The following is a 232,982-nucleotide window of genomic DNA, read 5'->3' on the forward strand; positions in this document are numbered from 1 at the left end:
GGGAGAGAGGATCAGCGTCCTGAGCGAGAGCTGCTGTGGGACGAGGACCCAGCTGACGGAGGAACGTGGAGGCAGAGCCGCCATCATCAGCGTTGACAAAACATATTCTTATTATGTGGAGCAGATAAAGCACCTGTGCACTGAATATTACGTCCTATACTTTAACATGAAAACAGTCAATACAATATTTATTTTTGCCCCTAGACGTGAAGTCCCATGACATTTTAGAAAGATGTTCATTGGCTCTCTGGGCAGATGTAAAGTTTGTAGTTTGGTCGTAATAAAACTTTGCAGTGAAAAGTTAAAACAGTTCAGTTCCTCCAACAAGGAGTTTATATTTTATATCAGTTTATATCAGTGTCTGTCTGTTTTTTTTATGCAATTTGGAGCATATCCAGATAAATAGGCATATCCATGATTTTCTTTTTCACTTTTTATAAGATGGCCGAAAGGATGTTCGCTGTGGCGATGGTGTGCCTTCTCCTAGCGGCCCTCTTGTTTGTAGCTATGTAGGTATAATATAATATAACTGGAACTATATAAACAAACATTGTATCAAGTTTGGTGACAAATGCAATTAAAATAAAACTAATTTGATGATGTGAGTTATTAGCCAAAATCGCAAAATCTCCACGACCGACCATATGGTGGCGCTAGCGATGCCGCTAGCCATGCCAATCTATTATAGGCTGAGGTAAAACTTCTCAGGACCTCATGTACAGAGGTCCAGTCGTCGGCATTAGAACGTTTTTGAGACATTTGATGAAAAGGCGTTTGCATTTTAAATGATTCTTTCAGCACCGCACCTCTCTCATTGTGGCAGTTTGTTTCTATATTGAGGTGGTGACCATTAAGACATTTTTATCCCCTCCCTGTTTCTCAATGGAAATGAATAAAACAGGTCTTGGTTTATTCAGCACTTTGTTGGGCTCATGAGAGGGTCGGTCACAGCAGAATTATTGATTTTTATTCACAAAAAACACAATGTCGCAAGGACTCCGCGCACATTGTGCTGGAGGAGCGCGACGTGTGCGGAGGGAAAACGCATTTACTTAGTCCGTGTGCTGAATGCAGCTGTAGAAAACCAGGACCAATTAACACAATGGATTAAGTCCTTCACACAGTCGTGTATGTTAGTGCCCAAGGACAAATCTTATTAATATCACTTCCACAGAGAGGCAATACAGGTAGGTGATTGTTCCGAACCCCGCAAAAGAAGTATTGTCATGGTAACCAGCGAGCACTTCAGACAAAGCTGTGTGTATCCTCATGGAGCGAGACCTCAGACACACACACACACACACACACACACACACACACACACACACACATGCATATGAATGCCTAAGCGGGAGCATATAAATCAGAGGGAAAGAGACAAAGGTCGTGTTGTGAGGGAGATTGAAGGTTTACGTGAGAGATAATTCAACGTGGCTGTATTTTGTAGTAAGTCACCAGGTACATTTACTCTGTGCATACATTAACAGACGCTTTACTTCTACTTTACTTTATACTTTTTACTCCGCTATACATTTCATAAGGGAAATGTGCTTTTGAAATTAAGTTTTTAACATATAAAAACCTTATTATGAGAATATAAAACCTAATGCTTTGTTAAAGTTCCCTTTCTCGGGCCTCCGCACTCAAACTAAAATCTGAATTCAACTACAGACTGTATATAAAGATGGCCGACACGTCTCCCCTTCCTCCCACTATCCAGAAAATGAAGCCCGAATATCCTGCCCGGACATGCACTCGACCAACTGTCAGTCCGTCTCAGCTGTCAATCATGAAGTTTCAGTCCGTTTTCATAGCATCAAATATCTTATTAAAACCAAACTTACTGAAAAAACGACCACTTGAATAAACAAAACCTCTATTATTATATACTTCAAACACGTCCTTAATAATCAACCTTTTTGGCTCCTTCAAAAAAATACGCAGAGGCATATATATATATATATAATTAAATACAATAAACTTTAATTGTATAGCACCTTTCAAAATACAGTTACAATGTGCTTTAGAAGTTAAAAAATAAATATTTAAAGCAAACAATAAGAAGTATTTTGAAGTTCACACAGCATTAGAGCACAAATACAAAAAGTATTTCATATGTCTAAAACTTGTTCGTGTACATATATTTTGTATTTTTTTTCTCTACCCTCTGATTTAACTTGGAGTTGTTTAGAGGATGCCGGACACCTTGATTGGACAAGAACAACTTTTTCAGCAAACTTTCCCTCTTGATATTTCGGTACACTCTCCTGATAACTCACACTTTAATTGGATTTTGATTTTAAACGCAGGACTTTTACCTGTCACAGAGTATTTTTACTTTACTATGCAAGTACTTTTATTGATTTAAAGCATCTGTGTTCCCCGTGTGTTCATCAGTTACCTGAGAACGCTCCGTGATGTTCCTTCTCTGCGTGAGCCCACCTCAGATTTCACGGGGCCAAAGAGCCACACAGAGGAGGAACAAGCAAACGGGCTCTGTCCTTTACAAACGTTAGAGTGGCCGTCCTCCCACTGGCAGCTCCTCACACAGAACCACAATTAAATTCTTCTCCCACTCATTCTTCTCCTCCTTTTTTGTCTCTCGAGAAGACACCTCACTTGAGAAACCACTGAGGCTGCTTTTTAAAGGTCCCTGTGTGGCAGGGTGACAGAGGACACCACTCTCTGCCTTTTCTTCATTTGGAAAGACTGGGTGAAATTGAAAAGGGGGTCCTCAGCTCTCTCCCCCCGTGGACCCTCTCTACCCCCTTATGCAACCCCCTCCACCTCAGCATCACCCCACCGGCCTGGGTGGACTCCCCTGGTCGGTTCTCAGACTCTCCCCGTCTGTGTGATACCGGCGGTATTGTGAGGGGCTGACAAAGAACAGGAAGCCCCGGGGTCGGTGGGGCCGGCCTGAGGGTCAGCTCAATCAGTCTCTGTATGATGGATGCAGCGCAGGGGCCGGGTCACCTGAAAATGCTCCAAACAAGATTGCCTAATGCATGCTCCCTGTTCTTTTCTCAGCTCTCACTCGCTCTCCCACTCGGTCTGCAGGGATACATTTAGCTTTTAAAAGATACTGTGCGAGGAGGTTTTTTGCAGGTGCATGTCATTTATATTCAGAGGATCCAGAAAACAGAAGCAGAAGATTTGGAAGCAGATGAGAAGTGAGATGCAGATGGTTCAGATTTATTTTTAACTGATTTGTTATACAACTGAACTGAAGAGAAAACAAAGCTGTGATCTCAGAAGTCAACTCCCAGCTCCACAAATAAAAACCTGCACAGTTCAGCATCCGTGCATCTGCAGATTTGATGCTCCTGAAATAGATCAACTTTTAGGATGAAGCATACACCTCCCTCCTCATTTAACTATAGAACATTCAAAGCCCAATTTGAATTATTGGAACATGTATATTCATAAAGATGAAAACTTGATTTGAACGGTTTCTATCATGTAATTTGATGTGTTGGAGATATGTGGTTTTCACAGGAATGATAATGTGAAGAGTGATTTCCATTAGTGGTGTGAATTAATAAAGTGGTTTGACCTTAACATGAATTAAACGGCAAAACATAAAGAATCTGTTTTCACCACATTTACCCATTTACCTTGTGTTTGTGTTAATAAAGCCATGCAACTATTTTTTTAATCAAAATATATACAAAAAATTTAAAACATGGAACATATACATAAAAACTGCAATTCTCAAGTTTTCCAAGATTTTATTATGTCAAAAAAACACAAGCAGCATAAAGTTTGGGATTGGATATTAAAAAAGTACCTGCCTGATTTATTCTGGGTTAGAAAATTTGAGTTGTTTTTGTGATTTTAGTAAATCATCCTTTAAATCAGTGATACAGTCGTGAATGGACAGATAACTTGTTTTCACTGTAAGTCTGTAATTAATACAAAACAAGTTTAAAACTCATTATAGCAACAAAACATTGATTATAAAGCATGTTTTTTTTAAAGAAGGAGTAAAAAAGTGTTTTACTGGAAGAAAAGAATCGACAATATGTATGAAACAAACAGAATTAATTATAAAACGCACAAAATAAAAGTCTAAAAAAGAAAAGAAAGTCATAGAAGACAAATAAATAAATCATAAGTTTGTTTAAATGTTCACTGGTTCGGCTTCTCTCTGCCAGACCTGGCTCCAGAGTAGAGAAGCAACAAACAGAAATCGATCACTACAGACACACTGATGTAAATTATGAATTATGGGAGCGTCCTGCGGAGGCGTCCCATCCGCCCCAGCTCTCCAGTGTGTGGGAGGAGGTGGGAGTCAGGGGGGTGGGTGTCCACCATCGTCATGGAGACCCCTGTGTGTGGGAAGCAGTCCAAACATGACAGGGCTGAGTTTACTGACTCAAGGTGACTGGGCCGAGGGCACAGCAGCACACAACAGGGGGACAATGGACGCCCCATTAGTGCTAATGGGGGACACATGTAACAGGATTAGGGTGAGGACACCTGGGGGACCACATGGGGAGATGGTACACCCGTCCCACCCTCCCCTGTCTTTCCTGTCCCACTCCATCAAACTCGTACAAAACCAGGAGACTGCAGTGGAGGGACGGCTGCCTGCCCACCGGGATGTCGGACATCTTCCAACATGTCGACTTTCATACGAGCTCTTCCACAGAAAACTGAAGCAACAAGATCAGATCTAGTTTCTCTGTTTTATTTTTAAGGCACGATGCTGCACGTGGATTTAAGAGACACTGTCAAAAGAAGTTAGTGGAACACACGCTTGTTATCCTTAATTTATAAGACATCAATATTGTTGAGAATCCTGGTTTCTAAAATCCTCTGACCTCTTCCATGTCCGGCAGTTTCATAAACTTATTCTCTATCAACTTTTTCCAGCCCGTCATTAAACGATGTTTCCAATATGTTCACAACTGGAGCTCGACCCATTTATCGACTCGCTCCAATAACATTCACCCGACATGAGCCTTGCACAGACGTATTGGTACAGACGTTTACTGATGTGCACGGATATGAAAACTTTTATTTCACATAACAAACAATGCATTTTTGTTACAATTTCTCTATATTTAGTTGTATTTGTGTTTTATTTTTGTTCAGTTATTTAGAATAAGGTTTATGGTTGAATTGTACTTGTAAATTGTAAATATCAAGCCTCAATTACATTCCTTACATCTTAGGAATCACTGCACATTTTTTAAATTCATAAATCAGTATCAGATAACTGCTTAATATCGCTATCATATCACGAACATCCACATTGGTCAGCCTCTATTCACAATAACAAAAATTTACAACCTCACATCCTTATTTTTCTTTTTGGCTGCACTGTTCACATGCAGTTTTCTAGATGTTTGGCTTGTGCTTTTCATTTTATACAAATTTGTGTAAAAAACTTTGGAATCTCTTACAGAACTTTGGTTTTACTTGCATTTTTTACCTTTCAAAATTGTACTTAAATCTCTCAATGTAAATCAACAATCTTCTGACCCATAAACACTCAAACTGAACTGTGCAGTAGAAGACTTTTAGAAACCCCTTCTTAATGCATTGATGAGCTGGATTCTTCAACACTGTGAAATGAGTAAATAACTCCTGAGAGACACCGGCTGTCGGTCGGATCTGAACAGGAGCTTCTCACCCTCCTGTAAATCAAACAGGAATAAATCTGAGACAGAGGTCCATGAATCTCCATCGGTGGACGGTGAATCTGCCCCTCTCGTTCCGCCCCTTCATCCCTCTCAGCTCATCCCTCATCCCCACTTCTCCGGCCCCCCCGGCTGCAAATTCCTGCACTCTGCCCAAGACGCCCAGTCAATTAATAAGACATTGTCTCCTCCCCTCGGAGCCCCTGCACAAGAGGCCACCCAGGAGCCAGCAGGCCTCCCCTCTAAAGCTGCTTCACTGGTGGCCCCCAGGAATGCCAATCGCTTTGGGAACAGGCAGAACACTGTAGGAATGGGAGGAGGGGGCCGAGGTGGGGTCTGGGAAGCTGGATAATAGAAACAGCCCCATCATGCTCATGTGCTGGGGCAGGCCAGTCAAAAATTGGAGGGCAACAAAAGGAAATGCGTTCCACTCCCAAGGATCGGAGGCACTTCACCCCTCTACAGTCCGGCCTGAAGCCCGCCCTGCGCAGCACACAAACAAGATCACACAAACACACACACACACACACACACACACACACACACACACACACACACACACACACACACACACACACACACACACACACACACACACACACACACACACATTGGATTTTGCCATGAGAGAACACTGCACTGGATTACATCCACTTCCTGCTGGTTTACAATAAACGTAGCCCTCAGCCTCGTCTACAGCAGTGAGGCCCTGAGAGGAGACCTGAGCTAAACATCTGCACGGGACCAGTGAGGTCGTCAAAGGGTTCGAGAGGCTCAACGTCCCCAGTTTGAATCCAGTCTGGGAACTTCAAGCCACCGGATTTTTATTAAATCCTCATGTCCTGTCACATTTTGTATTTATCTCAAAATGAGTGAGGAAAACTCTTTTTAACCCATGTTCACCTTCGTATTTTTACGTTTATATTTAAATATGTAGGGTGTTCGACTCCTAAATTGAACCATTTTGCAAATTATGAAGAGACCCTATGTTACTGCTTATTTTCCCTCTTTAAGTTTTATATTTACACAACGAGTATGTATTTTATTAGACATAGTTTAAACACATTTTATAACCTCCACCAACGGAGGCTACACTTTCACCTGCAGTGTCTGGTTGTTGGTTTATTTGTTTGTTGCTTTGTTTGTCAGCAAATTAAATTAATTATTGAATTACACAAAAACCACTGAAGTGATTTCCACCAAACTTGGCAGAGGGGTGTGGCCTGAGCCTGGAAAGAACACATGAAATATTGGTGCTGATGCAGATTGCTGGTTTTGATGGTTTTAATCTGCTGTGTTGAATGTCCTTGTCTCACTGGGAGTAAAAACCACACATGTCTGCACCTTTATTGTAACAGATTCAACTTGTTTTACTGTTGTTTTACTTGTTATCTCAACAGAAAACAAGAACCCAACCAGGTCACTAGTCACTTGTCTATCTGGCTAATCTTCCAGTCAAGGGAAATCTTAACATCTGGACCAATGAAGCAAACTTTTGCAGAACAGCTGCAATTGCAAATATGGCCACAAGAGACAGTTACAGGATAATGATGAAGGCAAAACCATAAAAAAGAAAAAGAAGAATAAACATTAGCCCCATAATGATACAGACTATGTTAAATATCTTTTTTTAAATTAAATTCTACTTCTCATTTAAATATTTTATCAATTCAATAATTCCATAAAGACAAGGAAAAGCTGCAAATTCTCACGTTTGAGAACCTGGAACCATCAAATGTTTATCAGCCTTTTGAAAAATGACCTGAATTATCAACTCTAATACTTTAATACCAAGATATATAATGATGTTGTCAACAAAAGTTTGTTTCCAGCTTTGTGGCAACAAATTGATGAAGTTTCCTGAGTTTGGTGCAGAGAGCTGTGACCTCCACCTCACCAGCCTCAATCAATCTACATAAATATGTTTTGTTAGAGATATTCATTTGTGTGCAAAGGTTTTTTTTAATGTAAAATTTACAAATTCTAAGGTCTAAGAGCAGGATACACGCCCAATGCTTTCAACAACACGTGAATGTGAATATAAATACACTGTCTGAAACATGGTTGACAAGTTGATATGAACTGGATTAAAAGTAAAATGGCTTCAAGTTGTTGATACAGAGTTCAAATTAAAAAAGAAAGGGTTCATGGATTATGTTTCATACGAGACAGATTGTATTCTTATTAATCAGGTTTTTGTATTTGTACATTTCTAAACCACCTGTGCAATCAAAGAAGAATCAGAGTCTACAATGAGTTAAGAAAATAAAAGCAACAGACCACATCTTAGACTCCCTTGTGAGTCTGTAGTACAGGATTTAAAAATGTGTGTGTGTGTGTGTGTGTGTGTATTTTTGTCTTTCTTGATGTATTATCCGACGGCCTCCTCCTGCTGCAACTCTCTGCGATGGATCATAAGAGTGCAGACCCTCCATCAGAATACCTGACCGCTGCACACAGCACAATGTTTAGTAATGGATTTCATGTTAGCGCAGAGAGATTTCAAAGAAAAGAGGTATCGTGCACACACACACACACACACACACACACACACACACACACACACACACACACACACACACACACACACACACACACACACACACACACACACACACACAGAGAGGACTATGGTATAATGAGTTTCTCCTGCTGAAGGTCCATATTGATATCTGTGCTGCAGAATTAGCCCGGTGAAAGTGCTCTGTAAGTGCACCATCTGTATTGTTGTGTGCAGTAGCAAGTGGGGTGAAACCACAATAAGTGGCCTGAAAGCCATGCATAACAAAATGAGCTTTGTTTTTTAAATATCCTGCAGCAGGACTGCGTTGTGCGTCGCAGCCGTGCAAGAGCCAACGTACGCTTGGAAACACGCTTCCTCCGCCGGGCTGCTTATGAGTGATATTAGATCTGATGATGGAGAAAGTGTAGAGAGCTCAGAGAAAAGAGAAAGTTTAACATTTAAACCCTAAAAAACTAAACATGAATATTCTCAACCTCTCACGAGTCTATTCACTAACATGTCTTTTTTGTAAATGAACTTGAAATCAAACTAAATTTAATAGAAAATAGGATTGGCACGTTTTTTGAAGAAACAGAAATTTGCCGAGCAGATGACCTCTGACCTTTTGTCGTGTGGATCCAGACCCTCTCTGGTGACCACCTGACCAGGTCGGGAAAAATGATTTGGTTTGTCTCGTCTGATTTTTGCCACCTGAACAAAACTGTTCTAGAGTTTCCCTCCTGCTCCAGATCAGCACATCGTGGTCCTCGTCCAACCAATCAGAGCCAAAGAGCGCCCCCTACTGGCAGTACATGTTAGTGCACAACTGTTGAAATGAATCCCAGCTTTATAGATAATTGGCAATAAGTTAATTTGTTGTTTAGTGGGTAAACTGGAAAGTAGTCAGCTGCTGCTTTGACAATTATTTAATGTTTTTAATATTTTTGAGAAAAAATGCCGAAGACAGGTTTTAGTTTCTCTGAATATCCTTTGGTTGTCTCATTTTTATATGATAAACAATAGTAGGAAAGTTTTGGGTTGTTAGTTAGATGAAATAATATTGATAATAAGAATATACAAGGATGTGTAATAGGTATTCTCCACAATTTTCCAATATTTTGAAAGAAATTATTTAGTTTGATTGACAAAATTAATTAAATGTTTCAGCACCAGTGAAGAATAAATGTGACACTGGACTTTTATATTCCAACGTATGTAAAATAAAACACTTTCACTTCAGAATTCCAAACTATAGATTTCCTCAGAGAAGGTTTGTCACCAAACGGATAAAAATATACAAGAAAACTCTACAAACACACCTTTCATTTTTCCTCATTTGACACATTATCAATACGTTCCTTATGAACTTTATAGTTTGTATCTTACCCATAAAGATAACTCCTAAATCTCCCACTTTTTAAACAATCCTAAAAATAAATTAATGTTCAAATTAATGAGTAAACATTTTGTTAAGTCCACTGTGTGGGACTATTTAAACAAGAGCCTAAAATTAATAGAAGTGGAGATTTACTCAACTTAGACTTTACATGAAATTAATTGATCTAATTTGTATTTAATTATTCATTTCACCCACCTGGTACATAAAAATAAACCTGTAATCCTAATTAACCAAATGAAAAATCTTCTATGACTTATCAATGAATAAAATAATAAAAGACTGCATGAAGTTAATGTCCCTTCTCCTACTGGTACTTTATTAAATACTGCCATCTAGAGGCCGACTGCTGAAATAAAGATTTCATGCCCACCAACCCTTTAAATTCATATAGCTCATAAATATGAAAATGTTTGCGTCTCATTTAACAGTCGAGATCAATAAATGAGCAGGAAATCGTACATTTATTGTCCTTCTGACAACTCATACACAAAAATCCTGGTATCACAAAATACCTTCAGTAATGTTTTCGATACACTTGAAAATACAACGAGGCCGAGGATCTATTAAACGACTCATCATGACTGGTTTCAGGTTATTGGACGTACACGTGTTTTCAGCCAGCAAGTAAAGCATTTATTGAAGCAAATCAAGGTGTTTTTCCTCATGTTATCAATGTTGTGCCTGGATACCTGAATGATGATGTTCACAGTGCCCTAAAAGAAGCAGGTAAGCACATGGTTCACCTTCGCAGTAGGTAAAACAACTATCTTTGTATCAGAACAAATCGTATTGGAAACGTTGGACACCGGCTATCAACAGAAACAAAGACGTCTGAACCTGCACAAAAACAAAGACGACATTTTTTTTTTTCTTTTACAAAAGAAAAATCCATTTCAATGATTAAAATAACATACAAGTGCAAAGTTTTGCCCTTTAAAGCTTGATTGCATGTTTTTAAAACAGTTTAATAATTGACCAATCTCCAAGGCATTCACTGCTACAGTACTTTTTTGACACGGTTCAGTAATGGTGTGAATCAGTGACGATTGACAGGAATCGAGCAGTAGCACATGCGTGATGGTGATAGCAGGGGCGACGACAATGATGATGATGATGATGCCGAAAGTGGCAGGTTTTTCAAGTAACATTGTCACCAACATTACACAAATCAATACAGGCTCAGTAAATCTAATAAACTCAAGAACACGTGTTTAAGTTCTTGCTAAAGGTAACGATCTTTACTGACCATGTGCTTTGACCTCTCTGGAAGGGGGGACAGCAAAAAAAAAATCCCCACAAAGAAATCAAAAGGCTAAGCTCACCAAAAAAAAACACAGGTTCAACCAGGTATTTTATTATTTATGTATTTATTATTATTATTTTATTTATATTTTTCAAATTGACATCTTTAAAGCAATGGTTTCTTACGTTTCTGTCTGGGTCCACATACAGTTTATTATTGTGGCTGTATATTCTTGTTTTATTCTTATAATTGACATAGCAATCCTCAAGTTTTTGATGTTAAGGCTTTAAGTATTTTTGTTTCTTCAATTTTCAAGTCAAATTTCAATTTATTTGACTAAATCTTGGAGCAGAAGCTGGAAATGTTTGCCATTAATTTAAAACATCCAGCTCTTTGTCCATTACAACTGGTATTTTATAGTATTTATTTCTCCTTAACCAAGATCTCCTTAGTTTTTCTACTTCACATGTACCACAAAGACACCACAAGTACTCCTGGTACTCACTGATTTAAAGGATCATTGTTATTATTATTTATGATTATTATTGGTATGATGATGATTGATGATGCAGCACCACCAAAGGTTTGGCCATTTCAGCACCATGGACAGCTCCGCACAATCCCAAAACTAACAGCTGACCAAAGTTTAAAAACCCGCCCCCCCGGCCACATCTGTTGAAAAGTACTTTACAAGATAACTGCAAACACATGAGCAAGTGACATACAACAAGTTACTTTTAGCTTTGGCAACCACATCTGGCTCTTGAGCACACACACACTAATACAGATGTGTTGACTCTAAACGTCCCAAAGCCTGATCTGTTGACTCTAAAACATGTAAAATCAGTCACTGGTTTATACAAAACAGTTTAAAACTCTCAGCCCTCGAATTCATGTTGCAAAAAGGTATAAAGGTTTAGCTCATGAGGTGCGGTGCCGTCAACCTTTAAAAAAAGAGGAAGCACTGTCGGCAGACCAGGATCTTTTCATTCAAGTTCCAGCGAATTGAAACAAAAAACGAGCGACAACAGGACGTCAGATCCAAATCGCCCCCCCGTCTCTGCTCAGAGTGACACGCTGAACATTGACTGTACATCAAAGGGAGGACGCTTGATTGAAAACGAGCCCCAAGAGACTCTGGTACTAAACTGACCCTTTCCTGTGTTACACTGGTATTTTCCCTACAAAGACAGTGAGCCGGGTCCCACAGAGGCAGTGAGTGGAGCACGGTATTTTCTTTGGAAAAAAACTGCACTGCAGCACATCAGCTAATAGAGCCTGGCTCCCCGAGGGGAGCTCAATATAGGACACTCTTCCTCTTCCTCCACTTGAGCTATTTATACACCCAAACAAAAGAAAAGAGGCTTAATGAGGCAACGACGGGGAACTCATGCGAACGGAGTTAGACAAGAGCTTTGTAGTGTTTAGCTCCAAGAATTCCAGCTTTTTCCATACGTGCAACGAACGTTGCTATTTCTGCTGTGGCTAATTTCGCAGGAGTAAAAGTAGAGTATCTGTGTTACACCCTATGATTGAACCCAGTAGCTGAGTTTTTTTTTTTAAATGGCTAAAGCAACACAAAAGCTAAAATAGATGCATAGTTGTAAGCATGATAATGTGCTGGACATGGATACTATAGAGTAGATCCAGTAAAGAATCTCTGAAGATACAATAAAATCCTCTGTGTCGAGAAACATCTAAAATATTCCACCAGCTGGACACAACAAAACAGGAACCCCCGATATATGAAGCATTTCATTGCATATTTGCATGAAAGGAAATATCTCATGCAGCTTAGAGAAGCTACCTTGACGTTAATGCTTTGGTTCAGAGTCAGAGTGCATTCAAATGGAAGAAGATGAGGGTGTGTGTTCAAATGCACACAGTCGTCCGACTACGAATTTGTTTCCTAACTAAGCAGGAGAAACTGTCTCTAGGCAACTTCACATACTGATCACGAATACCCCTGTACAACTGAATACAGCATTTCAACTACTACCATGGATACAGACATGAACACACACTTGCAAAATAATATTAATAATAGTAACTAACAGAGCATGACATTTTAAATCACCTAACTATCTGACTTACCAGTTCTGTAACGTTACAATATTCAGGCTATTGGAAAAAGAGGGTTTTGGTGTTTACATCCAATCACACTTGAACCAGTAAAACTTTAAAGACCAGAATTAAATCAGGGATATTTAAATATGCAAGTAAACAAACTCACATTAAATCAAGTGAGAATCTGCTTTGAAAATAAAGAGGCTGATGTTTCAGTTCACATCGTGCACCGGGGACTTAATAGCAACCGGATAAATCTCCCTCGAAGTGAGAGCTGTCACACAGTGCAAGGATTTCCGTTTCAGTCATGCGGTACAACAGCGTTAAATAAAGCAAGGGTCGGTGGTAGAAGTAAAAAAAAAAAGGGACCGTTTGTTTTTTTAGGTCTGTCCTCAGAAACCTGGATGCTCTTATAAAGGGTCGCTTTTAAATTAGTTTTAAGACCTAAGGACGGTGACACTTAAACTATTCTAATACATCACCAACCTTAACCTCCTGACACTTGAATTATTTAATTGCATTTTTTTTGGCACGTAAACTTTTCCTGTTTCTGACTTATTTCATCTGACAAAGGAAGCCGTGTGAAGCTGCCCCTTCGGCGTCTCAGTAAACTCCACGTCATTCACCTGAAGCTAAGCTGATCTGGATCTTTTCCGTTTGTAGCGTTCTTCTCAATCCAATTGGCCGTAGTGAGACAATTAAAATTTTATACAACACAAGGCAAATCCACTGCTGGGCTAAATACGGATTTAAGGATCACACCGTGTGGACGAGCAGCAGCAGCAGCAGCGGTGCATCATAACTCTAAATATAGCTCTTCTTCTTCTCCACATCCCCTCTGACAGCAGCTTTCCCCGTACAACAATAAAACACAGATTTTCTTTGAACACACTACATCCACATTTGGTTGTTTCTACAAAAACATGTTTACTTTTGCTTCTTCAAGCAATTGTAAATTGACTTTTTTTGACCACTGGACACAGCTGCAGTTGAACCCAAAAAATTCACCAGGCTTCATAAATATGTGTTTTTTTTTAAAAGTCTGTTACATAAATTCAACAAACTGGTTTACAACCATTAACCAGGGGCTAATGGTGTTAATCTCTTTTTGCGTTTTCTGTCTTACAAGATGTGTCTGACTAGAAGCATCGATGTCTGAGGACTACAACGACATGTGAACAACCATCTGACTACATGGAAACAGTCTTTAGAGCTGACAGGGAACCACACACACACGTACAAACATAATATATCTCTTTTATCCATTATTTCTTTTCAGATCACTCTGAACCATAAATAAGTTAACAATATAGCTCATTATAAATAAATCTCAGTCTGTAAAATTCACATATAAATACCCTGCTCCATCTTGCAGAGACTTCGTGGACCCACGTTTCTTTACGTTACGTTCCCTTTGACAAAAGAATACAAAGCATCCATGGTGTAAACACTACGACTTTCCCTTTGAAACCTTTGGAGGCGTCGACAAACACGGGCGAATGGAGCAGACAGAGCTATGATTTCATGACGAGACTGAAGGTGTCTCCCCATTGTCTGTCTGGACGTGCGGCAGGAGGTCAGCCCTTTTTCATTTTGGACACCGGTGACAATTTCTTCCTGGTCCAGTCCCTGATTGATAGAGTCTGTGTGTAAAGGGGAACGAGAAAGAAAGGGACAGGCTATTGCTAGAGATGGTTTGATTGATTTGATACTGAGGTGACGATTGCTGCTCCTGCTGCATGCTTGGTTTTGGAGACTTGCAGACGTCCATGCAATTGAGCCAGAGGCAGAGAGCTGCCAGGGACAGAGAAAAAGAGGAGAGAGCCGTCTCTACGCCGGTCTGAGCCTTCCTGCTGTTCACCAAAAACTGTCTGAATCTCCCTTTTTCCTCTCGTTGTCTCACTGTCCTTCTGAGAAGTGAAACGCTGGAGGCGCCGGTTGGTGCTCAGAGTCTGTTCCCAGGGCCACGGGTGTGTTGACAGGGGTGGTGAGAGGCGTGCTGTTGGGGGGCTGCGGGTTGGTGTCGCCCTCTGTAAAAGTCTTCTCCTGAGACTGGGAGGAGGAGGAGGAGGAATGGGTGCTCTCGCTGGAACTGCTGCGGGTCTCTGTGCTGGTACTCGTCTTTTTCATCTTCCTCCTCTTGGCTAGCGGCGCCTTGTCCACCGTCTGCAGGCGGAAACCTTCCCGCTTACATTTGTTAAATGCCTGGGACAAAAAAAGGCGGAATGATGAGCCAGTTATTAAGATTTTTTATGAATTATTCATTTTTCTAAGGGACGCACTGATCCACTTCATCAGGCCAGACTGCTGTGGCACCGAAAACAGCTGAAACTGAATATTTTTACATTTTATCCTATCAAGTGTGTTTCTAACTAGATGTAAATATATATTTTTATGCATAAAATACAGAATTAATAACAGTTCCTTTGAAAAAAGTTGCAATAAATGATTCTAAATAATATGCAAATCTTAATCAAAACAGTTTTCTCCATAAATGACAGAAATGAATGAAAAATCTCTGGTCAGTTTCCCAAAGCCTGAGCTGACGTCTTCAAAAAGCTTGTTTTTACTGCCCAATAGTCACAAGCTAAATGACTGATGATACATTTATTAATTTGCAAATCTGCAGCTTGAACCAAGGAATATAATATAGAATATTTGCAGATGAATATTCTGTCAATCATCATTCATCAACTAATCAGTGTGAGCTCTACTTTAGACAAATCTCTTTATGATTCATGTGAAATAATGTTAATCTCTATGTTTTATCTTTCAGGTTGAAGAATTTTAAAAGTGAAGCAGAATCCAGAGCAGCAGCAGCAGCAGCATGTTAACAGTCTGAACCACTCAGTGCAACCCAAATTCTGCAACAGGAAGCCAGAAGGTTGCGAAAGCCTGACCTACATCTAATAATATCGTTTCTTACATTAAAGGTAGCTTTGACGTAAGTGTGGACGGAGGCAGTGGAGGAGCCCAGAATGTCCGGGGTCATGAGTGGGTTGGAGGACAGCTGGCTGTCGTCCTGGAGCCAGGCGTTGTAACGGAGGCCACACATTTTAATCCTCTTGTTTGGGTCCACCGTCAGCAGCTCTGCAGGAACGAGACACAGATAAATACCTTTAGTGCCGTTAATAGGTCAGCGGAGAGTTGAGCCGCAGGGAGGAAGTGATTTCCTCCTCAGGTAGTTCAACCTCTGTGAGCAGCTTTGTGAGTCAAAGGTTCAATCCGTGATCCAAAAGTAAAGAAAAGGTTCGCTCCACTCACACATTTCAAAAGACGAGGACATCGTGTCAATCCCAAACTCCTGGTCTTAAATCTATAACTAGAATGGACTCAGGAGGCTCCATACATCCGTCAAGGCTCAATCCTCAATAGTAGTTCATCTGGATTATTGTCTTCTACTAACTTCCACTCACGCAGTGTAAAACAAAGTGAAAAGAAATCTGGATCTGCCTCAAAATTTGATGCTTTCTTCCTTACTTCATGCCCCACCCCTCCGCTAAATTTAATTGAAGTTGGTTGAGTAGTTTTTGGCACAATCCTGCTAACTACCAAACAAATACAGACCAAAATATAACGTCCTTGGCAAATTAACTGGAGTAAAGAGTCCTGTATTTTCGATTAAAATCTGTTGAAAATCATATAAAATACTGATTTTCACAATGGGACAGGTTTGGTACTGGCCCAGACCTTTGCATATCTTTCCTCCTCTCCCTTCTCCTTTCACACTAAACTTTATCCCATCAATAAAGGCATAACATTTTCTCCAAGTCACAGTCTTGACATGGAATTCCATCTAATATCTGATTTTGATTCTTTCACAGTTTAACCCATTAGATTTATGAGTCTCCAGTTCCATGCTCACCTTGTATGAGGTCTTTGGCCTGCTGCGACACGTTCCTCCAGGCCTCTCCCTCAAAAGAGAAGTCCCCCAGTTTGATTTTCTTCATGATCTCCTCGGCACTGGTGTGGGACAGGCTCTTCTCCTGACACTGGAAAGGCACCTGACCGGACAGCATGGTGTACTGCAAACAGAGCGAAGCCACACAATCTGTTGTCAGAAACCACAGGAACACGCAGAAAATCTGACCTAAATCGTTTGAGCCATCAGTGTGGAACAGAAAGTGTCACACGCTGGTTTATGTTTAATATCAAGATGCCTTCAATGACCTGTGGAAATGGGTTTTAATGTAACACATGTACTGTGAAAATAACAACATGCTCTATTAGCGCTTGTGACCGACCGCGGCCGTCCACATTTTTCCATTGTCATGCTGCGTGTTGTTGACCGTGGTTGAACCAGCACTAAACAGAAGAGCGGTCTGTGCTCAGCTGAATGAGCAGGACACTCTCACCTTGGCCTGCTTACATCTGCCCTCACATTTCTCATTAAAATGGCGTGTAGTTAGGAACAGCCCTTTTGGCAGTAGAGGAGCCCTGATCTCTCTCTCTCTCTCTCGCTCTCTGTCTCTACACTCTTTGCTTCCAGGGCATTGTGCACACAGCTTGTCAGCAGCCATTTCATCAAAGCTCCATGAGGCACACTACTCCCATATCCCCCCCAGGGGGCGACGGTGCGAATCAGCACTGCAGAGAGCAGGCCCGGTACCCATGACTGGCCCGACTACACAAACCTCTCTCAACTCTCCACCTCCTTCTCCTTTTAATGTTCTTCCTCTACACAGAAAAAAGGTTGAATTACGATGACATTTCCGCTACTGGGAAGTATGATTTAAATCGAGCGCTTGTTTTTCTGAGGTGAGCGTTAAAAGTGTGTCAGCTCACCACAGGATACTGAAAGGTTGTAGCGCGGAACAAGAGAGAGAGATGAATATCATGTAAAACTGATTAACCAGAACATGCAAACTGAAAGCCTGTAACTACACGCGAAGTCAGATAAAGTAACAGCTAATTGCTTAATCAGATCTGCCTGCAGCAAAATGTTTAAACCATAAACTGGCTAGAATGGAAAAAAAAATTACAAGTGTGTGGAGCTCATGATTAAACATTGATAAGGTTTTTGAAATGCTTCAGTTGAAAATATTATGAAAAACAACTTTAAAGCAGAGCTTGGAGCTGTGGATTTCAAAAAGATTTTTTTATAAATTCTAAATAAAATCTGGTCACTTTCATGGGGCACTGAGGAAAGTAGTTATCTAAAGTATGTTGATTTTGTGCAATCACATTTTACAGATGTTCCTGAATCTTCACTTTATCCATTTTTACTTACCTCCGCCAAGGAGGTTGCTTTCACCCCTGTCCGATCACACAAAGACCATTGGACAGATTTCCACCAAACTGGCTGGAGGGATGTGTTATGGGTCAGGGAAGTCAAATCAAATCAAATCAAATAGAGATGGAGCATTTTTTTTTCAATAATTCATTGATCTTGATGAAAAAAATCAGGCATATTAAGTGGACCGATAACTGAGTGCGTGAAATCTGGTGCATCTTAATTGAATTGGATGAGACCGTTGGGCCTTGGCGGAGGTTTGTACTCTGAGTGTCATTCTATGTTCATTTTTTTAACTGATGTGAAATAAAATATGTGTCATTTTTAAAAGTAGAAGTGTTAAAAAAGACTTAGTTCCGCTTAGAATTATGTTGAGCTGAATAATAAATGTTTCTGCTACTGTCCAGCATCTGTGTTTAGTGTTAAACCTGAGCCGGGCTCCGTCTTACAACAGGCACTCACCAGAATGACCCCCAGACTCCACAGGTCGCAGGACTCATCGTAGCCGTCATATTTGAGTATCTCTGGTGCAGCGTAGTGCAGCGTGAAGCAGGGAGTCTTCAGGAGCTGATTGTCTGGTGGTTTGAGGCGTGCAAAGCCAAAGTCTATGATTTTTATCTCAGAGTTCTCACTCTCGTCTGTGAAGAGCAGGTTCTGCGAAGTGATTTGAGACACGGACAGCAATCATTTCTTTCTGCTTAGCAAAGCAGGTCCACTCGATAGCTTAGTAAATTGGACATCAAGACTGGTCTGACCAGGTACTTTTGTTTCACAGAAGATTGCAGATCATAAAAAGTTCAGAAAACCACAGTAATTGTCTTTAAAAAAAGAGCCTGTCAGTCTGTGTGGGTCGCAAAACGTACACAGACAGATTAGATGTGTTTGGACAGAGAAGAACTCTGCTATCAGCGTTGCTGAGTCAAATACCTCTGGTTTAAGGTCCCTGTGCACCACTCCTACGTCATGCATGTGACTGGCAGCTGACACCAGCTTGCGCATGATGCGACTGGCCTCCGTTTCACTGAAATGTTGCTTTCTGCGGATCCTCTCCAACAGCTCCCCTCCACCGAGCAGCTCCAGAACCAGGTACGTGTGGAGCTACAGCAAAAGAACAAGAAAAAACAACCCACACAAAAAATATTTATATTAGTCATCACCAGCCTTTATGCAGGACATACACGAATGCTTTGTGCCAGCACTTGAAGGCGGACGTGCCTGACGCATGGTGCTGGCACAATCATCAGAACGACAACAATCACAGTTTCATGTTCGGGAAACACAACATTTTCGTGCTTATGTGCAATGCAGGCTGCTAAAGAGAAATACACAAGAAATTAAATCCACAACCAGATGAACACAGACCAGGTTTCATCCCCTGCCTCTGTCTCCTCTTTCACATTCCATTGTTGAAACACGATTTGATTGGCTGATGCCTCCGTAGCCGCATTAAAAGTTGAGCTCTGCTTAACTTCTACCACACACAGCACGAGCAACACAACAGAACCACAATGCAGTTTGACAATGCATGACTTCACCCCATTCAAAGTATATGAGCCGCGTTCCACCGTATGTGTGGGTCCTAGGTTGTTCTTTGAACTGCTCTGAAATTGTGTAGTGGATTGAAAAATTCCTATAATTTGCAATGGAACAAATATTGACATGTTTGTGTAAACAAATGTATGATAAATCTTTATTTCACAGCCTGACCTAGAAGTTAAAAACAACTGAATGTGATGTAGAGGATCGGAATTTTCTCTGTTGCATAATTAATTCAGTAAAAACAGTCCATTGCTGATGCCATGATGGTAACATTAAACCATAATGATGCTGAGTAAAAGTGAAAGGAGCCAAACAAAGTGGTAAAGGAACAATGTGTCTGGGCAGCGGGGTAGAGTTTCTCATTAGTGCCGGGTCTGAGGAACAAAGGCGGGACTCGGCTGAGGCGAGACGAGGCAGCGCTGCTTTGATCTGGGTCATGGGCCTCTGAGATACTGTAATAACCCCACTGAGCTCATCAGGATTAAAGTGGTGCTCGTGGGCTTGAGGGTCTGGGGCTAATGAACCTGTGCACAGTCAGACACACACAACTTCCCAATAACGGAGGAAAGCTACATTTAGAACGAACGCACATTTAGTTCGAGGGGAGTGTGCAGCTCGATTAGCAACACAAGTAAATCTAGGTTGTTTATATTCAGTAGAACAAAATGGGTGTTTGCACAGCTGCAGTTTAAAAATACATTTCATGTGAAATATCAAGCTCACGCAGAGAAGTTTATGGGACAATGCACGGAGAGATAGAGGAATACCTCGAGGGCCTCCAGCATCCCCATTAATCTGCCTTGTTCCAGTTCCAGGACCTAATAAGGCTGCCGTCCCCATAGGCTCCACGGGGAGCCACGCAAACCAGAGTTTATGGAGGAGAGTGTAAGCGCTGCGATGAACCTCACCTGGTCGTGGTAAATCTCATGTAACTTGACAATGTTGGGGTGGCCATCGCAGAGCTTCAGGGCTGCTATTTCCCGCTGCGTCTGTGCTTCCATTCTGCAGCAAACATGAGCAGAAAGTCAGAAAACTGTCAAGTAAGTACAACATAAGTATACACATACATAGTAATGTGTGCAGGCTGTGAGCTTTTACCTCTTGCTGACAATTTTGACTGCGTATTTCTGTCCCGTCTTCTTGTGCGTGCAGCGTCTGCAGATGGAGAAGCTCCCCTCTCCCAGAGCGCTGTCCTTCAGGTCCATCTCGTAGCTCATGTAGAAGGGCGAGTCCTGTAAAGGGGAAGAGTGGGAAAAATATAGATTTTAACCGACACCATAATGTCCAATAATTGCACATGACCTCAATAGAATGTCTGTCGAGTTAAATGTTTTCTTTGGTGCGATATATAGTGATTTCTGTAAACAAGTACAGATTTGATACATTCCTGCATTCAGAAATCAAATGAATCCACTATTTCCGACCTCTGGCTTCTATGGAGAATAATTTAATGTAGGTCAGTGGTACTTGACTTACTGGTTGCATTAGTAACTGGACCCAGCTCATGGCAGAATAACCACTTATAAAATAGAGGTCATGTCCTCGAGACAATTCTTCTGCCAGTACAATGCTCTAGTTTCTTTCTCTAGAGAAAGACACGATTTATGTTGGAAGTATAGTCCAGAGACTTATATTCAGCATTTGCTTAAAACATAATTTCTGAAACATTCGAGCAAAAACCTCATTCTTCCTTCACCAAGTATTCAAGCTGTTGTGTTTTTGCTTGTATATTATTCAACATCATTATAATATGACAAATTTTTTGATGATATGATGATTAAAAGCTTTTTATTTTTTAAGTACATCTCCACAGTGATCAGCAGCCCTGAATGAGGAGCCAGGTAAACGTCTCTTGTTGCGTAATGTTGTTATCATGATTAATCTTGATTCCAAAAATGAAACGCTGACGAGGTAAATGTACAAAACAACCGCTCTTCAATTCTGAATTAAGATCTTGAAAATAACCAGAGGACAAGATAAGAAAAATCGTCGACTAGCTCCCTGTTTGCGACAGGAAACAACATAAGAGCCAATTAAGCAGAGGGAGCTGAAGCTTTTGTGAAATTCTGAACATCTCAAGATTCAAGATGTTTATCACATTGGTTATAAAAATGTAAGCAGGCGAAAAACTTTTGCAGGAAAGTTTAGTTTTTAAGTTCATAATTAATACAGAGCAATAATAAAAGAAGATAAATACACAGAAATATAATGTGAAGTTATAGAATAAATATACAATAATAAAATAAAAAACGTATTACAAAAGACATCAAAACAAATAAATATGTTATAACAGTGAAAGGCTTCAGGTTTCTTACGTTTGTCAGCACTTTTTAAGGATTATTTAAATAGTTGGATGAGTACATTTATGTTAATTGATTTGAATTTGTCATCAGTTGCAATTTTTGTTAGGATATAAGTAGACTATGACTATGCTACAGACTTAAAAATTGAATGTGAGTGCAGTAGAAACAAACTCTAATGGAAAAGGAGAGGAAGTAACAAAAAAAAAAGGAATCTGTCTGTGACAGCAGCCATTAGCTTAAGTGTGTTTGTGCTGGAGGATCCAAGTGCATTTATCTTACCTTCATCATGGCGCTGCGGGCCACCGCAGCAGAGCCGGGCCTCTCAGAGCCCCCACACAGCTGGACATGGTCGTCCATCACCACATTCCTCTTGAACAGGATGGAAGGGGCCATGAAAGAGTAGCCCTGCACAGACAGAAACATAAACTCTTCAGGTTTACATTTCACAAGGACATACTGTAAAATGAGGGCTGGAATATTTGGCCTGAGGAAAAGGAAACTTCCATTGATTTAGTTAATAGCCTGAGAAAAGACTGCAGCATTTTAACATTACACAGATTTATAGACACCTAATGTGTTTTATACATTTCCACGTTTACTGTAGAACTTGAAATCATGTTTCCATGTCAAACCAGCCTGTCAGCTCCACAATAAGCCATATTCAGCTTCTTTGTGAGTGACAGCAGCTGTCCAGCTGTTCCCATTGTTAGACCTGTCATTATGAAGAGCTGCCTGCATAATTCCAGCTGTGTGGCGCCCAGAGCTCGGAGCTGGCATTAATCTCTCTCTCTCCTTTTTCACTGACACACACACAGCTGTGTGGTATGTGGTGACAGCCATGGATGGACGGAAGGATGGATGTTGAATGAATGAGATGCCCTAAATTGCTGGGCTTGAATATTTGATTGCTCTGCTGTGAAATTACATCTTGGCGCTCTTAATGCAATTTTAATTTTGTTTTGTGAGCCACTGTGGGGGAGCAAGTGCACAGTTTAAAATTGGGATTGCTGTCGTTATCTCAGAGATTGCTAGGCTTGCAAATTATAAAGACCACAAAATTTCAGACTATGTGAATGGCAGCTGAGAGCGAAAAAAGCCCAGATGAAGTTGGCAATCAAAGACCGAAGGCGTAACCGAGACAGACGTGGTGATGCTCTCAAAGTGTAACCTTTTATTCCACGAGAAAAGCCTGTTAATGGATCTATTGATCTGCCAAGCTCAAGGATCCAGAAGGCAATCAGAGTTGAAATTTCATGCAATACATCAGACAGCCATCAGCTGGCACGGAGTTGTGGGCCACATTACGGTTCAAAGCTACATCAAAAATAGTCATTCACATCTGTTACTTCAATAAGAGCTGCATATGGCAGCAATTACTCCAATAAAAGACCCTTTAGTCAATTTGAATACCAATGCACACAGACAGACTCATGTTGACTTACAGCAACCTTTTGAGGACATTCAAAACTTCACTTGATTACTTCAATTGCTGTTGAGTACGTGAAATATAGTCACAGACAAAAAGTGGATAATGTATAAAGCGATTTTTTCCTCCATGTCAACATTTCACTCTGCCTGCAACCAAAGCCCAGACAAACATCCGCACAAAAGAGATGCAAATATAGATGTTGTCCTGTGCAATGACCTGCGGGGGGAACACAAAGGGAATATTTCTGTCTGTAAACCACCAGACAATGAGTCACAACAAAAACCAGTCTGGTTGTACAACATCTCTTCCTTCCCTCCCCACCTGGAAGATGCGGTCACAGTTCTGAGGCAGCGCTGCGGGGGAGTAGGTGGGGTCCATCTCCGTGAACTCGTCTGCAAAGTTGCTGACGTCCAGCTCGTCCCGAATCACCGGCTTGAATGGAGCAGGCATCTTCTTAGCTGCCAAGTCCTCCCAGTTAATTTTCTAAAGTGAGTTTAAAAAAAAAAAAAAAGGAGACAAAAACATTGCGGTTTGCCCCAATCCTTATTAACACAGTGTATACAAATTCCTTTAAGCTCCTCACTCAAAGTGGCCCCATTATATACTGAGGAGTAACAGCCCACCCTGCTATTTAGCTTTTTCTCAACACAGAAAAAAATCCCAGAGAGGTTAGGAGATCCACCTGGTAAAAAGGGTGTTTCTTTATATTCTCTGCTCCATTCGGACCTGAGCCTAATCTCTTCTTTGGATCTTTGATGAGGAGTCTCTGGATGAGGTCTTTGGCGAGTGGTCCCATATCTTTGGGGAATGGAGGATCCTTCTTTGAGATCCTCCTGTGATGTGTGAGACAGACACAGTCAGTGCTGTAGCATGATTATAACTGGGGATAAGTTGGGGATCAGGGAGAATCCATACTTGGCAATGTCTGTGTGAGAGTTCTCGTCTCCATCAACTGTGAAGGGTGATCCTCCGGTCAGAAGCTCGTACATCAACACGCCGAGGCTCCACCAGTCCACCGCCTGGAATGCATGAAAGCAACCGCCCGTGACTTAGACTTATTAGACTAAAGGAAAAGAAAAACTCACTGAGGAGAACAGAGAGAGGAGACACACAATGGTATTAAACATAAAACTATGAATTACCTTATCATGTCCAGACTCTCCTCCCTCCACAATCTCCGGAGCCATGTATTCAATGGTGCCACAGACAGAGAAGGCCCTTTCCACCTGTTTAAAGAAAAACATAAATGCATTAATATACATAAATAACTCAAAACACAGAGGATATCGGAGCCTGGAATATGACAGAACTGTCCAAGATATGACTTAAAAAAAGGAATGATTAAATAACAACAATCAAACTTAAAGATCAGAGATTAATGCGCAAAACTCAAAATAAAAGATTTCTTTCATAGAAGATCATTTAAAACTAATTTGGCAGAAAATAGAAAATAGTGGCATAGAAAGCGCTGTTAAAATATTTTTAAGGCCTTAAGGGAAAAATAAATGTGTCATAACTTTTTAAGGGAAAAGAATAAGTCCCTAATGAATTTTGACACATGTACCTGATCGAATTCCTTACTGAGGCCAAAGTCTGTGAGAACTATATGACCACTTGAATCCAGCAGAATATTCTCAAGTTTCAGGTCCCGATACACGATCCCAAGCTACACAAAGAAAATGACAGAGAGAATATTTACATGTGACAGATAAAGTATGTAAACAGCAACATGTAAATAAAAAAAAACAGTTTGATTGTGTTGAATCTGAAGATTACCTGGTGTAGATGTTCCAGTGCCAACACTATCTCTCCACTGTACAGGGCCACTTCTTGCTCTTTGAATCGCACCCTTTGCACCAAATGTGTGAAGAGTTCGCCGCCATTTACATAATCTGTGATGAAAGATACATTTTTATTTAGCTGCTTAAAATCTGGTATAAACACAACACAGGGGTATAAACGTAAAACATTTCCTCACCAAGAATGAGGTGCAGCTTGGTATCCGTCTGAAAGGCGTAGTGAAGCGTGACGAGGAACGGGGACTGGCGGATGTGCTCCAGCACTTGCCGCTCTGTGCGTGTGTGCTCAGCAGTTTTTGCCTTTTGTACAATAGTGGCCTTCTTCAAGACCTTCATAGCATACAGCTCCCCCGCATCGTGCCCGCTCACTTTCCGCACCAGGAACACTTTGCCGTACGCTGGTGGTTTAAAATCAACAAAGACAGATGGCAAAGTTCAGCGACAAGCCGCGGCTTGAACAGAGATGAATGTCATGATGTGCCCGTCAGTCCCAAAAAATACACGGTGTGACTGGCGTGCGCCCAATCATGTGAATGTCGTGTTGTGTTCAACACAGAGAGACAGTTTTTACTCACCTCCTGTGCCAAGCACCTTTAATAGCTCAAAGTTTTCAATGCCCACCCTCTCTACATGGCCCGTCAGGTTGGCTGAGGTTCAAGCACAAATAAGAAAAAACATGCTTTTAATTACACACTTTACATTACAAAATAACATATAATCAGTTTGCATTTATGGCCTTAATTTTCCTCTGAAAAGGTTAGAAATGAAAGTTGCATCTCTATAAAAAAAAGATCATACAATATACAGTATTAATGAGTAGCTAGACATGAAAAGCCCACTGTTCCACATGAGGTATTTTACTACTGATTGACCACCTGATGCTTATCTGGGACACGGGGGAAATGTATGTTTATATTCGCTACACTGAGAGGCCTGGTGTTTGTGACTGCAGCGGCTTTATAAAAAAGAGGTACTAGTTGTCGATGCAGAGTATAAAGATGTAGGTTTAAAATAGGTCCTCTACAGTATAGATGTTCCTGCTCTGAAACAATTAAAGGTTAAAACTCATCTGGACAAAATCCTCGAAAACATTCTCATTATCTATTTAGTAATGTTGAAATAGCCAAATTTTGAATACATTTGAGACTGATCATCTGTTTGGAACTGTTCTCTCCAACAGCTGTGGACTTCGCATGGCCACCAGAAGGCACATTGCATCACCTGACCAGTCCTCTATACATCTTGTTCTGTAACTGGTGCCAACTTGCTAATAATGCATTCTGGTATTTTGATGCAAAGAGGCTCTCACTCGTGCTGCTTTGAGAAGACCTATAGACAACGAGGTCAGACTCTGCAAGGCTAAAAAACGTTGAGAACTGAGCTGTAATCTGGATCAGCAATTATAAAGATACTGGGACCACGGGTAGCGATCGGTATCTTGCAGTGGTGAGAATACTGCAAAGAACAAGCCGAGGATCAGTCGACGTCCTTCTTATAAACAAAGGTTACCAAAAAAAAAAACAGGCTTGTGCTGAAAAGCTGACTTACTCTTAACTTTCAGTCAAATAGTCAACAGTATAAAATGATCTTAAAAGCATCTGCACGCAAACATTAACCTGCAAAAGGGTCATTATCTTTCATCAAAGATTCTTCACTGAAATCAGCACGCACACTGGCTTCTTGTGTCTCTCTCGATCGCAGTCTCTCTCCACAGCTGACTGAGCATGGCATGCTCTTAGACATGCAAAGCCATTGTAGTGAACACATTCATTCTGTCTCACACTCCGGAAATATGCTACTGAACAATTAAAACGCCTCATTTCATCATTGCGTGTTTCTCCTGTTACACACGAGAAGAAATGCTGCAACTGCTGGGGAATCCAGTTGCATTCTTCATTTTCAAAACATGAACACTATCCTTCAGTTTCAAGGGTCAGGGGTTCAGGTTGCATAACATCCTTGTCAGGCTCAGCCGGTCAAGGCCAAGTTGGATTTTGGATGTTTATTAATAGACTAACAGAGGTGTACAAGGAGAAGATGCCTTGCTGCTTGAAAAGAGGAAGCTCTTTAGTTTACAGGAGGGAAATATCAATGTCCTCAGATGAAAAAACTAGAATGGCACTTAAGATTCACAGATTTTTATTTGAATCTGCACCAGATTACGCACACTCATACAAACCACCTACAAAATTAAACGGGTTCTTCCCTAACTCGTACCACATCCTTCCGCCAGCTTTTGTAGTAAACCGTCTAGTAGTTTTTACATAATCTTTCTCACAATCTAACGTACAGGAATGAAAACATAACCTCCATAGTGGAGGTAAAAATAGGAATAGGAATAGAGCAGTGAAAAATTAATCCTGCACACAGAAATCCTTCACATGTGGCAGGAGGATTAGTACAGAGAAGCATACCGCTCATGTTTGCTTGAGCTAATTTGCATAAATAAAAAGGCGAGAGAGTCTGGCCTTTACTGTACTGCAAGGGTACAAAGTAGAGTAAAGTTGATCCAGTGGTATTTACAACTAAACAGACTGCATATTTGGGGCAGGGCAGTAAATGGGGGGTGCAGCATAGTCATGTTGCAGCCTGAACAGCAGCACTGTGTCATTGTAAAGCTGTTACAGCTGAGACAGTATGTAAACTTCATTCAACGGCCCAGTAGACACGCAACTGCACTCAGCTCAGCTACCAGCCAGGGTTTAACAAGGAAATAGGGAAAGAGATCACATTACTCTGGTTGAAGCGTCTTTACACTGACTTCCACTATCACTGAGGATTGATTTTTAAAATGAGTGTACTTGTTTTTAAGTCTCTTGATGGTACAACACACTCATACATTTCTGTTTGTTTATCGGAGTAAGTTCCAAACCGGTTCCCTGAGGTCTTCTACCTCCGGCTTGCGCAATATCCCAAAAATGAACTAGAAAAAGTTTGGGGGAAGCAGCAAAGGTTCCCACTTTCTTTGATACCTTTTGCGAGTTTTGAGCTTTTGTCCTAAGTCTGTGTCTTATTGCTAACGTGCTCATATTGATCTCTTATTTCATGTGTTTGATTTCACTGTAAAGCACTTTGAGCTGCATTCGGTGTATGAAAGGTGCTGTATAAATAAAATGTACTATTATTATAAGAGCTAAAAATGTAAATGGCAACAGCAACTAGAAGCATATCTCCTGTATATTATTTTTAAAGTCACGCTGTGAGATGGTGCTGGTTCGTGTCCACACTACTTCCTTCTCGTGCATCAGCCAACACAGAACAACCAGCAGCTTCACGTGCACGATGACAAGAGTCGTTCAGTGGACGAGCTAATAACGTGAAGCGTTATTACATAAAGCATTTAGTTGAGGTGTCATGTGCAGCCAAGCTAACGTTAGCTTTGGTGACTTGACAGCACTGCAGCTGTGTGTGCGTGTGTGTGCGTGTGCGTGCTCCTCGGTGAGCTAACAGCTAACACACCCGCGTAATGACAGGAAACTCTTAGTCCAAACGAACTTGGTCAATGGTTTGATTCCCCCTGGTTACACGTTAACTACTGGCTTAAGCTAATGTTATTACCCCCCGGGGTCGAGCACGGCTATCAAGTGGCAGTAAGCTAACGTCGGAGGAGGGGGGGGGCGGGTTAGGTAACATTAGTTTGCGTGAGTTAGCGGCCACGTTACAAGTAACGAGGACACACGTTCGCCTCCCGCTGCCCATTTCGGGGACTCGAGCAGCGTGAACGTTAGCTCTCACCGACTGTGACAGTTTGCTGCTGCGAGCTATTAGCAAGCTAACACCCGCCCCCCCCACACACCACCAGCACCACCACCTCCAACCCTCCCCTGACACGTGTCTGCAAAAAGAACAAAAAAGCCAAATAAACAAGATGGGAGTCGAACTCACCATGTTTCAGCTCGTGTTTCACAGTGAACAGGTCATCTTCTCTGGAGGAGCCCTCCATCGGGGATGGCATCGCAATTGGGGGCTTTTTGTTATTTAAAGCTTGACTCCAGCTCCTGGGTTAGTTCTGCCCCGCCGACATACAGAAGCTGAGATAGACAGCGATGTGCCTGGAGGAGTGGGGACCGGGACCTGAACCTGACGGAGGTGCGAGCAGGAGACTGTTGACAAACCCAGCAGCCAGCAGAGCCTGGAGGAAACACTTGCTCCTGCACATCAACACTACCACTACCCTCGCAACCGGCCAGTCCCCCTTCGCTGATTGGCGTTGCTAGGGGGGAATCTCGCCCCTGATTGGATGCTCCTGTGTTGCCGACACGGAATCCCGCCCTCGTGCTAAACATCATGGCTAAAGTCAGTGGAGTTAATTTCACAGAAGTGGATGTGAAATGTAAATATTTGGGTTTGTTAAATTGGCTCAAGTTGATCTGAATGATTTACAATGAGACAGATAGATGCTTCATTTTAAACATTCCAAATTAAAACTTCTGACACTTACTAATACTTTTGATATGTGATGAAATACTCTCTGCAGATTTGAGTTTAAACAACTGCAGGTATGAGCAAAAGAAGCTAAACTTAGAGATAGATAGATAGATAGATAGATAGAGATAGATAGATGAAGATAGATAGAGAGATAGATAGATAGATGTGCTAATGGAGATATTGAGTACTGCTTACGTGATAATAATCGATGATATACAAATAATATAACACTATTATATCATTATTATAGTTACATTATTATTGCTATATTGCTGATTATATATTGTTTCTTTTACTTGAGTAAAATTATTTCTTTCTGCACTGAACGAGTGCTACTTGGTCATTAGCTTACAGTCTATAATAAGAGATTGTTCCTTTTTTAAAGAGCCTTTCAATTTTCCAACAGCAACTAAAACATTTGGCTTTGCCACAGTGAATTTTGTAGAGAGTGGTATGAGACAGTAAATGATTGGGCAAGAAAGAAAACAGGTTAGTTGAGGATAGAGGTGAAGGAGATTAAGATCATGATGAAATCATGCGTTGAAGTTCATTTGGATATTTTCCTTTTTGTTTTGGCAAATTCATTTGGTCTTTTCATTTGAGGGAACAATGAGATATGTTTATTTTACAAGGAGACTTGCTACAGAAAAAAGTGCTAATAAAAAGAAATACAATCCATATAGTTACATAAAGACATAAAATAACATTTGATGTATTTGCCCTATATCTGCCTCCTTCTTACCAAAACTTGACTTATAACTCAATGCAAAGTCAAATAAAGGAAAGTTAAATGAAACCTGATGCAGTTACTTAAATACTCTATTCTCAGGTTCAAGTTTGATTTCGACCTCCGCCTTGTGGTAGCATGCTGCCATTACTTCCATCTAGTCCAGGAATTATTTCACTCTACATTTAAACAGATTTAAAATTTGCCTGAAAACCTGTAATTATTTGAGTGAGACATTAGATTTAAAACAAAAAAGGAGATTATTCATCGTATGTCATGATGAGGAAGTGCTGGAATTTAGAAGCATTTTACTGTCCTTGAACGTCTAATGAGCGGTGACGTCGTCCGAGTCAGCCAATGGCGTGCGGGAATTTCCGACGAGCGCCAATCAGCATCTGTTCCGATTGTTCCGGTTTGTGGGACGTAGCTCGGACTTCCCAGTCTCCTGACAGCACACTTGACAGCGAGCTAGCCCGCTAGACTGACCTCCGCTCCCAAGATGGCTGGTACCCGAGCCCTTGGTGTTCTCTCCGGATTCACATCGAGGAGATACGCGCTCCTCACAGGTACAAGCTGCCTAAAGAGATAAAGATGACCCGCAGATAGGGGGGGCAATGAACGTCCTTGATTAGCTACGTGTTACCGCAGTTGGTAATTAGCTTGTTGGACGTAGCTGTTAGCTTCGGAGAATGTTACACAGCAACGCGTGGTAGTGCTTTGTAAAACAGTGTCCTTTTGGTTTTTCAACACATATACATGTCGGTGAACGTTTAAACTACAGCGCGAGTGTGGAACTTTTTTTTTTAAGTGAGGAAACTTAAGTGCAAACGTGCTACATGTGCTAGCTAGCTAACCCAGCTGGTTGCTACGGCGTCCCGTGAGTTCAGTCAGGGCAGAGGAGGCTCGAAATAAAAGTTTTACATCAGACTGTTAACTTCTGCTCCTGAGTGTGTGAGTGTCCCGGTGGTTTAAACCGTGATGTGACGGTGCGAGCAGGGTGTTGGAGACGTGTGTCATTCATTAGCCTCTGTGATGGCAAGTCTCTGTCTGAGCTGTGGGCGGAGAATGTAGGTGAAGGGTCGTGTTCCACTGGGTTGCATAGCAGGGATCAGACCGTTCGAGGTCACGGTTAGGATATGTGAGCGTCTCATATACTCGTGTGTGTGTGCGTGCGTGCGTGCGTGAGGACTTTCTTTCTGTCTGGGTGCAGGTGTCAGGGCCTCGTGTTTAATATGTTTGGAAAGGCTGGATCCGTTTGGAAATGTGCTTCAGGTTGTGTGTCTTATAAAAGAGGCCTGGACCTTATCAAGATCAAAATGTTTATATGAATAGATTTCAATAATTATAATAGTTTGTTTGTGTAACACTTTTTAAAATGCACATATGGAAGTAAATCTGTCACGTGAGATTTTGAAATTCAAATGCCCCCTGAATTTTTTAACATTGAAAAATAAAAGGGAAAATTAGTAATTGAAAATTTGAAGAGTTTTAGACACATTTACAAAGTGCTTCACATGACAGATAAACACACAAAATATGCATTAGCAATATATCGATATATATTGGACTTATTATATTGGAAAATTATATTGCAATAATTTCTGGATTGTTTTAGTGCCCACACTTGGAAATTCCAGTATCCTGTAGCTCACACTTAAAACAACAATAACAGTCTTTACATTAAAAACAGGCCATTATAAAGGCTATTTAAAATCTTGCTAAAATTATATATGTATAATAATGTTTTGTTTACTCTTGTTTTTCTTTATCCACAGGCAATAACTTCCGCACCTTCTCTGTAGCTCCTGCCATGCTTGGTAATTCCCCAAATTAATACATATTTTTTAAATTAATATTTAAAAAGTGGTCACCCTGTTGAGTGACACAATTCTTTCTCACTCCACATTATCTCTCCTCTATTTTTAGCCCGTACTCACGTGAACTATGAAGTCAAGGACGACGTCGCTGTTGTACGGATCAACGACCCGAGCTCCAAGGTGTGAGCTCATTAAATGTAAAGGTGACAGTTTTTACTGCTGGGATCAAAAGTCAACCTAATGGTCACCTCTCTGTCTAGGTTAACACCCTGTCAGTCCAAATGCAAAAGGAGATGGCCGAAGTAATGGATGAAGTGTGGGCCAACGATGCTGTTCAGAGTGCTGTCCTCATCTCCTCAAAGCCAGGATGCTTCATCGCAGGAGCAGACATTAAGTAAGACAAAGCTCCTGATATCAACTCAATTCATTTTCCTGAAACAAAGTAATATTCTTTTGCACCTTTAACATTGAGATCTTCAGTTATCTGAATGAAATGTTGAAGAGGTTTTTCATGTTGATTCCTTTTCACTCACTCTACCTCTGTTGCAGTATGATCCAGGCCTGCAACAATGCAGAAGAGGTCACCAAGCTTTCTCAGGCCGGGCAGAAGATGTTCGAGCGGGTTGAAAAATCTACAAAGCCCATTGTTGCTGCCATCAATGGCTCTTGCTTAGGCGGTGGCTTAGAGGTGAACAAGAACTTTTTCAGCAGCCAGATACATCTTACTATCTTGGAAATATTTGACAAGGACGATTGATCATAATGTCTTATCTAATGGGCTCATTTTTTCCATTTCAGTTTGCCATTGCCTGCCACTACAGAATTGCAACAAAGAGCAAGAAAACAGTTCTCGGTACTCCTGAGGTCATGCTGGGTCTTCTACCCGGAGCTGGTGGTACGCAGAGACTCCCCAAAATGGTTAGTGCAGAAATTCTATTCATATGTTCTCTCAATTTGAAGTATATACGTGCACTGCTGTTTTCCTTCCTGTTTGTCCTTTAACTTCTACATAGACATGACATGTCGACCACAGATGGTCAGCCTCAGTTGAATCATTTGAATTGCAATGTAGAGTTGGATAATAAAGAACTGGGAACAAAAGACATTTGTTTCTAGCGCAACTTTTAACCAGCACTTGCAAAAATATATTGACGTGTTTGTTCCTCCTAGAGACTGCTATATTCCCCAAATTTTAATCGCAGTGTCTCAAGCACTTGCTTTGTTATGAAGTATAAAAACTGCACACAAGGATTTAGATTATCTGCGGCTGCAGCAGATTTGTTGGATCCAGAGAGGGGTCCGTGTGCCAGGCTCCTCTTTGTTAGCATTTTCTGTCCTGACAGTGGAGCTGATCTGAGAGCACAGCTTGCACTGGAATTGACCTTCCAGAGGTGCCATGTAGGCAGACAGTCTTGCAGAGTGGATCTGAAGAGGGGGGGGAAAACAAGGGAAAGAGTTTGACACAGTGAGCAAACCCGCTGGGTGGATGAAACGGTAGCAAAACAGAGGTGGAAAGACAGCTAATGACCTAAATGCATATATTCATGTTGCCCAGGGGCTTGTAGCATCACACGCTCTGCTATTTTTTGAGCTTCTTCTGCCTTTTTTACACAAGAATCTATGGGAAGTGACTTTAGAGCGTTGTATAAGAGCCGGCTGCCAGCCAAACTGCCAGTTCAAAACTCTAACACCATTGTGGCACTTTTGTGAAGTGGTTAATAAATATATAAAAAGACATGAAGATCAAATGATTCTAAAAAAGCTCTGATAAATCAGAAATAGGTTTTACTGTGAGGACTAAAACCGGCTGTGGCCGAGGGGTAGAGTGGTTTGTCTTCCAACCAGAAGGTCAGCGGCTTGAATCCTAGCCCATGCCGAAGTGTCCTTGGGCAAGATGCTGAACCCAAATGGCCCCTCATAGATGTTGAATGCACTAATTGGAAGTCGCTTTGGATAAAAGCTAAATGACATGTGTGATGTAATGTAACACACAAGATGCTTACTTCTACTTTGACAATAATTCCCTACATGTTTACAATAAGTAAGGCAAACTCCAGTCAGTGACTTCTATTTCCCACTGGCTGGCTTCTTCATATCCTTATGGAATCTCCTGTGACCGCAATGTAGAAATTCTTACCGTGTGCACATGCAGTGGTGATCCTCAGATCGGACAAATCCTGGTGGATCGCCGCTTTTTTTTTTTTCTTGCATGCCTGCACACAGGTTGCAGGATGATGCAGAGCATGGTATGTGAACACATCCTATTTAGTGGTAAATTGTCTGAGCATAGAGCCTGAAAAGGCTCAGCCATAATGCAGTATAATCTGGCTAATGCTCATAATTGGTTTAGGATGTTTACACGACCCTGCAAACAGATTATTTCCCCTCTCTTCACTTTGTCTTTGTCCACTCTGTCTACTTCTCAACAGTCATGAGTACAACTGACTTCAGTATAACTTGTGTTCCTAACTAAAAATATAATTCACATTAGTGCATCTATACACAGCACAAAACCGTCAGTTTAAGTTTTCTTGTCTTGTCTTTCTTTTTATTGTCTTTAGGTCGGTCTACCCAATGCCTTTGACATGATGCTAACAGGAAGAAATATCCGAGCAGATAAAGCCAAGAAGATGGGGCTCGTCGACCAACTTGTAGACCCTCTAGGTAAAAATAATAAATAATATAATAAAAAACACTGAGCTGTATTCAAATATGTACTTTTAAAGTATAAGCACCTGTAGACATTATAATATTGGACTGTGCATGAGTAGAAATTAATATGATTAATGTTATAATCTCTGCTTGTATTCTAGGACCTGGGCTAAAGAGTCCAGAAGAAAGAACGATAGACTACCTGGAGGAAGTTGCCATCGAATGTGCCAGAGGAATCGTCAACAAGAAAATCTCTCTTCGCAAAGAGAAGGGCACGATGCAGAGTCAGTTGTGCTGCATTTGAATTTCTTTTGTCACTTGAATGTATTTAATTCTGTAGGTGGAAGAATAACTTTATTTAAGAGTTGATGTTCTTTTGCCACAGAAGTTCAAGACTACATCATGGGCTTTGGGTTTGTGCGGAATCAAATTTACAAAACTGTCCACGGAAAAGTTATGAAGCAGAGCAAGGGACTGTATCCAGCACCCCTTAAAATCATTGATGTAAGTAAAAGCTCCTCCTAAGCAACAATTTTTTCAACAACTATATTTGAAAATCAGGATGGCAGAAATTAGCCTGATTTAAAAGGCTAAATTATTGCAAGTGCAATTATTTTATTGTAGTGAGGGAGATGATGTGAGTGTCAGTGTGATCATTCACTTGTCAGATGAAAATCATTTGTTTAGAAAATACTGTAGAAGACTCTTCTGTCATTTGAAATGTGCTTTAGCTTTAACATGACTTGCAATGTAACTGTCGTTTGTTGCTGCTTCTCCCGTCAGTCTGTGAAAACTGGAGTTGAACAAGGTCCGGTTGCTGGATATTTAGCGGAGTCTCAGGTAAGGTTTGTTCAATACCACTTTCAAATTTAGTATTTACAGTAGCTCATTGTGTAAGTGAATAACACAAATTTCCATGGTTGTCACAGAATTTCGGGCAGTTGGCAAGAACTTCGGAATCAGGAGCGTTGATTGGTCTCTACCACGGTCAAGTTGCGTGCAAGAAGAACCGCTTTGGAACTCCTCAAAGAGAAGTGAAGTAAGTGTGTATCACTTACTTGTGTGTGATGTTGGACAATCAGCACATGTTTCAGACCAGTTCGTGGTATTCAAGTTGATTAAACAGGTATCTTGTTCTCCTTTTCTTTGTTGGTAACCATTAGGACCCTTGCCATCATGGGAGCAGGTCTGATGGGAGCAGGTATCGCTCAGGTGACGGTGGACAAAGGCGTACACACAATCCTGAAGGACACCACAGTGGCTGGACTGGCCAGAGGAGAGCAGCAGGTTTACAAAGGGTCGGTTTTCACACAGCAATTATCACATCACACATTTTTATATATTTGTCGTTATCAAACCCTTATGACAAAGACCTGTAATTGAGGCTTGATATTTTACAGTTTAATTAAAAAACAATATTATAAATGAAAAGAAAACTATAAATACAACCACTTGAAAATAATATAGATTTAATATACCTTTTTATCAACCAACTAATGAATTGGTCAGGCTCTGGTTGTCATGTATTGTTGATTTGCGCAGCTGTTTCATAGCATTACCTGTGATATGAATGTATTATATTTCACCTACATGAACCAAAATGGCAGGTCACTTGAAAACCCCCATAATGATTTGAATTTCATTCCTTTCAAGGCTCAATGACAAGACCAAGAAAAGGAACATCACGTCGTTTCAGAGAGACTCCATATTGTCCGGCCTGACCGGCAAGCTGGACTACAGTGGCTTTGAAAATGCAGACATGGTTATTGAAGCTGTGTTTGAAGACATTAAGATCAAGCACGCAGTCCTGAAGGAGGTGGAGGCTGTAAGTGTCACTGAGAAGATGCTGAGTCTGCTTTTCTTACAATTAACACCTAATCGTTAAATGTGTGCGACTTTGAGCTGACAAACATTTGCCTGCAGGTCACCCCCCCTCACTGCATATTTGCCAGCAATACGTCCGCTCTGCCCATCAAGGATATCGCTGCCGCCAGCAAGAGGCCAGATAAGGTTTGAACTTGGGAGCCGTTTAATTAAAAAATCCAGACTATCTTCTAAATTAAAATATTTTAAAAAAGCAATGAGCCTGAATGTTGTTTTATCTCTAGGTGATTGGAATGCACTACTTCTCTCCAGTCGACAAGATGCAGCTCCTTGAGATCATTAGCACTGATCAGACGTCGAAGGACACCATCGCCTCGGCTGTGGCAGTCGGCCTGAAGCAGGGCAAAGTCATCATCGTTGTTGGGGTGAGTTGAAAACATTACCTCCTTGGCAAATGCAACAATGAAGTTGGAAGTGGCTGGAGATGAAAGTTCAGCATTAATTTCCACAATGCTTCACATGTGAGTTGCTGCAGTAATATATCACACTAATGTCTTTGCAGGATGGACCTGGATTCTATACCACAAGGTGTTTGGCTCCAATGCTGGCGGAAGCTGTACGAGTACTTCAGGTAAACCACAATCTGTAGCTTTTTATGTGATCAGATGAAAAACTTGAACAAATCCTACTCATTACAAATGAAAGCTCCTATACACACAGTATTCATGTATCCATTATGCGCCCACAGGAAGGGGTTGACCCCAAGAAGTTGGATGGACTCACCACGAGCTTTGGGTTCCCTGTGGGTGCAGCCACGCTGGCCGATGAAGTCGGTATCGACGTAGCCGCCCATGTGGCAGAGGATCTGGGCAAAGCCTTTGGTTCCCGCTTTGGAGGTGGAAATGTGGAGGTTCTGAAGACCATGGTGGAGATGGGATTTAATGGTATGGCTGGTCACAGTGAAGGACTGTGGTCTACCTTTAGTTGGATGAAGAACTTCCCTGTTAATTAATGTGAGCGTGTAATGTATGAATGTTTAATCCTCGCTTGTTATTTCCGCTCAAGGCCGCAAGTCGGGGAAGGGCTGCTACGTCTACACGCCAGGACTCAAAGCCAAAGAGGTCAACCCAGATATTGGAGAGATCCTTGAGAAATACAAGTTAACACCAAACCCTGCTGTGTAAGTTGAAGTAGCAGAAGTAACAACAGTTTTAAGTCAGACATTTACCTTATAAAACTATAATTGAACACGCTGTTAACTTAATATATTGTTCCAGTTGTTACTAATAAAGGTTTAATTTTAAAAGGATACAAAACCTGTTAAGCTTTTAAACTATTACATTGTCCATTTGTCACTTGTTTAATCATTGAAATACTTGTTTCTTACAGTTCATCGGACTCTGATGTGCAGTACAGGCTTGTTTCTCGATTCGTCAATGAGGCCGTGCTGTGTTTGCAAGAGGGCATTTTGAACGGCCCTCTGGAAGGAGACATCGGGGCTGTGTTTGGACTGGGATTCCCTCCTTGTCTCGGAGGTCAGACTTCAACTTAATTCATGATTCTGAGCAACTTCAGTGTCTGTATGCTCAATATATGTCAATGGGAAGAGCATCACCCACAGTAATGAGTCTCCTAGAATCATATATTCTATCTGATATCTAATAAAATCTCTTCCTGCTTCCAGGACCTTTCCGTTTCGTGGACACATTCGGCGCCGACAAGCTGGTGGAGAAGATGAGAAAGTACGAGGCCGTGTACGGAAACCATTTCACCCCATGCCAACTTTTACTGGATCATGCAAACGATTCCAGCAGGAGGTTTCACAAGTGACCGACTCACCACGTGTGCCAGTAGCGCTTAATAACAATAATAATGCCTACATTTGATCCCATTGAGTGGAGGCCAGCATTCGGAAAGTTCCCACAGTGGCCAGTTTATTAGGTACAGGTAGCTAAGACTGATGTCATGAAGGTTATAAAATGTAGAAGGGTTCTCATCTGGGATCATTTTGTTGCTGTGTTGCAGTAAAATAGATGTGTTTTTGTTATTTAGCTGATATAATTCGATAAAAGGAGTTATAAAAAGCCTCCAAAATGATCATACAGTTTAATAAACACCTTCTATAATAACTCTGTTTGCAGGACTATTAGTTTTATATACATGTACCTAATAAACCGGCCACTGCGTTCAATATCGGCAGAAATTGATGGTTTTGTATTCTTTAACATTATTGATTTACTTAATGGTGTCTAGATCGAGGAGGAGCCTAATTATTCACAAAGTGCGTATGTAAAGACACAATGGAGGCAAAAGAAATTAAAAAAAATATTCTCCTATTGGAAAATACATTAGTAATGAATGTGTACCAGTTTCAGCAAGTGTCTTTTTCTCTGTGTACATTAAAATATATTTCTGGCCTTTTTGAATGGTGATGTAAAAAAAATAAATCTTTTGTTAATGAACCATATTTGTGTTTATATTCTTTTTTTTTTTTTTAAGGTGCGTTCAGGTGCTTTTTGTTTTTTCACAGGGTTATTTATCAGTGTCACGGAATCAGACCATATGTTTGGGGAGAGCTCAAATCCAATTCGTCGCGCAGGTCACATGTCTGATTCCCATTGTCCGCAGAGCAGGGTGTGTACCAGCCGGGGGAGGCGGTGTGGGCTGGGTCGGCGGCGGCAGCGGCAGAAACAGCATCTTTTCCTTTTTTCACTTGAAACATCCTGTGACTTCGCATCCTTCAGTGGGAGATGCTCAGGGCGGAGGATGCGGCTCAGAGTGCGGGGTGCGCGTGGCGGCGCGGGGCTGCGGTGGACCTCACTTGGGACAGAGGCTTGTTTTTATTCTAACGCGGCGAGGACAGGTGCGTTTGTTTTCGTTATCTAAAAAAAAAAAAAAAAGATAAATACAAAAAATGTCTAAGATCAAACAGTGCGAGTCGGTGCGCGTGGTGGTGCGCTGCCGGCCCTTCGGCTCCAGAGAGGCGGGGTGCGACAACATCCTGGAGGTGGATGACAAACTGGGACAGATCACCATCAAGAACCCGAGGGCGCCACCTGATGAGCCCAGGAAAGTGTTCACGTTCGATTCCGTGCACGGGTGGGACTCCACACAAGGCGACATCTATGACGATGCAGTGAGGCCCCTGGTAGAGTCCGTGGTGCTGGGCTTCAATGGGACTATATTTGCCTACGGACAAACGGGGACAGGTAAGACGCACACCATGCAGGGGGTTCCATGGGACCCGGAGGGGAGAGGGGTGATACCCACCTCATTCCAGCACATCTTCACGCACATCTCCAGGACCCAGAACCAGAAGTACCTGGTGAGGTCATCGTACCTGGAGATCTACCAGGAGGAGATCAGGGACCTGCTGTTCAAAGACAACAACAGGAAGCTGGAGCTCAAGGAAAACCCAGACTTTGGCGTCTACGTGAAAGACCTGTCCTCGGTGGTGACTAAGAACGCCACGGAGATCGAACATGTCATGAACCTAGGCAACCAGTCCAGGTCCGTGGGCTTCACCAACATGAACGAACGCAGCTCCAGGTCCCATGCCATCTTTCTCATCACCGTGGAGTGCAGCGAAGTGGGGCCCGACGGCGAGGACCACATCCGAGTTGGGAAGCTGAACATGGTTGACCTGGCTGGCAGTGAGCGCCAGAGCAAGACGGGCGCCAAAGGGAAGCGGCTGAAGGAGGCGGCCAAAATAAACCTGTCTCTGTCGGCACTGGGGAACGTCATCACAGCTCTGGTGGACGGGAAGAGCACCCACATCCCCTACAGGGACTCCAAACTGACCCGCCTGCTCCAGGACTCGCTGGGGGGCAATGCCAAAACTGTCATGATAGCAACCGTGGGGCCTTCGCACAAGAACTTCGAAGAGTCCCTGGCCACGCTTAGGTACGCCAGCAGGGCCAAGAACATCAAGAACAAACCTCGGATCAACGAGGACCCCAAAGACGCCCTGCTGAGGGAGTTTCAGGAGGAGATCGCACGCTTGAAGGCGCAGCTGGAGAAGCAAGGGATGCTCGCAAAGGAGAGGAGGAGGATTCGAAGAAATAGCAGAAGGCTGAGCAAAAGCATGGGAGGCGTGGAGGAGGAGATGCTTAGTGAGAGGGAGGCAGAGGTTTTGAGGGCCCTTCAGGGTGAACCAGACGGGAGACTTTACCTGAAACAGGGCGACGACTGCCCCAGGAGACTGATCTACCAGGGAGGCAGCGAGAGGTTGAGGCCCCTGAGTGAACACAGGAAGAGTGTGGAGGACATGCAGTGGGATCAGGATGCTCTGGAGAAGATCATAGAGAAATACAAGGTACTGGTAAAGATTACATGTCTCATTATCAAACAGCACCAATGGATATTGTAGGAACAATGAAAAGCTGCGTAAATAATTGATCACGTGTCTTTGTTCACAGACTATGGAGAGCAAACTGTTAGTCGGAGGAAAGACGATAATCGATCACACCAATGAACAACAGAAGATGCTCGAGTTGAAGAGGCAACAAATTGCAGAACAGGTAATTTGTCATTTATAAAAAATCAATAATGACGTTTTTTTCCTTCATTACTCCATATAAAACAATATTGCGTGTTACTTTCCGGGTCATGTTTATACAGATATTAAAGTTTGGATCCCGATTTTTAAGGTTTCCCTCTTTGTATTGAATTCCAACTAAGCTGAACTTTTGCCCGTGATTCGCAGATAAGGAGCGAGCGAGAGATCCAGCAGCAGATGATGCTCCAGGACGAGGAGACAGTGGAAATGAAGGAAACCTTCTCCTCGATGCAGCAGGAGGTGGAACTGAAGACAAAGAAGCTGAGGAGGGTAGGATGACTCACTCACAGGAGCAGTTAATCGTATTTGCACGTGAGGAGACGTCATAAGGGAGGTGGCTCATGTGGGTCCAGGTTTCTCTGAACGGAGACATCAATTTCTGATGTTTAGAAAATAATTCAATTCCTTGTCTCTGTGTGTCTCCACTAATGGCTTCAGATAAGTTAGTTTCAGTAAGAGGTTACTACAGATTTAGTTAATGTGTTAACGTTTCTGCTCTGGACAGATCTATGCCAAACTACAGCTGGTGAAGGGAGAGATTAAAGACGTAATCGATGAACACGTCATGACCAGACAGGAGCTTGAACAGACACAGAGCGAGCTCACCAGGGAACTCAAGTACAAGTAAGTACACCACCTACATCACTGAATACACACAGATACATGTACAAAACTACAGATTGTGTAGTTTTGTACATGAATACTGTATATTCATGGCCACATCGGATCATTACATGTAGGTTTTATTTTATTTTATTGTTTGGTGTCTGCATAGAATGTCACCCTGCTTTTATTATTAGTAGTATTATTATTATAATTATAATTATTTCACACATCATAAATACATGAATGAAATGTACAAGTACATGTAAGGCTTAGTTATGTCTTATATAAGATAAGATAAGAGTGTAAGGAAAACTTTACCCAAAGGAAATACAAAAATACAATTCACAACATAAAAGTCACTGATAAATTACATTAGTGATAAAACAATGCAGTGTATATATTAAAATGCAAAACTTCAAGAATCCAATGAGGGCACAGCCAACACGGATGAAAATGTTTTAAGTCTGCTTATATTATATATATATATATGTATATATTTATAAAAGAGTTAAAATAATTAAAACCTATGAGTGAGAGATTTTTGCCTCATCAAAACGAGTCAGGAATAAAAACGTGAGAGCTCCATAAAACTTTAAAACTGTAAACTACTCACGTATAAACAGTTAATTTATTTATAGGGCAGTGAGGCAATAAAACAATAAATCAGCTTTGTTCACATTTAATCTCAATTTTAATGTGTATAACCCTGTCGATACTTTTCAATGTATGTTGTTGTGGTATGAATGAAATACTGCGGTTGAACACATTCCTTTGGTGCATTTTGCAGATATCTCTTGATTGAGAATTTTATACCTCCTGAAGAAAAGAACAAGATCATGAACCGGCTGCACTTTGACGGTGAGGAGGACCAGTGGAGACTCCAGCCGGTGCTTCCACCAGAGAGGTCAGTGAATCTATCAGTCATCTAAAAAGACCATAATGCACTGCACTGTTAAATCAAGGGTGCAAACATTCCTTCATTACAACTACTTTAGTTGTTATAATCGAGGATGAAACACATTTAGATTTAAACTGTCCTTATTATCCGGAGTTAACAATGTCTATATTAAATGAAGTTTTTCTTCAAAATCCAGAAATGTAGGGTTAGGGTAAAGTATAATATATCTTAAATACAAGAAGGTAAAACTCACTGAAGAAAAGTTAGCTTGGCAAAAACATACGTTCACTATAAGACCTTAAATAAATTACAGGCAGATGATATAACAGAGTGTTAGGAGAGCTTTTTTAGTTTTGCTTGCAGATGCCAACATTAAGTTTTATTCGTAAAATGTAAATATTAATGCACATCTTTTCTGCATGATTTATTCTGTAAAATATTTGTTTTTACACGTAGGTCTGTGAAAGGCTTGTATCGGGCGATTTAATCCACCAACCGATATATATATATATATTGGTCAGGCTCTAATTTTCATGTGATCATAGCATCTTTCAAATAGTTTTTGCAATGCACACATTTTTGCATTGTGGTAAAATGTTACCACTAGTAGGCGACAAAGTCAAACCTTCTCCAAGATTCTATATAGATTCTAGTTCATGTATTCTGTCTGCATTTTTTTTCTACAAAGGAAACCAGTCACCCTGGCCGCATTGATTTTATATATTATTATTATTATTATTATGTCTATTTTAATTAAACCGTTAGAAAGCTGATAAAACAGGATTGATTTATTTTGATTATCAGTTGACTGTATGTGGGACCTTTTGTTTTCCAGCAGCTTCCATCTCACCTGCTGAACAGTTAAGTGTGTTTAACTGAACCTGGACCCTTCCTCTCCTCTTGTCTTTTTTTTTCCAGCCCACAAAGTCGGGTCAAGAGACGTCCTCTCTCGGCCGTGGGATACAAGAGGCCAATCAGCCAATATGCACAGATGGCTGTTACCACGGCAACTGGGGCCCCGTCGAGATACCAGGTCAGTGCTCAGACATTCAAGAGGACAGCTGGGAAAAGTACAGCATGTGAAATATTGATCCTACGCTTCATATTTTTTAATGTTCAAAGACGCCCTCTTTGCTGGATGATGTGACGATGCTTGTAGCCATGGTGACCATTCACAGCCTAACTTGTTGCAGTGAATAATCAGTGTAGAGCAGGTTCTGTAATATCTCGAATGAAAGGCAGAACTGAAATAATAGCAAATTAATAGCATTGCACTGAAAGGGGGGATGACATTACCTATCTGTGCCAACACCTCATACACAATAACTATATAATAATACAATTCAACATGATGTGCATTTTAATAACAAGAATGTTCTCATGCTTTGTTCCATGTTACATGGCTCTGAGTTTATAAATTAAGATTGAGCCGACACTGAGACTGTTATATATATATATATATATATATATATATATTTTTAAATAAACTTGGCGTTTGCTGAAGATGCTTCATAATAGACCCAAGAGATTTAGTTGATTAACTCAATAACCACAAGAACTGGAACCAATAGAAGAGTTTAAATGATTGCTTGAGTTTTTAATCGGTTGAGTCTATACTGAATTCACATTTACAGCAATTTATTGTGCTTTTATTGAAAGTGTTCATCATCCGTTGGTTGGGTAACGCTACTGAAGCCCAGAAAAAGACTGTTAGACAAACATTAACAACAACCAGTAAACTGTGGGATTGAATTTATTACAGAGACACTTTTATGGTGAGGATCTTTGTTGGTGATAAGAAGCATCCTCTCGCATCCTCATTTAAACTGTTCCCATCTCGTCTATGTTATTGTTCCCCTCTATTAACAAAAACTAATAAAAAATGTCCATTAATACTTCAATCCACAAGCTGTTCAGTTTTAAAACATGCACAAAAATGAGGATGTGCAGGTTGTCTGGATCAAATGTTTACCTCTGTCAGTCCAGAACTGCTTAAAGGTACAATGTAAGTGTTGGTTATGTCTGTTAATGTTTTTTGTTTTGCTGCTGTGTGATTGTTTCCCTCCTGGGACAGATAAATAATTGATCTATCAAATAGAAGCAATCAAAGGTTTACATAGCAGTTGTGAGCACAGCAGGAAACAACTCTGTAACTCCACTGTTGTCTCCTCTTACAGGCTGAGAACATCATGCTGCTGGAGTTAGACATGTCTCCACCGACCATGTTCGCCTTGAACCTTAACGGCGCTCACCTGGAGAGGGCCTTCTCTCCGAGGCTGCTGGGGGATCTCGTGCTGGATGTTCCGGTTAGAGAGAGGAGTGCTGCATCCTCGAGGGTCAGGAAGTCCCAATCCTGGTGAGAGAATGGCTGAGAAAGGCAGATGTTTTAACATGTGTGCAGAGGCTGAGAGTTCTGATATTCAGGAGGATTCATTTAGGATTAGACTGAACATAGCCAGAGCAAAGTTAAGTGAAGAATTGTTAAGAGTTGCATCAGGCTTTGCAGTCGTGCTGCAAACTGCACTTTCCTCCCAAACATGTTGGATTTTTAACTATGTCAATCTGTGTTTTTATGGTCTCCAGGTATCAAGCACCACAAGCAGCATCTGTCACATCATCGTCCTCCTCCAGCGCTCTGACGTCAGCCTCTCAGAGCTTCTCTCCCTCTCACAGACGGAGACCTTCCTCTGCTGCCTTTCTCTCACTGGACGGTCCGGTTCAGACAAGCCCCTGACATGTGTCCATAGATCTGTACTGCAGGACTGACCTGAGCTCAGGGTGGCACCAGCCTTGATTTTCTTTCTTTACTTTTGAGTGAGAATGATTTTAGTCAGCACGTATTCAACATAATTGGAGAGAGACGCGTCATCCCTTAAATCCAAAAGAATGTCTGACACATGAATGCAGGGGATGAATCTGTGGAGCTTTTTCAGCTGATACTGTTCGCTGGCTTTTCCCCTCTGCTAGGCAGGTTATGTTTTCACCCCTGTCTGTGTGGTTGTTTGTATATATGCAAGATTACGCAAAAAACAACTTAACAGATTTCCACAAAACTTGGTGGAAGGATGGGGTATGTGTCAGGGAAGAACCCATTCAATTGTGGTTCAGATCTGGATCAGGGGGCAGATCTAGGATTTAGTTTTTCACTTTCTTTAACTTTGCGAGATAGGGCATTTTTATTTTTTACATTTTCACCATTTTCCTAAAGATGAATTCATGGATCTTGATGGAAAAAAAACAGGCACATTTAGGGAACTTATATCTATGAGTGGTTGAAATTTAGCGCAACTTGACTGAATTTAAAAGGACTGTTAGGCTTTTGGGGGGGCATGGTTCGAATCCAGGTTTGGCTGAGGTCTTTCTGGAGTTTGCATGTTCTCCCTGTGGTTGTGTGTGGTTTTCTCCAGGTACGTCTTTCCCCCCCACTTCTTCCCTGGGTGTGAGGTTAATTGAAGACTCTTAATTGACCGTAGATGTGAATGTGTATGATTGTTTGTCTCTTTATGTTGATCCTGAGATACGCTGGCGACCTGAACCCCACCTCTCGCACCAATGGGATTAGCTCCAGCTCAACCTCAAAGAAAAAACTGTATAGATACTAGATGGGTGGATGTTGGGCTTTGGCGGAGGTATATGCACCATTACCCGAATAGCACAGCTCAAACTTCCAAGCTTGGGAGATTTTTTCACGACTTGATTTCATGTTTTTTTTTTTGCATAGACAATGGAGCATGATCGGGGGCTTAACTTTTGAGGGCCACCATTGTTTAATGAAACTATGCTTGATGAATTGTTGTTAAAATGTTCAGTCAACATTAATAGACTCTCACCTTAGATGCTATAGTTTGGATAATTCATGTATTCTGTCTGCACCTTTTTTCTACAAAGAAAACCAATCACCCAGGCCACATTGATTTTATATATTATTATCACTATCATCTCTATTTAAATTAAGCTGTTAGAAAGCTGATAAAACAGGAGTGATTTATTTCAGGCCGATCAGTTGAACGTATGTGGGACTTATTTGTTTTCCAGCAGCTTACATCTCACCTGCTGAACAAACCTAAAGTGTATTTAAAGGTTCAGTGTGTGGAATTCAGTGACATCTAGTGGTGAAGTTGCACATTGCAGCTGAAACACCCCTCACCTCACCCTCCCCTTCCAAACATGAGAGAGAACATGTGGTAAACTTCAGTTGTCATAAAAACTCAAAAGGTGTTTAGTTTGTTTAAAAAACATGGCGGCCTCCGTGGAGACGACCCGCTCCTTATGTGTAAATATAAAGTTTTTAAATATAAAGGGTCCATTCTATGGCAAAGAAAACAATAATTTGTGCGATTTAGATCAAACACACTCGTGAAAACATCACTAGGATTATTTCATATTCAATTTCTGCCAATAGATCCCTTTCACCTAAATCTCACACACTGAATCTTTAACTGAAGCTGGATCCTTCCTCTCCTCCCTTGTGTCTTTATTTCCAGTGGCCCCAGAGATGGAGCGTGATCGGGGGCCCCTAACTTTTCACGTTTAACTAAAATGCTTGATGAACTGTTGCTTGAATCTGTAGCTACTGTAACCGTGAGCCAAAAAAAACAAAACAAAATGTGAAGGAAGCTTGCTGTGGATTTGCTGCCTTATTTTTTCCCCCCCACACAGCTGAGGAACCGTGCAAAGTCCATGTGCTTACTCAAATAAACTGAAATGATCTCCTGCAGTTTTCCTGTCTTCCTGGTCCCGAGCTGCGTTTGACAGCTACAATAAACACGTGTGTGTGTCAGTGTGTGTCCGTGTGTGTGTGAACCTGGGGTCTATATACAGTAAGATGACGTTTCCCTCGCGGTCACATGACTCTGTACAGTAAGTCCAACATGGCAGACCGAGTGGATCTTACGCGGTAACTACAGCAACATTTCCACCGAGGCGGACGAACCCGACAGGTCGAGCCAGGATGAGGGAGCGACAGAAGAGGAAGAAGGGCAGGACGTGGGCGGAAGCCGCTAAAACGGTACTCTCGCTTGTTGCGCTTGTTTTGTCCCACTTCGTGCAAACTGTGTTGATGAGTTCATGACCCGCTGCCGGAGCAGAAATGTTGCGTACGCCCGCCGCGCAAGGCCCGTGTTGACACGGAGGCGCCGCCGCCGCCGTCCCCCGCCTCGCTCTTTCCCTCCCGCAGGTTGAGCGCAAACGCGGGGCGAAACGAAAGCGCAGTTTCCCCGCACCGAAGCACGTCTCCAACCCCCCTTTCCTCTCCCTCCCTCCCCCCCCCTGCTGTGCGTGGTTTGCTGCGGGTGACACGTCTGTCACGGCTCGAAAGTAAAGAAGCCGCGTTAGCACGCTATGCTAGTGCTAACTCCGCTCGTCAACAAGTTGTGTTCGCGAGCAGCAGCGCGTGAAGCAGGAACACGCACAGTCCTCATTCACCAACATGTCCTACAAGTCACTCCGCACAGCACGTGGATCAGTTGTTATCTCTAATCCACGCTAACGTCTGGTTAGATACTCAAATGAATGTGGCTAGCAGCCCAGCTAGCCGCCTAGCCTAGCATGCTAACGAGCTGAAAATGTCAAAAACTCCCAATCAGCTGTCTCATAATTGGGGTTTATGTTGTTGTCTGGTGGAGATGTCATGTTTGTGATGATGCATTTTGCACCACACAGCTGATGTCACGCTCACACAACGTAGATTTCAAAGTAGTGATACCTGTAAACATCCATAAAGTATTAGTTTAGTGATCAACAAGAAGAGAGGAAAGTAAAAAGCATCACAGTTACTTTGAAATCCACATGTTTGTGTTTGTGATGGTGTGAAAGGTTTTGGGCTCTCGGCTCATGTTGACATGTTTGTGGTTCTGCACAAGTTAATATCTTAGTAATGATCACCTGTTATTTATTGAATCAACATCCTTTATGTGCATTTTGCCCAGAGAGAGAGAATCCAGCATCATGTCATGTTTCCGTCTAAATCTAATAATCTCAAAAATATCTGTGGTCTGGATTATTCTGACTATCACATCCTGCATATACACAATTAAAGGAGCTGTCAGAAGGTTTTAGTTCACCCCAAAAATGAAAATCCCCTCATTATCTACTCAGCACTATGCTAATGAAGGTGGTGGGTGAAGTGTGTGAGTCCACAAAACACTTCTGGAGTCTCAGGGGTAAACAGCGTTGCGGCCAAATCCAATACAATAGAAGTAACTTCTTCTTTAACTATTGCTTTAAGCAGGTTGAGATCATATACTGTTAATATAATGAAGATCCTTCTGTATAATTGCATTATGGGTCCTGGATAATGTTGCGTTGTTGTTTGCAGGTGTTGGAGAAATACCCGAACACGCCCATGAGCCATAAAGAGATCTTGCAGGTGATCCAGAGAGAAAGACTTAAAGAAATAAGGTAAAGATTTTCACCCCCCCACTACAGTGAATGTCCTTCTGTTTACACTTTAGTGAGCGAGAGAGAGAGAGAGAGAGAGAGAGCTACAGCGTTCTCCCTCCGTCATTGATTGATCACGTTCTTTCTTTTCTCTTGATCACGTAGTCGGGATTATTTCCAAATAGAATTAATAATTGTTTCATTTCTTTTTGTTTCATTGTCACTGTTCTCATCCAGAAGGTAAGAAAAAGGCTAGCCCCCCCCCAACCCCACTTACCTTAACCAAACTCACTGCAATGCCACTTTGTTTGGTTTGACCTTTTGCATGTTATTAACAATAACATGTCCTAGATTCAGTTGCATAAAGACGCAGTGTTACACATACATGCATTAATTTGACATGGATGTCCCAGAGCCACCTGTTGCATAAAAACATTACATTTTTATTGTATTTTCCATTATTGTAAAAATATTTGTGACAAAACTAAACATGACATCTGATGACAGTGGTTTTGTTTTATATTTAGGAAAGTTCAGTAATGCTACATGATATAATCCAAAGGAATAACGAACAATAATGTAAATTAATTAGACAAACAATCAAGCAGACATATCTGATCTCTTGCCTGACTTAGCTGATGTTTGACTGGACCTCATGTGATTTTTATGCAACAGGGAAGTTCATATCAGACTGTTTTAATCTGAGATTATCAGTCCTGATTAATGATGAGATTAGATTAGAATCAATTTTATGCAACTGATTCCGCATTAAAACATAGAGCAAATATTCCCACAGCTCCACTGACGTGAATCTGAACCGAACTCACACATCTCCTCTTGATGCATGACGGCAATTCCTCCCCAGATATCAGTCCAGCCTTTTACCCCCTCTCGCGTCTTTCTCCCCAGCGCAATGATTTGTTGGACAGATGTGTAATTTGCATTTTTCTCCCATGATCCAGTGGAACTTCACCGCTGGCATGTCTGAATGCGATGCTGCACACAAACTCTCGTGGCGAGGAGGGGATTTTCTACAAAGTTCCAGGCAGAATGGGAGTCTACACATTAAAGGTTCGTCACACTGAGAAGAAGCAGATTTTATTACTCAGCGCTTCCAGTTAAAAAAATTGTGCTGACTGTGAAAAAATAAACATGACCAGCTAATCAAGATTAGTCAGAAAATCCGCACTGTCAGATAAGTTTTGAAGTTTGAGATGACTGTACACTTGACACAGCGTTTTTTTTTCTTGCTCGGCTCTTCCTCTGCTTTATCTATCCACCTTAAAACATTATACTGAATGCGCTCTATTATATCTAATGTAGAAGGACATCTCAGACGTGGCGAAGGAGCTGTCTGAGGAGAGCTCGGAGGACAGCAGCGATACCCTTTCTGACTCCAGAAGCTCAGAGAACAACAGCAGTGCCGTCTCCCAGGAGGGCAGGAGAGGACGGTGGATGCGCAGAGGTACTGTGCACCGGTTACAGGATCATTACTAACACATTGTACATCACTGCATCAGTTAAAGTAATTTTATTTGGCAACGTTAATTGACTATCTCTTAAACCTGATACTTGTTGGCATAGTCTGGAAAAAGCTTGATCAGATTTTCAGCTAATACTTCTTGCAGATTTTACAAATAAAATAGAGTTTATTGTTTAAGGAAAATACAAAAAAAAACATAAGAAAAGAAAGATATTTCCTTCTCCAGCACCTTGATCGATAATAACATATTAACGAAGGCACATAGCTCTGTACATGGGTATATTTTTACTGATTGGTTTCTGAGCTGTATTATGGCAGTAAGAGTTGACGCCCCGTCTCAGCAGCTGTTTAAAACTCATTGCGGAAACACAGGAAACCAGCTGAAGAAGCGGTAGACGAGGCAAGTTGAGGGAAAGTGGCTTCACCACTTCACAAACATAAATGACACCATCTCATCAACCAATATTTCCCTGGAATATGCACAGAGCATCAAACATGATGATGGCAGAAGGTGGGTTTTGTCTTTAAAGAAACAAGCTGTGTCCGTAATGTTTTCTGTCAGCAGGGAAGCTGCAGGCCGCACACGGTGATCGCATTGCAGCAGATTTTCGCTCCGTGGAGTCAAATCCTAGCTCGGTTGTGAATCGCGCACCTGATTGTTCCTGATTGAGCCTTTTCGTCAAGTGCCAATTATTTTGTTTTCCTCAGGCTGTGCTCTCACCGACTCTCATTATTTTTTCTCTGCCTCTTGAATATTCGTAAGCGACTGTTTAAACAGGAAACTGTATTTTTGCAGTATGACCCGTGCACACTTCCTCATAATGCACACGTTAGGAGCTGCCAAGCAAGTGGGAGGACTCCGATAATGTGGTATTTTTGAACTAATCAATGCAAAGAGCCACAAAGTCAAATGCAGATAAAGCGACATCAAAAGGAAACAAGGGGGACATCTACGGTATGTAGAAAAGATGTTTTATTGGAGATAGACAGCAGAGGAGGCGGGGTTGTTATAACTAATCTTCCTATTGAGATGCTCAGTGCTTTTTTAGTGATGTGAAATTTTAGCAAGGTAATGTAATCTGCCTCTTTGTGCACTGTGTTGGTTTCAGTGTCATCAACACAAAAGCACGATGTGATTAAGTCTGAACACCACCCTAAGGAAGTGTATTTTGTAACATCTGTTTTGTGCTTCTTTTCTTTTCGTAGTTCCCTCCAAGCTGCAGTCGCAGCCGTCGTCGCCGCAGCCTCGATGTTCGTCGCCCTCCGTCCCCTCCAGTAAGCTCATCTCTCCCTCGCAGAAACACAGCAAGAAAGCTTTGAAACAGGTACTGGAATTTGGCTCTTATTTCTTTTCTTTTTTTCTTGCATTCAAGTAGTTTCTCAATGGAGTTGACGTATGTACTTTGTGTGTAAGCATGCATCTCAAAGGTTATGAGTTCCTGCCACACCCTTCTGTAACACACACATACATCCTCACGAAATATACTTACGTGTTATTTTATTTTGCTGTAATATACCAAGATGCATATTCAGATTTATCTATCTCTGCATATTTAAATTCACATATCTAAACTTTTTGGTGACACATTTTTGATAAAGTCAACATTATCTTCCAATTCCCTGTTGCAGACTATTTAAAAACAATGAGGTGTTTGTGAGAGTTGCCTTTAGCAGGTTTTACAGTATTATGTTCTCATAATCCACCCATTCAACACTTTTCTATCAGCTGCTTTGTGTATTTTGTGTTCCATTTAATTTGATACCAAATGGTCGCACAGCTTGTAATTCACTCCATCTGTGCTGGTGTGGATTTTCAGCTCTGTAACAATGAACAATGTTTATTCATTTATGGGATGTAGGCAACACTAGAAGGCAACTGTTGGTCTGAAATATTAGCGTTTGAGAGACATCGTGTAAAATGTCCTCAAGGGACTTCCTACACGTTTCAAACAGACGTTTTTTCTTCACCCTTTTGACATTGTGCCTCTGAGGTGATCTGACGTCTCGACAGATTTACGAGGAGATGGTTTATGCTTTTGTTATGCATCCTGGGTTCCGCTGCTGCTGCTGCTGCTGCTGCTGCTGCTGCTGCTGCTGCTGTTATTTAGCTGTTATTCAACCAGACAAGTGGCTGCAGTTGAGTAGTTGCAGGGAAACAGAGGGTTACACACATTCACACTCTTTTTCTCACCCTGCTGTCTGTTCCCTCATTGTTCTGTTTCAGGCCTTGAAGCAGCAGCAGCAGAGAAACCAGCGCAGACAGGGGGGGATGCCAACCACCTCCAGTCCCAGACTGCTCCTGAAAACCATCAAAGACATGGCTGACAACATAACTACAAAGGCTGGTAGGTGGTAGCTGTTATACTGTCAAATGGAATATGAGGAACAGAGGTGTCATTTTCCCTCAAGTGTTCATTGTATGATATTTCACACAGTTTCAAAGGTAAATGACTGATGCAGTCCTTGGTTTTCGTCCTTTCTTATACAATTGCCTGAGACACAGATCTCGGTCCTGCAGTTTCTCAGAGCCTTTCCTCCTCTTCGTCTTTCCAAGCAGACTTAAGCCATCCGGTCGTACCGAGGAAGGTTCCACAGAGGGCAGGTCGCCTCAGTGCAGGTCAGTCTGACATCTGCCTTAATTCAGTCAAGGGGTTTGGACATCATAAGGGAAAGAGCTGGTGATGTCGAAAATATCCCATGAAAAAAGATTGAAACTAATTATGAAACGTATTGCCCAGTGTTGTCAAAGCCTGGTAGAGCATCACAAACCACACTGTCACATTCATGTTCTTAATTAAATCAGACACTGTAGTTTATTTTGAGTCGATCCCACATTTAATGACCAAATGTGTATTAATCCACTGAAAATAGACCCCAACAAATGGACTGTTTGTTATGTTTGAGTAGCATTTTATAAAACCCTGGGTGTCTGGCTGTTTGTGGGCCTTATTGATATAAAGCTGAACATTTATTATCTGTTTTTAACAAATTGCAGCTTTAATAGGATCTAATGTTCTTTGTTCCCTGAATGGAGTTAGTGATTTGTTTAAGGAGAGCAACACTGGCTTTTCTCTTTTTAAAAACTGTTTCAAAATAAGTTTTCTGCAAACTTACACGTGCCTGCTGGATTGTAGTTAGTATGAATTAAATGCTTTCTCTCTAGACGTCAGGAACAAGGGACATTATACAACAATTTATGTGACAACAAGTTGTCAGCTGCAGGAGTGAGTCTTGACTAATATATCTGTGTTGTTTTGTCTTGCAGGGCAGATCAAACGTACCAAGTGTAACATCGACGTGGAGACTCCAGACTCGATCCTGGTGAACACCAACCTGCGGGCGATCATCAACAAGCACACCTTCTCTGTCCTGCCCTCAGACTGCCAGCAGAGGCTGCTCAAACTTCTGCCTGAAGTTGACCGGCAGGTGGCTCTAAACCTTTAACGCTTCTTTTAAATTATCACTGTAGAACTTCTCAACTATCTCAATGTAGTTTAGAAACTGGACTTACACCGTTGTGTATGTGAGTTAAGCACAGAGTCGATGTGCTGACACAGAGATGTAGATTGTGTCATAACATTGTGCCTCCTCTCCACAGGCTTGTATCGACGGCCTTCTCAAGGTCACTAGTTCTGCCTTAAACAACGAGTTCTTCACATCAGCAGCTCAGTCTTGGAAGGAGAGACTGTCTGAGGGTAAGTGTGAATTTCTTTCAACTGATTATTACAGAGAATTAACAGAATTCTAAAATACAATTATTCAAATTTTTTCTTTACAGGGGAATTCACGCCGGAGTTGCAGCTCCGAATGCGTCAAGAAGTTGAGAAGGAAAAGAAAATCGAGCTCTGGAAGGAGGCCTTCTTCGAAAACTATTACGGTGAAAGGTAGGTTCTCCAGGAGTTATTTTAATTTTGATAATTTCTTGCTTGAATTTTTTAGATTTTCCGAACGCCAAAAGACAATTCCTTTCAAATTAAAACCCATTTATTCATAAGATCTTTTCTTTTCTCTATTTTTTAAAGCTAATTACAGAAATCCATTGTTATTAAGTAGGAGCATTTATTTAGAGTTGGATGAGATGTAGGATCCACACACCTCCCTCAGCTCCTCCCCTTTACAGGATTAGAGTCATACCTGGTAGGATTTCTTCTGGTAAACAAACTTATATTATTTGTAGAATTACAGCATCACATTGTAAACTGTAAATGTAAAATTGCTTTGTATCCAGCAACAACATATTGCTTCAAGACAAAGTTTTTTTTTAAAGTAAACAGATAACATAATGTTTAATCTACAAAACCATTCTACAGTTGAAAATATAGTTCTTAGTATGTTGTTACTGACGAACACAAATACACACAGTTTCTGTAAAAACCTCGTTGATAAATATATATCTGTTCACTTTAACAAAGACCACATTTGACTTTTGTCTGTCTTCCGACTTTCCTCTCTGTTTAGTTCTGGGCTCAGCTATGAAGAATCCAAAGAGCTGACAAAGGCTGATCAGAATCAGGCGTCTGCCAAGCCCCAGTCTCCCCTTCATCAGACAAGGCTGGCCACTCAAGCATCAGAGGAAGCCAAGGGCAGAAAGGAGAGCAGCCAGACTGATGCTGCTGCTAAAGACGTGAAGACAACACGGACATCGTCACTGGAGCCTCTGAAAGCATCGCCCGCTGCGAAAGAGCCAGTGGCCACCATAGAGCCCATGAAGACACGGCGCTCGCAGTACGCGGAGGATCGGAGGTTGAACGCGACGGCACAGACGGAGCCAACACCTGCAGTGAGAACACCTGCAGTAGAGAGTCGGACTGAGAGGAGAGCGGTGGCTTCGCTGCCTGAGAAGGAGCCTAAAGAAGAAGTGAAGGAGGAGAAAACCAATCTGCCCCAGTCACCTGTGAAGAAGAGCCCTCCCCCCCCAAAGGGCAGTTCAGAGTTAAAGAAGGATCCACCGATGGCTGCGGTTAAACCTGCTGAGAGCGAAGAGGTCCTCCCTGAGCCCGGTGGCCCCGCGGAGCCTCTGAAAAGAAAATCTGTCAGTGAGACGGAGGGTGAGCTGACACCAGAGAAAAGGCCACGGATGTCCTCAGTTTCCTCCGTGTCTTCGGTCTCCTCCGTTTCCCCGCCAGCATCGTCCATATCCAGCCCTGCAACACCGACGGCAGCGACAAATCCGAGGGTTCCACCACTCAAGGTTAGTCTCGTCTGATCCGTCTGTCTTGAGTATCGAAAAACATCCACAGTATTGTAGACGAGGCCTAAAGTAGTTTGTTTAGCTGCTGTGGAGAAACGTTTAGTTTCTCATTTATTATATATATGAATATCTAGAAATTGTTCTCTAACATGTCTTTCTTTTCTCGTTTCAGATCCCAGTGTCAAGAATCCTTTCCGTTCCTGTGTCACCAAGCCAAGTCTCACCCAGAACCCCAGTCCCCGCCCCGCTCAGCAGCCCGGGCCGCACTGGTGCTCGCACTCTGGCTGACATCAAAGCCAAAGCTCAGCTCGCCCGAGCACAGCGAACGGCGGCTGCCGCGGTGTCGTCTGCGTCGAAGGGAGCTGTGCCGGGCCCGGGTCCAGGAGGAGGCAGTGGTGAGCAGACGCATCCTTCACCCAGGTCCTGCCCAACATCCCCACAGACACCAACCAGGTTACAATCCACCTCCACCGGCCATCAGAGCAGTCCTCCTCCTTCTCGACCACTGGACTCCTTTAGTCAGATTAGCCCAAACGCGTCTCACACATCTTATTCAAACAAACCTCAAAATAGTTCAACACAATCTTTATCTGTGCAACCTAAGGGACAGGAAAACCCAGCTCCTGGTGGATCCTCAACCCGGACCAGCTCCTGTATCCCGGCCAACAACCCACTGGTCAGTCAGCTCCTGCAGGGCAAAGAGGTTCCGTTGGAGCAAATCCTCCCAAAGCCACAGTCCAAGGTGGAAGTGGAGATGCCCAACTTACCCTCTGGGAGTAAGGGGAAGACGTCCCACTCTGCTGAGCACAGGGCTGATATGCACATGTCCCACCAGTTCAACACAGCAGCACGAGCGGGAGTTTTCTCAGAATACTCGAGACATCACAGGGAACTTCCTGACAAGGAGACTCAGGAACAGATCCTCCAGGCTCTGATGCAGAGGAAGGTCCAGCAGCCCCAGCCTTATGGAGTGTTGGGGCCTCAGTTCAAGGCCCATCAACTGGTGCATGCAGAGGATCATCAGGCCAGGATTTGCGTGGGCTTCTTGGGTCGTAAGAGGATTCCCAGGCCCGCCATGACAGGACACTACCTGCTCAACGTGTCCACGTACGGCCGAGGACCAGAGAGTAAAAGACTGCATCAGTCTGCCATCCCCAACACGTCTGTGTTTGGTTTCAAAAGGGAAAACGTAGAAGTAGAGCCGGTGGCGAAGGAAGAAGAACAAGTCAGGAAAGTTTTCTCTCCTGTTTCCGGGGTTAAAACGGAGCAGCAGGGAGTCACGTTAACCAAGTCAGAAGAAGCAGCGAGTTTTCCACACGGCTCCAACGTAAAAACTGAACCTGGATCAGAGGAGAGTGCAGCTGCTGCCGACCACAGCAGCACCAGTGTGACAGCCAAAGACACCAGCCCCTTTTCTCAGTCACACCGAAGGCACCTCGAACTCTGCAATAGTAATCAAGGAAACTCCGAGCCATATCTTACCCAAGTGGACCCCGGTCACCAGCAGCCGCCGGCCTTCCAAACCCAGAGGACGCTCGATAATCAGGAGCCTGTGGTAGCTTCGTGCTTCGGTGGCACAATCAGCATGTCCGTACCTCACACTCTGAACCGTAACACCGCCGGCACCTGCTCCTCCGCGTCCTCGTCCGAGGCCGACGGGAGCGGCGTCCACGGCAGTGTCATGTCCTTCTCGGTGACCGTCACCACCATACCCGCCGGTCACTCGTTAGACCACAGCAACCAGGGCGAGCCCTCGCCTGAGCAGTCCTTCATCGAGGGCTCCAACATGGAGGACGTGCAGTCTAAATGTTACTGCCGACTGAAGGCGATGATCATGTGCAAAGGCTGCGGCGCCTTCTGCCATGACGACTGCATCGGCCCCTCGAACCTGTGCGTCTCGTGTTTAGTGGTACGATGACGTGAAGTTGAACCAGAAGCGGTTCATGCAGGATCGGTGCAGAACGGGATGAAGCATCTTCACCACGCTCCAGAGAAAACAGCCAGCACGTGTGTGTGTGTGTGGGTGTGGTCGCTGTTGGAAAGCTGAGGATTTACACTGGATGGTCTTTTGTTTCACCAACGTCTGAGAGAAGTTGTTTTGTGCAATCGTTTGGGTAGAAATGTCGAATCAGTTTCCAATCAGATGAGTAAAGTGTCAGATGTGTGGCAAAGATACAATCTGGCAATGTTTGCACTTGGCTAGGATTAGTGTTATATATATTTTTTAATATACATATATATATATATGTATATGTATATGTGTGTGTGTAGTTTTTAAAAAAGGAGGGAAAATGAATGTTGCTATTTTTGTAGAACGTAATGACTGTTGTGTTTTAGACTTACACTTTTTATTATTATTATTGGGCCTAATCAGTCGCGATTAAAAGGCAAAAAAAAGGGCGCTTATGATAATCATGGGTTGTAGAGAACCTCCTATTTGGCATTTCTGCACGCATGGCAGGGAAGTGCAACTTACAGTAACTATTTTTATTATAAAAACTCTACATTTATTACTGAACACACTCAGATTCAAGAACTAGAAAGAACGTGTATAGTTTTAGATGGAGAATATTAATAATATGGAAATTTTTGAACGGTGACTTTATAAGAATCAACAATCGCGTTGTTTTTAACTGCTGAAGGTTGAAGCACTTGAAAGCCACCTGGAGACGAGAGGATAACTGTGTACAGCACTTAAATCCAAACACACGGAAAAAGAAGAATCATTTATATATATATATATATATGTTTAAAAAAAAACGTTTTTACAAATCAAGTCTTTTCCATTCATGGTTGAGATGTAACGTCACTTCCTATCGTATGAACCTGCTTTTATTTGTACCCCCAAAAAGTTTGTAGATATCGTCTAGATATGGGTTTCCTCGTGTGTGTGTGTGTCTGTACACATGGATCAGCAGTGGCAAAGTAAAACACTCGACAGCGGAGGGGGGGGGGGTTATTCACTGTACATATTTGCTCATGTATGATATATATACCTAGATGTAGAAAGATTTTATTTTATCGGTGCAGTACACTTCGCTCAAGCATATCCAGCTTGTTTATTACAAAAAACGATTTTCACTGTGGGGAAGCGGAGAAAAAGAAGTAAATTGTGCTAAAATGCTTTATTCTGAAATGATTCAGCACAGCACGTTTTTGGAGGAATAATTTGGACGCGACACCGACTAACAGGCAGGTGCCACATTTCACATGTCAACGTTTCAAACGGCCCTTTTTTCCTGCAAACTGGGGGAGCAGCCCTCCGTGTTAATGTGGTTTTATGAAGTGTTACAAGCACAGAATGATGCTGTGTCACGCACAATGTGTGTGTCTGTGTGTGTGTGTGGTGTACAACAGTGAACCAGCACATGCTTTATGATCCTGTCAACACAACAAACCCATTAATGTGCAGAAAGGCCAGTGAGAAGTGTTCCTGCCGCAGGTTTTTCCCGGTGCTCGTTTTTACTGAAATTTAAGATGCATCATTTATATTTCAGTGGTGCAAAGTAAGTTTTTTTTTTTTTTTTAAATAGCAATCATTTCCAAGGTAATATGCCAAAGTCACCTTAAGAAAACAAAAAAATAATCCGAACTTGTTTTTGATGTCTGACTAGTTAATCAAAGTAATATATTTTAATTAATATATTTTAATATAAATAAAAAAAATCTATTTGCTAATTGTTTTTGACAAATCAACAGGGTATTTACTATAATAATAATAATAATAATAATATATTGGCTGTCCGCTTTTTCCTATAATCTAGTTGTGACCGGACAGACCCCCAAACAGAGAATTACTGATTCTCTGCACGGCCCAAGTTTTTAAACACATCCATTCATTGTGTATTTTTCCATAGGGATGTTGTCCAATGTGTTGTAGCCATCTACCTTTGTGTCACCACCCAATGAAAACAAAATGTGTGTAACTCAAAGCACAATCTTTAGTTCAGTGGATTAATCCCAAATCAATATTTGATCGTCTCTGATATAAAGGAGGGAGTTGGGGGGGTGTTGTTTGTTAGTAGAGTTGGTTTCCAGATTGTAGAGCTAGAATCTGGAGAGGTTTCCACAGATGTAGTTTAGTCACGTCACTAAAAAAACTGATTCTTCTAACACGAAGCTAATTCACTATCCCCTCTTTGAATATTTAGGTCTTATCTTGGTGGAACGTGATGGTAGAAAAGTGTGTGTGTGCTCACGTGGAGGAGGCAGGGGGAGGGGGGGGGGGACAGGACTGCGCTGCGACAATAAAGTTAACGAAGATATTCAATCGCAGCAGAAACGGCAGCTCACATCTCTGACAATGACTGAAACATGACCCAGGAGCAGCAGCAGTCGTCCTCCTCCTCAAGGTCACTGTCACACTCACCTGTTGTGTGTGTGTGTGTGTGTGTGTGTGTGCACGTAGAAACTACCACCACCGTTTCTTTTTTTTAAATGTCACGTTCGTCACTACAGGTGAATTAGTTTTTTTTTAACGTGTCTCGTGTCATTTTGTCTCCATTTTAAACTCTGGTTGAATGTAATATAGTAATCAGCACTTGTAAGCAAAGTGTATTTTATCAAAAGTCATAGACTATTATGAATAAATAATGAAGAGAAAAGCACTTCTTTGTGTGTCCTTTGTGTTTCACTGACGGAGGAGGAACAGTTCTAAAAGGTTCTGTGGTTCTGAGGGAGTTTGGTGAAGTTTGAAAAGAAACACACCAGCTGGTTTCACAACAGCGCCACCCACTGCTCTGTGTAGGTACTCCACTGCTGCAACAATGCTGCCCCCATGTGCAACTCAACCTGAATCAACATCTGTGACAAAGTGATCTGTTGTGTTGGATAAGAGGAAAACAACACAGACACGTCCAGAAACCTGCTGAATATTTTAAAACTTTAATATACAGTGCTTCATGAATCATTACTAAAAACACAGGTGGTAAAAATCAAATCAAAACAAATAAATTACACTAGAAAAAAAAAAAGCACTTGAGATTCCGTTCCATTTTCCCTATAGTGTGAACCCCATATGAAAATAGCATAGAAAGTCTGCAACATAGATTTTCATCCATATATATATCTTCTAATTTTTAGCTAAATAAACCTTTGACCCCCAAAATTTCCCTTAATGAACCATCTGGATGAAACGAGGACGTTCACGGCCTCATCGTCACTTCTACTTTTAAAACAGCTTGAAATTCTTTTTTTCATGACAACTCCCCACCCCCTCGCGAGAACCTCGAGATGAGCCCAAATAAAAAGGAGATATAAATTAACATTACCAAACGTGAACAGTCTGCAAAACTTGTTTTTCTCATTGACTGGCATACGGATAAACATTTGACCTCGAGCAGTCACACACACGCATACACACACACACATACACATACACACAGGCTGTGCATAGACCCAGGTTTAACTTGTGGAGTAACTGGTAATTGGAGCCGTTTCTCCCCCAACTCCCCACTGTGGTTTGTCCTTTAAAGGAAAATAACCCTTTAACCTATTTGTTGCTGCGGCAACAGAAGCTGGCTCGGGGCCGAAGGGCTTAACGTGGAGATATGTGGCGAGCGAGAGGAATCAAAACACAGCGTTTCCATCGTGCGCCTCGGTGGCTGCTATCAGCAACAGGGTGACAGAATAACAGGAGACCATAGATACACACTGTGGGTGTGACTGGTGTAAACACTGAGCTGACACTGATTTATATCACACAGGGAAGGTTTGATGTGATAGATTCTTTCCCAAACCACCGCCAGGGCTCAGCAGACTTGTATTTATATAATGTTACTATATTTGCACTTTTCTTTCATTGAATTATTTAAGTTTCCCTCAACGTGAACATTAGCAGAGTCATGTGGCCCTGGAGCGACGGCCGACCCACATAGTCCAGGTTTTAACAGACTGGAACAAATATTGTTTAAATTCAGACACGTCACATATTGCTCAAAAGGGCTTTACTGTGAAAATCTGAATTTTTTCCCTTAAGTGTGGTTTTGAAGAAAATGATGCTTCTGCCTCTTTATCTCTGTTCTTTGATATTAAATAATTTACTGTCAAAAACGTACACTTTGTGCTTAGTGAAAAAACTAAGATGTTGTAGATGTTATGAGTCTTTAAAAGCAACAGAACATTTTAAGTTTCACGTCTCGTATCGAATCTCCGATAAAAACCTGTAAACTTTGTGATTTGCACAAAAGTAGAATCTGGTTTTAAGCACGAATAAAACATCTCTGCATTCAGATTATTTCAGGAATCTACAAAATCTGACTTAATTGTGGTTTGCAGCTAGAAATTCTGTTGCTTATTGACTTTAACTCAATTTTTGTCAGTAAATTATTAACAACAGTTTGTGGAAGGTGTCAAATTTAAACTGTGGCTGAAATATCAGTGATGATGGAGGTCGATGGATCTCAAAACTAAAGCAAACGTCATCAGTTAGAATTCAAAATTTCCTGTTGAACATCTGACCTCCGTCTGGTTTGCAGAATGTTGCTGCATTTAATGTTGGTTTGCAATTTTTGTGAGTAAATTATTTGTCGTCAACAGAAAGTGTCAAATGTAGATATGTGGTTCATAAAAAATAACAAAAAATGGCAGAATTCATCATTTCTAATTTCTTAGTGATTCTTAACAGTCTGTAGAGAGTAAAACGTAAAGTTTCTCTTAGTGCCTGTTTGTATTGTGTTGAGTATTTTTTTACAACTATTAACAGTCTGTGTAAAACAGTAGATGTTGATATCTGGGTCAAAATGTCTCATAGGAACGTTCTGACTCTCGGTGACATTTCAGTTTCGTCTGGTTTCCTGTGAACAATCTCTCGTTCTCTTCTGATGTGATGATGAATAAATTACTGACAAAATTGACGGACGTGTCTACAATTAAAAAATCTGAAAACTGTCTCGACTGTCGTGGTCGAGAGGAAACGTCGAACACGTTGAATTCTAGAAGTGGAAAAATAACTTGAAGATTTGAGTTGGGTTTAAGTTTCTGCTTTTCCAGTTTGTATCAGTAAATTATTCTTATTATTACCAAGAAAAAAAAAAACACAGTCACTTCTGCCTATTTATTTCCAAAACTTGTTTGTTGAATGACTTTGTGCTGTTGTTGCCTTTCCCACCACATTCTGTGCATCTATAGAGACCTGCAGAGTCCATCAGTTACTGTGTTGACAGCGAGTCATCCAACACATAGAGGGGGACGCTCTGGTAACTGGGGGTCAACTTGTTTCTATTGCACATACGTTTCTGCCTTTTCATCACATCTGGCTTCCCCCCCCCAAAAAAAATCCCACAGTTACAAACAGGCAGCAAGTAGCATTATTTGAGTTTTTTGTTTAAATAAAATTTAAAAAAAGAAGAAAAAGTTATAGACATGTACGGTAAAAAGCGCTCAATTCAATTGCAGCCAAAAACAGAATATAATAATAATAATAATAATAATAATAATAATAATAATAATAATAATAATAATATTAATAATCATCAACAAGAACATTTCACGAAAAACAACAACGATAACCATGTATAGCTACACAGGCAGAAAAAGTAACGTTCACCTGCATATATATATATTTATATAAAAACAACAACAACAACAGTGTAAAATTGATTGTCATTTCAAGATAAAAGTTATCAAAACATCCAAGGCATCAACCGTGAGGAACAAACGGTGAACTGTAAAAAGTGACGAGGGGGGGGGATTCACAGAACTGAAGCCCAAATGAACAACTCACAGAAGAGACGGGACCCGTTCGGTGCACGTCATGCGTCTGAGGAAGCGTCCGGCAGCCTCGAGTGCAGAGGAGCGGCGGCACAGAGGCGACAGGCTGCGCATGCCGTCCGTCCGTCCGTCTTAGTGCAGAGAAACCGACAGCGAGAGCCTCCTCTGATTTCGCCTCGCCGCCTCCAGCTGTCAGATTCCAAAGGTTCATAAAGTCAAAACTCGATGACAGTCGGGGGTGCAGCTCAAGCAAACGCGCTGTGGCTCATCCAAGGGTTGGGGAAAAAAGGAGGAGGAGGTGGGACAAGTTTCACGCCGGACGAACGAAGCGGGGCGAGACTCAAAGTGCTGAGGAAGGCCGCGGCCTGGGCGTGGCGGGCAGGACAGCGCCGAGAGGGGCGGCATGGCTTTGATTTGACTGAGCCCTGTGACCAAGAGAGGTAACTCCTGAAAAGCTTTTCAAGCAGAGTAAAGGGGCGTTGGTGAGAAACACACACACACAGTACACACACTCACACACACTCTCACTCACTCCACACATTCACACTCAATCACGTACGCAGGAGGGAAATCTGTCCCTGAATGTGCAGAGCAACGGAAGTCGTCTTGTTCTGCGAACGGTTCACAGGAGGGATCCTTCCTCCTCTGATCCCAGAGAACAAGCCAATCAACAGTCAGAGTGCGCGGCCTTCCTCTCACTGCCAGTCCTCGTCATCCTCGTCGTCCCTGTCCGACGAGTCGTCGTTGGTGCTGTCCCCGCCCACCTGCCGGGTCCCGTTGTGCTGCCGAGCCGCCAGGGCGGCCGCCGCCTCGGCCGCCGCTTTCGCCGCCGCTCGTTCATCGGCCTCTTTCTGCCGCAGAGCCGCCGCCTTCTTCTCCTGCTCGGCGTGGCTCTTCATGTGGGCGCTGCGGCTCTTCACCTTGTAGAAGACCCTGCAGGAGGAAGACGGAGCAGGTCAGAGGGGTTTGGGTGGACATGTTATGACGAAGAGCAGAAAGAAAAGAAAACGAAACGAAGGTCACATCTTAATCTTTAGTAGTATTTGATGGAGTCTCTGAAAAAAGTGTGAAATATAAGTTTCCATTATGATGTACATGAATTATAAATTGTGCCTGAGCAACAGCTCAAAACCTGGAGATATTTAGTTTACAGTTATTAGAGAAAAGAGACTTGAATCATTAACAGCGATAAAAGTCAATGTTTATGCACTGATCATATTAGTTCTACACTCAATATAACATCATGCGTCTGCAGCCACGTGAACTGGGACAAACTTTTCTGTATCATCTGAACCGTGGGATATCTGCAAGTGACTGATAAGCCTGAGTGGACTTCCTGTATCGTTACTCATCCGACTCTAGAGGTGGTAGATGTATAATGAGCAGGCTTTGAGCAGGGGGAGGATTTAAAGAGAGAGCGTTTAGTTCTCGTCGTGTCACCGGGTAGCGCCGCATCGTCGAGAGGCAAGAAGCTCCGTCTCTGCTGGGCTTCTGTTGCTAGGACAACGCTTGGCAATAACAGGCCTGGTGTTGCCGGGCTGTTACTCAATCGAAGCACGGCAGCAAGACACCGTGAGACACTTCTACACTTTTATTTACCGATATGAACTCCGAGCGGCGGCAGGAGCAAGGTTTCCTGTAGAAACTCTGCATTTTACATCTGGATAGTTCAGTGTGCGGCTGCTTATGGAACTGAAGTAAGTGCCGTCGGCTTCCCACTAAGTAAACAGAGTCCCAGCAGCAGCGTCTCTTCACCAACCTGCCACATTTCTTGCAGGGGAACTCTCCCTCCTGAGCCGCGGTGCCTTTGTTGGGCGCCGCAGGGCTCGTCCGGCGTGCGCTGTCGTCGTTGCGCGGTTTGGAGGTGGGCGGAGGGACGACCCGGGACAGCGGCTTCTCCCTCCCGGCGTCCTCCTGGCCTTTCATGATCAGGACGGTCCCGGCCTGCACGCACAGTAAAAAAAGCAGAAAGGGGCCGTTAACAACAACAGCTCAGGTTTAACACAGTCACTGAGAGCAATTAGGAGGAATATAATGAGCCTGAAGCTACTTCACGATCTGCTTTCATGTCGGGTAGCGTTACAATGGCATGCAAACGTTTGCCAGGAAACAAACACATGGACACAGAGTTTAAGTAAACACAGATAAATGCCTGGCCTGGAACTTACAACAACAACACGGGGGCACGGAACGGGGAGAAGCAGTGGAAACACCGAGGAGAAGCAGTTCTTGTTGAGTCATTGTTTACTGACAGACATAATGGGGAGTTGCACAATCCAGAGAAGCTGACATCGGCCAAGTTCCCTGCTCTGAACCATCCAGCAGGGGGCAGCAAAGCCAACATACGTCAACCAGGACAAGTGGGGCAGAGTTCAAAAGGACAAAAGTGGGACTAGGACAACTGAGGATTCTCCAAAGGGTCAAGTCAGGCTGGTCCAAAAAAAGCTCCTTTGTTTATCGTTGTTTACTTTGCTGTTGTGGCTTAGGAATGTTTTTTTGTCCTGCACAGACTTTTTAAAAATATGTTTATCTGACAATTGAAGTGTGAGTTTGTCTGTAAACATTATACGAATGACCTCATGTCTCTAATGTCTCTTTTATAAGAGCAGTTCATGAGCCAACACTATAATGTATTGGTACAAATCTATGAGGACATTTGTAGCGTCTGTGAAGTATTTTGTAAAAGTGGAGTGTGGGTTGTGTTGTATTAAAAATTCAAATACTCACAATTAAATACTCCTTTAAAACATGTACTAACGTCTGCAGAGTGTGTCTGGTGCCTTGTCAGTTGTTTGCAGGCTAGTTATTCAGCCTTCATAAAAAAGTGTCTGTGATAGTTTGTTGTTGCTTGTGAAACAATGATCTGCTGCCAAGGGAGGAAAAGCAGTCAAAGGCCTCTTGCAACATCTTTACTGCACAAACAGACCAGGGAGCAAATAAAGAATCTGTGCAGCTCAGAATTACTGTGGTCAGTGAACGTGACATGAAGAGCAGCTGGAAAGATAAACGTGACGTTGTGAGAAAATGAAAACATCCAGATAGAATCAGTCCAACGAGTGCGTGAGGATTTTGCGTTAATACAAACACGCACACATGAAATAAAATCAGTCCCCCTCTGACAATGACAATCAGAGCTGCAGCTTCTTTCTATTTCCTAACTCGTGCACGAATGAAAGAATATTCCAGCCTTTAGTTTTGGTTCATCTGCAGTTATCGTTTCGCGATGATAAATTTCACACTCACGTTCTCGGTGGGCTTCAGCGACTGCGACACTCTGGTGGAGCCGACATCCTGTTTCCTGTCAGCTGACCCTTCCCACTTCCTGCTGTCCTCCTCCCGCTGGGGCTCCAGCCTGTGAGAGACCTGCAGGGAGGAATGAAGTGATAAGACTCTGGGAGAGAAGCTGACGGCAGCGTGCTCATGTATAAAGCTCTGGAGCCGTTATATAAAGATACATATAGGACTCTGAAGAGTGTTATAGATGTGTTATACATGTGACCTTTCACACTTCTGCTTCCTTGAAAATAGGCTTTAAAGTATTTGTGCTTTTTTAATTATATGCAGTAAATGCTGCGAGAGAAATGGGACGTGAGAAAGTTTCAAACTTGTTACTATATATGCACGTAGCTGTGGTCAGTTGCCATGACAACCGGAAAAACTGTACCTGCAATGTTTCCGTGGTTGAGAGAAATATCTGCATCAGTTTTATTCCCCTAGATACAAAATGGTGGGAGTGTTTTTGGTTTTTTTTGATAAATGAAAATCTGAGCTGGCTTCTCTGAAATGACACTGAGCAGTTTCACATCTTCATAAAACACAGTTGTTTCACATCTTGGAAGATTCTCTCTGCAATAGAAAGTCTGTGGTTCAATTCCCAGTTCCTCCAGTTCACGTGTCTAAGTGTCCTTGGGCTCGACACTGATCCCCAAGTTGCCCCAGTGTGAGAATGTGACATGTGGAGTGGTCACTAGAAAAGTGCTACACACTGTAAATGCAGTGTCTTCACATTGTTACCGCAGTAGGAGAACATTATATTTCACTGACCTTCTGGTCCGTCTCCTCCTCTGTGCTCCTGCTGTCCAAAGGCTCCGCCTCCCCGTACATCAGCGTCCCGTTGCGGCCGATCTTGACGTGTTTCTTGTACGTGTAGTAAAACTCCACACACTGTGCTACTGTCTTCGTGGTCACCTATCAAACACAAACACACACACACACACACACACACACACACACACACACACACAGGAGTTTTAAGACGCTACAACCACAGTCATGTGCTGTGGAAAAGCAAACAGTGAGCAGCAGGAAAATACATAAACAATTTTTGAAATTTTGATCAAAGAATTGCAACTGTGGATGCAGATTATCAGTTATAATTTAACGTGCAGATTATTTTGTCTTATCTTTGAAATATATGTAGGATCATCAGTTTACTAAGAGATAAAAGCATCAGTTTCTTACATCTGAAAAGGTGAAATCATAAAATGTGGAGGCACTTTAATCACTTAGCAAAACAGCAGATCTCTTCTATTGATCTACCAATCAATGACTTCTCTCCAATTGTTTCGAAAAGATCAAATTGCAGTTTCTCAAACGACGAAGGCCTAAAGCATATTCATGAGCTAAACTTTAAAGTCTCTAATTTGGCGGTTTGTCAATTAGAAGACCGTGAAACTCTAGAACTGATTTAATTTGGCCTCGTCCTTGTTCGGTGAAGTGGTTTCGGGTAAGAACATGAAATAGTTTTCCTCTGTTGTGGAGAAGCAGTAATTGACTGTGACACAGCGAATGATTAAATGGGAAGGAAACATTGTTCCAGAGTGACTGTATTTCCCTCCCCTGCCCCGCCAGAGGGGGAGACACCATCACTTGTGCACCGTTAAACTGGGACGTTTAAGAGTCGTTAACATGTTTGAAAGCTTCACACGTACCTGTTTCTGCACCATGAAGAAATCCTTCTTGTACGCGGTGATGCCTTTGTTGAACTGGCGTCGCTCAGCTGCCGTCCAGCTGTCGGATCCTGAGGGAGGAGACGAAGACGACAAAGAGACAGAGGAGGGACAGAGGAGGGACAGAGGAGGGGAGAGATGCAGTGTGTTAGTGACCAGTTTAATTACACAACAAGAATCCTGCTTTACTCTGAGTATGTGTGACTGTGTGTGTGTGTGTGCGTGTGTGGAGACAAGTTCAGTCCAACCCCCCTTAAATTCCCCCACACACACGTTCACTCAAATCACTTGATAAACAATGGTGCTCCTGTCTTCTGCTCTGGATTAACCACATACAGTAAAGCCCCTCCCCATTCCCCTCCTTGCCTCATCATGCTGACCCTGACAATCCTCCACAGTCTCCCACTGCCCCCACCACCACCACCACCACCACCACCACCCACGCCTCACTCTCTCTGCTGCAGCTGCCACAGCTCAGAGGCAGCGGCTTAGATAATTCATCACTGTTTGGACACAATAAATCAGAAATGCTCTGTCGGATTACGAACGTGAGGCGCAAATATAAAAACACAAATACAGAGTTTAACTCGGTTTGAAAGTGTTTGTTTTTCGTTTGCTCTGAACTTTGTTTGAGCGCCAGACGGGTGGAGTTTATCAGTTAAGGAGATAAGGATGCAAAGAAATGTTCTGACACTGACAAATTCAGTCAACTTTCTGTGACTGGAAACTTACTGGTCTCAAAGGAACGACAATGTGATGTAAATGTAGAGCTTTAATTCACAAGTGCAATCATTATCAATGGATCCGCTGACTATATCGATAAAGAAAGTCTGAAAAGTAACAATTAACATAATATCTCAAGAAAAACAAAACTCACATGAGAAAAACTGCAATTTGGGAGCATTTGTTATTTCTCTCTTGAACTCAAATATCTAAACAGTTAAATTTCTCTTGCAACTTGTTTCAGCTGCAATTAAATCTCATCCAGTTACATTAGGTTAAATGAAAACATGTTAAAACCTATTAGTTCTGTATTCATATGACTTGCCTGAGTAGTGGAAGTCTGACAGACGATGAGACTTGGGGAAAATTGGATTCCTCAGCATCAGGAGCGACAGAGCAGCCTGAAAAAAAAAAAAACAATATTTCAAACGTGAATTTCAAATGAGGAAACTTTACACACGGCAGCAGCAGTGCCTCCTCTGAGCCTTTATACAACAGGAGGCTGCTGCCAAACGAGCTGACTGGGGCTCTGATTGTGCTTTATGCACCTAGAGATAAAAACACTGAGCCGTGAATCTCGCAGGTCACCGGGGAAGGGAGAGATAACCATCGCTCTCATTTTCCTGCAAGTATCAAGTACCCGGGTGCATCATATGATTATTATGATGATGATGATTCGCCATCTGGCATCGTCAAGAAAAAAAAAAAAAAAAAGACTTTGAGGTGTTTGAGAAGAAACCGTCTCACTGAGTGTGAATGTTGAAAAGGCAGCAGTTAGAGTCGGACCGCTGCAGAGAGTGGGTGCTTTGACAGCCCCCCACCCCCCCACCCCCTCGTGGTTTCCTTGACAACGCTGGACCAGTGCTGGTTGCTAGGGCCTGAAATCTTGCTGCTTTCAAGTGCAGCTAAGAAATACGTGCAAAACCTGACCACATGCATGAAAACCAGAGTACAGCTGCAACAACAACAATGTGCTGCACAATGCTGCGGATTTCACCCGGAATCCTGAGAGTAGAAAACATTTCCCTCATCAAGTTAGTGACATAAACCATTATATACTCATATTGTTAACCATACTTGCCTATAAACCTACAACAGCCTATATATGTCAATATGTCCTTATAAATAATGCACAGATACAGTAAACACCCTTGTGCAGTCATCCAGGGCCACAGCACTTTACTCTAGTAAGTGTCTCACAAGTAATATTTCCGTCTGTAACGAAGGTGCATTTCAGTATTCTCTGTAGTTTTATATCAATTATTTGTTTTATACTTTCAATTGTTCTCTTGTCTTCATCATTTTATTTATCTGCTGCTGTAACAAGTGAATTTTCCCAGCGTGGGATCAAAAAATATCTCATCTCATAACAAGGTGGCAAAAAAACCTGGGATGACACCTTCACTCCTTCCACAGTAGAAAGATATTTAAAGTTAAATACAACAAAGAACAAAGAAAAGCAGCTAATCCTCACAGATAAGAAGCTTTAACTTCCGATTTTAAATTTCAAAATCATTTCCTGACAGCGAGTAAACCTGCCTGCCTCACACTGTCTCTTCTACAGCATGTGCAGCTCCTCTGCTCCACCCGCTGCAGCATCTCTCTGCCTCTGGCTACATATTCAAACCGTTTCACCGTCCCAGTCATCTCAGGCCGCCACAGAGCTTCAGGGCAGAGCAAAGTGAAATCCTACATATCAGTCACCGCTGTTCACTAATCACTCAGAGCTCAGATAAGGCAACTGGAGAGGCAGCGGGTTCAGGCAGGAAGTCAGAGGCATGTGCACGGCATCAGCATGATTACATTCAACTTTGCGTTTTTACACCCAGCCGGTCAGTAATCGTTCTGTCTCCTATCCCACGTATCGTACTTTTTACATTTTCACCTGCATGTTTTTCCGTGAGAAATATGAAGCAACGCCTTGTCACATTTTTTGTTTTTGTCCTGGTTCCTGTCCCAGGAAATCAAGATATCAGGTTTCACCGACAGAAATCAAGCTGTGTTCATAGATTTCTGTGATCCCTTAACCTGCTTGTAGAAACCAGCTTTTGCAAACATACACAGACACTTGTGCAGAAAGCAAAGCAGAACCCGGCTGCACTGCAGTAATGTGCTTCTGTCCAGGTACAAAGCATAGTCATAGAACTCTATGAACTTTCACGTAGATAACAAATATAAATCATGAGTGAACTGTGCATTAGGCCTCACAAAGAACAAACAATATAATCTAAAAGTACTATAAACTATTTATTTAAATGAAGATTTCATTGTCGTCACGAGTAGAGTTCATCTTTAAGAGCACAGCAGGTTTGTGGGTTAGAAGGAAACTTGAACTGAACAGTGTTTGCTGACTGCAGAACACAAGCACCCGTTCATTTTTCTTGTTGATAATGCGACTCCCTGCCCCCCGGCCGCTCAATAAGGATTGTTCTGTCACACTCACCATTATGTCGCCTTTGCATTCGTACAGACAATGGTGAGCTAACTCCTGGTTGGTGCCTCCTCCACACAAAACACTGGAGCAGGCCAGGTGCATGAGATCTTCCACTGAAAGAGACAGAGATCAATGTTGACCTTGGTTATTATGCTACATACAATGCTGACAATGTTTGTAAGGGAGAGAATGAAGATTAAAACGATATTTAACAGTATAAATGTGTAGCGTTATGTGATTTGATCGGGTCCTGTCCAGAGCTACAACCCATGTTGACAGTGTTTCAGTAGGTTTTCATTTTTCAAACGCTGTTGTGCCTTTTTTTCCGTATGCAAATAAGTCATCTGCTTCGGACAGTGCATCAGCTCGATCATAAACTGAAGTGATAACAGAGATACTTCTGTATTTTGAAAACAAGGAAATGACAGACTTGTGTCTCAAACTGAATTAAAAGAGACAAAAGAAACTGGTTGGTTTATATGTGAAAAACAAAGTACTACTATCATGTGATGTTTAAATCAATAAAGTAAATAAATTCGAAACTGCGCAACCAAATGAATGCCCCCTTGTATCCGGTGATGTAACGCTTGTGAAATACTGCGTCAGGTACTTACTCTTACCTTTCTCATGGAATTCAGGTTTCTCCTGCAGCTCGTTCAACGGAGACCAGACCAGATCGGCGCGATGGTGATCGAGCTCGACAACTGACCGCTGCCTCAGCTCTGGCACCTCCGCCTGGTACCGCGACCCAATATTTATCCGTCTGCAAACAGGACATCAGTGTGAGCGACAGGGCTGGACACGACTCAATTTGGATTCGATCAAAAAGACACTGTGTATAAATATCAAGTAAAGCTCTTGATTTAATTCCCGAGATCATGTTCTGGTTTCCCAGCTTTTCTTTCTGCCATGATCTTTAAATAGTCCGGGGGAGATTGTGGAGGCTCTCTGGCAATTCTTGCACGGTTTTGAATTCAAGCTCGTTACACAGCTCACTTCGGCTCTCGGCACGATGAATAAAATGTAAATGCCTGAGATAGATTCAAACCAAACGAGCTTCTGAAATCCAATAAAAGTAAAAGCATCCTAGAAAGAAAGACTCAAAGACATTTCTCGAGGGGCTGAAACCAGATATCACCCTGATGTAGTTGTGAAAATCACGTTGCATTCACACAGATAATCCCTTTCGAGCACGTCTCCCTCCCTCCCCTGCACTTCCAGTGGGCCTGCAGTGATTCCAGCTGAGCGAGTGTGTGTGTGTGTTCTGGCCGCCTCCCCAAGGGAAGATGGGCTACTAAGAGTTGGAACTGTGATGCCTCCCGTTTGTTTGGGAGTACACCAGAACCAGCTGAAGCCATGATTTATGGGAAACCTCACCGGCTCGTCCCCGGCTGACCGCTGAGCAGCTGGCACCGCTCAGGCAACAGCTTGCACAACAAACCCCCATAAACTGCACCTTAAAAAAATACAAATATCCATGTCCTTAAAACTGCCCCTTTTCTCTGCTGCGTTCATAAACATCCAAGCTATCGAGGGTTGTGTTTACATTTATGAAGACCGTGCCACTTAATGTCTTATTTGCTTTGGGTTGTTTACATTACTTTGTTGTAGACTACTCTGCATTGAAGTGCATCTGAGAATCACCTTTCTATTCCGATTTTGTTGAGTCGCTATTTTTTATTGACGTTATTTTTCTGCAGCATCCATTTGATGTATTCAGATTACATCTCTGTATGGTGGCTGTTATTGTCAGTGGTGGAGTTCACCTGGGTTCTGCAGACTGAGTCCTGCAGCTGATCTTTAGTTGCCGCTGCTCAATCACTGCGTGTCACTTTCACAGTTTTAGAAAGAAAGCTGCCACCAGCATCACCACAGGCCAAACCAACAGCCCAATGCAAACAGGCAGGTTTATAACGGACACTGCACTAGTTCATAATAAAATAAAACTATTTATCCATAATAATATTTTGAGAGATTACGGCTAAACTTTTTTTGGGTGATTTTTAAGGGTCATTAGTGTTAAAAACGAAAGATGGGACCATGCATGTGGACTAACAACAGTTTAAAACTTGCTGAACAATGACAAAAACAAAAATGTAGAAAGTCTGCAAATCTATAGAAAATTCAACCTGGATTTCAGTGGATTAACACAATGTCCATATTTTTGGCTACACCCAAAAACAGACACACCAGTTACTCTTCTGTAATCTGACCGAGTGAAGCTCAACTCGTGTTTGCTGCAGCATTAAAACGTGGGCGTCCTCAATCTTAAGTACTGAATGTTCAACGTCAACAAAAGCCACATGTTTAAGATATGTGTCCATTCTTATCAGTGTCCATCTGTGTTTCAAGAAGCTTTAAGGCTTCCGCTTGACAGGCAGTACGCCGTTGTTATGACAGGATGCATTTTGCAGAGAGACATTAGGCAGCGTCGTTAGATCAGGAGGTGGATGCTGCCACTAAATCTGGCCGTGGATGACAGGGCAAAAGATTCCAGTGGTAACAGCGGCGAAGGGGAGGAACCACTTTAAAGGATGGGTTTAGAATTTCAAGAGGTCTGCGCTCTCCTTCAAGACATTTCATGATTCAGCCCAGTGTTTGGGTTTGAATAATTGATCGCAGAGCTACTACTCCCGCTACGATAATGCTGCGTGCAGTTTGAGTGGCCATATAAATTTATCTGAAAATGACACACAACCCCCAAAACCCAGCGGAAGATGATGATTTTTGAGACGTGGAGAGGAAAAATACTCACGGCTCGATGCTGACTGGAGTGGCCTCGCTAAACGCAGACAGAACCGGGGGTGTGATGTCGCAGCTGTCTGCAAAGGGGCAGCAACACAAGATCCGCTCAGTGACATTATCAAAAAGGGTTTCTTCATAATCACAGGACTACATCGCAAAAGTTATTACAGCAACTTTCATAGTTCATTCACCAGATGTTTATTGCTTAATGTTTGAATTTACAAAGTCAAGTTGTCCTGTGGATAATTCAGTGAAGTTGTATGAACTTTATTTTCCTACTTACTGGAACGTAACAGGCTGCGTGTGGCCGACTTGGGCGTAGCAGGCGGCGGCAGGCCCTGGCTGCCGGCTGCAGCAGAGGACAGGAAAGTGGAGAAGTAGAGGCCCGAGCCTTCGCGGACGGGGCTGAGGATCGGCGGAGGTGTGTAAGGGGGCATGGTGAGGGGGTTGTCGGCCAGCCGTACAGGGGAGCGCAGGTGGCTCTGGTAAGGTGTGATGCTGGAGTAGGGGGTCGGAGCAATGAATAAGCCCGGCTTCGGCGGGGGGATGAAGAGGGGCTCAGGCCGGGGCCGCCGTTTGGACTTTTTGCCGTCATCCTCTTTCTCCCCCTCTGTGCCGCCATTCTGGTGGGAGAAGATAATCTTGGGTGAATTTACCACAGAGGTCTTTGTGTGCACTGTGATTTTGAATTAAACATAAACACACACACGCACGCACGCACGCACTATACACCATCAACAACAGTTGGCTCGGGCCATCACGGAGAGAGAGAGCAAGAGGAAACAAGGAAACCCAGCTCTCATCTGTACTGTACATAATGTACAGTATTGCCATGCTAAATCCTGATAATCTGCCTGATCTGGGACAGGGCAAACAGTTCACCAAAGCCCCCACCACAACACCACCAACTGAAAGACGGAGAGCCAGAAATGTGTGGACGACTGAAATGGGGGCAGGGGAGACATTGAGCATGGTGGGGGGGGAAGGGGCAGTGTTTTGTTGGGGTGATGGGGCATAAATGCAAGGATTTGATAGCTTGAGTTCAGACAGGAAGGAAGGAGAATGAAGAAGACAGAGGAGCAGCAGATTTTAACCCTCAATTATTTGTTGTCTATTGAAAAAAAATTATATTCCAAATCCTGCTGGCACTGCTAAAAATAAAAAAAACAGCGGCCAGGAACAAATGTGCACCAACCTGCTCTGAGCTCTCTGACAAGGAGTTCCTGAGTGAGCGTCTCCGTGTGACAATGACCGAGGGTTGGTGGTCTGCACGGCCGAGGTCCTGGGGGTTCGAAGGCCTGGGGGGCCAGCCTGAAGCCAGGGCCGCTTCATCTCTGTCAGGGGACGAGGGCTCCTGCCTCCGCACCGGAACAGACACGGGGATGACGAGCGGCAGAAGGTTGTCGTCTCGCTGCCGCTTGGCGTTCAGGCCCTCTGAGGCAGTGGGACTCCACGGCCGGTGGGTCTCCTACATGGAGGGAGAAAGTTGTTTTGAAACGGATATAAAATAAGAACAAATACAAATGCATTAAAAGAACCCTGCAAATGTAGGAATTGGTGAATTTAATCCTGTAGATCTGAAACATTAAATCCATGTAATCTGTGTGTAATTGTTCTTTTTTTATGACTTTAAAGCTAGATTAAAAGTCATAAAAGCCTAAGAAAATAGTCTTTTTTTCTTAGTCTTTTATGTCTTTTAATCTAGCTTTAAAGTCATAATGTGTAATTTTCTGATGTTTAATTGACAAAATGATTAAGCCAGAGAGTAACACTATATTTCTTTAATAAAAGATAATGATTACGGTTGCAGCCCTAAATTAAGGAACAATATTACATCCTTGAAACACTTCAACTCCTAAAGGGGGCGGGTGACTCATCAAACTTGGCTATTGTCACAGTCAAAGACTGAACTGAAACAAAAATCGAAGACAGCTTCATCCTGTTGTTCCTCAATGTGACACCACTCGAAACTGCAGCTCGCACAAAGTTCATGATCAGATTTTAGGTCGCACAAAATCAAATTCAACAACTATTCAAATCACAAAACTTGTGTAGATGATTCAGAGCACAGAGCAACACGTGTAGAGGTTGTAGTTCCCCAACAACTTTAAGTCAAAGCAGTTCAATATGGTTCAATAACTCAATAAATCAATTTGGGTGGAGGTTAATTCATCTGGGGCAAGAAGCCAAATTTAAGTCAATAGAATAATTCGGAAACTCTGCAACCTTGTTCCCCATCTGACACAAAAACTTAATGCGTAAAGAAAATGAAGTCAATACTCAAACTTGGGGTGTTGACAAATAAGTCAATATGTCATTAAACGCCTGAGATATACCCCGACAGAATCCATACACAGAAAATGAACTGCAGGACACATTTTGAAACATCCTCATGCCTTGGATGGCACTGCTAGGTGCAGCTCGGACCGTTTCAGAGATGACTCCTCACATTTCTTTCTTTTAGAAACCACAATGGGTGGGCACGAAACAACGATCAACTCCGGAGCAGCTTCAAAGCGCTCCGAGCAACCACCACATCACAGGCCAGCAGAAGACAGATGCATTCTGCCGCTGCACATCTACACGGGGCAGGGAGCCATGCAGCAGTGGGGCTGTGCTGGATCTCTGCTCATTATTGCTGGTGGAAAACTCCAGCCCCTGCACCAGTGTGGTGGAGGACAGATATTCTGCTGAGCACTGCACGTAGGGCAACCCTGCACCCCTCCCTGTATAGAGAGCGAGAGAGGAGGGAGGGGGCAGACAAGGCCAGGCTGGTGTTTCTCTCCTTTGATGGGATGGGGGGAGGTGTGCAGGCATGTAACCAAACACACTGTCTGTATGATCAGCTACCCATGAGGCAAATCCAGGGCGCTGAACTGCAGACACACTGACTCAGTGCTGTTTGGAAACAGGACTTGTTGCACAATCGAGACATTCAGTAGATAAACACATAAGTATATGACGCCACAAGGCAGAGTTGGGCATAATTTATTAAGTGGTTTGTTTTTTGAGGGCGGAAAAAGTGGCATATGAAGCTGTTTATAAAGTATACATTCACCCCGGGACAACATTCACCATGTAAAGACTTCTTCAGCCACAGACTTTCCCCCACAAGGCAGAGCTGAGCAGCTCAGTTTTCCGTGGCGCACACTTCATTGGGCGTTGATTACACTCAGCATCTCTTCCAGCAACACGTTAATCACTAACAACACAAGTTTTGGCAGAATTTTCTTGGCAGCTGCATTAGGGTGTTTGTTTCAGCTCCCGCTCTTGTTCGGGGAGCTACAGTCCCAATGCAATTATACCCTCAGATAACACTAGAGAAATAGATTTCTAGCTCTCGCCGAGATGTTCTCAATTAAGGCTTCCAGCAAGAGCGACACGTTTCGATAAAAATGCCCTTGTAGTGATTGAGACTAAGAACATTAGTCCTTTTCTACTTAAGGTTGTTTGTTTGGCTTTTTAGCTTGAGGAAATAACCGAGTACAGTTATACAAGCGATAAAAGGGAAAATGGCTGACATTTTATAAAAATGAGCCTTTACCTTGACAACATGCGGTGGTAGAGACTCCATTTCTGAGGCCTTCTGAGCGAGAGTCTCCAGGTTGACCTCCTGGGACACCCTACGTTTCCTGCGTGTGCTCTGGATGACGCCTGTCGGGGCTGCCTGGATGTCACGGGCCCCGTTCTGAGAGACCTGCAGCCCCGTTGCCGCCTGATCCGCAGAGACCGAGAGAAAAGGGTTGTCAGACGGCGCCCCTCCTTCCTTAGAGAGCCGCCGCGATCTACGAAGCTGCGTTTGGGATTGAGGCTGTGTCTGGGGCTGCGATTGGGACAGGGGCACGGAGGGGAGAGGGGGCTGCAGGGGGTCTGACGACTGCTGGGGTTCAGGGGTGATGTCCTGGATGGCCGGTTCCTGGATCTTTGGGGGAGCGGGAGCAGAGGACTCCTGGGAGTGTACCACCACAGGCTGTGGATGGGGCGGCGGGTGTGCATTTCGAGCACCAGAGTAATAGTCAAGCACATGAGGGTTTTGTTGTTGCAACTGCTGATGTTGCATTTGCTGCTGAATATGCAGCTGTTGCTGCTGTTGCTGTTGTTGCATTTGCTGCTGCTGCTGTTGATGTTGCTGTATCTTTTGTTGCTGCTGCTCGTGCTGTATTTGTTGCTGCTGTAGATGTTGCTGCAGATGCTGTTGATGCTGAATGATTTGTTGCTGCTGCATTTGTTGATGGTGCTGCTGCTGCTGAATTTGTTGCTGGATTATGTGATGCTGCTGGCGCTGTATCTGCTCTTGCTTCTGCAGCTGCTGTAACTGGTGTGGGGGTTTAGCCTGCGTTGAGTAGTTAGGTGGGTTAGGTAGGGTTGTCCTGTTGCCCTGAAAGGACTGGTAGTAAGCTGGCAGGTGCTGCTTGGGCTGACCAAAGGCCAACTGGAAGGGCTGCAAGACTGAGCTTCCTCCTTGGTGGGACTGTTGGGTGTTCAGTGCCCCGGGTTTTAAGGATTCCTGAAAGGCCTGGGACTGCTGCTGCTGCTCCCACTCCATGCCCTGAGCCTTAACTGCATCCCTGTAGGCATCTGGTGCCCCTAGAGGCTGCTTGTCTGTAGCTCTGTTGTCGGGCTGTTGATGCGGCTGCATGCCCGAGGTCTCGTGCATCGACTTTGCGAACGCATTCTGAGTCCTTGAGTCTGTTATGTTAACTCCTCCCATGTAATTTGAAAAGTTTTGTCCCCAGTTACTTACGGGGTTCCAGGAGGCAGCTCTCTGCTGCTGGGACAGTGATGGCTGCTGCTGATTGGGCTCCTGGTGGGCCCACTTCATCGGAACAGTCTGCTGATAGTGACCCCTGCTCTGGTCACCTTTATCTGGGCTGAAGATGACGGAGTTGAGGAACATGTGAGGGCCCTCTGGATTGGAGGTCACGGTACTTGCGGCCTCGCTCTGTCCAGGGTCTGAGGCAGTGGCCCCTGGTACATAGTAGGACCCTTCAGGGTGCTGAGAAGTCTCCTTCATTGCTACGCTTTGTTCGTTGAAAAATGTGATGCGTTTGCCCGTCCTTTTGGCGCTGGGTTTCTGCTGGGCTGGTACACTCATGACGGGCATGAATAAGCCGAACCAGCCAACTACTAACCCTCCAGCGAGTGTCACTTGAATATATCCAGAAAATCAAAAAAATCAATAGGTAGCCACAGTAAATTTAAGCCGTAAAACTACGTTGACATCAGTGTGAGCAGAGGCCGGGTCAGCCAACATAATCTTCTCCTCCCCTCTGAAGTTCTTCGTGACCCATCCAGAGGACGTCGGCCTGGGGTGAGTAGATCTGAGGAGGTCTGCGAGTTTCTCTCATTCACGGGCAACACCCTGTATGGAGAAAATGGCAGAGGTCAAGCATTCAGCCGTCAGACTAAAGGGGTAACCACAGGGGGCTCTCATTGTCATCCCTGCTCCAGCCATGTAAAAACCTGCTGTTCGCTTTTTCAACAATGGTCCTGCACTGAAAAGGTATCAAGTGTGAGAATAGAGGGGAGGGGTACGTCTAAGCGGTGTCATTCACTAAGCTCACATGACACGGGGATAAGGTCCTGCACGCCGGCCAACACGTACAGCAACCATTCTTTAGGAAGGGAGTTCATAAAGATAGATAAATCAATAGTTCCCAGGGATGTCATTCGAGGATGGAGCTGCACCAAGTATAATGTCGGGCCATGAAATCAGTGCTGAAACACAAACATAACATGTTTCTCATTGAGCCTCACTTTCCAACTTTAACTGACCGGTAACGGAGAGGAATCCCTCGTTCCCGCCAGACAACCTCAAACAGACGTGATAGAAACCTTTTTTTTTTTTTAAAAACAACTACATGACTCATGAGCGAGGAGAAAGGGAACTCGTGCCCTTTGAACCGTGGCTGCACACTCCGAAAAGGAAGGGCAACTGAGAGTGAGCAAGCATGAGTCATGCTGAAAAGATCTATGCAAGGGGGGGGGGGGAAGTTAAAATGGCCTTAAAGGCTTTCGATGAGCTCGAATTTAGAACCTGACAATTGCCATGGTAACCCCGTTGTGATTATCAAAAATATGATTTAACGGCCAGGTTTTGCAGCAGATTTGGACTCGGCGCAGTCTGCCAAAGTTGAAGATGAACACAGATTGCCACGGTTTCTGTTAAAATTCGTAAACCCCCTTGGTCCATCTGCGAGAAAGTGAAAATCTCACCACTCTTTTGCAGCCGTCAACAACCTGAACAGAGACTTTGTTTTTCCTTCAAGATTCACATTAACCAACGCAGGGTGAAACGGTTTCTCCAGATGATTGCATAAATTAAGCTACAGCTCAGACAACCTAGAAAGTGACTGACAACTGTCACCCTTCGCACTGGTGGCCTAGTAAAACACAAGCTTCTTAAAATAGACAGCTGCAGCTGTTCCGATCGTGCAGGGGCTCAGGGGGAAGCACAGACTGGGGGCGGGGGGGAACTGAATGGCCCCATGCAGGCGAGGCTAGAACTGAGTGTTTGTGTGCATCAGCAGCGCCATGTGACGTTGCACATGCATTGAGCTGCGTTGCCAGATCGCAGCGAAGACGGTGCACGGAGGGAAACCACTTTTTCTTGCACCGCTTCGGAGCAACAACAAAAAAACACACACACACACACACACACACACAAGTGCTAATTACAGGGCGACCATGATGTGCGAGGGATCATCGTGACGCATCACTAGTGCAACCTTACACAAGCCCGGGCTTTAGCTCTGTAATCACACTGACACGTTCAATTGTCTTAAAAATAAACGCCGAGCGCCATTAGCCGCACTAATCCGTCGCCGAATCCTAATTTAAAAACCATGTGTGTGTGCGTGAGGCTCGAGCAGCAGCAGCCTGACGTGCATGCGGCCTGGCTGCACAATGAACAGACAAGAAGGAGGAGAAGAAGGAGAAAACATGCCCGATGAGGAGGACTCTTCCCGGACCCCCCCTCCCCTCCTCCCCTCCACATCACTTTCCGTGGAGCAGCCAGCTCAGCGCTATTTACGAGACAGCCTTTGTTGCAGGGGACAGGATTATCCAGTCACTAATGCCATGTCCCCGTGCAACGAGCCAACGGTGCACACTGCATGGCACAAGTGTGGCGGCTGCGTGGGGCTCGTAAACAAACAACCGCGGATCGATTCCCGCTTGTAAACACGATTTAACAACACGTCACATGCCCACCCGTCTCACCGGGGCGTTCGTGAAACATCCTCCCAGCTCGAGACCCGGAGCCCCCTGGGCGGAGGCTCCGGGTCGTCGCCCGGTTGTGTCTCTGCGGGGTAAACAAAACTTTTTCTCTTTTTTTGGGGGGGGGGGGTCAGTGTCAGTGCGGCCAGCGGAGCGTGCACACCCCGCGCGGAGCACGAGCACACCGCCGCCGGCAGGGCATCGCCACCGCGGCCACCAGCCCCTCCGCGTCTGCCCGCTTCCCCTACTTACCGTCATGAAAGCAGCTCAAAGCCCCGCAGGATCGCACCCTCCTCCGCCGCGGCCAGCAGCTGCGCACAGGCCCGCACAAAACCGAGCGACCCGCGACGATGACTGCATGCATTACATCCCCAAGGTTGACTCATGCTATGCCGCTGACCTCACTCATCGCTGCTGGGTTTTACTTTTTCTTTCCCCCCCCTCTTCCTCCTCCTCCTGGAAGTAAAAAAAAAAACAGGGGGTCGACGTAAACAGGATCCTTCCCCGGCTGGAGCCGCGGCGCTAGTGTGCACGAACGCGGACGCAATGCCGCCGCTGTCCGTTGCGCATTATTGCACAAGGGGTTGCACGGTAAATGAAAAAGCAACACAAAAAAAAAAAACACGCACACTCACTGGGCGATGCGGCCTTTTTCGACGTGCGACTCGGTCCGTGTCTCTGCGTGTCTTGTGACCCCCCCTACTCTCCTCTCCTCCACCCCCCAACCCACTTCCACAAGCCACAAGCTCGCAGGCCACACCCACTTCCAGGCCCATATAAGGCCTTCCTATGACACGCAACGCGCAGTAATTTACGGAGCAAAGTCCCCGTCAGTCCATGCGGGAAATTCCTGCACACATGGGAGGACCGCGGGGATGGAGGGGAAAGTGAAGGGGTGGTTTTTTTTTTTTTAAAACATTCACTTTCCTTTCACCTTCACGCCTTGTGATGAAATTATGAAATGATGAAATTCGTTTTCAGCTTTAATTGCGTCTTCACGTGATCCACAAACTGTCAAATTCGTGGAAGGCTGCAAAAATGAGAAGTTTGAAAATATATCTTTGTTTGTGTCAGAGCTGCTGTTAAGGTTTATTTTTATTTGTGCAATTTCAATATCTTTCAATTTGCTATTTTGTCCATGTGCATTCTTGTTTACAGTGTATATATCCTGTTTACAGTGTATGTATCCTGTTTACATTGTATAATTCATCACTATCTTTACATCTCCTCATGTTTTAATTGCTCTTTAATATGACCTTCTCTTTTTTCTATTCTTGGAATCCCCTGCACTGTAACAGTGTGTTTCCCCATTGTGGGACATGTTGCTAAAGAGATAAAGGTTCATCTTATCTTATGAATTCATTGTTACCAAATAAACTGTCTATAACTGTAATATACAAGTTCATTACACACCGACAGATCCTGATTTCAGATAAGATAAGATAATTCTTTGTTAGTCCCACGGTTGGGGAATTTCCAATATTACAGCAGCAAGAGTCAAAAATAGGCATCTGTAAGTAATAATAAGTAACATGCAATACTTAAGGTGTAAGGAATATAAATGATATAGAAAAATATGAATGGAATAATAATAGTATAATAGTATACTAATATATACAGTGTAAAGATGTGCAGTGTGAGAATATGTGCAGTGAATGGATTGCACATGAACAGACAGAATGAGTATTGCACAGTTAAGGGAGTTAAAGTGGAAATATTTACTTGTTCAGTCTTACCAGCAGCCAGTGTTCATACATTTATACTGAGACAGACCCATGGAGAAAGGGAGGAGCCTAGGTGCCATCTCCAATCCTCTCATCAAAAAAATAGAATATTGTTGAATCACAGTCAGAAGGACAGAGTCTCATTCATGATACTTCCAAAGAGAATAATCCCAGTGTTAAAATGGCCAAATAAGATTTTCTTTTGTGCTTCCACAGGACACAAAAAAGATGGCTGTGACCAGTTCATTGTTAAATTTGTGACAACTGAAGGTACTGCAGTCTGTTCTGTTAGAGAAGAAACCAGATGTCTCTTGTGTTGAGTCTACCTTCTCTTAATTTCCTTGTTTAAGTCTATTTGCATGTGTTTTCTTAAGCTACAGTGCATTGAGCTCTCAAGGGCCACTGTGAGAAAGTTCTGCGAGCTTTTGTTGTTGAAGACAAGCCACATGTGATACTGCTATAATCAGTCTAAGTGTTGAGTTTCGGTTTGTACCCGTGTTCACATGAGTTTCACTCAGGATGAAATGAAAGTGTGTGAATGCTTAACCAGGCCCGGATCTTGCAAAGTGGTCTGTGGCCTGCCCGATGTTGTATTGTCAAACAAATAAAACAATCACATACATTTAAAAAAGACCTGGATGAGGCAAACAACCATCTGTTTAAATCAGTCCTGACACAATTACATGATTAGTTCATTAGTAAACCAACCAGAAATTCTTCATTATTGATAAAGCTGAAACAATTAAGTTAACCTCAGCCCAAATATAATCAGCAGTGTCTGCTCATAGAAACGTTCATCACTGGACTGCAGAGGTGGACATGCCACAAAAGGTGTATATAGTGAAATCAATGATGGCTGCATTCCTTTTAGCTGTCCTGTGCATGCTGACTCAGGCTAATGCTAGGCCTCAATTATCCTCCCTTGGGGATGTGCACACAGGCCACATGGACACGTACTTGTTCTTATTATACACTTTCTAGGCTGCTTTAAATCCACCTGACGACACAAACACAACAGAGTTAATGGACGGTGTGTTTCTGCTTCCTCCCATTGTACAAAAATGAAGCCCAAATGTCCCGGATTGACAAATCCTGAGTCATTGTATGTGTCTGTTATTTATTGACAACTGACAATGACTCAGGATTTGTCAATCCGGGACATTTGGGCTTCATTTTTGTACAATGGGAGGAAGCAGAAACACACCGTCCATTAACTCCGCGTTAAAACACGTATGTTTATCAGACTGTTACAAATGAAATGAGACCAATACGTTGGGAAAACCAGAACATATCATGTGTCACTGGACATGACCAAGCATGTGCCAGTCAGACTGTGCACAGCTGTAGCCTCTCGGCTGGGCTCGCTCTCCTCTCCGGCCCTTAAAATAACGTGCAAAGCCTGAAAACATTCAGGCAGTTGACAAGAAGCCGAGTCAGGCTGACATGGCTGCCTCTGATGACACTGTCACTGTGCTGGGAATCATGGTTTGAGTGTGTGTGTGTGTGTGTGTGTGTGTGTACTCATCTTTGCCAGCATACACACTGACCTACCTTGTCAGGACCCATAGACACCATGGGGACATAAGACAGGTCCTAATGAGGTAAAATGCCATATCTGAGGTCCTGGTTAAGGTTAGCGTAGGTAGTAATAGTAGTAAGTAAGAAGAAGCTATGGTTAAGGTTAGAGTAAATCTCCAGGAAATCAATATAATGTACTTTGAAGTCCTAGTTACAACTCTATGTGTATGTGTGTTTGTGTGTGTGGGTATAAAATAGTGTTTACAAAGAAGATACCTTTATCAATTAGTTGATTTATCATTTAAAACTTAATAGGCACTTATTTAGACAGTAAATTCATAATTTATGTACATTTTAAAGCCACAAAAATGCCACAGATTTGATGCTGTCAGTTTCCAACATGGGAGGATTTGCTGCTCTACTGATTCAAATATTTCAATCCTGAATATCTTCGGGGAGTTTTGGACTCGTCAGACATGAGCAATGTGAACACAAGTTTTCTGACAACTTAATCCTAATTTATAGAGATTCATGTATAACGATAACAATCTCTAGCTGCAGCCCACTCACACTGAATTGAATGTGTACACGCGCACACACACACACACACACACACACACACACACACACACACACACACACAGAGCACAGCAGGAGGAGATATACTTAACTTTACTGAAGGGGGGGAAAGTGTCACAATCTTATTACCACACAGACATGCAGCTGATCACGATGCACTAAAGCCACAGATCCCCCAGGTTAACCAAACGCCCCCCCCCCAGCAAGAGTTTGCATGCATCAAAAACAAGATCTGAGTACTTACAGTAAACTCTGCTCCTCCATGACCCACACGGGCCTTCATCTCCTCCTGTGGGGGAGTCACGATCAGCTTCACTTTACTCCTCGTAAACTTTCCTTTTATTTCCCAGATTCCTCCACAAGGCGTAACTTTTCTTTCCCGTCACACTCTCTTTTGCTAGCAACCCCCCGCGCTGCAGCCCGCGTTTCTCATCTTTGATACCGAGTGCATTGCGCGACTTTTCCCCGACTGCAAATCTGTCCGGTAGCGGTTTGTGTTGACGAGCTGGATTAATACGAATTTAAAAAGAATAATAATACAAAAAAAATGGTGCTGCTGCTGGAGGGGCCGCGTTCCGTTTCTGATTGAACCGGAGCTGCCTTGACGGCTCCATGGAACCTACGGGAAGAGATGGTGAACCCCCCCGCTGCACCGGAAGTCTGCGGACACGGTGTCGCACTTTCGTCAAACCGCCTCGCTTTCCCCGCGAGCATGTCACGCGGCTCTCGCTTGATTGACGTTTCATTAAATATATTTTAACCATAAACACAGAATCAGATAAGGCACGTTCACTTGATTTTAGGCTAAAAACAAAAACGATCTTCCATAACTGCCTTCCGGGATTTAAGCGCGGGCGGAAGTGGCTAACAGGGAAGCATCTTGCACCGTGCACCGTGCAGGAACAGGCAGAAAACACAGGTTAGCTAATGTCAACACACCCCTGAGGTACAGCCTGTTAGCTTAGCCTAGCCTGTTGCTAACCGTATAGCAACACTCCTGCTGCACTTGTCAACACTTTGCACGTAAGGACCCGGACTTTTGTCTTTTGTTGCTTTGAATTAAAAGCGACCTTTTTTCTCCAGGATGCACGTGCAGAGAGTCGTTCTCAACTCACGTCCAGGTTGGAAGCTTTGTCAAGTTTTTGTCATTTCCTTAATCGCACCTGAGTTTCGTTGTCTGCGTGTGTGTGTGATTGCTTCTTGTTTACGTCAAGGTAAAAATGGGGCGCCAGGTCCTGAAAACTTCCGCCTGGAGGAGTCCACTTTAGCGCCTGACCTGAAGGAGGAGGAGGCCCTTGTTCGGACGCTTTACCTTTCAGTTGACCCCTACATGGTAAACATGCAGTCAGGATGGCTTCAGCTCATTTCAGTGGGTTTAGAGTCTGAACTATCTGCATTTAGACAACTAAAGCTACATCATGCATTCAACTAGCCCACCTGAGTTATCTAAAGCAAGGTTAAAGTTACAAAAAAATGAAAATTCACTCATTATCTACTCACCACTATGCTGATGGAGGTGTTGGGTGAAGTGTTTGAGTCCACACAACACTTTTGGGAGTTTCAGGGGTAAACAGCCTTGCAGCCAAATCAGATACAGGCAAACATTCCCCATCTCCATGACTCCTATCTGTCTGTCTTCACCCTCACAGCGCTGCAGGATGAACGAGGACACCGGTGCAGAATACCTGACTCCATGGCAGCTGTCTGCGTGTGTGGATGGCGTAGGCATCGGCGTGGTTGAGTCCAGCCGCTGCAGCTCCTGCTCTGTGGGAGATGTGGTCACTTCGTTCAACTGGCTGTGGCAGACCCACGTTGTTATGAAAGGAAGCGTCCTACAGAAGGTGCGGCACATACCTGTTTCAGCAGTGGCTTATTTTTCACAGACTGGGTCTTATTGTTATATGTGGGGAAAAATGTAAATCTGTTATGTAAGGGTTAAAGGTTCAGTGTGTAGAATTTAGTGACATCTAGTGGTGAAGTTGCATGTTGCAGCTGAATACACCTCCCCTCCCCCTCCACTTACGAACATGAGAGAGAACCTGTGTTATCCTTCAGTTGTCATAAAAACTCAAAAGGTGTTAAGTTTGTCCAGTTTGGGCTACTGTGAAAAAAACATGGCGGCCTCCGTAGAGAGGACCCGCTTCCGATGTAATTATATAGTATTTAAATATAAAAGGGGCCATTCTAGGGTAAAGAAAACAACAATTTGTACAATTTAGATGATTAGTGAAAACATTACTAGGATTATTTTATATTCCATTTCTACCAATAGATCCCTTTCCCCTAAATCTTACACACTGGACCTTTTTAAAGCACGCTGCATGTGACATGGACGCTGTGTTATATTAGTCAATACAAACTTCTCTCTACTGCAGGTTGATCCCCAGTTGGCTGGCGGGCACTTATCCTACTTGCTGGGTGCAGTCGGCCTAACAGGCCTCACTGCCCTGCTGGGTGTGAGGGAGAAGGGTCACGTCACCAAAGGGGCCAATCAGACCATGGTGGTCAGTGGGGCTGCTGGGGCCTGTGGCTCCATAGCTGGACAGGTAAAAACAGCAAACCCTTGATTTTGGTATCATTTGATAACATAAACACAGCTTAGATTCCAGAACAAATCACGTGAGGCGGATTTTGTCATTGCCTCCTGATTGTCTCTTCCAGATTGGCAGGCTGGACGGCTGTGTGAGGGTTGTCGGGATCTGTGGATCTGAAGAGAAGTGCAGAGCTTTACTGGATGATCTGGGCTTCTCCGCTGCCATCAACTATCGACAGGAGGATGTACCGGCCAGACTGAAGGAGTGCTGCCCTGATGGAGTAGATGTTTACTTTGACAATGTGGGAGGTCCCATCAGTGATACTGTCATAGCACAGGTACTGTTCATGATGTTTTTCTTGCGTTATTTATTCGGCCCCACAATCCCAACATTTGCAAAAATGAAATGTGGTGGCTTGTGGATTCTGCAGCACTTATTCCTAATCTTCTACAGTGAGTGTTTTCTTCCACGGTGAATCCGACACGTTGACCTCCGCCTCTCTCTTTCTCAGATGAACAGCGGCAGCCATGTGATCCTGTGTGGGCAGATCTCTCAGTACAACAAGGATGTGCCGTATCCTCCACCTTTGAGCGAGGAGACACAGGAAGCTCTGCAAAGCAAGAGCATCACCAGAGAGAGATTCATGGTGCTTGACTACATGAGCAAAGCAGAAGCTGCCCTCACTGAGCTCGGCCAGGGTATTAAATCAGGCCAGATCAAGGTAAGGAGGAAATAGTGTTAATGAATGTTTGGTTGTCCTCTTCCCTGACTGTGTTTTTGCATAATTTTGTACTTCCATCCTGCAGGTGCTAGAAACGGTGGTGAATGGCATTGAAAACATGGGAGGTATGTGAGTTTTAATCCTGGCATTGTTCCACTATTTTATGATTCTTGCTTCCCTATTTGCCTTCAAAGTTACAGAGTTGATTTGTTTCTATTTTCTTGCAGATGCATTTTGCTCTATGATGAAAGGGGGAAACATTGGCAAACAAATTATAAAGATATCAGAGTGAGGATAATCACCACAGTTCCCAGTAGCTACTACTCTCACCAGACACCTCGAGAAATGAACCCATTAAGGTAATGAACTCGAGTAAGACATTGCATCGCTTAGCTGATGCCAGTTGATTGCAATTACAAACCAGAAATGAAAAATCACATCATGTTCTCTCTTTATGATGTTGAGAAAAGTAAAATAAAAAAAGTGTTTGAGAACCTGATAAGTATTGAATATTAAAACTTTTTAATTTATATTTCCAGGGCCACAGTAAACAATAAACATAGATTAGATAGATATTTGCTTATGTTACACATTTTAAATTGCAGTAATACGTAATGATTTTAAAATCTACCAGTGTAGAAAGATCATTACCCAAAATAAACGTAACTGAACCATAAAGAGACATCATCAGACGTGGTCCTATTTGGAGCACAAGTGACAAAAGGCAATAAGGTTATAACTAGTGGAGAAATACATTTTTACTGTTTATTAGCACTACTGTAATTAAATGTGTCGTACACATAGTACTGTCAAATTACTGTCTGTTGGTACCAGGGTTGGTATGTGTGAACTACTGCGTAACGGGTTATCATGATCTGGTTTTACTTACAATGGTTAGCTGGCTAATATAAACTTTGTTCCTGTGAAACTGGAACGCCCATGGTTCTTAGGGTGTGACATCATCCGAGTTCTGCGGTGTAATGAAACGAGGACAAAGCACCGGCCTTTTCAGCGCGCTACCTAGCTTGAGCTAACGAGCTACATAAAACTACATAAGCTTTTTGCTGCATTTTATGCTATGAAAAGATATATTTGATACAGATAAAGTATTTTTCAAAGGATCGTTCATATACTAGTGTAATACCACTATAGCATTACTGTGTGTTTTGGCCGACAAGCAAATAACAAGTATTAGCTTGCTAGCACCAAATCCAGCATTGCCATTGGTCTTCATTGTTATGTCCTTGATATTATGATTTGATTTGAACTAAAGATTTTTCATATCACACTAACTGTAAATAAACCTTGGGACTTTGAATTGCATTTGTCAGTGTGGGGTCTCCTGTGTAAAAGTAAACAAAGCACATGATTTACTGTAATGAACATTTTTATTCCACAGCACTATAAACCATTAACAAAATAAAAGTTGTGGCTGGCTCTAAGTTCAGTTGTCACGAGAAAAAAAAATATTTGGCCGGGGAAAAAAATCATCATCTTCATTCGTATGCGTCAGTATTTGAACATAAGAGGGGGACGTAGAATAAGTGAACACCAGTACATTATTTTTACAGTGTATTCCTTCTCAGACATGTAATGATGTCTGTTTTTTGTTAATTGGATGCACAGTACAAAACAATCACCACCAGATTTATATTAAACTATAATCGGTGAGTGATTTTCTGCAAAAAGAAAAAAACTAATCATGCAGAATTTGGGGATGGAAGTGAAATGCAGCCCAGTAATAAATCATTGCCCTCTGTATTCATTCTATACTGCCTCCTTGTGGACAGGTCACAGAGCTTGTGAGAGATACTGAGCTTTGCTAAGAGACAACATCTCCAATAACAAAAGTCAATACATTTAAAATATCAGTCTTCATCCTGGAATTAAACACTTAGTGGTGCTCCTGTACAAACGTGTAAGACCTGTCGATGCAGAGAGGAAAGAAGTTATTAAACCACTGCCAGCACGATTGCACATAAATCTATTTTTCTCAGTGCCTGGCAGGTGTTTAAATATTAGAGCGCATGTTTTATAACAGCACTGAGGAACGATTCTGTACCAACACTGGGTATGGTTTGGAAAATATACGAGGATCTGACGCCGCTGGAACATTGCTTCCATGAAAGGACTCGATAAATAACGTATTCTCCCTATTTCTGTACATTTTTAGATCAGTTAGTTCTTGTGGAATCCAGGCACCTGCCACTACTGGCTAGAAAGGACTGAATTAGTGTGACACAAACCCAGTTCAATGCTCTCGTACCTTCACAAAAAAGGGATCAACATTCGGAACAAATCGTGTTCACACACACAGCTGTAATTTTAAAGTCCGATGCAGAGGGAACGCTCGTGCATCTTCCTGCCCACACTCGACGGGAGGGAGGTGAAAAATGCCCATTTCCAGTGCAGTTTTATAACATGAGAGAGAAAATAAAATAAAGAAATCCCACAATACAAGTTTTTTTTTGCCACCACACATCTGGATATTTTTTTTCACTGAGCTACTATGGAGTATAAAAAACATTGTCCTGAAATACTACCGGGGCCAGCCTATTGTTCAAGTGCTCGCATTCCTGAGAAACAAACAGCTGCTTTCTGTAGTCACGTTTGAAGGAGCATGAAGAGTCAGGCCGGCGTCTCTGTGTCATGATGAAAAGTGGCATCGAAGTGTTTGATATGAATATTCCAGTGCGAATATTACAAAGTTTTTACATTGGCAGTTGTGTGCAGTGGAATTCATGTAAGTTTAAAAACACGTTGACAGATCAGCAACAGTACTCGACCCATTTATAATTTCCTTCCTTTCATTTCCTGTAATTAAATGTAGAATAAACTTGAGAATCTGGTCGTCTAGGTTGCATCGTCTACAGTTCCTCATTTCCACCGAGGTTACTACCACTTTTCCATCAGCCCACGGGACATTAGTGAAAGCTTACAGTATATAAAATGAGGCATAGACCTTTTATTATCCACTTGATTTGTTTGTCGGGAGGTAAACACAGGGATTGGTTTGGCACATGCAGCTTTCATTAGCGAATGAAAACGGCTTTCAGGGGGGAGAATAAAAGGTGAAATCTTTCTTATTCATCCTTTGGCAGTGGTGAGGTGGCATTCAGCCAAGGCAACACTTCCAAAAAGTGCCAAAGCTCAAGTAAGTGAGTCAGCTTTAACCATAGCAGGATACAGCTCGTACACTGTCAACTGCAGCGTTCGTCGGACTAGTCCTCGAATAGGCTATTTAATTCTTATCCAGGGTGTTTTTGTTTCTTAACGCTGTACACATCGCTATGAATATGGCCAGAAATGTGCTCACCGGTGCTTTACAATAACATGCATATCAAGTAAATACTATCTAGAAACAGGGTAGTGAGTGATGGGTTGATGCTATGGAAGGAGAGAAAGAAAGGAAGAGGCTGGCGTGTGGGGGAAATTGAGGCTTTCAGGGTGGATAGAGACTGGAAAATATATCTGTGAGTCAGGCTCAATGGAAATCGTGGTGGTGGTGGTACAGTGCAATTACTGTCAAGAGGGAGAGACGCTCTTGCTATTGTCACGAATGAAAGGGGCGGGGCCTGTCCAGGCGCGGTACACCAATAGCAGACTGAGCCCAAACGCCCACGTGCGGACAGGAGACAGGAAAAAGGCCATGAGGCCATAGGTCTCCAGGAGGAAGTAGCAGGAGTGGGCCTGCCAGGTGAGCAGCAGCAGCATGAAGAGGTGGACCACCAGACTCCGCCAGCGGCAGCCCGGCCGCAGGAGGTGGGCTCGGAAGGTGTTGCCGCGGCAACGGTGGTGGAGGCTCCAGCAGAGGTAAGAGGTGAGGGGCATGTTGAAGAACAGCAGCTGGAAATTAGTTCAGTTAAATGTGATTAGTTCAGTTCTCGGTCCGTAAAATTAGATGAAGCACTGACAAATAGAAAAGAGCAAGAAGTAAAACAGCATCTGTAGATTCTATTAGGCCAAATGAAGATTAATGTGATCATCTGCCAAAAACAAAACAAAGTTTTAAATGTCAATGTAAAAGTTATGTGCAGAATTTAGGAGATAAAATGAAGCTACAAGATGTTAAAGGCTGCAGTTAAATATAATTGTACAAATAGAGACATCACTCAGACATAGAGCAAACTAGGGCAGCATCTAACATTATTCTTTCTATAATATTAGTTTTTTTAATATTTAATACAATTACCTTGTTTTGTCCTATTTAAAACCAAAACCCAAAGACAGGGTTTACTATCAGATAAGACAAATAAAAGCAACACATTCTCATAATTGCTACTGTAACCAAAACATTTTTACTAGAGATAATTTATTGATCAAAGTATTTTGATCTGCTGTGAGGCAGATGGGTTGAAACAGTAATTTTCTTACTTGAACCACTCCAACAACATAAGTGAGGCTGCCCTCCAGGAAGTGTCCGTCGATGAAAACCCCAAAGGCGAAGCAGGCGCCAATATGGCCGTCTATCAATTCTCCTACGAACCACGGACCTGTGGGCAGAGACGGGGGGGGGGGAGACAGCACAGATCATTATGAACATGGTTAAGTTACGTGATACAAGAACAAACACAGGACTGGCAGGTGAAAGCCTTGTAAAGCCAATCAGATTGTTTTTAAAAAGATATTTGAGTTAAATATTCACAGATTTTTTATATTGGAAGTAGAGGCATGTTCAGCCTGAGGTATAAGACAAGCAGTGGACCCACCTAAGGCTGTACACAGGTTGAACAGCAGCAGAGAGTAGAAGAAAGAGTCCATTTTACTGACCAGATGCAGAGACATACATGCTTGAGACGTCAAACCTGAAGATGAAGAAGAAAAAACAAACATGTACGATTTATAGCACAGAGTGTAATGTCAGTGTAACTGCACTTTACTCGCTTATAATTAAAATGACATCATGATGATATATTTATTTAATCCTACCTCTGCCAGAGGGAACACTGAGGAACCTGAAGGCCAGCAGCACACCGACATTCAGCAGAATCATGAATATGAAGGCCGCTCGGGCCAGGATGTAGTGGTCTGTGAGGAGGATGAAGGACTGCACAAAGCCAAAGCTGGGAGTCAGGTCGTCCTCCAGAGTAAAGTGCTGCTCCCGCTCCGTCGACCGGCCTGCCGAGTCCTGACTCACGGCACGCACACAAGATGATGAGAAAGGAAGAAAATGCAAATTCAGGTCAGAGGACATTAAAATCTGCAGAAGGTATTGATACTGAGAAGTGTTTGAAAAGCAGCTAAATGCTCAGACAGCAGTTCTAACACAGCTGCTAATGAATCGTAATTTAACTCGGGGCAAAGAAAACTTCCAAAATTAATCAAGACCAATTAAATGTCCTCCAAACTCTTGTGGCTCTAAGCAGAAGATAAGTGGAAGCTGTGCTGACCTCCACTTTAACTCGGATTGTGTGCAGTCCAGTGAGGTAGAGAGATGGATCCCACAGGAGCACATACAGAGGTCCTCCAGCAGAGCTGCCTTTCCCCAGAGGTTCCCCATCGACGCTCACATGCACCGCTGTGATTGAAGCCTCTGAGAAGGCCAAGATCCTGTGGAAGACAAAGAAAATTAATGATTTAATGTAGGAAAATAGCCTGAGGCCGTTTCACAGTGCTCACTCGATTCACAGTGGAACAACTATTGTGATGGAATCCACAACGATTCTCTTTCATTTGGACTCTTTGCATCATAATAAAAGATATTACAGATATTTAAAGGATACAACATTTTGTAATTTGGATTCAAGTAACAGGACTGATTCCTTAGAAATGTCCACAATGTTTACAGATGCTTTGTTTCCTGATGTTAACAAGTCATTTAAAAGATTCCTAGATCCAGATCTAACTAACTAACCTATGACCTAACATTCTGCCACATGACACTGAAATCTGTTGCCAAGGTTTGTGATCAGAGGCAAAGGATCTGTTATGTGTACATAACATCAGAGAAATCAAATATTGCACAACCATGTACAGCAGCGCCAGTGAAGTTATGGTTCTAATAACAGTCAACCGTCACCTGATGTGTGTGGATCTTCGTATCCGACCCAGCGGCTCCACTCCTGGATGCAGGTACTGAGCGTCCTTGGGGTTGGTGATGAGCACCGCAGGCCACTGCTCAAACTTCAAGTCAGAGAAACTCAGCAGGTCATGGTCGAAGGCCAGAACCCTGTACCTGGAGACACGGGCGGGAGGAGAGGAATTCACTTCACCGCAGAGGAAGACAGGTAATGAACATGGAGTTGAGAATATTTTGCCATCACGTCGTGTTGCAGACCTGCGGTTGTCCATCCAGTCGCCCAGCTCCAGCTCCAGGGTGCCCTGAGGGTGTCGGCTGTGGAGGACAGGCATCAGGCCGCCCAGTGTGTGCAGGTGGCCGCAGAGATATGCAACTGCAGATCTTAAAAATCAAGAAGTCCAAATGTAAAAACTATAAAAATGATATGATAATATGTCAATGACTGCTTACATTTAAAATTAATATTACTTTCTAGGATTCAGTGATAAAAGTTTAGCTTTAAATATTTCTCCCACTCATTTTCTAAAAACCGGTTTAACATCCAGGATTTTCATACCTCATTATGTCCCGGACTCCTGGAGACGGGGAGACGACAGTGGAAGTGGTGTAGTGGCCAAACCAGATCGACTGGTTGCTTTCCAGACTCTCAACTCTGAACGTGTCCAGCAAGTCCATCTGAGTCTGTCACACAGGGACAAAAGAGACACGTATCTATAATGGTTCTATTTACATTCAGTTCCTACTACGTGTGCATCCTTTGTTTGTTACTTTAGAGACAGTGAATACACGTTTACCTCCAAGGAGGAGGTTATGTTTTCATCAGTGTTTTGTTAGCTGGCAGGATTATGCACAAACTACTGTTGACTTCTCAGAGAATAATTCATGGGTCTTGAAGGGAGAAATCTGTCATGTTTAAGGGAGTGATATTTATGAGTATGTGCAGTAAAAATATGGATTTAGTGAATTTAAATGTGGTGTCATAAGGGGACTGTTGGGCCTTGGTGGAGGTTAACACTCTACTGAGAGTCATTCTAATTTAAAATGTACATTAATAGCCCTGTTTACCATTTATTTCATTCAACTATGAGTATACTGTATGTTGTAGTACTGTAACTGTCCATTCTTTGTGTTAGTACAACCTTCTATTTGCTAATTCTTTTCAATAATTAAAATTTGGATTTACTTATTCAGCAGCCTCATTTACTGAGATGAATATGCCATTAAATAATTGAAATCGCCTTATGATTAATAAATTCCAGTGAATAAATGAACCAGTGTTTGCACAAACTGAGCGAAGAGAAGTTGTTGGAGAGGAATACCTGGTTGAGAATACCGAAGAAGTTGTACGGTCTCTTGGGTCCTGGAGTCAGGGTGGCATCCGCGCAGACGAAGGAGTAGTTGCCGAAGGGAGTTTTGTGAACATAGTGGAAAGAGCCGACTTTCTGATTAGCCGAGTATTTCCTAGAGAAAATTGAGAAAAAGCCAACGTGAGCAACAAACGTCCTGTGTGCGGCAGCCTGGGACGGAGCCAGCAGCTCCAACCAGGAGCACAGAGCAGGGACCGTTTAATGCATTTTAAATAAATAAATTAGGCTTCGCGCAGGAGACAGACTTTGTCTCGCGGAGGACGACAACAGCATTAAGAGAACAAGGGAGTTAAAAGATCAATCAGCGTTAACAGAAAAACAGCCGTGGCACATGAAACACAATTCGTGTCAAAAGACGACGAGAGTCTGTTTGTTCGTGTAGATTCTGCTTCTATTTCGAGCCTCAGGAATACTGACGATAACTAGGTCTGCACCTAGTGTTTCGTGTTTCACAGCCATTGAAGTGTGATTGAAGTCACACTCTGAAGACATGCAGGAGGGAGCTCTAACTGGACGTACATCAGGCATTCGCTGTGTGGCTGGCTTCTCATACTGACCGGTAATAGTTGTTGACGCTGTCCAGTGACATAATGTTGAAGGCATCTGTCAGAAAGAAATGAAATGATGGTGAGATTAGGGAGCGTACAGAGCTCACAAGAGGCCACAGTGGCAAGAACAATCTAAAGAAGACACCCAAACTTAAAACCACACGTATTTAACAGATTCCTTCATGATACAGGAGGATATCGAACAATATCTGTTATTATAGAATCTGGGAACTGAACTGACGGGTCACACATAAACAACTGCAGTCAATAACAGCAGAATATATCTGTCAAGAGACACTCCACATCCAGTAACTAGCTGTCTTCATTTTAACAGTTCCAAAGGATGGGAGAGGAGATATCTTGTTTCACATCTAATAGCTCGCGATCCAATAACAGAGAAAAAGGCCGTGAGGCGGAGAGGGGTGACTTCCTGTAAGATGCTAGACTGAACCACAGTTAATGGATTCTTCTGGAAAATCTTAACTCAAAGATTAGAGCACAACTGATATTAGTTTTTTTGGGGGGTTGGAGGCAGATGCTATTAACAATGCATTAAATGAAACAATCAAATATATTGAAATTTACGTAAAATGTACTTTTACACCTAAATTTGTCTGGGGTTTTTTTGAACGAGGGTAAAAGGGTGATTGACTTTGTTCAGTAGAGGAAGGTGCATCGTGTTTGATGTCGTAAACGCACCTACAACTGAGACTCTCTCTCTCTCCTCTCTGTCTTGCCAAATAGCTCGTTTACTGCAGGGAGTGCAAAGCCCATTGTAACCATTCCCATTGCAGACAAAAGCCAGATGTTAGCAGTGGGAAAGGGGCTTTACTTGCACATCTGTATTGTTTATTCTGTCAAATAAAGGTTTTAAAATAAGGAAACAAAACAAAATATCTGTGAAAGGCTCATATCGGCTGATTTTACTCGGCCGGGCTCCATCTAGGATTCTCCACTTAAATTCTGAGAGTAATGATGTTGCGGTTAATCACCGTGATTTCCCCGGATGTCTATCCACCGCGTGCGCTCCATCACCCGGGACCTCTTCAGGATGTTGTGGTAGGCTTGCCACTCCACCTCGTGCTGCAGGGAGCCCACCTTGCTCTCTGTTTTAGCGTCCGTCAGGTCCCCTGTGGAAGGCGACAGGGGGAAAGTGTGTGAGACGTCTTCACTGACGCGAGGGGCCACACCTTGTCACACATACAGGAGGACAGGCCGAGGGAGGGACAGCACCTGTTGCAAGCACCAGAGCCGGCTGGATCACTTCGACGGTGTCCGTGCAGAACTTCTCAAAATCAGGAATGCGCCTTGGGTCGTGGAACCGGCTGATGTGAATGTCAGACACCTTGAACATTGGGGGACAAATTGAGATTAACACTAGGGCTTGTGCTCTGGGATTGTGAGTGAACGAGGTAGAAGGTGCAAAGTCCAAGCACAACTTCCTGTGTGGCTGAACTTCATGTTGATCCAGCAGTGACACACTTGTGCAGCCAGTGACCCCGTTCACTCAGATCTCTCAAGAGTTCAAGCTCCACATGACAACACAGCAGGTAATCTACAGAGGTTTCACAAATGAAATGAGGTAATAAAAAGCTGCTGGAGATGTTTGATGAGGCTTGTTGAGGCTTGTTGAGGCTGGTTAGGAGCAAACCGAGCTAACTAGTGGGTCACACGCAATAACCCACCTGTAAAAACCAGAAGATACCGTCCAGCTCGCCGCCGGGAAAGGGTGGAGAGCTCCCCTTGGACCCGGCTCCGTCGCCGGCCGCCGGGTGCTGGACGCTCCGCTTCGGGTGCCAAGCCGTGTCGTAGCTGTCCAGCACCCAGGAGGTGATGCACGCCAGGGCCAGTCCGAGGATCACCAGCGCTCCGAACAGCTTCAGCATCCTCCCGCAGGGGCGAGGGAGGCGGGCTAGCTGCCGCCGTCCGTCCCGGACAACACGGGGGGGGGATAAGAAATAAAGAAGCTAGCTACCGGTGGGTGAGGAGGAGGGGAGTGGGGGAAGCTAAATCACGCTAACGGTGACTACACACAGAGCCGCGGCGCTGCGCTACATGGCGGAGGAGCTACGACTCAGACCGGGTCCGTCGCTGCCATCGCGGCCGCGGGGGATGCATGGAGGTGCGGGGGTTCGCTTGGCGGCTCCGCGCGGCTCGGCTGCAGGTTAGCTCCGCGGCTAACTCCCGACCACAGCTACCGACGGCACAGCAGCAGCAGCAGCAGCAACACACTGACACTGACACTGACAGACACAGACCGCCTGCGGGAGGGAGACGTCACTGGCCGAGAGAGAGAGTGTGTGGAGAGGAAGAGCTCCCACTCTGACACTGTTTACCGAGCACCGCAGTCAAGGGCGATTGTTACTGCACCTGCCAGTTTGTGACACGTGACCAACACTGGTACTACAGCTACTGCAGTTGTTTCTCATGTCACAGCTGCTTATCATGAAAATGTCATTCTGCGCATTATATTTTATTACATGTTGACGTTATTCCACATGTGTGACTACTGTTTTCACCCACATGTATATATAACATTGTATACTAATATTCATTTTGTATACCTGAACTACATATACAAACACTATTTCCAAAGAGAGAGATGAATATTACGTACATATTCTATATTTGTATTTAATGTCTATTCTCTTGTCTATTCTGCTGCTTTATCTCATCTTATATTATATTATATTATCTCATCTTATATTATCTTATCTTATCTCATCTTATATGATCTTATCTTATTTTATCTTATCTTATTTTATCTTATCTTGTCTTATTTTATCTTATCTTATTGTATCTTGTCTTATCGTATCTTATCTTATCTTACACTCAGTTAGCAGTTTGTTACGATCAAATAATAACACACAACAATCCTGCATTAAATCCTCATTTATTGAAGGTTATAATTATTAGATTACACTCAAACTTTGCTGACAGAGGTGTTGATTCAAATCTTTGCTCATTTTGGAGGCTGCAACTTGTTCTGTTTTTATGTTGATTCAAATCAGCCCCATTCAAATCAGGCTAAACAACAGACACCTCTTTGTATAGCAGCACAAATTGCAGACCCTGAATGGTCCTTATGATATAACCTCTTCAAAATACTTTCAACCAACACTGGCAATATAAATGTCATATCTCCATGAAACAAGGTTTATTACAGGCCTGTTGTATTCAGCTGTGCTATTTTATCTTGGTGTTCCTGATTAAACTGCCAACTGAGTGTTATATTTGCTCATATAAGGAACTTAGAGGTTCTCAGTGTACTTACACACAGTACCAATAACAATGTCTAGTGCTAATAACAGTGTCCTGGGAGTTAAACATGGACATTCAGCAAACTCAAGGACAGCTGAGCTGAACAAAGCTGAAACAAAACACATTGTGTACGAGCCGGTGGGTGAATCAAGATAATAATTGAAACAAAAGATCAATAAAAATAGCAACAACTAACAAACTACAATAAACATTCACACGTTTAGCAGTTTCTGAAGTTGTGAAAACTGGAAACAAGTAGTGAAAAATGTGGAAGAGAGTCATAGTATAAACATATGCTGCACACAGGTTTTATTAATATTATTTGTATTATTAGTAGTAGCAGTGGTTGTAGTGATAGTAGTGGTAGTACTAATAGTAGTAGTAATATTATAAAACGTCATTGTTTCATTAATCGTACATAAATGCAGTCAGTGTCGGTATTTATCATGGAGAACATAGTTTGTGTTGTTGTTTAACTGTACTGCATAATATATAGAGGTGTTTCTGTTATTTCCCACCTTCTCTGATGAGATGGACAATAAAACAGAGACACCTGTCATTACAGTTCAAATTGACCATAAAGCTGAATCAACACCTCTGTGAAACAGTTTCAACACAAACAACACAGACATTTTAACCTTCAAATGAATTTATTATATGTTTTAAAACATGATAACAAGGCTGAAATGGAATGTAACAGAATAAATAGAAATTGCAGTTCAGTTGCAGTGTTGTTCGGAGAAATGAGCGACTAAACTGTAATTTCAACAAAAGACAGAAAAGTGTGAAGACTTGATTTCCAAGAGTTGAAAGACAGAACAGACCTCAGGGTTTCTGAGAGTTTTGTTCCAGATGTGTTGTGAATATAAACTGATCCATCAAAGGGATACTTTGTTGTATCGTCTGTATCTTTGTGGGTTTCAACATAATTCACAGTTGGTTACCTCCATTTCATGTTACTATAATACACTGCAACAATAATTACACTAGGGGCAAATGTTACAGTTTTATTTTTGCAAATATAGCAGTGTTGAAGGTCAATACAAAACATAATTTGCTACAGATTAAACTTGTAAATAGCCTTTAGTCAAAGTCTTAGTTAAAGTAGCCTCACCTGGTCCACCTATAACAATAGAGTGTTGTATACATGTTAATGCATCAGTGATATATATTATATAACACTCTGACTCAAGGTATTCTGTATAATACCTTTACATAATACTTTTGATACTTCTAATGTAGTTTGCTCTTAATATTTTTCTTACTTCTACTTTAGTCAAATTGTTGTTTTTCATGGCTGCTCATTGTGTTTCATGCAGAACTCCACTGGTGGAAAGAACATTCACTCAAGTGCTGACGCCTGCTTGAGTTTTTCTACAAGTTGCTTTTACTCCAGTACATTTATTAAGTCAGTTGCATTTCGCAGGGAACGATGAAGCTTTGCAGGAAATTGTTAATTTAAATTCACATTAGTAGAGTTTGTTGTTTTCGTCATTCGCAGTTATCGCGATCTTTGCCGCCTCTCTGTGGTCTGTGCGAGAAGTGACTTTGTTGTGGCCGCGTTCCAAACTAAATAGATGTGTCCTTAAACACCGCACAGGTAACTTTATCTGACGTTATATTCATTTATCTCACTCCCCGCTTTTTAAATCTGTATATTTCTTTTAGGTTTTTGATTTCGCAGCGACCAGATGTTGTAGCTCAAAAGAGGAAGCAAGGAAAACAGATGTGGTGATTTTGTACAGACAGTGTTGCCAGGTTGGTCAGCTTTTCCGCCTTTTAGGGTAGGTAAATGTTATTTGTTCAGGTTGTTATTATGATCTGGGCTGATTCTTAATACAATGTTTTCTATTTATCCATTTATCTTTGAAGTAAAAGTCCACTAACAGAACTTGCTTGAAAATATTTGTGTTTTTTAGTTTTCTTCAGTAACAATATTATTTATTGGCAGTGCAAATAACAGTAGATAACAAACAAGGACTGCTACTAGTGGTGTTTTAGTTTAGCGGCTGAACTATGCTTTCTACTGTTTGTAAAAGTTAACATCTAATGAAATAAGCAACGACCTTTTTTAGTTTTTATGTTTTTTATATATACAAAATACATGCAAATTACTCGCAGAGAGCACATACATATAAACAAAGGCAATACAAAAAACAAGAAAACCAAACACACGCACACACAGAGAGACAAAAAATGTAAAACAACAATAATAAAAAAAATATATAAAATAAAATAAAATAAAATAAAATAAAATAAAATAAAATAAGATAAAATAAGAATAAAATAAAATAATAATAAAATAACATAAAATAGAACAATAATAATAATAATAATAATAATAATAATAATAATAGTAATAATAATAGTAATAATAGTAATATTCATCATCATCATCAATGTGCACGTTTTCTATATTTCTCTACTTTTTATTTTTTTCATCGAATCTGGCAACGTCGTGTGCAGTGCGCGTCCCCCGGTCCACCGCGAACGAGCTTTTTTAAAGACTCTGCTGCGCGCGGCCGAGCTGTTGCGAGGGGCGATGTAATCGGGGCCGCGCGCGCAGGCAGGCTGCTGATCACCGTCACGTCGCGGATCCGCCGCAGCGACAGAGATGCTGAGGTGAAGCCGCAGAGGAGACACCGCCGCCCGGACACATTTCCTCCTTCTCCACCGCTTTGTCTGCTTCCAATCACCGGTGGTCACCTCCGCCTCCTGCCCGGCGGACGCTCCCCTCGCTATGGGCTCCCGCTCCGCGTCGTCCCCGCCGCCTCCGAACGCAGAGGATCGTCTGTAACCACACCCGGCGCCTCCTCCGTGGATCCAGCAGACCCGAGGTAAGGCTCCGCGATCCCGCAGGCCGAGGCCCCTCCGGCCCCGGGATTTAAAACACCCACCCTCCCCCGTGCGTGTGCCGCCTGCAGCTGCGTGCATGTGTCGGCTTCATGTCGTCGGAGCTGACAGGGGACGAGCCTGCGTGGCCTGTAAATCTCGCTGTGGCAACCCGCCATGCAACAGTCAGCCCACTGCAGGGACCAGGAGGATGGGGTTCATGCTTTTATTTCTGCTGCCTGTCACATCTCATTGAGAGCAGCTCATTCTACACAGACACACTCTTATTTTGAAGGATTTTCATTGACAGTAGGCTTAGGTGTGCTCCATTAAAAACACACTTCACTGATCAGTTGCATCCATCCATGCTGAATGGCACCAGAGTGTGGAGGGGCCTCCCCATGCTGGCTCCTCTCCAGCAGCTCCCAGTCCTCCCAGTCCTCCCAGTCCTGCTGTCCACCCAGGCCCGAGAATCATTGTCAGTCTGGTTATTCTCTCTCGAGCCATGTGTTGTTGCACTGATGGTGTCAGAGTTTAATTTGTTTTGTGTGAATATTTAGTTTTTAAAGGACGAGGAGCAGTGGGTGTGTCTCGTCTGTTGTGGCATCACTCACTGACATTTCATGATAAGAGAAGATTAGATAGAGAAGATGAGATAAGATAATAATCCTGTATTAGTCCCACAATGGGGACATTTGCAATATTACAGCAGCAAGAGTAATAAGTAACATGCAATACTTAAGTATACTTAAAATAGAGAAAGAATGTGAATGTAATAAAAAAACTGATGTATTCAGGGTAAAAACAAGAAAATGGTTTGCACGTGAACCACTGTATTGCACAGACAGAATGAATATTGCACAGTTAGAGTTCAAGTTCAGTCCCTAATGGGTGCGTGGAGTTCTACTGGGAGCAGAGCTGGTTGTACAAGTATGATTTTGTTTGTGTAGCTGTAAACTTTTAGCTTCCAGCAGACTGAGAAACGATCCGTCGCTCGGATTGGAGCGAAACTCATTCATTGTCGGTGTAGTTATCATCGCCGGGGCCACGTGTTGTTGCACCTTCATGCACTCGCTGGCTTCCCGGGTCCGAGTTTATTTGTTTTGTGAGGTTTTATAGTTTCAGGACTGAGGAGCAGAGTGAGTGTATCCTCTGTAGAGACATGCCACTGCCATGTAATTCCACGATGCTCGCTTTGCGTTGCTGTAAACGTGCAGCTTGCAGCCGGCTGAGAAAGGGCAGAGGGCGACGACAACGCTGCAGTCAGCAAAGGGAAAATGGCACTGCACCATCGTCTCCATGGAGACGATGGGGTCAGGTAGCGTGTGATTCATGGTGACACAAGAGCCGGCTGTCATAGATTGTTTTTTTCATTATTATTGTTCCGTCCCTAGAGTTGTTTACTTCTCTTTTCTTCTCTGGCGGTGATTTGTACGGAGGAGGACGAGGAGGAGGAAGAAGAGGAGCAGAGCCGTGCCTCCGTGTGAGGTGTGAGATTAGTCACAGTGTGAGGCGGCCTTGCTTGTACACAAGTGTGTGTGTGTGTGTGTGTGTGTGTGCTTCTGCAATATGAACACACGCTTGGGTTTTGAGTGCGTGTGTGTGTGTGTGTCTGGGTCTAATAAGTTGGTTGTGTGCAGTGTGACAGATTGATCGGGGGGGGCCAACATCCTTTCACGCTGTTTAGCGATGTCTCAGTCACTTCCTGTATCTTTACCCTAAAGTATAATTTAGATTAGAAAACACTCACCTCCCCAAACACCCATCTTTGGGTATTTGAGTACATATACTCTTGTGTTTCCTCCACTCTTCCCTCAGAAATCAAAGAACAGCACATCCATCCCTCCCTTGATTGAATTCTGAACAAAAGGACCAAACGTTCCTCGTCCTGCACGATGTCTCAGTAACAAAAGGGTTTTTCTTAAAAAGGGAAACGCCGGGACAACATGTGACCTTGGAGCGACTGACGGCTGAGGTCATTTAATCTCAGCGTTCACAGTCGGTTTGTTTATCTCTCGAGGCTTAAAGCGTGTTTTTGTGTACGTCCCGTTTCTTCTGTGGGTTCGATGCCGTGCTGTCGTTAGTACAATGTGAAGGATTCAAGTGATGCCTTCAAACAACAAAGTTCAGACTTTGACTCTCTCAGAAGCTCGCAGCCCCCCACATTGCAAACACGTGAGGCAGGAAATTCAGGTTTTAGTGGCTGATGTCAACACAAATTGTTGCCAGAAAAATCCATTAATAGGCTCAGGTTTAGTTTGTGGGGATTTATTGAGATGTGTTGGCGTCTGTTCCTCTTGTTTATGTGTGTTCTTGATGCAGATGAGTTAATCTTTCAGGATTTTTAGTAAGCGACACGGTTTCAGTGTCAGTGTCGGTGTTGGTCCAGACCGTAATGTCTCAGTAACAGTTGCTTTCATGTTGTCCAGATATTCATCGTCCCCAGAGGATGACACTTGGTGGACTTTGGAGATCATTTGACTTTAATCTAGCGCCACCATCAGGTCAAAAATGTTACTGTAATTCTCTTTGTGATTTGACTCATATGTTAAAACCTGCAAATGGTCACATTGACCCCATCTGTACTTTGAGTTTAAGGATTATAAAGGTTTGACAGCTCACTAACTAACCTGCTCAGCATCAGTTCATATTTGATATTAGCATTTAGCTGTAAGCACAGCTGTGTATAAACAGTGTCGCTAGCACGGCTGTGTTCTCTTAATTCTTCTGTTAATAAAGTAATCAATTCAACTTTCAGGTTTTTGCTTTATATTGGTTAATAAAGATGTTTTAACATCTACAGCTGTCGTTTTCTAAACTAAAACACAATCTATGTTAACATTTTATATTAGTAGTATATATACTGTACTGTACTACATAATTATTAAATGTTTCTCAATTATGGGAGAAAGAAACTCATGTTGTTGTCAAATTGTTAGTGTCAGTCCTTGAATAACTTCCCACATTGTAACAGACGATGATAACAAATGGCCACTACTATACAGATTGAGCACAGTTCAAAGTCTACTAAAAGTAAATAGTCTTTTATTATCCTAAAACATCTCGTCTGTTTTCGTCTGTGTGTTGAAACGCTGCCGCTGCACCAAGGCCACTCAGTCCTGAGTCCTGTAACCCTGGGTCACATTTCATGCTCGTCATTTGGCTGTTATTGAGTCTAACCACGCTTTGCCCTCTTCCATCCCTCGACCTCATCCCGGTGCATGATGGGATTGATTGGCTCCTTGATGTCGGGATCATGTCCCGTTACCAAATAGTGTTTTGAAGGCCCGTTGCATAACGGCAGATGCCAGCACGCCGTGTGCAGCGCTGATGAATCAAAGTCGGCTGTGTTTGCTGTGGCAGTGTTTGAAGCCAGGCTAAAGGAAGTTAGCAGCTCTGCTGAGGAATCTTATCTCTGACACGGATGTTGTGTAATACCAGAGAAAGATGCAGATTTGACAGGGAACTCTTCACTGAAGCCATATTTTACAGAAAACCTACCTTCTGTGTAAAAGAGACTTGTGCCACAGGGCAATAGATGTAAAAGTATTATATAATAGACCTGTTTTCATTACAGCTTTGAATGTTGTCACAAATTGATTTGTTGATTGTTAATAAATAATTTAGTAATATTTAATAGTAACATTTAATGAATCTGTTATGCACCATAAATATGAATATGTTTTGGGATTCCATTTAGCAAAGTAAGTCTGGTTTCAAGCAAAAATATCAACTCCTGCTGATGTCAGCTTCTCCAATAAGATGTGTGCAAGTCGTCTTTAGTCTCGGCCGTCAACTGAAAACCTTAGGGTTCGGAAAGATGTTTCATCATTTCATTGAAAAAATAATTTTCTGATTATTTGATGAAGGAAACTAGAAAGGCACTAAGAGAGATCCTATCATGCCATGTTTAAAAAGTGAAGAAAATAATCACTGGATCCGCCTGTTTATCCTGTTTATCCTTCCTTGGGTCAGGCTCCACCCCTCCACAGCATTTCATGGAAATCTGGTTTTGTGTAATTCTGCTGCCTGAGAAACAGACAAACGCAGATCAACTCCTTGGTGGAGGAAACAATTAGCTGCAAAGTGATTTAACTGTAAGTAATAAAAGATAATAATTTATTATTAACAAAAGACAAAAACAAAAGCCAGGGGATTTTTCACATGCTAAAAATAAGAGTACTTCAGATTATTTGTTCACAACTGATATTTTACACATTATTTAATAATTAATAACCATCAATAATTAAAACAAATAACATTGTAGTGCACAAAAGTTCGGTTTTCATTATAATCAAACTTATAATATTGTGATTTACACATTTCTGTTGCCTTTTTCTTTTTTTTTTTACAAAACTTAATACAGCTTTACTCAACCAGAGCTAAATAGTGAAATTCCAATCCAAACTGAGGCAGATTTAAAAGTGTCCCATATCTGATGAGACGTATTTAAAAGGTCTGCTCCATGGCTGTCTTATAATGAAGATATATGACTGGGAAAAATGACACTGAGCCGAGGCCTTTTGAAATGTAAGATGCAGGACGTTCGCCTGGGAGCTGCTGGCATGAATTTGTCCAGAAAGACAGCTGCTGGCAGCAGGTGTGGCAGCTGCAGCTGTGGTCAAGTATCAGAAAGCTCCAGACATTAAGCTCAGGGTTTAACTTCGTCTCACAACCGGGGAGACGCTCACTTTTTTCACATGAATTTCAAGCAGGCCTAAAAAAATCCTTGTTCAACACCCAAGAACAGGACCTTAAGTTTCTTAAGTTATCATGTTGTGCAACTTTTCCAGAATTACCAGAACGCATCCATCAGTTTCTGACAGTTTTATGTCTCTCTTGGATTTCTGCAGGGTTCTCCCATCAAGGTCCAAATGCCCGGCCCAGTGTGAGGCAGCGGGTTCGCGGGAGGGGAAGCAGTGAGGACAGCGTCTCCGGTCCACAGGCGTAATGAGCGGGGGAGCGGAGCAAGCTGACATCCTAACCGTGCTCTCCCTGGTCAAGGAACGATGGAAAGTGGTGAGTGACATGTCATTTAACAACAAGGGACGCAGTGTGTGTGTTGAGTCCCGTCGCCGGCCGTCCCTTCGCTCACGCTACGACCCACAAAACAACGACACTTTGTTCCTCAAACAATGCTCGGCCCTGCCAGCGAGTGCCTCTCTCTTCTTCTGAATGTATCTCACCTGTGGCTCGGACAGTTTGGGGTCGTGTCCCTCCGTCCAGGTATAGTGCCGCTGCAGTGTGGGAGATCCAGAAATAGCTCCTCTATCTATTCGTGGCAGTGCAGTGTGCTATAGGCAGCCGTGGCAGTGCTCCCCTGAGGGCCCATGTCGCTCACTGCTGTGCCCGCCTGGGCGCCATGTGAGGCTGTTATTCCTTACTGGCAGCCTGGCACCACTTCCTGTCTTCCACGGAGCAGAGTTACATAAGAATGCTGCAGCTAATCCCACGACTTCAGCTCCGAGTGCGACACAGGACTTTACAGAGAGTGAGTGTGCAGGGAGGACAGTGAAGGACAAGTAAGAGCTTAGGGGGAAATTAAAGCTCTGGTAGTGGGCAGTGTGAGCGATGAGTGTTGGAGGAAATTTGAAAGAGCAAACTAGAGAGAGAGCTCGGTAAAAAACAACAGCGCTAAGTTCATTGTCCACATAAATTCCTTCTGGTAATTAAAAAAGTATGTTTCATAAATACTGACCTTGTTATTCTACATCAGAAACAAGAACACGTCTGTTGAAAGTGTAAAATATTCAAAACTGCTAGATTTTCCCATATGCAGGAACCTGTTAAACCTGCTCATTGTTTGCTGACTGTTTGGGAACGAGCTCTGTCCAACCCAGTTTTGAGCATTAGACCCTTGTGATGAATATAAACCGAACACTCTGAAAGAGAGATGACGCCATGTTTTTATGGTTTTTAACCATGGGCTGTAAATAAAGATGGACAATGCGTCTCCACCTTCTTTCCACTGTACAAAAATGAAGCCAAAATATCCTGGTTCTACATCCACTTGACCTTCTCAGCTGTCAATCATGATGTTTCACCCTGTTTATAGCATCAAATAACGAATTAAAAACGAGAGGATAAATGAGCAGTTGAGGATACGTGGGTGTGATAAGAGCTAACCTGAAATGAGTTAGTTTGGTCCATGTCCAATCTGCTAACATGGAGGTCGCTGAGTTTATGACCTAAACTGCAGGCGACCACCAGGGGGCGATCAATGTGTTTTGGCTTCACTTTTGGTGACCTACATGTTATGATTTTACCGTCTACGGTTCTAAGGAACATGTTAAACATTAAACTTAAGAAAATCTTGTCGTCATTGTCATCTCTTTCACGCACACATCGCAAAGTCACATCGATTCTACTGCACGTGGCTGCTGCTATCAAACTAAAACTCACTTAAACAATCTTGTAAAGAAAATACGTTTCTTATTATGAAATGTTATGTTTTTTATCGCTGAAAAACTTGCTCCATTGCTGAAGAGTCCACGCCAACTCCATGGAGGCTGATTTGTTGCTGATCTTGCCCCCCCCTTCCCAGAGGCGGGTGCAAGCGTCCATGCACACATGCAGTCTGGGTAATTATGAAGTTCTTACATTGCATCGTCTTGTTCCAGGTGAAGAAGATCGGGGGTGGAGGGTTCGGCGAGATCTACGAGGCGCTGGACCTGCTGACGCGGGTCAGCGTGGCGCTGAAGGTGGAGTCGGCCCAGCAGCCCAAACAGGTGCTCAAGATGGAGGTGGCCGTGCTGAAGAAGCTGCAGGGTGAGTCGAAATGGATTCAGCGGATTACATTTCTGGAATTGATTGATCCTCCGTGGCCACGTTGACCTATCGAGTCGCTCCAGAAGACGATACTCTGTGTATCACCGGCGTTCTCGGCAGGAAGAAACAAGTGAAACGTTCCTGTCGATAATTTCTCCCGGGTTGAAATGAACTGAAAATCTGAGGAGAAGCCGAGGAGTCTGGGATATGTTGTGATTGTAGAGTGTGCAGGGAGGGATGTAGAGTTTGAAGGCAGCGTGGAATGATCTCTCCTTCAGATATAGATCATCTGACTCATCTGAAAACACAGCTTGGCCCAGAGTTCAGCCGTCTGTGTGAGTCTGCTCTCTGTCATTCAGCAGATGAATCATTGTTCTCGTGTCTTTTGTTCTCATGGTGGTTTTAATGTAAACGTTTCAGGTGACAGTCGCAGAGGCGACAGGGTTCGTGCAACAGGAAGTGTATATGACTGGGGGGGGTTGTTGTATAGTTTTACTCTTTTCTCTCTTTCTGTCTTTTCCCTCCCCTCGTCCTTCCTGCGTTTTTAACCACCTTGACTTTTTATCTTACTCCTCTCTGAGGGTAAAATCAATGGGCCGGGATCATGTTTGCTGTCTAATGGCTGCAGCCTGGGGCCTCATGGTCCTGCATGTAACTTGAGATGGGCTGAACTCCAGCCTCCACAAACACAGCTGACCCCCAGCTGTACAGAGTAAACATCGACCCGTGGCCTCATAAGAGCACTAATGGATCCTATCCAGCTAATAATAGCCTGTTGTGTTTTCAATTTGGACCTTTTTTAAGTCGGATTATTCTTGATTCATTGTGTAAGGATAGGGGGGAAATATTCTTAAAAGCTGTGTTTTTACCAGGGAGGCTTTGTTTGTGTGACCGTTTGCATTCAGTACGTGCTGAAGGGCTTCGGGGTGTGGCCGCAGTCAAGCTGCCAGTGCAGCAATGTCCTTTGAGACCAGAGAATACACACACTCAGCTCTCGCTCCCTCACACACACATACACACACACACAAACACACACTCACACACACAAGGCATTCATGCACATATGTAGACACAGTGTTGTGCGCTATTGCATGTAAATCAGCAGGGTTGCTATACAGGGAGTATAGAGTTTTAGTGCTCGGAGAGGGAAGGGCAGGGAAATATGAAAACACATCACCATGATTCACGGCATCTTACGCTCAAATGCTGCAGCTGACGTCAAGTGGCTCAGAAGTGACCTCATCTTCCCTCGTGAAAATATCTTGAAATGCTCTTTTCCTCTTTTATTTCCCAGGTAAAGACCACGTGTGTCGCTTCGTGGGATGTGGCCGCAACGACCGCTTCAACTACGTGGTGATGGAGCTTCAGGTTGGTCTGGATGCAGGAGACGTGATGGCTCAATGTGACACATCAAGCTTGAGCTGAAATAATGAGCGCACTACAGTTTTAATGGCCAAATGAGTCACTGAAATCATTCATCAAGCAAAAATGACAAACATTTACTTCTCAAAGGAGGATTTTGCTACTTTTCACTCTTTTATATGATAGGAAATTAAGTATCTTTGGGTTTTCGACTGTTGGCCTTTAAAAATAATCAAGCAATTTACCCATTTAACAAAAGAATCTCTCCATTTGTAAGAATCAGGTTGAGCCAAAGATGAAGCTTATAGCAGCTTAACTCTGAGAGCAGAGATTCAGGCTGAACTAGTGTACGCCGTTCACACAAGATTTCACCTGCTGTGAACTACAGAGGCGTCAAATTAGTTTCAGTCATTGCATCCAGCACCTGAGGCAGGGATACAACAAGTCATCCTCACAAGTTCACAAATGTATTCTCTGCACTTGATGAGAGATGGTCAGGTTGTAGTTTATACAGCCAAACCCACAGGAACGTTATGTTAATGTTCACTGTTTAAATGCAAAGGATCCCTGCAGCTGTATTTGTATTTTTCTCTCCCTGTCCTCTCAGCACACATTTGACTGTCACCTCTTTATTTTGTTTTTGTCTGGTGGCTAAGCAATCAGGTGTGTTATAGACGGGACTGTGGCTCAGACCTTTGGATTAACCGATCTTGTACTTGGTCTCCCAGGGTCGTAATCTGGCCGACCTGAGGAGGAGTATGACCCGCGGCACGTTCAGCATCAGCACCACCCTGCGTCTGGGTCGTCAGATCCTGGAATCCATAGAGAGCATCCACTCGGTCGGCTTCCTGCATCGTGACATCAAACCGGTGGGTCGCGTGACCGGGGGCTGCAGCAGAAGATTGTCTATGCCTGGTTTTTATTTCATGACCCTCCTATATATTCCTGGCACAGGGGAATATTTTTTATAGTTCTATTGCTAGAGTTCTTGCTGATTTAGTATTTTTCTTTTTTGACTGTTGCACTTACAGTAATTCGGCTCGATACGAGTTTTGGCCAAATGCCCAGAAATATTCTGTCTTCTGAGCTGCTGCATTAAATTCTATTCCACCATAGGAAGACATTTATTCCTCTGAATTTGCATTATGTAAATACACATTATGTTTTATTGGGATTGCATATCACACCTAACCAATTTTCTTTTTCTTTCTTTTGAACCTTTGCCTCCTTATCCCCCCCATTTAGTCCAATTTCGCCATGGGTCGCTTCCCCAGCACCTGTCGAACCTGCTACATGCTGGACTTTGGTTTGGCTCGCCAGTTCACCAACTCATGCCAGGAGGTCCGACCGGTGAGTGCCCTCTTCAGTCAATGAGTTTAAAGCTGCTCATATCAGCATCATTCATATGAACAATGGATCAAATCACTGTGTGACATGAAGGACGTCACTTTTAGAGAATTATCTCCCAACTCTTAAAGATCTGTTCTGTAGCCTAAAAAATCTATTAATACATGTTTAACATAATCTAACACTGTTTAAAACGTGGATCAAGGGTTAAGTTTAAGAATCAGACTGAAGAAAGCTACAAATACAGGCATATTTATGACTAGAATTCTGCAGATCTGGTTTGGAGTTCAGAGAACATGTCGGATAGTGTCTATGTTAGCATTTGATGGCTGTATCTGTCTTTATCCCTCAGCCTCGTCCGGTGGCAGGGTTCAGGGGAACAGTCCGTTATGCATCTGTCAACGCACACAAGAATAAGGTCAGTATCTTGTGAGCTGTGACGCTGTCCCACAAGTGTTATAGTTTATTAGTTAAACCCTGACCAGTGACCCAATGTTGTTGATATATGTCAACTCAAACGTGACGTAATTCTGCAGGAGATGGGTCGTCATGACGACCTTTGGTCCCTCTTCTACATGCTGGTGGAGTTTCTGGTCGGTCAGCTGCCGTGGAGGAAGATCAAGGACAAAGTAAGGACAAGTGATAATTGTTGTCCTCCCTTGGAACTGAACAGCCGTGTCCAGGTTGCCGTGAGTGATGGGATGTGACGTGTTTGTTCATTCCTAGGAACATGTGGGGAAGCTGAAGGAGACCTATGATCACCGTCTGATGCTCAAACATCTGCCGGCAGAGTTTGGTGTGTTTTTGGAACACATCTCCAGCCTGGACTACTTCACCAAGCCGGACTACCAGGTACACAGGGGATTTACTTGGGTTTAATAAAGAGTGCTGGTTTTAGCAAGTGATAACATAGGGGCCATATTCTTTCTGAGAAAAAGCAAAGTTGTGCAGTACAAGGCCAAGAAGGATCTGTTAAAGTTGATACACCAGAGAGAGGATGATGTTCTGTGAAATTCTCCTGAATAAACATTTTTAATTGTGTATGTTACAGCTGCTGATGTCAGTGTTTGACAACAGCATGAAAACCTACAATGTGGTGGAGAACGACCCCTACGACTGGGAGCGGACCGGCACCGATGGCACCTTGACGATCAGTGCCAGCGCCACAACACCACAACATCACACCCGGCTCACTCCGGCACATATGGGGTGTGTTTGCTTGAACTTATCAAGTTGACTCAGATAGATTTTGAATTTTTGCAGCCTCAATATGAAATGTGTGAACTCTATGTTGTCCCAGGATGGCGAATGCCTCCCTGATACCTGGCGACCTGCTGAGGGAAAACACAGATGAGGTTTTGCAGGATGAGCAGCTCAGTGACGTGGAGAACAACCCCGCCCCTGAACGCATGCCTGGCTCTCCCCTTCACCCGCACCGCAACCAGGAGGCTGACGTGTGGGAGGAGCTGGACCGCAACCGTAACCGCATCAGGACGGCAGTCTGGAAGGTAGCTCCCATGTGAACACACAAACCTGGGCTTTATAGTAGTTCAGCACTGCAGGTGAAAATCACTCATTCCTTTGGTAAATACATTTAAAAAACCGACTGGTTCCCACAGGCGGCGACGGAGGAGGAACACAGCAACAACCAGGGCAACCAGGGACACCAGAGCCCCTACGCCGGGCCAAGTCTGGGTTCTCCAGTCAAACACTCTGAGGCGATGGCTTCAGACCGAGAAGGCCCTCTGCTGAGGAAGCTCCGCAACATCCACAGCTTCGAGCTGGAGAGGAGAATCGGCCTAGAGTCAAAGCCCAGTCCAGAGCGCTTCCTCGAGGCCTGGTAGGTTCATCAAGTAACCGCGAAAATCAATAATAAAATCTTTATTTCCCTTGTAGTGGCCTGATTGTTTGCATCTGTCTTGTCTGTTCAGCTCGGCTCAGCAGCAGACCGGCACCCCCCACCAGGAGAAGGAGGCAAATGGAGCTGCAATCATCCCAGTAACTCAGGGTCAAACCGTACCTGGCGGGGAGCGTCCCGATAGGGTCTGGCACTATGACGAGGAGTTCCTGTCTGGCTGTGGTTCTCCTAAGCCTGCATCCCCTGGATCTCTGGAGCAGGGAGAGGGGGCGGCCATTAGCGGGGGCTTTGTGGCCCTCAACTTGAGCTCCGGAAGGCAGGACATTGACTCAAGGGAGTGGGTAATGGTGGAGCGGCCCAGTGGCTCCCCAGGACCCAAGGTTACCAACAGCCCTTCAGAGGAGGATGAGGAGCCAGAGGTGCTCCAGCCAGGGCAACGGACTCCGGGGTGGGGTAAGGGCAGCCCAGGCCCGAGCTCTGGAAAAGCTAAACAGGAGAGCACGGCTTCCTCCAAAGGAAGTGCAAAAGTGGACAAGTTGGAGCTTAGCGTGGGGCCTGCCGGGACTCTGCCTCCCGTCACTCCAACCAGCCCAGCTGAAGCTCTGGCTGAGGGAGTCATCACGCAGGTAAGCGCTTTCTTTTGAAGGCCACCTCACAACATGGCATACATGAGACTGACTGTACTCAGCGTTTTACCGAGTTAAAAAGCTGCAAAGAGTCAGAGTTCTAGCTCTAGAACTGTAATGCTAAAATCATGTAAGCTCCACCAGCTGCATCTTGCTGTAGTTTGAAGCTAAATGTTACGGCTTTATGTTTGCCCGCTTCTTCACATGTGTATCTGTTAGTAGAAGATATTTGTGACACAACTGCGGAGCTTTGATCACATCACAGCATGGGGGAAGGGGAGAGCTTATGGTTTTCGAAATGCACTTTGATTTGCTTTAGATATCATGCATAATTTGTATCTTATTTGCAGACATTTGCAATATGTTGATTTGTTCTTATTTATTTTACAAAGCAAATGATTTCTTTCCAGAAAATACTTTGATTTGCTTAGTTTTTTTTTTTTTGCTCCTTTGCTTTTCATAACCTTCCACCAGCCCATTGTGCCCAAAACCCTGCTCACTCTGCAAGTTCAGCACAAACCGCTTTTACTCAAATTGCAGAGTTTCTTTTTTCACTACAAGAGGAATAACTGTCCCCTAACTCACATACGACCAGAACTTGAACCTCCAAGTTGAAAAGTTAAACCATCTTTCCCAGGAACCACCTTCCTCGTCTCCTTCCTCTTACTTAAACCTGAAATCCTCCTCACAGTTAATCTTTATAATCCTACCATCGCTTAATCTGTGAAAGACACGGCTCTGTGTCGTGCTCGCTTCCAGTCCGCCTGCTCATCCTGCCTCACAGAACTCCCGCCATACCTCCTCCATCTTCTCACTCCCTCACCGATCTCACACCCCCTCCTCTCTCCACCTCCCTGCCGCGCTGCGGACATCCAGCCCCATCCCACTGCGCTCTCCCAGCCCTCACACTCTCCTGACCACCCTGTCGGACCCGCTGCACCTGCGCCATCCGCCGGGCATAAGGCGCAGCCAGTCTGCCGACCAGCAGCAGGACCGCGTCTCCTCGTCCTCCTCCTGCCATGCCTCCCTTCCACTACCACCAAACCCCGCCCCAGGCACCCGCTCGCCCAGTCGTAGGAAACTGCCCGCCATCCCAGCGGGGGCTGCCAACGCCAAGTTTCCCTCTGTCATACGCATCACACGAGCCCAACTTCAGCAGGTGATGAGCTCATCACAATAAAAACAGACATCCATTCAGCCTCCTCTCCGTCAGTAGCAACACACGGGCTGTCAACACTTTTGTTTGTTCATTTTCTTTTTTCTTTACGTTGCTTGTTTTGGCTTCTTTGTTCCGTTGGCTTGCTTACTGTGTCGTTGTCAGGCAGCTCTCTCCAGAGACCATGAGGGGCTTTGTGCAGGCCAGGCAGAGCATGGGTCAGATGTGTCCTTGTGTCTGGACATGTGTTCTTGTGATCTGAATAGGGTTGTGTGTTTGTCTGATTGTGGCATGTGTGTTTGGAATGTCGAGTCATGACTACCGGTTGCATGATCTCTTTTGTTTCAGATCGTCTTTGTCCTCGCTATTTTTCTCTTCCTCTCTCTCTCCCTGTATTTGTTCCTCACCCTCTCTTCGCTGAAGCCCCCTGCGAAGTTGCGTGAACGTTTCCTGTCCTACTTGCCGGTTTAGTACTCACAGCTTGACTGACACTGCCATAGCACTTGTGTGTTTTGGTCTGATAATGGTAGCTATGGTACTGCATGCTGTTGCCAAACTAATCACCATTTATTACCCCATATTATACACTTCTTCTCTTTTCACACACCTGCATCAGGCTCTTGCTACAGCACTACAGCACAACTCGACATGTTGTAGTCTATCAGCAACAGGCCTTTGACAATTCGTATAATATTCCCAACTTTGGTCTGGTTAATTATTGAATAACACGTGTGTGTCTTTCTCTTCTGTCCCATGTCTTCACCTCCCCCCTCTTCAGTTGACAGCTCAGCGTCCCTCTGGGCTGTCCTCCCAGTCAGGATCGGACAGCGCTCCACAGTGCCTCCTCCTGGAGAGGCGTGGGGAATCTGAGGCTCAGCAGGTCCAGGAGCACACAGTGGACGTCACCTCCCCACAGGACCATGTGCCCACCCATCCAGGGACACCCACAGACCCTCTGGCTGAAATGATGATCAATGGAGACAGCAACACCAAAGCTCCAAGCCCTGTGCCAAGTCGTGTGTCTTCCCCGCGTTCTCCCCGCTCACCTCCTCCACGCTCGCCCTCCTCCCCGCACTCCCCTCGCTCCCCACATTCTCCTCGCTCTCCTCGAAGTCCTGTTTTTTTGAATGGCCCCTTCTCCCCCCATGGCTCTGGCCAAAAGGATTTAAGTAATGGCGCATACCCCAAGCTGAGAGACTATGAGAATGATTCCGGCCTCGCTCCTTGTGCCACAGAGTCTCAGCTGAGAGGGGAGGAGGGTGGAGAGGTGATCCAGGCCAAAGAGCAGACTAGCAGCCCAGTGTCCTCCTCCCTGGCTGCCCCCCGCAAGGACCCCAGCCGCAGGCATAGTCGCATCCCGGTCCTGGAGCCCTGTAGCCTGCTAGAGCTCCCACCTCCAGGGTCGGCCAAGGAGAAACTCTTAAAGAAGAAAGCCAGTCACCAGGGCCCGGTCCCCTCTCCCACCGCCTCACCCTCCCTCTCTGATAGGCGCAGTGCCATGGTCGCCTCCCTTGCAAGAGACCCGCTGTCCTCCACCTCTGACCGCTCGCAGGACGAGGACTCTCTCATGGGCTCCCGCTCCGACCGCCAGGGAGACGATGCCCAGTCCCTCTCCTCCTCTTCTAGCCCTCTGTCCCGCAAGAGCAGGATCCCTCGTCCAGTTCATCCGGCCTCTTCTGCTGAGCAGCTGGCTGCCCAATTCCTGCCGCGCCCACCGCCTGGAAAGCCACCTAGTCGCTCCACAGTGGAGGGCAGGTAATTTGTTTATCTGAATCCAAAAATGAATACAACCATTATGATGCTGTTTATTATTGTGATCGATAGAAGAATTTGTAATTTCTGTATGTTGATGGGAATTAAAAGCAAACAATGGTCCTTTCTATATAAATATAAATATAATGTATCCCTATGTTTCCTATTTTGATGTGAAATATATGACATGACTGTTACTCACACCTTTCCCTGCTTTTTGTTCCCACTTAGGCTCAGGCGTTACCGCATCCGAGCGAGCAGCACCAGTGACTCTGACCTCCTCACATGCCTCGCTCAGCTGATGCACGGCTCCCGCGGCTCCCCCGTTCACCACCGCTCCTCAGCCCAGCACGGGGGCTCCAGGATGGGCATCTGCAGCCTGACGAGCTCGCCGCACCACCACCGCAGCTCCAGCGCCTCGCCGCGCAGCTCCTCCTCCCTGCAGCGCTCCGTGAGCTCCTCGCCCTCCCGCCATGAGCCCCGTGGCGGCGGGGGAGGGGGCTGCCTCGGCCGCAGCCGCTCGCCCCCCAGCTTCTCGGGCTCACCACCCCCCCGCCGCTTCTACTCCCATCACCAGGAGACTTGCTGCAGCCGCCAGGCACGCACCAGCCCCTTATACCTGTCCAGGGGTAAAGGCTGCAGCCGAGAGGGCAAGTGCTCCAGCAAGCTGAGCAGATAGTTGCACTGACACAGCAGAGGATGGGAAGACTCCAAATTCTGATAGACATCAGACAGGAGAAGAACCTGAGTCTTCCTCTTTAATTAGATTTAAAAAAAATCTTCTTTCACAGTTTTTCCTGTCAGTCTGAACCTTACAGTTTCCCCTCCGCTTCCCAGTGTTCGCTCCTTCTATTTGCACCCAGCGTTTGTCATTCAATTACGTGCTTAGCTTTAAAGGGGAACTCCAGCGATTTAGTATTGAATTTCCGTAAAGTTGTGGGACATAGTCGACACAGGTTTCAGGAACAAGGGTCAAAATCTGTACATCAGAGGTCAAAATGTCCTCACACCAAAAGCTTCTTCTTACATTTACCTGACTCCTTAATATGAGTAAAATTAAATTGTTCCGGTGCCACTTTATGACAATTTATCAGACAAACTACTGTATGTGGACACGTCAGGGTCCTCGTTTTATATTTGTTAAAATGTGGTAGAGCAAAGTAGTGTAGCTGCAAAATGTAAAAGTTCTTTCTCAATGCAGGAAGTTCTATAATACATGAATCAAGAGTTAGTTGAGCCAGTAGACACATAAATAAATCAGCTTATTTAACTCCAAACCATCATGCACAACAATATATAGTAACTTATTTATCCCCCAGTAATGATGCACTGAATATCAGTGCAGCACATCCCAGCTTTGTTAAATATTAACCCTGGGGTTGACTCCGTTGTCTCCTCTGACTTTTGGAGCAGGCAGGGTATAATATTTACTTTATGCTACGTGTGAATGCATAAAGCCAGAGTTTGTGTACAGCTGTATTTATTGAGATATTTATTTTCATGCTTAGCGATGCCTACGACTCCTGTACCCTCTTCTGTGCGATCATGGACGTGCGGGTTTGTGTCGCCCGGATTAGTTTTACACGCTCAATCGCCGGGATTACGCCGAAGTGATCCTTTATACAATCAATCATGTACCGTGTGTGAGGATACACACCTTTTTGTGCCTACTGTGTTGCTGTGAGGTGATCTGAGGGGATTAAAGGTTGTTCTAGTGGAACCTTTTTAGATGTGAAGGCATCATGTGTTAGCTGTAGTTGTAGTAGCAGTGGGGGGTTAAAGAACACAAGGTACATCACATGAGTAATGTTCCGATAGATTTGTCCCAGCGTGTGCCTTGGCACTTTGGGCAACTTGAGGATTCACTCTGGTGTGTTTTGTGATTAGAAGAAAAAAAAAAGCCAAATCAGACGCGTGCCAGTTCCACCAGTATTCTCTAATGTAGAAGAGGTAGCAACACAACTGTTTGTAAATCCGACACAATTTGAACAACGGTTTACTTGAGTGCAGAGTAGTTGTTATTTATAAAGGAGATATTTCAAATTGCAAAAACCCACTTCAGCTGTCCTGTATGTACCAGGTCAGTGTTTGAGACGACACTTTGAACAAATGTGAATTTCAGACCTCAAACAACATTTTGTCAAATGTTACTGAAAACAGAGGCCATATGTGTGTATATATATGTATATAAATATATTTCTCACACCAATATGATGAAGAATGTTTTTTTTTGGTTTCTTTGGTTTCCCTCCTGCGCCGGAGAATGTCTTTTTATAAAACGACATACAATATGTTTGTGCTCCGGGTGAAGGAGGCAGAGTAATGTTTGTGTTTTGATTTTAGTCCAGATTCCTCACTCAAACTCCTCTTCCCACTCCTCTGCTTGTAAGATACTGTAAAATAACTCCGGCTTCCTTCCAGCGCTACTCTTTGCATGTTCAACAGAGAAAAGACGGGAATATATTAAAAAAAATCGGACTCTTTATAACTGCTGCATAACACCTCCCATAACAGGGCATTTATCTCGTGAAGATCTTAGCCCAGCAAGGACTTCAGTACGTGGTTGTCTCATATCTGTGTATCTCATTTTTCTCCATCTTCCTAATGTGTGACACTAGTGTTTCCGCGCTTCCTGCACTGACTCGGGATGATTGTGTTGCTGGATAATGACGAGACTGTATTTTTATCAGTGCAAATATAGGACATGATGCGCGAAATAAAAAAGGAGAACAGACTTTGTATTGTAGGAAAAAAACACCGAGTTGAAAGGTAAACAGCAGCCTCTTTCGGACACGGCCGCATGTATGAACAGACATTGCCAAATATTTTGATAGATTTTGCAGATGTGGTTCATCTTGATATATGATATAAGTGTATGGAGTGGGCACGTTGCTTGGTAGACGTGCTGTTTGGGTTCGACTCGTGCAGGAGCCTACGCCGGCCTCACAGAGCAGCTACGATGACTCATCCTGAAGGCAGACAGCGTTCAGTCAGTCAGCCGCCTTAATGTCTCCTTCTGCCCCCTCTGTGCATAGCGAGGGATGACTGAGCCTTGTCTGTGTTGGTGATCATTCCACTAGTATAGGGCCCGAGCCTTTTCCTGTCCCCTATCTCTTGTCTGTAAATGCCTGGTCACCTCTGAAGTCGGTGCAAAACCCTGTTTGTTTTCTCTGTGAGCTTGCATGGGCCGTTTATCAATTGACTGGCAGGAATGAAAACATTTCAGGTTGCAGTATTCAGTGTGTGTTTGTCCGGCGGTCACTGCCCAAACAGGGGCGTGCAGTTTCTACCTGTCGCCGGCAATCAATCTTCGAATCCTCCCTCGTCTTAATTTTCAGCCTCAAGCTTTTCAAAGTTCAGAATGCCGTTGTGCAAGACTTTTAATATATACCTGTATGATATTCAAATAATTATTTAAATGAAATCATTATTGTAAAACCATAACTTATACGCTAACGAGCTTCGGTGAAAGGGAGGAACAGACACTAAACAGTGCTGCTGATTTTCAAAAGATTTTCTTCTCATGTTTCTCTAATGTTATTTTTATTGCACATAAGTGGTGTGTAGCTGTAGTCCTGGTGTTTCCCTCCAGATGAGATTATTGTCGTCACTTTTTCAAGTGGCCTGATGTTGACGGTGTCATATTTATGTAGTAGCGTGCTGGTATTTGTGGTGACAGATACCCAATAGGCCGACGAGAGCAAACCCAGCTGGTTTTTAGTTTTATTTTAAAATGTGAGAAGGAAACTAACAAAAGCTTTGGTGTACACTCGGTACACTTCTCACCTCATAACATCCGATTACTTGTTAATAACTTATAAATACTTGACAGAAAATTATTTATTGTGACATTTGCTAATTCGCCCATCCATCGTTTTTTGACTTTTAATTGTTGGGATTTTTTAATGGTCAATATTTTTTGTGTTGTAAATGTACGTCTTGGTTTTGAAATGTAACTGTACAGTCTCAAGGAAAGAATGTAACAAGTGGGAGTTTTGCATTGTATATAACTGTAATTATTTATGTTCATTCTATCGTTTGTATCATATCAATGCCTTGTACAGTGTTTTTCTTTTTCTTTTTGGTTTTAAAATTATTTTGTATTTTATTTTTATAAACTGGTTATAAATAAAATACTCATTCCGCATGCAGACAGAATCTCGTGGGAGCTTTTCCTTCCTTTGATTTTAATTTATATTTATATATATATATTCTTGAGGCTCCTGGCTGTTGCCATGGGGACCAGGCGGAGGGGGCTGTCACCTTCTTCCGGTTGCACACAGCGGTTTATCATACGTCACCCGCAAAACGCGCCTGCGTGGTCGCTGGCCCCGCCCCCTTCCCCTCAGTTCCGCAGCCGCGCAGCAGAATGGCGGCTCTTTTGGAAAGTGTCCTGGCGACGAAAGCGGACATCAACACGGTCACAGCCTGGCTGAGCAACCGGGAGGTGAGTGTGCGGCAGCCCGGGGCCGCACGGGCGACCCTTTGAAAACCCGCGTGACTTTTATACCCCGCGATTTACGTGATGACATCGCTCGCAAGTCGGTGTAAACAAAACTTTTAGCCGCGGGGCTAACGGGCTAACGCAGCCTGGGTGATGTCAGGGCTCTGTGGACGTGACGCTTCCCCCCCAGTCGGGAAGACGGTTCACCGTCAAGTCAGATCAGATTTAACCATCGGTTCTTACTGGTGTCAGTGTTAATGTTGTTTAAACAGGGCTGCGCAGGTTAGCAGAGGTTAGCCAGCACGTTGTTAGCAAGGTTCACTAGCTTGTTTCTGCAGAAATGTCCTGAAGCTGTGCAGCTAATCATTTGTTTACCTATTTACTCTCTGTCTCTAATTGATACTGGATCAGTGTAGATCATCTGTGATATTCCATCTATTTACTCTCTGTCTCTAATTGATACTGGATTCATCAGTGTAGATCATCTGTGGTACTCCATCTATTTACTCTCTGTCTCTAATTGATACTGGATTCATCAGTGTAGATCATCTGTGGTATTCCATCTATTTACTCTCTGTCTCTAATTGATACTGGATTCATAAGTGTAGATCATCTGTGATACTCCATCTATTTACTCTCTGTCTCTAATGGATACTGGATCCATCAGTGTAGATCATCTGTGATACTCCATCTATTTACTCTCTGTCTCTAATTGATATTTGATTTATCAGTGTAGATCATCTGTGATATTCCATCTATTTACTCTCTGTCTCTAATTGATACTGGATTTCTTGAATCATCTGTGATACTCCAGCTCTAAACACATCTCAAAACGTCACGATGTGTCTCTTTCCAACAGGAGAATGACAGGCTGTCGTTCAGTAAAGCCGGGCTGACAGTTCACAAGCAAGAGTTTGTCCCTTTCCTTTTAAACTTCCTGAGAGAGCAGAGCAGCAAAGCACTAACCCACGGCCCCACCACGCCGGCCAAGACCCCCAGGCCTGCTGCACAGACACAAGGCGTCACCGACAGGAGGGGTTGCAGGTCTGCTGATGACGGAGCTGGGTCGCGGAGTGCCAGCCGGGTCCAGCTGTTTTCTCAGGCCTCCACGTCTGTGTCACCGGGGACTGAGTGGGATGCGGCTGCTCAGTCAGAGTCCCACTGTCTTAGCGGGGTCAGCGCCCTCAGCAGCCCCTCCTTTACCCCAACATGGAGCCCTGCCTCCAGGCCCTCTGGCTCCGAGCGCCGGTCCAGCCAGAGGATCAGTCTTGGGGACTACATGGTTTCCCCTCCGGACCAACACCACAGCCCAAACCTGCAAACGCAGAAAGGCCGCAGGAAGAGTGGTGCTGGCATGGCCGGACAAGGAAGACAGGGAGGAGGACGCGGAGGACATCACAGCGATGAGAATGGACGGTGGGACAGTGGGGGGAAGCGGTCAGGTCGAGGAGGAGGAGGAGGAGGAGGAGGAGGGTACAGTAGGTCAAATGAGCAGGTCTCACCTCCGTCTGTGGGGCAGCTCAACTTAAACAACTTGGAGGATTTCCCTCCTGTTGGGTCGTCACCGGTTTCACCAGCGTGAGTCCACAACTCTCAGTTCAACTAAAATAACACTGACTCCACCTTATTATTTATTTTCAGCTTTGTCTAACCAGTTGCATTCCTCCTCAGGGCATCCAAACCATCAAGGAGAATAAACCCAACACCAGTCAGTGCAGAGCGGCCACTCTCCAAACCAAAGACCTGTTTCACCTCCACACCATTCAGGAAGCCTACTTCTCCCCCGCCAGGGATGGAAGCACTTCAGGGGCTGATGACAGTGGGCAGCCCGCTGAGCCTGCAGGAAGAGAGGGAGCTTCTGAAGAAGGAGAAGTATGTGTACTTCTCCTTTTGCACTAGTGTGACATTGGATTGCAATGTCACACTTGTTGACCTTTCACTTTTGAAGAAGGGTGGCACAAATATTTGTTTATACTTCTGACCATTTCTAAAAGCCTTGTACCGGTCTCCATTACACATGTGGTAGTGCTTTGCTCTACAGGGAGTTACAAAAATATAAACTAGACTTTGTAAGGTATATTCTGTTTACTCATTATTCTACATATATTGTCCAATAGAAATTTTGGTCTGCAGCATCACTTTTCTGTTTTTAACGATGAGGACTTTGTTGTTTTTTAGGTCAAAGCGAGCCCAGCAGGTCGTTTCTCCTTTGCCCTCGTCTCTGGACCCTTGCACCCCGACCAAGGCAGGGTTTAGGATCGGATCTAAAGTTACACCTGACCAGCAGACGTCTAGTCCTGAACCATCCAAAGTCACCTTCTCCTCGGAGCTGGATCTCTTGGCAGAGCTGTATTGTACCTGCATTTCTGGTAAATGGCCACAAGGTGTCATAACTGTGCTAATTTAAAGTAAATGGGGGGGAAAAATAAATAAATAATGTTAAAATATAATGTTATATAAATAATTTCCAACACAATCATTTTAAGTGATTTTAAATCTAGTAAATATCTGTTAAGTCTCCAAAAACGAGGATAAGTGATGTGTTTGTGTCGTCATGTCTTACAGAAAACCTCGTGCCAAACATCTTCCTGGAGCTTTTCTTTGTGATGCAGTTGTTGACGTCTCGGTCGCCCCACTCTCCCAAAAGGGATGAACAGGAAAGCTTGTTTGCTGTAAATTCAGGTGCACAATTAGCTTTGAATTTCACCTGAATCATATTGTGGATTCTCAACTTCTGTTTACTTTGAAATTGAGCCACTTTATTCATGTTTTCAGATGTTCTGGAGAGATGTTACCTACGACGAGTACACAACTGTGTGTATTTTGCAGTAAAGGTTCTGGAGAAGCAGTTTCAGTGAGTTTGATTCTTGTTTTCTTTTCCTTTAAGAGACACTACTCCTCCAGTTGATCTCCGAGTTTATTCATAAGCTTCTCCTTTTGTCATGCGTAAGGTTGGTGGCTCATTTGGACAAGTGTACGCTGCGTCTGCTGGCAGAGAACGAGAGGATGGCGTCTTTCTCTCCAGATCTCAGGGACCGTCTCGCTCAAGCCCAGGACAGAAGCACAGCCAAGGTAACGTACTTGTATTTTATTTTGCAAGTTTAAGTCTTAGGGTTATTGGCTTATGTTATTAGAATATGTTCATAATCTGTCTCTAAATATTTTAGACAACTTAATAGAACAGTCCTGTTCTATTTGTTGGGTTTAAATATGTTTTTAGTATTTGTCCTCTTCTCTTCCAGCTCTCTCCCTCAGTTTCTACTTTCATCCACTCAGTCCCGTTCCGTCCTGCCACAGACAACAGGTCCAACTTCGGAAGTGACAAGGCCTTCCACACTTTTAAAAAACAGAGGTATATAGCTGAGTCAAGTTTGAGCATTTAAAGTAACTGCTGTTTCTGGATTTGACTTCATCAGTTTGCACATTTGTATTTTATATTTTTGCCCATTTCTCAGAGATATTTTTTATGAAATCCTGCGAGAATGGGAGGATTTTCACACGGAACCAGGATGGAACTTTGCTTCTTCGTTAGGAAACAGAATACGGCAAGTTTAATGATTTATTCTGTAATTTAAAAATCTAAAAATAGTTGTAATGTAATACATGTATCTGTTCTACATTTGCTCCTTTGTTTCATTCTTTTGTCTTCTTCTTTTTTTTTTAGAGGAATGATGAATCAATTGACCGCTGCTGGAAACCATTCTCATTTTGCGCGTCTGTTCCTGAAGCAGCTCGTTCAGGTAGACTGTTGCACCTCATCTACATTTACATAATAAATCTTAACTTTTTAAAATAATCTCGAATGTCTAAAATGATAATATACACCCTGATGAAAAATAATACATAGTAAGAAAAATAAAACACCCCAGCAGTTTTCTTCCCTGTCTTCTCCCCAACACACTTTACTATATAAATAAAATCTTTTTTTTGCAGATGTGTAAAGGCCCCCGTGTGAACAGCTCTCCCGGAGATGCCCCTGACAACGACCTGCTAGGCATGCTGGGAGCTGACGGCTTGGGGCGTCTGAAGCGTCTTGAAGAGCGTCTCATTCAGCCTCACGGAGTCGTTGGTCCTTGTCCTCCTCCGTCCTTCCCCGGCCACCAGGAGTTCTTCAGTGACTTTCTCCAGGCAGCGAGCTGGTGAGACGATACGTCTAAGCAAATATCATGTTGCTGAGCTGTACCAGTAGAATGTTAAATTGACACAGGACAGACTTTTCTTTTTGATTCACTTAACACATTTTCCTCGACTTTTCTCTATGTGAGCTCACTTGTCTTCCTTGTTGTGTACCAGCTGCCAGCTGAACCAGCACCTGCAGGACAGCCTGTGTCAGCAGCTCCTCCAGCTTGACGAGGTGTCCATCCTGAGCCCCCCTGCTCCCACTGCAGAGGGAGAGGAGGAGGGGGATGGAGACATGGAACAGCAGGTGAACTTTCAGAGTCAGACAAACAAACATTATTGAAGCCAGCAGCCTGTTGTGTTTTTTTACATTTTAGTTATTTTATTGCAGCTTGTATAGTATGTTAAAATTAAAAACATGCCAGATTTCAGAAAGACTACTCTTGTACTCTACTATGTGCTGTTAACTATTACTTAAATCTTTTCCTTCTCCCCCATCAGGACGAGAAGCAGCGTTTCACCTCCGTGCTCCTCCTCGCTCGACTTCTGGCTAAGTTTCTAGGATTCATTTCTTTCCTTTCTTACCAAACGTCTGAGAGACCATCCAGAGAGATTCAAGAGACTGCGATAGCGCTGCGCAGCAAGGTGAGGAAAAACAAATCAAGAATGTTTATAAATTAATGAAGTAATTCACTGAGACCCCTTTCAAACAGAGCAGTTTAAATGAACTCTCTCTTGGTCCGTCAGAGCGTTCCAGTGCTGGATGTGTGTGCTGTGCTGAGTAACAGTGTGAAAAGGGGGCGAACCATCCTGACTGTCCCCTGGCTCGTGGAGTTCCTCTCCATGTTGGACTCTACCGGGCCCCTGCTGCTCTGCTACAGGACTGCATTAGGAACGCTGCTTCTCCTGTACAGGTCGGTCTCCTGTTAATAATAATAATTCATGTCTTCAACATCTTAAAAGTGTCAAAGTGCAACAATGATATAACACCGTCATGGTCAAACTATTTTCAGTTTGCCAGGCTGGTATCTAATTTCTAAAACTTAAGTACAACTAAAATCCAAAATATTATTTTTAATTATATATTTTTTGTGCATATATTTACCTTTTAATATTGTACAAATACTACACAAATAGAGTCGTGCACTGGAACATCTGCTATTAATATCTCGATGTATTATTTTGTAGAAACTTCTAAATGAATAGAACTCATGAACAGAACTTTTAAACAAACAGAGGAAGAACTAGAATGGCACTCAGCAGAGCACTTACTGCCTCCAAGGCCCAACAAATTCTCCAAGGCCCCTTAAATTCAATGAAACTGCACAAACAGTCAAACAAATGCTGATGAAAACATATAAAATCTCTTTCTTCCATATTGTTTTTGTGGATGTTTGACCGCTCGTTGTCCTTCTCAGAAAGTTTGGTTTGATCTGACTTTTCTGTGCTTGTAGGAGAATGTTGCTGAGAGGATGTGGAGAAATGTGTTACCTGAACAAACTGCTCATGCTGTCTGTGTTAGGATGGCTCTTCCAGGTGAGACACGCGTTTGTTTGCTTTTGTAAAGAATAACATAAAATGAATAGTAGAATACAATTTAAAACATACAGAGCTCATTTTTGCCTATAATATGACTGTAACTTTCTTTTACACAACAGTTACATGTGATTGAACTTGTTGTGTTTCCCTCGTGTAGATTCCTGTGATCCCTGAGGACATCTTCTTCACCAGTGAGTTCACTGAGGTCGCTAAGCTGGAGGACGGCAACACAAGCAGCACAGCACTTGTAAGTAAAACATTCATTCTAGTAGGTTTTTCTGCATAAAACACCCACTGCTTGTTTTCATTTATACTGAGGGCCTTCTTGTTATTTTCAGGACTGTATCCCCCTGGTGGATCAGCAGCTTCTCTATACATGTTGTCCGTTTCTTGGTGAGTGGAAATTTGTTGACCTTATGTATTGTGTTGAGGATTATGGGCACATTTTTTAAGTGTGTATTTGCAGCAGTGCTGTTAGTGCGTTCTCTGTAGAAGAGGTAAATGCTGTTAATCAGGAGCCAGAGGTTTTATGTTACCTGCCTTGTTTTATCGGTTCAGGTGAGTTTCGTAAGCTCCTCGCAGCCTTCGTGTCTGGGAGCACGTCCAAAAGCGGAGGAATTATCCGCAAGATCACTCCCACGTCGGCTGAGCTCAGGGATATGCCCGCTGCCAACAGGTCCCATCAGAAACTACACGTGAGTAAACGAGGGAAGCTGTCAGGAGAAATTCCATACGGCATCAAAAAACTAAAATAAATATATACTATAAACCAACCGTTTAAATGTGACAGGTGGACCTGGAACAAGCCTTCTTTCACAACCAGCCCCCGTCGCTGCGTCGCACCGTGGAGTTCGTGGCCGAGAGAATCGGATCCAACGGCGTCAAGCACATGAAGTGAGTATCACAGAGCTTCACTGTGCATGCTGTGAGCAGATCTAGAGATTTCCAAGCCATGAGTTTCTAAATCATCTGTATCATTCACACTGTTTATATTCTACTTTGAGGAGCTTTCCACCAAATTACTTTTTAGAATTGAAAAGGACTTTCAGAGCTGCAGGTAATCTGTCTGCAAACTTGGTTGGTTGCCTACCTAAGAAGGTAGTCACTGGTCAACAGCATAGATTTACCAGCACTTAGGTGGTGGCTGATGGGAATTTACCACCCTGTGCAGATGTAGAAATTCTTATTTTCTGCATGGTATCTGAGTTCTGTTAAAAAAAATTTTTTATTTTTTTTTAATCTATGTGTTTGTGTGTTGACATATATTTGTGGGTTTTTTCTGCAGAGCTACGTTGGTGAATGAGTTGGTGGAGAGAGGAGAGAAGATGCTGAGAGATGGACTGGAGATGCCCAACTCACATCCGTCAAAACTGAATGAATCCATCTGCGCTCAGCTGTGTGTTGCAGGATTGGAGGCCCTGCCGAGAGCCACGAGGTACAACAGCTTCTTATACAAGCAGCAAGCAAAACTGTCTTCCTGTCAAGTCCATAGATTTATGGCCCTCACATTTGATAGTCGGAGAAAGGATTGCTTATTTGGGAGTATTTCACTTCTGTGGGGTAATCCTATCTTTATGGTAATCTCTGTCTGCTGTGATTTGCAGGTTTTGTTGTGAGAAGAGTCCTGAAGCCATAAGAATTCTGCTGCCGGATGAGACCTCTCCTGCTGTAAGTCCCGTAGAGAATTACCATGTAAAACGGATGATGTGATGTTATTAAAAAAAAAACTTTCTCAAAGCCTCTGAGACTTCGACACGGTCTTTAACAAATTCATAAACCGTCTCTAAATGCAGATTAGATGTTTATAACACGGTCAAAACTTGTGACTATCTCTCTGCAGGTCCTGACCACATCGGAGAACATCACCAAACGTCTTGCAACAGAAAAGGCCTGCAGCTGGCTCTCTGCTAACATCACAGGTAGCTGGTTCCAGCACCATGCTTGTGTTTTTACATGTTTGTACTCTGTGTTTAACGCATGTGACGTACACTGAATGCAATTCCAGCTATTTTCCAGGAGAAGCTTCTATTTCATTCCTTTAAGAAAATGGAAGTTACTATATATTTGTATAGTGTACATGTTGATTTCAAATGTGTAACTTATAATTTGAACACAGACATGCTGTAATCATCAGTGTGATGAAGCATGTATGTGAAACAACTGTAGAGTCCTTTTCTCTTGATACTGAAACCTCAACTCAGGATATTTCCAAGTAGAAATCTGAAACTATTGCTCTTTTCTTTCTCTGAATATGTATCTGACATATTTTTTATCTAAGACAACCTGAGGCCTGGGATGACTGTGGCTAATGGGTTCTCCTTGGCCCAGACCCCATCCTGTCACCAGGTTTCAGTCAAATTGATTCTGTAGTTTTTGCGTAATTCCTCTGACAGACAAACAACATAACCTCCTTGGAAAAGGTAAATTGTGTTTACAGGCCTACTTAATGAAAATTCAAAAACACTGCTATGATCCTCTATAGAACTGAGACTTGGACACACTGCCCACGTTACGTGTGAGAGTTGATCGCAGAACATCTTGGTTTTCGTTCCTTTGTCCTCGCTGCTGCTGTGGCGTGTCATCTAGAGTTTCGTCGCCTCGCCTATTTGTCACATGTGATACGTGTGGTCACCTGTAGATGGTTATTTGGGTCTCATACCAGCAGGATTACACAAAACTGACACCTTTCACTGCAGTTTCATAAGATGGAGCTGACGCCAGTGTGTCTGCTGCTGAGCCGATGGTGTGGACACGCTTGTGTATAAGCCGCAACAGTTCAGCGGGGTAGACACCATGAATACCTAATGCAGAGATTGTGCCTCGAGTGTTAAAACTCTCAGTCCTGCTCGGATCTTGTTACAGAACATTTAAACTGTAGAAGATCAAATGAAGAACCCAGTGAAGGGCAGTGGTTAAAGGTTCCCTGAGGACATCACATCTAAAATTTCCTTTCTGTTTTCCCACCCTCAGCGCTCATAAGGCGAGAGTGGAAGAGCAGATATGATCGTGTGATGAAGGCTCTGGGCAGCCCGGCGGCTCCAGACTCGGGGGACGTTGAGCGGGCCGTGGTGGAGTTGGTCGCCCAGGAGCAGTCAACAACTCCCAAGAGAAAACAAGGAAGTGAGCGAGTAATCTCCTGCCCACCGCAATGCAGCCACAGTGCGTCGCTGCCTTCGGACATCCTCATTGAGATGAAGGTTTGCTCCGAGAACACGATGCAGTATTTCACCACTTAGCTTATTTGGTCATATTTGTCTGGATTTCTATGCTCATGTCTTTTTTCTTTTTTTTAATGCAGGAGTTGTTGAGCATCGCTGTCGGCCCCAGGACTGATGGGGAGCTGCCCACAGACTCTCAGCTGAAAACACTGCTGCACAGAGTGGGGGACGCTCTGGCCTGCAGAAAGGTACACGGGACAACACAAGTGATAGACCTGTACTGGGTTTACTGAATTCTGGTCAGCACTGGTCACACTCTCCTTATCTCCTCACTTAGTTTTCAACTGTGATGTCAGAGCTGATGCTTCTGAACACTACTGTCCTGCTGGCCTGCAAACTGGGTAAGAGGCCATGACAACAATCTCTTTATGACATGTTAAAATGTAAACTGATAACTGTTTGTTGAGTAAATTGCCCGTGCTGCTGAAATGGAAGCAACGTAAGGGAACTTTCACAACTACCGCATTTTGTCCCCGACCCTCAGACTTTCAGATTGGTTCACAGCAAAGGATTTCAGACCATTTGCAGGAAGTTGAGACAACATTTAACAAAAGAAGAAGTAAAAGAAGTGCAAGCGGCGCACAGGATTGCTTGTAGTCTTCACCTTCGATGATATATTTAAAAGACAAGGACGTTCATTTTGCTGGTAGTAGCAACATAATGATATTAAAGTGGCAATAAATTTAAACAAAATGAAGTGGTTCATTCATTTACTCACTTCAAATACTTCTGCTTTCGTCTATACACTTCATTCAAATCAGTGAGTGAATACAATGGTCAAATTGGTCAAATTTGCCCCTAAATTACATTGTAAAACCAAAACTAACTAAATGAACCTTGACATGAACCTTGATTTGGGACCATGGTGTGAAAACGCGTAGCTACATCCAGACCTGAGTTTGTGTTGTGTGTCCCCCGCTCAGTGTCTGCAGAGCTGCCGGTGCTGCCTGCGCCTGTGTCTGTGTGCAGCGGAGGGGGTGAAGTTACTGCGGCTCCCGGTGCAGGTTCAGAGCCTCCTGTCAGATCGCTACTGGAGCAACTCGCTGAGCTGTGGGAGAGAGACTGCTGCTCCTCCGCCCCGCTCCACCTGCTCTTCAGCCCACTCACCGTCTCTGCTGTGCTGAAAGCCAACGACACGGAGGTACATCCTTTACCTCTCTACCGACATACTGTATGTGCATCTTGATTTAGTTTTTCTCCTGTGTATTTTGTATGATTTCTTTTTTCGGTCAACCACCAGATAACCAGGAACATTTGGCTCATTGGATTTCCCTTTAGATCTGTAGTTTCTTTCCTTGTGTCGATAGTTTACACTGTCTGACAGGAATGTTGAATTTATTCATTTCTCTGAGATCTTTATCATGTTATAATGCGTTTCTCTGTGTCTTTAGTGGAACAACTACCTGTTCCTGGTCAGAAAGCTGGTCGACCGAGGGATTCTGAGCGAGGAGGAGGTCATATCTCATTGGAGGAAGCTAACAAACCTGGCCCTGCCGGCGGTGAGCGCTCTCTGCTTCTATTATCATACATTCCAATGGAACTATTACTTCCACTGGTGATTTGACCTCTTTGACTCCTTCCCCGCTTTTTTCTGCTCACTTTGTTCTCTCATTTCGGTCTCATTTCAGGAGCTGATAGAGAAATTTCAGCTGCAGTCTCAGAGAATTAAACTCTCCCCGCCTCTGGCTGAGTTACCGAGTCACATGGACATGCTGCAGGTCTCGCCTCAGACGGTAGAGGGCGCTACGTGACAATGATAACCCCAGCACATGTCCCATGACATCTTCTGTGTGATCACCACAGTGTTTTAAGTCACATCTGTCAGCGTGGTGTTCAAGGGGAAGAGACACTTCTGGGTGAATTCATGGCGTTGACCACTTTTCCAGTTGACCATCAAAGCCGTCAGCTCCTGCACAGCGAACTTCAGACTTTTGTTCTTCTCCTTCTTGTGAAGTGTCAGCAGCCTTTCATGAATCCCTCTGCTCTTTTGCTAAGGTGCTGGCGAGAACCAGAAAGCCCTGCCAGTCAGTTGTAGTAGCGAGGGACCTCAACAGCTCTTACCTTAGATCTTAGAACCTTCCTGCAAGCAAACCTGTATACGATGTTGTGTCTGAGGGGAAATACTAGGAGATCAAGCCTTTCAAACAGTTGAGAGCCGACTGTCGAGTAGCCGAGCGTTAGCGGAGACAGGAGAAGGGAGACAGAGACGGGTATTTGGGAGTTTTTTGCAGCCGAGAATGTAAACCGAGCAACTTTGTTTCTGTGCATTTCTCGTGTTGACACCCAAGTTTCTAGCAAAGATTCCAGAGCCATTGCATCAGACAGTTTCTAAAAATGGACTGAAGATGAATTTATTCCTTATTTTAGACCAAACAGAGACAATAAACGTCTTAATTTTTAGTGTAGCACTTTCACAAACTGCCTTTGACCGTCACTACTCGTGAATTGCATGTTTCTCTTATGAATGCGAGACTGCATTTGTGATCGTTTTTGTTCATGTTACATGAGCGCCATGTTTTCTGCTGCTTTTAAAATACAGTATTTTTTATGTTGCCACAAAGTTTAACATGTAATAATAAAGATGTATTCTGGTTTAAGTGTGTCGTCATAAGTTGTCCTCTCTTACTAAACTTGAAGCACCAATGCAACAATCAAAAACACTTGATAACAAATAAATGAATCATTAATTATACAAGGAACATAGGTATTGTCTGTGAAATGTATTTAAAGGATCAGAAGTAAATGTACTAGGTTCCTGTGACTGATGTTATTAATTAAAGCAACATTTTAGAGTTCAAGCTTTTTGAAAAGATTTAGAAAGATAAATTGTGGAGTGAAAAATTCTTGAGTAATTGTACGTCTTAGTTACTTTCTAAAACTGGTTGTTAGTCTTGTTAAAACTGATTTTATAGTTTTATAATAGATAGAATAAAAATACAAAACTGTTGGGAAATAAGGTACAATAAAGCCTTAAATCTTTTTATCTTGCGATGTCTAAATCTTTTATTCTTATTCTCAAATGTTTGACTTGACTGGGATAAAGCCATTATTCACTCAATTTCAAAATTGCACCTCATAACTTTTAACTAATAAATAAAAAAGTTATTTTGAATTAGCTAAGACTAGTTCAGTCTTTTTTGTCATTTGACACAAGTTTAAATTTTGTCTTTTTGTCTTATAATTTTAACTTAAGAAATCAAGACTCTTGGGCTTTTAATCTCTAAATGTGATTCAGTTAATCTTGTACCTTTGATCTGTAATTTGTGTAAATCAAACATTTGACTTGAGTGATTGAAAAGATGATTAAAAAGTTAACATTTTATCATTTTGACTTAGGCAACTAACAATTTACTAACAACTAACACATTTTCTTTTAATTTTTTTTTAATAATTTGGACTTTTTATCATTCAATTTTGACCCATCATGAAGATTTTTGTCTTGATTTGTTCCTTTATTAGTTTATTCTTACTTTATAGTTTTGTCCCATGAATCTGATTATTACAAGTCAGCAGAATAAAGCACAGTCACCTGACATTAGGAGGATTTAAATAATAACAGACATGCAAAGAAAAGATTTGAATGTGTTTGGAGGAGGAGTAAGAGGAGGAGTGAGAGGAGGAGTAAGCAGACTAAGAAGAAGAGGAAGAGGAGAGGAGGAGGAAGAGGAGTAAGAAGAGGAGTAAGAGGAGGAGTAAGAAGAGGAGTAAGAGGAGTGAGAAGAGGAGGAGTAAGAAGAGGAGGGAGAAGAGGAGTGAGAGGAGGAGGATAAGAAGAGGAGTGAGAAGAGGAGGAGTAAGAAGAGGAGTGAGAAGAGGAGGAGTAAGAAAAGGAGTAAGAGGAGTGAGAGGAGGAAGAGTAAGAAGAGGAGTAAGAGGAGGAATAAGAGGAGTAAGAAGAGGAGTAAGAAGAGGAAGAGTAATAAGAGGAGTAAGAGGAGTAAGAAGAGGAGTGAGTGGAGGAGGAGTAAGAAGAGGAAGAGTAAGAAGAGGAGTCATAGGAGTAAGAGGAGGAGGAGTAAGAAGAGGAGTAAGAAGATAAAGAGTAAGAGGAGTAATAAGAGGAGTAAGAGGAGGAGGAGTGAGAAGAGGAGTAAGAGGAGGAGGGTGAGAAGAGGAGTAAGAAGATAAAGAGTCATAGGAGTAAGAGGAGGAGGAGTGAGAAGAGGAGTCATAGGAGTAAGAGGAGGAGGAGTGAGAAGAGGAGTAAGAAGATAAAGAGTCATAGGAGTAAGAGGAGGAGGAGTGAGAAGAGGAGTAAGAAGATAAAGAGTCATAGGAGTAAGAGGAGGAGGAGTGAGAAGAGGAGTAAGAAGATAAAGAGTAAGACTAGTAATAAGAGGAGAAAGAGGAGGAGGAGTGAGAAGAGGAGTAAGAGGAGGAGGAGTGAGAAGAGGAGTAAGAAGATAAAGAGTCCTAGGAGTAAGAGGAGGAGGAGTGAGAAGAGGAGTGTCCCGCGGCCTCTCTCCTCCCTCTGTGTCCGGCAGGAAGTCTCAGTCTCCGGCTCGGAGTTGTGGAGGAGGACCGGCGAGGCGGAGGGCGGGAGAGGCGGTGGATCCAGGAGCAGCAGCCGGGCAGAGGATGAGCTGAGCGGGCAGCAGGAGGCAGCTCCCTCCCGCCTCACCTTCCTGTCGGACCGACACACACTCGACATGCTCACACGGGGAAAGTTCATTTCACGGCAGCTCTCCGGTGCGAGTGAAACCAGCGGGACACATCATGGCCAACGTTAAAGTGGCCATTCGGGTGCGTCCTCCCACTGCGAGGTAGGTGCCAGTGTTAGCTAACTTCTGACATCTGCTACCAACATCCATGGAGCTTCTTCACCAATGTTCACTCTCTGCTGTGTTAGTCTACTGTCTGACTGTTTGTCTGAGCTGCTGCTAGTGCTGCTAACCAGGGGGGTTGTTGTAAACAAAACACAACATGAGCAGCATTGTGTTTTGTTTTGAGCTCATGTTTGTGTTTAGCTTTCTGGTGCACAAACAGAAGAAGAAGCTAGCGTGTTAGCTTTCTGTGAAACTTTGTGGCAGCTGAGTGAAGTACAAACACTGAAGCTGGTGAAGGATTAAAGTGTTTATATTCACACTTTAACCAATTAATGGGGTTTGTTATTACTAATGAATTGTGGTTTACAGTGTATTTCTCCCAAAACCACAATATTAAACTCATTAAACTCCAGTTTCCCCTAAGGTGTCTTTACAATGAAGACAATCATTAGATCTAGTATGTTTTATATTATATTTGTTATCTATTTTTCATATTTATACTTGCACAAATACACCACAGCTAATTCCTTGTATGTGCAAAACCTGCTTGGCAATAAAACCTGATTCTGATTCTGATCAGTCAAATCAATAACAAATTAATCAACCAATCAACACTTTTAACAGACATTTGTTAGTACACGATAGTTAACTATCTAACTCTCTATATAACTACGTTTAAAACACGTTTTATTGTCACCTATGGCTCTGCAGAATTATTTAAATTATTCATCAATTAATCAGATTTTCATTAGTTGCAAACATGAAAATAATTGAATTGCATTCTGTTCGTATACATATGCTGCATTGGTTTGTCCCAGTGCCTGGAGCCATATGATCTCCATGTTTTAATGACTGCATATGGCTCCATCAGATGGAAATATTCTTGTGCATTACTTTATACTGACATTAACATTACTCATTTCACTCAAACCACAGTTCGGAACATCAAATTAATCTCATATGCCCTATTTTTTCTTCTTCTGTTGATTGAACAATCATCTGTTAATTCATACATTTGCTCATTTTACTTTAAGCGGCTTAGTGAGACACATTTATGGCACAGAAAAAAAAACGTTCCCCTTTATTTTTCCAGTGCTGTAAAATCTGCTGCTGAAGCAGCAAAGTAACACGAGGAAGTTGTAAAGTTGCTTTTTCTCTTCTCTGCAACATGTTGAATAACAGGTCTTCAGGGTCTGCGCATATAGAGCATATAAATGATATAGTGGTACATGAAATTGCATTTACCTCCTGCAGGACATTTCTGCAGAGGTGCTGAATCTAACGTCCACTGCGGCACCATGACAAAGAATTATTCAAGCTATGAAGCGCTGGACAATGATTCTTTCAACCGGTCTTCCTGGTGTTTTGCATAACAAAAGAATTTCTTATCCATAATGTTCACTTGTGCGATTCTGTCCTTCCTGATTTCTGGCTCTGACACTCACACTGTCCTCGTTTCTATTGTAGAGAGAAGGATGTGTTTCCTTAAGTTTATATTAGAATAATGATATGCTGCATGGCAGAGATAACATTAGCACCAGCCCGGTTGAAGTGCATCCCTCATACGGTTGAGGCACAGATAGAAGTTTGTAGTTCTTTGTTTTAGTTGACCTGTCGGATTCAGTGCCCCCCCCTGAGAGAACAGTCAGCCCCTCACATGTGCGAGAAACACGTCAGCCCTGTTGTGAAATTGCTCGTCTTGGGTTCGTATCAAAGTGTGTTTTTTTTTTTATGAGGTTGACTATTTTCCACCCCCAGCCTCCACTTCTCCATGCTGGGTAGAGCCTGAGGTTGACTGTTGGTGGTTTTGGGTTGGGTCCTCGCTGCTGGGGTTGGCAAAATGAGTCCCGATCTGTGAGGCACTGGGGGGGGGAGCCAATGATTACAACAGCCCCCTGTCTGCCCCTAAACCCACCACAGAGACGGAGAATTTGCACTACAGTTGCCATCATTATCGCTCCTGGAGATTGAAAACTCTCTGAGCGCCCCTTGTTTTGATTGCCTCCACTTCTGCATGTGTTGCATCAGTTGTGCCTGGTCCAGCTGTTGAAGCACACACAGCCGACAACTGACCTTGTTTTACTCTCTCACACACACACACACACACACACACACACACACACACACACACACACACACACACACACACACACACACACACACACACACACACACACACACACACACACACACACACACACACACACACACACACACTCTGTGGATTCTGTGGAGCTGGCACAGGCTGTCTCATCAGATGATCTCTTCTGCAGCGTGAGGGTCTGTTTTCATTTGAATCTGAGAGTGTTCAACTCTTAAGTGACAATTTCATGGATCCCATGCACAAGCACACAAAGAATCATTGTTGTAAGTGTCACGTGACGGCCTCCGGTCAAGTGGAACCAGCGTAAATGCATCTGGACATGCTCTCAATTATATCAACAGCAGCAACAGAGGTTTTTAAACCAATTTGAATCTGAGTGTAGGGGGAGAATCTGAGCCCAAAGGGAAGCCATTGTTAAATCTCCTGTCTGGTTTGCATTTGAAGTGGGAGACACTGATCAATACTGATTGTGTCCATTAGATCGTCTCTTCTCCGCTATTGTTTCCAACTGACTGAAGTCGACTGGGGGTAAAATCGGTTGTTCTGTCATTCACAGGGAAGGTGCGGATGGAGGAAAGCTTGCAGTTCAGGTGGAGGACAAATCTGTGAGGATCCAAAATGTGAAGGTGAGTATTTCTGTACACAGGCATCCCAACATACCTCAGAATGAGTCATGTGTTGGGGAGGGTTTTTCTGGACTGGGTGAATTGGGACTTGCGTGCGGAGCGAGGACATCACTGCTACAGGATGTTTACAGCTTTTTGATCAGCCGTTTCCTGCTTGATGTCATTGTTGTTTATTATTGATTGAGCTCACAAATACACACACACACACACAAACACACACACACACACACAAACACACACACACACACACACACACACACACACACACACACACACACACACACACACACACACACACACACACACACACATTGGGTCAAACACATTATTCTATGTTTATACTTTCTGACTGAAAGGGCTAATTTGGGGTTTGATTTTAGTTTCAGAAATGAGCGTAGGTTTCAAGGAGGTTTTGTAAATTTGGAAATAATTATTTTGTTATTTTGTGAAGTCTCGTAAGCTGATACTTTCACCAAGTTACCAACCTGCTGTGTCAGACGGCTGGGCAGACAGTCTGGTTCTGTCCCTACAATTTCAGTTTGGCACTTGTTACACACTGTTTTTGATGTGAATGTTTGCTTTGGTTAATAGCTAAGATAAAAGCAGGGTAGAGTTTGTAGATAGCTCGTTGTAGGCCTGTTAAAGATCATATCACAAACGCCCACATCAGATGTTTACAAGTAATCCGAAACCTACAAAAAGATTAAAAGTTTCAGTTCAAGTTCAGCTTGAAACTAATTTCACAACCCACGTTTGTCTCCTTCCATGCCACATGTGTATGCGGTACTTTGTTTACTTTACTTTGGTTCGATTTTAAGAGGCAGAAGAATGGAGAGAAGTTGGTTGGTTGGGGGGGGGGGTTGGAGAACCGGTTACAAATGATGTGACAGAGACAAACCACATATGGCTTCCCTCTGCCGTGGAAAAGGATCAAGACTCCGAGGCTCTTGCGGGGCTCATGGGAATAATTTATTTATGGAAAGTGGGACAGTTTAGGAGGAACCGAGACAGAAAACAGCCTGGATTTTACTGGATAATAAATGTAACGCGCACAAACAGCAAGTAATACAAGCTATAAAGGCTCAGAACTAAATTAAAACTCGTGAAACAAGAACAAGACTTCGGGAAACTTTCACAAATAGACAACTTAGTTCTCCCTAACATCATTAGTCAGTGGTGGGAGCTTTGTTGTTCCTGGAGATTTTTTTCCTGTGGCTGCTGTTGCTCTTGGCTAATCCCTCACACCACGAGGCCATTGTTGAATTTCAAGTGCTGAGGTTAAACTGACACTCTTTTAAGTGAGGAAATTGCCGTGTGCAAATTGATACCCAGAGCTTAGTGTTGCCCAATGCTGAGGAAAGATGATTTGATAAAGTCATTCATTTGATCATTGATCTAGTTTAGTTTGAAGTATGACTATAGCTCGAAGTCCAATGTTGCAGTTTGTGCATCTGATCCTGACCTCGTCAAATGTAAACATGATGTCATGGCAAAAATGTACCGCCTAATGTTTATTTAATTGTTTTGTTGACAGAAATTGTGAAAAATGACTTTCACATTTCCTTAGAGCTGAAGATGCCTTGTTCTTCTCCACCAACAGTCCTAAAAACACAAATATGGAGTTTACCAGACTATATTCAGAAAATCCTCACATTTAAGAAGCTAGAAACAGCCAATGTTTTTATATCTGAGCTTAAAGGTTTATACGATTATCAAATTGTTGTCCATGTATTTTCTATTTATCGATTAACCGACAAATGGTTTCAGCTCTAATTTGATGGTAAACATATAAAACATAATCAAACGAGGTGGCCTGTTCTCATTGAAAAATCATAATTTTAAAAGAAGTGGATCTTTAGGCTTAAAATTAAACAGTTTATTCTGGCTTTGCCACTAGAGCAGCACCATCTATTTTTCACTATATATATATATATAGTGTGTTATAATCAGTCAATATACAATCATCAGTCGTAGAGATCCTGTACAGATCAGCTGCAGGTGTCACTTTCTCCTCAAAAGACAGAGAGGATGTGTTTAGAGGAAATGAAGAGATGTACAACCTTCAATGAATTCACAGAACAGCACTAAACTGAAATGGTTGTCCAGGTTGAATGCAGTGATTTAGAAGAAATGCTTAGACGCTGGACTGTTTTCCATTGTAGCTGTGGTGTCTGGACAAGTCCTCATCCTGCTGTGTTGTTTTTCCTCAGCGGAGGATTCACTCACAGTAAGCAGAAAGGTGTTTAGTGTTAAAGCACCGAGGCGAATCGCGGGCTGTAGGAGGAGTGAAGGCCTTGTTAATGAATGGAAACGGCTGGCTTGCAATTCCACACCCCAGCAGTCCCATAAACAAAAACTGTAATACCTGGCTTTTTAGTTTTCAACTTCACTTTTCATGTTATTAAATGCACAAACACATTCATCCACATAAAAGTGTGTGTCAGGTTGTTGTGTGTTTGCTGTTAAAACAAATTCACTGACATTGCTACTGTGTGATGATAAGCATTAGTTACTTTATTGAAGATCAAATAAATTAAAAAATGTGTGCTTTAATCTTCTGTTTCCCTGCCTGAAGCTGGATGGACGTGCAGACGGAGCTGTGGATTCCAGGGAGAAGCTTCTGGAGTTTTGCTTTGACTACTGCTACTGGTCGGTGAACCCCACAGACCCTCACTATGCCTCGCAGGAGGAGGTAATGACTGAGCCTCCTAACTGGCTGTGTTTACATGAACTACAAAGCCCTCTTCTTGACCTTACACTAAATGAAATAGTATTCCTACACACTTACACTCAGTTAACTGTTGCAGCTATTTAACATTTATCCATCATTTTCACATTTACATACCATGGGGCACGCAGGAGTCCAAATAATAACTGAAATGTCTCTTTACAGTGTGTTTTAACATCTGAGTTAACATCCAGTGTTCAAGCTTTAACCTGAACTTTCTATCATGTTGCTATCATAAAACAAACTTGTGGCTTTCATCGTGGAAATTCAGCAAAATAAATGGTGCTTTGACAACTTCTCCCACAGATTTATAGGACAGCACATTCAGAAAGGAGAACCAACACCTACAATCAACATATTTGTTTTTATATGACAATTTCTTGATCTTGTCTTGAATACTGGAATACTGCCGTCAATTTTAATGCAGGAAGTGAGAAATATATCTACGTATTTGTGCCGTGCTTCCTACAGATTTGTTTATGTGCCACGTTATCTTGTGTGGGTTGAGATGACGTGTGCTGATCCAGGCTTTTGCCACAGACACCATCTCTGTACCGACCAAGAGCCCAGAGGAAACACTGACAGACCACAACAAGAGGGGCGTGTGTTGTGTTGAATGTTTGTAACACTGGTGGCCGCTCGGAGGGGGGATATGCATATCAGCTCCATCTGTTACCCAGAAGTCTCTCTGCCTCAGACATGGCCTGGGTCGAGTCGGCTTGCTTTTCATGTCGCAGCTGTGATTGGGCGACCAGATATCTTTGTGTTGCTTTGATTGGAGGGCGTCCTTGGAACCTGAGAAGGCTCCAGATCCAGAGGAAGTCTCCGAAACCTATTCACATACACAGTTCTTTTTTTAGGTAGCGTGTCTTGTTATTAATGCATTTCCATATAGTTTTCATTGTTCAGCGGAACAGCTCCAGTTGGTCCTCAGGGTCCCTCCTCTGCCGCTCCCTTACTGCCTGTCTGTCTTCTTGTCAGAGCTGCCTTTGTGTGTGTTTAAGAAAGACAGGGCTGTGATGGCGGCCTACGCAGAGCACTGAGCAGCAGATAACACAGCCTCTTCCTCTCTTCTTTTCCCCATTTCTCTGACTCTGGGTTTGTCTGCCTCCATCCTCAGCAGAATTGTGTCCAGTCACAGTGGCCTGGTCGACACAAGACATTCCTCTGTTGACCCGTGGGCGGGCGGAAGGACGGCAGTAAAGGACAGAGCTGCGGGATTTAAATCTGACCCCTTTTTCCAGCATGAGAATCAGAAGCATTGTCTCTTGAAGGAAAAAAACTGGTTTACGATCGCGTCACTAATCGCATCACGGTTGAAAATATTTTAATAAAGCACGGGGCGGTTATTTCAATGGTGCATCTGAAGAGACAGTGAGCGTATGACGGAGGGGGACAGACTGGATGTGTTTGTGCTGCGATGCAGAAATCCAGATTAATGGAGCATGTGGTGGCAGGTGGACTCGTAACTTAAGAGCCACTCTACCCATTTACAAGACATATTTTTTTCCAGAGCAGCAAAGAGCCTGTCTGAGTGGTCGGTTGAGAACATTTATTTTATATCTGCAACCAAGATTCATCAGCAATGTTCTGTTGTGTCACCTACTTTCACTTGGAGGCATTACGTGAAGGTAATTGCTCAAAGTGAGGGTACAGATTATTCTGCCTTATCAAATATGTAACCACATATATTCATATATTGTTTTACACATTTTCCAGCTTTTAAGTTGACGAAGCTTTTGCCAGCACCAGCGTTTCTCGTGATTTGTACTTATCACTTCACCCCTAAGGGACTTGTTTTGAATTCATCTTACTCTAGATCCCATGAGACTGAGACAAGGGTCTCTCCACTCCAGCACCATCCAACCACACCCAGCACCCCCCGAGAGACTGGCCTCCCAGCCCCTGTACCCCCTCCCCACTCCTCCTCTGCACTGTCGACTGGACATGTCCATGCGTCAGTGATAGTTTACACCGGATACTTGTCTTTTCTTCTGTACAGCAGAGGGACTGAAAAATAAATGTGGCATCTTAAACTCTGTGGATGCAGCAGATGTGGTTGTATTGTTGCTGCTGAGGACTCCCGACTAGAAAAAACTTTGTCTTACATGGTGGGAGGTTTAGTAATTAAGTTGTTATTTGGGTGAAAAATAAAAAAGTTAAGTAGAGAGGAAAGAAAAAGACTAAAACAGGTGAGGAGAGGTAGGATTTTTTGGAATAAAACCATAATCCGTAATGGGAACCAGCTGTTTAGTCAATGCAAGAGAGAACTGTGACTATTTGTCTAAATGCTGCCTTTGTTTCAGGCCTAGATATTGAGCTAATAAATAGCTTTCCCCACTATTTATTGACACAAACCCCTCGGCTTGTTTATTGCTTCTGACGGTACGAAACATGGGAGGGGAAAGCAAAAAGGCACGGAAAGTCAAGAGAAAGTGATTAGAGAAAATGGGAATGTAAATTCCTTGGGTGGAGAGGGAGCTGGGCAGGAGGGGAAATGGGCAGGGGGTCCTCTGTGCCTCTGCAGCTCCCAGCTCTCGCCTGCCAAACTCGCATCTGCCTCACTAAGTAATTTTTTTGCAGTTAAATTTCAGTGCTAAGACGTCACTGCTAAGGATTAGTCTCAGAGCACAATGCAGTTTTTATGGCCAAATGGAGTCAGCTTGCTAAGGGTTTTTCCCCTCCTCCTCCTCCTCCTCCTCCTCTTCCTCCTCCTCCTCCTCTTTCTCCTCCTCTTCTTCTATCTCCTCGTGCCTCGGTCTGTGCCGTGCGTGGTTTGATTTTGCTCGCGGTGTTTCTAGGTCTGTGTGTCAGTAGTGCTGCAGGCTGGGGGGGATGAATAGTTTCTCTGTGGACGGGAGGAATCCTCTACACACGTGAGCGTTTACACCCCCGTCAACACACACGTCCAGTTCAGCCTGGTTCGATTTAACTACAAGTAAGACAGCAAATAAACCATAAGCTGTCAACGAAAGAAAAATGAGATTTAGACCATATGGATACAGAAGAAGCTCATGTGATCTATGAATAGACTTACAGCTTTTTATCAGCGAAGGCAGAGGATTAAAGGAGTTTTACAAGAAAGAGTGGAACTGTTTGGATAGGTGTTTGTAGTTTTAGGTGCAGAATACACCTTCAATTGGCAGTTTACTGACTGAAGATTTAACACAGGTAGAAAAGTAAAGTGTTTGCTGCAGTTTACAGTCGTGCACATATCATTTTTTTGCTATTTGTTAATTTAAACACCTTGCTAGGGCGGCAACTGACATTTTGCTATGATTGATTAAAAGGCCTGTTATTTTCTTTCTCAAATAAAATGTAAAACACATTTTGAGGATATCAGCAGAGGGTTCGACCAGGGGCCAAGTGAAACTGAAATCAGATGTTTAAGAAATGCTTCAAGGATTTCTCAACCATCTTTTTTGTCTTTCCCTCACAGCTGCTCAAACACCAAATCACAAACACCAATCAGCTGCAGCTTTTTCGCCCTTCAGGCACGTCTGGAGGCTGTATTTTTCTTTTTCAAACGTAAAACAAAAGTTCCGAAGGTATTCTTTGCAGCCTTGGTGTTGAACGTGCTCTGCAGGTTTCTCCCTCATCTGACAAGGAAAATAGAACCATATGGCAAGAACACTCACAATCAGTATCACGTGTTTATCTCTGCCAAGCAGGTTATTTGTTTGTGTGTCTGTCAGCAGGAATACTCAAAAACAGCTGAACCGATTTACATAACATTTTGTGGAGCGGTGGGGCATGACCCAAGGAAGAACCCATAACATTTTGGATGGATCCAGATAAACGGGCAGATCCAGGAACCTATTTTCACTTTCTCAAACATGGTGAGATAGGGCGTTAGGCTTGATGGAGGTATCTCAGTCTTATATTTGAATTCATGTCAAACTCTAGTAATATTGCACCACTTTACCCCCTTGGGAAGAAATCAATACTGTACCACTGAGCTGTATGGATGTCACACAAGGCTCCTATCAGCCTGAAGGCTGGAGATGTGTTTTGCAGCCCTGCTCCACAGTGTTGTGCTCTGGCCTCTTTAATGAGGAATGGGGGAGGAGCGGCAACTCCACAAACCCCTCTCCAGATATGGTTCTATTTATTTGTTTTTACGTCTAGCCTTTGCCCCGGCCTCAGTTGCAGTAAGAGCATATGCTGGTGGAAAGTGGGTTGAACAGCCCGAGAGACCCTCGTCTTCTGCTCCTCTTTTTTCCCACTGTTCTTCGTTCCCATGCGTAGGGAGGCCCGAGTAATGAAGAGCAGCCTGTCTGTTTGGCCTTCATATCTCCGTCTCTCCCTCCTCCCTCCCTTGCAGCCTCTCCGCCCTCCCATGCTAATTTGACCTACAAATTCTGTCCAAGTGTGACAAACAAGAGCGTTGTTGAACTCCAACTAAACAGCGTCCTCTCTCTGTCTTCTGTCTCCCTGTCCTCGTCCTCCCTGTGGTCTTCCACACATTTAACCCAGTTTCTCCAAACCAGAATCCTCGCAGGAAGTCGGGCCTGGGATCTCTCGTGACATTTCTATTTCCCCGTGTCTAAAGAAGTATGTAGTTATAGCTTGAGGTCCAGCTGCTGTGTTTTTGTGATCCAGTTCGAAAAGCGTGAGACAGGAACCAAGTGACCCTTGCTTCTGCTGCAGCTGTCCACTCCTGCAGGGCGGAGAGAACTTAACTTTTTTTTATATGTATTGATAGCAGTAATGTTCTTCGTTTGACTGACCCATGGGGGAAACAAGTTGCATCTCCTTTTGCTCTAGTTTGACCACGTGCAGTCGTGTGTGTTTGCTCTGCGTGTAGAGACACCCTCCCAGTGCGAGCGGTCGCTGAGGGGAAAATTCATCGCGGTCCTCTTGGTTGCGTCAAACCTGGCAAAAGTAAAGAGGGGCTGAAGTTTTTTAAATGTGGCAAAGGGCTTCACTTAGCTTGGCTGGCCGTCTGCCATCACCCATGACAACATCTTACACACATTCACACACACTCACATAAATACTTTTCCGGGGTTCAGCGTAGAGCAGGCCACATAAAACCAGGCGAGCAATCTGCGTTTTCCACAGCCAGTGATTACAGGACTTAACTCATTACAGAGACATTACAGTATTACTTTTTCACTCCTGTCAGCCGGTCTCTATCTTGATGTCTTTCTCTTTTAAACCATCGCCACCATCTTTCAACATCTTTCACCCACTTCACCGCCTTCCTCCAAGTTTTTTCTTTTTCCAAAGTTACAAGGCCACAAACGAGACTCCCTCTTTAGAAAATGACCATTTCCCTTGTTTCAAAACAAACAGGGAACGTAGTGTTTATCATCGTTCACATCTCTTGCATGAAACCCAGCTGGTTCCTTCAGGAGAGTTTTCGTCCGAGAGCTCTGGTCCTGCTTAGCTCGCTGCACATTTGACATTCCAGCTGCGAGAGTTGGCTTTTTTGCACAATCTCTCTGTATGTTGTCACTTAGTGGATGTCATACATCTCATGTGGCAGTATTTATAGCTGTGTGCAGTCTTGTCTGCTTTATCTTCCCATCTCCTGACATTGCTTTGCTCACAGCTGCGTTCTTCATATGTGAAAGTCCAGAGAAAGCCCGGACCCAGTTGTGTACCGTAGCATTTAAAGTCACACCTGTTTTCTCTGAGGGCTGCTCCACAAGTTTTTCTACTTTACTAGAAACTTGATCTTGCAGAGATGGAGCAAAATATGTGTTATCATGGCTGAACTGTGCAAAAAGTCAACAACAGGGTTTGATTCTGGAAAACTAGACCGATTTAGACACTCAGCCACTGCCCCCCCCCGCTAAACCCGAACCCTTGTTTTCTTCTTCCTTCCTTACTCTGTGATGACTCGATCAAACTGACCTGCATTTCCTGCACAAGAATGAAAACTATATTCTGCTTTTCCTCTTTCATTGTTAGATTGTTTGTAAATGTTTCCATCAGAGGAAGAAGCAAACTCTGAAGCTTTGGTACTTGTTGTGGATGCTGCTTCCTCTCAGTCGCTTAGCCGGTCAGACACACACACCAACACACACAAACACACACATACACACAAACAACAGCCCGTTGATGACAACTGCCTCCCTGCTAATGGAGGTGTTTAGTCTGTCCCCTGTGTATTTGGAGGTGACCGACCTGCCTCCACGCTTGCTGTGGCTCTTGCCCTGTCACTTTATCTCCAGGCTGTTTTCCTCCAACTTGATTTCTGGAGTACATTTCCATTCCGGACCCGTCTCTTGCCTCACCTGCTTTGTTAACACCCAAAATACCTCCCGGTGTTGCAGGGTGCTGTAAACTGTGAACGTGACAGAGGGGGTCATTGTGTTCATTTAGGCATCCAGAGTACAATGGCACAAATTACGATCCTCTGATTTAATTTGATCTGACAGTGATGACACACGGGCTCGTTTGAATGTTGACCGTCTAGACAAACTCATACACATATTAATTATAATTATCACAGGAGGTTGAAATAAGTTTATGCTCCCTATTTTGGTTTTGTTTGCGGGTCACTGAAGTATTTTGCAGACTTTCAGTTAAAAATAAATCATTCGAAACACAGTAGAAACAGTGGAAACAATCGGATTAGTGTATAGAAATAACGAGATAATCAGGTTCAAAGAAGGATCCGATAGCTGGAGTGAAGTTCCTGCTCTTTGTGCAAAGCCTGTCGGGACCCTCAGGCCCGCCATAGGCCCCACAGTGTGAATTTAAGAGGGTCAACTTTAACAAGAGCTGTGTTGATTCTCTGTGTTTGAGGGAGGAGAGGACGTCTGTGTCTGTTTTTTTGAATAGTGGGACGAGGACAAGACGGGGGCGGCGCTGCTTTTTGTCTCCGTGTTTAAGCCTCCATTCAGCCAAGAAGCAGGGGGCAGCACTTGGTGGTCTGAGCTCCAGTGGACCGCACACTTTGTGATTGTTTGTTGAGCAACATGTAAATGAAACTCACTCATTCTCAACACATGTCTTTGCATGAAAGAAAATAGTAGGTTCTGCCTTGGCTTAACAATAATGAGTTTTTTTGTATCTAGACTTAAATTTACTGGTTTACTATATCTTGTTATATACAGCTTCATTTAGAAAGTATCCTTATCTTTTGGGGTTATTTGAAAAGTTTAAATTAGAAGTTAAACTAGATTCCTATGCATATGAACGATGACGGTTTCTACCACGGCGCCTGTTGGTGATTTATAGGGTCATTGAGTAAGACAGCCGTTGGGGGCAGCACTTTTACTAGCTGCACGTGGCTGTTGTCTGCACATGGTTGGCTAGGCTACAGAGAAATACTGTAATATGAGAAATACTGTCTGTCGGGTTCGGGGCCACAGCTGTTTGTTTTCTTTCTTTATTCATGAATCTGTATAGTTCTCTGGGATTATACAGAATGTTTGACATTTTTGCTTGATACATGATTTAAATGACAAATCTATTAATTTTATTCAAATCATTTAAACAGTTCTTTGATCTGCCATTTGACTGATTGTGTCTGTATTTCTGTGAAGTAATGATAAGAGGTAACATGATTTTTAATGTAGTTGTACTTTTATAGTCTGTAAATGGACTAAAGATTACATCATTAGTCAATAATTGAATTTGTGGATCAACAGAGATTTACACAGTGGCTATTTCTAAAGCTGCTAAATCAAATTTCAATCATCTAAATTGTGAATATTTGCTAATTCTCTTGTTCTTTTATGATAAAAAATGTAATATCTTTGAGTTTTGTCCTGTGCATTGGACAAAATAAGACATGACGATGTCACCTTAGTTTTGGAGAAATTGTATTGGCCCTTTTTTTGTATTTTCTGATATTTTATACACTTAAAAATGTATAAAATATTCAAAAAACAACCGATTAATCAATAATTGTAGTTGTGAGGTTGTAGCCCTACACTGGCGTTGGACTCTGTGTCAGTGTTGGAACATTTTACCTCTCAGAGAAAAACGCAAGGCTGTTGAATATTAACAGACAGAGATTCACACAGTCTTAAGAACAACCAGATGACCGGTGCTGCTTTCACAAAGCCCGGGCCTTTCACAACAGCTTTCAACCACATCCAACCTAAACCTATTCCCAACGTTTTGTAAGCCTAGAGTACACACCGGCTCAGCTCCAGGTCCTCGCTTCTCCTGACCGTACATGGGAGGCATGTTGACAGTATTCCCGTGTTTGATCCTGGGAGATCTTGGGAGATCTTAGAGCCTCCTCCCTCCTAAGTACACTCACCGAGCAGACTCTGTTGTCCAGACTTGATCCCGGGGGCCAGGGGAGGAGACCCTCTCACTGATCCCAGGGTGTGTTATGGTTCTGCGGGGAATGTGCTGTGTCTCAGTTCTGGACTGGACCCCCCCACCTCCCCCCTCAAGGCAAGTGTTGCGTTTGGACCGAGCTGTTGCTGATGAGGCCACATGTCACCCGGGGGCTGCTTCTGATGGAGTTTCTTTTTTTGCTTATCTCTAATGACCTGGAGGGTTTTTTCCAGCACAATGATTTGAATAAAATTTCAACTTGCAGAAAAACAAGTGAAAGACAAATCAACAAAAAGTGTCTGTGATGTGACCTCATGCTAATAATCTCCAGATTCAGACCCACAGAGGGAAACGAAAACAAGAGGCCCTAGTTGATTGTTTTGAGTTGGACTCTCCCGTATCACCACTGCGCTTTTAGGGAAGGTTTATTTTCCTGACCTAGTCACTCCTGACCAATGTATTCCTTACCCTCACATTTGTTTCTTTCACATACACATTCTGCAGAAGTGTTTACCCAGAGCGATAGCTGACCTCCCTGCTCACTTGCCCAAACACCTCAGCAGCAGTTAGTTCTGCACCTCTGGCCTGGTGCCACAGGCATTGTGATGGTGAAACCTTGATGCAAATCTATGCTGCTGTAAAAACACAATGCAGTTAACGTCAAGGGCATCGGCTTACATTGTAAACACCTCATCAATCTACAAGTGTGCCTACTCTTTTAGTAAAACAAGCTTTCAGATGCGTTTGAAGAAATCATTCTTTACTTGAAAGAAATCCATTTTTCAACATCTAAATATTTTAGGGAGAAAAGGAGTGAAATCCAGGGGATGAGCTGCACCCAGTTGTTTATAGACATCTATTTGGCTACATCCATACTAATACGTTTTAAAAGTATAACAATCTCCGTCCAGATTTGCGTTTTTGTGGTCACCAGCGTTTTAGATGCTCGAAAACTCAGGAGTATTGTGGACGACAGGTGTAAACGTGAAGTAAAAACTCAGTGATGGGTTTTAAAAACTGCAACATAGAAGTGTGGATGTAGCCCTGGCTGGTCTTTCTCCATGTATTCATGATGTGTTTTTGTCCTCAGGTGTTCCAGGACCTGGGTGTGTTGGTGCTGTCCGGAGCGTCGGAGGGATACAATGTGTGTCTGTTTGCTTACGGCCAAACAGGATCTGGAAAGACGTACACCATGATGGGAACACCGGTGAGGCGTAGGGCCGGGGCAAGTGCCAGACTCACTGGATGGGATTACATGTTATTTGAGTAGATTTAATTGAACCTTCGGGGCCTCAACTGATCTCAGCAAACACAAAGGAATCAATGTGCTTACACACGGAAACAAATTGAATCCATGCTGCACTGCAGAATAAGCAAAACACTCTGTAAAGAAAAGCATTAAGTTCTGATCCATTCTGTGTCTCACTCTGTGTTTTGTTTTTGTTTTGAACGGTGTCAGGACTCCATTGGATTAACCCCTCGCATCTGCCAGGTACGATAGTCTGTTATAATAACATGAATGAAGTGAACACACTGGTAATGCTGCTGCTCGTGTATCTGGTGTTAAACTGTGAAGTACATTTTATTCCTCCCTTTCCTTGCAGGGTCTCTTTAGGTCTGAAGACACTTTTCCCGATGGGCAAAATTCAAGCAGAGTGGAGATCAGGTACTTGTTTCATCATTGTGCGACTCTCTTAGTTACATGGAAATTGAAATCAGCCGAGTACTTATGGAACAATTATGTTTCAGAATTATGGCCGACACAATGCATATTTTCTTGTCATTGTTAGAGGAGTTCCCCAATAATGAAAACCAATTTCCTCCACATGCAGAATAGTGGTTATAATAATAATAATAAGTACTTTGACAGAGTAGAAATGATGCTTTGCCACTTGCGCACAAGCAATAATGTAAGTTTTGTTATATAACTCTGCCCTGCATCAACTTCCAAATACTAACTAAAAGGAGTGTGACTGTATCTAGGTAAATTAACAATAAATGATCCAGTCCTGACGTTGTATTAGAGTCTTCATAGTTGGATGTTGTCCTGCTCCTCTGTCCCTGCAGCTTCCTGGAGATCTACAACGAGCGTGTGAGAGACTTGCTGAGAGGAGGAGAGCAGAAGAAGAAAGCCTCACTGAGGGTCCGAGAACATCCTGAGAAAGGACCCTACGTTCAAGGTGAGTGTTGGGGCAGCTGCGTCTACACTTAGACAAGTGGTAGAAAGCAAAGATGCATGTGAACGCTACAGGTTAAATGTTTTAGATCACGTCCCAGCTTTTGTTTAAAATGTAATCATAGTACAGAACAGATAAACAGTTGTATAAACAAATAAACTAAATTGAGTAACGTTTTTTAACTCATGCAAAGAAATTGTGGCAATGTTATAATATGTAAAAGATAATTACATAAAATACATGCACAAGAAAGCAGGTACCTTCAGTCGCTAGCATATAACACCTCTGTAGGAGAAGTAGAACACGAAGCAGTTTTATAAACACCACAAAACACAAAGCAAAGAAAATAGACAAACTTAATTATAATTCAAACTCAATATTCCGGCACAGCTCAAGATAGAATCGCACAAAATATTGTGCTCAAAAACCAACTGATCATTTGAGCATTTTTCTCTTTCTGTCTATCTTTCTGATTAAATACTTAACTCGAGGTCCAGAGGCTTCAAATTCTCATTACCCTCCCCGAATAATTTCACTCAGATTAACTATGATATTTGGGTTTGTGCTTTTTGCAAAAATGCTCTTTTCAACCAACTCGCAGGAATCTTATGTCTCAGCTTGGCAGTGGGACTGTGCCTATTTAAATAGAATGGTCTCATGATTAGTTGCTCTCACAGGCTTTGACCTCCAAGAAGAGTTAAGTGACAATTTGTACCCAGCCGCTCATAGTGAATCATATGTCTCTACATGTAATTCACATCATTTTGTCAAATTATGGTCTTGGATGTGTAACAAGGTCTGCAGTATTTCGAGTAATACTCTGCTCCTGCGTATCTAGTTTATAACTCACTGTGGTGTGTGGTCACTGGTGGAATTTGGTTCCCTTGTTAAACTTTTCCTCGGGTCCAGAATTGGCCCTTTCTCCCTCCATCTCCTTCCTTCTTTCTCTTCCTCACATTCGCCCGCCTCTCTCTGTTTGAAGCCCGACATCCACTCATTGTCTGTATCAAGAGAAATCCCAGATGACCAGAGGAAGTGAAGTCATTTCCTTTCGGTTCCAGTGAGAACACTTCACCGTGCACACAGAGCAAATTTAGAAGACTCACAGTTTATACAGTTTCTTTTCCATCAGCACACGTCCGCCCGACAGCATTTTACTCTCACTATTATTGTTTTTGAAATGATTCGGAGATTGTATTACTGGATAAATGAAAACAAAGAAGACGTAACCATGTGTTAGAGCAACGAGAGACTTTGAGGTTTCCTGTGCACGTGTTTAACAGACGCTTAAGTTGATGTGATTCATGCCTGGAAGTAGAGCAATGTCACAGATATTTTGTTGGTAAATGCTCCGGGGGAAAGTATTACAGCTCAAACAGGAAGTTGTTTGTTTCTTTTTCACATTTCTATCTCTCTGGATGTTTAACTAAAGTGTCTTTGAGTCATTGTCAGTGCTACACACTTCTACATTTTACTCAATTTACCAGTGTAATGTTAATATCCCCTCGTCATATAACGTTGGAGGATACAGTGATCAGTGTGTTCATACATCCATCCATCCATCTATCCATCCATCCCTCCCTCCATCCATCCATCCATCCATCCATCCATCCATCCATCCCTCCATCCATCCATCTATCCATATTTAATGGTTTTTAATTAATGTTTCAGAGTAAAACTCAACCATGTGGAATTTCCAAACAAAACTTTTCATTATGTTAATCAGTCAATTGATTTAAAGACTTTTTAAAATTTTTACTGTACTTCTATGGCAACGAGTCTGACCCATTCAAACTGACAGTAGATTTTGTTTTATGAATAAAACTCAAAATCTGGATGTTAGGTTTTTTTTAAACATCTGCTACAATCATGTAGTGTAGTGGAGTTTTTCTGTGTTTTTAATAAATAATTTTGCATTATAGTTTTAGAAAGTTTCCAACCTGTGCCTAGCACTTGTTTCCCTTCCCTCTCTGACCTAATTACCTTTCTCCAAACTCCCATCATGAGCCGGCATTTTCATTTTCATTACTGCTCTTGGTTTACATGCTTTTTAATCTTTCTCTGTTTCTCTCTGATCAGATCTGTCACAGCATGTGGTCTCAGACTGCAAACAGGCCATGGACCTTTTGGAGGAAGGCATTGCCAACCGCATCACCGCAGCAACGCACAACCACGATGCCAGCAGCAGATCCCACGCCATCTTCACCATCCAGTACACACAGGTCATCATCGCCCTCACCACCCGTTGAACTAACTATACAGTCACACTTCTTATTTAATAATCTGATAATGATTCTCTGTCACATTTTTTTGAGGCCAATAATGGCTCATTGCTCATTGACATTCGATTAATGTGGGAAGTATCTATTTTAATGTGAAACACTTATCATTAGCAGATTCCAGTCTGATTGCTCTTGTAATTTTTTCCCCCACAGGCAATCCTGGAAAACGACCGTCCTTCAGAAACTGTCAGCAAGATTAACCTGGTGGACTTGGCTGGGAGGTGAACAGCTTCTTTCCTTCTTCCTTTTTTTTTTTGTCAACATCCTTTAACTTCATTGACAAAACTGCCCCCTAGTGGCTCTTGGCTACTGCCTCTCCATTCTCACATTTTCATTATTTCAAATGAGACGACCTGACATTTCATGTTGTGTTTTGTTTTGTTTTTGACAGTGAGCGAGCCGACCCCCACTACTGCAGAGACCGACTGACAGAAGGCTCCAACATCAACAAGTCGCTGGTCACTTTGGGCATCGTCATTTCTGCTCTTGGTAAATTCTGCTACTGTTAAAAGTGTTGGTATTACAGTTTGAAGTTCAAGTGATTAAGTAGAAGACTGTTGTTTTTAAATTGGAATAAAATTTTGCATGCAGCTCCACAAATTCCCGTTTTTCCTTCCGCGTTTCATCTGATTCCTCTTTCCTTTCCGTTTTACTTTCTCGGCACATCTCACGATTCTTGTATCGTGCTCTTCCACAGCCCAGAACTCCCAGATGTCGAGCAGCTGCCAGAGCATCAACAGCATGGCCTCAGAGGCTGATGGCAGCACGGTGGGTAGTCACAGCAGCTCCCTGTCTGGGGGAGGAGGAGGAGGAGCAGGAGGAGGGAGGAGGCACTGCTTTATCCCCTACAGAGACTCAGTCCTCACCTGGCTGCTGAAAGACAGCCTGGGCGGCAACTCCAAGACCATTATGGTTGCAAGTAAGTGGAATTCCAGAGATTTAATATTGCACTTCCTTAAGCTTGGCTAACTTTGTAAAAGAAAATTAATATATGATCAGAAGTGATGTGTAAATGAGCTGAGAGGTGACATTGGATCCTAGATTTTTTTATTTATGTAAATGATGTACCAGATAGTAAAGTGGTGACTGATTGTGTTGTGTAAAGTAGACATGCGTGCCCCTTTAAGGAAATACAGCGGTGATTTTGTGTGTTCCTCAACAAATAAATTGTTTGTAAGTGTCTTTCTGTGTTTTCTAAAAGCAGTTGAATGAAAACTTTGTCAATTCTTAGTCTCTGAAATGTGTCTATGCCTCCAAAACTCTGTGCTTTCTTATGTGTCACTGTCGTCTCACTTCCCAAACTGACATTGTTACTTCATGTGAACTTTTTGTTAATTGCTGTGTGTGTGTCCTTTCCTGTGCGTTTCTCTACGTGTCTGCTCTGCAGCGGTTTCACCCTCCGCTAACAGTTACAATGAGACCCTCAGCACTCTGCGCTATGCTGCCCATGCCAGGAATATTGTCAATAAACCCCGAGTTAATGAGGTCAGTGGCAGTTTATGAATCTGATGCCAAAATTTAATGTCTGAGCTAAATGTCTTTTGGTCGGTTAATGTGTGCGCTCTGAATTCTGTGCAGGATGCCAACGTTCGGCTGATCAGGGAGCTGAGAGAGGAGATTGACAGGCTGAAGAGCATGCTGCTCAGTTTTGAAATGGTACACTGACCTTTTATCATTAGAGCATGTCGCTGACTCTCTCAGGGATACGTCCCGCTTCCCCCCCAAAAGAAAGCTCTCGATACCGAAAGGCTTTGAATAAAAGAGATTCCCACATTACACGTTTTGGTACTAAAGGCCTAATACTGTGCTTTGTGACTTTGTGACATTTAGTGAATGGTAAAGATTGAAACGCATTGTATCGTGTCACACCGTCCCTTTGCACAATATGCTGACTGATCTTTTTTTTTTCTTTCTACCTCTTGACTGACAGCAGCGCAATCCCAGTCCGTCCCTGAGTGATGAGAGGGATGGAAATCTCTCTGACATGGTGCTTCAGAATGAACTGAAGGTAACGCAGGGTCGACACAGACGGCTACAGCTGGCTGCTTTCATACCAATGAATGTTTTCCAAGACTCTTATGACAGATATTTCACAGAAGAGAGATTCAGGGCCCCGTGTAATAAGTTGCATCAAACCCTGATAGACAGATTTATCTCCAAATATACGTTGAACTGCCAGATGGGGGTCACGGATACAGAGACAGAAGTATGACATGTAGATTCATACGAAGTACTGCACTGAAAATGTTCTATTGTGGGGATTTTTGGATCAAACTTTGAGCTCCTCAGTGAATCACTTGAAATAGAATATTACATCTTATTACGAACCCTTAAAATGTACATCAGGAGTCTGCTATGTTGCATCACCATGTTTCTGCAGTAGCCCTGAACAGACAAACCAAGCACTGGACCTAGAGAGCGCCTTCTGTGTTTTTTTACGTTATCTTAAAGTCAATGTAGTTTCTTCTACACGTTGGGAAAAATTAGGGGTTTCAGGGGCGAATATTTAGTTGCTTGCTGCTCAGAAATGAGCCACTTTTTATCCCCCTCACTAGTTTCTATTCACCGCTCTTCATGATCTTCCTTCATCCTTTTCATCCTCGTCTCCTCCTCAGGTGCAACAGCTGACGAAGGACTGGTCTGAGAACTGGGGGGACAAGAAGGAGCTGCTGGACCAGTACAGCGTGGACATCAACAGGGAGCGGGCCGGCTTCCTCATCAACTCCCTCGCACCACACTTGGTTACCCTCGATCGAGATGTTCTCAGCACCGGGGTCGTCTTCTATCATCTCAAGGTGAGATAGAAGTTGATTTGTCCATTTATAAACATATTCTAGTGTCTTTTTTTCTTTGTTAGGCTTCTTTGGCCATTTGTGTATGATGTGTACATGCTGGTTCAGGTATTAGAATTACAAGTTAAGGTGCTGGAGCTAATGTTAATATTAGTAGTGTTCGTGTTGCTTCAGTTTGATGCACAAACTATGTTTTTTCCTTTGCTCTACTTTTCCCAACTCTAAAGTCGCTGTGTTTGTCAGCCGTCTAGAATAAAGCCTAAAATCTCTTTTTTTTCTTGCCTGCTAGGTTCTTCCCTCTCCACTTTCTATTTCTCTCTGTTCTGCTAGAAAAACAAAAAAAACTCTTGAGAAAAGGTGTGTTTCTACTTCCTACTTTCTTTTTAACTTTTACTCTCCGACTGTCCTGTCGATCTCCCGTCTCTCTCTGTCTGTGTGAATGTCTTCTGCGATGCGTAGAGCTGGGTTGGATAAGAGGCTCTTAGTTCTGAGGCTAGGACTCGGGGGAGCTTGAGATGCCCTGATTCTGACAATGACAAGCGTACCCTTAGGCCTGACAATTACACTGTTTCCTGCATGAGGAGAGCTGAGGCCACCTGGGAGCACATGTGGTCCTGACACCGTATAAGAAAGCCTTTAATCACATTCGATAAGACTTCAAAGTAAACAAATTGTTGTTTTTTTCTGTCAGAAAAGTGGAGGATTAGAAGGGAAAGGACAATAGTTCTCTACAGACCATTGTGTCAAATGTTTGGCATTATATTTACAGCTGTTTTTGTGTTGAAGATAAAAGTGTGCATCATTTGCTTTGTTTTGATGTTTTGTGTTCATGTGGATTTTGTATTTACACCATGTTTTTTTTGTTGTTGTAGGAAGGAGTCACTCACATGGGACCTCAGAACCAGTGTGAAGAGCCACAGATAGGTATTAGTTATTACCGCTGCGTTTGTTTTTGCAGGATTTGAGTGCAATTCAAGTTCATTTCGTCTCCATGTTTCCTCATCCAGCTGCAAATATTCACTTTCAGACTGTGTAATGAGATTTTTTTTGTTGTGAACTGTTATACAGTACAAGAGGGGGAATCCTCGAAGCCTCTTACAGGCGTGTATTATCACAGAGTAAACATGCAACAAAATGTGACAGCTCTAGACAATACATGCAGCAAAAAACACACAAGATCAAATAGAAAATTCAGGCCAGTAACTTGCGGGTCACACGCAAGAAATGCAGTGCATTGTAATAGTGAAGTGAGAGTGCATAGTAAAACATAATATGTCTGAAAATGGCTTGTTAACTTTGCATTAAATGCTGCATTGAGCACTGAATATATTCAGCAGTACAGCAGCTGCCTCGGGACAGCTCTCTAAATCAGTATGTGTGATTGTGTTTCTGTTTCCCGTCTCCAGTTCTGCAGGCCAGTGCGAGCTGTGAGATTGAAAACCGTGGAGGTGTGGTAACGCTCAGACCCCTGTCAGGCTGCTGCTGCCTGCTCAACGACAGAGAGATCACCGAGCCCTGCAGACTGGCTCAAGGTCAGCTCATGTCCACTGCATGTTTATTTATTTTTTTACCCTGCACGAGACACAAATTGGATGGTTTGTAATGAAATGAACAGTAAAAAGAGCAGAGTGGGCGGGGGCATGTTTTAATATTTGATTCTAGCTTCTATTGATTTTTATGTTGCACTTATTTGACAAACAACACGTACCTTTTCTTATTTCAACATTCGGAGACTGTAATTGTTTATAGAAGTTTATCCCCGAGGCAACACTTGATAGAGTTGAAAGAGAAAGTAATAATTTGTACGATTTCAGTTCTGGTTGAATTGTTGCGTCTTTAACAATACGAGACTACAGAGTTTAAAATGACACATTTATTGATCACCTTCTCAGTAATTGTTTGGCCGTGATGAAACACTGATGTCTTCTTTGAAAATCGATGTAGCTTTACTTGTACCAACAAATATGTGTCTCTGTCTCCAGGGATGGTGATCACCTTGGGAGGAGTGCACAGGTTCCGCTTCAACCATCCGGCAGAGGCAGCCGTCCTCCGGGAACGCAGGCGGGTAGGTGCTGCTCAGCTGAAAATGAATGTCATGCTCCTGGTTAAGGTGGCAATCATTGTGATGTTAATGATGAGAAGACAATTGAAATACTACAACGTCAAGTCATGCACAAAATGTATACACACACAAGAAATGATCTGTTCTTACAATACTTACAATAGAGAGGTGATTGTTTATTTTCTGGTAAATTTAATCAGTGCATCTCTTATCTGTTGTTCTCAGGCTAGTGAAGGTGGCATGAACTGCACCTACATTGACCTCTGCCCCTTGACCCCTGACCACAGGTAAATACTGTCACCAAGAAAAAAAGTTGCACAACAATACAAGTGTTGTTTTAGGACAAAATTCATTGCTGTGTGTCTGTGTGTGTGTGTGATGTGCAGAGACCTTATTCTGCCAACTCAACGCATACATATTTGATAAGAAGTACATGTGTTGTACTATGGTACATGCTGTAGAAATAGGGCAGTGCTTCTTGCATGTTTTCCTTCAGCTGGTGCAGATGCCATGCGTTTCCATTAGCCCCCACCGTCTTGAACAATCCCAGTTAGCTGTGTACAGGACAGGCACAATAGTTGCTTGGTTACTGCTCAGATGCTGAACTGAAAACCAACAACAGAAGCTTCTTCTTTAAACCCAACACTCCATCACCAAGCTTCTATATTCTAACATCAAATGGGGCGTCACTGGGGTGAAATAATGCCTTTGCTTTTTTCTGATTCCCTTTTTTTCCTCTTATTTCATCATAGTTTCTCAGTCTGTGTTTCATCCTGTATCTTTGTGGCTGTATTATAGTGTCGAGGAAGCGAAGCTCGAAGAGCAGCTGGGTGCCTGTCTCTCCGGCAGCGAGGAGCCTACTGTGAGACAGCGTGTGGAGGAGCAGCAGCGCTACGTGGAGAGTTTACGAGAGGAGATCCAGGCAGCACAGAGACGAGCGGAGGAAGGGCTGGAGAGGGAGCAGGCTCACCTTCGACAGCAGCACGCTGAGAGTAAGTGCTACACACACACCCACACGTAGAAAGTTGTCCCGGCTGCTCATGTAGATACCAATCAAGTTTCTAAAAACTAGAAAAGAGAAAACTAATATTAAAGTGCAACAAAAACTACTTGAAATTCTGTTTATTTGATAAATACGTGTGTGTAAATGTTTCCCATCCAACATTCCTCTTCTTGTTTCTTTATCCAATAGTCCAGCAGTGGATTCTACAAGAGAAACAACGTCTGACAGCTTTCACGCAGAGAGTCACCCAAGAATCTGGAGTTCAAACAGACGTTATCCCTGAATCTCTCCTGGGGCGGCTCACAAGCCAGGCCCCCGAGGATCAGGTAGAGCCGAGAGTGAATCGTCCCTGCCAGGTGGTAAAAGCCAGGAAGAAGGCGGTGCAGGAGGAGCTAATAAAGCATCACGCCCTTTGTCGTGCCGAAAGCCGCATCCATCGGAAAAGGCTGCAGTACCAGCTGGAGAGAATTGCCCGAAAGCAGCATCTATTGGAGGCTAAGAGGGAACTGCAGCAGCTGGAAAAGGCTCTGCCTCCTGGACCGGACAGCCCAGAGTCTCTTGAGCAAGTGTCCCCCTCAAACCTCAGAGGACGACACTGTGTTTCTCGTAGACACTCACTCTCAGCAGATCTCCTGTCCCGGCTCCACCCACAACACACCCCCATCTTCAGGTGAGCACGTAGAGTAAAATGGAAAAACCTGTAGACTTAGTTGCTGCTGAACTATGAGCGGCTAATATAGAAAAGATATTCTCAGGCTCTTTTGGATGCATTTACCTTCCTATATTTAAATATTTTCCTTTTCTCTACTCAACAGACATTTCCTGAAGAGAAACCGACCCGCAGACCTGACTTCAAATACCTCTGCAACTTCGGATTCCATTGGCAGCAGGAAGTGGGCGTCAGATGAGTGTCTTCCTCGAGAAAGAACTCAAAGCTGTTCTGGAACAATCTTCTCAGGAAATAGTCCGTCCTGCCGGAGTAGGTTCACCTCCTCTGAAAACATCAGACAAACTTCCGGTGAGGAACCACAAGCTCTGCCCTGTCGGGATCGGCCTGAAAGAAAACCTCTGCTGCCAAACCGAGATCTGTCCTTTAAAAACCGATCCGATCGGAGCGCAACAGTTACCTTGAAGTCACCTCTTGGAACTGCGGGGCGAGTCAGCAAAGAAAATATACACGTGTCCACAACGGACAAACCCGGTTCTGAAACTGTCTCTTGTATGACTGGGAGAACCCCAGCCCACACACCTAACAGTGGACTAGAAACCATCAGGAAATCTTTCTCTGGTTCTGTGGGGCCCAGGTTAAAAACAGCTCTGTCCAAGGTGTTCAGAAAACCACTGGCGGGTGCGATTGGAGGACGAGGCCTCAAACCTTTGGGGAGGATAGCGAGCAAATTTCACTGGAAACAAAAAAGAGACGGGATCCTAAAAGACGGCAACATGAGCCGGGGCCAATGTGCCATCAAAGCAGCCGTCTCGTGCGAGGAGCTTGACCAGAGGAGTCGTTTTGATGGCTTCAGACAGAGGCGATGGCACAGCACTGAGGCCCTGATGAAAAAGACGTGCAGATGGGTTGAGAGGCAGGAAGAACTGATAGGATGGGATGAGGAGCAAGAAGAGAGGGATGAAGGAACGTCAGACTGCGAGAGCATTTTCTCTCTCGACTCGCTGTCCTCTGCTTATGTGACGGCTCTAGCGGAGCAGCTGAGACAAGAGGAAGCTCAGAGTGGAGCAGAAAGTGAAGACTCTCAGATGTCTGAAGACTCTTTGGCTGTGGAGCGCAGTGGGAGAAATCTTGCAATGGAGAGACTTAGCCGAACAGTGGCACCAACTTACTCTCTGGTCACAGATTCTTCTGTTTTACCGATGTGGCACAATGGTCAGAAACCCCAGGTAACCCCAGTGGAGGTTTCCCCAAAATCAAGATGTAAAGGTGAGATTGGTGCAGCAGGGAATCCTCCACCTGAAAGCCCATTAGTTGCAGATTCCAGAGGCAAAGACACTGCGCAAAAACTGACTGAAGACGCTGGTAACATGGAGACCACTTTGACCGACAGCCCGCGCTCACTGAGCAGCTACAGCGCGAGGGAGCCTGAAAACGTGCTTGTTCTCACCGACGCCTGGTCCTCCACTGACGCAGGAGACAGTCCCAGGATTCAAAAGGATTCCCTGCCTTCCCAAAGAAAAATGGTGTTCACACAAGTGGAGAGCAGCAGCACCACCAGCAGCAGCAGATCCAGTCTGACCAGTGTGAACCTGTCAGACTCTCAGAGCGGATACAGAAGCTGTAGCTCAACGTCCACCAGCGCTGATGGTGTAAATGTGACAGTGCAGAAACGCAGAACCATGGTTTCAGTGGAGTCTCAGATTCTTACAGAAGAGCAAGCAGGGCCACAGTCTGAAAATGTGGAGAAGGCTGTTATAGATACTGAAAGTCCAGCAACCTTTCCCACCTCAGATCGGACCACTTCTGTGTCCCACACTGGGATTCTTCACACTGCACAAGCATCAAACATGCATCAGGTGTTTACAGATGCACCTGCTGTGGTAGCTGGTGATGTCACTATGTCTTCTGACAGTGAAATGAGCCTCTCGTGTTGTCAATCAGAAACGAATTCCTCGACAAATCCTACCAGTCAAGGCCAAGACCTGAACAAGATGTCTGAAGCTCTGAGTTCCTTCAAACCTTCTACTGAAGTCGATTTACTATGCAGTCTGGATAGAACAGAAACGTTTAAAGATATGCAGCACTATGAGCCTGAGAATACCAAAGATTTATCACTGTCGAGGGATGAAACCAAAGGATCTGAGCAGCATGTTGCACTAAAACAGGAGCTTGTTAAACCCACTTGTAAAAATTCCAGGAAGAGAAACAAAGAGCAACAGGATGCTTTTATTGGCAGCATGAAAATTCCAAAAAGGAGCAACAGCAGCGAACTGGTAACTTTCTGCTCGACACCAGTTGGCAGCCCCGAAGATGTTTTGCTCGATGACAATAACAACGCTACTGACTCTAAAGAGGAGCAGTCTGCGGTGGAGACTGAATGTGATTCTGCTTGTGCTGAGGGAAGAGACAAAGTGGCTTCCGTGGCATCTGCAGTTTCTGTGCCCATGAACAGAAAAGTTGGACACGTCTTTGCAGACTCTAAACGTCGGCTTACAAGTGGTGAGAAAAGTACCCTGAGTGGTTTCTCGGTGGGAGACAGAAAGGTAGAAGAAAAAGGAAACGTAAGAATAGAGGAGGTAGTTGTAGAAACACGAGGGATTAACAGAAAGCATGCATTTAATGCTTCAGATGCTATTTGTAGTGCCATTGACCTGAGAATCTCAAAAATGGTAAAAGAGAGAGTGAGGTTGTCATTGATTGGTAGTGATGGTGAGAGAACGAGCAGGAGTCAACGCCTGACTGCCTTTGCGTCATGTGTAGGTAATTGTAGTGATGAACATGCATCGACGGAAAAACAGGTTAGAGATGAACAGAAGGATCAGGTGAGAGAGACAAACCTCAGTGGACGTGTATCAGTGGAAACCACACGTGACCTGGACAGAAACGAGCTCCTGGCATCAAATCTGTCAGCTGAGTTGAGAGAGAGCAGTAAGAGCTTCATTCTTAAATCCACTAAAGTGACACTAAAGATCGACCAAGCTCGTAACTTTCCTGACGGGACTTTAAATAAGCCGATAAACAAGGAGGCCTCTCCCAAATGCAGCGACATCCAATCAAATCTGACACTTACCAGCCGCGAAGAGGCTGAGCCCTCTGGAAAATACATTTCCTCAATGAATGATTCTCCTTCAGCAAGAAAACATATTGATTTTCACAGAAACACTATACAGGAAATTGCTCTATCTGAAGAAATGAATGATGTCGGTAAACAAAAAGTAACTTCCCATCATAATTCTCCCATGAGTGACGTGTGCTTGAAGAGAATGGACACACAGACTTGCTCCGATGCTCCCACTGTGGATAACCCACAACTTCAACAAATACACAATGAAACACCGTCAATAATCAGTGATGCATGTGGAGCTATCTGTGTGGAAGCTGTCAGTTTGGAAGGTGCATCTAGTGTCGAAGATAAAAATCCTTATTCATACAAACAAAGCTCACCAAAGGCAATTGACAAGCCTCACTTGGATAGTCCCGACAGATCTGGAGATGCATCATCTTCAGATGGAGGTCGTCTTCTGTTCATGCCACCCGATCCAAACAGCGACCAGAATACATCCTTTGATGAGAACGCCACGACAAAAGGGATGGCTGTTACTCCTGGCCAGGATGAAAACGTTGAAGCGGAGACCACAACAGGAGGGAAACTGTCTGTCGCAGGATCACAGGATCAGTTTAACTGTGCAGATCATTTGGCTCGGGCTTGTGAGAGCAAAAAGAATCACAACAAGAACCACGATTTATCCAATCCACAGAGCAAATGTGATAAATATACTGAAGTCGACAGTAAAGGAACCCGTGTGATGAAAAATCGGTCTGAAGCACCGGTTCCAGAGATCTCGGCTGAATTAAAACATGACAAAAGTAGTTGTGGCTCAATTCAGCCTCCGCTCAAAAGACCACAGGGAAATATTGTCAAAAATACAAATGGCTCTGGATCTCTCGTGTCCAGAGAAGGTGATGTAAACACATCCTGTGTTACCCAAGGTGACTCAGCCCTCATGTCCAAAAAGACCAAGAGGTCCCGAAGGTCTAAGATCCAGACTCATCCTACCTCTTCCTCTGAGTCCTCGCTGAAGTCGTCAGATGAGGATGAGGAGGATGATAAAACCACCAGAGCGCATCACAACCGACTCTCGTCTAAATGGGTCAAGCTTGCCACACCGAGTCATGGTAAACAAGACGTTAAACAGGCTAGAAGCAACGATCCAGATGCTTCTATGTCATTATTAGTAAGCAAAACTAAAATGAAATCTTGCTCTGCTGGAACTCCGGGTGAAAGTGAGATGAAATTGAATAGAGACTACGGCCAAAAGAGACAATCATTACTTCCAATGTCACAAAAGACAAACGCAGAAAGAATCTTTCTAAGTGCAAAGACGACACTGACGCCCCAGGACTCCCCTATGCATTTCGCCTCAAGTGACATCAACCCTTTTGTTCACCAGTGGCAAGACGACGACTCAAACCAGAACTGCTATAAGAACCCGTCATTCGGGAGCGCCGCCGACCTGTCCTGCAAATCTCCTCTTCTGAACAGTGCAGAGAAACGCATAACAAGGTGCTGCAGTGTGGACAACGGTTTGAACGGGCAGAACTCTCCTTTCAATTCACACCTCAGCACGTACGCCACCGACAAGGGGCTGTCCAGTACACTTAGCAGCATAGAAGACTATAAGGAGCATGCAAACCAAACGTCCCAGCCTGCACCCGGTCAACAGATTGATATCCACATTCATTTAGCCAGTCTGACAGTGAGCGGCAGTTCGTCAAGCAACGGTGCTCCTGGTGGTTTTGGCAACGCCTCCAGTCACGTGGACGAAATCATGTACGTTTACTCCTCTGAGCAAGAATCCCAGCTAAAGAAAACACGGGCCCAAAGGACGAGGACGAGCGAACACGGCACTCAAACAGAGCGTGGGCTTCAAACAGTGAATTTGATTAAAAGCAGTAGTGGTCCAATGAGGAAAGATCGTCACAGACGGAGCAACACCGATGAACCTGCAACACGAAAAACCAAGACGGACATTAAAGAATCTTCTACGTGGGTCAGCATGGAGAGCATGTCGGCTCACCTGTCCAAGTTGATCGACAGCACCTCAGATCTGCTGGGAGACGTCCAGGAAATGAGGACAGGTGAAGTCAGCAGGTCCACTCCGAGGAGGAGCATCAACTTGTCAAACCTCAGCAGCTTGTATGGTGAGTCTGTCGACTGCACTACGAGAGACTGCTCAACTCAAACAGCTGTAGACGTTGGGATCCAGACCGAAAAGCTTTCCACACCAGCAGAGAAGGAAGTCGCCGTCCATCAAACGCCCAGTGAAATGTCCAAACCTCATGAGATCAACGTGATAGTCAAAGTGATCGGTTCTGAGGCCGTCGGTGTGTCTCAAGACAAGGATGTGCACTGCGAGGTGAAAACAAAAGCTAACACGGACGGAAATATGCAGAGCCTGCCGGACCTGAGGTTTAACGCCTCTGCTGCCTCACAGTCCGACAGCATCGGTCCTAAAACGCCTCCTGTGAAGATTGCAGTTGAAAGACGCGTGAGATCGGCTTCTTCTCGAGTCTCAAAGCTTGAGGCTCCGTGCCATAAAAGTGTTGCAACTTCTGAAATCCCCCGAGGATCATCAAGAGACCAACAAAATCACAGTTCGTCTGTGAGAAATGATCCTTCACCGTGTTCAAAGAAACTGGCCACGTATAAAGACCGTGCATCATCTCCCATTCTGACTGTGGGAGCAAGATTACGTTTGAAGCAGAGAGGAAAACAAACAACAATGTGTCCTTCGAAACATGTGGGTGGAAAAACAAGCCACGCTTTTGAGGAAGACGGCCGAAATGTGCCTTCCAGCAAACAGTCAGCCTGCACATCTGTCTCAGACAATGTGCAAATGTCCACACCGGATTGTGATGTTTCATCGAGTCAGTCAGAGTCTGTGTGGCTTGAGAAGGGAAGTGAAATGAGCTGCTCGGCTCCTGAAGGATCAGATAACTGCTCTGCAAGCCTCAGTTCATCACTGGATAGATATGTAAAGACCTGTGAAGACAAGGATGACACACATGCCAGCTCAAAAAGGCAGATGACCTCTCCTCAACCACGGACGTCTAAAAAAGGTCAAACTGTGCATCACATCCGTCCTTTATTAACACAAACTGAGCAGAAACAGCAGGCAACAGCAAAACATGGAAAACCATCAGGCTACACAAGACCTGTCGATGACTCTGTGGATTTCTGCATCGATTCCTGCGACTTATCACCAGTCAGCGACGGGACTGTTCCACTCCAAGAGGACGACATGGTGTCACTGGCGCCCAGTGAGTGCAACACAGATGTCCTCGTGAGCATTAACCCTCTCAGCAGCGTGTCTGCACGTCAAGACCACCACATGGACCCAGAAGACCTGCCCTTGCACAACAAGTTCAACAACTGGTCGGGCATCCACCAGCAACAATCCAAACATTCTAACAAGTTGGACACATCGCTGAGCAACGACCACGACCGGAGCAGGAACCGTCCCGAATGGGGGGAGATAGAAAGTTGCGATTCAAACGTGGAGTCTGTGGAGCACGGCGACAGACGGGCAAGAGAGATAGAGAGGCTGCGACAGGAGAGAGAGCAGGTGATGGCAACGGTCAACCTGAGCATGAACTCCACACCTCTCACCGTGGAGCTGACGGAGGCCAAGCTGCATTATGGGCTGGGAGAAACCGACACGCTGCTGAAGATGCTCTCCCCGAGGTGCAGAGACGAGCTGGAACCACGGACGTCTGCTCCGAGTAAACAGCAGCTGTACGATCGGTGAGAAAACACACGATCCAATTACCATTTATTCTGATGTGATTAAAATTAGGGCTGTGGATTGTTGGAAATATTCTGATAAGGCTGCCAATATGATGCTTGAGTTTTGGGTCCATTATTAAAGCAATACATTTTATCCAATAACTTAAAAAAACATTTAAAAATAATTTATACTACAAGAAAAATGCCCTGTCTTGCAATTTTAAGATTTCTATCTCTACAATCCTTCCCTTCAGCCACCGGAGGAGTATTGAGGGTTTGAGGCAGGAGAGGGAGGAGCGGCTCCAGACTTACCGGAGAGCTCGCAGTCTGAGTCCCAGCAAACATCCTCGCTCCGCTACTCCAGAGGCCGCTTCATCCTCCAAAGTGTCTGCTGCCGTGCCCAGTCGCCGTAAAGAGCACCTGCAACAGCTCCGCCAAGAGGTGACAGACAGCACCAGGTACGACACCGGCTCTCTACCAAGAATAACAAAGCAGAATAGTCTTTTTTGAGTTTATTGTAATGTCTACTGAATTTTCTGCTGTATTCAGAACACCAAATCCTCCAAGAGGAGAGGGCCAGTGTCCGTCTGACATTGAGCAACTGTTGCGTGACTACGGCCGAGCCCGAGAAGAAGCCAGGACAGAGATTGCGAAGGCGCGAGAGCGACTGCGAGAGAGGACTGAGCAGGAGAAGAGGAGACTGCAGCAGCAGGCCTTGTCTCAGGAAGCAAAGGTCAGTTTATGGCTCATAATATATGTAATTATATTATAAGTATCACAAATACTTCGGTTCAGACCAAAGTTTTAGTTTAGACCAGTGTCAGAAAGTTTTTCTATTTGCTATTTAATTTCTAATCATATAGAAGAGAGAAAAACTGCAAATTCTCACAACTGACAAGTTTGAACCAGCAATTAAATTGATTTCTAAATAGTTATTGCTTTGGATATTTTTGATTAGTTATCACAGAATATGTTTAAAAATCATTTACCAAAAAAATAGGTTAAAATATATTAACAATTCTTGCAAACACAAATTGGCTTGTGTTTGACATTAAATAACAACGAAGAAGAATTCATATTGTGAATCAGTATTTTCAGTGTCTCTCAGTTAACTCATGACTTTGCAGTATTGCCAATAATTTCACCGGCATCTCCATCTGTGTCTCGGGCAGGATGACCTGAGGCATCGGACGAGAATCAGTAACAGCACCTTGTGCACCGGGTCGAGCCTGAGCCTTTCCTCTGGACCCACTTCAGGGTACAACAGTGGCAACACTGTTCAGCTACAGCTCAGCAACAGACCAGTTGTGACTGGACAGGTCAGTACACTGATGTGACATCAGATGTTACACATGAAATACACGAGATGTAAGAACGTACAGCTGAAAATCCAAGAATGGAAAATGATTGATCTGGATGATTTGTAAAAAATATATATTCTGTTCTTTTTAAAATGAGGAAAACAGAGGGAAACTGTAAATGTTCCTATTTCTGCTCAGATGACAGGGTTTCAGGATGAAGGGCTGAAGGTCAGGACACGTCCTCCTATATGTGTTCCCCCGAGTGTGAAGACACAGAGAGTCTGGCTGTCGGCCCAGGGTAAGAACTGAACACGGATTCACTGAAGCCAACAATACGTGAGCAGAACAAGCCTCAAAGTATCAAATACAGAGAATGAATGGAATCGTTTTAGATTTAGAAACATAGTCCAGAACTTTATATTATTCCAGATAACTTAGAAAATAGTACATTTTGCCTGTCACTGATTTAGTTTTTGCTGAACGTACTCTGCTCACATCCACGTGTCTCATTAGACGTCCGCCATGAGGCTTCTATCACCTCCTTTGATCCCCTGATGACCTCATCTCCATCACCCGCCACTGGTGCTCGTCCACGCACCGCCTCCTTCGGCTCCGCCTCTTCTATCTCCACGACCTATCAGGACATCACGTCCATTCTCCTTCGGCAAGCTCTATCAGAGGTAAAACTGCCTGGAGTTGAAAGATCCAACTCTCAGACAAGTCAATAAATATTGTTCATCATAATGACTCCAATAATCATCTCTCTCAGAAATGTTTATCTGGTTTATAATTTATGTTTTTTTTCCTCTACAGGTGCGATTAGCTTCAGCCAGAGATTTGACCAACCTGGTGATGGGCAAGGCCACAGCAGACTGGAGGTGATTCACTCATTTCATCCAAAACTTATAGTTCCTGTGGTTTGGGATTATAAATATCACAATATCACTCCAGTTTGCTCATATGTTAAATTTGTGTTTGTTCAGGTACCAAGGAGAAGAACGTGGAATCCAGGCCTACTACAAGCCCTCCTCCAGCCCGTCCGTCCATGGGTTCCTCGGGGCTGTGGAGCTGGACAGACCCGTGGACAGAGTGTGGAGCGTAATCTGCCAACTGTCCAAGAGCCACATGTACAATCAGTCAGTCCGTTCTGTCTGGACCCGACCACTAGATGACAGCACTCAGCTGGGTGAGTTAACTTCTCTGCCTACTCTGTATATCTAAGTTATCATAGTGAATACCAGTGGTATATTCTGGTACTTTTTTATTTGACTTGACTTTTTCCATTTTTAGGCATTAGACATTATTTGATTACATTTTCCCGATTAAACAGGTTTTATATTGTTTTATTTCCACTTTAACTGAAGTGAAGGTTCTGGATACTGGTCAGAAATCCCAGTTGATGGTTCAGTCAGTTGCAAGTATGCAGTAGACATTAAATTAAATCTACTCATTGGTAAAATTATTAGTTTTATGAGATGTACTGTTTTTTTGTAGAAAGGTGAGCTGCAAAAATATTTTGTTTCTGCAAGAACACGCGCACGCTGAAATATTTATATTTTTGTCTGTGCTGCAGAAGTGTTTACATTTTATGGAGCCTGCAAATGTATTCACTTCACATTATACATCCACAGCCCGTAGATATCTTCAGTACAATACAGAGACTCATTCATCACTGACAAGTATATTCTATTACCATGACTCTATATTCACACCTGCACTATGACGCATTTCATATCTTTGCTGAGACTCTTGCTCGGTCTCCACGGCGCTGCTCAAATCTTTTTAGACTTTCATCAAAGTTTGTTTTGTGTCTATTTGTTAGTTTCCATACAGATTTATAGTTTATTATAGTAGTTCATCGTATCATGTTATAAAGACATGATTTTTTTGTCTATTTTGGAGTGAGAAGGCTTTTTAATCTTATCAAGCAGTAAAGTTCTGCTCCATCACCTCAATTCCTTTGTATTTTCTTTTATTTTAATGTTTTTAATAAGCATTCTTTGACCAGTCTAGCATTTCTCTTCTCTGTCTCTGTAGTTTACATACTAACAGATCCGTCCACGTGCCACCTGAGCCAGCCGCGGGACTTCTGCTGCATCAGCACGGAGTCCAAACAGGTAAGCACAGCTGCAGAGGCGCCCAGCCGTTCCCCATGATTACTCAGAGTCGCTCTTCTGTCGGGTCCAATGAGCATTTGCACCAAAATATATTTTCTCATTTACATGCATTGAAACCAGAATCCGACGGTGCTGTCATTTGGAACCAACTAGTGCAGTGTCCGGTTGCGGGACTCAGTCCACAGAACCCTGAAGCTGCACAAAGAGCCGTTCACCTGTTTATTCAAAGTTCGGTGAAGCTCGACTCTGTAAAAACTAAAGAATCAGTATTCGTGCTGTTGTGATGAACAACATCTTCTACATTCCTGAGTCCCAGCCACTTCTGCTACAGGGCACTGGTCACCTGTTTATTCAAAGTGTATCAACAAGTGTGTCCGTATCGAACCAAATCCGACCCTAAACGATACACATGCCCAGTGTGAAATGTGAGCCACTGACAGAGATTTCTGGAATTATTAGATAGACGATTTAACAACAAACACTGTGGCTTGAAGTTTTTCATCACAAAATGTAGAACACGATATTTAGATTTAGTGCTAATACTCAGGAAAACAACACAGAGCATAAATCAGAATCAGAATCAGAAACAGAATCATAAATGACACCGACCCAGAGGCGCTGGCTGCGGAAGAAACCGTGTCAGCTGTTGCTCATCAGTTGGATGTCGGTGCACAGTTGCTTCTTGCCTGATCAAAAAGCTGAGCTGCCTGTTTTATTGATGATTTGTCTTTCCTCTCTCTCTCTCTCTCTCTCTCTTTGCCTCAGGGTGGCCTGTGTGTGCTTGCCATGCAGTCGGTGTTCGAGGAGTCTCTGCCTCGTCCCAGCGTGGATGCTGTTCGGGGGGAAATGATGCCCAGTTGCTGGGTCCTGCAGCCAATTAGACGCGGCGGAAAAGAATCCACCAGGGTCATCTACCTGCTGCAGGTGAGACGCGGCAGCTGTAAACTAATCAGCCGGCGGAAGTACATGTGTACGTGTTGTGCTTAATAAAACACCAGCGCATTTTAAGTGCCTGCAAAAGTACGAACTGTTTGATCACGGACAACAAAAGGAATCCTCTGACGGATAAAGGTGGATTGTGTGAACTGAACAAAATCAGTGGACTAAACCTCTGTCCACACGATAGATAGACATGAAAGTATTGTGAAGGATTTAAATCCAACTGTCATTACCTGGAAATCAAATTTAGAATCTGACGATAATTTCTTGCATTGTCATTAGTTCAGACATTCATTTATATTAATTGTAAAACTAGAGTGCCCAGTTTGATCAGTGCAGGCCGCCGGCCAACACCCACTCTGCTTTAACTTTACGGTTCACCGCTGGCAGGCAGCTCGATCTTAGGGGAATTGGCTGGAAGGTGATTTAATGTTGATTTTTACGTTTTCTTTTGTTTTATTCCGGAGTTGACTTTTATCGTCCCAAAGAGAAGCAACTGCGTAAAGCAGAATCTAATGGGGCTCAAATAAACAACTGTCTCTGAGAAGAATTTAGTTTGCCCCATGTCCCATCCACTAACATGGAGGAGGTGGGGTTTATGCCCCCGATCCATCCACTAGGGGGCGATCAAGACGTTTTGGTCTCATTTTTGGGCGGCTGGATGTGAATAATCTTTGTCGTATTATTTCGTTACTTACTCTTCCTCACCCCCTTCAGGTCGACCTGGGAACTCCGTCCTTCCCTCCCCGACTCTTGAACACTGTTGCCAGGCGACAGGCGGCCGTCATCGCCGATCTTGACGTGTTCCTCGCTTCGTGACTCCGGGCGGACGCATGAAGACGCACCAGCAGCGAGCACTTAGCCTGGACTCCCCCAGCACGGAGTTATTAGTCTGCGTTTGGAATTTGCACCTGAGATTTATTTACTTGACTTTTTTTCCATGAGCACTGTTTCTACGTTGATTCCCAGTTACACGAGTTGAAGCAGCTTTTTTTTTGTATGAAGTTCATTTTTTTTTACAAGATATTGAAACTGTATTTTTCTATTTGTACATGAATGCTTTTTACAAATCCTTTTATACCAAAGATTGAAGTCTTAAGGGAACGATTTGACATTGGCACGTTTAGTGTGTTGCATTTAGGTCTCGACGGATTCATCGAATCACTCATTTGATGAAATAGCTTCATAATTCTGTTATAACCAGATAAACACCAGCTATTTAGATTGTTTCAGTGTCTTTTAGCTGTAGGTGTCATTGTATTCCTACATTGAAGCGTGGAACCACAGCCAAATATGCTCAAGTCAAGGTCAAGACCACCTTAGAGTTAGTAAATGGTCAGTTGGGACGCTACGAGATATATTACAAGTGTCCGTCCATATCATTTTTATCTATCTATGATGGATAGATGCAGCCGGGTTTGCAGTTACAAGTCATTTCAGAGGGCAGCATCACTTTGTACCAGATCTGTGCTCGAGCAGTTTATGCAAATACTCTATTTTAACCTGTCGGTGTTGAGGGTAAGAGACATTTTCCAGAAGCTGAAACATCGAGGCACATTTATGAAGGAAATTATTACATTTTTAGTTTGAAATTCTCTTTTTATATGAAAAAACAACAATACCTGAATTCAACATATGAAGGAAATATTTGCAAATATTGTTCAGCCCTGTCCTTCAGATAAAATAAGGACTTTGCAAAAGATTACTGGGGAAGAAATTGGAAGATTTCATGGTTCATAAAGGTGCAGTTTTATTATCTATATGCACATTGGTGGAAGTTCCACTAAGATTTAAAGGAAGGTTTAAATTCAGGTACATGATTTGTACCAATTTTAAAGTTATTTTAATGCAAGAACGTTAAAATATAAAGTTCACAACCCCAGTAATATTTGTACATTCCCTGATCTATGTATGGGTTGAAACAGTGGTAAACTGAAGGAATACGAAGGATTATTTATTTAGTCTTAGACTGTTATTTTAAGCGTATGATTATCTGAATGAGCACTGCAACCTGTAACCACTTAGCAGCTCCTTTTCTCTGCAGAAAAATCTGATCCTAAAACAGTTCTGTAGCAAAACAGTGAGAGGACGAGTCGGGGGACATTTTGAGGATTAAACAGGTCAAAGGGGGAAATAGTCTGATCAACGTTCAACCCAGTGACACAGATTCAAGGCTCCCTGACCCCCCCGACCTCCCTGTTTCTCCTCCGTACTTTATGGTACCCCAAAATTTGCATAAGCTGAGTTTTAAGGGCTTTCGTTTTGCTCTCTCCTCTTTCAGAAGTGTGTTCTATTTATTTTCCTCGTCCTGCCCGCAGTTTGAAATACTGTTGAATGTGTTTTTCAAAGTTGTCTTCTGCGAGCAGAGCGTTTACATCTGCTTGCACAGAGCAGCTTATGCATTTATTAATGTTACGTACTTTTTTTGTTGTTGTGCGGTGTTTCAAAAAAAACTATGCAGAAGCCGATCGACAGCAGGACTGCTCCCAGTCAAAGCTGCTGGATCCAGACATGAAGCCATATTATTTACACTAGCTGAAGGTTCGCGACTGTTTCGCCTCACGTTTGAGACGACAGACGTTCCCGCGGCAACCAAAGAAAAAAACAAAAAAATACAGACGAAGCGTGAGGGAAGACGACTTTTGTCCTGATTTCTTTTGTTGGTCTTTCTATGTATTTGAAAAGTGCTCATTTGTTGTTATTTATGTTTTGACATTGTGTGTTAAATGTATATCATTATAAACACTCTGCTTGTTGTTGCTAATGAGTTGTTGTCTGCCCCGTGTGTTTTTATTTGAATGAATACAACATATTTTCAAGTGAAACTTTTTGAACTGATCTCTCGTCTGTTTATGTGAAGACGTGTTGACAGATCAGAATCAATAATGAACCTCGATCAGGGTTTTGAACCTTAGAGTCAAAATAGATCCAAAACAAACTTATGTTGAATTTTATACTTTAATTACTTTTTTTTTTTTTCTTACTTTCAAAGAACCCGTGTTTTGTGGAATAATATTTTGACATTTAGTTTCAAACTGATTCAGACTTCATATTGATTTACTAAGTGAAGTTACTTTTTACTTTTAAAGCTTTATAACTGTTTCAACTACAGTCTTTTCCCCAAAGTGAGTCAATGTAGAACTTCATATTTAAAAAACGAGAATTTTCTTTTCTTTCAAATTCTGTTTTTTAATAACAGACAATTGTAAATATTGTGTTTTACAACACCGGTTTTCAAGATTTATAAACTTTAAAAAAGTGACATTATCAACAACAATAAGTTCAAACTGATGCATCTCATCTCCAGTTTGTCTCAACCTGCAGTTGCATGCTCCCATGTTGATGCTGATGCGTGCTAAAACATGGCAAAGTGTCGAAGTTGTGTGTCACAGTTGTGTGTCTGACATCCTCTCCTCCTCCAGCCTGCGTGTAAGTGACAGGCAGCAGTGGAGGGGGGGTGACATTTCTGAAAGGCTCTGAATGGGTGGGTGGGTGTTATGTGTGCGATTAGAGGCTGGGTGGAGTGTGTGTGTGCGCGCGTGTTCCTCTGCCATTTGGAGTCACCAGCTCCGGACAGGAATGTGCGTCCCCCCCCCCGCGCGCACACATTACGCACTGGATGCACCCACGTTATTTTTAACCGCGCAGGGTGGGTCAGTCGGGAATGAGCGTGGAGCGCACGGCGGCTCCAGCCTTCCAGCCCCTCGCCCCCCGCGCTGTGGACACCTCGGCCCGCTCTCACCCGGACCCCGGTGCGATTCCCTGGGATTATAATTGGTTTGTTGGCACGGAGCAGCCGCAGCACAAACACTGCGGGAGACGGGACGACTTCCAGAAGCGAGTAAGTGCAAAGTTGAAGCAGCTAATGTGTCGTTGTGGAATGAAAGTATTGCGCGTTTGGGAAGATGCTCGAATCCCCCCCCCCCTCGGTCAGTTTGTTTGTAGTTGAGTTACAAGTTTCCCTCCCAACCACCTGTTGGAGCAGGCGGCCATGATCCTGATCCTGGCGTCGATGGAAAACACCCAGTGGATTCACTCCAGTTTGAATCTTTCTTTACAGAAGTTGGTTTTTGTTTTAGAAGAAGCGACACTTTGCTGAAGTCCCGACTTCTCACTGTTATCTGTGCGTTAGGCCGCAGTGAGGCCCGCGGCTGCAGCTGCGCACAGTGACGCCACTGCGCATTTTGGTGCGTGCCCAAAGTGCGCAAGTGGCTTCTCTGAGAAACTAACGGTGAAGAACGTTTTCAGGTTCTTTAAAGTGTTGGACTGTGACTGCTTTTAAGTGTTTAACCAAACTATTTACAATCAAAGATAAAAGTTATGGAAATCCAAAATGTCCCATGTGACAATTAGACTATTAAATATTATATTAAGCATTTGTATTATTGCTGCTACTTTATTTTCTCTTCAGGCTACTTTTTTGCAAGTTTAACATATAGAAATAACAGCTCATCATATTTTGTAATAAGAAATGTTCATCTTTAAATTTGGTAGAAAGTAAAAGTAGAGTCTTCAAAGTGGGGACAAAGTGCTTTAAGCTATAAAAAGTTAAAGTCTTTTTTTTACAAAAGTAAAAGTCCTGTTATTTCAGAAAGATGGTCCCTATTAGAGTCAAGACTATTATAAAGCTTGTTATGAAATGATTACTGATGCCTTCATGTGGCAGTTTCACCGCTGCTAGTATCTTTTTTGTTGTAGCTGGTGAAGGTGAAACTACCATTTATATACTTTTGGGAAGTTTGACAAATAAAAATAAGAGGTCATCATATTTTGTGAGTGGAGATGCTCATTTGTTAAGTTGATATAAAGTAAGTCTGTTACATACATGTTGAGTAAAAGGTAATGTAGCCTATAACTAGTATAATAAGTATTATTTATGTTATATTTCAGAAGGAAATACTTCTATTTCCCCCTGAAAGTCAGAGTAAAGTAGAGTAAAAGTAACAGAGTACAATACTTAGAGTATATGTACTTAGTTACATTCCACCACAGATATTAATCCAAAGTACTCTTCACCATTTTTGCATATTTCCTCTCTTCTTCTCTCTTAAAGCTCTTTCGTACATTTCAGTGCTTTAAAATAACTCAGAAATGAAAAGTTCCCCTCACAAAACTTGTATTCCCCTTAAAAGGACAAGTGTGAGTGTGTCTGTGTGTGTGTGTGTGTGTGTGTGTGTGTGTGTGTGTGTGTGTGTGTGTGTGTGTGTGTGTGTGTGTGTGTGTCTGTCTCTGTCTGCTCTGTCTGTGTGTGTGTGTGTGTGTGTGTGTGTGTGTGTGTGTGTGTGTGTGTGTGTGTGTGTGTGTGTGTGTGTGTGTGTGTGTGTGTGTGTGTCTGGACGAGAGCAGGCACTTTTGTGTAAACACACTCCAGGAATAGTTTACTATCAATTCTTTATAACTGCTCAGTGTTACAGTCCAAACTGTGTCGACCACAACAGAGGACGTTTTCCCACAGTGTTGATCATCATCAGTGTTTTTAAAACTAAATGAGTTCGAGTTAGTTTGGTGTTGAATCGTCCTGTTTTGAGGAGAAGCTGCAGACGTCGGTGGTCGCTCATAGTAACAGGCCTCCTCCTCCTCCTCCTCCTCCTCCTCCTCCTCCTCCTCCTCCTCCTCCTCCTCCTCTACACATTGATCTCTTGTGTTTATGTCTCAGATTTACCCTCTGCCCGACCACAGGCCTCGACTACACTCATCTCTTGTTTCATCCATCTGAGTCTGTGCTGCTCACCGTAATGTGTTCACTGTGATCCAGCTAATGTAGAAAGTGCACTTTACAGGCATCTACACACCTTCAGCTGGGAGCATGGGTTCCAGGCAGAGGAGGTTCTATGATTTGTCTAAATAAGGGGCCATGAAGGGGCCACAGTTTAAACAGAGGGGCCAACTATATGTCCAACGTCCAGGTTCAATTCCTGATTCAGTAAGATGCACATTTACGTAATTCCTTGTTTACTGTTAGTTCTGAGCTAAGCCACATATCAACTAATGAGTTTTGGAAATTGTTCCTTATTCAAACACATTGTGAACTTCAAATTCTCATGTTTATAGTTATTATCATTAGTAAGAGAGTCATTTATTATTATTATTCATCTCAGGTGTTGATTTGTTTCTTACATTTCACTTTTCTTCGTCACGTACTTTTAACAACAAAGCAACAATTTCAATCACCGTCAAAGTTCTTTTCATTCGTCATAAACAATGAATTGTGTTTTTCTGGTTTGAGAGAATTTCATCTCAGCAAACTTTAAGAGTAAAAATGTCATTAACACCTTTTAAACATTCAAAGGAAATTAATTGCGTCCAAACTAAAAAAAATCCCTCGAGGCATCGTTGTAATTTCCTGCACAAATAAACGTAATGTGGTTCATAAAGCGACGTGTGGAGAAATCCCAGAGGCCGTTTCTATCATCCGTCATTTCACTGCTTTTGAGAAATGACCCAGTGCAGCTATAAAAATATCGTTTTTACTGAACCGTGTGCTGACGACTTCAAACTGCAGCTGATGGAAAGAGATTCAAGTGGTGTCAAAGTTTATTTGTCTCATCAGTCGAGGTAATATATCTGCCTCACATCAGACATCACCATGGCAACAACAATGACTTATAATGAAAGTAGATCATTTATCATTGTTCCTATGAGACTTGTGGGTTTGGACAGAAAACGTAATATTAATAACTTTGAGTTGACATTTTTCCTTTTGTTTCCCATGTTGAATCTTTAATTGAACCTGTGAAATATCTCAACATCTACTGAATGGATAATATAAACTTTCATGATTTGACTCCTAATAGATCGTCATTGTTGATCTTTTCATCTAGCGCCACCACCAGGTCAAATGGTGGCTAATTATCAAACAGTAAGAAAATCATATACAGCCTGTGATATTAGCAAGTTTAGCAAGTTGAAAATAACCGAAACTAAATAGTGTCTGTATGAGAACAGTGTAGTTTCTGTAGACACTGGATTTCGAGGTCTGCATCTGTGAAGTGTTCACAGTAGATTGAGGATTTTGTTTCAGCTGGAACTTTATAATTTGGAAAAACCTCTCAGCTACCATACTGCATAGATACAGTTTTACACCCCCCCATCCCCTCGATCAGCTTCTTCTCTGGAGTTTTGGTGAGTTGAGTCTCGGCTGCAGCGGCGTGGAGCCGACAGGGTGACCTGCTGTGAGTGGGCAGGTATGTGAGAGTCCTGCCTCTGGTTCAAGGACACCACCAGAGGATTCCTCTCCATTGACAGACTCACAGTTGCTGTGGCGGGCAGGTCGAACCCGTGACCTCTGTGTCACAGGACCGTCTATAAGCAGGAGGCCTGTCTTTCTACACAGTAGCTTTAAATGGAGCCTTCTGCAGTATCACCGCGTAAACGTCTCGGCTCAAGCTCTTAAACTGCTGAAGTTTGTGTTTGGCAGCTAAGTCGGGCCGTCAGTCCTCGGACACGATTAGTGTCTCGCAGCCGACACTTTGTGGATACGGGCTTTGAGCGCTGTAAGAGTGTGTTGTGCTGTGGCTCTGTTGGGGGTGTGTGTGTGTGTGAGGTGATAAGGGGATCCCCGGTGGTGGGTGGAGCGTCGCTGCTCCGATAACAGACGTCTGCAAGAGGACTGATACTGCGCAGGAGGGGGAGGGACACCTGTAGGACGCCTCTCTGAATGCACCGGCACCACAGCCTCTGTGGGCATTGGGAATTTGTGTCTTTACTTCCTGAGGTTTAGAAAGTACATTTACTCAAGTACTGTATGTATTCTAGAGAGCTCAATGCACTAGAAAAGGTAAATTGTCAGCAACAATACTCAGGCTGTGGTATTCAAATCATGATTAACTGGTAATAAGGAGACCAACGTGTGGACCACCACCAGGCTGGACTGTACAAGGCCGGTTGGGTCCATGGATTCCTGCTCTTGACGCCACATTCCGACTCCACCATCTGCAGCCTGAGCAGAAATCCAGATTCCTGCGTTTTTCAGTTTTCAACTGTACATTAACGGCCTCAGATTTCTGTTGTTGGCCGACAGGAGTGAAACCCGACGTGTTTTCCTGCTGTTCTGAGCCCGGAGGAGATTTCCGCCTCATCACAGTTGTACACAGTGGTTATCTGAGTCACCAGGACCCCAACCAGTCTGGTCCTTCTCCTGTGACCCGTCTCAGAAACGAGGCGTTTCCGTCTGCACAGCAGCTGCTGCTCACTGGACGGTTTTCATGATCACAACGTTCTGAGGAATGAGCTGTTTCACAAAAACCCACAAATCACATGTTTCCCTGTTCTGCTGAAGCTCCTGACACACGATTGGCTGATTGGATAATTGCGTAAATCAGCAGCTGTACAGATGTTCCTAGTAAAGAGATATTTTAATCCTAATAACTTTATTCTAGTACAATTTTGAATACATTTTTCAAAATAAGTTATTCTGTTCTTTTAAGTATTTGTTTAGAAGAATAAATTTGCCTTACTTAAACGACTTGGGTCACGTACCTCTAAGTAACTCAGAGTTGTGTGTAGTAGATTACTTGGGAAACACACAAACACATAGTTGGAACTACGTGAGCTGCATCATTCAAACGAAGGCGCGTTCGTCATGCTGCGCGGCCCAGAGGGGGGGGGTTGCCCTCCCCTGTGTGACACGATAAGAGAGCCATGCTGCACCCAGATAGAGCTATCAGAGCGGCTACCCTTCAACCCGCCATTCCACGCAAAGAACACACAGACACACTGCAGGGGCGAAGCAAAGTGACGCACACAAAATGGAGGCCGCGAGGGGCATGGGAGCCTGTGATCGGTGAGACCTCTGTTTAAAAATATACATGAGACACAACAGAGGGTTGAGACAGATTTCATTTCTCCACTCTGGGGCTGATGGATTAAAACTTTTTATTTTAGCTCACAAATAAAACTAAACTGCAGCCGAGATGATGCTTCCTCCAATCAGCATCATGTTCCTGCTCTGGAGCTGCCAGTGTTTTCATCATTGATGAATCAGCTGATCATTTCCAACACTAATCCGTTGAGCATTATAATAAACTTGAGATAATCTTATCCAATGTTGAAAAGTCCTAAAACCCCAATTTACATAAAATTGTCATTATCTGAAGATAAGTTCAGGCTTTTTTGTTGAGTTAATCACTGAGACAATTAATTCAATATCAAAATAGTTGCAGCTTAAATTTCTTATCGACTAATTGATTCACAAATTAATCGTTGCATTCCCTCCTGACATAATCCTGAAGAAAACAGAAACAACTGTGTCCAACGATGTGTAGGACCTTAAGTTGAAAAGCTCTTGCTGTTATTTGCTTTACGGCTTAAATTATGTGGAGTTACGACAGATGTCATTATTAATTTTCTGTTTGGATGTTTTAGTTCCCACGTCGTCCGGTTCCCAAAAGTTATCTCGCTCAGATTCCTCAGTTCTCAGTGATTTGTGTGATCTTTTTTTTCTTTTAGTATTTCAGCCAACATTGATCTATTCTGTCACATGTGTACATTTATATTTTTATTCTTAAAGAGACACAATTGCTGTAAACCGTCCTTGTTTAAATTCTTAAAATTGCATATGATTCTTTTCTGTCATTCACAAATCCAGAATCGAAAAATACGCAAATATTCTCAGTGTGTGTGTGACGGAGGTTTCAAATTTCTTCTTGAACTCAGATTTAAACGATCACAGAGAAACTTTCTTCCTTCAGCAGATGAACGTGAAAATAAGTTGAGTAACATGAGAATAAACAAACCACAGTATTGAATTCAATGGGACATTAAACCTCTTTGTTTTCTACTATTTGTATTGATTTCTGATAACTTTTGTTGTTATTAAAGTTGCATCACTTTGTCTTTGTACGTGATAACTTACACCTCTGCTGTGTGTCCTCCTGTGTTTCAGACCACCTCCGGTATCCCACGTCCATCCTGACACTTCTTCCCCCCCGCTCATCTCCCTCGCCACCCAGAGCACCTGAGGACGCCGGCCGCCGACCCCCCCCCGCCTGCCCGCTCGCTCGCCACGCTGGCCACCGCCATGACTTCCACCACAGACTTTGACAACGCGGAGATCTCGCAGCAGTACAGCCACATCAACACCCGCTTTGACCTCCGTGACGAGGAACTAGACAATGACAACTGCTCGGCCCGGCTGTTCGAGCGCTCACGCATCAGGGCCCTCGCAGGTGAGTGGCTGCATAGCAAACAGGCCGGCTGCCGTCCGCTCTGCCACACGTTTCAGAGGCGCTGTCGTTTTTTAAGAGCATGGGAAGGGCAGAAATGAAAGGGTGTCTGTTCAAATTCCACAGGGTTGAACGGGCTTGGGTAAAACTCTGACCTTCACTGAAAACCAGTCAAACAAAATGACAGAATCACATCCCGAGCAATTTCCCCCTCAAGCCTCCCGGCTCGAGCTCTGCAGGTGTTGTCTTGTGTGTGTGTGTGCGTCCCTCATGTTCCTCGTGGTGTAACACATTCCCGGCAGCTGAGCCCCGACACGGCTCCACACCCTCCGCAAGTAACTGGGATCGCTTGCACATTCCCAGAGTGTTCCCAGTCTGACCGATCTGGACAGCTGCCCTGCCCGTCTGCCTCTCATAGCTCACATCTCTGGCATTTCTGCTTAAGCCGGTGGGCTGCGACCCACCTGTGGGCCGGGCCACTCGGCGTTTTAAAATAGCAGCGTTTCTGAGGCGGAAGGAGGCGTGAGAGAGAGGAAAGGGGAGTTGAGGGTCACACGATGCTCATGCCTGCGAAGCTGCAGACACAACAGAGGTCACACACAAGGTGGAAAAACACTGCTCTGCTGAAAAGACTTGGAAAACGGACAAATCGTGTCCTAAATGTTGAGGCCATTTAGTAACTTTGCCTTCGAAGTAGTTTAAATTTGACATAAATCATATTTGCATCACTCCTGCAGCAGCATCACTCACTGGTGCAGAGACTCGATAACAGAGAGAAGTTTACACTCGTCAAGTACTTTCTGTTTATTTCAAACCAAGTACTTTTACTCAAGTAGAAAAGTGAATGTGGTACTTTTACTTTTACCTCCTCCACCACTCCTGATACCTGACTGGGACCAGCAGCATCATTATTGCTCAACAGTTGTTGGCTGATCCACCTCTTGTTTGACCAGGACTCTCCAATCGTTGTCTTGCAGGTGCACATTGCGACCTTGATAACCGCCGCACCACAACTTTTCAATCCCAAACGCTGACTTTAACTTTCACCAACATTGCTAATATCTCATTGTCATGCATGCGTTTGCTCGGGGCTGAGCAGTTCTCCTCCTTCAAAGTCTTTTCCCACCAGATCCCGCTGCTCAGTCATTTGAAATCCTCGACGCGAGCGAGGAGGTGTCTGACAAGTTGAGAGACGGTGACGGAGAACGAATGTAGGTCGTGAATAGTCTTTAAAGAAAACGAAGGAAACAATGAGTCACAATCAAGAGGCGTCTGCTCTGATGTGTCCCTCGGTGCCAGCTTCCTGCACCCGGAGCCACCGAGGGTTTAAAAAGCAGAAGAACAGTTTCACACGTGGGCGGCCGAACGGTCTAAATCATGTTCCGACCCCTTGTTGGGTCGAGCTCGCACCACTTTTCCTGCTGTGTCTCTTTAAGTGATGAAGACTTGTGTGTGTGGGTGTGTGGGTGTGTTTGATATTGTGTTAGAGTGCTGCTGCTTCTTCACTGATGTTTCTGTAATGCAATCAGTGTTTCCTGTTAGTGGGAGAGAGAGAGAGAGAGAGAGAGAGAGAGAGAGAGAGAGAGAGAGAGAGAGAGAGAGAGAGAGAGAGAGAGAGAGAGAGAGAGGCAGGAGATGAGAGGAGCTCTGAATGACACCCGCTGCTTATTTACAGCTTGTGAACTCAGGAACACGAATCCAGCCTTCAAAGCACACACACACACACACACACACACACACACACACACACACACACACAACACACACACACACACACACACACACACACACACACACACCTAACGAATATCCAGTCATTTACACTGCTCCTTATATAAGACTTTTTAAAAGCCACTCTCCCTGGACAGTTTCATGTTGGCACAGGAAATCACAACTGTGCCCGCCGTGTGCCTCAAATCCTCTGATGTCATGACTGTGTGGGCGCGCCGGGTAACGTGAGGGGGCGGGTCGTGTGAGCAGGTGGACGTATTGAAACATACTGTATGCATGGCTGGAGCCGGAGAAACCACTCTGAACTGAACCGAAGGCTGCCAGAGCCCCTCGTGCCGCCCGAGAGCGGAGGCACAGCATCGTCACGGCAGCAGTGAGGAGAGAGTGAGAAAGAAAGAAGACTAAGAGGGAGGGAGGGAGGAGGAGTGAGCACGAGAGAGATCTGGAAAGGAGGACAGAGAGCCAAAGAGACGGAGAAGAGGAGAGACGTGGAGAGCCGAGGTCCTCTGCCGGCTCCAGGCTGCGTGTTGTTGTTGTTGTTGTTGTTGTTGATCAGGGGTCAGGATGAGCAGCCCGTGCCTGCTTAGCGCCGCCCCTGTGAGCCAACCCCGGCTCCGAGAGGTCAAGATCAGCCTGAAGGCCGGCAGCAGGGAGACCACAACCTCCCGCAGCAGCAGCAGCGGAGGGACCAGGGAGGCTTCCAGCCGGACCTATGCCCCGGCAGAGAGGGAGGCCCCTGTGCGGGTGGGCGTGAGCAGCAGCCGGAGCAGGAGCACCCCGCCGGTCCACCGGGCCCAGAGCAAGAAGACGAGGGGAGGCAGCAGCAGGCAGCAGGAGCGGGAGCACCACCCGGAGAGGAACGGCACCCTGCTGCATGTCCCGCTCGCCGTGGCGCCCGCGGGACTCTCCCCCTTCTCCTCATCCTCCTCTTCTTCCTCCTCCTGCACCCCGAGACGTCAGCGGGCCTCTCGCTCTCACCCTCACCCTCACCCTCCCCCCGCCCCCGCCCCCGTCCTCTCCTCCTCCTCCTCATCCTCCTCGGCCAAGAGTATGAAGAAGGCGCGCTGGCTGAGTTTCAGCACCTCCAACATCTGTTTCAACTCCCTCCTGGAAGGACGCTTCAGGCAGTTGCAAGGTACAGGGTCCTGGTGGCAGAACTCTGTGTGTGTGTGTCTGTGTGTGTGTGTGTGTTCACAGATGAGAAAGACAACACTTTTCCAATCACGCTCCTGTCTTCCCCAACTTGTTCTTTGTGTTGAGGCCCGGACGGGACAGCAGGGAGGTTGGGCTGTGATGTGTGAGGTTACTCGTCCCTGTTGTGAGAGCTGGACAAAGGCAGCAGCAGTAAATACGTCCCGTCCTCCATAGCTGTGGCCCTCTCTATTAAACATATCGAGCACATTCAGCGAGTGTGGCACTGCCCCAATTGTTCACTGACTTGACCTTGAATAATTCATGGGAGAACTCCTAAAAAGGTTGTGATGTTTTCCCCTCCACAGCCGTTCATCCCCACCTTGTGCTGCGAGCTAATTCTCTAAAACAGAAAGACATATCCGTCACTGAACTCATCACCTTTTCTCCATGTGGCCCTCGCTCTTTCCCAAACTGCTCTGCAGGAGAAAGAAAGTGCGTTTTCTCATCCGTTTGTCTCCCTGAATGAATTCCTCCGACGCCTAAACACCCCCCCGCCTGCGTTGTTAGCGTTATAAAAGAGAGGTTCGCCGTCACAGTGGATTTTTGTTAGCTTGCACTATGCTTTCCAACTCCCTGATGACAGGAGTGCATTAGCGAGAGGAGGAAAATGGAGGAGACGAAGCAGGAGAGAGAGAGAGAGAGAGAGAGAGAGAGAGAGAGAGAGAGAGAGGGAAGCATGCTTCTTTTCTCTCCCCTGCCCTTGCTGGATTTCAAGTATCGACTGATTCTGAAGACTGCAGACACAACTGATACGTGCAGCGGCAAACTTTTGTAGCTCTCCCAAATTGCAGCGGCGTTCGGAGCCAAGCGTATCGATCCACCAATTGCATATCCTGAAATTTTATTTCGCTTTTTATTCACCCCCAATCAGGGAGATTTAGGAATGAAGTCAGGCAGAGCAACAATAACAGAGTAACACAAGTGAGGGATGGAGAGCGAGAGGGGAAACTATCAGGGATTTTGCAATTATTGATTTCGAGTATCCGTTAATGTCTTTCTTGGAAGTTAACATGCTCATTGGTGTTGTTGTTGTGACACAACCGACCTTTGACCTTTTAGCAACCTCCTGTCGTATCTTCCACTTCAAGTTTTTCTTCCTCAAACTATTGTGAGGATGCAAACAAGCATATACATCTCTAGTCTCATCTGTTTTGCTCTCTACTTCGTCCATAAACGTTGAAAACTCACATGTGCACGGGTGTAACGTTCAGCCGCTGCAGAAAGTGTCGATCAATGCAGAACAAAGCAGAACAGAGGAGGTGTTTCACGCACTTGCACACAAACCTGTAAATATGGTCTCATGGCTGCAGGACAGGTAGCCCCGGCACTGCCATGACTCAGGCATGTAGCCGGGCTCCTAGGGACCACCGGGGGCCACATCCAGTAAGAGCTGACTGTGGGAAAAGACAGATCAGGCCGTGTACAGGGAAAATCCATCAGCATGAATAAGTCATGGGGGCTTTCACTGGAGTCAAGGAGTGGATAAGAGATTTACTCAGTGGAAGCATGTGAAACAGAGGAATGTTTAGTAATGCTTGTACTGATACGCGGGGAGAAGGAGCTGCGGAGGTGGAAAAGGGAAGTGGCACAGGAAAGTGACAGGAAGCTGCTGTCGTCCCGGCAGAGTTTGACTCGGTGACTGATGGATGATTTTTAATTCATGTAAAACTGCGGCACAAGCAAACATTTAACCAGCGCCGAAGCTGTGGTCTGTCCGTATAGACTCTGAGCGAGCCACTGCAGACACGTCCCTGTTCATGAACTGTAACTAAATATGAAAATCTCATTTGTCTTTAAAAGAGGACGAGCCACGCGTCCCGCTCTGCAGCTCTCACACGATAGTAGTGAAACTCCTTCAGCGAGCCAGTAACAAAGGTATCTTTCATACACATACGTGAGGCTGGTGGTGCAGTGATTAGAGTTTATGTCTGTGTGGGATTTCTCCAACTTCCTCCCACAGTCCAAACAGAGTGCAGCTTAGGTTTACTGGAGACTAAGTCGAGTTAAGTATAAAGTTTAAAGTACACGTCTGAAATGTGATTCCTCTCAGGCCAGAGGGCTTTACAAAACAAAATACTTGATAAATACAATTCAGAGGCCGCATCCTTGAGACTTTCTGATCTTCTCATTGCATCACCAGCTTGTCCCGCCCCCTTACAGCCGTCGCCTAGCAACAGAGCTACGGACAAAAAGTTCTTCGCCTGATTAAAAAAAGTCAAAAAGATGTTTTTACACATGTGCACCTGTTTGGTTGAGTAGTGGAGCTATAAGATGGGTGGGTGGAGTCATAATCAACATAATACATATTTTATACTAGACAGATTAAAGATGGTACATATATACATAAACAAGAATTTAAAAGTAAATGGTCGTTTGTCCTTCCACCTGGTTTGGTGGTAATTCTGTCTTGTAGTTTTTGCGTAATCCTGCTAAAATAACAAACTCTGACAAAAACATAACCTTCCCACTGGAGGTAATAATGTGGCAGCAGCTACACACTCCTCAGATGCTTTTTGTCGACCGACAAACACTCAAACATTATCACTGCACCTAAAGAAAATTCAACCTCGTATCAACGTTGTATTGACGTAAAACCCTCCTGTGGAGCTCTGTGGTTAAACAGAGCTGAGTTTCCAGACGGATGCTGAAAGCCTCGTAGAGGAGCGAGCGCTCAGAGGCTCGTCGTCATAATGAGCTTGTTGAACGACTCTTCAGGAGACGACTCAGTCAACAGCGTCCCTTCCTCTCGTCCTGAAAGGCCAGAAGCGTCCGCGAGCAGCGTCTCCTCTCCAGGTCTCGTGATGTGAGATGATACCAGGGATGTGCATGTTTTCGTTTCCTCTCTCCTCGCTGTGAAACCCTCGGAGAGCTGCACCCATTTAGTTCAGGGAGGATTTTGTTCTCGTCTGGTTTTCGGTTTGCTGCCCCCGCCGACAGATTAGGACGCGATGCTCTACGCTAAATCAACTCCGATGCTCCTAATGGCTTAATTGCCATTACTTTTTCATGCCGTGGGTTATCCATGTGGATGTAGCATGATTTATTTACTGTGCACGTCTGCACCATGTGTTTTACATACAATAAACCACAGTCTGTTCTCTGAGACGTGCTGAGAACGGAGCTGCTGTTTACTGGGTCATTTGGAGCAGTGGGGGGGGGATGCTGTAGGTAATCTGTCCTGCTCTATTTTCCCGTTTGAGTCTCTGAAGGCTGAACCTGAAAACCTGCATCTCACTCCCTCCATCCCTCCGTCTGATCCGTCTTTCCCTCCGTCCCCTGCCCTCTTTTCCTCTCCGTCCTCCTCCCTGGTTTACCTTTGCTCCAGTTTCCCCCGACGCCTCCTCGTCTCTCCCTCTGTTTCACTGTCTCCTTCTTAACCGTCAATCCAATACCTTTAACTTTGTCTCCTCTTATACCACCTTCTCTTCCGCCTCCTCCTCCTCCTCCTGCTCAGCTGTTCTCTCCTTGTTCTCCGCAGCCTCAGGGTCTGAATCATTTATCACACGAGTCGTTAAGGATGCAGTCCTTTGCACTCTGTAGTTTTCAGTCGTATTTGGGTGCAGGGATAAACAGCACTTGGCGGTAGAAGGAACTAGAGGAAGTCACGTGGTGCGAGATGAGACGTCTCATCACCAGTAGTTGACCTGATACACTAAAGAGGCTGTGTGTGTGTGTGTGTGTGTGTGTGTGTGTGTGTGTGTGTGTGTGTGTGTATCATGTATCTGTACTTTAAACCTTTACTACACTACATACATACAATATCTGTACTTTTTCCTCTCTACATTTTTACAAAACCTTGCATTACATGTGCACATTGTTTGGGAGTTGGTCCACTGATCCAATCAGAGCGGGCAGGTAACATTAGACCCCGCCTCCTGCAGCAGCAGCATCACAAACAGCTGGAATGGATTCAGAGACTCAGTCGGTGTTGATGTAGTAAACTATACACTGGGCAGGTACTTTTACTTTTAGTACTTCAAGTTCATTTAAAAGCAAGTTCTGAATTACTTTTACAAAAGTAAATGTGGTACTTCATTTATACTTTTACTTAAGTGTTTAAGTACTTCATCCACCACTGGTGTAAATGGTATATGTGTGTGTGTGCGCGCGCGCGTGCGTGCGTGCGCGGTGCGTGCGTGCGTGCGTGCGTGGAGGGTCTTTCCACAGACAAACCAGGATTGAAATCAGGAACCTTCTCGTAATGAGGCGACACAGCGTTCACCCTAGAGACAGTTTTGTGATATAATATTAATTTTTATATTGCAAGTTTAATTACGATCATTTATTTTTCATGTAAGCTCCATAAGAACAACATCTATGGTTCTCGTCAGTTCTTGTCTGGGGGGTCTTGTGTCGTATGTCATTCCCCCCCCTCTCTGTGCCCTGCAGCTTCCTGTCCTCTTAAAATAAAAGCTAGATGACAAGATAAAACATAAAGAAATATGGCAAAGGTCAAGTTCTATTTATTTCTTTATAATAATAAACTTCATTTCTCCAGTGCCTCTCAAACCAGAGTCCACAGATCACAGAAAAGCCAGACCACAGCCAAGCAATGAAACAAAGCAGATAAAACATTAAAACAATAAAAGATGTCTGTGTGTTATAGACAATAGAATTTGCTCTGTAATCTGTGCTTCAGTGGACTTGTAAAAAATCATGCAGGTACTTTTCACGTGCTTGGAAAACACAGCTCAAATCCCCCACATCTCCATTCACAGAAAGATCTAAACTGGTTTTATATCTGCTGCTGAGTGGGAGGCTCGTGTGCCGCTCAGTGAGGATGAGTGATTTAACGTGTGTCACCATGTGCTCGTCCTCCCATGAGCCTTTGCAGGTCTGATGCTCACACACAAGGGGAAAATTGCAGTTGAGGGATTTTGTGGCGTTTCACCTACGCAAAGAAGCCAATCACATCCAATCCAGGGTTGTGCTTGTGTTTATTTTTTCCCAGTTTACTAAAGCTACAGTAAGATTTCATTCAAATCCAGTAGATACATCAGAGCAGCTGCTTTAAGAAGAGAAGCTGCATCTCATATTTCTTTCATCACTGTGTTGTAATATTTGCTGTTGCCTGCTGCATAATTCAGTCTAATATCTGCACGGAGGAGTGTGGGTCTGTTGTGTCAGGAGGCTTCACACAGGAGGCAGAGTCTTATTGTTGAAGAATCCTGAAGTTCAGGTGCAGATCCTCCATCTCTGATTTCCACAGACAAATGCTGAAGTGCCGTATCGCAGATATTCCACCTTCCTTCACTCTCCCAGACATCCCCCCCGTCTGCAGCGGCTCTGCAGCTCGACAGTAAATCCCTACCAGCTCCAGCGCTGCTGCTCTGGAGCTGAGAAGACCTTTCATTATTCATGGAGCTCATGTTCTTTCTTAACTTTGTGCTCCCGTCAGATGAGCGCGAGGCGGTGCAGAAGAAGACCTTCACTAAATGGGTCAATTCCATCCTGTCCCGGGTCGGCTGTCGCATCTCCGACCTCTACCTGGACCTGCGGGACGGACGCATGCTCATCAAACTGCTGGAGGTGCTGTCCGGTGAACGACTGGTAAAGACGTTTCTATTGAACCTCACACTTTGTAGACTTTCTTTTTTATTGTCCTTCCATTATCGTGTTCACTCTTCTATTCATAATCTCTCCCTCTCTCTCTCTTTCCTCCCTGTCTGCAGCCGAAACCCACTAAAGGCCGGATGCGTATCCACTGTTTGGAGAACGTGGACAAGGCGCTGCAGTTCCTCAAAGAGCAGAGGGTCCACCTGGAGAACATGGGTTCCCACGACATCGTCGACGGCAACCACCGGCTCATCCTCGGCCTCATCTGGACCATCATCCTGCGCTTCCAGGTAAACGTCACTGAGAGGCCACATTTATCTTTCTTATACTTATTCGCATTGATTTGGCTTCTTTTCCCTTTCATTAGTTAAACAACTTAGTAAAACACACTGGTTTCATTCTTTAAACTATGTCCTTTATCACAGTTATATGAAATAAGATAGATATTGATCCCTTGGGGGGGGATTCCCACGTTACAGCAGCAAGTAACAAACAGCTTAAAGATGCAGGAAGCACATTAAGAAATATTTTAACTAATAAGTAAAATACAAAATAAGAACTATTTGCAAATTACAAACTAAAGTTATATAATTTGGACATAGAAAGTTTTAGTAGTTTTTTTTGTTGAAACTGTTTTAGAGACGTGTAGATTAAAGGTTATGATGGGGGTGTGTTTACAGATGTTAGGTGTTAAACTGGTGATTTAGTGTTCATGTGAAGAAGTAAAAAGTCACGTGGTACAATCTACAGGTCAAATTGTAGTTTGTTAGGCAACTTACTGAAATACTATATATTAGTAATTTGCCAAACCCATGAAATGCAGCATGTACAACATAGTAATGTAAAAGTTTAAATGCAGAATATATGGCACCAGACCAGAAAATGAAATATATGATATAAGACATTGCTACTTCAGTATAAGGTACGTTGATGTAAAACAAGGCAAACACTGGCTATTCTGAAAGTTTTGTTGTCATTAAAGGATCAATAATTGTCAACGGATCAATAACCAATAATAGTCAGTAAAGGGAGACAAACAAAAACATCTCCACTGCAGTTCTGGGCTGAAAGACTCGTGATTTCAAACATGCAAATCAAAATCCGTCCTCTAACGTCATCTGGTCAGATGCTAAATGTGATCGTAGGAACAACCTGCTGTGTTTAATAGACAAGTGTGTGGCTGTTAATGGTTCAGTCTCTCAGGTCTGTTTCCAAGCAGCACAGACACAGTTTAAAACCAGCAGCCTCAGGATGTTTTTCGTCTTTTTCCTCGAATGAGACGCCTTCAGGTTCCCGTCGTTATGATCCACTGATACCAGCACACTCACAACATCAGAACATGTCCGTTTGACTCTTTCATCTCCTCGGAGGGGACTGATATTTATTTTTAATTTGACAGCAGCACTGTTATTTTTAGGCACAGTAGTTCAAACAATATGGCCTCCTGCATTATTCACCCTTCACAAAAAAAACAAAAACCCCTGAAACAGGAAAGAATTCACTTAGTCCTGTCTGCGTCTTTCCAGTCTGCATGAAACAAGGAGAACCAAAGCCGGCTAAATTTAGACGTCTCTCAGGAGCCGTCTCTCTGATCACATCGCTGCTCTAATTACTGGAAAATAAGAACCTCCAATTATTACCAGACCCCCGTTTCAGTCGGACTCTGGGTTTAGATTCACGAGATTCCAGCCGTCGAACAACATTGATGATTTATCACTGGAGATGAGTTGTGTTGTAACGCAGATAAAAAACCCTCCTCAGTTTCAGCCCCGTGCAGATAAATGATGTATATCAGAGGGAGATTTGTGCCACTTTAGCAGCATGTTCCCTCCTGGTGCATCCGATTAGCGGCGTGTTGGTATCAGTCGGGTTTCTGTTCTCGGGTGTGAATTGTTCCTGTTTGATCACAAACATCACGTTCATTAGTCGACCTCCATTATTAACCACCCAGCTGTACTGCGTGTTCCCCATCAGATCCAGGACATCGTCGTGGAAACGGGCCAGGCGGACCAGAAGGAGACGCGCTCGGCCAAGGACGCTCTTCTTCTGTGGTGTCAGATGAAAACTGCAGGGTAAGTGGTCCCGTGACCTTTGGCTTAACCCGGCTGTTGGAAATATCCTCTGGGAAACAGAGTGTGAACGTGAATCCAGTTCTGTGCACAGCTGTAAATCTGTAAATAGAAAGAAATGTTTGTGGTGCGAGTCTTCAGGGCGCTGCAATGCAAAACCCTTTTTATTTGTCATTAGAACATAAATGTATTATTATATTGTCAGTATCATATTGATATTCTTTTTCAAGTTTTGCCAAAATATAACAATTTAATTTAATTTCTGAAATTATATATTAAATAACAAATTACTAAATAATACAAAACAAATAATCACATAAAATTAAAAAAAAATTCAAATTAATTAATTAATGAATTAAACATTTATTTAAAAAACTTTGACAACTAATTAAATATTATTATTATTATGCAAATTGCAACATAGTGAAGTTGCAATTCAAGTTTTTATGATGTAAAAATACCTCAGTGCAGAATCACTTGTTATTTTCAAGTATTATTCAAGTGTTGGCATCAAATTATACATAAAGTACCAAAGATACAAGTACACAGTAGGCAGACTCCACTTCTAATGGACATCATAGTTTATTTCTATATTAATATAATGTGTTATTAACCTGAATCAGCAGAGTGATTAGTAACTGAAGTATAAAATATATGTAGTGGAGTAAAAGTACATTTGTCCCTGAATTGTACTGAATATGAAGTTTATCTGCTCTCCAGCCTCAGAAATAACTGGTGAGTAATCAGACGCTGAGATGCAGAACAAGCCTCAGACATTGATTTAAAACAGGAGCTCCTGGGTAACGTCCCGTCACTGACGTCGCTTGGCTGTCCTTGTTTTTGCAGATATCCCAACGTCAACATCACAAACTTCACCACCAGCTGGAAAGACGGCATGGCCTTCAACGCTCTCATACACAAACACCGGTAAGGAGAGATGAATGACCAAGTCCACTCTCACCAGCCCTGAAATGTAAACACCCACAAAACCCGTCTGCTCAGTGTCTCTCCTCCTCCTCATTCTTCTCCATCTCTTTCTCTGCCTCATCGTCTTTTTCCACGTTTGTTCTCCCTCCATATTTCTCCTTCAGGCCCGATCTGGTGGAGTATAACAGTCTGAAGAAGTCCAACCCGACCCACAACCTCCACAGCGCCTTCAACGTGGCAGAGCAGAAGCTCGGCGTCCACAAACTGTTAGACCCTGAAGGCGAGTGACTGGCGGAGGCCGGGCCTTCACCTCGAAATAAATGTTTATGAGCTTTAAGCCCGGTGGAAAAATAGAGATGTCTCTGGCTCGGCTGTGTCTGACTGTGTCTTCCATTGCTCTGTGTAGATGTGTTCACAGAGAACCCAGACGAGAAGTCCATCATCACGTACGTCGTGGCATTCTACCACTACTTCTCCAAGATGAAGCAGCTCGCCGTCGAGGGCAAGAGAGTTGGAAAGGTGAGATGGAAACATGACGCACACTCCTTCACCCGGCCTGAGTTCTGTTGGGCCCGTGTGAGCCCTGACTGTCCTCTGACCTCAGGTTCTGGATCACGCCATCGAGACAGAGAGGACGATTGACAAGTACGAGACGCTGGCGTCGGACCTGCTGACGTGGATCGAGCAGACCATCATCGTTCTGAACAACAGGAAACTCGCCAACTCTCTGACGGGAGTGCAGCAGCAGCTTCAGGCCTTCAACACGTACCGCACCGTCGAGAAGCCGCCCAAGTGAGTCAAGACAGGACGCCTCTACACTGCATTTATAATATTATATTCCATTCTATTCTATTCTTTTCTTTTCTATTCTATTAATCCTGTATTTTCATAAAGAGAAAACTCAAATGCGTATATCTGAGTGCCCTTCTAGTTCATATTTAGCTAAATCTAGAATATGAAACAAAGGATGAAAAGAATACATAATTGTATTGTTGTTCTTATGTTGTTTGTATTTACATAAAGTACATATAGTACTTTATAGTATTGAATTAAATATAAAGTGTTCAATAATTTACTGATAATCAAAACAGATCGGTTTGAGGTAAAGTATTTTTGTTATCATCTTGACCCACACTTGTTATTACTTTATTTTGTGACCAGTCCCTTGTGGCTAACGCTAGCGGCTAACCCGTCCGTGTGACTCCTCAGGTTCCAGGAGAAGGGAAACCTGGAGGTGCTGCTCTTCACCATCCAGAGTCGAATGAGGGCCAACAACCAGAGGGTGTACACGCCCAAAGAGGGAGCCCTGGTGGCGGACATCAACAGAGTGAGACGCCGCGGCATGGAAACCAAACAGAATCAGTGCACAACAACTCTGGGTTTTTTATTTATTCAAACATGTCTCTCGCCCCTCACGCCACTACAGGAGAGAGAGAGAGTCTCTGCAAAAGTCTGTGGTTCGAAGCTCAAAGCACAAAAATCAATTCATTCGGCTGCGTACGATTCCGAGGCCACAATTTGACCACAAAGAAATTGAATTATACAGGTAGTATTATAGACATATTTACTGCTACTTACAAAATAAAAGGCCTGACAGAACTGCAGGCACAAGAAAATAAAAGCGTCGATGGGGTTTCAAACTGAGACGACTCAAAACAAGGAATAAGTTCACAGTTATAGTAAAACCATCAATCCATCCTCTATACTGCTGGTTATTGTAAATACAGCTGAAACAATTAGTTAATTAATAGATTAGTAGATTAAAAGACAATTAATATGCCATAATTTTTATAATCGTGTATCTTGGTTATCGTTATTAAGCAAAAACATCCAACATGTTCTGGTTCCAGTTTTTCAATTTGCTGTTTTTTTGTGTGTTTAAAAATATATTATTAGTTGAATATCTGTAAGTTTTCAATACTTAATTCAACAAAATAAGACATTTAAAGAAGCAGCTTATGATTTCTTTCGTTATCCTACAATTTGAAATTTCATAGACTAGATAGAAGAACAATCCGCTGATAAATCTGAAATCTGAAATCTGATGATTTGAAAGTAAGTAAGTTCCAGTTAGGATCACGGTTTTGATGTTGACATGACGACAGCTAACTTGCCAAAGCTGCGAATCCTAACGAGGCGTCTCGTCGTCTGCGTGCAGGCGTGGGAGCGTCTGGAGAAGGCGGAGCACGTTCGGGAGCGCGTCCTCAGAGACGAGCTGATCAGACAGGAGAAGCTGGAGCAGATGGCGAGAAGGTTCGACAGGAAGGCGGCCATGAGGGAGACGTGGCTCCTGGAGAACCAGAGACTCGTGGCTCAGGTAAAACAAACAACAAACATAAAGTCATGAATATTGCACAATGTAATTATCTGATATTTATTCAGTGGTGTTGATCTCAGTCGGGTTATTAACATGTTTACGAATATGAATAACTAGATTTTTTACAGTATTTGTATTAATGAGTAAAAACAGCAGTTTGTTTGTGCACCTGATTGTTGACGATGGAGGTAAACACCAGACACAGATCGGCTTGATGACACCAGAGTGGAAATAAAACTTTCAGAGCACATGAAAGTTTGTTAGTTAGAGGAAGGGAGGAGAAGCAGAAACTTTCTTAAAGTATTAAAATAAGTATTTCAAAGTTGTACTTAAACTTCCCCCTGCTCTCTCCTCCTCAGGATAACTTTGGTTACGATCTGCCGGCCGTGGAAGCAGCCAAGAAGAAGCACGACGCCATCGAGACGGACATTGCGGCGTACGAGGAGCGCGTCCAGGCCCTCATGGTCATCTCGAAGGAGCTGGAGTCGGAGCGCTACCACGACGCCAAGCGGATCGACGCGTGGAAAGACAACATCCTGCGTCTGTGGGACTACCTGCAGGAGCTGCTGAGGGCTCGTGGCGGGCGGCTGGATAAGAACCTGACCCTGCAGAGGATCTTCCAGGAGATGCTGCACATCATCAGCTGGATGGACGACATGAAGGTGCAGAGCAGGAAGATTCATAAACTGACACCACACATTGTTCACAGACCGAAGTGATCACATGGTCTGATTCTGTCCTCAGGCTCGGCTGCTGTCTCCAGACTTCGGGAAACACTTGCTGGAGGTTGAAGACCTGTTACAGAAACATGCCTTGGTAGAGAATGACATCGCCCTGCAGGCAGAGCGGGTGCACAACGCCAGTGCTGCCGCTCTCAAGTTTGCAAATGGAGAAAGTAAGTGCTGTGGCTCATCTTTCCCCTTCGGCAAAACTATTTATTATGTGGTTTTATCAGGGATGACGACACTGAATGAAGTGCAGGCCGTGGACCTTAACTGGAGCTCAGACCTCAAGACTTTTTGAGTTCTGGCTGAAACTAGGATCGAGTTTGGCAAAATGTTTAGAACCAAAGTCCACATCAGATGCTCTGTTCAGTCTTCTTTACATATTTTTTGATCATTTGTCTCTTGATAAAGGCAATAACTTCTTATTTTATCTTACAACTAACTTATTTTATTTTGTACCCTGTGTTTGTGCGGCTGCATGTGTCAGGAAAGTGATTTTTTCTGTTATCACAACAACTATTGCAGTCCAGAATTTGAAAAGAAATAAGCAAATAGAGGAAACTAGATGAATACATAAACAGAATGTAACAGTGATGCTGTCCTTCATTTTTCGCCCAGGCTACAAGCCATGTGATCCCCAGGTGATCCGGGACAGGGTGCAGCACCTGGACCTGTGCTACCAGGAGCTTTGCGCCCTGGCGGCCCAGCGAAGGGCTCGCCTGGAGCAGTCCCGCCGCTTCTGGTACTTCCTGTGGGAGGTGACGGAGCTGGAGAGCTGGATCAGGGAGAAGGAGCAATTATTCTCATCCCTGGATTACGGCAAGGACCTGACGAGCGTGCTGGTGCTGCAGAGCAAACACAACGCCTTCGAGGACGAGCTCGGCGCCCGGCGCGGCAACCTCGAACAGATCCTCGCCGAGGGAGAGAATATGATCCAGGCCAAGCACTTTGGTTCCCCCAAGGTTCAGGAATGCATGGACGACATCGGGAGGCAGTGGCAGCAGCTGGAGGAGCTGGCGGCGTTCCGGAAGCAGAACCTGCAGGACACTCAGAGGTTCTTCCAGTTTCAAGGAGACGCTGATGAGCTCAAGGCCTGGCTGCTGGACGCCAAGAGGCAGATGAGCATCGACGACGTGGGACACGACGAGTACACCACGCAGCGGCAGCTCAAGAGGCACAAGGACCTGAGGAACGAAGTGATCAAGAGCGGAGCCACCATCGACGCTCTATCAAAACAGGCCAATGCCCTGCCAGAGGAGCTACTGAACACCCCTGACATCCAGAGACGTCTCAAAGACATCAAGGACCTGTTCATGGAACTCATGTCTCTGGCTGACCTGAGGCAGAAGAAGCTCGATGACACCATGGCCCTGTACACCATCTTCAGCGAGACGGACGCCTGCGAGATCTGGATGGGCCAGAAGGAGACGTGGTTGGTGGGATTGGAGGTGCCGGAGAAGTTGGAGGATCTGGAGGTCGTACAGAACAGGTACAAAAAAACTAATTATTTTATTACTCACTCTGAATCATCTCTTTATACATGTTTGAATTTAATATCGTAATTCGCAAAAATGTGGGAAAGTGTTTTTGTATTTTAAGTGATATTTTTTCTTTATTACAGGTTGAGCATTCTAGCTCAAGATATGGCAAACGTTCAGTCGAGAGTCGATGACGTCAACAAAGCTGTGAAGCAGCTGGAGGACAGCAGACACCCTCGCACCAAGGAGGTTAAAGAATGTCAGACACGACTGAATACGAGGTGATTCAAGTCTCCAGATAACATGTCTTCCATTCTTACTGCTCATCTGTGTGTCAACATGTCTGATAAATCATTATGTGCTTTATCCAAGAAAAACTAAGTATTCTAATGTTTAATCTTCTTACTGAGGGATTTAATCATTTTATTTTACAGGTCTGTAGCTTCTGTTGCTCAAAAACAACAAGCAGTTTAACATTGATCAAGTAGAATCAAGTTTCCAATAATAATTGAGTCAGAGATGATTGTTGTCCTGTAATCAAGTTTGTAACAAGAGATTAAATAAACGCTGCTTCTCAGGTGGGAGGCCTTCAAGGCCATGGTGGAGGACAAGAAGAGGAAGGTGGACTCTGCCGTCAGTCTGCACAGCTACAGGCTGGACTGTGACGAGACAGAGGCCTGGATCAAAGACAAGACGCGGGTGATCGAGTCCACACAAGACTTGGGCAACGACCTGGCCGCTGTCATGACCATCCAGAGGAAACTGTTTGGCATGGAGAGAGATTTGGCCGCCATCAATGACAAGCTGATCTTCCTGAGGAAAGAAGCTGACCAGCTGGCCCAGGATCACCCGGAGAACGCAGCCGACATCTTGGCCCGCAGAGGAGAACTGGACGACGCCTGGGACGCGCTGAAAAAGACCCTGAAGGACAGGGAGGACTCCTTGGGTGAGGTCAGCAAGTTACAGACCTTCCTCCAGGACATGGACGACTTCCAGTCCTGGCTCTTCAAGACCCAGAAGGCCGTGGCTTCGGAGGAAATGCCCGCCACGCTGCCGGAGGCCGAGGAGCAGCTCAGCCTCCACGATGCGGTGCGCGAGGACATAAACAACCACGAGGAGGACTACCACCGCGTGAAGGACACCGGTGCGCAGGTCATGCACGGTCAGGAGGACGACCCTCAGTACCAGCAGCTGGAGCAGAGGCTGAAAGGCATGGACCAGGGCTGGTACGAGCTGCAGAAGATGTGGGACAGTCGCAAGAACTTCCTGGACCAGGGTCTGGGCTTCCAGCAGTTCATGAGAGACGGCAAGGCTGTAGAGGCCATCCTCAACAACCAGGTACTGTTCCTGCACGTGTGTGTGGTGTAGGAGTCTTTAAACCAAGGTTAGAACTTGTCAGAAGCCTCATGAGGGACCACAGAGTTCAGGTTAGCAATGCTACAGTTATCTAAAAGAATGTGGAGCAGAAGAAAGCAGCGTAGTCACATCCCACTCTGCATGTTTGTCATTCAGCTGTTTGTGTTTTCCTGTCTCCTCTTGGTTAATGTTTTTCTTTGTCTGGCTGCTCTGTTGCAGGAGTACACGTTGGCCTACATCGACAAGCCCGACACGCTGGCCGGCGCAGAGAAAGCGCTGAAGAAGCATGAGGACTTCCTGAGCACCATGGAGGCCAACGAGGACAAGATCGACGGCGCCCTGCAGGGCGGACAGCGGCTGGTGGACAGTAACAACCTGTACTCCGGGAAGGTTCAGGACAAAATGGTCTCCATCATTGACAGGTTGGTCGTCACAGTGTTTGAATATTGTAGAACTTTGGTACAAACTTTCACATAATTTCAAACAAACTTCATATCTTCACTTTCTTTTCCACAAATACCAGGACTTGGAAAATGTAAAGAATTATTTTTAATTCTATTCTATTCCTTGGCCAGTATTAACTTACACATGTTACACAATACTCATCAGTTTAACTTCTTCTAGAGGGGATGAAGAATATGACACAAGTGTTCCCAGGATTAATCCCATTTATGTCCTGGCACAAGGAAGAGTCAACTACAGACAATGATTTACCTGATATCATCCTTTTTGTTCATTTCTTCACAGATTTTCATATATAGGTTGATAGAAATGGATGAAATATTTAGACATCGGCTGAAAATGAAACAAAACAAAACTCTGCTGCTGTTGAATGAGCAAAATAAGGGAAACACTGATAAGGGTAGACACTAAAATGCATGAAACTAAATATAAATATAAATGTGAGCTTTACATTTTTGCACCTGACAAATGTAAACAATTAAACGATGTAAGCTATCCATCAAATTTAATTCAGACAATGGGCTATTTCTGCCCTATTTTAATCATAAACATGGTTAACTGAAAAATAAATGACGAAACATTAAAAATGAATTCAAATATATATTTAAAAACAATGAAATAGATGAAAGATCAAGCTAATAAACTAGACAGGAGGGTGTAAAACATGTTAAACATGAATACGAGATAATAGATGTTTAAATAATAATGTACAAGCATGTAAAAATAAATATTATACTGAACCAGAAAGAGGTAGGTTTAAGTTTAAGATATCAACACTTGAAGTTTCTCCCAGTACAATGATGTTTGGTACAAATCCTCAAAAACATGTCTCAGAAGTTTCCACATCTTAGAAAGCAGAGCCTCGACTTTCTTTCCTCACTTGAAGTTCAAATGTCTCTTTTAGCAGTTTGGTAAATCCTCTACAGGCTCAGCTCTGTTCACTGCAACACATTCTTCCAGTGAAACAGTTTCCTTATCACTGTAACATCAGTGTCAACACGAGGCAGTGGAGAGGGCACCGGAGCTTTTCCCCTTAACTCCCTCAATTTACTCGGTCGACAGGCGCCCACGATAATGGATATTGATCTTTAAGTGCGAGCGCTTCTTCGTGGTGCGGCAGAGGAGCAGACGACTCTTTCAGGTTACTGTGTCAGGTATTTTTCTACGAGGAGGAGGAGGAGGAGCTCACATGGATTTACTCGCTGCAGCTTGTTTGTCTGGGCTTTGTCTCTGAGAGAGATTACGCTCGAGTCTTTCATGTTTTTCTTTTCTTTGTTTCGTGTTTGACCTTCAGGCGCGACAAGAACAAAGGAAGAGCCCAGGAGGTGTCCGAAAAACTCAGAGATAACCGCGACCTGCAGCACTTCCTGCAAAACACTCAGGATGTGAGTTCACCACGAGTTTAAACGTTCATGCAATTGATGGGTAACATCTATGAGTACATTCATTATATCTAGATTTTTGTTTAGTATTCCACAGCAGTACTTGGGATTGTGGCCCCATGTGGTTAATTACACTATTGCTCTCTTGACAAAAGATAAAGAAGTAAATCCTTATTGTTCAAAGTCACGTCTACACTAACTTCATATGAATGATTAGTAGACATCCTTGGTTTTCAGTTGACTAATACTCGCTCCTCCTCTCCAGCTGACTCTGTGGATCAACGAGAAGATGCTGACGGCTCAGGACACGTCGTACGACGAGGCCAGGAACCTCCACAGCAAGTGGCTGAAACATCAGGCCTTCATGGCCGAGCTGGCCTCCAACAAGGACTGGCTCAACAAAGTGGACCAGGTCTGTAAGAACCGTGTGGTGTTTCGGAATATCTACATACCGACATGAAACTATTCTGATGTGCACAGAGCTGCCCAGTGTTTTATTTAGAGCACCTGTGCACCAACACAAAGCAAAAATAATAAGTTAATAAGCAAGAAGACGATCAGGGATCCAAGATCAGCTCTGATTTATTTAGTATTTGGCCGAAAATTCTACTTTAAAGGGTTAATTCACCCATAATAAGAAAGATTTTATCATGACACACAGATCTAGCAGAGTGGTTGGTGTAATAAAGATTATTACACAATTAATGACAATAATTGTAGTCAAATTTATATAATAGTTAAAAATCAAAGATAAAAGCTATAAATACACCAGAGGTAACTAATCAAATCCTAAAATGTATATTGTTGTAGATTTGCTGTGTAGTCCTTCAGTTCATTAAATTGTAAAATGTACACATGTATTATTTTTCCTGGTTTTAAAACACGATATCCATCTCTGAGATAAATACAAATCCAACAGCAACATCTGTTCCCAGCGTTAATGTTCCTGTGATAAACTACAGAGAATGGAGCTCATGAGGGGTTTAATAATTTGGGTGAAGTCATTAATATTTGAATCTGTTTTATAAAACATTTTAGTGCAAAATTTAAACAAATGATTGTATTCATGAGGTACATGCATCTACCTTTACACTCTTGTTCTCAATTTTACAATGAATGAAAATGCCCTGTGATATTTTCTTTTTCTAATACGTTATAAACCACGTCTTCCTCTCTGTTGACAGGAGGGTCAGGAGCTGATGGAGTTCAAGCCGGAGTTCGAGCCCATAGTGACGGAGCATCTGGCCAAGCTCCACGAGCTGTGGGACAAACTGGAGTCCACCACCCAGGAGAAGGCCCGGCTGCTGTTTGACGCCAACCGCTCCGAGCTGTTCGACCAGAGCCAGGCGGACATGAAGAAGTGGCTCGGCGAGCTGCAGCAGCAGCTACAGGGCGGAGACGAGGACGTCAGAGACCTGACGAAGGCCAACATCCTCCTGAAGAAGCACCAGGTCTGCGTCTTTGTAGCGTTTCGCTGCATAAGCTTTGGATTTGTATGCTTTCTGCGACTGCACCTTCCCGGGATGCACGCGGGTCTCAAATCATATTTAGTTAAATCTCACCATGGGAGTGAATACATTATGGTGTTAGCGCGTGTTATTTCTTAGGATTAACTTTGAGTGAGTGAGCGTCTGTGCTGGATCTGTATTAATGTTTTCTGTTTGCATTTGAACACAGCAAACAAAAGCCTTGAATCTAAATCTTAATGGGAAAAAAAACCAACAACAGCAGAAGTTCTGTGAAATGATGTTACAGTCGGCAGGGCACTGATAAAACTTTCATGATAACAGTGGCTAAGCTCAGTTTCACACAGAAAGAGGCAAGACAAACTAACTTTTGGTGGATTTTTAATCTCCACTACATCCTGATTCTGGAAAGGCTATTTATCTGTTTCTCGTGCTCGGCCAGATGACGGAGAACCAGGTGCGTGACCGGGCGAGGGAGCTGGAGGAGCTCCAGGAGGCGGTCAGCAAACACGGCGGAGGCCGGGAGGACCAGCCGGAGCTGGAGGCCGAGCAACAGGTCCTGCAGAGGGACTTCCAGCAGCTCCTCACGCCGCTGGCGCAGCGCAAGGGCAAGCTGGAGGCCGCCAAGGCCGTCCATCAGTTCTACAGAGACCTGGCCGACGAGCTGGTAAGCATGCTTCCACTTTCAGAGCCAAATGTGTTGAAAGTCCCTGTTCGCACATGTGATTGATAGCAATGAATTAGAATAAAGAGTGTTTTAAAAGATTCATATTAGCTTTTGAAATATATAAAAAACTCTTTGGAGTTAAATTATTGAAAATATTCAAGTCTGAACTTCAAGGGGTGTTATTTTCTTTCCTCCCGAAAAATGATAACTTGTTAATTTGGAAATGAAGTTTTCAATTACAGTACGTTAGCTCCGAGTGATAGTAGGACCAGCTGCTCGCTCCATGAAATTGACTCTCCAGGTGAATCTGGGTAAAAGCTTTAATCCCTTATTGGTTTCTCAACATAAATCCACTTCAGTCAGGTGGAGGCGTCGGCTTAAAGAAGGATTTTTACTGTTTGAGTAGTTGGAGACATTTTGTGAAGGGGTATAAAAAAAATTCAATAAATCTGAGATGGACCTAACATTTTCTTTTATACTCAGAGATCTGTGAGACCTGTTTTTTTCTCTTTCTTTCTTTCTTTCTTTCTTTCTCATCATGATCTCCTGTCTTTCCCTCCCTCATCTTCTCTCTAAGCTCTGGATCGAGGAGAGGATGCCCCTGGCAACGTCAGACGAGCACGGGCACAATCTTCAAACTGTGCAAATGCTGCAGAAGAAGAACCAGGTAGGGATTTCACTTTAGATCAAAAAAAGGTTGTGGTTTTTTGCATCTTTGAGTGCTGCATTTAATTCGTTTTCTTGATTAATCAGTTAATTGATCAAGGCTCATAAAATGTCAGAGAATAGGGGACATGTCCTTCACAATTTCCTGGAGCTCAAGGTCTGAAGGTCACGTTTACAAGGATTCATTAAACAGAAAACCAAATCCGTCCTGAGTGACTCGACCTGAAGTGGACGGCTCCAAGTACAGATGTGGACGAACCCAGATGTGTCCTGAGATCTGATCACTCAGACATTCGGAGGTGCTCTGGGACCCATGTGACCATATTCTCTCAGCTGGACATTTGTGTTGATTTGCAATTAGAGCCGGGAAGTGAGAGCCGATCACAATGAGCAACATGAGACACATTCCAGAAGCATTTTAATGTCAAACTCAGCAGGATGTTAATTACAGAGCTACCACAGATCTGCTGATCGACTAATAACAGGTTCAGGTGGAGTTACTCTGTTGTTTCAGTGACGTCACATCATAATATAGCATCTGCAACGTGCACTGTCAAAACAAAGAAAACATTGCATTTTTGTTTTTAACATTTAAAATAATAATTCTGTTTCTGTGGATCTAACGAGTTGTCAGAGATCTTTAACAGTTACAGAGGGATTTAGTGCAACTTGGACAAAAACATTTAGTTTCCGTCATAATGCCAGATTGTGTTTTCTGTCCGTCAGACATTACAGAGGGAGATGGAGGGCCACCAGCCTCGCGTGGATGAAGTGCTCGAGCGGGGACGGAGGATGGCGGCGGCGGCCAGCGCCGAGGGCAGGCCGGAAGCAGAGCGAATCACAGTCCAGCTGAAGGAGCTGGAGGAGGCGTGGGACCGCCTGCAGGACGAGATGGCGAAGCGGCGGGAGAGGCTGAACGGCTCCAACTCGGCCCAGCAGTACTACAACGACGCGGACGAGGCCGAAGCCTGGATCGGGGAACAGGAGCTTTACATGATCGCAGATGAAAAGGCCAAGGTGAGAAACAGCTCAGTCACAAGACAAGGACACGGTCGGATTATCTCAGGGAAGTGTGTGTGCAAAGCAGATCATTTTATCTAAATTTAAAAAAGCCATATCATGTTTGTGCTAATAACAAGTGGCACTGTTTGCATTAACATGATTACATGGTTCAGGCTTTCCTCAATTAACGCTGACACGCTCTTCATAAGTGGCAGCCTCCATGCAGAGCTCATTTGTTTTTCCTTTCATCTCTTTTCTTTCCTCTTTGTTTACCTTCTACCCCCCGTGACTCTTCCTCATCCTCCTCTTCCTCCAGGATGAGCAAAGTGCCATGCTGACGCTGAAGCGCCACATGCTCCTGAAGCAGGCGGTGGATGACTACGCTGACTCCATTAAGAAGCTGAATGGCCGTGCCCAGAAGATGTTTGCAGAGGACCATCCTGACGGGTGTGTGCTTTTTAAATTTGATGTACACACAGGAAAAAAACACTGTTGTCCCAGTCAGTTGTGGTTTAGGTAGATAACAGAGACAAACATGTAAAGTGTGGTAATTCCTGTTTCCTAATCACACGCCTCATCTAGGGTAAACCTCAATCCAATTTCTTTACCCTTCTCTTTCATTTCCTCCGTCTTCCCTGCGCCTCGTTGACCTCCATCCTCTCCCTCTTACCTCGTCTGCAGCGACGGCATCATCAGGCGACAGGGCCGGGTGGATAAGCAGTACGCCGGGCTGAGGGAGCTGGCGGAGGACCGCGGCAGGAAGCTGGATCACGCCTACCACCACTTCCTGCTGAGCCGAGAGGTGGAGGACCTGGAGCACTGGATCGCAGAGAGAGACGTGGTGGCCTCTTCTCAGGAGATGGGCCAGGACCTGGATCACGTCTCGGTATAATTCACACAAAACACACCATCATAGCACAGACAGATGTATTGTTATGGAGAATGATTTCATGCTCAGTCTTATTTTGAAGGTGGAGTTATTTTTGATCATATCAGAAGTTTGCTTGCTTGCAGTGTTTAAGGAAATAAAAAAATACAGATATCACATGATTTCTTAGCTATTACAGCCAAAAATAGTTCATATAATAGACGATTACACACAAAATACACAGCGAATGTGTTTAAACACACTCCATCTGTCCTTTCCCAACAGATTCTGAGGGATAAGTTCAGAGAATTCGCGCGGGAGACGGGGATGGTGGGACAGGAGCGGGTGGACATGGTCAACCTGACGATAGACGAGCTGATCGAAGCCGGTCACGTCGAGGCGGCCGCCATGGCCGAGTGGAAGGACACCATCAACGACAGCTGGGCGGATCTGCTGGAGCTCATCGACACTCGTGCTCAGCTCCTCACGGCGTCTTATGAACTGTTGAAGTAAGGAAAACCAGCGTCAGTGTATGAATACAACCTGTTATCTGATTTTATAATGCTACATAATGTAATGTATTGATAAATGCATGAGTGAGATCAATGTATTTTTCGAAGGTACTTTGACGACGGGAAGGAGTTGGTGGCTCAGATCCACGAGAAGCAGAAGGAGCTGCCTGAGGACGTGGGAGAGGACTTCAGCAAAGCCGAGTCCTTCCACAGGATGCACGCCGCCTTTGAGAGAGACATCACCGCGCTGGGCAAACAGGTACAGCTCAGCCAATCAGCCGCTTTCATTCTGAGGCTAAACAACAGGCAGCGGCCGATGACTTACATCTGTCCAGTACACGGATTCTCACAATTTGTTATAAATATTAAAGCTGCATTATTCTATATTCTCATTTTAACATCATTTTGAGATTATATGGATAAATATGGGACTCACATCATTTTAAATTAACGCAATTTTTTATGTTGGATGTGAGAATAAGCAGCAACAACTCGCCATAACTTTATTTGCAGTAGTTTTGTGTTCAGAGTTTCTGCTGCCCCCATGTGGTTTAAAATAATCTACAAATGCTGCTTTAATCTAAATACAATTTAAATGTGAAAATTGACATTAATTAAGAGTAAGGGGATTTCGCATTGAGAATATTTGATACATTAAATAAAGTTTTGGAAATAAATGGTCAAAGAATAAAGAAGAAATATTCCTGTCCTTACAAGACATTTTTTTTTCTCCTTCCTCCAGGTTCAACAGTTCCAGGAGACGGCCGGGAGGCTTCACGCCCAGTATGCAGGGAACAGGGCGGACGCCATCCAGGCCACAGAGCGAGAGGTGGTGGAGGCGTGGAAGGGTCTGCTGGACGCCTGCGACGGCCGCAGGGCGCAGCTGGTGGAGACGGCTGAGAAGTTCCGCTTTTTCACCATGGTGCGAGACCTGATGGCCTGGATGGAGAGCACCATCCAGCAGATAGAGACTCAGGAGAAACCCCGGTGAGTGAGACCAGGGACAAGGTGCTCTGCTTGAAATCCATTCCATAAAACATCTTCACAAAAACATCAATATTGCAAATTGCAGAGAGGAAGCTTTTATCCCCTCAAGAGGAAATGTGATATGAAAAGCTGAAAAACAAACCTGAAACTTTTCCTTTTTTGAGTTCGCTTTGAGTTTGCTTTTAAATTTCACTGGTCAGCAAAAGGTCTCGACATTTATGTTTGGGTCAATAGGGAGAAAATATAACCCCATTACAGAGCTTGAGTGAGTTAGATTTGTTATTACCATGTTTTTCTGTATATGTAGATTCATACAGAATAAAATAACCTGTGAGAAGCTGCATTTCTTTTAAAACCAGCTTTAAAGCTTGATCGATTATAGATACACTACAGATTAAAACATCATTTGTTATGGGAACAATAACTTTGCTTAGATAAATGAATGTATTTTGTTATTATATACAGTTCAGTTAACACCAGTTTTAAATAATAGTATTAGTTGGATCTTGTCGGCCCAAACTCATTTGTTTTTAGTGAAACAATAACTTAAAGTGTCACGAGACACATAATTACCTTGATGAAGAATATTCAGGTTTTTAAAGGTGCAGCAATTGACCCATCCCAGCAAACAAAACCTTAATTCCCCATTAAAGCCAATGGTTTACCAAGCAGAAAAAACTACTAGTACTTTACTAGTATTAATATTTTGTAGTATGAGTACAGTATTGTTTGTACTGGATAAAGACCACACAGTAATACATTTGTCAGGAGCTTATAATTTACATGTCTGCAGCTCTAGATGTCTGAGAGTAGATCAGCTTCATGCTTTACCTGCTCTCACTCCACACCCGTCAGGGACGTCTCATCCGTGGAGCTCCTGCAGAAGTACCACCAGGGGATCCGCTCGGAGATCGAAGCCAGGGGAGCCAACTTCACCGACTGCATGGACCTCGGCAAGGCCCTGCTGACACGGAAGCACCGAGACTCTGCAGAGGTGAGGCCGCTGCAACAAAGACCGCTTCTTCTTCATCCTCGGCTGGGCCTTAAATTGCTGCTTTCATTAGATTTAATTACTTTTCTGGGAGTGATTGTTCTCGTCTGGCACAATGGATCCAATTGGATTGCTACGAAGGAAAAAAATAAAAAAAACTCCACTCCTTTTACACTCATCAGGGAGACTATAAAGCAAATACTAATTAGAAACGGAAAGCCAAAAGAATTTAAATGAGCAATTGACCCTGGCCCTAATTTAACATTCGGTTAATTACTTCACAATACTAATTCTTAGAAGATAATGGCAAGTCTTGGGGCTGAGTTGTTTTATAATACTGATGTATGACTGCGGCTGTGTTCCTGCTGGTGTCAGATCAAAGAGAAGCTGGTGCAGCTGATGGAGAAACGGAAGGAGATGATGTTCAAGTGGGACGACAGATGGGACTGGCTCCGACTCTGTGAGTAGAAAACCTCCTCGCTTTCGTAACTTCTTAAAAACGTCGTTATTTTGTTCAAAGGTTTCATTCTTTTTAAAATAGAGATATTTGCAAGATACAAACAAACTGCATGGGTAAAAGTTTCATAACAGCAGCTGTCTTCCTCCCACACACACAGTGCTGGAGGTGTGTCAGTTTGCCCGGGACGCCTCGGTGGCGGAGGCCTGGCTGATCGCTCAGGAGCCGTACGTGACCAGCAGGGACCTGGGCCACACGGTGGACGAGGTGGAGAAGCTCCTCAAGAGGCACGAGGCCTTCGAGAAATCCACCGCCACGTGGGAGGAGCGCTTCTGCGCCCTGGAGCGCCTCACTACGGTACGAGGGAAACCCCTGGACTTTATTTACAAACAGTGGATCGCGAGGACATGAGTCATAAAACTGTAGCTGGAATTCTTTGTCTGTTTTTCTGTATTTTTGATCAGTTTTTCATCTTCATCTTTCATATTCTGTTCCATTTTGTTCCAGCTCTTGTTGAAGTTGCATGTTTACACTTAGTGAAATATAAATTGAATTTAAATACACATTTTTACTGCTATTTTATTCAAGCAAATGGACAAAACTAGATGTATTTCCATTTGGAGACGTCCTGTGGATCAGTTCTTACTTTTACTTGAATTTTAATGGGTTTAATATAAATATTTATCATATCAAAAAGACGTTACCTGTAATGTATCCGATTACTCTAATTAAATTAAGTAATTACTTAAGACTCGATACTGACACTGGTTGTTGTGTTGCAGCTGGAGCTGTTGGAGCTGAGGACGCAGCAGCAGGAGATGGAGCAGTTCATTAAAGACGAACAGCGCTCAGATAAGGACAGCAGGTACACACACACACACACACACACACACACACACACACACACACACACAGAGGCATTCATGTGTACTGTTCCGTATGCAGGGTGCGTTCTCTAGTGTGACCTATGAATTGATCGTATCATCAGTGAATCTAAAGCCTGATGAGGCTAATCCCTTTCTGCCATAGAGCTCCATTGGTTCTACATAAACTATTAAAAACAAATCAGTGAGCCACACCACCACACTGAGTGACACCCGCTGAAAGTAGTCCCAGGCAAAATCAGGATCCACTTTGGTTTCATAGAAAAACTACAGTTAATGAGAGTATGCATTGATTTTTGGAAGGTTATACATGTGTGGATCGTGGGTTTGGTTCCAAGAGTCAGAGAAATTCTCAGAGAGCAGAAAAAGCAGAAGAAGTCAAAGTTGTTTGTTGGCTTTGGCCTTTTTCAGGGAATTTGAACACAAACACAAAAATGCTGAATATCCCCTAAAGCAGTCACGCTCTCTCTCTCACACTCACACTTATCACACTCCTCCACCTGCTGCTGTGGAAGGTCTCTAACGCAGACCCCATGCTGCCCTCTTTCCTCCAGGAGAGAAGACACAGGCTTTGTAGAAGAATCTTCACAGATCTACACCGTGGAGGAACAAACTCTGGTAACTGCACTCGTCCTCCGAACTATATACTGTCGTGACCTCTGTTTAAAGAAACTAGAATTTGAAAAAGGAAAACGTTTTCATGCCTTGTGCCACTGTTGTGAATGAGAGATTTCTCAATAACTCCTGAAGGATAAACTGATTGGATGTTTCTGGTCAAAGGTTAAAACAAAGATTCATAGTTTAATTCTGTTTACATACACTTAATAAATTGTATGAAATTATACATATAATTGTGAGTCTGCACGCACGGATGTAAACTGCATGGTAAATCTAGTTTGTTTCTTTTTGTCAGCCAATTTAAAAGCGCCCCTTGATTTCTTTCTTTGTTCTTAATCAATCTACATGAGTCTGTTCAGAATCTTAATCAATACTTCTTAAATGATAAATAACAGTTTGTCTTTGCTTACCTCTCCACACACGGTTTCTCTGGTCTCATTCTTTTGTCTGTGTCGTGTCTCTTATCTCCATCTTTTCTCCCTCCAGTCCGGTTCCGGTGCCGTCGAGCCCAGTTCTCAAGCGCCGGAGGAGACGGCCGATGACACTACGGTCCCGATGGTGTCAGAGATGAGAGAGAGCGGCTCTCTGGAGCTGGAGTCCTCCGTGTCGGTGGTGATGCCGAAGGAACCGGAGAGGGCTGCCACGATGCCCGTGGAGCCCCTGAGAGGCCAGGCCGTGCTGCAGGAGGGCCTGCTGGGCCGCAAACAGGACGTCGAGGGCTCCGGGAAGAAAGCTTCCAACAGGTAGATAACAATCAGGTCTTCAAATATTTTTTTCATGCAGCAAAGGAAGTAGAAAGGAAACCAATGGAGGCCTGGAAAAGGATGAAAAAGGCCAGTGCAAGTGTAGAATACGCCTTTAGAGGATTTGTATTTAATCAATCAAGCTCATATTGTATATTTAAGGAGCTTTAAACACATTTTAATGGACAGCATTAGTTTTTGTGGTATAGCTAAAATAATATTAAGAAGTTATTAGCAGTATTTTAACGTTTTTAAATGGTTTCAAACACACTATTATGTAATTTTTTTTTTTAATGAAGACTTGTCTCTCTTCTCTTCAGGTCATGGAACAACTTGTACTGTGTGCTGAAGCCTGGTCACCTCTCAAGCTATAAGGACGCCAAAAGCTTCGGGCACGGAGTGACGTATCACGGCGAGGACCCCCTGTCCCTCAGCAACGCCACCTGGGAGATCCTCGGCAACTACAAGAAGAAGAAGCACGTCGCCAAACTACAGTGAGAATCCATTTGAGCTTTTCCTCATTTGACTCATTATTAAAAGAAAGGGATACGATTTTTTGGGGGCCGGGAGCCTTCTGGTTTTTCCATTTCTAATTCGACCAATCATTTGATAGCAGGCGTTGTTTGCCAGCAGGTAAACAGTCCGTGTGGAGAGCAGAAGAGGAAGAGCACATTGACGGAAATGCATCAGCTTTTTAATTTGTTTGCATTCATATGCAGATAGTGGTTTATGGAGATTAGCCAAAATGTTGTCTGGACCTAAAACACCAACAAAAACTATGGCTTGTCAGACTGAAAACAGACTGTCTACACAGGAAAGCCCCAAAATACTGGCCGTTGCCCCCAGAGGCTAATTAGTCATCATTTGAGCTGACGGGCTCCAAGATTGGCAAAGTATTGGATAAGAAGATCCGTGTGAGCAGGGAAGGTTACGTGCTGGACTAATTGTATTTCTTGTTTTTTTTGGTAAAACCCATTAAGCTGCATTTTCTGCATGAAACATTATATTTAAGTGTATTATTACGAGTGCAGTAGCTTTGTAAAATGAGCCCGTCAGCAGGGGCCGAGCGCTGCGTTACTCCGGCTCGCAGCTTTGTCGAGAGCATCATCCGAACAGCGTCACACCTGACTCTGCACTTCCCAGGGTCCTGAGGAACACACCTGCCGAGTTATAGTCGTGTAGCATCGCTAGAGCAAAAAACGTAATTTGTGTAAAAACACTCGCACACACACATTTCAAGGCTCCATTCAAGCTCTGTGTAAAAACACTAGAGTTTCTGCCGTCACGTTTAAATTCCACTTTTGTTGAAACTCTGTTAATTGTCCAGGTTTAGTTTAGGAATCTCACAGTTTTCCTGTTGTCTTATTTACATTTGCCATCAAAACAGTAACAAGCTGCAAAATAAGACATTTTACCACCTGGAGCTGCAACAATTAGTTGATCAATCGCTTTATAAGTAATTTCTAAAGTAAAAACATTAAACATTTGTTGGTTCCAGGTTCTAAAATGTAGGAGTTCCCCACTTTTCTCGGTCTTACATTAGAGTAAATTAAATATTTTGGGATTTTGCTGTAATTAGACAAAACAAGACAGGTGATGATTTCTTCTTGAGCTTTTCTTTTAATTAAAAGTACTTTTAATGAACCAAGAGAATAATCTATGACGACAGCACTAATTGCCTTTGCAAAACAAACATGAGCAAACTTTTTCGAATATACATAAAGAAGTCAAAGTTTCAGGTCTGTTGCTGTGATGACTGAAAAATCTCAAACTTGTTCCTCTTGCTTCCCTCTCTCTCCTCTCTCCACAGTCTTGGTGATGGCAGTGAATATCTGTTCCAGTGTAAAGACGAGGTACGTTACTCATTGTTATCTCTCTCTGGTTAAAGAACTCAGCAGCTCTCCACAAATCACATGAGACTTTGTGTTCTGCACTTCGCTGCTGCTCTCTGATCCTTCATAATGCAGCACACACACATACGCTGTTGCACTTTGACCATGTTTAAGTAAGCGTTCTAGTTTATTTATGTATGCAGCTGACATGTGTACATTTCCTTCTGAACATTTAACCCACTGAGGTCATGAGGTTTTACAAATTTAAAATAACTATAACAAAATATAATTCGAATAGTACGTTTTTCTACCTGTACCTTTCATAGAGTTTCCTTGTTAAAAGCACGAGCACCATTTACTAATAATAGACCAAGAGACAAACAGACACTGTCCCACTGGACGCAGACTTCCCTTTGTAAGCTGTGATATGATGTGTGTATTTTTGTGCTTAATTTCAGGAGGAGCTCCAGCGCTGGAGCCAGGCCATGGAGAAGGCCATTCAGCCCCTGGCAGCAGAGGAGGCGTCAGGGCCCTCGGGGGCCAAAGCCCACAGCCTGCCCCATCCCTCCTCCTCCGCTGCCCTCCCTGAGCCCGGCTCTGCCAAGAAAGACAAGGAGAAGAAGTTCAGGCACTTTGCCAAGAAGAAGTGAGACGGAGATTGGAGGGGAGGGAGGGGGAGGGAGGTGGGGTTGGTTGCCGAGGCAACCTGGAAAGAGAAAGTAGTATTCGTGTACAATCAGTCAGAGCAAGCTTTTTGTCACTAGACTTTTTTAAAATATTATTTTGCGAGCATATTGTAGCTGAGTTTGAAGGCGTCACTCTTTTTGCCTGTATTTAAATATCCACTTTTTTTCTCCTTTGTGTTCTTTATAACAAATACCAAATTCAAAGCATTAAATTAAAGCACAGGAACGCTCCTTCCACACTCAACCAAAGAACGTTTGTAAAACTTTTGTTGTGTTACTTCTGCTGCAGGTTCTCTTTGGTTCTTGTTTCAGCGAGGCATGCTCTGATCCAGCCGTGTACGATACGAAGGCCTGTAATGAACGCAGGGTGACCCGAGTACCGGAGCGTACTTTAATTAATCTGCCTTATAAAATGGTTGTGAACTGTAATACTGTGCTGTTTGAATTTGGAGCGCTGAACGCTACTCATAGAATCAGAGGGAAGTTAGCGGGCTTTTGTAAAAGCGGTGTAAAGACTTGGTGATGAGCAAACTGTGGTGCTGCACAGTGCACACACACACACACACACACACACCGAGTGTTATTGCACGTATGCAAACTAAACGCTCTATGCACTGTGAAGGGTTTGACTGTTGAGATTTCAGGATGACAACATACGAGCAGTCACGTGACACCACAAGCTGTTAGTCTTGAATATAGATGATATTCTGAACTAAACCTGTGGCTGTAGTTATTTCTGTGAACTTGAAATATATTCAACACTCGTGTATGGAACCCTGAATTTCATATCTATCCAATAACATATATACAGTATCTATATATCTACAGATGCATGAGGTATGTTTTAGTTTGATATGGTGCTATTGTGATATTCTAGAACTTTCAATCAAGACCAACCTGACCCACTGTCTCAGAGAAACAGGTCTTATTTTGAAAAGTCGGGCTTCAAAATGAGCAGAAAAGCTGGAACCTGGATTCATCTCTTTCCTAAAGTCAAGTCCAGTTTTTCGGCACGGCTTAAAAACACCGGAGCACTGATCACATCTCTTCACGAGAAAGAAATCAGGGGGGGGGGTCGTGGGCGTGTGTAAACCAAATGGCAAATAGACTGTGGACACACATGAGTAAATGGAATATTGGAGAGTGAAATATTAACAAACTGCCATAAACGCAACAGAAGTGAGAAAAAAAAATGATTGTGCATGTGTTGATAAGAACAACTTGAAATCAGAGTAATTTTTGAGGTGGGGGGGGTAAGTTTCCATAATTCCCACCAAAGTCCAGGACAAGTTGTGGGTCATGTGACTCTCGACTGCAACAGGACCAGGCATTAGCAGCTTGGAGCTGAAGTGTCTTTACTCTGAATGTAAAGGGAGGAAATACTAAGGGACGTGATAATTGGGTACATGTAGGAGTATAATGCAATAAAGCCATAATAGAATAACACATTTATTCAATATATGCATACAGGGGATATAGATTATGTACAGTGTATGGAACTGCATTTATAAATGTTCATTTGTTTCTAGGATAGTCTCTCTCTCTCACACACACACACACACACTTCACCACTGCCGTCTTGCCTTCGACTGTGGGCTCCGTCCCTGAACTATGATCTATCTCAAGCGACCTCATTAAAATGATGGAAGTTGGGTGGAGAGAGATTAACAAAGGCTGTTCGGCTCGAGAGTTTTCCAGGAAACATGTAATGATCTCTCTCTCTGGCTTATTTACATTTTCACCCAGAGGAACAAAAATAGCTGTTAAATCCGTCTTCTCGTGGCCGTCACACACACACACACACACACACGGGGAATACAGATGTTTCCATGTGCAGATGGCCATTAGAACAATGCGCCTGTGCTAACAGTGCCGGTAATTGGAGTTTTTCTGTTTAAAAAAAGGAAAATGCACCTTTAAATGGTTTTGGGGGGAACTTGCATCACATGTATTCAGTCTTGTTTTTCTTGGTCACTATATCTGGTGGAATCTCAGACTCTTGACACCTTCTTCTCTGACACCTCCTTCCACTTTCTTTACTCCTCCTCCTCCTCTTCTTCTTCTTCCCTACCTGCCTCTTCTCTTCGGTGGTTTTTAATCTGCATTTTGTACTCTCTAGCTATGTAAAATACCCAACAACTGTTGACAGGAAATATCTAATATCTTTAAACCTTTTGAGAGAATAAAGTTTAAAATAAACTCCTGAAACTACCCGGTTTGGGTTCTTTTATTTATTGACCACTCTATCGCCGTCACAGTTGGTTGCCAATGTTTAATGAATCCCAATTTCATTTTATTTGTTAATACATTAAAAGAGGGTGCAAGAAAATGCATTAGAGAACAGATTTATTGTGTACAAACAATTTAACATGGGCAGGCATGAAAGAAAAAGGCATTTGGACTTTGTTGGAACAGCCGCCCGTTCACCGAGCTCATTTCAGATAAGACGAGCTGCATAGGAACATATTCAAAATAGACAAAACGGTTGTATTTACATTCCAGTGGCTGTAAAACAATGAATGAACAGCCTCAAGACAGTGAGGCAGCCTTAAGCTATACGAATTAGATCTCAGCTGACAAGTAACAGGCTGAGGATGATCACTTACAGAAATACAAAGCCCTGAATAACAGCTCATTTCAATCTTTACAAACTCAATAGGTGGACGCCGGCAGCACAGCATACAAATGAGCATTTTTCTCCCAAAACACAAAAAAGCCTTGCGATGCCTACAAGAGATATTTTCAGCATTCGGTATTACTTTATCATTAGCCAATTTTCCACAGCGAGGCCTGAGCATCGCCAGCCAGGACTTCTGCATTTACCCCCCCGCCCCTAAACAACATTCATTTGCATGTATATTTTTGCATCCCGCTGCCAGCAGTAATTTCTGAGCCGGGCTGCCGCGCTGACAAGTAAAATTACGCCCTCCATCATCAAATATTATCACTTTACTGTGGCCTTGCTCTGAAAACTGGCTGTTTGCAGAGCAGGAGGAATGGTTTGTGATACCGTGGCTGTTAGAACACAACCGTCCACCATCAAACTGAAAGGGGCCCTGCAACATTCTCCCATTATTTAAATCCCAGTATTCTCCCAGATTTATTTCTTTAATTTAAAAAAAAAAAAAAAGTCTAGGTCATTTTCATTAGAACAAAACTGCTGCATGTGCCACAGCGGCAATGAGCCAGTGAGCCGATATGAGGAATGACGCGTGTTTCCAGACTCAACATGTGTTTTCATACTTTTACAGGCAATTATTAAACTTGAGGAAATTAATTTTCACACACACATTACCAGGCTCGTGTGGGCTGTTAAATCTCCTCTTGGGTGCTATAAATCTCTATTAACTGGGAGGTAACGGAGAAAGAATGGAATTAGATTAACGGCGAGACTATAGGCAATTAATGAACAGCTACACTGCGTTTCAGTATTTACATCAACACTGCGGTCACGGCGAAAAAAAACCTCCTCAAGTGACACGAAATGTGAAGTACAGCATTTGATCCTGATGAGAAATCAAGTTTTTTTCAAACCACTGGTGTTTCCCCCCCAATGCCGGGGACGTCATAAACTGATCTAGAGACGCTGTACAGGAGGAAATGATGAACATTCCTCGTGATGCTAACTGACCCTCCTTCACATTTGAAGGAACAGCGATTGCTATACATTTAATTAAAAAAAAAAAAACACACATCAACATTAAATTGCTCTCGTTCAGGGGGAAGGTGCTTGGAGTCCCAGCGTCACAGTGTTTCTGCTGCGACTCCAAAGCACAACTTTTTATTTCTTGTTTTTGAAACAACTTGGGGAGGAAATGACAAAAAAATAACATGGGAACAAAGTGTTTTTAAAAAAAAAAGAAAAGAAAAGACAACTTTATTCATAAGTCATTTCTGCTTGATAAAGAATAATTAAATAAGCATCTCAAAACAATACACGATACAATTAACAGGGAACCAATAGGAATTTGATTGATTTGTTTTAGACCAAGAATTTTGTTTTATGATCAAAGTGGATGCAGCTCTATCAGGGTAAAACCAATGGGGGGGGTGATACATAATTTAATGTTGTGCTGTATATCACTTAAAGACAATTAAAGACCTTGGATCTACCTCGTCCATAAATTCCAGAGAGGCATATACACAGAGACAGTTCATAGCTCTTGACTCAAGAGGAAAGCAAACAGGGGGATTAAAATAAGCAGGAACAGTATTTGACCTGCGCTACTTCCCTTCCTGTGAGTGTGTTGTGATATGATACGATACAAGTCGGGTCCATATTTGGTATCAAACAGCCGTGACAGGCACTCAGTCACTGGCTGTTTGCTGCAGCTCCTGATGCCCACACTTCTTCCCCAAGTCCAGCACGGAGACTATGAATACAAATGTTTAAGGATACGAGGTGGTGGCCAATTTATAGACTGTATAAATGTTTATACTCTCTTGACATATTAGTGCAGTAAAGGCAGGAGGCACACTGCTGGCATAAACATTCTCCCAGAGTGGATTTCTATTTTATGTTGTGTGTCTGTGCATATGTGCAAGTATGTGTGTGCATGCGTGTGTGTGTGTGTGTGTGTGTGTGTGGGGGCGACACAGGCTCAAGGTTGATAGATGAAATTGGCAGAAGCGTGGTTCCTTGTCTATTTGATGAGCTTGTTGGCTCGTTGGTTCGCATCATCAATGCGAACCTTGTTCATGTCCGCCTGAAAGAAAACGATGAAACAGGTGAAAAGAGGCACTTAAACAAACACTCTGTTCCTTTTTTCATTAAGCAATTCACGACTAACTTTGAATGCATTTAAACACATTAAAAAGTGGAGCGCCGTGGCGGGGGGGTTTTGACCTCTAGTGATAAGCGAGGCAATACACAGTCCTGTCTGTTTCAGTGATCTACAGGTGGAGGTAATGTGCCAAGAGGTGAGGAAGAAGAGTAATCATGAAGATATACAAGACAGGATTCCAACCCTTAGTTAAAGGTATCATAACTTTTGTTTGTTAAGAAGTAAACAGTGTGAAAGTTTTGCCAGAGCGAGTATAGTGTCGTTTAATTTGTCCATAAAGCTTGAGGTGATGAATAGTGGAGGAAAAAAATGTGTTTCATGAGTGAAAGTGTTTTTTTCTAAAGACGTCTCCTCCTAAATCCTCTCGAAAGGACGCATCAGCAAATTAAGGCGACAGAAGCTGAGTCAACGCTGTCGTCTACGACATAAAAATGAACAATCGCAGGAAGTTAATCTCAGGCTCTTACCTTGTCGGTGATGCGGTCAATCTGCGTGTTTTGCTTGTCTATCTCAGAGCCCATGTCCACAGCCATATTCTTCAGGTTGCCAATAATGCTGCCGACCGCATCGAGATTCTCCTCCATCTCATCCTCGCGGGCATCGTTGGTTATCCTGTGCCACAGAGAGTTAAAATGTTGGTTTACAAAGGGTCTTTCAAATATGTATTAATGTGTGAAATGTGATCAGGGCAATTTTAATTTCTGACAGCACTATAGTAAAAGAAAGAAAAAGAGTCGGACTCCACCTCTTGATGTACGGGCCTGAAGGGGCTGAGGCGTTCAACTGGCCGGCCTGACCGTTACGAACACCCGGCGGCTGCCTTGAGATCACCTTCGAGCCACCGTCGTCACTTTCTCCATCTCCTCCTACTCCTCTGATTCCCCAGGTTCGCTTATATTTCGACTCATGCTCAATAGTTGACACCCTGGCAAAGGAACAAATATCATAGTCAGGAAATCTAAAAGGGGGTTTAGCTTAAAAACTAGAACACTTTCAATTAAGAAAACCAACTGAACTATGAGGAAAAGCATCAAAAAGGAGTCCGTCACTACTATATTCACAGATGCTCATCTATCATAACATTAAAAACCGATTTCCTACCTTATCTTTTGGTACTCATCAATGAATCCTCCTCTCCAATGTGAAAGCATTTTGAAAAGATTTGTTTTTCATGTTTAGAGCCAGATATGATGTTATTGTACAAAGACACTGACACTGCACATCGATACAGTTTGACAGATTTAGACACAGAGATTAGAGTGTGTTCCCCACGGAACATTACACCGAAAGGATCACGTACCCTACTCTTTCAAAAACAGTTGGGAATGCTTATGAATTGGAAAAAGCAAGCTTATGACCACAAAATACACATTTGACAGACAAACCAGCGTTTTGTGTGGCAGCAGTTCAAACTGCGTTAATGCTGCGAAAGCACCCGGCGGTTCAGAGGAGCTTCACACTACGTTCAAGTCAGTGATAATAGAAACCAAGTGAAGTGTTTCTGGTTTTCTGAGGTGTTTGTTCCCATTTCAAAACTTTCCTCATTTTATTCAAATCACATCCTTAATGTTACTCGACAAAGAAACATGGCACTTTCCCAAGAAAAGGGGGCAATAATATAGATTTATGGTAACGGCCACCAGACGGCTCAATACACAAACAAATTTAGCAGCAGCTGCTGTGAACACAAGAGTTTCAGAGTCGCAGTAAGGAACAAAACACGGTAACATAATGACTGAATCCTAAACTGACCCAGAATCCACAAGTGAATTGACTTCAGCCACAGATTGTGTCGTTAATTTAATGTTAACACCGTAACCTTTACATGTGACAGGTGTTAGCAGCGCTGCTAAAAGGTTTCTAAGCTCAATGGGCCTATGCATCTTGCCAAAATGCTCCCTGGGAATCACAGTTAACTTTATATAAACACAAACCTTCCATTTTTTGAATTATCCAAGAACAGATCATTTGTGACACGGCTGTCCACCTGTTGTCGTAGCGATTTAAATATTCCAAATATGAATTACATTACACTGTGAATGGAAAGAAATTAGTCACTAGAACTCCACCCACTTTGTAACACTACCCATAATATTAAAAAAATAAACAAAACTAAATTTAATATGCCAAGAAGCAGAGTGTTTACACAGCTTCCTTGCTTGTTAATAGCTGAATTTGTTGAGTTCATTTGCAACTATTTGTTCAAATCAGCCCCACGACAATGAGAGAGAAATGTGATAAATGTAATCTCCCAACTGGCAATAAAACAGTGTCGTGTATCCAAAAAAAGATAACAGTGAAATGGAGCCCTCAGCGGCTCTGGGTGTAGAGTACCTGTCACAGGGGCAGACACAGATCCCGCAGCACTTGGACAGATCGGTGAGGTTCTTCTCAGCCAGTTTCATATCCTGGTTGATCTGGTCCATGCCGTCCTCCACATGCTTCAGCTGTTCTGGAACACACAGAGACAGGTACAGCACACGATGATGTCAGAGTCCTCTTTGTATCTAGGTACGTTTCCTACACTAGGAATGAATCCTTTTGTTTTGTTGTAATAGACTATTTATTTTATTCCATTTTTAGAATATATTAAATTAATTATTTAATAACCCCTGTGAGGATTCTTAAAATGGGTCAATAACTGGGCCATTGCAGCAGCAACAAATGGGATAGAGACAACACAATGGAACATACAGTAGGTAGAAAAACTAATAATTACAAATGCACATTTTTAAACAGAGAACACGACAGATACATACAAGTTAAAGGCAAAAAAAAGAAAAGATAAATACAATGAACTGCTCCTGATGAAGAGAAAAATACTGTAAACTATCATTAATTGAGGGTAATACATGTTTGGCATATTTTAATAATAATTTATATGATCATTTTGACCATTGATCGCTGTTTTACTATAACTGTGACAATTGTTATATATTCAGGTTTGTATAAGCTTCATTAACACCTCTCTCGTTTTAATACTCAGCATTACACTGTCGCCAAGTGTGTGCAGTCACACAAACGAATGCAAGTCCAAGTTAGAAAATGCAGAACATTTCTTTGAGCACGACATTCTCACACATCTTTGTCCTTGAATTTTATTCACTAGCCTCAAGTGAAATTGAAAAGCACCACAAAACCAATAAGTAAGGTCACATGCATCAAAACCTGCAGTGTGGATGTTGTAAATTTACCTCCTTGCTGGTCCAACATCACCATGGTGTTTACGCCTGTTTGTTTGCTCTGGAAACAACAAAAAATCATTAATTAAGAACCCATGAAAAAAAAAAAAAATTCACATGGTTTCATGAACTATGAAAGATGGTAATAATCAAGTGTAGAAACATTTCAGGATTCATTTGGACAATCAGAGAACTGGAGTGTTTATCTTGTAATACAATGACTTTGAAATGTTATTAATGTCAAAATCTCAAATTACAAAAAACATCTGTGTCACTTCATATCACTTCATATTTCTGTCCAAATAATGTCAAAATATCTAATATGAATAATATTATTTCTAGCATTCAAAGACTAAAAATGACATTTTGCTGATTACAACATAGAGGAGCCGGGGTGGCTGTGGCTGAGGGGTAGAGGGGTTGTCCTCCAACCAGAAGGTTGGTGGTGAAAGCCGAAGTGTCCTTGGGCAAGATACTGAACCCCTAAATGACCCCTCATATATGTTGAATGCACTAATTGTAAGTCGCTTTGGATAAAAGCGTCTGCCAAATGACATGTGATGAACCAACACAGACATATTAAAACTCTCACCTCCTCGGCCATCTGCAGCATCCGCCGCGTGCTTTCCAGTGACTGGGGGAGGAAAAGAAACAGTACGTGTTAGAGAATAATGAGACAAATGGAAAAGCTAAATGTAAACAGTTTTAGCCAAAAGCAGTTTGCGGCGAGAACGAGGGAGGAAGAGACAAAATGATGCAGAGTGGAGTCACGCCTCAGATCGAATGATGCATTTTTTGTGTGTGTCTCATTTAGGCTCAAACTGCCTAAATGTACCTGAACGAGATCTTGCAAATTAAATGAAAATAGACGAATTCAGTATTTGTTTATTGGGGCAGCATTACTGTCCCTTGTATTCCAATGAGACATTGTATATTCAAAATAAATTTGAGTACACCACCCAGGATTTTGCAGCTCCCTGTCATACTTCCTGTTCTCTGCTATTTATAGCTGCACTTTTTCCAGGTGTTGGTAAAGTTTTTATTGTTCTGGTGGAGAAAGTTGGACCAAATCTTCAACCCACACTGGATTTTATATATCCACCTGGATTTGTATGAGAATTTCGTACAGTCTTCTTAATTCAAATAAACCAGTTGATTGGTGAGAATGTGGCCTCAAGGGACTGAGAGGATGGAGAAGAAAAACAGAAGAGAATTACAAAGGAGATGGAAAGGAAGAGAACAAGATAAGAGGGATGAGGAAAATGGAAAGATGCTTGTGATAAGAAAATAAGATAAGAAAACAGGAAGCGACACGGTATTCATTAAGATATAAGAGAAGACTGCAGCAGATCTATAAGAGCAGTTCCACATCGTGATAATAGACTTAATATCATCTGAGATTATATTTATACGATGAATAATTCAAGTTAAATTGATTTTTTCTTTTGCTTATTAGGGCTGAAAATAATAAGTTATTAGTTATTGATTTTCCATCAATTATCTTCGTGGTTAATGATTATATTAGTCTATTAAATTACCTCATTCATATTTATAAAATGTTTTTAGAATACAGTATTTTACAATTGTGAAAAAATGCCAGTTGTAATATTTCCAAGGACCAAAAGGATTTTTGTGTTCTTGACAATAGAAACAATTATCAACAACATTAATTTTCCTCTCACATAAGACAAAGAAAAGCAGGAAATGCTCATGATTGAGAACTAAAGGAATGTTTGTGCTTAAAAATGGCTTCAATTATCAACTGACACATTTTTTTTGACAATCATTAGCTGACACTACATTCAAAAATCAAGCATATTTATGCAAGTATGCAAACATCAGGCATATTAAACTAAGGAGCGTGGATTTTACTTGGGACGCAGCTGCTGTGTTGCTGTGTCTAAACTCTCTCTAATCAGATGACATGGGCATGGGCATGGCCGACAAGACGCAGACAAAAACACACAAAGAACAAAAAGGGTTGAAACTGGAATGCAGTCAGTTCAGGTGAGCAATGACTTTGTTTTGCTATAAATAGACAGCAGCTCTGCACAGAGCAGCCAAAGGAGCGAAGCACGGAAGCAACTCGGGGCATGACTCCACTGTTACCATCGCTAATGAACTGTTACCAAGAGAGAGGGAGAGAGAGGGAGAGGGAGAGGACCGGATCCCTTATTCTTTCTGTGTTATGTTTGCTCTGAATACATTAATCAGCGAGTTGAGAAACAGACAAACATAGAATTGGCGAGAGGAATATGTCGAGCTCAGCCAGGTTCCTGTTGGCTTAGCCTGAACATCATTCGGGTGGATAAACATTACTTTATGTCGCCCAAAATCCTTGGACTTGACTAATTAAGCCTGAAATCGCAGACTTATGGCAAATCTTCCAGGTTGAAGTTATGTGACAAATGTGAGATACAGAGAATGGCATGATATTTTTCATCATGTGTTTGGGATGGCTGTACGTGCAAAACAGCCTTAAATTCACAAGACGTCTTGTTACACCTCCTGAAGACAATCTTTCCCTCATCATACCAAATTCCGATGTTGTCCTGATACATTGCCAGCCATGCTTGGAGTTAGTCAGGTATGAGTGTTTACCCAAAGCCAGAGTGTTAAGTAGCTTTGGCAGAAGGAGCCTCCCATGCTTTGTCCCATGCGTGATCTCCTTTGTCAACCAGACAGCAGCGGGAGGAAGAAAGAGATAGAAACACAGTTCAGAAAAAAAAGAAGAGAGGGAAAACCCCCCCCCACAGAGAATTAGTACAGTGGAAATTACAAGAAGGTGACGTGCACTGGAGTAAGTTAATCTGCCTCCATTCGAATCAGATGGCTGATCATATGATGCCCAGCAGTGCTGATTAAACAATTATCTCCATGATAATAACAACGCTTAGATATAGCTGACAACATTCACACAGAGGGGGAAGGGGCTAAATTAGGCATAAAAGCCTCACACACTCCTTAGTAATGCCTGACTTAATTCTCAGCTGAATGCTTTGGAAATGAGTCACCCTCTGCTCTTTCAATGCAAAACTGCAGAAACCACCGGATTATACGTCTGTGTTTCATTCTACTCAATCTGTATAAACTGAGCCAAAAACCATGACTACAGTTAAAAAAACTATTTCATTGTGATATTGATAAATCTTTAGTGTGACTATTTCAATAATACTGTTGGATTAATTACACTGTTAAGGGAACATATGAAGGATCAACTGTACTGATATGGCTTTATGAGTATTTGTACTTAAGATATCAAAAGGAATAGTTTGACATTTTTGGAAATGCTTGTACCTGCTTTCTTGATGGAAGTTCATTCAGAAGATTAATACCAGTTTTGTGTTTTCATGTCAAATATGAAACTACAGCTGGCAGGTGACAATCTTAATTTAAGATTAATTAGTGATCTTTAGAATAAGCATATTTTATGTGGAATTATTCTTTCAACGATTTGCATTCTTACTTCTGGCTGCATTTGTTTTGTTTCATTTTCATCTGATCTCAACTGTTTTGCATCCGAGACAAATTAAGTTTTCTGTTTGAAGACAATTAGCTTATGTATATGAGCCTTTTTTGCTGTAATATAAAGTAAAACTCCACCTTAATCTTCATTTTTAGTATCAGGTACTCGTTCCCTCCAGGTTTAAAAAGTTTAAAAGAAAACAGCTGCTGTTATATTTGGTGCAGGTGTGAGCGATGGGTTTTCACGGTAGGAATAAAAAAAGGCTAATGCTTTATTTTTGTCCTGTATAATTTCTGGATAATTTCTAAGGAAGGTTTCCTGGGAGCTAACTACATACTGTGGAACCCAGAACTGCAAAAATAGCTTTTCCTTTAAAGCAAAGCTCAATTTAAACCCATGTAAATATTCACTTATTACTAATTTAATATTGGAAACTTTATCCTCCATATAAACTGTGACTGTTTGGTTGCCTTTACAGTTTCCACAGCTTTAGTTAGGACCAAAATACTTGTTTTTAGGAAACTTCCAAGAGAAATAACTCATCTGTAAAATAAAGTATCAAAACATCTGTAGAAACATCTCACACATACACACGCAACATTATCCCCTCTCTGTCACTGTCCATCTGAATTCTCACTATGTTCCAATGACTCATAGTTTCACTTCTGTTTAAGGGGTTTTCAGTGTTAGCATTTGATACTGACTTTCACAGTGTTGGCATTTGATACTAAACATTTCAGGTAGATTATCACTTTAGAGAAGTTTCATACTGCTGCTACTTGCTCATAGAGAACGAGAACAATGAGAGAACGAGAGTGAGAAACAGACTGTGAGTGAGTCTGTGTGGTTCTTGTGACTCGGTACCTCGTCAGTCACTTGGTCGGCCCTCATGGCAATCTGTTCCACAGACATGTCTTCCATCTTGCTGCTGTCCTGTTTGGAGGCTCCTCCTGTGGCACCGAGCTCGAGATTCTGCGGCCTGAAAAGAGGGGTTCAGAAAAGTATGTTAATAATTATTTTTAATGCTGTTTCTTTACATATTGGCGGACATATATTCCAACATCCACACGTCTGCAATGAGATAATAACAGCAGATTAATCAGACTATGGCAGATTTCTAATCTAATACAAAATAATGAGTTCTTATTATAAGTTAGCAATAAATATCAGTAAATTGTTGACATTGATCAACGAGGAGCACCAGCTGCAAGTTTCTTAGCTTTTTTCTGTGTGATATGATGAATTTCATATTTTTCTTCCGCTGCTGATGTTTATCATGTTGATTTGTAACATAAAGTCCTATCTTTAACTGGATTTAGATTTGATGGGGAATAAAAAACAACTACAACAAAGAAAAGGCCTAATTTGAGTTGAGTTACTTCCTCAACTGAACTGTGCTCCACTCAGTTCAAAACAACATATAAAAACTTGGTGTTTTTAGTGGTTTACAAGGAGAATTACCTTGTTAAGACATATATACCCTAAAAGTCTTACTTGCAGAAACTACAACCAAAGCTTTACAGGTTCAAAAGTTCAGGTTCTGAGAAGCTCCAGCTTAAGCATTTTCATAGTTAAAAAGAACCTTGTGTCTCATGTCACAATGAGTCAAGGTTCAGTGCTGTATACTACTTAAAATCTTAAAGATGAAAGAGCAAACTTAAAGATCGAACTTTTAACTACATGTTTGCAGAAATGTTATTTTTTGTCACTTATGGGGAACAGAATAAGATGCAAAACCTAAACAAGACTCGTTTCCTGCTGCTGAGAGAGTTTGGAGTCTGAACACAGACAATCGTCCTGCTGATAAAGGAAACACAAATCTGTATCAGTGATGAAGAAAACCTATCTGTTTGTGTGCCTGCAGCGGGTCCTTGTTGATGTAAAGCTTAGCTGCAGTGTGGCTGGTAGAATCATATGTGCTAACAATGAGGGAACCGAGATAAGGAGGCTGGAATATGGAAATCAGAATGATGAGATTGAATGTTGGCAACTGGCAGATTAAAAGAAAGTTCAATCTTTTATGAAAATAAAATAACGTTACCGGTGAAGGGTAAAAGGCATCTAAGGTAAAAGCAGAACATTAAAAAAAGGTCTTACATTATCTTTCTAAGTGATAATTCCTGAATAAGAGTTTGTGTTGTTTTGACTTTTTGAAAATGGCAGCATGCCAGTTGAGTGAGACACATTACCGTTCTCACTTTAACTGATTTATCTTGTACATAAATGTTCCTGAAAAGATGTGGTTTATTATACATCAATAGAGACATTCTGCAACAAAGGGGACCTTTGACTTTAAAATTAAACTTCAAGTTCAAGACAAATAACCTATGTGGCCTCAAAAAGATCAATATTATGTCATGAGAACGTCAAATCTACATTTAACGGTTAATATGGTGAAATGACTGGCTTCAATATTATTCAATGGGCAATTAAGGATTTGTCATGAAAACTAATCTTATCTAATGAGATTATTTATGTGTGGGATCTCTATGACCACTTCATAAACACGGTAATAGTCTGACAACAGATGACAATACAGCTACTTAACCAGCTGGTGGTGGATGGTGCTTAAGAATTCTTAGCATCAATTACTGACTCACTTCAAAACAAGCATAGCCTAAGATCAAAAGCTACTCAAGGCTGCTCCTCTCATGTGATATTCAGTGTATGAATTCCCCGATCTCATCAAGACATACTGGGTTATGCCTACATTTCACAGCTCAATACACACTGCGTTCAGATCAACATTTAGATGTCACGATCTTGCACAATCATCACAAAAGCGGTTGTGATGAAAGAGGTGTTGGTGAGAAGCTTTATCGTTGAGCCAGCAGAAGGAAGTGCAGGGTGTCAACAGGGTTTTTAAGACCGTAATGAATGAAGCTGGCGGGGCGGCTGTGGCTGAGGTGTAGAGTGGTCGTCCTCCAATCAGACGGTCGGCGGTTCGAGCCTCAGTCTTCCTCATCTGCATGCCGAAGTGTCCTTGGGCAAGATACTGAACCCCTAAAATGGCCTTGTAGGGAATAATCCTCGAAGGTCCATGCTATCTAACAAATGGAGGCGTTTGTAATCAGTTCCACGTTGGTCTCGTTTGTAGTTTTATAAGTGTGTGAATATCTGTATAGTTGAAGAACTACAACACAGAGAGATTACAAACTATGCACAAAAACAAAAGTAATTCTTAAGAGCAAAAAAGTAGCATAACAATAAAATCAACATAACTAAGAATTCAGATCACTGATCTAATCTTGAACGTTGCAAACAAGGAATGAGAAGTGGAGCAGAATTAAATGCCCCTATGTGTTAGATGACGGTAAGAACCGGTATGTATAATTACGGTTAAAAGGCTACAGACACCCATTCAATTACTTCCAAGGAAAACACTGTTATAATGATGAAAAGCATTCTGGATGGTTTCTCAATTCATAAATACACTGCACACTGACAGGCGGAAACACTTTGCGGAGAAGGGACTTGCATAATAGGTGTGGTTTTGTTGTATTTTTCAAGGTAATCCATTTGGAGATGCATACTTTAAGTACTAAATCCATAATTCTGATCATAACTTGAGCTATGGTGCCTTGGGGTACAGCCAAGCAGGCGCGAATCCAATGATTTGTGACCTTCGTGCAGTCCAGCATCACAAGAGGCTCAGAAATGAGTGGTGTGATATTAGCCTCTAAGAGGTTTCGGTGCATAAAATAACGTGAAATCAAGAGCGTCCTAAGCAAAGAATGAAGTCTGTTATCCGGCTTTGACAGGACAGTCAAGGACAGAACCAGGTGTCCATGAGCAAGACTAAGGTTTCTTAAATTCCAGCCAACAGAAGGATACCAACACTCAGGAAACACCCTTTTCCTTTTCGTTCTCTCCTGTCCTCTTCCTCTCCCTCAAAAGGTTCAAATAACATTTTCCTGTTTTCCAAATAACCCCTGAACCTCAAGTTCCCTTTCAACCCTACTGCAATTAAACATCCTGAGAAAAACACAGGGAAAACAGAGAGTCTACTTGGCAGGCAGATTAGACGATTCAATGTTGTAGACGCTGCATTTTTTTTCCTGGACTAGAGGGCATTTGGTTCACACAGGCTCGACTGCTCTTTCGAACCCATTATTGAACTTGACGAGGAAATGATACGAGGTTTATATGCAGAACAACGACTCATCCGCACATTTTGTAATTTGTTTGCCAAGCAAAGAGCAGAAGAAGAACATGTAAACAACAAAAGATAAAACTTCCTGTGCCAGTGAAGCAGATCTCTCTGTAGCTGGGTATCGATTAGAGCAACGAGAAGGTTACAACCGAAGAAGAAAACACATCGGTAAACACTGTATTTTTGACTTTCCTGTGCAGTTTGAGCCCCGAAAACACTCAACCCATATGTTTTCACACCTTCAAGGCTGAGACAACGCACAACATGACGCCACAATCACGAGATCAATTCCGCAGACATACCCGTTCATGTTGTCGTGTCTTCACAGCCCAACACAATGACTCCAACAGGGAAACACACTTCTTGTTCTTCTCCCCAAACCTGTTCCTCCAGATCTGAGAGCCACACACACACACACGCGCACACACACACACACACCTTCTCTTATTCCTATCATGTTGTGTTACACGTTCCCCTTGTTGCCCTTTTTAATACATTCACACACAAAGACCTTTACTTCTCCACAAACACACGTTCCCTGTAGTGTGGATGACAACATGTTCATTTTGGGGGGTTTAAAAGATAAGAAGGTAGCTGACCTGTGTGCACAAAAACAAACACATGACATCATGCTGTGCCCACGAAGAGGAGGGTGAAAACACGTGTTTTACCTATTTTGACTAAAGTAAAAAAAAAGGTACATTTTATTAATCTTTTCAAGTTGTTGTGTTTAAAATGTTGTATCCACACTCCTGACCTGGTTGGTTGTGTCATAGGGTGGCAGAGGGACAAAGAGCTGGGCCACTTTTTAACCCGAGTCACCTGAGACAAACAGGTGACGTTAGCCTGAATGAGAAACACGACTCAAAAACACAGACACACACACACACACACAGCCACCCAATACACGCGAGTTGTAGCGGTCCAGCCCCACTTTTAACACTTTTAAAACTTAATTAACACCTCGAATTGGACACGGAAGTGAACGGAAGTGTGTCAAAGCGGTCTTACATTGTGTGGAAAGTTGTTTCAAGGTGTCGTAAACTGGGGCAGCGTCCGCTCCGGAGTCGTTAACCTAGCTTAAACAAAAAAAGTGCAGCTAGCTCGCTAGTTAGCTAGTTCCGCTTTCTCTCCCTCACCCCACTTTGACAGCTGCCCAACAAACCCGGGGCCGGAGAGGAGCTAACGGAGGGCAGGCGACACTTACACTTATCTCCCTCCTGCTTGTGGAGAAATCACCTCGCTGCTCCTCACTCCTCCTCCTTCTTCTTCTCGGTTGGTGAAAACTTGGCTCCCGGAAACTTCTGGATTCCTTCAGTGGCTCCACCGTCCCCGAGCGGCTGTCTGTGTGCTGCGTTCACGTGCTGTCGGGAAATATCGCGATTTCCAAAAGACCGGAAGAAGAGCTCGGAAGGCTTGAGTCAGAATTAGTAATAAAACAATGTGGAACTATGTTGTTTTCATATTACTTTAGTATGTTGTTCATTTTCATGTTGAAACAGTAGGACACTGTTCACTCGACTTTAGAATCATTAAGATAAGATAATAATACTTTATTAGTCCCATAGTCAAAGATAAGGATCAGTGAGTATAAATAAGTAACATGCAATACTTAGGTGTAAGGAATTTAAAAAATATAGAAACATATGAATGGAATAAAAACTGATATATATGATATATACAGTACAAGAAAAAGATGTGCAGTGTGAGAATTGCACATGAACCATTGTATTGCACAGACAGGATGAATATTGCACAGTTGAGAGAGTTAAAGGTCCAGTGTGTAAGATTTTAGGTGAAAATGATCTATTAGCAGAAATTGAACATAAAATAATCCTGGTGATGTTCTCACTAGTTCGTTTCATCTAGATTAGACGAATTGTTGTTTTCTTTACCCTAGAATGGGCCCTTTGTATTCAAATACTTTATATTTACATCAGGAGTGGGTCGTCTTTACGGAGGCCGCCATGTTCTTTACAGTAGTCAAACTGGACAAACTAAACACCTTTTGAGTTTTTATGACACCTGAAGGCTGCCACAGGTTCTTGTTCATGTTTGGAAGGGGGAGGTGAGGGGGATTCAGCTGCAACATGCAACTTGACCACTAGATGTCACCAAATTCTACACACTGAACCTTTAAACCAGAGTTAGAGTTCAGTCCATAATGGGTGGTTGTTTTACTGGGAGCAGAGCTGGTTGTACAGTCTCACTGCTGCAGGAAGGAACGACCTGCGATACCTCTCCTTCAGACACTTAGGGTGACTCAGTCTGTCACTGAAAGGATCTTCCCAGTGCTGTGATGGTGTCCTGCAGGGGGTGGGACTGGTTGCCCATCATCCTCCTCTGTCCCACCACCTCCACTGGGTGAAAGGGAGGATCCCAGGACCGAGCTGGCCCTCCTTATCCGTCTATCCAGTCGCTTCCTGTCAGCAGTGTAATCCTGCTGTCCAAAGAAGATGGCCGATGCCACCACAGAGTCATAAAAGGTCTTCAGTAGCCCCCCCCCCCACACACACACACACTCCATAAAACCTCGGCACTGGCATGGTGATACAATACTCATCGTTGTGATTTATATGCCAAAGTCGGATGGCCCTCTGTCTCTGTCAGGCGAGAAACACATTGGGTTTGATTTATCTGTAAGGTCATTATTTATCTTTTACCCTCCTGTTTTTACTGAGCTTGCGGAATCCAGTATATCCCATCATTCGCCTGCAACATGGAATAACACACAGAGTAAATGATATGTATTTATTAAAGGGGTAACATTTTGGGAATAAATATATTAATGAAATAAAAACGTTTAAAAATAGCGATGAACAAATTCAAAATGGAGATGTAATTTTTGTAACTATCCTTAATAAAAAGGTTGTCTGTATTGTTTATTTGTTGTTTTGTCTTTTTTCTGTCTATACTGACTAACCTAAGCTACACCTTTTTGTTCTACGTCTATATTTTTGTTTTGCTCTATTTATTTTTCGCCACATGTTGCTTTATTGTATAATACAAAATTTATTTTGGAATATTAACATTAATCAAAATTAAAAACTTTACCCAATCATTGTAATCAAATTGTACTTGATTGACCGTAAGTTAAAGTGCTCATTAAGAATAGTAACTCATTTTTGATTAGTGAGGAAAACTATTATTTCGGGGAAATGTGATCCTCTCAATAAGCTAATTTTGTAGCGCATATAACGTTTTTTAATAACGTAGTTTATTTTGTTTGAGTAGTTGTATATTAACAAAGCTAGCTAGAATAAGTGCTCCTATACATATTTTTTTATCAATTAGTAATAATAATAATAACGGGATGTAATTATCTTAATCCTTAAAGGGTAGACAAATAAATCAATTCTGTGTATAAAGGGTATAGACACTATTGGATCAGCCTACTCTTATATATTTGTTTGGATTTCTTACTTTTCTTGTGGAAATTAAAAATGTGGGCCAAAATAAACAATTAATGACAAGAAAGAACATTGAAAACTTTACCAATTCATTCAAAGTCACTCATTTTTAATTCATTAATGAGGAAAAACAATTATTTCTGGGTATTGTGATTCTCTTAATTAGGCGAATGTAGTGGCACACATCAGATTTATCTTATTCATTTAGTTTGAGTAGTTGTGTTTCAAACTGAAAAGAGGTACGAGCTGTGGACGGGCTCCAGAATGCAGCACTCGATGGTGCGCATGTCCTGTCATATGACTCCAAAACCAGGCGCTGGGGCGTTGCTCATTCTCCCCACATGAGTGCAGCATTTACCCTTCACCCAGACCTCCCCCCTCACCCTCCTCCCACTCTCCTCCTCAGTGTTTTGAGATGAAGGCACACTGCTGGATATTTCCTCTTTCCATAGTGTTTCTGCTCTGTAATCTGAGCCCCTAGCATCGAATCTGCTGCGCAATTCCCCCAAGTTTTATGTTTTAAACCAGAGAAAGCTTGTTCAAGGTGACTGCAAAGGCACGGGGCCGAGTGCCAGGCAAAGCATCAACCGACAATGTCTAAAAGGCAAATTCCTTCGCTAACTGCGGCTAAATATATTTTTCCCCCCCGTGCTGGCTCACCTACAGCTAAATACTAAGGAGCTGAAACTGTTCGCAGTAGCTCCAAATTTGCACAAGGGATGCTTCGGCACTGCCCTTGCTGAACTGCCCAAGGTGCCTGAATGGTGCCCAGCTTTCTCGGCCCATGTATCTTTTATAGAGTCTACATAGCATGCATTATTCAGCAATAACACACGGCCCATCTGGACTCC

The 232,982-nt window shown here is 43.3% G+C and overlaps 12 protein-coding genes and 1 long non-coding RNA gene across 28 annotated transcripts; 8 read left to right on the forward strand and 5 right to left on the reverse strand.

The window, feature by feature from the left end:
* Positions 1 to 10,157: 10,157 nt before the first annotated feature.
* Positions 10,158 to 29,341, reverse strand: rps6ka5 (ribosomal protein S6 kinase, polypeptide 5). The gene is made up of 17 exons (XM_035167997.2): positions 29,046 to 29,341; positions 25,736 to 25,807; positions 25,340 to 25,558; positions 25,138 to 25,253; positions 24,926 to 25,027; positions 24,504 to 24,587; positions 24,277 to 24,380; positions 24,044 to 24,194; positions 23,683 to 23,844; positions 22,212 to 22,337; positions 20,728 to 20,861; positions 20,538 to 20,631; positions 19,018 to 19,188; positions 18,553 to 18,744; positions 16,723 to 16,882; positions 15,784 to 15,947; positions 10,158 to 15,062 (listed from the first exon to the last, which is right to left on the reverse strand). Exons 1-17 carry the CDS (start codon positions 29,113 to 29,115, stop codon positions 14,757 to 14,759), a joined length of 2,427 nt encoding a protein of 808 aa, XP_035023888.1. The 5' UTR covers positions 29,116 to 29,341; the 3' UTR covers positions 10,158 to 14,756.
* Positions 29,342 to 30,725: 1,384 nt separating this feature from the next.
* On the forward strand, positions 30,726 to 39,075 carry hadhab (hydroxyacyl-CoA dehydrogenase trifunctional multienzyme complex subunit alpha b). Its single transcript, XM_035168454.2, has 20 exons — positions 30,726 to 30,881; positions 32,091 to 32,132; positions 32,242 to 32,312; positions 32,393 to 32,526; positions 32,682 to 32,820; positions 32,931 to 33,050; positions 34,694 to 34,796; positions 34,946 to 35,068; positions 35,170 to 35,288; positions 35,568 to 35,624; positions 35,714 to 35,823; positions 35,948 to 36,082; positions 36,438 to 36,609; positions 36,708 to 36,794; positions 36,893 to 37,033; positions 37,171 to 37,239; positions 37,357 to 37,552; positions 37,674 to 37,788; positions 37,998 to 38,143; positions 38,293 to 39,075. The coding sequence occupies exons 1-20, from the start codon at positions 30,815 to 30,817 to the stop codon at positions 38,436 to 38,438; spliced, it is 2,292 nt and encodes a 763-aa protein (XP_035024345.2). The 5' UTR covers positions 30,726 to 30,814; the 3' UTR covers positions 38,439 to 39,075.
* Positions 39,076 to 39,230: 155 nt separating this feature from the next.
* Positions 39,231 to 45,763, forward strand: kif3cb (kinesin family member 3Cb). The gene is made up of 8 exons (XM_035168201.2): positions 39,231 to 40,923; positions 41,027 to 41,128; positions 41,314 to 41,436; positions 41,672 to 41,790; positions 42,560 to 42,676; positions 43,589 to 43,703; positions 44,848 to 45,026; positions 45,254 to 45,763. The coding sequence occupies exons 1-8, from the start codon at positions 39,523 to 39,525 to the stop codon at positions 45,402 to 45,404; spliced, it is 2,307 nt and encodes a 768-aa protein (XP_035024092.1). The 5' UTR covers positions 39,231 to 39,522; the 3' UTR covers positions 45,405 to 45,763.
* A 1,759-nt stretch (positions 45,764 to 47,522) lies between these two features.
* On the forward strand, positions 47,523 to 60,326 carry asxl2 (ASXL transcriptional regulator 2). Of its 5 annotated transcripts, none has more exons than XM_035168078.2 (13): positions 47,523 to 47,678; positions 48,987 to 49,069; positions 49,286 to 49,288; positions 50,011 to 50,119; positions 50,372 to 50,513; positions 51,738 to 51,856; positions 52,756 to 52,876; positions 53,035 to 53,148; positions 53,797 to 53,957; positions 54,130 to 54,226; positions 54,310 to 54,415; positions 54,990 to 55,722; positions 55,895 to 60,326. In XM_035168078.2, the coding sequence occupies exons 1-13, from the start codon at positions 47,622 to 47,624 to the stop codon at positions 57,638 to 57,640; spliced, it is 3,591 nt and encodes a 1,196-aa protein (XP_035023969.2). In that variant the 5' UTR covers positions 47,523 to 47,621; the 3' UTR covers positions 57,641 to 60,326. The 5 variants fall into 5 exon arrangements, with proteins under 5 accessions (XP_035023969.2, XP_035023971.2, XP_035023972.2 ...); XM_035168080.2 differs by having other exon boundaries at positions 53,086 to 53,148; XM_035168081.2 differs by having other exon boundaries at positions 53,089 to 53,148.
* A 264-nt stretch (positions 60,327 to 60,590) lies between these two features.
* mideasb (mitotic deacetylase associated SANT domain protein b) lies at positions 60,591 to 85,925 on the reverse strand. 6 transcript variants are annotated; one of them, XM_035168084.2, is made up of 13 exons: positions 85,567 to 85,925; positions 77,828 to 79,645; positions 75,479 to 75,751; positions 74,567 to 74,906; positions 74,294 to 74,360; positions 72,153 to 72,301; positions 71,548 to 71,651; positions 69,430 to 69,505; positions 68,364 to 68,452; positions 67,477 to 67,620; positions 66,676 to 66,795; positions 65,192 to 65,376; positions 60,591 to 64,365 (listed from the first exon to the last, which is right to left on the reverse strand). In XM_035168084.2, exons 2-13 carry the CDS (start codon positions 79,385 to 79,387, stop codon positions 64,128 to 64,130), a joined length of 3,345 nt encoding a protein of 1,114 aa, XP_035023975.1. In that variant the 5' UTR covers positions 79,388 to 79,645; positions 85,567 to 85,925; the 3' UTR covers positions 60,591 to 64,127. The 6 variants fall into 6 exon arrangements, with proteins under 6 accessions (XP_035023975.1, XP_035023977.1, XP_035023980.1 ...); XM_035168086.2 differs by lacking the exon at positions 85,567 to 85,925 and adding an exon at positions 82,137 to 82,206; XM_035168089.2 differs by lacking the exon at positions 85,567 to 85,925 and adding an exon at positions 81,754 to 82,200 and having other exon boundaries at positions 72,159 to 72,301.
* A 289-nt stretch (positions 85,926 to 86,214) lies between these two features.
* On the forward strand, positions 86,215 to 89,900 carry ptgr2 (prostaglandin reductase 2). 3 transcript variants are annotated; one of them, XR_004697680.2, is made up of 9 exons: positions 86,215 to 86,443; positions 86,537 to 86,655; positions 86,972 to 87,163; positions 87,698 to 87,868; positions 87,984 to 88,193; positions 88,368 to 88,577; positions 88,663 to 88,702; positions 88,805 to 88,936; positions 89,528 to 89,900. XR_004697680.2 is itself a non-coding variant. In XM_035168095.2 (8 exons), the coding sequence occupies exons 2-8, from the start codon at positions 86,653 to 86,655 to the stop codon at positions 88,867 to 88,869; spliced, it is 891 nt and encodes a 296-aa protein (XP_035023986.1). In that variant the 5' UTR covers positions 86,215 to 86,345; positions 86,537 to 86,652; the 3' UTR covers positions 88,870 to 89,900. The 3 variants fall into 3 exon arrangements, 2 of the variants coding, with proteins under 2 accessions (XP_035023986.1, XP_035023984.1); XM_035168095.2 differs by having other exon boundaries at positions 86,215 to 86,345; positions 88,805 to 89,900; XM_035168093.2 differs by having other exon boundaries at positions 86,216 to 86,443; positions 88,805 to 89,900.
* A 43-nt stretch (positions 89,901 to 89,943) lies between these two features.
* On the reverse strand, positions 89,944 to 98,878 carry tmem62 (transmembrane protein 62). Of its 2 annotated transcripts, XM_035168090.2 has the most exons (14): positions 98,197 to 98,876; positions 97,745 to 97,856; positions 97,504 to 97,641; positions 96,521 to 96,566; positions 95,916 to 96,057; positions 95,153 to 95,277; positions 94,855 to 94,977; positions 94,597 to 94,752; positions 93,968 to 94,127; positions 93,507 to 93,705; positions 93,287 to 93,382; positions 92,952 to 93,070; positions 92,770 to 92,780; positions 89,944 to 92,423 (listed from the first exon to the last, which is right to left on the reverse strand). In XM_035168090.2, exons 1-14 carry the CDS (start codon positions 98,395 to 98,397, stop codon positions 91,901 to 91,903), a joined length of 2,151 nt encoding a protein of 716 aa, XP_035023981.1. In that variant the 5' UTR covers positions 98,398 to 98,876; the 3' UTR covers positions 89,944 to 91,900. The 2 variants fall into 2 exon arrangements, with proteins under 2 accessions (XP_035023981.1, XP_035023982.1); XM_035168091.1 differs by lacking the exon at positions 92,770 to 92,780 and having other exon boundaries at positions 91,959 to 92,423; positions 98,197 to 98,878.
* A 7,930-nt stretch (positions 98,879 to 106,808) lies between these two features.
* Positions 106,809 to 108,131, reverse strand: LOC118116151. The gene is made up of 2 exons (XR_004697638.2): positions 107,791 to 108,131; positions 106,809 to 107,599 (listed from the first exon to the last, which is right to left on the reverse strand). It is a non-coding gene; the product is annotated as an uncharacterized LOC118116151 (long non-coding RNA).
* On the forward strand, positions 107,488 to 121,624 carry ttbk2a (tau tubulin kinase 2a). The gene is made up of 14 exons (XM_047341594.1): positions 107,488 to 107,623; positions 109,225 to 109,372; positions 110,667 to 110,740; positions 111,463 to 111,603; positions 111,980 to 112,084; positions 112,434 to 112,499; positions 112,618 to 112,710; positions 112,808 to 112,933; positions 113,133 to 113,290; positions 113,382 to 113,589; positions 113,701 to 113,921; positions 114,013 to 114,565; positions 116,500 to 117,476; positions 117,705 to 121,624. The coding sequence occupies exons 1-14, from the start codon at positions 107,555 to 107,557 to the stop codon at positions 118,150 to 118,152; spliced, it is 3,387 nt and encodes a 1,128-aa protein (XP_047197550.1). The 5' UTR covers positions 107,488 to 107,554; the 3' UTR covers positions 118,153 to 121,624.
* A 155-nt stretch (positions 121,625 to 121,779) lies between these two features.
* Positions 121,780 to 133,390, forward strand: cdan1 (codanin 1). Its single transcript, XM_035168792.2, has 28 exons — positions 121,780 to 121,920; positions 122,777 to 123,495; positions 123,589 to 123,789; positions 124,096 to 124,286; positions 124,483 to 124,599; positions 124,693 to 124,771; positions 124,869 to 124,989; positions 125,160 to 125,269; positions 125,373 to 125,462; positions 125,582 to 125,657; positions 125,851 to 126,056; positions 126,211 to 126,343; positions 126,538 to 126,681; positions 126,784 to 126,950; positions 127,491 to 127,572; positions 127,733 to 127,822; positions 127,914 to 127,968; positions 128,134 to 128,270; positions 128,366 to 128,469; positions 128,861 to 129,010; positions 129,180 to 129,243; positions 129,416 to 129,494; positions 130,546 to 130,772; positions 130,874 to 130,981; positions 131,071 to 131,134; positions 131,717 to 131,934; positions 132,185 to 132,292; positions 132,422 to 133,390. Exons 1-28 carry the CDS (start codon positions 121,843 to 121,845, stop codon positions 132,542 to 132,544), a joined length of 4,041 nt encoding a protein of 1,346 aa, XP_035024683.2. The 5' UTR covers positions 121,780 to 121,842; the 3' UTR covers positions 132,545 to 133,390.
* Positions 133,391 to 135,187: 1,797 nt separating this feature from the next.
* On the forward strand, positions 135,188 to 174,164 carry stard9 (StAR-related lipid transfer (START) domain containing 9). 2 transcript variants are annotated; one of them, XM_047341550.1, is made up of 32 exons: positions 135,188 to 135,556; positions 138,220 to 138,289; positions 140,865 to 140,981; positions 150,358 to 150,474; positions 150,727 to 150,759; positions 150,872 to 150,933; positions 151,335 to 151,447; positions 153,524 to 153,666; positions 153,880 to 153,947; positions 154,118 to 154,215; positions 154,424 to 154,645; positions 155,114 to 155,211; positions 155,305 to 155,382; positions 155,657 to 155,734; positions 156,342 to 156,521; positions 157,391 to 157,442; positions 157,925 to 158,050; positions 158,501 to 158,583; positions 158,806 to 158,867; positions 159,379 to 159,572; positions 159,773 to 160,253; positions 160,399 to 167,058; positions 167,295 to 167,498; positions 167,590 to 167,773; positions 168,213 to 168,359; positions 168,540 to 168,639; positions 168,855 to 169,021; positions 169,155 to 169,219; positions 169,325 to 169,527; positions 170,379 to 170,458; positions 171,224 to 171,382; positions 172,115 to 174,164. In XM_047341550.1, the coding sequence occupies exons 1-32, from the start codon at positions 135,510 to 135,512 to the stop codon at positions 172,214 to 172,216; spliced, it is 10,593 nt and encodes a 3,530-aa protein (XP_047197506.1). In that variant the 5' UTR covers positions 135,188 to 135,509; the 3' UTR covers positions 172,217 to 174,164. The 2 variants fall into 2 exon arrangements, with proteins under 2 accessions (XP_047197506.1, XP_047197507.1); XM_047341551.1 differs by having other exon boundaries at positions 155,660 to 155,734.
* Positions 174,165 to 175,026: 862 nt separating this feature from the next.
* sptb (spectrin, beta, erythrocytic) lies at positions 175,027 to 215,347 on the forward strand. Its single transcript, XM_035167788.2, has 37 exons — positions 175,027 to 175,238; positions 181,281 to 181,563; positions 189,884 to 190,035; positions 190,158 to 190,331; positions 192,016 to 192,113; positions 192,957 to 193,037; positions 193,202 to 193,317; positions 193,444 to 193,556; positions 193,642 to 193,829; positions 194,247 to 194,364; positions 195,196 to 195,354; positions 195,714 to 196,016; positions 196,099 to 196,249; positions 196,698 to 197,568; positions 197,701 to 197,838; positions 198,136 to 198,895; positions 199,133 to 199,335; positions 200,670 to 200,760; positions 201,023 to 201,169; positions 201,942 to 202,208; positions 202,666 to 202,890; positions 203,468 to 203,557; positions 204,283 to 204,573; positions 204,875 to 205,005; positions 205,240 to 205,444; positions 205,712 to 205,935; positions 206,047 to 206,197; positions 206,681 to 206,925; positions 207,781 to 207,919; positions 208,292 to 208,376; positions 208,534 to 208,730; positions 209,156 to 209,238; positions 209,812 to 209,875; positions 210,362 to 210,618; positions 210,939 to 211,112; positions 212,429 to 212,471; positions 212,909 to 215,347. Exons 2-37 carry the CDS (start codon positions 181,416 to 181,418, stop codon positions 213,098 to 213,100), a joined length of 7,074 nt encoding a protein of 2,357 aa, XP_035023679.2. The 5' UTR covers positions 175,027 to 175,238; positions 181,281 to 181,415; the 3' UTR covers positions 213,101 to 215,347.
* Positions 215,348 to 216,836: 1,489 nt separating this feature from the next.
* LOC118116265 (synaptosomal-associated protein 23) lies at positions 216,837 to 230,096 on the reverse strand. Of its 3 annotated transcripts, none has more exons than XM_035167792.2 (8): positions 229,929 to 230,096; positions 225,433 to 225,547; positions 221,695 to 221,736; positions 221,115 to 221,163; positions 220,255 to 220,372; positions 218,666 to 218,845; positions 218,388 to 218,532; positions 216,837 to 217,842 (listed from the first exon to the last, which is right to left on the reverse strand). In XM_035167792.2, the coding sequence occupies exons 2-8, from the start codon at positions 225,487 to 225,489 to the stop codon at positions 217,780 to 217,782; spliced, it is 654 nt and encodes a 217-aa protein (XP_035023683.1). In that variant the 5' UTR covers positions 225,490 to 225,547; positions 229,929 to 230,096; the 3' UTR covers positions 216,837 to 217,779. The 3 variants fall into 3 exon arrangements, with proteins under 3 accessions (XP_035023683.1, XP_035023682.1, XP_035023680.1); XM_035167791.2 differs by lacking the exon at positions 229,929 to 230,096 and adding an exon at positions 229,733 to 229,916; XM_035167789.2 differs by lacking the exon at positions 229,929 to 230,096 and adding an exon at positions 229,024 to 229,057.
* Between the last annotated feature and the right edge of the window lie 2,886 nt (positions 230,097 to 232,982).

This window comes from Hippoglossus stenolepis, chromosome 10 (assembly GCF_022539355.2).
Source record: "Hippoglossus stenolepis isolate QCI-W04-F060 chromosome 10, HSTE1.2, whole genome shotgun sequence".
Taxonomy (NCBI): domain Eukaryota; kingdom Metazoa; phylum Chordata; class Actinopteri; order Pleuronectiformes; family Pleuronectidae; genus Hippoglossus; species Hippoglossus stenolepis.

What these genes read in the sequence shown, in the direction of transcription:
- rps6ka5 (XM_035167997.2), bottom strand. Translation starts at nt 29,115, where the DNA reads ATGCCATCCCCGATGGAGGGCTCCTCCAGAGAAGATGACCTGTTCACT. An exon ending in CACTGGAACATCTACACCAG is followed by an intron (nt 25,028 to 25,137) that starts GTAATCTTCAGA and finishes TTCTTTGTGTAG; the next exon opens with CTTGGGATCGTGTATCGGGA. An exon ending in GGCCAAAGACCTCATACAAG is followed by an intron (nt 15,948 to 16,722) that starts GTGAGCATGGAA and finishes TCGTTCCTGCAG; the next exon opens with AGCTGCTGACGGTGGACCCA.
- hadhab (XM_035168454.2), top strand. Translation starts at nt 30,815, where the DNA reads ATGGCTGGTACCCGAGCCCTTGGTGTTCTCTCCGGATTCACATCGAGG. An exon ending in TGTAGCTCCTGCCATGCTTG is followed by an intron (nt 32,133 to 32,241) that starts GTAATTCCCCAA and finishes CTCTATTTTTAG; the next exon opens with CCCGTACTCACGTGAACTAT. An exon ending in CCAGCAAGAGGCCAGATAAG is followed by an intron (nt 36,795 to 36,892) that starts GTTTGAACTTGG and finishes TTTTATCTCTAG; the next exon opens with GTGATTGGAATGCACTACTT.
- kif3cb (XM_035168201.2), top strand. Translation starts at nt 39,523, where the DNA reads ATGTCTAAGATCAAACAGTGCGAGTCGGTGCGCGTGGTGGTGCGCTGC. An exon ending in GGCAACAAATTGCAGAACAG is followed by an intron (nt 41,129 to 41,313) that starts GTAATTTGTCAT and finishes CGTGATTCGCAG; the next exon opens with ATAAGGAGCGAGCGAGAGAT. An exon ending in ACCAGGGAACTCAAGTACAA is followed by an intron (nt 41,791 to 42,559) that starts GTAAGTACACCA and finishes TGCATTTTGCAG; the next exon opens with ATATCTCTTGATTGAGAATT.
- asxl2 (XM_035168078.2), top strand. Translation starts at nt 47,622, where the DNA reads ATGAGGGAGCGACAGAAGAGGAAGAAGGGCAGGACGTGGGCGGAAGCC. An exon ending in GGGCGGAAGCCGCTAAAACG is followed by an intron (nt 47,679 to 48,986) that starts GTACTCTCGCTT and finishes TGTTGTTTGCAG; the next exon opens with GTGTTGGAGAAATACCCGAA. An exon ending in GAAAACTATTACGGTGAAAG is followed by an intron (nt 54,416 to 54,989) that starts GTAGGTTCTCCA and finishes CTCTCTGTTTAG; the next exon opens with TTCTGGGCTCAGCTATGAAG.
- mideasb (XM_035168084.2), bottom strand. Translation starts at nt 79,387, where the DNA reads ATGCCCGTCATGAGTGTACCAGCCCAGCAGAAACCCAGCGCCAAAAGG. An exon ending in ACGCAGCCTGTTACGTTCCA is followed by an intron (nt 74,361 to 74,566) that starts GTAAGTAGGAAA and finishes GCCCCTTTGCAG; the next exon opens with ACAGCTGCGACATCACACCC. An exon ending in AATGCAAAGGCGACATAATG is followed by an intron (nt 69,506 to 71,547) that starts GTGAGTGTGACA and finishes TTTTTTTTTCAG; the next exon opens with GCTGCTCTGTCGCTCCTGAT.
- ptgr2 (XM_035168093.2), top strand. Translation starts at nt 86,407, where the DNA reads ATGCACGTGCAGAGAGTCGTTCTCAACTCACGTCCAG. An exon ending in TTTCAGTTGACCCCTACATG is followed by an intron (nt 86,656 to 86,971) that starts GTAAACATGCAG and finishes TCACCCTCACAG; the next exon opens with CGCTGCAGGATGAACGAGGA. An exon ending in AAGGAAGCGTCCTACAGAAG is followed by an intron (nt 87,164 to 87,697) that starts GTGCGGCACATA and finishes TCTCTACTGCAG; the next exon opens with GTTGATCCCCAGTTGGCTGG.
- tmem62 (XM_035168090.2), bottom strand. Translation starts at nt 98,397, where the DNA reads ATGCTGAAGCTGTTCGGAGCGCTGGTGATCCTCGGACTGGCCCTGGCG. An exon ending in GACTGGATGGACAACCGCAG is followed by an intron (nt 94,753 to 94,854) that starts GTCTGCAACACG and finishes CCGTGTCTCCAG; the next exon opens with GTACAGGGTTCTGGCCTTCG. An exon ending in CGAAGATCCACACACATCAG is followed by an intron (nt 94,128 to 94,596) that starts GTGACGGTTGAC and finishes TGTCTTCCACAG; the next exon opens with GATCTTGGCCTTCTCAGAGG.
- ttbk2a (XM_047341594.1), top strand. Translation starts at nt 107,555, where the DNA reads ATGAGCGGGGGAGCGGAGCAAGCTGACATCCTAACCGTGCTCTCCCTG. An exon ending in TGCATCGTGACATCAAACCG is followed by an intron (nt 111,604 to 111,979) that starts GTGGGTCGCGTG and finishes CCCCCCATTTAG; the next exon opens with TCCAATTTCGCCATGGGTCG. An exon ending in GGAGGAAGATCAAGGACAAA is followed by an intron (nt 112,711 to 112,807) that starts GTAAGGACAAGT and finishes GTTCATTCCTAG; the next exon opens with GAACATGTGGGGAAGCTGAA.
- cdan1 (XM_035168792.2), top strand. Translation starts at nt 121,843, where the DNA reads ATGGCGGCTCTTTTGGAAAGTGTCCTGGCGACGAAAGCGGACATCAAC. An exon ending in TCGTCACCGGTTTCACCAGC is followed by an intron (nt 123,496 to 123,588) that starts GTGAGTCCACAA and finishes ATTCCTCCTCAG; the next exon opens with GGCATCCAAACCATCAAGGA. An exon ending in CTTGTTTGCTGTAAATTCAG is followed by an intron (nt 124,600 to 124,692) that starts GTGCACAATTAG and finishes TCATGTTTTCAG; the next exon opens with ATGTTCTGGAGAGATGTTAC.
- stard9 (XM_047341550.1), top strand. Translation starts at nt 135,510, where the DNA reads ATGGCCAACGTTAAAGTGGCCATTCGGGTGCGTCCTCCCACTGCGAG. An exon ending in CAAGACCATTATGGTTGCAA is followed by an intron (nt 154,646 to 155,113) that starts GTAAGTGGAATT and finishes TCTGCTCTGCAG; the next exon opens with CGGTTTCACCCTCCGCTAAC. An exon ending in TGCTTCAGAATGAACTGAAG is followed by an intron (nt 155,735 to 156,341) that starts GTAACGCAGGGT and finishes TCTCCTCCTCAG; the next exon opens with GTGCAACAGCTGACGAAGGA.
- sptb (XM_035167788.2), top strand. Translation starts at nt 181,416, where the DNA reads ATGACTTCCACCACAGACTTTGACAACGCGGAGATCTCGCAGCAGTAC. An exon ending in TGCTGCAGAAGAAGAACCAG is followed by an intron (nt 203,558 to 204,282) that starts GTAGGGATTTCA and finishes TCTGTCCGTCAG; the next exon opens with ACATTACAGAGGGAGATGGA. An exon ending in GCGTCTTATGAACTGTTGAA is followed by an intron (nt 205,936 to 206,046) that starts GTAAGGAAAACC and finishes TATTTTTCGAAG; the next exon opens with GTACTTTGACGACGGGAAGG.
- LOC118116265 (XM_035167789.2), bottom strand. An exon ending in TGTGTCTGCCCCTGTGACAG is followed by an intron (nt 218,846 to 220,254) that starts GTACTCTACACC and finishes TTCCTTTGCCAG; the next exon opens with GGTGTCAACTATTGAGCATG. An exon ending in TCAGGCCCGTACATCAAGAG is followed by an intron (nt 218,533 to 218,665) that starts GTGGAGTCCGAC and finishes TCTGTGGCACAG; the next exon opens with GATAACCAACGATGCCCGCG.